The sequence below is a fragment of the Eschrichtius robustus genome, chromosome 1 (assembly GCF_028021215.1).
Source record: "Eschrichtius robustus isolate mEscRob2 chromosome 1, mEscRob2.pri, whole genome shotgun sequence".
Classification (NCBI taxonomy): domain Eukaryota; kingdom Metazoa; phylum Chordata; class Mammalia; order Artiodactyla; family Eschrichtiidae; genus Eschrichtius; species Eschrichtius robustus.
Window position 1 is genome coordinate 90171041 of NC_090824.1, and position 252883 is coordinate 90423923.

Genomic DNA, 252883 nt, shown 5'->3' on the forward strand with positions numbered 1-252883 from the left:
TTAATCTTAATTCTTACAGTTGAACACATGCATATATGTAAAATATGCATATTAAAAATTATTTACTGATAGACTGTATGGTCAAAATGTTTGGAGACCATTACACTAAATACCTATGTCTTTTAAAGAATTTGTCTGGGCTGACAAAGATAACTTTTAGCTATAGCTCCTTTCTAGGTATACTTTTTTATACTTCAAACCCAAATCCCCAAACATGAGAATTCCCTTTTTTCTTTTTAAATATACACATATAAGATATTTTATTTCAAAAAGCACAGAACATTATACAAGTTTTAAATTTACATTTTGCAATAAAAGATATCAATATATGCATTATTTGTATAACTTCATCATGGATGGAATTTGGATCAGTGGTATAAACATGTGGCAGTCACTAAATATAGATCATCATCACAGTGAACCAAAATGCATAGTTGTTATGAAATGACAAATGACCACTAAAGGGTGAACTCAGCCCATACACCACGATAATAAATTAATTATACAGATATATGTTTTTCTTCACTGTATCATTAAAATTCCTGCTAGCCCCTCACCAAACATTCAAAAAACACAGTTTTGGAGCCATCCTGTTGAACCAGTTCCTCCACATACTACACTAAAGAAAATAAAGTGACTTTTTGCTCATTTTTAAGTAAACTTCATATGCTTAATTAAACTGTTTCCAATGATGAAGGCAAACAACTAGGATATTTGAATATAATTAGAAATCCCTTGGGCTGGGGGCAGCACTGAGAGATGTATGTTCATCTACAGTGCAGAGATCTGAATCAATCTCAGGAAATGGAACTCAATAGCAAATGGGTTCTTTGGCAGTAAAGATCTGACTGGCCATTGCAGGGCAGTCCCTCTGGCAGCTTGAGAGCTTAACCCTAGAATTTATGAAGTGGATAGAGAAAGGTTAGAAATAAAAGATCAATTTATCTTTGCTAAACTGGGACCAATCAATTAGGGCAGAAGTCAGCATCTTCTGTTGCCTAGGCTGGTTCAGACTTCCCAGTCAGACAATCCATCCAACAAAATTATATAAGAAATAAAAGGAAATGTTATAATCGTTTAATCATACTGGCAAATTTGACAAACTGAATACTGAAATTTCTAATCCTCACCCATCAATAGTTAGAAACTGTTTATTGGAGTTGTATCTATTTCCTGATACCTTCTGAATAATAATTATTCAGGTAGAAAATCATGATTGTGATTCTGATGTCTGTTCATGCCAATCCCTTATTGCAAAATCCAGAATTTCTTTACTTTACATAAAAATACCAAAAAAATCTAACCCCAAATGTGCATCATCAATCACTTTGCAAATATATTTTTATTTGCTTGCCTTTGCTGAGCAAAAAGAAGGTAGGAAAACATTTATACACATACATGACCGTGGTCACCAAAGGCAAAATAAGACGGTCTTTGAATGTATCTTTCAAACTCCTAACATTACCCCAGAGACAACAGAAGCTAAAATATAAGATTTCAATCTATCTTCTGCCTGCTGTTTTATATCATAAGTTCTTGATATAAAAAGTTAAAGCCAAAAACCAAGAAGTCTATGCACAGATGCAGGAGAGCTCTGTTATTTATAAACAAGATGGCTCAACCACAGCATGTTATAACAGGACACAGACTACTGACCACGTGGCTTTTTTCGTTGGTTATACTACTCATATACCCAGAGTTTATGAAAAGTTTGCACACAGATAACAAATGAAGGACCTGTCTTACAAAGACACAGAATGTTACAGAACAGGCTTAAATCTGATTGTTCTAATTTACAGCTGCCATGATCCATTCATTGGGGGAATTTTCTTATCCTCATTCTATAGATAGTTTACATCAGAATTGCATCAGGTTTCTGAGTCAAATAGAGTGGTGCCACAATCAAGAGATAAGTGAACTCATTTTAGAAACTTGCCTTTGGAAAATGGGAAGTATAATTTCAAAATGCAACAAAGCTAATCCTCACCATCAGAGGTGAGGACTGCAGCCTTTCTTTCATCAGGGATAAATAATGAATACATTATCCTAACTCTTCTTGAGGTCTACAGTAGGAAAAAAAAAGCTTTTCCACACTGGCAGAAATTTGCCTTAGAAATGGAAACTCTGTCCATATAGAAATATAGTTTAATTTCTGGCTGAAACAGTTAAGTGGCACTTTAGGGGCATTTCCTTAAGAGAGAAATTATAAAATTTTTACTTTTTGGAAAACTTTCTCAATGGAAGTATACTGCATGGTTTCTGAATTTCTCTTTAGCTTCAAGGAAGACTAACACAGATTATTAAAATCTTGTCAGTGATCCATTAGCTAAATTAAATTTGGGGGGAAACACCAAATACAAGTTGTAGAAGAGTCAACCAACATATAAGAATGCCCACAACTGCTTGATGTGACTTCATTTCTCAGGTGGACGAAGTGAAGTGGGACAGATTATGAAGGGAAGTAAGTTTTCTGGAACTATTAGCAGAATCAGACACTTGGGGTGAAGAAGCATTTCTTTAGTGTTCTGGAACATAAAATAGATTAATCTATGTCTTTTTTTTTTCCTTTAAGCATATGTTCGTTAATTGAAAGAAATACTCCATTAAGGAATATTTTATTGACGTATGTGAATCTGGACATGGACCAAAAGACCCTCCAACCCTTCCCCAGCCCTCAGTAAGGTCTCCATAATTTTGAATCAGTCTTCATTACTGTCTTCATTCGTGATTCTCCCCAGGCAGAGTTGGAGCTCACAGTAACTGCCAGTTGAATCCGAATAACATCTGATTAGTTTCCTGGCTCCTAGCAATCTCTTCTATGATGCAGTGTTGCTGCCACACCAAATGGAGCTTCCGATACCGCTCACGAGATAAATGAAGGGGGTTGCCCCTCCTTCAGGGGGAGAAAAAAACATGTAAGCTTGAATCAAATAACTACTACATCTTTATTGTTTAAACTAGTCTGAACTTTTGAGATGTTCTTGGAACTGGGAGGAATCACCAGGACAAGGTTTTAAAAGGTATATTTTCCCTTCACCACTGATCACTATGAACTTGGTAAGTTACTTAGCTAATGAAGAAGAAACTTACTCCTTGATTATTCAGAAAAATAGGTCAAGTACACCATGGGCATTATGGGACCCCATTTAAATGGCTAGAAAGGTTTATAACTTGAAGCAGTTCTATTCTTTTTTGAGTGGTTAGCCTGAGTAGGTCTTTAATGGCTTTCTGGCCTCTTACAGTTTATCCAGCTTTGATTTCTGATCTTTGTAGGGTAGAGGTTAGGTCTGAGGTGTAACACTAAGCCCTCAAATTATACGCTGCTCCTCAGAAATACTTAGTTATTATTGTCTTTATGCCACAACAAACTTGCTGGTGATTAGCAAGTATTTAAATAAAATTACTCCACACCAATTCTAAGGTTGCACAGTTTGTAACACTGTATAACAGCTAATTCAAAATCACTGAAGTTTGGCTGTTGCCAATGATGGAGAACTGTGAGACTCTCATCCCTGGGGCACTCACATGTCTCAGCTGGTTGGGTATTTTCATATTGCCTAACTAACTTAAAAATTCTGCTTCTTTGTACCTTTCTGGAACAACACAGACCTCTTATCCTCAATCATTAACTACTTTCACCACCCAGCTTTTTCTTCCTGAATCCAAAGACTTTCTCTATACAGGTCTAAAGCTGTTACAATAAAAACAAATCTCCGTATGAACAAAGAGGTTCCAAGCCTCATCTAATAAGCCGATTCATTCTGAATAATATATTGGGTTGATGAAAAAGTTCGTTCGGATTTTTCCGTAAGATGTTACAAAAATCCCGAACAAACTTTTTGGCGAAGGCAAAATTTCAAAAGAACACACTTTTAGTTAAACAAAAAGAGCTTATGGTAAGGGGATCTACTCTTTACCTATATCTACTTTTGGGACCATTGTGGCCTTACCTCCTTTTTCTCATACCCATGAGTGGTACTCCAGTTCCTAACACCAGTGAAGGATACAGAAAATTACAGGATTCTAAGCATTTTTGCTAATGTTTAGAAGCAAAGAAGGCTGACATAGCTGGCTAATAAAAAGTTTCAAGTATTGCAATGGAAACAATGAATATCCATTTTAAACCAAACTCCCTCGCTGGATACTACAGATTTCTTTCTTTTATACATCAGCGTCAATTAAACCTTCTAAGTAATTCTGAAGAAAGGTTGATTAAAAATAATACAGCGTTCAAACATTAGGATGGCGGGGGTCTAAAAATTTTGGAGAAGCACAAACTTGTTGAAAATTATGTGTTACATTTAGGATGGCATCATATTTAATATTTTCAATTTACAGCTATTTAAAAATCTCTCTCAGTATTAGCTTTTGTGTTTAAAGAGCTGCCACCATCCATGTACAATAATGTGAGTAAAATTTAAAAAACTTACTTCAGGCCAGGGTCTGTTTCTCCATATTCATCCAAATAAGGGGCTGGATAGGCACAGCCTCTGGCTTTACCTTCAACCAGGACTACTCTACATTCTCTGATTCTAAGGGACAAAACAACCAACAGAAATATTACTAAGTGCATGTATGCAAATGACAGGCACTGTGTCAAAGTTAATCTAGAGAAAAGACATGGTATCTGTTAAGAATTCAGTATAAAGACAATATAGACAAACAGACTAAATCATGTTTTGTCTAAATAAAAGAGAATGAACATTGCTATTTTTGTTGAAGCTATGGGAAAGGATCAATGGATTTAGGGAAATGGGACCAGTCAGTAATACTGACTAAATATACTGAAGAGAAGAAGGAGGCTGTCCTATGTGAACCATAGGTACCCTGGAAGATGGTGGCTGGGGTTGTTTCTGTCCTATTTCCTGACCTATGACCTGGAGTGGGGGAGGGAGCTTAACAGAAGAACAGAACCATATCTCCTAGTCTGATAACCCTGGGCCAGAAAGAAGGTCATCTATGGAAGTGTCAAGCCTTTTCTGGTTAGAGCCAGCCTCCAACAGTGCACATTATAAAGAACCACTGTAACCCTGAAGGTACTTGGGACTCTTACAGCAGAGGAATGGAAAAATAAAAAATAATGTTCATGTACATAAGAGATAAGTACTCTAGAGAGAAATTATAAAATAAACAGTTGGAATAGGTAGTGGGTTTACTCGCTGTAGGTACCCTAGAAGAAAATAGGTGTTTGGGCTTTGCTTCCATACACTTATTCTCCTTGTTCCAACAGATGCTGATTAGCAGTGACTACATATTCCCTAGTGAGTGAGATGTTTGGGTTTATATAAACAGAAACTAGATTACATGGGGAGAACGGAAAGAAAAAGCACATGCATCCACTTTGAATTTTTTCTCTCTCTCAGGAAACATGCACTCTTCTTTCATAAATACAAGAGACTATTGGTCTGTTCTCAGTCATTTGCTAAGACACCAGGGAAAACAATGGTTGGTTGATAGAGGAAGTGAAGCAAATTAAAACATTCAAAGGACAACATAAACTAACAATGTACGTGTCCTTTGAAAATATAAGTTTTAGGACTCTAAACTCTTTCACTATACCTGATTTTTACACAATACCAGAGTAATCAATATAAAGTCTATCATATTTCACGTTTCCATTTTTTTTTTTACCATCTTTATTGGAGTATAATTGCTTTACAATGTTGTGTTAGTTTCTGCTGTATAACAAAGTGAAGCAGCTATACGTATACATATATCCCCATATGCCCTCCCTCCTGCATCTCCCTCCCAACCTCCCTATCCCACCCCTCTAGGCGGTCACAAAGCACCGAGCTGATCTCCCTGTGCTATACGGCTGCTTCCCACTAGTTATCTATTTTACATTTGGTAGTGTATATATGTCAATGCTACTCTCTCACTTCGTCCCAGCTTACCCTTCCCCCTCCCCATGTCCTCAAGTCCATTCTCCACGTCTGCATCTTTATTCCTGTCCTGCCCCTAGGTTCATTAGAACCTTTTTTTTTTTTAAGATTCCATATATATGTGTTAGTGTACGGTATTTGTTTTTCTCTTTCTGACCTACTTCACTCTGTATGACAGACTATAGGTCCATCCACCTCAATACAAATAACTCAATTTCATTTCAAGTCTACCATATTTGTTTAAGGTTTTCCACAAATAATGAATGTGAACAGATTCCAATTTTTAACTTATTTTTTAAGCTACTTACTTCATATTTTTTAAACTATTATTTACATTTGAGAAGATACTTAAGTATCTTTTCAAATGCAATTGCATGTGAATAACAGGTCTATGCTCTAACTTCTGACAGATCATATCCTATCAACATACTGTCCTGCCATAATGGCCACCAGACTGGATTCAGATTCCTTAAGTTCATTATGAAGCTTCCTACTTACTTTAGGAAAATGCAGACTCCAGCTCCACAGTGAAGGGCATGAAAAATGCAAGCTCCCACCTCTTCCCCATTCACAATTTCTTGGCAGCAAATGTTCTGAGAACACAGTATGGCTCCGCAGAAAAGACAGAGGACAGGGTGCTTTCGCTCGTCATCTGCAGACCGTGGGCACCTCAAAAGGGAAGAAAACATTCAGTATGGTGGAGAAGTAATAAAAGCATGATATAATCAGTTAGCAGTGTTTTAGATGTATTAGCAGTGTTTTCATCACTGGCTGCTTTGCAGCAAAGAAAGCTCTTAAAACACAAGTAAACATTTAATTAGATGATTCCTCTTTAATACTTTTCCTTAAGAAGATAACAAAAAGTCTTCTGATTAATTCATAGTACGAAAATTTATTTTTAAATATGCAGTGTTCTGGGAATTCCCACAAAGTGTGGCACTTAAATATGCCTTGAGATTGCGATGCATTTAGAGAATCCAGTCTTCATCTGACATGACCAATTTACAGTCAGCTCCCCCTCTGGATTGGTTTAGTCAATCTTGTGTCCTCAATGTTGGAGCAATGACCTTGAAGGTGTACAATTACTGTTGTTGTTTTAACCACAATTTTCAGTAAGGGTTTAAACACATTTCCCCCACTTCTTTGAAGTATTGAGATCTTTAGTGTTGAAAGGGGAGACTGCAGTCTTTGAGTTGATGCACTTTTCCACCTGTGAAACACAGCCAAGTCTTGGGAAAGAAAAAGTGACAAAGTTGACTTGTTTGAACCAAGTAGTACTATGAGATCTGGCCATTTGACACAGTGGCATGCTAGAGCCTTGCTATAATGCCCCCAAGAGGGGTATCACTCTCTGAATTAAAGTGATAATGGCTATCTTTGTAAAAGGAGCTTCTTATACTCCTATCTCTGCTGTATAATGGACATAAGCAAGCATCAATTTGGACAGAAAAAAATAAATGCAACCCCAGAAGAGATCCAGTGATGTCCACAATTGGGTCAGAATAAAGAGCACCAAAATGAATCTCTAATATGGTATTAACAGTTTATTCTCTGATGCCCACTTTCTTAGGCAAGATAAGAAAATCACTATTCTCTACACAGGAGCAGAGGGACTCCCTGCACAAGTATTCCATTCCTGTCTCCTATAGATGAGGGGGTTCTTTTCACTTCCCGGGCGTTGCTCTTTTTGGATAAAGCCAACATCTTCTTTAACTTTTAGCACAGGATGGCTGAGTCCCATCCTATAGAGGAAAATGGGAGTGATGTCCCTGAAATACAGTCACTGACCAGCCACGCTCCTACACTAGAGATGACTCAGTCTTAACGGAAACCAGTAGTAACAATAAAACTGGAAGAGAGCATAAGATTTATTATCATTTTTACTTGAAACCAATAAGTACTAATAACATTCAGGAGCATCGTCACTGTGATTAATGATTAACACTCTTCTCAGAGCCAACAGCATGATACCCTTGAATGCCTAGAAAACAATATCTATTCACAGGGTGTCTGTGATACCAATGCAGCCCCAAGATTAGGAAAGTCACTGAATTTGGAGCTGGATGCAGTCTCTGAAATCATCCAGCTAATTTTTGGAGGGCTGAGAGGTAAAGTGATTCAGTCACTTCCTTAGTTGGCTGACCTTAATCTGCCTGAGACAAGCAGCAAGGGAGCTGAAACTGAGGTCAATTTTAACTGGTAATAGAGGCTGAACTATGGGCTGCCCAAGCTCCTGATGGGCCAGTTAAACTCCCTGGCTTTGTGGCTCAAAGCAATGGTTATAACTAAATAAGAGAATTTCCTTAGTCATTCTGTAGGGTGGTGATTCTCAGAGTGGGCCAAAGAAGGGCTCTTCAAGCCCTTAAGATGACCCTGAACTGCGTTCTCTCCTTTTGAGTCCTTCAAACGACAGCAAGTTATTTAACATATAACTAAAGACTAAGTCACCTTATAGATCAAGGCAGTTAACTGGAATTATTAATTAGTATCCTTAAATTTGAGAGTTAGTTGTGTTTACTGAGAGCTCTAATTAAGTTTACTAAGAAGTTTAGCTGTTGCACAAAGCTTAGGAACATTACAAAACGCCTAACTGAGCTTTGGAATTTCTGCAATTTTGGAAAACGATGCCTTGTCACCAGTACTTTATCAATGGAGTCTTGAATAGGCTTTGATTTTCAAGCTACTGAGATTCTTGCCTTTTAATTACTAGTTACTGCTAGTTTCATGTCATCATTATCAGTCTGGTTTGCTATGGGTGGTGTGTGATGCAACTGGATTGTCAAGGATACAGAACTGCACCAATAATAATTTTGGCTTATTATTTTCAAGATGATGCATTGTGATTCAAATATGAAATATTCACAAACCAATGGCTGAAGCAGATACAAATATGATTTCTCCGTTCAGTGACATTTCACTGGTGGTGTGCTGCTCATTAATTTATGCTATTCAAATAACTTGCACCATATTATAGAAGGCAAAACAAAAATTACGGTTAACCTTATTGAACATAATTTTATCATATAGCATCATGGGTTTAAGCTCATGTTGTTCTCTTATAAAAGTAACTAACAGGTAATTCATACATGGTATTAGCAATGAGCACAATGTAACTTGTTTTTATTGCTTCTCACTAGTCTTTATCAGCCAGTATTTTTTTCATTTGAAAGTGATCAGTGAAAGGGAAGACGAAGATAAAAGGAAGTTTGAGAAACACTGCTTTAGAGTAGTGTTTAACCTGACTGAGGCAGGAGGAACATGGTGCCAGAAGAGGCTAACGGGTATACTCCTCTTTCCAATACCCAGGCTTGCGCTTTGAGTCACAGTGTTGTCTGTTTTACTGTTATAATGGGCTTCCATATAAGATTGTGTTTGGGAAAAAAAAGTGTTCTTCAGTGTTATTTCAGTGAATGAATGTGGTCACCACACTGTAATGCATGTAAAACAGTGTTTAAAGACACATGTATAAAAGATATTTCTAAGACTGCTACTTGCTTGGGAAGTTGAGAACAGTGCGGTTCCTCTACCAGAACAACTACTGATCTGGCAAGAACTGCCTGAAGCAATTATTCTGGGAACTCAGAGTCGGGACAAACAGTTGCAGTGTCCAGAGGAGTGCTTGACAAAAATGAGGCTAGTAAATTTCAGTGAATTTTGGCATTCTGTGTAGTGGTTACCATCCCTTATCCCCCAGCCCCACAGCAGGTAGCTATGGGGGTGGCTGCCCACAATCCTGGTGCAGCATGCTGGTGCCAAGGTGGGCAAGAGGGACCTTGTCTTCAAAAATTAGGGTTGTATGTTTAGTTTTGCCTGGCAGTTCACTGAGGGGCCGGCACAGAAACTGACCATTGTTTCAGCTCCCGTGGGCTGAAGCAGCTTCCTTGGCGGTGATGGTAGTAGAGGGGATTTAAAGAGGCAGAATAGTCTTTATATCTTTTCTTCTCTTTTTTTTTTTTTCTTATTGCATCCAGGCATTTAAGGAAATCTCTGTCAGTTACTGGCTGACCACAGAGATGATGGAACACAGACTTCAGTGAACACACAACGAATAGAGTCTTTGCAAAAATAGTTTGGAAAAGTCACTAAAACAAACAGATAACTACAGCCTTTATCAAGCAACAATGGCAATTCCTGGGATGTGGTAAGAATCTGATTTCCAGAGTTATTACATTACAATACTCAAAATGTCCCATTCTCAACAAAGCTTACAAAGAAACAGAAAAGTATGGCCCATTCACAGGAAACAAAAAAGAGACTGACAGAAATCATCCCTAAGGAAGCCCAGCCATGAGACATAATAAACAAAGACTTTAAATTAACTCTCCTAAATATGCTCTTTGAAAGAAACCATTAACAACAACAACAAAAAAAACCTAATGGAAATCAGGAAAGTTGCAGGGTACAAGATCAACAGACAAAAATCAGTTGTGTTTAAATACACCAGCAAGGCTTCCCTGGTGGCGCAGTGGTTAAGAATCCGCCTGCCAATGCAGGGTACACAGGGTTCGAGCCCTGGTCCAGAAAGATCCCACATGCCGCGGAGCAACTAAGCCCGTGAGCCACAACTACTGAGCCTGTGCTTTAGAGCCCGCGAGCCACAACTACTGAAGCCTGCGCACCTAGAGCCTGTGCTCTGCAACAAGAGAAGCCACTGCAATGAGAAGCCCGCGCACCGCAACAAAGAATAGCCCCTGCTCACTGCAACTAGGGAAAGTCCTCGTGCAGCAACAAAGACAAAATGCAGCCAAAAATAAATAAATATATACATACACCAGCAATGAACAATCCAAAAAGGAAATTAAGAAAACAATTTCATTTACAATAGCTTTCAAAAGAATAAAATACCTACGAATAAATATAATCAAGGAGGGAAAAGTCTTGCACACTGAAAACTACAAAACATCACTGAATGAAATTCAAGCAGGGCTAAGTATAGAAGGCATCCATGTTCATGGACTGGAAGACTTAATACTGTTAAGAAGGCAACACTCTCTAAAGCAATCTATAGATTAATGCAATCTCTATTAAAATCCCAATTGCCTCTTTTGCAGAAATGAAAAAGCCAATCCTCAGATTCCAATGCAATTGCAAAGGACCCCATATAGGCACAACAATATTGAAAAAGAAAAAGTTGGAAAGCTCTCATGTTACAATTTCAAAGCTTACTACAAAGGTACAGTAATTTAAAAATGTGGTACTAGCATAAGGATAGACTTATAGACCAATGGAATAGAATTGAGAGTCCAGAAATAAACCCAAACATCTGTGACCAATTGATTTTCAAAGTAGGTGCCAAAACTATTTAATGAGGGGGAAAGAACAGTCTCCAAAAATGGTGCTGGAACAACTGGAAACCACATGAAAAAAAGAATGAAGTTGTACCTCCTACCTTATTCCAAAAATTAATTCAAAACAGATACACAGCCTAAATATGAGCTAAAACTAAAAAATTATTTGGAAAAAACATGGGACTAAATCTTCATGATCTCAGATTTGGCAACAAATTCTTAGTTTTGATACCAAAAGCATAAGCAACAAAAGAAAGAAACATAAAATGGACTCATACATCAAAGGACATTATGAAGAATATGAAAACACAACTTATAGGAGGAGATATTTGCAAATTAAAATCTAATAAGGGTTTAATATCCAGAAGATAAAAAGAACTCTTACAACTCAACAACAGAAAAGATAGTGCAATTATAAAATGGGCTTCGAATTGCCATATATACACTAATGGGTATAAAATAGATAACTAATGAGAACCTGCTGTATAGCACAGGGAACTCCACTTCGCTGTACAGTAGAAACTAAAACAACATTGTAAAACAACTATACCCCAATTAAAAAATTTAAAAAATAAAAAATAAAATAAAATAAATGAAAAATGAATAAATAAACAAAATGGGCAAAAAACTTGAACACACACTTCTCCAAAGAACATATACAAATCTGTAACAAGCACACAAAAAGACATTCAACATCCTTGATCATTAAGGAAATGTATATCAAACCGCAGTGAGCTACTATTTTTCACCCACTGGGATCGCTTTAATTAAAAAACAAAAAGCAAACAAACCAGAAAATAAAAAGTGCTGGTGAGAATATGGAGAAACAGGAGCCCTCATACATTCTGGTGGGAATGTAAAATGGTGCAGCCATTGTGGAAGACAGTTTAATGGTTCCTCAAAATGTTAAACATAGGATTACCATAATGATCCAGCATTCCACTCCTAGGTATATATACCCAAGAAAAATTAAAATATATGTCCAACCAGAAACTTGTACATGAATGTTTATAGTAGCATTATTCATAATAGTCAAAAGAGGGAAACAACCTAAATGCCCACCAATGGATGAATAGATTAATGAACTTTGGTGTATACATACAATGAAATATTATTTAGCCAAGAAAGGAATGAAGTACTGATACATCCTACAACTTGGATGAACCTCAAAGACATACTAAGTGAAAAAAGCCAGACACAAAAGGTCATAGATTGTATGATTCCTTTTATATAATATATCTAGAATAGGCAAATCCATGGAGACAGAAAGCAGATTATCAGTTACTACAGAATCGGGAAAGAGCGGGATGGAGAATGATTATTTAGTGGATCCAAGGTGTTTCCCTGGGGTGATCAAAAAGTTTTGAAATTAGAGAGAAATAGTGGTCGCACAACATTGGCAATACACTAAATGCCAATGAATTATATACAAAATTGTATGTTACGTGATTTTCACCTGAATTAAAAAAAAAAGATTGAAAATCACTGTTACAGAGGATGCTCAGTGGTCACTTTAAAAAAAAGTTTGCTAGTGGTGGTGAGTTTGCAAGCTCAAAAAAGTTTTAAATATATATTTCTTCTTACCTGAAATGAGAAGCTTGATTTAGGAGGCAGCTATAGTCATCAGGAAGCTCTATCAAACTATTTCTTTTTCTAGGGTACCTAGAAATATAATTTAAATGGCAATTTTATTTTATGAGTAAATAAGCCCAGATCAAAAACAGACCAAATAATAGAAGGAAGAATGTTTTAAAAATAACGAGAGGAGGGGAATTCCCTGGTGGTCCAGTGGTTAGGACTCTGTGCTTCCACTGCAGGGGGCATGGGTTTGATCCCTGGTCTGGTCGGGGAACTAAGATCCCACAAGCCGTGTGACGTGGCCCCCCCAAAAAAAACACAACAGTTTAAGGATTCATATTTGCAATCCATAGTAATGGACAACTACTGAAGCCCATGTGCTCTAGGGCCCGCTGCCGCAACTACTGAAGCCCGCGCACCTAGAGCCCGTGCTCCGCAACAAGAGAAGCCACCGCAATGAGAAGCCTGCACACCACAACGAAGAGTAGCCCCTGCTCACCACAACTAGAGAAAGCCCGCGCACAGCAAGAAAGACCCAACACAGCCAAAAAATATAAATAAATAAATAAATTAATTAATTTAAAAAAAATTGTCCTTGAGGAAGAGATGGGATTTTGATTAAACCATAACTTAAGGGAGATAGGGGGGCTGAAGAAAAGTTTTGCTGGGTAGTCTCTAAGCTTAGAGAAAGGAAGAGATGGGGAGGAGGGAATAGTTTTATTTATATCTTTATTCTCAAAAAAAAAAAGTGGTTTATATGAATACTGTCACTACCCTCTCATTTTAATACACTAGCAACTCCAAGAAGCCTTTTAACAGGTATGCACTAGCTTAAGGAACAGGTGCTGGTGGTGTCAAACAATTTAAGAGGGAAAGGACAGCCACTCCAAGAAAAAAATCAACTGTATGAAGAATCAAATTTCCAGCAAAGACCTAACAGAAATGTAAGAAACAATGTGCTGAGTGAGAATGAAGACAACAGACTAGAAAGCATGCTCATCAACCAACTACTTTTGGAAACACAACTTGTAGATGGGGAAGGATTGAGAAGTAAAACCAACCTGACTATGGCGCTTTTTTGCTTCAAACAGTTTAGTAAGGCAGGGTCTGTACACCATCTACATGGGGAGCAGAGAGAAAAAGCAAATGGGTCATCACAACTTCAGTGGAATATTCATAGAGCCATCCTCTCCAAACCTCTGTCCCTTCTTTCCATGTGCCCTCTGCTAGACTTCTTTTACCTTACATCTTGTCCCCCTTTCTTCTCCCTTTTTCTCCCCTCCTTTTTTCTGTCTATTTACCCCCCTCTTTTATTAATTTCTTTTTTAGAAGGTTATCTATTACTAGAAATACAGAAACCACTCTGAGTACTTTAACAAGAGGGAATTTAATACTAGGAATTGGAAATAAAGGTGACAGAAGGGCTGAGAAGCCAACCAGGAGTCAAAAAAGGCAAGGCAACCCAAAGATTAGCCAATAACAGGAAGCTACTACCCTTCCCAGGCTGCAGGAACAAAATAATATTTTTGGAGTGGTTTTGTTGGAGCTCAGGGTCACTGGTGGATGCTAGAACTACAGTAGACTTGTCTGGTGGGAACTAGATGTTCTGACATCCAGTAGAACATCAGTAGAACTGACAGTAGCCACTGTCAGGGATGCCCCACAAGGCAGAGAGAGGTGGCCTAAACACAGGTTTCTCTCTTCCTCCTGACCTCCAATATCTTGCCAGTGCCTCCCACAGGCTGATGCCAACAGACGAGGGAGACCGGGAAATATGGCCTACAGAGGTCAGTCTCCTGCCTTTCAGAGCAGATAATGAGGAAAGGCTTTGAGGCAAGCAGAGCCAGGAGTGGTACAGACTTTGTTTCAAAGTTCGAATTTTTAACATTAAACTAGAATAGCAAGTTAAAAATGTATCGACTCCAACAAAATAAAAGTAAAATTAGTATAACCTACTGTGATTGCATTCAACACAAAGCATGATACTGATTTTTTTTTTGAATTCATTTTTATCACACTGAAAATCAGGATACCTCATGAGAAATGAGAAAACACAGAAAAGAACCCAAAAGAAGAGGTAAGAGCACAGAGAAAGGTGTCAAGAGATGGGCGGACATTCACACAAATCCTGACATGGGCATGCAGGGAAAAAGACACTGATTAAAGAAAAAGGAGAAAGAAAAAGGGTAGAAAATTGAAAAGACTAAAGGAAATCATGGGTGTGATACTGTGACTGATAACATTAAAAAAGAGACAAGCCCCAAATGGAAGTTACTTGTGCTAAGCCCACGTCCATCAAACCAAGACTTAACACCTAAACCTAACTGCAGTTTCAACCTTCCCCAGAAATGAAATCTTTACCCATCAGTCTGGAATTTCCTGGTCAGTACCAGTGAGGTAATCTGCCTAACAGATCCTTTTGTCCCGCAAAGGAAGGTGACCTTGCCTGAAATAATCCTTTTTTCATTTATGACTTCCTTGTCCCACCTCCTTGCTGACTATAAAAGGCTCCTTTCTACCTGCTAGATGGGATGCTGCCCATTCATGAATCATTTAATAAAGCCAATTAGATCTTCAAACTTAATTTTTTTAACAATAATAAATATATTTGGTCTCTGACCCAGTTCCTGGCACAGACGGGTCAGCACAACTTCAGCACTGAGCTTCCAAAACCCTTGGAACTTCCTAAGTGATGTGAGTGAAAAAGGTGTCTTTTGTTATGTTAACAAAGCAGCTTTTGAACAAAAGGGTGAGGGCTGGTAGCCAGGAGAACTAACCACGTGACTAGAGGGTTGGAACTTTCAGCCTCCCCTTACCCACCAGCCTCTGGGGAGGGAAGAGGGCTGGAGGATGAATCAGTCGCCAACGGCCAATGGTTTACTCAATCACGCTTACGTAATAAAGCTTCCATAAAACCTCTAAAGGACTTGATTTGGAGAGCTTACAGGTTGGTGAACACGTGTCGATTCAGGGAGAGTGGTGTGCTCAGAGAGAGAGGGTGGAAGTTCTGCTCCCTTTTCCTCATACCTTGCCCTATGTGTCTCTTCCATCTGGCTGGCCCTGAGTCATATCCTTTGATAAAAAACTGATGATCTAGTAAGGAAAACGTTTCTCTGAGTTCTGTGAGCTGCTCTACAGACTGCCTTTTGGTGACCACAGGTGACAACCTGGACTGTGCTGGCTCTTTCTGAAGTATGTGGGGATGGGGTCGTCAGTTTTATGGGACTGAGCCCTTAACCCATGGAATCTGACAGCACCTCCAGGAAGACAAGAGTCAGGATTGAGCTGAATAGCAGGACACCCAGCTGATGTTGCAGAATTACTTGCTGGATGCGTGGGAAAAACAACCCCCCCCCCCACAACAAGTATTGGAATTGGATGCCAGAATCTTTAATGGGGAAAATAAAGTAAGAGTAACATGATGAGAACTGATTATTAAAATGATGGTATATGTCAATTATATCTCAAAAAAAAAAAAAGATGGAAAATGGTGGCAGCAAAGATAGGGTAAGGAGATTGGAGGTTTGGAGGGTAGAGAGTGATCAGAAGGGCCAGTAAGTAATGGGGTAGGAAGAAACTTTTAATAAAAAAAGACACACTTTTCCACAGGAAATTTAACTAGATACATCTTTGATCTACCAAATGACCTTTATTTCCTCCCCAGTCACCCTGCTGAGAAGTGTGCTACCATATGAGATATGCTACTATTGTAGCCCCACTTTGGGTTCCTCTGATGTTTAACTGTGACTGTACTGCTGCTTACAACAGGACCTATCCTCACTCCACCCACCCGCCACCCCATTTAAAACTGGGATGAGATGGCAGCTGTGCGGAAAATAAGCACCATGAATGGTAGTCATGGTGGAACAAGCAGAAATTCCAGCTGCCCATTGCTGCTGGTCTTATCCCCAACTCCTTATGTGTGTGAATTAGGAATCTCGTATATTTTTGTCACCCCTTCAAACGATGCTAATCAATCTAAAAGCTTAGCAAATATTTTTAATTTAACATTTCCAAACTGTATAATAACCCAATAATGATATTTTACCCCCACAGTACCTCTGCAGGAGGGGCCTTACAGTATCCCAATATTTATGGAAAAGCAGGAACAAATTTGTGGGTAAAGATAAATAGCTACAGAGTGCACTGTACTCTCCTTCTGCAGGATCTGCAAGGAAATAAAAACACATTTAATAAGTACATTATTCTTACCTGGTCAACAATAGAGTTTCTACATTGTTTATGCTCATTTCTATACTCTGTCTATACAGAGTATACTTTGTACTCTATAAAACTGTGGGTGACAAGACACAGTGATTTTTTTTTTTTTTTACAGTGATCCTTTTAAATCTGATTGAGTCATTCTCCTGATCAGACTTCTCCAACATCAAACCACCACAAAAATACAAAATACAAAAGTCCTTATTGTGGCATAAAGGCCCTACCTGATCTGGACCTCATCTCCTACCACCCTCCCCCTGGTTCAATAGGCTTTGGCCACTCATCTCTACTATTCCTCGACTATGTCAAGCAAAGCCTTTGCAGTTATTGTTCCTTCTGCTTAGGAATACTCTTCCTTCAATCACCCGCCCAGTTCAACCCTATCTCCTTTTTCAATGTCCCTTTGCTCAATATCTCCTCACAAAGAAGGCTTCCATGACTCTACCCCAGCATTCTCTACTCCCATAACCTGCTTTATTTTTCTTTGCAGCACTTATTACCATTTCACATTATACTATATATATTTATCTGTTTGTTTATATTTCATCTCCTCTCAAAAGAAAGGACTTTATCTTATCCACTGCCATACTACAGCACTGACTAGATAATATATGATTTTTTAAAAAATGAAAACAACAGATCTGTACTGACAACCACTTGGAAAGTAGCATCGTATTTATACAGAATCAGAACAAACCTACATCTAACAAACCCTACTGAACTGAGTTCAAGATATAGAACCCTCTTAAGGGTGACCTGAGAAAAGGACAAAAGAAAGAATCTCTGAGCAAATTTGATGACTCTTCCAAAATCATACAAACCTGATTTTTACCCGTACAAAGCCACAAGGAAACCTTCTCTACCTTGATGTAGATTTAAGGCAAGTAAAGGAGAAAGGAAATGATTCTGTTACTCAAATACACATAGCCTTGGTTTATCACAACAGGCCTTTCCCAGCAGCATTTTAACTCTTTCACAATAGATACAGTCATATGCTCAAAATCCAAGAAACAGAGTATATAATAAAAATTTCCTCCTACCTAGCCAAACAGTTCTCTTCCCTTAAAAGCAATCAATCTTTCTAATTTCTTGTATACCCTATCCATTATACTCTGCACGCAGGCACTTTGTAAGCTCAAGTACAAAATCTGTACATAGATAGGAGCCATGAATAGGTTTTGCAGACTGTGAGGCTAATCTGGTTTCTGGCCTCACCTTTTACCTACACCAGGGCAGGGGCGCACACATGTTTGGAATGAACACTGATGAAAGAGGTGAGGAATGAAGTGGTTTTGCCTGCTCTCACCTTGTATTCTTGAGGTTGAAGGTAACAAAAAAAGTTTTATTTACTACTCTGTGATTTCATTTTCCTACTTACTGGTAAATAGTTCTTCAGGTGGAGTTACTCCAAGTAAATAGTGGAAAAACAATGCAGCACAGCGAAGATAAGGGATGATGCCATTCTTCAACGAGACCCATAAATACCAGCCAGGAATACCACACCCAATGCAGCTAAGAGGCAATAATTCCAGAACAGAACAGAATACAGATCAGACTAAAACCTAGACTGTAAACACATCCCCTTTCAAAAACATAGCTAAGCATTAAATAATTTTTTATCCATTTAATTTTTAAATATTTAAAACAAAATATTTAACTAGCTAAAGAAAACCACAAATCTTGCATTTTTTACCGGGTAGATGTTTAAGGCAAAGAACTACTTTTTTCTTTCCCCTAACCCTTGTAATGAAATGTGGAGCAAATATATTTAGCGATAACTAACCAAATCAGCCAAGTTAGCTAAAAAAAAAAAAAAAAGTTAATACTTTCCTGATTTCTGTATTAAAATTGGTGATTTGCAGGGCAGTGAAACTAATCTGTATGATACTATAATCTTACAACATAAAGAGTGAACCTTAATGTAAACTATGGACTGTAGTTAATAACAATGTATCAATACTGGTTCATCAATTTAACAAATGTACCACACAAATGCAAGACGTTAATAATGGAGAAATTGGTGGAGGGAGGGAGGAAATGGGAACGCTTTGTACTTTCTATTCAACCTTTCTGTAAACCTAAAACAGCTCTAAAAAAGTCTATTAACATAAAAATAAATACACACGCACACATATTCAGTACTTAAACTAAAAAAAAAGTTGACTGGCGAAGAAGATGAAAACAAAGAGCAGAACGTGGCAGCAGATGAAGCGCAGCAGAGCACTCTACTGGACTTTTGGTTTTAACCTCTGTGTTGCCAATACACTTCACATACTATTCACAGCAGCCTTAAAAAACCTCTAGGTAGTTAAGTGTATTAACTGTATGAATTGCTTTAAAAGGGCAACCTATTTTCAACTTTTTACATTTATTTAAATTCTAACTGTTGCATATTGTTAAAATTCTATCATCTTTTGCCTATGTTCCCATAACAGTTTACAAGAGTAAAGATGTGTCAAAACTTGTCTTAGACTCAGAAACAAATGAATGGGTAGGTTTTACTTGTTGTTATTCCAAAAGCCTTTTAACTGATTTTTAAAAACTGGAATTAAAATGGTTCAAAAGTTACACTGCCAAACAACTGAACAAAGATGTGGAATTATAAAAACAATACTGAAATAGACTGGACTAATGGACTGTTACTCACCCACTTGTATACTGAGAAACTTCTGCCAAGAAAGAAGATGCAGAACGAGCCTCTTCACTCTCTTCTTGAACTTGTGCAAGGGGGAGGCCTGAAAAAGAAATTCTGAAAGATAAATCAATGAATTTGCTATTCAATTTATCAATTAAACCTCAATTTCATGGTTCCAGGAAAATAAGCAATGTCAACTCAACTGAGGTTCTTTCCCTTGTTCTCAGTCTAAATTGTTGATTCTGAATATTAAAACTGTTACATAAACTTTATCAGTATGTTAGCTAGAGAAACAAATAGGGCAGAATCACAGCCTTGCTAAACATGATGTTTAATAAATATTTACCTCATTATAACATGACCAGGTAAATAAATTAGTGGTCATCTACCTGCTCGGGGTTCCTAGCTGTCCTGGCTAGCAGGCAGAAATTCAACCTCTAGAAAGGAAAGTGGGTTGCTGTTCTGCCTTCTTGCTCAAGCAAAGAGACGCATAAAAAGAATCTTGTGGGGTTATTTTCCTCCATAATCTATCCTTAATCTTTAGTAGGACCATCCTAAATCTTTCCAGCAACTGCCACCTGTCCCATTTAAGTTAAAATTCTGTGTAAGCCACTGAAGTTCCCTGAACTTTAGTTTTAGTGTATTAAAATGGGGATAAAAATGCCTACCTTCAGTCTGCTGCGAGGGATGGGTACAGCACATTTGAGTAGTACTCTCTTGTTTTAAAAATATTTTGTTTATCCATTAATTCATCTGAAAGGCCACAGTTAAAATTACCCTGAGTCTCTTACCTTGAATATTGCCAGTTCTTTTCCTTTTTCAATTAAGGTTTCTTTAGAAAATACACTTTTTTTTTAAAGGAAAATATATCATGAACTCATACTGATATTTCCAATTTAAATGTAAGAGTTCAATATTTGTATATGACTTTTTTTTCAGTATGAGGTAAATTCTACATGCAATAAAATGCACAAATATTAAATGCACCATTTAATGTATTTTGACAAATGCACACACCCATGTAACAAGATCTTTTTACATTAATAAACTTTATTTTTTAAAGCAGCTTTCGGTTCACAGCAAAACTGAGAGAAAAGCACAGATTTCCCATATACCCACTGTTCCCAAACACCTACAATCTCTCCCACTATCAGCACCATTCACCAGGACTGGCACATTTGTTACAACCTATACTGACACATCATTATCACCCGAAGTCCATAGTTTACATTAGAGATAATTCTTGCTGTTGTACATTCTGTAGGTTTTGACAAATGTATAAGATGTATCCATTAGTATAGTATCCCACAGAGTAGTTTCATTAAACCCTAAAAACCCTCTGTGCTCTGCCTATTCACCTCTCTCTCCCCTAACCCTTGTCAATCACCACTGGTCATTTTACTATCTCATAGTTTTGCATTTTCCAGAATGTCATATAGTTGGAATCATACAGTATGTTGCCTTTTCAAATTTGCTTTTTTCACTTAGTTATATGTATTTAAGTTTCCTCCATGTCTTTTCATTGCTTGACAGCTCATTTCTTTTTAGCACTGAAGAATACTCCATTGCTTGGATGTACCACAGTTTATTTATCCAGTCACAAGGACATATGGGTTGCTACCAAGTTTTAGCAGTTATGAATAAAGCTGCTATAAACATCTGTGTGCAGGTTTAGTGTGGACATGGGTTTTCAGTTCATTTGGGTAGGTGCCAAGGAGTGTGACTGCTGGACTGTATGGTAGGAGCATGTTAGTTTGGTTAAGAAACTGCCAAACTGTATTTCAAAGTGGCATGGACTTCATTCCTACCAGCAATGAATGAGAGCTCCTGTTGCTCCACATCCTTGCCAGTACTCAGTGCTGTCAGTGTTCTGGATTTTGCCCATTCTGATAGATGTATACTGGTATCTCATTGTTGTTTTAATTTGTAATTCTCTAATGACACCTAATATTAAACATCTTTTCATATGCTTATTTGCCAACTGGATATCTTCTTTGGCAAGGTGTCTGTTCAGGTCTTTTGTCCATTTTTAACGAGGTTGTTTGTTTTCTTACTGTTGAACCTTAGAGGAGTTCTTTGTATATTTTGGATAGCAGTTCTTTATCAGATGCATCTTTTGCAAATCCATTCAACCAGTTTGTGGCTTATCTTCTCACTCTCCTGATAATAATCTTTTGCAGAACAGAAGTTCTGAATTGTAATGAAGTCCAACTTACCAATTATTTCTATCATGGATTGTACCTTTGGTGTTGTACCTAAAAAGTCATTGCATACCCAAGGTCACCTAGGTTTTCTCCTATGTTATCTTCTAGGAGTTTTATAGTTTTGTATTTTTACATTTAGGTCTATAATCCATTTTTAGTTAATTTTTGGGAAAGGTGTAAGATCTGTGTCTGTGTCTTGCATGTGGATATCCAGTTGTTCCAGCACCATTTGTTGAAAAGATTATCTTTCCTCCATTTGTCTTTGCTCCTTCGTCAAAGATCAATTGACTGTATTTATGTGGGTCTATCTGGGGGCTCTCTGTTTCGTTCCATTGATTCATTGGTCTGTTCTTTCACCAGTACCACACTGTCTTGATTCCTGTAGCTTTACAGTAAATCTTAAAGTCAAGTAGTATCAGTCCTCTGACTTTGTTCTTCTCCTTCAGTACTGAGTTGGCTATTCTGAGTCTTCTGCCTCTCCATATAAACTTACAATCAGTCTGTTGATACCCAAAAAATAACTTGCAGGGATTCTGACCAGGAGATTATTCGGTTTTTACTTAACTTTTCTGAATTTATTCTTGTGTGTCTTCCTCCTTATACTGAAAATTTGGTTCCCAATGACATTAACACAATCACTTATTTGGTTTAAAAATTGCCTAAAATAATTTCAAAATAACAATATTAGTACTACTGATACCACTAATGGAGTTCAATTTAAGATTTTTTTTTTGTAGTTCTTCCATTATCAGAATATATCCTACTAGGGAAGTACAGTTGAAATACTGTTTTTTAAAGTCACTTAAGCAATTATTTTCTTGATACACTTGTTAGGTTCATTTGTTGTTTTCAATTGTCAAAAAATTATTTTCACCATTAGGTTTTTTTTTTTAGTTAAGTATAATTAGGGTTCTAAAGTCAACTACATTAAAAAGACATTCACAAGAGTCTTTGCTCAAAGTATTGTACTCTTTACTTTGTCCTAGGGGCAACTCTTTTTAATTAGTTTTTGGTTTATACTTCTGTTGTTTCATTTATTAAAAAAATAAGCAAGTATGAATATATGTAAGCATGTATACGCATGAATACACATAAAATACCTCACACAAAGGTATATACTAAAACTAGTGTTCTGTACCCTACTTTTTTCACTTAATAATATATCCTGGAGATCACTTCTTCAATAGATCTTGTTCATTCCGTTTTATAGCTGCACAGCATTCCATTATATGGATATACCATAGGTCATTCAACCAATCTCCCAGTTTTTTGCTATTCCAAATAATGCCACAGTGAATAATCTGTGCTTATACCCTTTCATATTTTTGCCAGTAGAGCTTTGGGGTAGATTCCTAGAAGTGGGATTGGTGGGTCAAAAGGTAAATGCATATGTAATTTTGCTAGATACTGTTCTAAGGTCACTTTAATTATCTGTCCTCTAAATTATTTGAACTTTCAGTAGCCTTTATTGATCACTGATACTCAAAACCCAATTTTGCTTTCTATTAAGAGCAGAGTCTAAAAGGACAACTATACCACAATTCCATGATATTATATTACTCATGTATCCTCAAATGAACATTTGTCCAAAAAATATTTATTGAGTTCTTACTGGGTATAACAAATATTGCTAGACACTTGAAGCTTATGAGGGAAGACTTTGAAATTTGAATGTTCCCTATTAAAGAAACAGTAGGCATGGAGGAGCAGGGAGAAAGGAGAAGCAGGGAAAGGAGTGGAACAACAGTAAGATATAACTATAAAATAAGACACTATGTGATAAATGCTATAAAATGAACAAAGTACTATCATTCTAGCTGGAGAAATCAAGAATGTTTCGTAGACAGGCTTATCAAAAGGCTGAAAGTATTTAGGTAGGGACAAACACTGGAGAGACTAATCCTCAACCTTGAGATTGGGGAATTTGAAAAAAAAAAAAGAAAGGGAAAAGCAGATCCAAATGGTCTCCCTGTATACCTAGAGAGCAGCTGCAAGTTAGAGAATCAAGTGGTTGAGCTAATTATTCCTGTCACAGTTCTTCTAACCTTTCCGTTTAAACAGCATCCGTAAAGAAACAAATGAACAGTCATTCAATAAGAGACATAATACAGAACTTAGAAATATATAAAATGATTAACCACAAGCATAATTAATTTTGCCAATAAATCATGGGCAAATGTTATTTACAGTTAACAACTGATGGGAACTTTACCTGTGTCTGTGGTAAGAAGTATCTGAAGCATGTGTGCCATGGTGATCAAATGGAAGAGATAAAGGTGGTTATAGGAAGAACTAATTGATGAAGGCTGCAGATCAACAGCATCATCCCAATACAAGGATGGGAATGCTAACACAGTACCCACCTATGAGAGAAAATGGACATCAACATGGGTAACAACAAAGACCAACACAAGTTAATCTCATACGTAAATGTAAAGAACACCAGATCCTGCACTGTTTGTGTGTTTTTTTTAATAACCACCATATTTTTCCTAATTATTCAACAAGATATTTTATAATATAATATACCATAAATAGAGGACAAATGTCATCACCAAACAGATTTAACCCTTTGCTGGGTCTACTTATTCTAGTTCTAGGTAGTGGTCTCAACCCTGCGGTTTTAGAAGATTCAACGTTACAATCACTTGGGAAGCTCTTAAAATAACACTTACACAGGCCCCACCCCAGTCCAATCAAATCATAATCTCAGGTGGTAGGGCCCATTTACCAGCATTCTTTTCAAGGTTCCCCCAAGAGATTCCAAAAGATAGGGTGACAACCACTGGATAGAGGATACTGGCTAACCTTGCATCCACAAACTCCATGCTCCCAACTTCACCATGGCTCTCTCTAGAGAACTCGCTTTGAAGGAATGGAATCTTCACGGGGATTGAAAAGCTGTGCAAGAAACTCACAAAACAGTTGCCACCCAACCATAGGTGTTTTGGGGGAAGCCTGGATGCACCCATGGCCTGGTCCCTATCACGAATAATTAATGATTTTAAGACAGCTCACCCCATCATTCACCGCTTAGAATGTAAACAAGATGAGAAAAAGAGGAAGGGGGAAAATACATTATTAGAAAAAGTTTGCTTGTATAGACACTAACTAAATATAATCAACTAGAATAAGACCTATTACAAAGTAAAGGATAAATGTGGTTTCATTTTCAAAGTGATTTTCATCGTCTCAGTCAAATCTGTATCTATTTGTAAATGGAATGGACAAAAGAGACTAAACTTTGAACACTGATAATTTATAATCTTGAACAAAGAGCATAAATTTCAATAAGGAAAAAAGACGAAATTCTAAGCTTGAGTGACTGAAGAAAAAAAATTTACTGAACACTTACCAAAACATGAAATAGATCTACAGATAGAAGGCAAGGTGTAGCTTCTGATTTTAGGTTAGGAAGAACAACTAAAAAACAAAAAAACCTTAATGTAATTCAGTCAGTCATATAGCAATGTAGTTAAATATAATGCAAGATATAAACATCTAAAACAGAAATTTAACAAGGTTATAATACAGAAACTGATAAACTGGTATATCACACCTTTAAGATATGGGAACCGTAATTAAAGATAAACTAAACTGAGAAAAGGCTCTAAAAAGCCCTGGATGTAACTTAATGGTTGAAATATAAGATACAGGGGCAAAGGGTAAATAAACTAGGATGACTGAAGTAAGAAATTGTTCGATAAGTATTTGCTGAATGAAAAAGAATTCCTTTTATAAAATGTTCCCTACCACTTTTTTCCCCCTAACTACGCATTTCTAAATGTTCTGTGATACATAAAATACGTGAACAAATTTGGGGTTCAGAGCAGGGAGAGCATGAAAAGCACTGTAAATGAAAGGAGTATGGAGATGATCCTCCTGAATTAAAATTAGATAATGGTTTGTATGGACTGATGAATGGAAGGAAATGCAGACAGCTCAAAAACTTTGTCTTTCTGATTTGATCAGTCTCTAAATTTGGAAGTCAGGGAAAGAGTGACAAGGAAGTGAAATCAAGAATTCAAAACAACAGTAAGGGTTTTGTATATATAAAAACGAGGGAATTAATTTTATTTCAATAAAGCTATTATTTGTTTAAAATTCAGACAAGGTGTATTTCTTAACCCCAAATCCAAGATTCTAAACAAAACCATAAAAGTTAAGAGCGTGGGCTTTGGAGTCAGACAGAAATGGGATGCAGTACTTCCTGCGACTATTTGTCATAAGCAAGGTACTTGACTTCTCTAAGTCTACAGTGTATACGAGATTGTTGAGAGGTTCGTTAACATGTGCATTAAAAGTACTTATCCTGTATGCAGAAAATTATAAGACACTGATGAAAGAAATTAAAGATGATACAAATAGATGGAGAGATATACCATGTTCCTGGATTGGAAGAATCAACATTGTGAAAATGACTCTACTACCCAAAGCAATCTACAGATTCAATGCAATCCCTATCAAACTACCACTGGCATGTTTCACAGAACTAGAACAAAAAATTTCACAATTTGTATGGAAACACAAAAGACCCCGAATAGCCAAAGCAATCTTGAGAACGAAAAATGGAGCTGGGGGAATCAGGCTCCCTGACTTCAGACTATATTACAAAGCTTCAGTAATCAAGAGAGTTTGGTACTGGCACAAAAACAGAAATATAGATCAATGGAACAGGATAGAAAGCCCAGAGATAAACCCACACACATATGGTCACCTTATCTTTGATAAAGGAGGCAAGAATATACAGTGGAGAAAAGACAGCCTCTTCAATAAGTGGTGCTGGGAAAATTGGACAGGTACATGTAAAAGTATGAAATTAGAACACTCCCTGACACCATGCACAAAAATAAACTCAAAATGGATTAAAGACCTAAGTGTAAGGGCAGACACTATCAAACTCTTAGAGGAAAACATAGGCAGAACACTCTATGACATACATCACAGCAAGATTCTTTTTGACCCAGCTCCCAGAGAAATGGAAATAAGAACACAAATAAACAAATGGGACCTAATGAAACTTAAAAGCTTTTGCACAGCAAAGGAAACCATAAACAAGACCAAAAGACAACCATCAGAATGGGAGAAAATATTTGCAAATGAAGCAACTGACGAAGGATTAATCTCCAAGATTTACAAGCAGCTCATGCAGCTCAATAACAAAAAAACGAACAACCCAATCCAAAAATGGGCAGAAGACCTAAATAGACATTTCTCCAAAGAAGATATACAGATGGCCTACAGACACATGAAAGAATGCTCAACATCATTAATCATTAGAGAAATGCAAATCAAAACTACAATGAGATATCATCTCACACCGGTCAGAATGGCCATCATCAAAAAATCTAGAAACAATAAATGCTGGAGAGGGTGTGGAGGAAAGGGAACACTCTTGCACTGTTGGTGGGAATGTAAATTGATACAGCCACTATGGAGAACAGTATGGAGGTTCCTGAAAAAACTACAAATAGAACTACCATACGACCCAGCAATCCCAATACTGGGCATATACCCTGAGAAAACCATAGGTCAAAAAGAGTCATGTACCAAAATGTTCATTGCAGCTCTATTTACAATAGCCAGGACATGGAAGCAACCTAAATGTCCATCGACAGATGAATGGATAAAGAAGATGTGGCACATATATACAATGGAATATTACTCAGCCATAAAAAGAAATGAAATGGAGGTATTTGTAATGAGGTGGATGGAGTTAGAGTCTTTCATACAGAGTGAAGTAAGTCAGAAAGAGAAAAACAAGTACAGTATGCTAACACATATATACGGAATCTAAGGAAAAAAAAAAGGCCATGAAGAACCTAGTGGCAAGACGGGAATAAAGACACAGACCTACTAGAGAATGGACTTGAGGATATGGGGAGGGGGTGGGGTGAGATGTGACAGGGTAAGAGAGTGTCATGGACATATATACACTACCAAATGTAAAATAGATAACTAGTGGGAAGCAGCCGCATAGCACAGGGAGATCAGCTCGGTGCTTTGTGACCACCTAGAGGGGTGGGATGGGGAGGGTGGGAGGGAGGGAGATGCAAGAGGGAAGAGAAATGGGAACATATTGTATATGTATAACTGATTCACTTTGTTATAAAGCAGAAGCTAACACACCATTGTAAGGCAATTATACTTCAATAAAGATGTTTAAAAAAAAAAAAAAAAAAAAGTACTTATCCTGAGCTTGGCATACAGTAATCGATAAACGTTATTAATATTGGCTTTAAAAAACACAGTGATAACAGGGCTCTGCCATTAACTAGCTATGTTAATAGCTAAATAGCTATAAATAAATAAATAAATCTTCTATTTATGCTAAATTAAATATCTCAGCAAAACTTATGTGATATAGCAGGAAGAGCATAGGTTTTATGGTCAGGCTTGGATTCAAATATTAGTTCTGCCTCTTTTTATGACCTCAGTCAAGTCACATAACTTCTCTGTGCCTCAGTTTCTTCATCTGTAAATCAGGAAAATGATAATTTCCTTGAAGAATGGCAGTTCGAAGACATGATTATATAAAAAGATCCTTGTACAATGCCTGGCACATACGTGGCAGTGAGCATTGTATTTCCTGTTGCTACTGCAGAATCAACATGTTACAACAATATTCATCACCTTTCACACAAAACAGCTCTCTATTGTGGACTTCCTGGACTTCCCTATTTCTCTCAATAATCTAGTTACTCATTTTAATTCAAAATCTTGCCTCCACCCATCACAGTTCCCTCCCTAATTTATGCTACTACATGCAGATGCATGTTACCTTTAATTTTTCCTTTTTCCAATCCAACCTATACAATATCAAATTAACTTTAGAACATTATTGCTCAAAATGTTTCAAAAATTCCCAATAACCTGAAGAATAAAGTTCAAACTTCTCATTGGGGCATTTAAGATCCTCTATTTTTATCAAAACAACTTCATGCTTCTCTATCTATAGGTGCCACTACTCCTATCAAACTTGCCTAACTTGAACATATCACATGCTTTCCTACCTCCTCAATCTCTGTTTAAATTGTGCCCTGGGCTTAGAATGCTGTCTCTGTTCCTCTCAACTTATCTTTATGGACCCTGTTAGAGGAAAAAAACAGCAGAGCCCCATAGTGATCCCTTCCTGTCTCAATTCTTGAAGCATGTATTCTTACCATACATCTGGCATTTGGCTACATTATAATGTGAGTTTTCACAGAGGTTCTGCTTCTTTAATTCAATCATAAGCCTTACAAATGGCAGGGACCATATCTTATACCTCTATACAGAGTTTATAGCCCTAACACCTTGCAAATAAAGATGTTCCTGCTAATAAATTTTCACATACCAAACTTTTACATAAAGGCACAAAGCTACATTACAGAGCAAAAGCACATCAATTCTATTAGTTACTGCCAATTAGAGATTATGCACTATTATTTCAGTTTCTGCTATCTGTGATGATGTTAAATAGTCTCCTTGTTTGGTGCTTATTTTGAGGTGTTTTAAACATTATAAATCCCATAACGTGTGATGAATATAAAAGCAGGGAGACTATTTGGAAGTGCTGGTAAAACAAGGTATCCAAATTATAACTGAAATGAAAAGAGATACCAAAAAATTAAAAAACAAAACCAAAATATTACTGTGCAAATAGGATAAACTGTTAACAATAGGAAGAGGTCCTAAGAACAAGACGCACGTGTAACATGTGCAAAATTCTGGGCCTGTGCAACTGACCAATAAGAGAAAAAGTAAATGAAAATACAGAAAAAATTTAAGTATGTAGCTAGGGAACAGCATTAATATTAGATCCCTATTAGCATGAGATTAATTCAGGAGATAGCTGGAAATTAACTTGAAGATATAAAACTTGGCATGGTAAAAGTTCCAATGAAATTTAGGTGGCAGATTTGGATGGAGCCATGGAACCCCCATGTCATTAGAGTGACAGAAAGCTGCCCAGGAAGAGCTCCCTAAGAAGCCTGTGGGAATCAACAAGGAGGAAAGTGACCTGTTTCAACAGACTTTCAAGGTAAAGTAACTGGTCAATTTTGGGAAAAAAAGCCTGTTAGATAAGCTAGAAAAAAACTATGCCTGGCTTTAAAGCTTAAAAAGACTGAATGACTCTCCTATTTGGTAGAAACATACCTAGGAAGTGCAAGCTTAAACCTCTTTACCTGTGACATATTGAACTTATGAATAAAAAGACTTATAAAAACAGTCTTTTTTAAGTCTGACCTATTTAGACACAAAGGAGCTCCTGTAGTACAAATACCTAAATGGAAACGCAGACAACCAAAATGAAAGCCAAATCATTCTACTACTGTATAACCTCTAATCCCTCTTTTTATTTTTATACTGAGTACCATATGGGCTTAATTTCTAGCTTGTTAGAATCTAAAAAAAAAAACCCAACTCAGCTGTTATAGCCTGTCTCTCAAAGAAAAGGGCGTGCATGGATTACCACACTTAGCACTTCTATTATTTTTATGTGACTTTGATACACACCAGCAAAACTAAACATATTTTTAAATGATCTAGCCACATCACTGCTCCCTTTTCTAACCAGACTGAGATACAAGGATGTTAGTGATTGTGGATGTTGGTTCAAAAAAGCCCCTAGGTGGGTATAACCGATACACGTTGACAACATTTGAAAACACTTGGTTTTAAAAATAAGATTGCAGGTATTACAGGGGCAGCCATGTGTTTTGTTTTCTTTTTGTTTTTTCTTTTGTAAGGCTGTGGTAATGAGTATCCAAAATTAGTGCAGTGTGTTGTTTCCTAATAAAATACACTGCCAGAAATGCAATGGGAAAAGACACATAAATAACATAATAATAATAATTTAGAGAAGACTCTACCTGATAGAAGACGAATCAGATGTTTCTGTATCAGGACCTGAGAACAGGTAATCCTTTGTGCAATGGCAAACTGCATTAATGCTTTCAGACCATTATGCTAGATTGTAAGAGAGGGGAAGATAAAAAGATAAGGGAAGATAAAAGACCTAAGTCATTCACTGTAAAAACCAATCCCAGTCTGCAAGAATTAGTGCAGACTTACTATATACTTTACATTCTTGCAAGTTTAGTTACAATATTTTTAATACTTCTAAAAAGTTTTATGACTTCACCGAATTTTTTTAATAGATTTTCCCATGACAAAGAGGTATTAAAGATATAATCATCTCAATTCTCATTTAAGTACTCATTTTCCCCAGAGTGATTCTCTTAAATGTCTGGCCTAAATTATTCTATTGAGGCCTGTGCAAATAAACATATTTATAGAAATTCTAAAATGATGGCAGAAAATCACTGAATTCAGGGAACAGATCTTCTGCTTCCCAGATGAAAGGATGGGAACTATAGGGAAGCACATCGTGGACTCCAAGTCCCCTGTGTCAGCTATCAGATAATAAGAGAGAAATGGCTAGGAGGTAGGTGGTCTAGGGAATCCTGCTGCCCAGTTTGTCTTCACAGGGCTACTGAGCACATTTCTTAAGTACTGTTTTTCAGGGTCCCCAATGTTATGAGGATTGGGCCTGAGGCAGGAGTATAGCTATACACAGTCAGGATCTGCCCATCAAGGAGTCATGGTTTAGTTTTATTCCTGAATTCAGTATGATGATTTATCTAGAGCTAAGCCAGCATTAATACTTAATATTACATGATGGTGCAAAATTAGTGAGAAGGAAAAATGTAGGAGACACTAGGGTTCTGATTTGGAAATAAACAGAGAAGGGGATAAAAAGTAACCAAGTATCATCAGAAATCTTTCTGTGAATTACATTTAACCACCAAGATTGAGAAAACTCTCCGAAGTGTACAATGTTGGCCCTTCAGTCTCCTATGAGACTGAAGTAGTTTTTTTTTTTTTAACAGAATTCTGCTAACTTTTACAGAAAAAGGAGTGAATAAAGATTTTTTTAAATGATAAATTTACTGTGGACTCCCTAAAAAAGCATACCATGAGTTACACGTACCCTGTTGGAATACACATACCTGTCTATTTTGAAGTGCTCCAAACAAAGGTTTTCCTTCATCTCCCAAGAGGTTTTCTCAAAGAGTAAGAAAAACAAAAATGATAAATTCTGAATACTGCTACAATTGTATACTTGGTTTCTGTCTATCAGATGTTCTTTAACTAATCCTATTTTTGACCAGATGCTTTGCACTTTTCCCCTTCAAAATTTCATGTTTAAGTCTATGCCAAAATCCCCCCCCCCCAAATTTTAAAAAATATTTATTTATTTATTTATTTCGCTGCGCTGAGTCTTAGTTGCGGCATGTGGGATCTTCGTTGCTGCATGTGGGCTCTTTTAGTTGTGGCATGCGGCACCGTGTCAAACCCGGGCCCCCTGCGTTGGGAGCACGGAGTCTTAACCACTGGACCACCAGGGAAGTCCCCCAAATTTCCAAACTTTTGAGTGAGAGAATACTACAGAGGCAAATGTAGATCATTCACAAATTGCTACTACAAATAATAAAGTCCCTGCAGCAATCAATAAAAAATACCTGGGAAAAACAAAGCATTCTGGTTCATTTATCCTCCTTTAAAAAAAAAAATTTCTATGCAAATTTTTTTTCTTTAATTGAAGTATAGTTGACTTACAATATTATATTAAGTTCAGGTGTATGGTAATTTGATATTTTTACAGATTATACTCCATACAAAGTTACTATAAAATACTGACTATATTCCTGTGCTTTGTATTACTTCCTTGTAACATTTATTTTGTACCTAGTAGTTTGTACCTCTTAATCTCCTTCATCTACTTTGCCCCTACCCCTACCCCTCTCCCCTCTGGTAACCACTAGTTTGTCCTTTGTATCTGTGAGTCTGTTTGCTATATTTGTTCATTTGTTTTATATTTTAGATAGCACATATAAATAAAAACAGTATTTGTCTTTCTCTGCAAAAAATTTTTAAATAAGTAATTTTTTTAATATAGTAACACCTATTTTGTTAAAAAATAATACATAAGACAGATGTAAGTAACCTTATTGCTCTTTAGGTACTATTAAAAAACAATTAGATTTATAGGATAAAAAGACGAAACTGAAAATACCAAAAAAGCATGGGTTCAGAAATATATTTTGCCTTGTTGGCTAGGGTATTTATTACTAAATTACTTTTCTTTTCTTTTTTTTTTTTTTTTTTAATTTATTTACTTATTTATTTTTGGCTGTGCTGGGTCTTCGTTTCTGTGTGAGGGCTTTCTCTAGTTGCGGCAAGCGAGGGCCACTCTTCATCGCAGTGCATGGGCCTCTCACTATCACGGTCTCTCTTGTTGCGGAGCACAGGCTCCAGACGCGCAGGCTCAGTAGTTGTGGCTCACAGGCCTAGTTGCTCCACGGCATGTGGGATCTTCCCAGACCAGGGCTCAAACCCGTGTCCCCTGCATTGGCAGGCAGATTCTCAACCACTGCGCCACCAGGGAAGCCCAAAATTACTCTTATTTTCACTGATCCTTGGCAGCAAACACATCTGTGAGAGTGGAAGGCTTATTTCCTATTTTCTTTTTGCATTTTTTTTTATCATGTATTTTTTCTTATTCTAGCTTTGAAGAAAGCAGAAAAAATAGAAAAACAGAACTGGCTAAAAATGGACAAAATTTTGGCTGATCTAGACACCATGAAACACAAAATGCAATAGTTAAAAAGGTCAGTATAAACTAAATCAAGTATCACCGTGTTTAATTCTAAATGTAACCTCAATTTGCTGGTAGTTTTTTTTACCATCAGATACCAGATGTTTAACTGAATATTTATATATTGTGTTACAAAAGTCACTTGAGCAAGTCTAAAACCTATTAATATATCTTTTCAGTTCAGTACTGACTTTATATTTGTAAATTTTATATTAAAATGAATATCACATGATTTATATACACATTTTTAAAATTTGGAGGATGTGTGGATCATATAACCACCCTATTGGGTTTTTTTTTTAAATTAATTAATTAATTAATTTATGGCTGTGTTGGGTCTTCGTTTCTGTGCGAGGGCTTTCTTCTAGTTGTGGCAAGCGGAGGCCACTCTTCATCGCGGTGCGCGGGCCTCTCACTATCGCGGCCTCTCTTGTTGCGGAGCACAGGCTCCAGACGCGCAGGCTCAGTAATTGTGGCTCATGGGCCCAGTTGCTCCGCAGCATGTGGGATCTTCCCAGACCAGGGCTCGAACCCGTGTCCCCTGCATTGGCAGGCAGATTCTCAACCACTGCGCCACCAGGGAAGCCCCACCCTATTGGTTTTGAAACAATTCCTGAACTGACATTTTATGGACTTTGGAATTAGTCATTAAACAAAACTTTGTTATTTCTTGGGTGTTGCTCGGGAAGAAGTTTTGTTAAATAATCTGAGTACTAAATTCTTCAGAGATTAGTGCCTTTACCTCAGAAGAGCTCCCTCTTGTTATACAGCATAAGATATGTTATTCACAGACAAAGTGATCGATTGACAATATTTGTCCTCTTCTTCCATTCTCTTTGTCAGACCCTCTGTTTTGATTCCTCAACTATTTTTCATAACTGTGCCAACACATCCTGTATATGTCTCTCCACACCCACAGGGAGTGAGATAAGTTAGCTGTTTATGTACTAGGAATAAAGTACAGCATTATATCCACTGAATGGAAAAAGCCCTAGAGTGAAAACTATATAACACTCTATTAATCAAATAGATTCGAATTACTATGTTACAGAAACACATATGAGATTCAGTCCTACTCTCCAATGAATTTCTCATCTACTCTATAACAAAACTGTCACTTTTTAAAATGTTCAATGCCTAAATATAAATTTCCAATTCCTAATGCTTATGCTCCCAAAATAGTAAAGTGTAAAAGTACCGTCATTGGAAATCTGAAGATATTTAGTAGATCATGACTCCAAAAGAATGTTTTACATTTCATATCATACTGTTCAGATTCTATTTAAACCTCATCTTTTCCTTTTCTCATTTTATTTAATCATAGTAAATATAAACCTGTGTATTTATTTTTTACCCACAATTTAAGTCTGACAGGTTTGGAAATAACTTCTAAAATCTGTTCACAGAGACTGATGCTGATATCCAGGAAGGCTCTGTGAAAGAAGTGGCTTTGGACTTCCCTGGTGGCGCAGTGGTTAAGAATCTGCCTGCCAATGCAGGGGACATGGGTTCGAGCCCTGGTAGATCCTACATGCTGCAGAGCATCTAAGCCCGTGTGCCACAACTACTGAGCCTGCGCTCTAGAGCCCACGAGCCACAACTACTGAAGCCCGCGCACCTAGAGCCCGTGCTCCACAACAAGAGTAGCCACTGTAATGAGAAGCCCGTGCACTGCAACAAAGAGTAGCACCCGCTCGCTGCAACTAGAGAAAGCCTGTGTGCAGCAACGAAGACCAAACGCAGCCAAAAATAAAATATAAATAAATAAATTTATTTTAAAAAAAAGAAGCGGCTTCATGCTACTTACTTCAAATCATGAAATAGTGTCTTATTACAAAACTATATTTAAATGAAGAAAATGTGGTAGAACCATTAAAAACAACTACCAGAAAAACTGGAAAATGAGTCTGAAACTGGCTTGGATAAAGATGACATGAAAGAATTACAGTTCTTAACTCTTTTTCATGTAGTACTCTATCTTGTGACTGTCATGAGCAAATATACTAATTTAAAAATCTAAGCAATTCTTCACTGCTTCACTGCCCCCGGCTTTAATGAGATATATAACACTGTGTAAGTTTAAGGTGTACAACAGGGGTCCCCAACCCCCAGGTTGCGGACCGATATCGGTCAGTGGCCTGGTAGGAACCGGGCCGCACAGCAGGAGGTGAGCAGCGAGTGAGAGAAGCTTCATCTCCCGCTCCCCATCACCTGCATTACCACCTGAACCACTCCCCCACCCCCTGGCCACCGGTCCGCAGAAGAACTGTCTTCCATGAAACTGGTCCCTGGTGCCAAAAAGGTTGGGGACCGCTGGTGCACAACATGTTGATTTGATAGCTACACTTTTCTCTAAGAAGCTTTCAACATGGCAGAAAACTTGACAGTAGGCTTCCTTTCAGACTTGGTAGGTTTCTTGCTGCTAATCTGTCTCTCCTGACCACCTCAGTCTTCCTTTCTCTTTCCTGGTAAGTTTTTAGATGACTTTGGTTTACCTTTCTTTTTATCTCAAAGTGTAAAAGAAATAAAAATACTGGACATTTCTGGGTTGATTCTTCTTCCTTTGCTTTTCCTCTGATCTTCCAGTGTTGTAACTCTGCCACCTTTAGAATATAGCTTGCTTCATGCTGTCCCTTTCAAGTATTTTTAGTTTATATGCCCATTTTTGTAGTTAAAAGAGATTAATACAAAATATTCTAAGGCTAAATGGCATCACGTCACCTAATCTACTGATACGCCAAAAGTCCTTAAACAAGTCAAAGTATTCCAGGCCATCAGGGAAAAAAAGGAATAATTTTTGGTCAATCAATGTTAATTCTGTTTCTATAAAGCTCCAAATTAGTTCTCTTATAGGCTTTACCAATTGCCTGGATAGTGAAAGCACATGTGCTCCAGGTCATCATGGGGATTCGAGGATCCGTTTCATCAGGAGGCACTTTCAATCCAATTCTATAAATTGTTGTGGCAAAGAGAAGGACCATTTCCTTGATGCTATTAGAATATTTTATCCTAAAAATAAAACAAGAAAAATTTATATTGATATAATGGTCTAGTAAAAGGGGCTACCTACTGAGAAGTCCAATTAAGTACCGAAGCAAGAATTTAACTCCTTTTGACAAAGTAAACTACCCTTTGTCAAATTAGAGATAAGAGCTGCTGAAGAAGATTTATTCCTTAAGAAAAAATGGGAAAAGCAGAACTGTAACTCCTACAGGTAGAAAAATGTCTCCGACAAAATGGTAATGACCCAGATAACTTCTTATAAAAGATGCAGTAAATGTTCACAGCAGAAAGGGTCCAGGTCCAAATTAAGGAACAGATTGGAGAGAGGATTAAAACTCAGAGGAAACAGATCTGACATAAGTTTTAGTGTATGGATAAGGGACCAAGAAGTCCTTCTGTGCTGATAGGGGTGTGTGTATGTCTGTGTGTCTGTGTGTGTGTATAATAATACATGTACTAGCAATGATTATTTCTGGTTTCCTGAACTTCTATTTGTTGCAAGTAACAAATATTTTCAGTAGCAATGGGATACATCATGTAAACAAGGATCACAACTAGAAAAATGTTACCTCAGATAATATTCATTAAATAGTAATATCTGATTTGGATATATTATATTTTTCAAAGTGCCTTCACATAAATATCTTTCCATTAACCTTATGAGGTAAGTTAGGAGACCATTGTCTCAATCTTACAAAAAAGAAAATGAATTGTGGTAGGGTTGGAGTGACCTGAGACTTTTCAGAAGTCACAGAGCAAGTCAGATGTGATTTTAACTTAAGTCTCTTAAATTCTGTTCTTCTTGTAGGTTGGACTATATAAAAATAGTATTTTTGTTGGTCAAAAACAGTTAATTATAGGCATGGTTCACCCTAATACATATTAAATACATATTACTCTAATATCTCAAACCACTTAATTTCATTAGTACAAATAAAACTCTAGGGAGAAAGCAACAAGATAAAAATGGGATAAAGAAAACAATTTTACAAATAAAGCAAGAAGGAAGGAAAGAAGAACTGTTCTTCACTCTTATTTTCACAACCACTTACAAACTTCTCTTGTTTAGATACTTACGAAGACTGAACTCCAAAACTCAGAATAGAATGGAACTCAAAAGTGGAATCACCCATTCCTTGATCAAACAAGACTGGAATTCTTGGCTTTTCTCCTTACAAATTAAAAGGAAAAAGAAAGAAAAAATCACAGGAGTTTAGCCTGACACACACTTTTCTAGCTTTTGTAAATTATATATGATCATTTTAGAAAACTTAGAAAATGTTAATAAGCAATAATCATTCACAATTTCTCCACCTAGATAACCAGATGGCATTAGGGTGATATTCTTCTGTTCTCCATATAAATGTTACATGTGTAGATTTTTTTTAAAAAGGACAACATCTCTAGTACTGTTTTGTATCTTGGTTTTTCACTAATAGATCATAAATGTCTTCCACATCGGTAACTGACCCTCTATATTTCTATTTTTAACGAATGCACAGTATTCTATTAGTAAGGCAGCATGCGTTAGTGAATAAGAACAAGGATCTGGAGCCAAGCTGCCTGGGTATGAATCCTAGCTCTGCCAGTGACTAAGACCTTGGGTTAATACTAAACCTCTTTGTGGCTCCATTTCCTTATCAAATTAGAATTGTTATTCCCGTACGTGAAATGACTTGATTTTTTCTGGTGGCTCTTGAGATTCTTTTCTTCATCTTTGGTTTTCAGCAGTTTGGGTATGACCTATCTAGGTATGCTTTTAAGTTTGAGGTTCACTGAGCTTCTTAAACCTATAAATTTAAGTCTTTCTCCAAGTTTGGAAAGTTTCCAGCTATTATTTCTTCAATATTTTTTCTGTACCATCCTTTTTCTTTTCAGGACTTCAATGACACAAACGTTGGGTTAAAGGGAACGAAAAAAGGTTCCATATGTCCCTAAGGATACTGCATCGCTTTTCTGCATCACTTTTCTGTCCATTCTTCATTGTATAATTTCCCCTGATCTAATTTCAAATTCACTGACTCTTATCTCACCATCTCCATTCTACTACTGAGCCCATTCAGTTAAAATTTTATTCTTTTTTCTAATAGATTTAATTAATTAATTAATTTTTTGGCTGCGTTGGGTCTTCCGTTGCTGTGCGCGGGCTTTCTCTAGTTGCTGCGAGCGGGAGCTACTCTTCGCTCTGGTGTGAGGGCTTCTCATTGAGGTGGCTTCTCTTGTTGGGGAGCACAGGCTTTGGGTGCGCAGGCTCAGTAGTTGTGGCGCACGGGCTTAGTTGCTCTGCGGCATGTGGGATCTTCCCAGACCAGGGCTCAAACCTGTGTCCCCTGCATTGGCAGGCGGATTCTTAACCACTGCGCCACCAGGGAAGCCCCCATTCAGTTAATTTTTTAATTCATATAGTATTTTTTCAATTCTGTTATCTCCATTTGGTTCTTTTTTTTATAGTTTCTATTTTTTCCTGCTGAGAACTCCTATCTTTCCATTCACTTCATGAGTGTTCACCTTTACTTCATGTTTCATGATTATAAAGCTGTTTTATACTTTTTATCTGAAAAGTTCAACACTAAAACATCTCAGGATTGGCAGTTGGTTGACTGTTTTTTTCCTTGAGAGTTGGTCAGATTCTCCTGGTTCTCTGTACCTTCAGTAATTCTGGATTGTGTCTTGGATACTTTGAATATTACATTGTGAATATATTTGAACATTACTGGTCTGCATTAACATTCTCTGGAAAAATGTACCTTTTTTGTTGTTGTTCTAGTAGGCAATCAACCCAACCCAAATTAGGTTCAACAAGTTCTGTCTCACTCCCTGTGAGTGGTGGTTCCAATGTTAGTTTTCAGAGCCTTTGCTATGCTGTTTGGGTCTGCCAGTATATGTACTACTCAGGGCTTAGTCTGGGACTTGAGTGGTGGTTTAATGCAGCTTCAGTCTCAAAGCTGTTGCTGTGTTTCTTTGGGCCTGTTCCACACACGTGCAGCTTGGAGCTGAGCTCAGGACTTGTGTTTGTCTCAAAAGTAGGAGATTCCCTTCTACAGCTCTCTCCTCTCTGGGATTCCCCCCTATACTCTCTAGCTCCAAGGGGCCCTTTTTCCCAGTTCCCCTGGTCAAAATGACCAGTTTCTCTCAGTTTTAGTCCCCTGTGCTGACTGGGGCTAACCTTGCGGTGAAGCTGTGAGGCAAAGCAAAAAATAATGAGGATTCACCCTGCAGTTTTTGGAATATAGTGGTCCCATTTCTCCCAGATCTTTTAGCCAGTAAGACTGGTTTTCTCTTGGGATTTTAGATATTTATGTGGCCACCATGGCAGTGCAGTTCCATGACTGGAGCTGGCCTTGGGAAAGAGCCAAAAGAGAGGAAAAAAAACCACAAGTGGCATGGACATATATACACTACCAAATGTAAAATAGATAGCTAGTGGGAAGCAGCCGCATAGCACAGGGAGATCAGCTCGGTGCTTTGTGACCACCTAGAGGGGTGGGATAGGGAGGGAGGGAGGGAGGGAGATGCAAGAGGGAAGAGATATGGGGATATATGTATATGTATAACTGATTCACTTTGTTATAAAGCAGAAACTAACACACCATTGTAAAGCAATTATACTCCAATAAAGATGTTAAGAAAAAAAAAAAAAAGAATTCCCTTTACACTCTCCAGCTCTGAGGGGCTTCTTTTCCAGAGTTCTGGCCAGAAAGATGGCATCTCTCCTGGATTTTTTACTGTTCATGTCCACTGCATAGTTCTGTGACTCAGGTTACCCTGGGGTCAAAACTGGGAAATAAAGGAGGAACAAAAAAACCCCAGGAAACTCACTGCCTGTACTAAACATTCCTCAGATTTTTACTTCCTCCCCAATCTGCCTGCCATTGTTTACTTCTCCGAGTCTTTAGGTAGTCTTATCTCTCAGTTGTGAAGAATATATAAATGGGGTAACAATTTCCAAACGTTTGTTGTTATTAATATTAATTACAACATATTAACAGTATTAATAATAGTTAACACTTATATAGTATTTACTATGTACCATGCACTGTTCTACCTTATGTAGGATAACTCAATCCTTCAATCAATGAGATAGATACTATTATCATTCCCACTTTGCAAATAAGAAAGCTGAGGCACAGAGAGGTTAAGTAACTTGTCCAAGATCACACAGACAGTAAGTGATAGATCTAAGACTTAAAACCAAGCATTGTGACTCCAGATTAATTACTGTCCATACTGCCTCATAGTATGAAAAATTATTAAATTGAGTAAAGTGATTTAAGCCAAACTTAGCCTTGGCCTAAAAAAACCTCTATTTCCTAATATTTAACAAATCCGTATGTGCAAACCATATTTTAGAGCAATAAGTACTTTCAAAAAAATAAAGACTCTGACACTTAAATCTCACACAGCTAAATATAAAATAATTTTAAGCAAACCTTTAGCATGTTTCATATTATAACCTGTTATTCTGGCCAGAACAGTCTGTATCCATCGTGCCAGGGTCAAAAGTTGAGCAAGAGCTTCTGTATTCTCACTGAAAAATGATATTTAAAAATTATTAAAGCCATTGGCACAAAGTCAAACTGAAAAGCTGAATTTGTAGGGTCTTTCCATGGATAAACGGCTGTATGAAAAAGTCAAACTCCTCCAGATTAGCTTCCTAGGTCATAGAAACACACGTGTCTAAAAATGTAGTTTTGGGAGGGAAGAAAAAATTTAAAGTACAAAGAACAAGATACCACCCATCACCTGGAAGTAATAAATGTCAGTAAATGAAATCACCATTCTAGCTGCTCAAGTCAAAAACTAGGTATCACCACTGATATATCTGATTCCTTCACACCCCACATTCTAATCTATCAGCTAGTCTTACAGGTTTCATCTTCTAAATGTATTCCAAGTTGATCACTTCTTTCTATCTCCATCGTTACTACCCTAATCCAAGTTACACTATCCCTCACCTGGACTACTTCAATAGACTGTTCTTCCTGCATCCACAGCGGTGCTTCTTTATTATCTATATATTCATCACACAACCGCCAGCAAGATCTTCTAAAAATGTAAATCAGATTGTATCACTTCCTTATCCAAAACATTCCAATGGTTTTCCATCACACATAAAATACAGTTCTAACTTCAAATCTTAGCTCATAAGCCCTTTTAGGATCTGGTTCCTTGCTTGCTCCATTCCAAGCATACTGCCTTCTTCCTGTGCCTTGAACTTGCTGCCTTCTTGCTTCACCTTCAACATGCTGATTTGCTCCTACTTCAGGGTCTTTGCTCTTGATATTGCCTGTGCTTAGAATTCTCTTCTCGCAGAGAGTAGCACTGCTTGTCCTTCACTTCATTCAGGTCTCTATCCAAATGTCACCGTCTTGGAGAGGAGCTCCCTGCCAAATCAATCTGTAGAGAACCTCATGCACTGGTCTGTCTCTAGCCCTTTATGCTGCCAATTTAGTTTTTCTCTGTATTTCTCACTACTCAATACTCTGTATTTTTCTGTTTACCGTTGGTCTCTCCTCTCTGTAATATAAATTTTGTAAGGGCAGGGGCTTGACACAAACTGTTATTAACAACCAAGGGGGACCAGAAACAGTGCTATTAAAAAGGACTATAAAGTAGAGATTTGCTTACTGAAAGGACAGCTTTAAGTGAAGTTAAAATATACAATGAACTGTGCCAAAATTCACATCTCTGGGCACAAATTTGATCTAAGAATTTTTTCAGTTCTCAGAAATGAAAGTGTACTCTGATTTGTTATGACCAATTTTCTTTAAAAATGCTAGCTTATTATTAGATTTGATAAAGTTTTTTATATGCTCTTAACTTTAGTATCTTAGGTTATACTCATGTTGATTTTCTAACAAAAAAAGAGGCAAATATATTCCAACTATACAGGTAAGTTCAAATGCCTAATAAAAATATTATGTATAATTATGTATTTCATATCCTAAGTAACAAAATTGTTACTACAGACTAAAAGTGTCACAGGGTTTGAAGAGACCTAGTTGTAAGGATCAGTCTAACTTTAGAAAGGACTGCCCTGAAGCATCCTATTCTTAAAGATATCAAGGAGGGCTTCCCTGATGGCGCAGTGGTTAAGAATCCACCTGCCAATGCAAGGGACATGGTCTGAGCCCTGGTCCGGGAAGATCCCACATGCCACAGAGCAACTGAGCCTGTGAGCCACAACTACTGAGCCTGCACTCTAGAGCCCGTGAGCCACAACTACTGAGCCCACGCACTGCAACTACTGAAGCCCGCACGCCTAGAGCCCGTGCCTGGCAACAAGAGAAGCCACCACAAAGAGAAGCCCGCACACCACAACGAAGAGTAAGTAGCCCCCGTTCACCACAACTAGAGAAAGCCCATGTGCAGCAACGAAGACCCAACACAGCCAAAAAATAAATAAAATTAAAATAAATAAATAAATAAAAGATAAATCTTTGTGATGTCACCTTCTTCCTAAAAGATGACATTCTATGTCCCAATACGCTAAATAGAAAACAATTCAAAATTATGTTTTCTAATGACATGGAATAGTAGAGACAGAGCAACTACTTACTGACGCTGATTGCCAAACCTATCACCTTTGAACTCTTATGTTGTGAAAACATGTTAAAAGTGTTTTATCAATACAATCATTTCCTTTAGAAAAACTTAGGTCTATCACTACAAAGTCACTGAGTTAAAAAAAACTGAAATAATAATAATAATAAATAGTACTGTTATCATCATGTAGAATAGTGAGAATATAGAAATATACAATTACATGTTCTAATTGTCATAAAAAAGCTAATAAATTTGCTATTAAATTCTATTCACAGAGGGTCAGAATATAAAAGTTTAAAAATTTATTCTAAACACTAAAAAACTATCCATAGATGAATCTATCTGTTTTTATTTACCTTTATAGTTAACCTTTTGTCCATGTCTCTACAACTACAGCATTTGGATCTTCAGAAAAATAGAATAAAAATAATAATACAAAGACCTGCAGAGCAACCAAACTCCTAATAGCAACTCTAATGCTGGCAAAGGACTATAAGAAAGGAATGGATCTTTGCAACTTTCTTCCTTCTGTGAGTGCTAAGATGGAGATCAAAGTTCTATTGCTTTAATGGCTGTTGGAAGACAGATGCAAAACATGCAGACTTGAGTAAATGAATATTCCAGTTTCTTTAGAAACCAAAAATTGGGGCTTTTATCATATTTTTAAAGTTGAATACAAGTCATAAAATGAAAAAATATTAATTAAACAGCAAAAAAGAAACTAGTAATCTAATTAAAACAGTCACAACGAAAGGATTAAAGACAACTTAAAAAAAAAAATTAACCAAAACATAAATTAAAATATACCTGCTTATCCTTTGAGGTTGCAAAGGAATAATGGGGATCACAGTATTGCACAGAGACTTGCAAAGAGGGCAAAGATACTCTCCACTCTCTAAGTCAAAAAGGTCAACATGAATGCGTTGCTGAGAGCTCAGCTGTACAGCTTCAAAATACCTGCAAAATTCCAAGACATAGGTCCATTCAAAACTACACATGTATCTTTGCTCTAATCCAAGTGAAAAAAATCTGGAATTTTTGCCTCAATAAACATCTTTAGAATCTACATGCAAAAATACACAAATTATAATTACAGAAGAAATAGGATGCCCATTCTTTTGGGGGCAAACTGGAGGACACATCAGGGCAGAAACAAATTTAAAATAGTTTTACTGAATTATAACTTGTCTCCTGCCTCAACAGCATGGAGATACAATACAGATACTATCTCCCTCAGTTTCCAATGACCAACTGAAGTAGTAAGGGCTATTACAGGAAAATTATGTATTTTAATCTGATGCCAAAAAGGTAAACCCTATACAAAATATTTCCCAGGAATTATATTTCTGAACTTTTATCTCTTCCAGATATACAACTAGAACTTCATATCCCTTATTCTATCTCAAAGGTACTTTTCCCTCTGTTTTGAGGGGAATGAGATTTTTATAAAGATTATTACTTCTTTTATACAAATACTGATCAAAAGAGACTAATTAGTTTGTGCAAAGCAACTACAGTGAAAATTTTAAGTTGATAACTTTACACACCAATTTCTAAGGGTGATACTATAATGAGTATCATGCAAACAAAATCAGTAATTAAAACTGCTTCAGTTATTCAAATAAGAAAAAAAGAAGACACGAGAAAACATGCCTTTTTGTGGCCTTTAGAGAACTTCAATACTCCTAGCTTCTTTCAAGAACATGTCAGAAGGACAACTTACTTCTGCCAGCACACTGCATGCATTACATGACCACAGCTTCCTGTGTAAGTTCCATATGCCAAGTCTGAATCCATGAAAAGTGGGTCCACGGTTTCTGATAAAGACAAAAATATGAGGTATGTATTCATCTGCCCCACAATCATAAAAAGAAAACAAACAGAAAAGGAGGTTATCAGGTCTAAAATTCTAATCATAAACTTTCTTAGGAATGTCCAATAAAAGTGTCACAATATCATGGCAGTAGTATATATATTCTTAAGAGTAAGTAAAAAGAGGAAAATATAAAGCTAGATTTCCAGGTGTGATTAGTATGGATTAATGAAAACTTCTATTCTTGATGTACATTTTATTTTAACATTAGGTTTTAAGTTGCATTATCTTGGTTGTTGAAGTGATTTTCTATGATTCAAGCACAGTTTACTTTTGTATTTTAAAAGTGATTTGACTGGGTAACTTTAAGGGATATTTAGGGGCAATATAATCTACTGGCTAAGAGCACAGACTATGGGGTTCAAAATCTGATTTCACCATTTATAATTTGTGGCTTCTGACAAGTTACTTAATTTCTCTGTGCCTCAGTTTCTTCATCTGTAAATGGAGCCAATACTGGTACCTAAATCACAGGGCTGTTATGAAGATTAAGTGAGTAAATACACATAAAGCACTTAACCAGTGCCAGGCACATGGTGAGTATTCTTAGATGTTAACCTTTTTTATCATTATTATTATTCCAAGGGTATTTAAAAAATAAAGCAGCTAACTCCTGATGTGATATAAGAATTACAACATATTACCTAATAAGTACTCCGGCCAAGAAAATGTTTAACAAGAACCTAACCACACGGCAACAACCAGACAAATCCACAACGTAAGACACTGTACAGGAAAATTGGCCTGCGTTCTTCAAAAAAATTATCATGAAAAAAAAAAGTAAAAGGCAAGTGACTATTCTAGATTAAAACAGACATAAAATAAGCAACATAGGAAACATGTCTGAATCCTAAATGGAAAAAAAAGTCTAGCTAAAAAAAGACATTTTGAGGGCAGTTGGGGAAGTTCAAATACGGATTTTATATTAGATGATATTACTGAATTATTAATTTTCTTAAATGTTATACTGGTATGGTAGATATATAATAGATGATCTTTAGTTTTAGAAAATGCATGTGGAAATATTTAGGGATGAAATGTCATGAATTCCTACTTTCAAATGGTTCAGCAAAAAGAAATGGAGATAGATAGAAAGATAGAATGAGCAATGTGGCCATGTGCTAACCAAAATTTTAAAAAACAGACAAAGGAGCCAATATGGCATGTAAAAATCTAGCGTCCATTTTACACATGGGTAAAATGTGATCTGACCAAATAAGGCTAAATACAATCTCACTCCCAAACTTCTTTCAGATAGTATTTTTACACAAGTATGAAAAGAAATGCTCAAAAAGACATTTATTAAACAATACATACCCCCTGAGAGTTCTATGGGTTTTCCCCTGTGCTGGGTTAAGGCGGTGGATTTCTGGACACAGGCCGATAATACCATGGCATTATTTTCTAGTTTCACCTCTTGTTCTTCTTGGCAGAGGATGCATGTCAGCACCTCCTTTTCAGTAACAGACGGACCCCGTTTAGGACCCAAAGCAATTTTAGAGTAGTCACTGACTGCTGGGGTGCTACCAAGAGAAACGACCAGAAATGAGGACACAAGTTTTGGTCACTTGTCTTTATATTTTGGTAGATTTTAAGGAACTTTAGGGCAAGAACTTTAAGAATAAAAAAAATAAAATAAAAATTATATTTAGCAATATTAGCTTAAAATCTTCCCCCTTGATTTTTCTGACTTTTATCAGTTAATTTGCTTACTAGAAAATACATTCTGTGTTGCTAAGTGCAAAAAGAAAAAAAGCAGATCACAAAGTAGAATGCATATTATAATTATAGTTAACTTACTGTACCAAGAAGCTGTGAATCTGTTTTTTCTGATTATAAAAGTAATACATACTTATTAAGAAATTTTGGAAAGTCTAGAAAAGTATAAAGAGGAAAATAAAAAGCATCATACTCTCACAACCTAGAAATAACGACTTGTACATTTCCTTCCAGTCTGCTTTCTATTTATAACATTTTTTACACAATTAAGATCACATTACATATACGGTTTGTGTCCTGTTTTATTCACTTATATCTTAGCTGTTTTCTCATGTCATTAAATTTGCTTCAGAAACATTATTTTTAAATGGCTGCACAGTACTCTCACTATATGTCTCATAACAGTTTTATCCATTCCCTCTTATTAGGCATTTAAGTTTCTGTTCTACTTTGGTAGCTATTAAAATTTAAAACATACATCTTAATGATTTAGCAATTTATAAGATGTATTCAATGTGTACAATAATATAATAAATAAGAGCAAATACTTACAAAGCACTAATTGTAATGTGAGGCACTGTTTCAAATACTTTAAGTTATATTACCTCATTTAATCCTTCCAACAATCCTATAAGGCAGGTACTATTATTATCTCTATTTTTCAGATGAAGAATCTGAGGCCTAGAGATGGTAAGAGACTTATCTAATGATTCATCTAGGAAGTAACCGGGCCAGGATTTAACCCAGATGATCTGACTTCACAGGCCATGCCGTGTAATACTGCCTCACTATCCATGCAAGAAGCTCCCTGCAATATCATATATCATCCAACAAACTGGAAATAACTTAAATGGTTATCATCAGTATAAGTGAAATTACATAATACAGAATAGTATGCAGTTTTTAAAAGGTGGGTCTCAGCTAGGTGTGGTACTTACTACTTTTTAGGAGGCGTTCAGCAACATGTGGGTAAAGTTAACTTTTTGGTTATCATAAGGACTAGGGGGCACTACTGGACTTCAGTGGATGAAGGGCCAGAGATGCTAAATGCCCTGCATTCATCAGGCATGAGAAAGAACTGCTGCCCAAATGCCAAGAATGAGGAATGCTAAGCTTGGTTTTTTCGTTTTTGTTTTTTTATTATTATTTATTTATTTATTTGGCCGCCCTGGGTCTTAGTTGTGGCATCCGGGCTCTTAGTTGCAGCATGCAGGATCTAGTTCCCTGACCAGGGATTGAACCTGGGCCCCCTCATTGGGAGCGCGGAGTCTTAACCACCGGACCGCCAGGGAAGTCCCTGAGCTTGTTTTATATGTAAGAACATACATATACAGATTTCCAAGACATAATATTAAATGAAAATGGGAAACTGAAGAATGATACATGCATAATACCATTTATGCAAATAAAACAAAAGGCTGAATGACACTATATAATTTCTATGGTTACATATATTTGTATCTAATAGCACAGTAAAAATTCTTATAAGATATACGTAAAACTTATAACCAGAGTATCTCTGAGGCAGGGCAGAAAGGGGTGCAGGATTTGGGCCAGTACTCAAATGGAACTTTAGCTTTATCTCTAACACTTGATTTTTAAAAGGAAAATGTGTTAATATAAATGTAATTAAAATTTAAAATATAAATGTAAATGTAATCTGTAAATGCAAATTTGTAAATGTAATGTAAATGAAAAATGTAATTACATTTAAAACATGTAAGAGAATATATTTGTGACTTTGGGATAGGAAAAGCCTTCTTAAACAAGATACAAAAAGTTAAAACTCGAAAAGACTGACAAATCTGTCTTTATCAACACTGAAAACTTTGCTATATCTAAATTTCATAATTAATGTTAAATAAACAGGGACAACATATGGGAAACATGAAACAAACTTTAATATCCATAATTTTAAAGGACTTCTAGAAATCAGTAAGATAAAAGTAAAGCATCCAATAGAGATGGGCAAAGGATAATAAGAGGCAATTCTCAGAAGACAAAATGTAACAGGCTAGTGAATAATTATAAGAAAAGATGCTCAACCTAGTACTAACTAATCAGGGAATTTCAGAAGGGCACAAATTTATAATTTTGATTATACCAAATATTTTCAAGTACTGATAATTTTAAGTATTGGTGAGAATGAAAGAAACAGGAACTCTTCATACACTGCTGGGAGTAGAAATTGGTGAAACTACTTTGGAGGGCAATGTGGCAGTATCTATTAAAATTTTAAATAATTATGACCCAGCCCTTTCGTTTATTAGATTCCACCCTTGAGAAGTACTTGTAGGATTGTGCAAGGGGGAACATACAAAAATGTTCTGACACATTGTTTGTAACATGGGAAAATTGGGAAACAAGGGAAAAACAACTTAAATGTCCAAAATCTGATAAATAAGATATTATATGATAAATAAAATATTATATATCCATACTATGGAATACTATGCAGCAGTCATAAAGAATGATGTAGAATCTACGCTAAAGGTCTATCTGTATTGACATGAAAAGATTTAAAAGACACTGAATGAAAAAGCAACCCACAGAACAAAAAAGGATGGTAAAATTTTAAAAAGCCACTAAAACACACAAAACAAGACTCATTATTATTCACGCACACGTTTACAAACGCATAGAAAGACACCTAGAACCATAGTTATTATCACAATGGTTATCTGTGGAGAAAGATCAGGAATGTAGAGGACGGTCAAAGGAGACTTACTGTGTTATGTGAATTGTTTTCAGTGAGAACACATACACAATTTTATGTGTACAATCAATCAGGCAATAAAAATATATTATGAAAGCATTAGGGCCATTAATTAATTCTGAGTACATTTCTGCTTACATCCTCTTGTTTGAATAAATATACAGTAGTCTCTTGTTCATTACTTTCTAAATGTTATATTGTTCATAGGTAATATCAAGAGGGTTGGGACTTCTGCTTGTTGTTTAAAGTTTTGTATTAGTTTCTAGTTTTATTACTGTTGTCATCCCAGGATAGTTTACCATCATATATATTTTAATCTTTAAGATATAGAGTCAGTATTCTTTGTGGTTCTTTGTTAGCATACTCAGCTTCAGGATTACAGACAAATTATGTAAAGTATAATGTTTACTGTCTACTGTTATTGCAGAAGCACAATTTCCTAAAAGTATCCACAACACACATTGTTTTAAGGAGCAGTGAAAGCTTGTTTTTAAAAATAAGCATAGAAGGGATTTTCAATATTTTAAATTGGAATGCTTTTCAAAGAACCATTATTTTGCCTCCTCCCTTTTCTCACTGTATCTAAATAACAGCCCACAAAACACTACTCTCAGAAAGTTAACCGATTTCCCCAAGAGCACAGCATAGTCTCATAGTCAGAAAATGAGGTTTACTAATTCCCATTCCAATGTGCTCTCCATGACTAAAACTATAGGTGTTGCCTTCTTTCTTTTTTAGAAAAAAGGAAAAATTAACATGGACCATCTTTTTCAGGTGAAGGGTTTTTTTTCAATCTGTAATAGCAGCAGTCATTCTTACCAGAACTCATAAAAATGATGTGGAATATATGAACTGATACATAAATGTGTACCTAAAGAAGTCCGCACGTACAAGATAACAGGAGCTGATTTCTATCTTTGCTGTTTCCATCGTCATGTCTTTTTGTGCATAAAGGTTCCCGACTAACTTCACTGTGCACTTGAACAGTTTATCAACATAAAATTACATCCAGTAAGAGGCTTCACTGTGCCCTTGCTAGCTTAAAAATAGTGTAATTTCTCTTACTTTGAAATATATTTTGAAAAAAATATTATTTAAAGTGAATATGTAATTTTTCCTACAAGAAACTGGGTTGCTAATTTTTAGTTTTGCTTTATTTTACCTCTCTTCCTCCATAATGGAGTCTTCTTTCCCAGACATTTCTGACGTACTGTCATACATGAGTCTGTGAGTTTCAATAAAGTTCTTCTGTAAGGCGGACATCTGAGCCATGATCTTCTGGCGATGCAGCCTAGCAGCTTCAGCTTTTCTTTTTCGTTCTGCTTTTTCTTTATCATGAGTAATCTGGGTATTAAAAGACCAGAAAAATTAGGTAAGATCCACTGTGAAAATTTACATATACTGTTCAGTCAGGCAAAATTTCCTAGAGTAAACTCAGATTCAATCTGATGACTCAAAATTAACATACAGGCTCCATCACATCTTACAATTAATTGTTCCATTGGTTACTTCAATAATTTAACTTTTCAAAAAAATTTTTTTAACTTAAAATGCCAAGTATCTTAAATATCTAATAAACCGCCTTTTATAGTCAATGCAGGTATATTAAGAAACAAAATTAAATGAAACAATAATTTTGAATCATTTGTCAATCATTTAACCACTGACATTTAATCAATTTAAAGCCAACTTGATGATGTCTAACAGTTACTACTAAACACATTGCTAAGAATGAGAACTTTAACAACATTGCTGAAATGTATTGGTGTCTTTTTATTTATTTTAACTGAAGTCCAGTGTTTTTCTTTTAAGAAAGATAGTTATTAACCACAAGTAATAATATTCTAATAATTTTGAGATTAGAATCATCAAAACCTGATTCATTATATTATGGAAATTCATAACCTAAACATTACCGTGTTTCATTAAATCTTAGATGCACCATAATCTTGTGTTCCACTAAGAATGCTGCTGATTAAATAATAAGAAGGCATGGATTATAAGACATATTCCAATTTCAGACATTAAAATATTTCAAAAATTAATAAAATATGGTATTTTCAACAGCGCTGCACTGAACGTCAATTTCCTCTGCTTTTGTGAAATACATATATTATATTGGATAACTATGTATGTCAACTACCACTAATCCCTGTGGTACAGAAACACAATGAACAATAGTAGGCATCCTATATACCTTACAATAAACAGGTTCCTTCTCACAAAAAGAAGCAGCTCCCTTATACCAGTAAAGTTCAAAGACAGAGATGAACGTCATCATCATTATAATGTTATTACCTCATCATTCTTAATAGATTCTGATCCTGATGTAGTTGCTACAATTAAACAAGATTTTTCTCTTAATCGCTTCACGGTGTCAAACATCTGTGAAAAACAGATGAAATGTTAAAGAAAGATTTGGTTAGATTGATCAGGAACAGAAAAATTCACTCAACTGATTTTGTCACCATGTCTCCAAATGTCTTTGACTTAAACTTTATTTATATATATTTTTATATATATATCTATACACACACACACACACACACCCACACCCACATAGAAATACCTTCAAATACATAATAAATAGCAATCCAGCTAAGAAGAAGTTGGAGATAGCAAAAATCAGCTGGATCAGTCTGCAGGGGTGAGCATACCTCTGCTTTTGCTACGGAAAAAATTTTTTTAAATTTAAAATAACATTTTTAGTGCAAAGACACATAAAAAGATACAATATGGAAAGTGATACCTTTTCTTCCTGATGCCAGTCCCTCTCCCCAAAATCAACTAAATTAAAGATAATTAGTATTTCTTTGCAGGAAAAAATCAGAATATATATTTCTTTATATTTACATATATTCTCATAAAAACCGATCCTACTATATACACTGTTTCCTACTTTCCTTTTTCACTTCATCATTTATCTTTAGAGGTGTTTGCAAAACAGCTTATACAGATCTATCTCACTCTTTTTTTGTCTGAGTTTTATGGTTTTACTGACACAAATACAACGTGCACATGAGCTGTGTACTCATTTTCTTCACTGCACAACCTGGCACAAGGATTGGTGACTCTGGTGGCCAGCTGGGCTGCTCTCTCCACAATGGCTTTACAGTTCTTGGAGGAGACACTGTGAGCAGTCTCAGTAGAGTATGATTTGTTGCACAGCAGCACTTCAAGCTCCTCGATGTTGTGGACTAGGAACTTCCGGAAGCCACTGGGCAGCATGTGCTTTGTTTTCTTGTTGCTCCCATCAAGATCTGGCCCTTGAATCTTCTGAGCACCCTACTGTCAATACCTCTGGGTTTCTGCCAGTTACACTTAATTTTGACATACTGGCCTGACTGGTGCTAGATGAACTTCTTGGTCCTCTTTTTGACAATCTTGGGCTTCATGAGGGTGGCCATGATGCCAAGTAGGAGACGGCCGCCACCTCCGCAGGCAGTGCCAAGAAAGAGCTATCTCATTCTTTTTAACAATATCAAGATTTCAGAAATAGGAGAGCACATCCATAAAACTTGTAGTATTTATATTTTGAAAGAGCCTCAGTCTCATGTGGAAAAAACTCCCATAAGGAACTTAAAACAAAACTTTATATTAACCATTTGGATAAAATATCTAATGTTTATAAGAACAGATATTTGTGATTTTTATATATTTTGACAATGGACTTTGGTATTGTAATGGAAAAATGAACTTTCAGGACCAGATCTCCAATTTATAACACCAGGTCCATAGGATATAAATGTTGGACTAAATGATGGTTCAACTGACTTTTTTTAAATTGCGGTATCATTGGTTTATAACATTATACAGGTTTCATATGTACAATGTTGTATTTCTACATCTCTATACACTACAGCATGTACACCACCAAAAACTTAGTTTCCATCCATTATGATACAGTTGACCCCCTTAGCCCATTTCATTCTCCCCCTACTCCCTTCCCTCTGGTAATCACTACTCTGTTCTCTGTATCTATGTGCTTGATTTTGTTTGGTTTGATCTGTTCATTTATTTAATTTAATTAATTTAATATTCCACATATGAGTGAAATCTATAGAATAGTTATCTACTTTACTTCTTTTATTTGTTTTTGTTTTATATTTTAAAATGATTATATTGGTAGGTTTAAGAAAAATAGTAAATATTCATGAAATCTACTTCAAGAGAAATCTTGATAATAACATCATTATCTTATAGTTACATATGAAATTGTATCACACTTAAGGAGTGTCTCTGATTAAGTAATAAAAAGAACTAACTGCTTGAAGTACAAAATCAGTACAAAGATCCCCAATTGATGTAACCACCCTATATTCTAATTATCAAAATAATATCTAGTTGATAACATAAAAATATTTTCATAAATACAGTGAGAAGAAGCTCCATAACCTTGGCTTCATGTTTCCATTTGGAGGGTTTTCCATTAAAGTAACATTCCTGACCTCTCTCCCTACCCCTCATTCACTCCTCCCCAAAGGCACTGCCATCCACCCAATAGTTCAAACTCCAAATTAGAAGTCATTTTGATTTCTCTCACTTCTTCCATCTAATCTATCAGCAATTTCTATAGCTCCTACTATCACATTATACGTGAATCAGTCCAGCTTCTTGGCATCTGCTTTCTAGCTGAGGTCATGCTCACTTCTCACCAGGATTACTGCAATCATCTTCTAATGGTTACCCTGTTTACTCTTGTCCCTATAATCCATTTACCCCTGACCTGTAAGGTCCTATATGACCTGGCCCCGGCTGTGCCTCTGACCTTGCTGCCTACTTTTCTCTCCCTCCCCCATTATGTTCCAGTCACACTAGCCTTCTTTCTGGCCTCCTTAGGGCTTTTGCATTGCTGTTCCCTCATTCTGGAGTACTTTTCCAGATTCTTGTAAGACTGGCTCCATGTCATTCAGTTCCAGTGTTAGCACCTAAAAGAGGCCTTTTCCGATTACCCATCTAAAGTTACCCCTACTCACCTACTGAATTATTCTGATAATTGTTTTGTTTATTGTCTGTAGCTCAATGTTTGCAACATGATAGCAAGCACCTTATCTGTCTTTTTCAGAGTCTAGAAATGAGCATGGCACATAGCAGGTACCCAATACATATTTACTGAATAATGAAATGAAAAAATGTTAATTTATTAAAAAGAGCCCTCACTAAAACATAGGGAAAATAGGATTACTAACATGAAAAATTATGAGTGATCATGAAAATCAGTAGTAAATCATTTTACAATTAGAGAATATTATGGTTTAATCTTAAAGGCAAGCAGAGGATTCTTAAATATTTAAACCAAGATATGATCAGTTTATTTTTCAGTTTTACCTGGAGTATCCATGTAATCATGTCCTTCTGGCCTTCTAACTGGGGAATTCCCTTGAGTTTTTCTAAAAGCATTTGTATATTCTGAGCATTCATGGCTGAACTTCCCAATCCTTTTTTAAAACACAAAAATTATATATCATGAAGATATTTCTTCATAATTATGTATAAATATAATTTATAGTTAATGTTATTCACATTGATAACCAAAGTTTGCAATCAATCCCTTAACTACATTAATTTTTCAATGGAAGAATCTACAATTACATGAAGTATTAAGTACTAAATTAAAGAACTTGAAAAACCAGAATTACTTTAGGTCTCTCTTGTACATTTTCCATGGGGCTGCTAAGTGAAAACTACCCTTAATGATATATCTTTTTCCTTTCCTCTACTTGGCTCACTGTCTAAAAGTACTTACTGAGAACCAAAGCTCCCAAAAATATGGAAGTGGGAGCTGTCATATCCATAAACTGAATAGGTTTATGATGTAGTCAAGAATCTAAAAAATAGTGTTTAAACAGAAAATGAGATGCTTTTGTCTTATTGATCTTATAAATCAATGTTCCTAGAATGCGCTCTGAAAAAACTGTCTTAATCATGTAGCGTTTAATAAAAATCTAATCTAAACCTATCCTGCTCTTCCAGATTGAAAATGGTGCAAAACAACACATTATCATTCACTCAGACTTCCGCAATAATTTTAAATTCAGGAACATTAATATCTTCCATAGATGGGTAGTGTAAACATTATGGTTAAGATAGCAGCAAATATTTGATAATACTGAGACAAGGAATGAAAGTAAGAAACCATCAATGTATGCAGCGCCCCCAAAAGGGGGGTGAGATCATGCAGTAAAAGGATTGTCGTGGGGATTAAAAAACATACCTGTATTATTGAAAGTGTTAAAAACTAAAAATGCTACGAAAAGACTTAAAACAATTTCAGAGTTTTCCGTCTTAAGGACTAACAGATTAAAATTCTATCAGAGCTAAACTTTCTGTTACAAATTGGCAAATAGCTGAAACCGCGTTGAAAATGATACTAAAACATACTTGAGGCCTTATGGTAAAAGTCAAATGTCACTTCTTCTTCGGGAGATTTTTGAAGCTGTTGCTTTTCTTCTAGTAAGCCCAACGCCAGAATATGAAACGCCTGAAAAAGGAAAGTAGGACAAGATCTTTAAAACTGTGCTTCTTAAGGTAAATACATTTTAAATGGAGGTATAAAAATAAGCAATCTGATGGGTAAAAAATGTGCAAAGGTTATGAACAAGCAGTTCACAGAAAAAGAAATGAAATATACACATATGAAAAATGTTCAACCTTGGGAGTTGCCTGGTAGCCTAGTGGTTAGGATTCTGGGCTTCCACTGCCGTGGCCTGGGTTCAATCCCTGGTCGGGGAAGTTCCCGCAAGCCACATGGCGCGGCCAAAAAATAAGCGTTCAACTCACTTAAAATTAAAGAAATGTGAGTGAAACAAGATCATCTATGTTTCACCTATTAAAATGGCAAAAATTTTAGAGCTTAGTAAAATACACAGCTGGCAAAGGTGTTAGGAAGCAGGCACTCTTCACCACACTGGTAATGGGAAAGTAAATCAGTATAACATTTTTGGAGGCCAATTAGACAATATCTATCAAAAATGTAAAGGTACAGACCTAGTGCTAGGAATTAGTGTAACAGAGTCACTCACTTAAGTGTACAAAGATATTTGTACAACAATGTTCATTTTAGTGTTCTTTGTTATACAAAGACCTAAAAACAACCTAAATGTCTATTAACAGGAAACAGTTAAATGCATCATAGATGTCCATATAATGGAATATGCAGCTATAAGCATGAGGTAGGCCTATATGCACTAATGTGGAATCACTTTCAGAAGATACAAACCTTTAGGTAGGGCGATGGGAGGTAGGGAGAGAAATTTTAACTTTTGATTTCAAATGTATCTCTGTGGGTTGAAATTTTTACTGCATTTATTTACCGCTGTTATAAAAAAAAAAGTGAGATACACATAGGGTATGATAGCATTTAGAGCCTCCAGACCAATAACAGCCAAGGAAATTTAGTTAGGCAGGTGATAGATAAATATCCAATTACAGCTACCAAAGGTGGCATTATTAAGTAACTTATCCATAACAGTATGAAGAAAAAACTAGCTGCTTCTATTTAATGAGCTAATTCTCATAACAACTCTATGAAATAATTACATTTAAACCCATTTTAGCAATGGGGAAATTACTCTTTGCTCCTTAAATGGGAAGTGTGGTAACCCAAGTGGGGTAAATTCAAGCCTAGACCTGTCTTCAAATCTTTATTATACTGTCTCCTGATAATACAATGTGAAATAAAAAATATAGAAAACTATGATACAATAATGACATGCCAATTTATTATTAGCAGGAACAGCCCTTTTTTTAAATTTTTCTCTTTTTTTTTTTAATGTAAATGATTCCCAAGAGTAAGGATCCTAAAAACTTGAGAATGTGTCACAAGGAAATCTGTACCACATCTAAGCTGTTTTCAATGACCCTTAGGTCTCAGGTGCTCTAGTTGTGGTTCTGACTGAAGTCAGAAAGTTAGACTACCAATCTTCTCCAGACCCCCAAGAACTCTATGAAGTAGAGAAAGTATTTGAAATAGAGAAAATATTTTCGGTATACATACCATTTGGAGCATCCCTTCAGTCCACAAGTTAGAATCTGGGTCTACTGCCTGCTCAAATATGGTCCTGAGAATGTACATCATGATATCACAATTGAGAAGGTTAACTGCTTTGCTGAAAGCAGGGCAGAATTCAGGAGGAGGAGGTGGTGGTAATGCTAAAGTGGGTAGGAGATCAATGTCAGAAGAGACAAATGGGTATAATTTTATTTGGGTTATCCTTCATGCTAAATTGCGAATGTCAGAATCATATATTACACGCAAAACAACACATGATCTTTGTTACCTTTAAAGCACTGAAAACATCAATGTCAAGGGAAATATAAGTCACTATGTAAGTCACCCCAAAAAAACTCCATTTGTTATAAATTTAAAATTCTATCACCACTGATGTAGGCTATATCTTAATATGTGAGCAAGAAACAAAGGGTTCTTTGCACTTCCATTAGTTGCCCACTCTCAAAAAACAACAAAAACAAAACACTATATGCTTTGCTGATACAAAGTCACAGCATATAGTCAAAATGAGTCAATTCAGTATCTCATTTTTTACCTTCATCTTTGTTTTCCTGTTTTCTCCTTTTCTTCTGCATATGTTCAGCCTATATATATTTAAAAAAAAAAAAGTTTATCTTAAAATACACCACTTGACAAGCATGAAACAAATGGGGTACTTTGAAGCAGGCAGGAAAGATTCACAAACCTACCAAAATACTTTATATACTGAAATATGTATTCAAATGCCACCTTATTCCAGAAACAAAATGGTTGTCCTAGGGAAGGCCACTGCAAAATACACGGGTAATAATCCTCATCACTAATTTAGTCCCCATTCTTTCAGCCAACAGTTTTTACCTAGTGTCTATTATATACAGGGCATTGTACGACAAACTGGAAATTATTCATTTTATAAGGACAAAGCCAGACATTACCTTAACTAAGTGATCTAACTTAAATCAACCTTTAATGGGACAAACAGACATTATATGTGCCTACTGATGTGATGCAATATATCACTTATGTAGTAGTCTTGCCCTAAGATGTTTAACTTGAATCTACTCACAAGAATACAATCAGACATATCCAGAATACAGGATATTCTAAAAGACAACTAGCCTATACTCTACAGAAATGTCAATGTTATGAAAGACAAAAAAAGGCAAAAGGATTATTCCAAATTAAAGGAGACTATAGCAACATGACACCAAATGAAGTGCATGATCCTTGACTGAATCCTCCTACCCCTAACACAACTATAAAGAATATTTTTGGTATAATCAAGAAAATCTGAATACTTCCTACGAACTAGATAACATTATTGATTCAACTTTAATTTCTTGGGTAAGATAATGAGCTCTAATAATGAAAACCAGTATGAAACTACAGAAAAACCAGGCAATTTTCTATGGAGTTGGAAAGCATAAAGCATTTTAGGTTTATTTACTGAAGAGGATAACTTTTCCTACCTTGCTATGCTGTGTTTTGGAGTAATGATAAAAGTACGTATTGAAGTCTTTCAATGATTCATCTTTCAGCTCATAAACTCCATGGCCTGATACACCTGGTTTCCTAAAAAGATAGAAAATACAGAGGTGAACTGCAGTGCTCTTGAAGTATAGAGTAAGACAAAATAAGAACCTGAAAATTAATCTAAAAGTCAAAATCAAGAGAAGAAAACAACCTTATCTCATCCAACTTGCTTAAACTGAAATGACAAATTTCATTTCAAGAGTAAAACTAAAAACCTACACTGTAAGATCAAAGTCCTGGTACCAGCTGTGTTTCATAATTATGAAATTTAAACAAATCTGAAGAAGTTTATTTTATACTATGTAGATCTGACCCCATGCCCTACCTAAATCCCTAAGGCTTCGTTTTTAGCCTCTGAAGCCTAAGATTGCCTGTTCAACTACAGCTTGCATTGTCTAAGGCCAAATCTAAAATGGTAGTAGGATATCATATCCGTAGAAAATTGAATTGTAAATGAAAATATAGTGGTGAATCCTCTACAGAGAACTACGAGGAAAAGCATTAAGGCCAAAAGGAGCACACCATATTTGTTCTGCACATTAAACAGCTTTTGGTCTCTATCAAAGTAAGTGAAATATTTTATTGAACAATATTAGAGCATAAAAAAGCTACATTCTATTTTTAAGGTTATTTGAAACTAGCAATTTATCTATAAATACATTACTATAACAGTAGAAATTCATTACCAGTATCAATTTTTAATTTCAAGAATTAATCCAATTAAAATCTTATTTCCATTTTTTTGTATCTCAAAGAATCAAAGGATTGCAAAATAATGTTTTAATCCTAGCAGAGAAAAGTCTAAAATTAGAATATAAAAATTTAATAGAATAAACGAAGTCATGGCTTAGAATTGATGAGAAAGAGACTATCGAAAGGTTTCTTTGCTTACTTAAGTCACCTAATATCACAAATGGATATTTCTCATTCACTTGACAAAAATACTCATTTCTTCATCATACAGGTACTAAGTGCCTACAGTGTGCCCCTTGTTCTCACCCATTCCGTCTGTACTTTGTTTTTGTCCTTGGGAGTTCAGGAAAGAACTTCAGAGCTTCTACAAAGTAACCGAAATACAAGAACAAAGATTGGTCTAACTTTCAGAATAAGCATAAATATTAAGTACTTACTTAAATGTGGCCACTTTGTTTATGACATTCTCTAAGCCAGTTTCATTATTTTCCTGTTGAAACAACATTTTTGTCATTTTTACCTTCATGTAATGACTTTATCTTCTCTTACTGTGAACTGAAATACACTTTCAATAGCATTCCTGAGTGTTTCATAAACAATAAAAAAAGATCAATTTCCAATATTTAAAAATTAGGTCTAAGGCCAATTAGCTTTGTTTTGAGGGACCAATTTCTTAACAGAGGTAAGATGTATATATAAACTGCTTAAGGAAGCAATTTAATCTAAGTTTGCCCTCATATATATATACATATACAACCAATAATTCAAAGAAATTATTATTTTCTTTATCTAGTATGTTCATCACCCACATCATTTAAGCACATGCCCATGCTGTACTAATCCCTAAAACCGAGGTAACAAAATAAATAGGATCTACGGTAAAACACATATGTAGATGTCCAAATATATTCTGGCTTCTGCAATTATAATAATTTTATTTTCTTCTGACTGGCCTGAACTTTTCCTTGAACAAGGAATTTTTTTGTTGATTCTTTTTGGCCATGCCGTGCGTCATGTGGGATCTTAGTTCCCCGACCAGGGATCGAACCCACGCCCCTGTAGTGGAAGCACAGAGTTCTAACCACTGGACCACCAGGGAAGTCCCAATAAGGAATTTTTTTTTATGAAGTCATTTAAAATCAGGATAAGGACCTAGTCAATATACTAAAGCAAATTCATAGATTCCTATAGTGTTGCAAAAATTAAATTTAGCCTCCTTTAAAAATGTACTTGTGATAAGCAGTGAAAAATTAGGGTAGACACTAAAGCTTTTTTTTTTTTTTGCAAAATACGGTAAGTATATAATTATTGGTATGTGAAATTATTTTAGGTGGCACACAGTTATATATTTTTAAATTTTTGAATAGTTATTCATTTATCTTAACATGTATTAGGAAAAAATTAATCTAGAATGTCAAACCTACTATTTCATTGTAATACTGCTTAGAAAGATGCTAAGGAAAAATGTAAGTTGATTTTAAAATGTATTAATAAGGGACTTCCCTGGTGGCACAGTGGTTAAGAATCTGCCTGTCAATGCAGGGGACACGGGTTTGATCCCTGGTCTGGGAAGATCCCCCATGCCGCGGAGCCACTAAGCCCGTGCGTCACAGCTACTGAGTCCGCAAGCCACAACTACTGAGCCCGCACACCACAACTACTGAAGCCCGTGCACCTAGAGCCTGTGCTCCGCAACAAGAGAAGCCACCACAATGAGAAGGCCGCGCACTATAACGAAGAGTAGCCCCAGCTTGCCGCAACTAGAGAAAGCCCGCGCACAGCAACAAAGACCCAACACAGACAAAAGTAATAATAAATAAATAAATAAATAAATAAACTGTATTAATAATTATAAAATTGGTAGACAGATGTGCAAATATTATGAAGGTGATATGCCAAATGGTTGAAGTTTGAGAATCAGTTAACAATGAAATTGGAAAAAGATACAGGTATGTTGGAAGAAAAAAGACCAACAGTCAAAGCTTACCTCCATTCTACTTCTCTGGAAAGCCTTGATAATACAGGTAAATCTAATCTCTTTTAAGAATCATTGTTCTAATTCAAAATTAAATCTCGGAGTAAAAAATATGACTCATAATCTTTAGGATTACTGCTTCAAAATCAGCAATACTGATCATAAATATCACCTGTGTCAGCCATGAGAATGCACCCTGCAGACCTCCAGCTAGAGAACAGAGATACTAATGCAGGCTCACTCTGGGAGACATGCGAAGGCAACAAACCTTGATTAGACTACCCATCAGTCTAGGACAGTCCTACATAACGTTCCTTCCCTCTTTCCTTCACCTGGAGTCAGATTTGCACCACAGTATGATGGCTCCCCCAGCCTTTCCCAGCTTCCTCACCATTTCTCTCATAGTCATTGTTCCTAATTAAATCTTAAATCCTTTGTCTTGACATCTGCTTCTCAGAAGACCCAGACTAACACACCACCCAAATAGTCTCAGCATTTCAGGAAGTCCCCTTTTCCTCTGGAGAAAATTTATGTTAAAGTAAACAAAAAATCAAAGAGTTTCTTGCTCTAAAATGTTTTCTAAATAGCCAGAATGTCTCTAAAATGTTTCCTAATGCCCAAAAGCCCAGAATTAAAGTTTATACCACTAAAAAATTGATGGTGAGAGTTTTATATCTGAAAATTTCCTAAACAGATTTTCCTAAAACTTCGAGTGGCTTCCAATTAAAGAAAAAGAAAAAACTATCCCATCTTGAGGTGAATGGAGTAAAAAACAAAACTGGACTTACATTCTCAGGTAAATTTTTGGCAATGGCACTGTGTGGCATGGGTTCAATACAAAGCAAGTGAATAATTTCTCTCATTGTGACCTCTTCTTTGGTCACATTTCCCACTCCAGGTACATAACGCTCTCCTAATACAAACAATGAAAAGAAAAAGTAAAACAATTAATTGCTTTCCATTTAAATCTCTTCCCATCAGGAACACTGCATTAAATCAAATCTATGAGATAGTGATCAAAAATTATTTGAACATGTTCCTAAATCTGAACAAGAGTCTCTTTGCTGAAAGAGGAAGAAAAATGAAGAGATCTGAAGAACACAGGCCTTCTCTTAACTTAAACACACACACACATATACATACACATACTCACACATTATAAACAAGGCCCCTCGATTAAATTAGCATGTGTCTCTAACCCAGAAAACAAGGAAGATAGCATTGAATAAGTAGTGGCCATCATGGAACAATAGCTTTTCTTTCAAGATTTCCTCAATGTTGTCTCTACTTGTTATTTAAGAAAGAACAAAGTGAAAACTAAAAAACAAAATACTTAAAAATATCTCTATGGGTTAAATGACAAAATAGTATTATGTATCAGGAATGGATGGTGTTGCTAACATGCCCACATGATCAGGTTTCCATTTTTCATCTTGATAAACTGCCAAATGGGGAGAGAAAATAGCTAAATTAACTATGAAAACTTCACTGGTGTCAACAGCATCTAATCCCCAATGCTTCAAGAAGGCTTAAAATATTTGACCCTATGTCACCACTGATTTTCAATACTACAACATGTGTACAAAGTCCTGTGATATCTATAAGAGGGTTATTATGAAGACAGGAATTTTTTTGCCTAAGAGATTTGATGAATTCTACAAATTAGCCAAAGAATGACATTTTGTTAATTTAATTCACTTCCAACAGACTCACTCCTCTTCAAACACTGTAATTTTCAATTTTTTTCCACCAAAACAGTACCCTCTATAAGTTTCATGCTAGAAAGAACCTTAGAGATCATGTAGATTACTTTCACATTTTACAAATCAAGAATTTGAGACCCTAAAAATGTAAATGGTACACTCTTGATAGTTTATAGCGAGGTCAACACTAGATCTTCTGATTCCTAATCCAAATCTTTTGCTACTTCTTAATGTTTTCTCCATAATATAATCAGAGATTTTACACACACACACAAACACACACACTTTTAAAAATGATGACTACTAAAGGTAATAAACTTATACTCAGGAATGTAGCAAGTATTAACTAAAAATCAAATCACATAGAAGGAAATACCCAATGAATTTGGGTAAACAAAATAACAGCAAAATAATAGTAGCAACAATAAAATAGTAAAATATAAAACAATAAAATAGTAAAATATAAAATAGTAAAATAGCAAAATAATAGTAGCAACAATAAAATAGTAAAATATAAATATAAATATAAAATATAAAATAGTAGCAACAATAAAATAGTAAAATATATGATGACTACTAAAGGTAATAAACTTATACTCAGGAATGTAGCAAGTATTAACTAAAAATCAAATCACATAGAAGGAAATACCCAATGAATTTGGGTAAACAAAATAACAGCAAAATAATAGTAGCAACAATAAAATAGTAAAATATAAAACAGCAAAAATATATTAGCAATTTTAATATATAGTATTAATAAGCAGTATTAGAAATTCTTCATATAGTATTCCAAGAACAAACACAAAAATTCCCCTCAAGTGTTTGTAATTTAATAAAGTATGTCATCAGCTTAAAAATCTTTTACACATTTTTAATTTGTCCATTTTTTTCAGCAGTTTCCTATGGAATACTCTGCAGTTATTCCAGAAGAGTTAGTGCCTGGAAGATTTACATCTCACTTAGCAATGACAGTTTACCACACTTCCTGCTGAGACAAGCAGCTAGTCCAGCAACTAGCTCCCTGATAAACAAATAAAATGAACCCAGGTTTTCAGATTTGGCTAATGGCTAGAATCCTCACTAGGAAGTATTAATACAAAGCAGTGTCTCCTGCAGTAAAGTAAGAAACAAGAGCCAGAATGAGAAGTCAAAAACTTTTACTTAGCTGGTAAGATCAACAGAGACTATAATATAGAATATACAAAAGTAGAAGTATGGCCAATATTTGCACAAAGTAATTTAAAGAATGACTTGATGAAAATATATCTTACTTAGACGAATATTACATAGAAATTTCATATATATATATATATATATATATATATATATATATATACATAAAATTTTTAGCACTCGACATAGTTATTTTACATCTACTTTTCTAACTAGGATAATTATATCCCAGACCTCTACAAACAAGTCCAAACAATTACAAATCAGGTATTGAAAAATGAAGATGTAATAGCTGTGCTTTTTAAAGGGTGAGTTTCTGAACATATCAATCTCATTATTCACATTAATCTCTAATATTCTCTGCTGTATTTGGCAGAAGAACAAAATAACTTACAGTTCTTATTAATGTTCTCTCTAAAAAGTAACTCATGTTCTATTTCAAAACATGTTTTAATCTTACCCACAATATAGATGAGGACTTGAAGCATTTCTTCTATTAAGGTATTATATTGTTTAATCAAATCCTATAGAATTATAAAAGAAAAAATTAGTTACTTAAGAACCAAAAACCTCCATAAAACATACATTTTTTCTGGATCAGATAGTCCAACTGATCCAGTATTTTCTTTTGGACCACAGCAACAGAGAATTATGAGGTGAATAATTCCCTTTTTTTGACATCAAATTCAACAAGGTTCACAATACTTGGCACGTAGTAAGAACTCAATAACAACTGTTAAATATTATTATTGTTTTTATTATCATTATTTCCCATCTAGCCTTCAGTCAACAAAAGAATTCTAATCTTTAACTTTTCCTCTACTATTGGCTTCCTTCTTATCTGGGTTGGTGAGACAGTGTCTTCAAATAGGTAACTAACAGTTATGGTGAGAGTTCCCTTCCCTAACACACATGTTATTTAAATACTACAGTAAATTAGATATTCATTTTCACTGAGTATAAAAACACGACTAAAAATTAGCTTTGTATTTTATAGCCTATCCTTTGGTCCATTGCAAGTGACTTCTAATTTGAAGAATAAAATAATGTAATTCATAAATTCAAAGTAGTCAAAGGTTACTTTATAAACTGGTATCAAGTATTAAAACAATGAAGACGTGACAAAACTCCAGAGACAGATTATAAACTGTAAAAAATGTATTGATAACAAATACAAGTAAAGAATTAATATCTTTACTAAATAAGGAACTTTTACAAAAAACAGGAAAAGGGTGAAGGACAGGAACAGATAATTCACTACCAAAAAGGAAAAAAAAAGGTCAATAATCATGAAAACATGGTCAACCTCACTGATAATTAAAGAACTGCAAATGAAAATTAAACACCATCTTTCATGTATTAGACCAACAAAGATTAAAAATATCAGTACCATTACAGATGTACATACTGCTAGAGAGAGCTTAAATTGGAGTTACTTTTCTGAGAGCAATTTGACAATATGTATTCAGAGTCATAAGAAAGAGTATACTGTATTCTTCAGCAAATCCACTTCGAAGAATTTATCTTAACAAAATAATTAAGCAAGTGTTTAAACCTTGAGGTGCAGAGATGTTTATATGAGCAAAAAACTTGAAAAACCTCTTCAGCAATAGGGGACTAAAGTATAATGCATTCATATACTGCAATACTACACAGCCATTAAAAATTATGATGTAAAAAAAAGATGAGGTTGTTGCATACTTATTTAGTGACAAGAAAAAACCTATCACAATATTTCATTAAGCACAGGAAGCATATTACAAAAATAGTACATATAAAAGATTCAATTTTTCCTTAAAAACAAATAAGACACCAAAACTTTAAAAGTGATCATTTTTAGGAGGCAGAGTTTCATGTGATTTTTCTTCTCCTTTTTGTTAATCTATATACAGTCATCACTCAGTATCTGCAGGGGATTGGTTCCAGGACCCCTGCAGATACCAAAATCCACAGATGCTCAAGTCCCTTATATAAAATGGCTAGTACAGTTGGGATTCTGTATCCATGGATACGGAGGGCCAACTATATTCTAATTTTTATAGAGTAAAAAGAATATATGTGTGTATATGTATGTTTTACGTATGTGCCTGATTTTTGGAGATATACATAAATAAATAAAAATCTTAAATATGATTAAAATTTTTAAAATAATATTTCCTTTGGAATTAATTTACATATCAGTTTCTGTCACTTACCTGGTCTTCTATGGATATGGTCTTGTTAAAAGCATCAGCAAGTTCATACCTCTGAAGTACCAGTAATAAGAATTTGTTGGGATCCATTAAAGACGCACCAATCTGTGAAAGACATCAAGTACCATAGTTCTCATGTATTAAATGGAGAAACACTTTGTCTCTAGTAGGACTATGAGAAAAAATTATAAGGTAAATCTGCAGAAGATAATGCAGTAGTCCCTTCTGCTTCTATGATACTATATTCATTTCAACAGTGAGAAAAATTTAAGTAAAGTTAACAATAGTTATAATATCTTCGCTTATTATAAGGAACCTAGGAAGGAAGGTTAAGACAAATATCAGAAGTAATTTAAATAGGTACCTGAAGCATAATGATATCTTTATCATACATTTCTTCTCTGCACTTAACATCTTGGTAATAAAACACCTATAAAATAAAAAGTAGAACAGAAGCTAAAAGAATCATTTTATTTCAAACAGAATTCTCAACAAAAACTATTCTTAAAATTTTCTGTAAACTAGAAACCCCAAGAACTCCTTTGTGGCAAAAAAAAAACTGTAAACCTACAAATCACTTTAAGGGATTTGTGAGGATGAAGTGAGAAAATACGGCATGAAAATAATTCAGAGTTAAAAATGCTCTATACTAGTTATTACTCTCAACATGCATAACAAAAGAATTTACTTTCCTTAAGTTTAAAATGCCCACTTCAATAAAAGTAAACCATTTTCTACAATCAATCATAACACCATTTTTCTCCCAAGTGGTATCTTTACAAGCCCTGTTTCCCTACCACTTAGGAAAAGCACTTCTCCTTATTTGCTCTAAAACAGAGGGAAAAACTGTAAGATGCCCTTCCATTAAGACTGGTGGTGGGAAGATTACATGTCCCCAAGTAATCTTCAGAAAAGACATATATTGGTGGGATGGTTCCTGGTACTACTGGCTTTCACCTAATCTACCCACTTAACAGGATTAAAGGAGAAATGTCTATATGGCCACTAGAACTTTCATTTCTGAGTTTATATAAGAGAACACAAAACAAATACTCAGCAAAATCCAGGGACACAAAGTAAAACATATAAAAGAAAAAACAAGCAGAAAATGAACACATTCATAGTGTGAACAATAGGCCTTGCCATACCTGGCTAATGAGAGACAGCCCATTTCTTCGCCACATCTCAGCAACAACCTGGGCAACCAATACCAGACAACGCAAAGGATATTCCACTAGTACCTCTACTTGAAAATCCTCCTGAAACAGAGTGAGATCAATTCCATTATTTCTCAGAGGGCTTGGATGTTACGGCACTATACATTGCTCAGTTTTCTCATCTGTAAGACAGAAGGGCTTGAACTAGATGACTCCAAGTCCCCATGATTCAGATTTCAATGTTTTATCATATAGACACAAAATTACTAACTGGGAATTATTCAGGTAGGTTTCAAAATATTCTTTTTCTTCCCCCTCAACCAAGAGGTATTCAGAGGGGACCTCCCTGGTGGCGCAGTGGTTAAGAATCCCTCTGCCAATGCAGGGGACACGGGTTTGAGCCCTGGTCCAGGAAGATCCCACATGCCATGGAGCAACTAAGCCCGTGTGTCTAGAGCCCGTGCTTCACAACAAGAGAAGCCACCGCAATGAGAAGCCCGCACACTGCAACGAAGAGTAGCCCCCACTCGCCACAACTAGAGAAAGCCCACGTGCAGTAACGAAGACCCAACACGACCAAAAATAAATAAATAAATACATAATTTTTTTTAAAAGAGGTATTTAGAAATAGAATATAAGCAAATCAACATTTAATAGAGTCACTTACAAAAGGCACAAATTCATGCAGTCTTGAAATAGCACCCAGCCTGCTTAAACGCATATGAAGACCTAATGGTTAAAAAAAAAGAGAGAAAAATGAGAAAGCAATAAACCCAGCTGATTTGTTTCCTAGTTAACTCATCAAGTTTGAAAACTTGTGAGATTTAAACATACGTTTATTGAGTTTAGAAATGACATCTCAGAATGCAAACATTTGATTTCTAATTTTGAAACAGTTTTACTAACATATTTAAGATCCTACATTGTACAAGGTGTGCTTATAAATTATATAAAAATAATATTCTGCCTCTTAAGAAATCATTCTCCTCTTAACCAAGCATCAAAAGAAATAAAAACTTATAAACACAGTCCTACTGTATAGCACAGGGAACTGTATTCAATATCCTGTGATAAACCATAATGGTAAAGAATATGAAAAAGAATGTATATATACGTATAGCTGAGTCATTTTACTGTACAGCAGAAACTAAACACAACACTGTAAATCAACTATACTTCAATAAAATAAAAACAAATAAAAATGAATCTAGGTATTTCTTTTTATAAAAATAGAACTGACATAAAATCACGTCAATTATACCATATAGAAAAATTAACTAAAAATGAATCAAAGATCTGAACACAGGAGCTAAAACTATAAAACTCTTAGAAAATAACATAAGGAAAAGGCTTCACAACATTGGATTTGGCCATAATTTCTTGGATATGACACCATAAGCACAGGCAACCAAAGGGAAAATAAATGAGACTACACCAAATTAAAAACTTTTGTGCATCAAAGGACACTATCAACAGAGTGAAAAGGCAACTCACAGAATGGGAGAAAATATCTGCAAACCATATATCTGATAAGCAGTTAATATCCAGAATATACAAAGAACTCCAATAACTCAACAACAAAATCTGATTAAAAAAGAGACAAAGGACTTGAACAGACCTTTCTCCAAAGAAGATATACATATGGCCAGTAAGCATAGGAAAAGATGCTCAGTATCACTAATCATTAAGGAAATGCAAATCAAAACCACAAGGAGATACCACTTCACACTCATTAGGATGGCTATTTAAAAAACAAAAAATAACAAGTATTGATGAGGATGTAAAGAAACTGGAATCCTTGTGCTCTGCTTCTGGGAATGTAAGATGGTGCAGCTGCTATGGAAAACAGTATGGTGGTTCCTCAAAAAATTAAAAAGTAGAATTACCTTATGATCCAGCAATTCCACTTTATGGGTATATACCCCAAGAATTGAAAACAAGCACTCAAACGCATATTTGGACACCTGTGTTCATGGCAACATTATTCGACAATAGCCAAAAGATGTAAGCAACCCAAGCATCTAATGGAGGATGAACAGATAAACAAAACGTGGTATATACATACTATGGAATATTATTCAACCTTAAAAATGAAGGAAATCTGACATATACTACAACATGGATGAACTCTGAGGACATTATGCTAAGTGAAATAATCCAGTTATAAAAGGATATGAGTATGATTTCACTTATATGAGGTACCTAGAGTAGTCAAGTCATAGAGACAGAAAATCAGAGACTGTAGGGAGCAGGGAATGAGGAGTTATGTTGAATGGGCACAAATTTCAGATTGGGAAGATGAAAAGAATTCTGGATATGGATGGTGGTGATGGTTGTACAACAATGTGAATGTACTTAGTGTCACTGAACTATATACTTAAAAAATGATTAAAATAGTAAATTTTATGTTACGTATATTTTACCACAATTAAAAATATAAATATGTACACTTATACAAAGTTGTTAAAAGAAAAAGAAACTGACATGGCCGATTTACATAGAAATGCAAATCAAAGGATGATTAAAGAAAATCTATGATTTCTTTCTTTTAGTGGTGAAAGGAACAGTGACACAGTGAACACACTGGTGCAATCAGGCAGAGAAGAGGATGAAAAAACAGCAACAAGATTTTCCTATATTTACATTTGGTTAGGCGATAAGTTACCAAGTTAGTCCTTAAGTGTACAGTATAAGGATACATTAGTTGACCCAGATAACAAAAAGCCCAGGTAGCACCCTTAGACGTTGTGGTCACAGCTCTGTGAAGGATAGTGACAGCTTTTAACTGCAGTATCTGATCCGAGTATGTCTGTGCATACTGAGAACAAAAATAGTACTGATTCTAATATGAATATCTAGAAAACAAAGCTAATCGAAACATGCAAAAACTAAATAAACACTCACCAGCAAGAGTCCTAGAGAGTGGCAGATGTATGCTTACAAGATCTTCAGATACTCTGTAGGATTTAGTTTCCAAAGTATGACCGCACAATTGTACTACTGTTTTGCTACTAGATTTGAAACTTGCACTGCACCTCATCACAGCTTTATGACATTCTTTGTAAGCCACCAGTAAGAGTTCCTCCTAAAAGGAAAATAAAAATGCAAATAAATTGACAAGTTATCTACTTTATTACATCATTCAGTAAATATTTACTAAATACAAGCACAAATTGTTTGATGTGTTACTAGAGCTACATCAACAGGATCTGCAAACCTGTAGGAAATATTATGACAGTCAGACAGACATACATACACACACTTATAATCAAAGTAAAAAACTGTAAGCCACGTAAATGGTATAAACTAATAACCTTAATAGGGAAAAAAAAAAAAAAAAAAAAGAATCACAGGGCTTCCCTGGTGGCGCAGTGGTTGGGAATCTGCCTGCTAATGCAGGGGACACGGGTTCGAGCCCTGGTCTGGGAAGATCCCACATTCCGCGGAGCAACTGGGCCCGTGAGCCACAACTACTGAGCCTGAGCGTCTGGAGCCTCTGCTCCGCAACAAGAGAGACCACGATAGTGAGAGGCCCGCGCACCGCGATGAAGAGTGGCCCCCACTTGCCGCAACTGGAGAAAGCCCTCACACAGAAACGAAGACACAACACAGCCAAAAATAAACATAATAAATAAATAATAAATAAAAATTAAAAAAAAAAAAAGAATCACAAACAACTGGGAATACTTATTTGCAAAAGTAGCTTTTGAGGGGCTTCCCTGGTGGCACAGTGGTTAAGAAGCCACCTGCCAACGCAGGGGACACGGGTTCAAGCCCTCGTGCAGGAAGATCCCATATGCCATGGAGCAACTAAGCCCGTGCGCCACAGCTACTGAGCCTGTGCTCTAGAGCCCGCGAGCCGCAACTACTGAGCCCACGTGCCTAGAGCCCGTGCTCTGCAACAAGAGAAGCCACTGCAATGAGAAGCCCGCACACTGCAACGAAGAGTAGCCACCACTCGCCGGAACTAGAGAAAGCCCGTGTGCAGCAACAAAGACCCAATGCAGCCAAAAATTAATTAATTAATTAATTAATTTAAAAAGTAGCTTTTGAGTGGAGTTTGAAAGAATATGTAGAATTTAAGTATGGGGGGAAGATGGAGAGATGGTAGCACTGTAAGCAGAGATACAGAATAAACAAAGAGAAATAAGGGGAAGTATAACTCTTGTTCGGGCAGTGGAAAGGAATAAAAACTAGATAAATCAAAGGGTTTATGGACAGAATTAATGAGCAATTAAACTGGAAATATGCCTTGGCGTTGCCATGTAAAGTTGAATATACTGATACTGTCTGAAGTGTAATAATGTAGTCAACATATTGCTTCAAGAAGAATTAGTGCGTGTCACTAAAGGTGACAGATTGGAGACAGTAGTGTTAGGAGACAAGGAAACCAATAGAAAGTTTACTACTAAGTTAAGTGTAAGGTGATAAGGGACTCAAACTAGGGTGGGGGCAGTCAGGGCAAAAAAGAATAAACCCACAGGAAATAAGTTAGGATTATAAAATAAATTTAGGATAAGGAAGACTCAAATCTGGGTGAGTATGGCAGGGAGATGAGTCAAAGGTCACTTTTTAAGAGTATTTCTCACTGATTTTATCTTGAAAAAAGGAATTCTATAGTTAAATAAAGTTTGGGAATATCTCTCTTAGAAATGAGCACATTAATTTTTTTTCTTTAAATAAATTTATTTATTTATTTATTTAGTTTTTGCTGCTTTGGTTCTTTGTTGCTGCGTGAGGGCTTTCTCTAGCTGCGGCAAGCGGGGGCTACTCTTCATTGAGGTGCGCGGGCTTCTCATTGCAGTGGCTTATCTTGTTGCAGAGCATGGGCTCTAGGCACGTGGGCTTCAGCAGTTGCAGCACGCAGGCTCAGTAGTTGTGGCACACGGGCTTAGTTGCTCCGCGGCATGTGGGATCTTCCCAGACCAGGGCTTGAACCCATGTCCCCTGCACTGGCAGGTGGATTCTTAACCACTGCGCCACCAGGGAAGTCCTGAGAACACTGATTAATCAAAGGGTTTGAGAAGTTCAGTGGCTTAAAAAAATCATGTTTGATTTTGTTCAACCTAGCATTTCCCGATCTTACATGAACATAAAACTTTTTCCCCCTCAAAAGTCTGTTAACATCTAACACACAGAACACAGTGGCTCTCAGATTTCCTGTATGGACGAACGTATGAATCATGGTGTCATGAACAGAATAAGGGAGTCAAGAAGAAAAAATGCAAGCTGGAAGTAGAATGAAATGATGACAAATCAATTTAATATATTCTGAGTTTGAAATACAAATGTAAGATCCAAGCAGTAATGTGCAGCACACAAACAGAAGTGATTCTATAGTTTGGGAAAGTTATCTTATGAAGTTTTAATTGGGGTGGTAGAAATAAAAGATCTGTAAGAAAAAGAAAACACTGGGGAATGTCTCGTTTAGTAGGCAGAAGGAAGTGAGGGAAAAAAGGCAATCATTGATTGAAATGGGTAATCAATAAGAGAAATATTAGGATAAGTAGGTTTGTGAAAATCAGAGGGAAAGAGTTTCAAAACGATTAAGGTTCTCAAAAGAATGCAACGCTACAGACATTTAAGGAAGATGGGGGACTTAGAAAAGACCTCTGAATTTGGTTACTAAATAGATCCTTTAAAATTTTTTCAAAAAGCAGTTCCTATCAATTGGTAAGGGCAGAAGCCTGGCTCTAAAGAAGTTTTAGAAGCTAAAGAGTGGCGACAGTAAATGTAGATGACTTCAGGAGGTTTTGCAGATGTCAACATGAACACCACACACTTTGACCTCATCTCCAACAATTAAGCATGCCCTTCATAAAGATGAGGGGAGCCAAAAAATATGTGCTGTGGTAGTTGCTGGACAATATTTCCTGTCCTTATCGTTCTATACAGCTGCTGTGCTAGATTAAAGTCTATTGTGTCTGTGAGCGTGACCCGCAGATGAGGAAAAAAAAGAGATAAAATACAGTTCATGAGGTAGCAATGACAAGTAAGGGGGCTTTCATTCTCATTGTTCTTAAGAATAGGAGAGTCCTGTGTGTTTACAGGCAGATGAATGAAAGAGTGGGAAATACCAGAGGAGACAAATGAGGAAGCAAACTCCAGGAAGAAGTAATATAGGTTGGGACCAAGAGCCTAGGTAGAGACATCACTTTTAGAAAGAGGAAAATGAAAGAGATGAATAGTGAAGATATATATAGAAACTTAGTGAATTGACTATAGTGAGATGTACAGAGAAACTGGAGAAGATGAAAGAATTTGACTTAGATAATGTTAATTTTCTCAGAACAGAAATAAATGAGGTCATCTTCTCAAAAGGGAGTCTGGAGTAGGATTATGTGTTTAAAGAGCATTATGGTCTAAAATTATTGCTTAAGGAGGGGACTTCGCTGGTGGTCCAGTGGTTATGAATCAGCCTTCCAATGCAGGGGACATGGGTTCAATCCCTGGTTGGGGAACTAAGATCCCACATGCCACGGGGCAACTAAGCCCGCACGCCGCAACTACTGAGCATGCAGGCCACAACTAGAGAAGACCACGCACTGCAACGAGGAGGACGCATGCCACAGCGGAGGATCCCACATGCCACAACGAAGATCCCATGTGCCGCAACTAAGACCCAACACAGCCAAAAATAAAATAAATATATAAAATAAAATTACTGCTTAAGGAAAAACATTAGTTCTATATTTTAAAATTAATTTTCTTGGACTTCCCTGGTGGCGCAGTTGTTAAGAATCCGCCTGCCAATGAAGGGGACATGGGTTCGAGCCCTGCTCCAGGAAGATCCCACATGCTGTGGAGCAACTAAGCCCAAGCGCCACAACTACTGAGCCTGAGCTCTAGACCCCAAGAGCCACAACTACTGAGCCTGCATGCCACAACTACTGAAGCCCACGTGCCTAGAGCCCGTGCTCTGCAACAAGAGAAGCCACTGCAATGAGAAGCCCGCACACTGCAACGAAGAGTAGCCCCCGCTCGCCGCAACTAGAGAAAGCCTGTACACAGCAACGAAGACCCAACGCAGCCAAAAATAAATAAATAAATAAATAAATTAAAAAATAAATAATTAAAATTAATTTTCTTAATGGTTTAACTCACATAACAAGGCTCTTGATTGAATAAATATCTACATCCCTCCACTGTTGGAATATTTAAAAGTCTAGTCCTAATTTTATTATAGTATTCATGTCCAAGGAAAAAATTTATCAATAATTAATTTATTAATTGATTAGTGTGTGCTGTATTTTTTAAACTCCACTATTCCCAAAGGTAAATGGAATGCTACGGAGCACATTTTCTAATTAAGTGTAAAAAACTACAAATTTAATAAGATAATCCAAGTATATAAGAAACTATTTAAGTAATAAAACTTTACATCAAGGAAGTTGCAACATAAAACTATACTATTAATAACAATCAGAACACTTAAAAAGGCACGGATCCTTCTAACAAATTGTACTTACATCACAAGCGCACCACTCTTGGAACATGAGTAAAATATTCTTCAATTGCATCTGTATAGCAATGGCAGCCTCCCAGTCAGGATCCACTTCTATGTGTTGCCCAACCTGTCTTCTGATTTCTTCCATTCCCTACAAGAAAAGAGTGGTTAACATATACATATGGGCCCTCTTTCTTTGCTCTTCCACTGGCAAAATATAAAATCATCAGGATTTATATTCATGTATGCGTAGTTTTTTAACATGGCTGTTACACTAGGTCAGAACACACGGGTTCAAATCATAACTCTGTCACTTTCTAGCTGTATGACCCTGGTCAAATTATTTCTAAGCTATGATTCCCTTATATGTAAAAGGGGGATAATAATAGTAACTACCTCATAAGATTGCTATGAGGCTCAAAAGAAATAATGCATGAAAGTGCTTACTACAGTTATCACATGGTAAGCATCAATAAACATTAACAGTAACAACTGCAGTTAACTAAGCTATTCAGAAAGATCTATTAAAGCAGAATCAGTGAGGCAGTGTTTAAATTTTACTTCTATTTTGCTAGATTTATCCTTCCTCAAATAAAAACCATAATTTGCTCAAAACAAAACAAAACATGAAAGATTGGGGTTAAATTTTTTTTAGTAAATTTATCTTATTGATGTACAGAAGAACTATCATACCTGCATACAGGTAAGAATCTTCAAAAAAGATCTAAAGCCTTCAAGGAACTGCATTCTTAATCTTTCCGTCCATACTGCGGGCTTGCTGATCAGGATATACCTATCATTTCAAGAGACAAAGAAACATTTCACTTTCCTATTTTGGGATAATTTTAAGGTTCTCAGGGCTATAGATAATGTTGATTCATCAAAATTATGAATTCTAATTTCTTGCAATTCTAGGCAGTGCTAGAATTACACCAGCAAAATGTGAATGCTCTACCTATGAGAGGCAGATGTCAAAGCTAAGCCTGACTTCTCCACTCAAAAGTTAGTCTGATTAAGTGAACCTAGCCTGTCACAGCTGTACAACCACAGTACAAATTTTCTAGAACTGTTCATACCCTTCACCCAAAGGACCAGCTGAAATCCCTTCAGCCTCAAAATGCATGTCAAAACTACATGTGCATGATGTATGTTGTCTGTGCAAACTATTTCAGAATATTTTGTAAGTTATAAAATATTTTTGTGCATTAAAATGACACACTTTTTCCCCTAAAGCATGCAGTCATGAGAATTATAGTAGTTTGGCCTGAGGATTCAATACCTTTGTTGTTGCTGCTCAGTATGTAATGACTAAAGATTTGTACAACTTTGTGTGACTATTCTGCACTGGTTCCCAGAGCCATTCATTCCTGCTACCTGATTTCAGTACCATAGATATACTACTGCTGGTGGGTCAGGAAATTTGGAACAGACTTCCTACCTCCAGGCTTTCTTCGCCCAGAACCCAGAAGAAGGATATAAGCACCTATGTCATCGTGGCTTACATATCAGAATGTATTTGTTTCATAAGATAAACAGACCCATTTTAGCCTATAATTTACAAGACCAATACTTCTTTTGGCTGTAAAGACAATGGCTGTTTTCATATCCAGTGGGAACATGGTTTATCACGAAATAACTTCTCAGGAAGGAATCATTAACAATTATTAAAAATTATTTTGCACTCAGTCAACCCAAATCAATTCCTATTACACACCAGGTATCAGGAACATAAACATGAACCAGACACCCTACCCTTGAGGTTCAAAGTGCAGATGGGAAAACAGATATGTATCTGGACACTGTAATCCAATGTTAAGCTCCCAAAAAAAGGGCACAAAGGAAGTAATGCTGAACATAAAAGACAAGGCAAAAAGATGGAGGAAAAATTAGTTTTATTCGTAAAGATAGTAAGGATTGTGGTTTAATTTTCCCTTTTTTAAATAGCCATTAATATGTTGAAAGTTAAAATACAATCATCAGGACTTTATCAAAGAAATAACTTTGAAATATACTAATTACATTCTAAATCTTTCTTTTAAAGTAAAAAAGACTAAAGTTTAAACTCTACCACAATGAACAAATGGCATCAAAGTTTGGCTGTTTTCTAGAGCGCTACTACTCAAAAGGTTGGTTCACAAACCAGAAGCATCAGGATCAACTGAATCTTTAGAAATGCAGAATCTACTGAGTAATAATCTGCATTTAACAAGCTCCCATAATGATTCACATTCATCTTAATATTTGAGAAGCATTGATCTAGAGAAGAAAATTTACATTTCTAGTTTCACGTAGTTCATGCCTGACCCCTGTAGGAGACCTAGGAAGTAAAGAAGATGTAAGAGATAGGAAGAAAGGAAAGAGTAAGGAAGGGAAGGAAAAGAAAAGCAGTCTGCAGATAAAAATAGGTGGTAAAAAAAAAAAAAAATAGGTGGTAAAAGCAGTAGAAGGAAAGGGTGGGACAGAGTAGGAGAGGAAGAGGGTGACTTGCATTGAGAATATGCTATACTTTTCAGAAAAAGGAAGGAACAGGTTAGACTAATACAAGGATAATATTCACTTAACAGAACCAAGGTTCAACTGCATCTCTTTTCTAAGTTTCATTTCCATAATATCCCAACAGATACCTTCCACAGAGTGAGCGACAAATGAAACTAAATTAATACAGGTGTATTTATTTAGAATGAGAGAGGTAATAATCCCTTCCTTCTACTACACAGACCTCAGAGTACTGTGTTCATTTCCTGGCATATACCTTAAGTGGTATACAGTCAACTAAAACAGGTTCAGTAGCGAAGGACAATAACGTAGAAGGAATTTTAAATATGAAATGGGTATATTTAAAGAAAATGATGCAACTTAACATAAAAAAGAGTTGTCAGATATGCCTGCCGTCTTCAAATACTTCAAGTTAAATGAGCACTGAGTTGTTCTGAATGGACAAAGGGTGAGCTAGAGCCACATAATGAAAGCTACAAAAAGACACAGTTCAATATAAAATAAACTTTCTAAAAGTTGGAAGGGGCTACTCAAGGGTTAGAATGCACTGCTTTGAGAGAATGAAAATTTCCTGAGGCAGGCTGAACAGAGCTTCTGCTAGGACCAATAAACTTATTTCATGCTGAGGTACAGTCAGATAAGTAGTATATAAAGTGAGACTATGAAGAGCTACAAATTCTGGAAGAATCTGTACTTTATTCTAGAAACAGTTAAAAGGCATTAAGTATTTGTGGTTATTTCTAACTGATTTAAAAGCAGGGCTTCAGGAAGAAGTGGTGAATGAATAAGTATATGGGGAAATAATAAGAATGACTACAAAATTTCTACAATGAGAGACTGAGAAATGGGGCTCAGTAATTATTTGTTAAATGAAGGGTATATCTGATTGGTGTTTTAGGCCAGGTTTCAGAGAAGGCTTTGTTGTTGTTTATGTAGTCTGTGAAGCTACGTAATGTAGTGAAAGGAACATGAGTATTACAGATAAATAGCGTTAGGCTCAAATCCAAATTCTGCCACTTACTAGCTTTGTGACCTTAGGCAAATAATTATAATCTACAAATAAAGATATCACCTACCTTATGAGAATGTTGCAAGAATAAAATGAAGTAAAATAAGTAAAGCTTCTTAGCACATAGCAGTTACTAATAAATAACACAGGACCCTTGTGAGAGTGAATTACACGAGAAGTCTAGCACAATATCTGCTAATCAGGTCCTCAAAAGACATTAATTTTCCCTTCTCCTTGTCATTAGAGATATCTCTACTTATGTAAGGATGTAGGAGAGAAGTTGTGAGCATCAGAAGAGGGGGAAAACTTTAAAATTACCTTCCCAACCAGGGACCCTAAAGTTTTACCATAGGGGTAAGTATCCAGGGATGTGTTAACTCTAAATTATTTACCACAGAGAATAATTATAGTCAGAGATCCACAAAATAAAGTATGACAAAACAATGATGTGATTATGCTCTTCTCTGGATAGAAAAATAACTCTGTTATAAGAATACTTCAGAGTAATGAGAACCACAGAAAGAGATTTTTCCTATACAGTAGACCAAAGGAATGATAAATACACTGATTTAACACTAAACTTTAAGTACTGCCATTTGGAGTTTTTGTATATTTTTTGTTTGTTTGTTTTGCATAATGTAAATTATGCATAATTTGTGAATCACACTGGCTAAATGGTAATTCACTACTGAACTCATCACCATCTCAACTTGTACTGAAGATATGATAACATAACGATTTACTGAACTTTAAAGAATTACATGTCATAATCATATTTAGAAATTGCAGAATTTGAAAGGGTCTGGAAACATTTTTCTCAGTAATATCAAGGATCCAATGCATAGTTCCAGAAATCCGTCAAATGTATTTTTCTAACTAGACTAAACTGTTTCTAGGTTGGTTTAGAAACTTGTTTCCAGCTCTCTATACTTTACATGGTCACTAGAAGAAGTGGACAAAATTAGAATGATTTTATTCACATAGGGACTAGAATAAGTAATCATATATATCTTAGAGCTCTTTTTTTAATAGCGAACTAAATGAAACATATTTTGTCTTAATATATTCTTAAAATAACTGTTTAAGTTTATGATTTATTGAATACTTTATACAGCATAATCCTTATAGTAATCACCATCTATTTCTAAAAAAATTAGAAATTTATTTCCTTTTAGGTCCAATGATCCCAAATGTGATCTATCATATGATTCCAACTTTAGTTTAAAAGGAAACTCCATTCTCTTCAGGGAGAAAAACTTAAGAAACCCCTGATGAATACTTGGTCATATGTATGAAAAAGGGAGTTAAAAAAATTCACATCAACAAGATCATCTGAAACTAAGCACAAAGAGACTATGCAAGAGGGGCAGAACCAAAATACATGAGTGGAAGTGAGTGGAAGGCATGGTGACTATCATGGAGATTCATTTGGTGACCCCAAGAGACCCTAAGTTCCTGTGAGAGGCCCTTCCTCAGTACCTTCTTTACTGATCTGATTTTAACTCTATAAGAAGCCTTCACTTAAAACATTTATTGACATCACAGTAATAGTTCTCTGTACTTGCCATCATTATAAAGATTCCAAGATAACCAAAAGGATCAGATGTTTATTAATAGGACAGAATAAACACAACTGTGTTTAACAGGTACCCTCACCTTTTTACTCGAACAACTTACTTTAGATCACATATTACTGCATATACTCTTCCCAATTTGTCCTGGCTATAACCCTGGAAGTTGAATTTATTGTTCCTATCCAAGTATTCAGGCAAAACTTCCAGCAGAGTTTCAGTGATGACAGAGATAACATTTTGCTCTTCAATAAGATGTCGAGCCTGCAGAACGTATGAAGAATATTGTCTTTAGTATTAACTCATTATAGTATGGACTTTATTTATTTATTCATTTGGTTGGTAAGTCATTCTGAATAAATGTTTGTTGAGCATCAAACACACTCCTCAGTCTCACAGGATAGCAATTTCTGAGAAATTATTTTCTAAAAGTAAAAATTCCCTACTCCTCAGCAACTAGAAAACACCTGTCTGAACACCCCAAGCCCACTACACAGGTTATTTACATGAATGTTTACCACTGTTAATCACACAGTGAGCAAAGTACAACAAACAGATATATTTCAGGCTTCTGTCATATATATTTTCTATTCTGACATCTCCCCCTTACTAGCAATCCAATTTCTCTTCCCCATTCTTTTCTCTGGCCTTTGAAAAGAGAAAGTAGGAACTTTCCAGAAGAAACAGGAAAAGTAGTAGTATAAAAAGGAAGCAGAATCCTCCACCCTCCTCCTCCCAAGCCTATGCAGCTCCATCTCATGCAAATGCTCAACAGTTATACTCTCCTCCTGCTTTGTTTTATCTTACTCTATTCCCCCACCCCTAACAACAACAATAAAAAAAAAAAAACCTAAAGAACAAAAGAATAGCAAAAAAAAAATTTTTTTGGTATTAAAAAGGCACTGTTCGTAAGTTACTCTAGACACTGAGAAACCATCCCTAGGTTTCACCTGCAGGAATGAGCACTTTCGGACCAAGGTAGTGCCATCACTCCCACTCCACAAATTACCTAGCCCTTGGGTATCATTAAAGCATTTTCACATGCAGATACCACTGAAGCATTATTCAATTTTCCACGTGTAATTAGACCAACATAGTGACTCAGAAATTGTTTTAATTCAACACTAATTAAAATTCTTAAATAATAAAATAAATATTACTTAGAAAGATTGCCAAGACTAATCAATACATACCAAAGTAGGAACAGTAAACATCTGAACTGAGAGTGCAGTTATAGAGATACTTCTGTCATGATCATCACTGATATAGTCTTTCTGTAGCTGCTTATAATACTGGAAGATAAAACAATAAGTGGAGAAGCAATTATAAATAAGTACTGAAAACTTTTAAAATCCCAATTTTAACAGCTGCTACATTTGTTCCTATGTATAAGATGGCAAGTATTATAACTCCTATTTATTAAGGGGAGATACTATGGTCAACAAAAATTTACTAGAAAGAGAATAACAAAAGACTGAATATGAATTCAGCTACCCAACCTAGCATAGTTGGATAGTGAGAACTATTTAAAAAAAACACAACAAACATACACACACACACACACACACACACACACACACACACACACACAGGTAAAAATCACAGAGGACTGCAAAGGTGCAGTATATACTTTCTCCAAACAGAATCTGGGGCAATCTTTAGCAGATTTTACCCCAATGGAATAGGGCAGGGACTATATTGAAAGTATTTAAAGGCTGATATGACCCAGAAAACCAACCATCAGATTCAATCCAGCCTTAAACAGAATGGATGCTGGCTGTACATAACTTCTTATACACACTGGTGCACACCAACTGAAAATCAATCCTGATATCTTGGGAGAACAAAAATAATAATACATCCAGTCATGCATCAAGCATCTATTATACGTAAGCACAGTGTTAGATCCTTGACCTACATATTTAATTTCAACCATTAGGATTCATACAAAGTTTAAGAGGTAACCATGGTATACAGAAAAATATCATATAAGGAGGGAGAACTGCTGTTGTATAAGGAAAAAACTTCATTTCAGATCACAGATATGGTCCAAAATTCTATCTCTAATGAGTTTTAGAAGAATAGAGTTGATAATTTGAGTTGTCATCACCTTTAAAGAAACCAAATGTCTTAGTTGCTTTTAACAATCTACTTATAAAATCCAGGAAGTGCAGGTATCTTATCCCACAGTATCATTTGCCTATGACAATCATTATTTCACTCTCTGCTTCCAATTCCATCCTGGGTCTACCTCTGTCCTAAGTTTTACAGAATTTCCTGCCTCTCAAAATCAGAGTAAACTAACAAGTATTTACTGGATACCTCTGTATGAGGCAAAGCAGAAGGTTAAAGAAGTACATGTTCTAACTAGTCTAACTTGAGAGAGAGAGACAAAAAATATAACAATATAAGGGATATACAATAGATCAATAAAACAATATTAAAAAGCTGTAAGATTTATCTTTATATTCTAGCCTCAAATAGTTAAGTATAACTCTTGCCCATCAAATATCTGCCTCCTTTTAGCATGTATATCTGTTCCTTTTCCCTGCTATGCCTTTCAACTAGTCACTGCTCTTGTTATAATTTTACTAACAGACAAATGATTAGAAAAGATAAATGTATTCACGAATGTGATAACCTCCTATTGCTTTTTCCAGGCAAACAATAGGTCATTTTCCACCTATCTCCTCTCTCAGACTACTGTTTCCATACTACCAAACGTGAAAATAAATGAACTTTTTGACAGAGAAATGAACTATAAAATTAAATTCTTGCTTCATAATTATCCCCTTTGTTTCCATTATTTCACTTACAAAAAAGGTTTTCTATTTCTATTTGTTGATATCTATTTATAAAGAGCAATTACCTTCACAAATTCCATAGCAAAGAATTTTTTGTATTCCATCTCCATAAAAAAACTGCTGAAGATCAATTCGTGAAGGATCTTACGGGCACCTATACATCATTTTTTGGGGAAGTGGGAGGAGTATCACCAAGGCAAAAAAAAATTCCAGCTATTAGTAGTGGCAGAATATTATAAAAATATTTCACATGCTAATAGACCTCAAGGACTCAAATGTTAGTGGCATTTATTGAATTAATATTTAATAGCTAGAATTTAAAATACATACATGTAATGCCTTTCCCCTCTTTTTCTGTACCCCTCTCACTCCTGTACCTTACTTCATCCTACTTCTCCCACCTTTCTCCATTCCTTTTCATTCTGTTTCACTAAAGACTACTCTTACTCTGTACCTTCCCTTCTCCATCCCCTTTAATCTTTCTCTCACCTTTTACTTTTGGTTCTTCATTTAAATTTTAAAAATGAAAATTAACATAGCTTTTATAATGGCACTACTACATGAATGCATACATACTCTTTTTACTGGTTCTGACTAAATGAAAAGGCACTATAATTAAAAGGCAGTATCTCTGGGTTTTAATACAGAATACATATTGATTGGTTAACCTCACCTTCAACGTATAATATCTTATCAAGTTCACTGATTTAATAAACACAAGAGATTAAACTCCACTTTAAGGTCATAATATTCCTCTGCTTCATGGCAAGAAGCACAAGTAAAGATCTACCTACCTTTATAAAGCTTTGCATCCCAAAGCATTAACCTGCTTATGAGACAGGGATTCTCAGAGCCAGGTTCTTCTCTAAGGCATGCTTGGCAAAAGATCTGCCTGAAGTCACCTACAAACAAAAAAAGTCATGTAATTTTTATTCTTAAAGTATTTTCTCCAAAAAGTACATTTCCTATAATAACATATGAAAAAACTAACAGTGATCGCCCCACACTTGATGTCAAGAATTATTCTGTCAATATCAGAGAATCAAGAGCCAATGAAACATTATTCACAGCATCTGAAATGCAATCCTGAAAATAAGCAAAATGTATAAAAAACAAACAAAAACCATTTTATTTTATATTCAATGACATTTTAAAATTTGTGGCTATTTAAAAAGACAATAGTTTATGAAAAATAAGAAAAATAGGCTATATGCTTACTTGAATAGCTCATAATTTTATTCATCCAGGACCCCAGACGCAAAGCAAATTTCTGATGAGCCATAACCTCAGAGTGTAATACTTCTACGTGAAGTGGATGTTGAGAGACGTTTTCTGAATGACTCTAGAAATGAAAGGAATATTAAAAACAAACTAGTTTTAAAATTTTTGTTTTAACTAAGTAATCTACTCTTCAAAAAAAGAAATCATATAACTGTTGCAGTTCCAAATCTCGGGGTCTAAATGCTCCAATCTTATCTTTACTTAGGATGTCAAACCACTTCAACAATATAATTGTTTTACTTGTGCTCTTGTAATGTGCATTCCTCTTAAAATTCTCTTTTTGACTCTAATTCAGAAAATTACCTTTATATCTTCCTTTGCTTCCTGGCAAGCAGCAAAAGCACCTGCTTTAACAGCCCGACGGCCCTAATTATAGACAAACATGAGAATTAGGTAGTAGATTGACAATCCAAATCAATAAGTAATATAAAGCCCAAAGACCCAATAAGCTCTTAATTATCAATCATTTGTTGACTGCCTAAAAGTCCTAAGATTGACAATACCTAGAAGATAAACATAAATGTTTAGCAGCTTTATGTAGCTTCAGAACTTTCAATACCACTAGTGGAGAGTTTCTATACTTTAGGATTCTAGATTTCCTGCTTGGCAAGAATGTCAATTATTTACTTATTGTAGTATATTCTATTTCTATCAGATAATAATAAGTTAGGTTTACTAAACTCCTATTATATGTCTTAGATAGTTTTCATGAGTAAACTTAAAATTCTTCATCATGTGTTCCATAACACACTTGTGGTCCACTAGTGGGTTAGAGGTATGGCCAGGATATTGATTCCTCAAGCCCTAGAATCACAATGCTAATTACTAGTGCCATGATGTTTCTTCCACCATCTTACACTCCTCTTGAGGGTAGGGATTAGGTTAATGTTCCTTCTGCATACCCGAAGAACACATTTTGCTTTGGATGGGTGTTAAATAAAAGCTGAGCCATGCTATCAATATTATTCTAAAAATAGTTTTAATAGATGATGTTAACTAACCAACTTCTCATAATTCATGCATTTATTCATTCATTCAATAATTATAGAAACAGACTGAGGTTGAGTTGACATTCTTAACTACTCCTTGCCAAGTATATTCAGTAACTTTCTAATTATTTAGAACAAAAGAGGAAAATTAGTCATCTTAAACTGTTATACACACACAGAAAAGCCAAGTTTCAACCAATTTACTTAGGCTATGAAGAATAAATGAAGAGGATGGTTGTACCTAACAATACTAAGGCACTTGGCAAGGGCCAGTCAACACCCAATTTCCAGGAAGCTGATGAAGACAGAATAATACTTCAAATGACACTCACGAACCTCTTTGTCTATGGCAGTGGTGTGCAACTGCGCCTCTGCGAGCTCACAGTCAAGAGCTCTTTGTAGACTGTATATGACATGGTCATATGAATGGTGTTCATCATTGAAAAGGACACAGTAGTAGCTATCATTTTTCTCTCTGTTTAAAAAAAAAAGATATATATTCAGACACTGCAACAAATAAACAAAGGAAAACACGAAACACAGGCTAAAATAATATATGCCATTGATGAAGCAGCACCATGTAGTTTCCTATGTATGGGAAAGTACCTCTGTAATACTAGTATAGGAGGTGATTTTAAGTGGTACGGTGCCATAAAATTTAAAAACCCTGATAAAAGTATTACCTTTTCCATGTTTGTTCCCCAATTTTTCTAACTTTCAGAATTAAAATATTATTCTCAGTAAGTGGCAGTATGTCTTTAACACCATTCTTAACTCTTGCTAATCTCCCACTTTGACAAAAGGAGACAGGCCTCAGGCTCAGAACCTTCAAGCAGGCAATGATAGACAGATTTTATTAACATTTGGTTTTTATTTAACTTACTTTTGTTTTTACCTTCTATTTATTTTAAGTGATAGTGGTTTTATAGCACATTTAAGTTTTTTTAAAAAAGGTATATAGATTTAAAGTGCCAGAACTACCATTTGACTGAGAGGCCTTAGACAAATCACTTAAGCATTTAATATTGCTGAGATGACAGTATCTTTTCCACCTCTAAGAAGAGTATAATATCTACATTTGAGAGTGGTGTGAGGATCTTATAAAATACGTGAAAATGGCTGTCATGGGCTACACAAATGTCAGAAGTTATTATCAGTTTTAAACAGTTTATAATAACCTTTCACTAAATACTCAATTGGTCCTCATAACTCTAAGAGGCAGCTTTTCTCAGGCCTCTGATACCTTAGGAAATAGAGGCTCAAAAAGACTTCTCTATGGTCCCAAAGCCAATAAGCAGTGAGAATTAGAACTCAGATCTGTGAATTTGAAGTCCAGTGCCGTCTACATACATGACCACACTCAAGCAACCCACCCTTTTTACACAGGCATATTGCTAGTATTATGTTTACCAACACAAAGTTTCTTAAAGCATTTAACTGATGGAATCAACATATCTGAAATTAAAACCTTTGTGGACACAATCTCTGATGACCTTTATTTTTCCAAACAGTTTATGGCCCAGCAAAAGCCATAACAATACATTTAATGTTTTTAAAAATTGAAATTCTTAATTCTCTCTCCTAGGAGAATACAAATAAACCCAGTAAACTAAAAAAACTGTATTTAGGTTTGTGAAACTCCTAATATTACTCAGGTAGAAAAATTCCTACAAGCCCCAAACTGTATTTCATATCAGGTCTAGAATTCTCTTTTGCATTTGTAAATTAAGAGCAAATATTACTGTCACTAAAAGACTTATGGTTGTTAGAAATTGCTAGGTTTTAGCTAAAAAAAACTGTTAAGGGAATTCCCTTGTGGCGCAGTGGTTAAGAATCCGCCTGCCAATGCAGGTGACACGGGTTCGAGCCCTGGTCCGGGAAGATCCCACGTGCCGCAGAGCAACTAAGCCCGTGTGCCACAACTACTGAGCCTGTGCTCTAGAACCCACGAGCCACAACTACAGAGCCCGCAAGCTACAACTACTGAAGCCCATGCGTCTAGAGTCCATGCTCCGCAACAAAGACAAGCCACCGCAATGAGAAGCCCACGCACTGCAACGAAGAGCAGCCCCCGTGCACCTCAACGAAGAGCAGCCCCTGCTCGCCGCAACTAGAGAAAGCCCGCAGGCAGCAACCAAGACCCAATGCAGACAAAAATAAATAATACATAAATTTTTTAAAAAACAACTGTTAAATCCCTACACCTGAAATAGTCCTAGATCCCAAAGCACAGGGCAAAGGGCTATCTCCTTATTCCTACCATCAAATATTTAAAAAAAAATTTTTTTTTATATTAATTAATTAACTTATTTTTGGCTGCGTTGGGTCTTTGGTGCGGTGTGCAGGCTTCTCGTCACGTTGGCTTCTCTTGTTGCGGAGCACGGGCTCTAGGTGCATGGGCGTCAGTAGTTGTGGCACATGGGCTCAGTAGTTGTGACTCGTGGCATCTAAAGTGCAGGCTCAGTAGTTGTGGCACGGGCTTACATGCTCCATGGCATGTGGGATATTCCTGGACCAGGGCTTGAACTCATGTCCTCTGCATTGGCAGGCGGATTGTTAACCACTGCGCCACCAGGGAACCCCCATCAAAATTTTTTCTTTTCTTTTTCTTTTTTTTTCTTATTTTTCTTTTCATTTTCTTTTTAAATTTAATTTTGTTTATTTTTTTATACAGGAGGTTCTTATTAGTCATCCATTTTATACACATCAGTGTATACATGTCAATCCCAATCTCCCAATTCATGACACCCCCACACCCACCCCCCCGCTGCTTTCCCCCCTTGGTGTCCATACATTTCTTCTCTACATCTGTGTCTCTATTTTTGCCCTGCAAACCGGTTCATCTCTACCATTTTTCTAGGTTCCACATGTATGTGTTAATATACAATATTTGTTTTTCTCTTTCTAACTTACTTCACTCTGTATGACAGTCTCTTGATTCATCCACATCTCTACAAATGACCCAATTTCATTCCTTTTTATGGCTGAGTAATATTCCATTGCATATAACTACCACATCTTCTTTATCCATTTGTCTGTTGATGGGCATTTAGGTTGCTTCCATAACCTGGCTATTGTAAATAGTGCTGCAATGAACATTGGGGCGCATGTGTCTTTTTGAATTATGGTTTTCCCAGGGTACATGCCCAGTAGTGGGATTGCTGGGTCATATGGTAATTCTATTTTTAGTTTTTTAAGGAACCTCCATACTGTTCTCCATAGTGGCTGTATCAATTTACATTCCCACCAACAATGCAAGAGGGTCCCCTTTTCTCCACACCCTCTCCAGCATTTGTTGTTTGTAGATTTTCTGATGATGCCCATTCTAACTGGTGTGAGGTGATACTTCATTGTAGTTTTGATTTGCATTTCTCTAACAATTAGTGATGTTGAGCAGCTTTTCATGTGCTTCTTGGCCATCTGTATGTCTTCTATGGAGAAATGTCTATTTAGGTCTTCTGCCCATTTTTGGATTGGGTTGTTTGTTTCTTTAATATTGAGCTGCATGAGCTGTTTATATATTTTGGAGATTAATCCTTTGTCCGCTGATTCGTTTGCAAATATTTTCTCCCATTCTGAGGGTTGTCTTTTTATCTTGTTTGTAGTTTCCTTTGCTTTGCAAAAGCTTTTAAGTTTCATTAGGTCCCATTTGTTTATTGCTGTTTTTATTTCCATTACTCTAGGAGGTGGATCAAAAAAGATCTTGCTGTGATTTATATCAAGAGTATTCTTCCTATGTTTTCCTCTAAGAGGTTTATAGTGTCCGGTCTTACATTTAGGTCTCTAATCCATTTTGAGTTTATTTTTGTGTATGGTGTTAGGGAGTGTTCTAATTTCATTCTTTTACATGTAGCTGTCCAGTGTTCCCAGCACCAATTATTGAAGAGACTGTCTTTTCTCCATTGTATATCCTTGCCTCCTTTGTCATAGACTAGTTGACCATAGGTGCGTGGGTTTATCTCTGGGCTTTCTATCCTGTTCCATTGATCTATATTTCTGTTTTTGTGCCAGTACCATATTGTCTTGATTACTGTAGCTTTGTAGTCTAGTCTGAAGTCAAGGAGTCTGATTCCTCCAGCTCTGTTTTTTCCCCTCAAGACTGCTTTGGCTATTCAGGGTCTTTTGTGTCTCCATACAAATTTTAAGGTTTTTTGTTCTAGTTCTGTAAAAGATGCCATTGGTAATTTGATAGGGATTGCATTGAACCTGTAGATTGCTCTGGGGAGTATACTCATTTTCACAGTATTGATTCTTCCAATCCAAGAACATGGAATATCTCTCCATCTGTTGGTATCATCTTCAATTTCTTTCATCAGTGTCTTATAGTTTTCTGCACACAGGTCTTTTGTCTCCCTAGGTAGGTTGATTCCTAGGTATTTTATTCTTTTTGTTGCAATGGTAAATGTGAATGTTTCCTTAATTTCTCTTTCAGATTTTTCATCATCTGAAGGAATGATGAAAAATCACTGTATAGGATGATGTGTATGGGAATACGAAAGATTTCTGTGCGTTAATTTTGTATCCTGCAACTTTACCAAATACACTAATTAGCTCTAATAGTTTTCTGGTGGCGTCTTTAGGATTCTCTATGTGTAGTATCATGTCATCTGCAAACAGTGACAGTTTTACTTCTTCTTTTCCAATTTGTATTCGTTTTACTTCTTTTTCTTCTCTGATTGCCATGGCTAGGACCTCCAAAACTATGTTGAATAATAGTGGTGAGAGTGGACATCCTTGTCTCGTTCCTGATCTTAGAGGAAATGCTATTAGTTTTTCACCATTGAGAATGATGTTTGCTGTGGGTTTGTCATATATGGCCTTTATTATGTTGAGGTAGGTTCCCTCTATGCCCACTTTCTGGAGAGTTTTTTTTTTTTTTTTCATAAATTTATTTATTTATTTTTTTGGCTGTGTTGGGTCTTCGTTTCTGTGCGAGGGCTTTCTCCAGTTGCGGCGAGCGGGGGCCACTCTTCATCGCGGTGCGCAGGCCTCTCACTATCGTGGCCTCTCTTGTTGCGGAGCACAGGCTCCCGACGCGCAGGCTCAGTAGTTGTGGCGCACAGGCTTAGTTGCTCCGCGGCATGTGGGATCCTCCCAGGCCAGGGCTTGAACCCATGTCCCCTGCATTGGCAGGCAGATTCCCAACCACTGAGCCACCAGGGAAGCCCCCTGGAGAGTTTTTATCATAAATGGGTGTTGAACTTTGTCAAAAGCTTTTTCTGCATCTATTGAGATGATCATATGGTTTTTATACTTCAATTTGTTAATATGGTGTACCACATTGACTGATTTGCGTATATTGAAGAATCCTTGCATCCCTGGGATAAATCTCACTTGATCATGGTGTATGATCCTTTTAATGTGTTGTTGGATTCTGTTTGCTAGTATTTTGTTGAGGATTTTTGCATCTATATTCATTAGTGATATTGGTCTCTAATTTTCTTTTTGTGTAGTATCTTTGTCTGGTTTTGGTATCAGGGTGATGGTTGCCTCATAGAATGAGTTTTGGAGTGTTCCTTCCTCTGCAATTTTTTGGAAGAGTTTGAGAAGGATGGGTGTTAGCTCTTCTCTAAATGTTTGACAGAATTCACCTGTGAAGCCATCTGGTCCTGGACTTTTGTTTGTTGGAAGATTTGTAATCACAGTTTCAATTTCATTACTTGTGATTTTCTGCTCATATTTTCTATTTCTTCCTGGTTCAGTCTTGGAAGGTTATACCTTTCTAAGAATTTGTCCACTTCTTCCAGGTTGTCCATTTTATTGGCATATAGTTGTTTGTAGTAATCTCTTATAATCCTTTGTATTTCTGCAGTGTCAGTTGTGATTTCTCCTTTTTCATTTCTAATTTTATTGATTTGAGTCCTCTCCCTCTTTTTCTTGATGAGTCTGGTTAATGGTTTATCAATTTTGTTTATCTTCTCAGAGAACCAGCTTTTAGTTCTATTGATCTTTGCTATTGTTTTCTTTGTTTCTATTTCATTTATTTCTGCTCTGATCTTTATGATTTCTTTCCTTCTGCTAGCTTTGGGTTTTGTTTGTTCTTCTTTCTCTAGTTCCTTTAGGTGTAATGTTAGATTGTTACTTGTTTCTTGAGGTAGGCTTGTATAGCTATAAACTTCCCTCTTAGAACTGCTTTTGCTGCATCCCATAGGTTTTGGATTGTCGTGTTTTCACTGTCATTTGTCTCTAGGTATTTTTTGATTTCCTCTTTGATTTCTTCAGTGAACTCCTGGTTATTTAGTAATGTACAGCTTAGCCTCCATGTGTTTGTGCTTTTTACGTTTTTTCCCCTGTAACTGATTTCTAATCTCATAGCATTGTGGTCAGAAAAGATGCTTGATATGATTTCAATTTTCTTAAATTTACTGAGGCTTGATTTGTGACCCAAGATGTGATCTATCCTGGAGAATGTTCCGTGCGCACTTGAGAAGAAAGTGTAATCTGCGGTTTCTGGATGGATTGTCCTATAAATGTCAATTAAGTCTATCTGGTCTATTGTGTCACTTAAGGCTTGTGTTTCCTTATTAATTTTGTTTGAATGGTCTGTTCATTGGTGTAAATGAGGTGTTAAAGTCCCCCACTATGATTGTGTTACTGTCAATTTCCTCTTTTAGAGCTGTTAGCAGTTGCCTTATGTATTGAGGTGCTCCTATGTTGGGTGCATATATATTTATAATTGTTATATCTTCTTCTTGGATTGATCTCTTGATCATTATGTAGTGGCCTTCCTTGTCTCTTGTAACATTCTTTATTTTAAAGTCTATTTTATCTGATATGAGTACAGCTACTCCAGCTTTCTTTTGATTTCCATTTGCATAGAATATCTTTTTCCATCCCCTCACTTTCAGTCTGTATGTGTCCCTAGGTCTGAAGTGGGTCTCTTGTAGACTGCATATATATGGGTCTTGTTTTTGTATCCATTCAGCAAGCCTGTGTGTTTTGGTTGGAGCATTTAATCCATTCACGTTTAAGGTAATTATCGATATGTATGTTCCTATGACCATTTTCTTAATTGTTTTGGGTTTGTTTTTGTAGGTCCTTTTCTTCTCTTGCCTTTCCCACTTAGAGAAGTTCCTTTAGCATTTGTTGTAGAGCTGGTTTGGTGGTGCTGAATTCGCTTAGCTTTTGCTTGTCTGTAAAGCTTTTGATTTCTCCATAGAATCTGAATGAGATCCTTGCTGGGTAGAGTAATCTTGGTTGTAGGTTCTTCCCTTTCATCACTTTAAGTATATCATGCCACTCCCTTCTGGCCTGTAGAGTTTCTGCTGAGAAATCAGCTGTTAACCTTATGGGAGTTCCCTTGTATGTTATTTGTTGTTTTTCCCTTGCTGCTTTCAATAATCTTTCTTTGTCTTTAATTTTTGCCAATTTGATTATTATGTGTCTCGGCGTGTTTCTCCTTGGGTTTATCCTGTATGGGACTCTGCGCTTCCTGGATTTGGGTGGCTATTTCCTTTCCCATGTTAGAGAGGTTTTTGACTATAATCTCTTCAAATATTTTCTCTGGTCCTTTCTTTCTCTCTTCTCCTTCTGGGACCCCTATAATGCGAATGTTGTTGTGTTTAATGTTGTCCCAGAGGTCTCTTAGGCTGTCTTCATTTCTTTTCGTTCTTTTTTCTTTATTCTGTTCCGCAGCAGTGAATTCCACCATTCTGTGTTCCAGGTCACTTATCCGTTCTTCTGCCTCAGTTATTCTGCTATTGACTCCTTCTAGTGTAGTTTTCATTTCAGTTATTGTATTGTTCATCTCTTGTTTGTTTGTTCTTTAATTCTTCCTGGTCTTTGTTAAACATTTCTTGCATCTTCTCGAACTTTGCCTCCATTCTTTTTCCGAGGTCCTGGATCATCTTCACTATCATTATTCTGAATTCTTTTTCTGGAAGGTTGCCTATCTGCACTTCATTTAGTTGTTTTTCTGGAGTTTTATCTTGTTCCTTCATCTGGTACATAGCCCTCTGCCTTTTAATCTTGTCTATTTTTCTTTGAATGTGGCCCCCATCAAAATTTTTGATCAAGAAAAGAGCTAAAGACTTGGACTAAAGGGAGACACAGTGTTCCGAAGTCCCCACCTTTGTTCACAGACCTCTCGGGGAACCTGGAAGTTGGTCCAGGCCAGGATCAAACTGGGCAATTTACTTCCCTACTGGGATGAATGGCTGCTACGACCTCGTAAATCCTTTAGAACAAGACCCCCAAAATGTTTTTTCTTAAAAAGCAGAAGCTCCTGATTAGGCTCTTCCTTTGGCTTAACTTCTGTATAGTGTCTTAAGAGAACATCTCATATAAATGGACGTTTGGAAGTATTCCAATGAGGCAATTCTCTATAAAATCTTCATAATGATAGTTAAGTTAAAGCAGTAAATAACAACAAAGACATTTTTCAAACACCCATTTTGCAATATAAATAACCATCATGAAAACTTCTCCCTTTTAAAAATTCCCCCACCTTATCTGGAGTTGAGGAGGCAGTTCTTTTTCCTCTTCCCATACAGTCATTTCTACAATGTATTTTATCACTGAAGGGAATATCTTCCTGGCTTGGGCAATTACCTCTTCATTCAACGGACAGCGTAAGTTCTGCAAGAAAGTATAGAAAAACATACTACCAATGTTGTATACAAGTAAGTGGATGAGAAAGATAATGTTATTAATTTATAGCGATAATTTCAATGAGTTCATTTACACCATCCTCCAGGAATGAATTTAACTTCAGCTCAAGAGGCTGCTATTCACATCGGTTTAGCTTAACTCCTTGTGGCCAAGTTGGTGCTACAGATGACAGAAAGGAAAGAAGGCAAAACCACAGAGGTCTCCTTTATGATGCTCTTCCTTATGAATGTTCGTCCCTGCCTGAATAATTATATCATCAGAGAACAATGAGTTATAGGCATTGGTTATCCCCTCCAGCTGACAAAAACTTTTCTCACTAATTTACTTCAACTGATCCTTATAGCCACTCTGTTAAGGCAGAAAATTAAAGGCATTTAAAAGATAAAGGTCCCATCCAAGGTCAAAGAACCTCTAAACAGATATAAAAAGCAAGACTAAAATCTGGGCTTTTGACTCCCATGGGGGGAAAAATAATGTTAATTTCACTACAAAATACCACTTCCTTAATAAAAGGCTTGTTCAAACCAATTAGCTAAAAAAACGCATTTAAACGCTCTATGTCATAAACCATTACGGAAATGCAAATCAAAACCACAATGAGATACGTCTTCATACTTGCTAAGGTGTCTATAATCAAAAAGGGAGATAACAATAAGTATTGGCCAGGATGTGGAGAAATTTGAACCCTATACACTGCTGGTGGAAATGTAAAATGGTGCAATTTGGAAAACAGTCTGAGAGATGCTCAAAATGTTAAGTATAGTTACCATATGACCCAGCAATTCTACTCCTAGGTATCTATCCAAGAAGAATGAAAACATGTATCTACGCAAAAACTTGTACACAAATATTTATAGCAGCATTACTCATAATAGCCAGAAAGTGTAAATGACCTAAATTTCCATAAACTGACGAATGGATAAATAAAATGGTATGTAATCCATACAATGGAATATTATTTGGTCATAAAAAAATTGAATGAAGTACATGTTAAAAAAGCACTAAAGTTATACTTTAAATGGGTGAATTTTTTAATACATTATGCAAGTTACAGCCCAATAAGATGTTTAAACAAAGCAGTAAGCAGGAAAAGAAACATAGTAGCTCTTTAAGACACACACACACACACACACACACACACACACACACATAAAATCCACTAGAAATTCAGTACAAGGCTTTTAATATTCAATTTTAACATACCTGCTATATACCGTACTAATGAACTGTATTTTATTCTGTGGTGACCAAAACATTAACCTACACATTTATTCTTTTGCACCTATTCCTTCTCACTCCCCAATGCTTTATTATTTTAATTTCTACCATCTCTTCAATATGTCACCTTTCCTCTGGAGATTTTGCTCAGAAGCTTTTGCTAGTGAGAGAGAAAAAAGAGTGCCAAAGGTACTAAGAGCAATATTAATCCACTACGTTCCTATTTCTTATCTTTAGCTCAATATTTCCTTTCAATTCTTCAGAAAAGTAGTCTGAATTAAAGAGTTAAGAGAATCTACTCATTGCTTCCATACTGTATCAATCAGAGGCTAAGTTCTTCAGAAGAGGTCTGGTAAGTACAGAATAAACTTTTTTTTTGTTTTTTTATTTATTTTTTGGCTGTGTTGGGTCTTCGTTGCTGCACGCGGGATTTCTCTAGTTGCAGCAAGCAGGGGCTCTTCTTCATTGCAGTGCGCGGGCTTCTCATTGTGGTGGCTTCTCTTGTTGTGGAGCATGGGCCCTAGAGCACACGGGCTTCAGTAACTGCAGAGCGTGGGCTCAGTAGTTGTGGCTCAGGGGCTCCAGAGCACAGGCTCAGTAGTTGTGGTGCACAGGCTTAGTTGTTCCAGGACATGTGGGATCTTCCTGGACCAGGGATCGAACCCATGTCCCCTGCACTGGCAGGCAGATTCTTAACTACTGTGCCACCAGGGAAGTCCAAGTACAGAAGAAACTTTTAAATAAATCATTTATAGCTTAGAAAATAAGAAGGTCCATTAGAGGGAACAAAAGGGTGATAATCAAAATAGATTTTAAAAAACCTTAATAATTAACCCAGAAATGTACTGCAGGACTAGAAAGAAACTTCTCTTAAATACACTTTAAGAGATACTGTCAAATGCTGGATGATGGGCTGATTAGTATCAGCCAGGTCTAATTACATTTGGTAAATCCCTATTATGGTTGGCACAATGTCACACGCCTGGCAGAGTATGGATTTCACACTCACCAAAGCAGAGATGAAATAAATGCGAAGTACAAAGGACTGTTGGGTGGCAACTGATTAGTTATATGCTAGCCATAAGTGTCCTTCTCTCACATCTAGGTCATGAATCAGATCTAGAGTCACTGCAGAATATCCAGATTTACCTTCAGAATAAGCCTGAATGACCAACTGCCTTTTGAATCTAATTATAAATCCAAAGAAATCCAAGAAGATCAGGTTAGTTCAGGACTAAATTCAGTGTACTGAGGCCATATGACTCAGGAAAACCACCAACAGACTGGAATCCCACGATGTAGGAAGAGGGAGGCTAGTTTTGTAAACTCGATGAGCAATTTAACTCCCAAGGATTCTTCAGCTACTTAACACAAAACAGTACAAAAACAGTTTTCTAGAATGATTAGTTATGGAATGAAGAGGATATAAAAATCAAGCCACAAAGCCCTCTGACTATATGCTAAACTATTTCAATACCCTTTAAAAAAATATTGGAGGAGGAAATGGAAATAATCAGAATGAAAAGGGTTCTTAAAACAGAAACAAGAGGGACTTCCCTGGTGGTACAGTGGTTAAGAATTCGCCTGCCAATGCAAGGGACACAGACTCGAGCCCTGGTCCGGGAAGATCCCACATGCCATGGAGCAACAAAAGTCCGTGCGCCACAACTACTGAGCCTGCGCTCTAGAGCCCGCGAGCCACAACTACTGAAGCCCGCGTGCCTAGAGCCCGCGCCCTGCAACAGAGACAAGCCACCCCAATGAGAAGCCCACGCACCACAACGAAGAGTAGCCCCTCCTCGCCCCAACTAGAGAAAGCCTGTGTGCAGCAATGAAGACCCAATGCAGCCAAAAATAAATAAATAAATAAATAAATAAATAAATAAATTTATTTAAAAAAAAAACAGAAACAAGAGAATGAATAGAAAGGGACATCTGGTGATATTCAATCAAGCAAATTTTTTATTTGTCAAATGAAGGAATAATCATTTGGAATCAGGACAAATAAATGAGTAAGAGAGAAGAGGCAATCTAAAAATAGAGGGCTGAGGGACTTTCTGGTGATCCAGTGGGTAAGACTGCGCTCCCAATGCAGGGGGCCTGGGTTCGATTCCTGGTTGGGGAACTAGATCCTGAACGCATGCCACAACTAAGAGTCTGCATGCCGCACCTAAAGATCCCAAAGGCCGCAACTAAGACCCAGAGCAGCCAAAATAAATAAATAAATATTTTTTAAAAAACAAATAAATAAAAATAGAGTGCTGAACGATAAGGTATATGTTAATGATAGGTGAATGGGTAAAGAGTATATGAATATTCTTTGTACTCTATTTTTGCAACTTTTTACAAATTTGAAATTATTTCCAAATTCAAGGTTAAAAAAAAAATGTGCTAGAGTCCAGATTCTAAAGATCTGAATTTTAGTCCCAACTGTCACATTGTCTGGATTACTATGGCTCTTTAATACATTTAAAATCTATTGGATCTATTCACACTCATAACTCTTCAGTTTTTCCTGGCAATTCTCATAAATTTTTCCAGAAGAACTTCTGATTACTTTTGTCAAGTTCCAAAAGAGAATTTGGCTGTTATTCTGATTGGGAATATAATGAATTTATGGACTAATTTTGGAAAAACTTTTATCATTTGTAATACTGAATCTTCCAATCCAAGAATGAAATGTGTCTTCTGATTTTTTTTTTTTCTTTCATGCCCATACTCCCATAGGAGTATAGTTTTAAAGTTTTCTTAAAACAGACCTGGCAGATTTCTTCTCGGTTTTTTTCCTTTTTTTTTTTTTTTCTTGATGGTATAGCAAATGGGATCTTTTCTTTCACTACATTTTCTAAAAGCTATTGCTTGTAAGGGCATTCAAGAAATATTTTTTCTGTAACAACCTAAGTGGGAAAAGAATTTGAAAAAGAATAGATACATGTATATGTAAATAAATAAAGTGACTTGCCAGAAAAAAAAAATTTTGTTGAATACATTAAACTAATGATTTTTAGTATGTAAGTTCCGTAACTAACAACCTAACTAAACTCTACTATAGTTTCTAATTCTTTTCCAGTTAATTTTCTTGGGTTTTCAAGGTATAAATCATGACTATTTCGCCTCCTCTCCAATATTTACGTATTTTAGTTCATTCTGTTTGTCTATTTGACTGACTTCCAGAATAGCGGTAAATAATAACAGCAATAGTAAATTTCCTTATCCTGTCTCTATCTATAATGGGAATACACTAGTGCTTCATCATCAAGCATGATTAACAGCTTTTGATTTGAGGCCAATAATTCTGGAAGAAATTGAAAATCTTATCAAAGAGCTACTTTCCCAAAAAGTGCCAGGCACAAACAGTTTCACAGATGAATTCCAAAAACAGTTCATTCTAGGAATGTAGGCATGATTATGTTATATTATTCTGTCAAACTTGATTTTACCTGTTAATGTTTTATTTAGGCTTTCAGCATAACAATTATTAATACAACTGATTTATAAATTCCATATTATGTCAGATCTGAAGTCAACATAATGTTGGCTTTATATAACAAATTTGGAAAATTTCCCTCTTCTGCCCTCTATGTTCAGGAGCAATTTGTATGTTTTTGTTATCTGTGTAGTGTTTAACTAATTGAGTGATTTTTATTTATTTTTTATCTTTTTTTAAATACAGAGAAACAGAGAAACCGGTATAATAAAAACAACTTTTACCTAAATTTAGTAACTCTTTTTTCCATATATGCTTCCTTTTTTGTTGTTCAAGTATTTTAAGGTAAAAAATAGTCATCATGATATTTTACTCCTAAATACTTTAATATGTATTTAACATGGACATTTCCTTACATAATCTTAATACCCTTATTATAAATCTAATAACATTAACAATAACTTTTAAATATTATCTGATATCTTGACCATATTCAAGTTTCCTAATTATTCCCCAAATATCTATCACATTTGGTTATGCCTCAAGTCATTTACATCTAAATGAATCTCCCATGCCCACCCCTAGACTTTTGTTCTTCATGACTGAGGTCAGGCCAATTTTTCCTTAAAAAAGTCCTACATTCTAGATTTATCTTGAAATGTCCTATATATTATATTTATCTTCCTTGTGGTATTCTTTATCTTGTTCATCTCTCCCCTGTATTTCCTATAAACTAGAAGTTAGATCTCAAGGCTTTATTAAGTTCAGGTAAAACATTTTTAGCAAGAATATTTCATAAGTGAGACTATGTACTTCAATTTCTTAGCAGCTTGAGATAAATTCACATACCATATAATTCACTAAAAATATACTATTCAATGGTTTTTATGTGCAACTATTACCACAGTCAGTTTTAGAACATTTTCATCAACTCAAAAAAACATACAAAAAACCTTTAATGATCACCCCCACAAGGTCTCCATCCTCATAGACCTAAAAAATCACTAATCTAGTTTTTGTCCCTATGGATGCTCTATTCTGGACATTTCATGTAACTGTAATCATGTAATATGTGGTCTTTTGTATCTGGCTTCTTTCACTTAGCATAATGTTTTCAGAGAGTTCCTCTAAATTGAAGTATGTTTCATGAAGTATGTTTCAGCACTTTATTCCCCTTTATAACCAAATAATATTCCACTGTATGGATATAACCTAACCACATTTGCTTATCCATTTATCAGTTGATGAACATTTGGATTGTTTCTAATTTTTATTAAGAATAATAATACTATTCTATTATTGTATAACACTGTTTTATTATAATAATAACACTATTATGAATAATGCTATGAACTTTCATGTATAAATAATTATTTGAACACCTGTTTTCAATTATTTTGAGTATGTCTAGGAGTAGAATTGCTGGGGCATGTAGTAACTCTATATTTCACAGGTTGAAGAACTGCCTCTTTCCAAAGTGGGTGCACCATTTTACATTTCCACCAGCAGTGTCTGAGGGTTCAAATAACACTTGTTATTACCTGCTTCTTGATTATAGCCATTAGCGAGTATTAAGAAGTAGCTCATTATGGTTTTGGTTTGCATTTCTCTAATGACTTATGATGTTGAGCATCTTTTCATGTGCTTATTGGTTATTTATGTATATTCTTTGAAGAAATTCATATTCAGATCCTTTGCCCATTTTAAAAACTGGGTTGTGAAGAATTCCCCGGCCGTCCAGTGGTTAGGACTCCACGCTTTAACTGTAGACGGCACAGGTTCAACCCCTGGTTAGGGAACTAAGATCCTGCAAGTCACACAGTGAAATGAAATGAAATAAAATAAAATAATAAAATGCCACCACTAAAAAAAAAGAAAAAAAAACTGGGTTGTCTTTTTATTTTTAAGTTTTAAGAGTTCTTTATAAGTTCTACATACCAGTTCCTTTCATCGGATAATATGACTTGCAAATATCTCTCTCTCATTCTGTGTGCTATCTTTTCACTTTCTTGGTAGTGTCCTTTGGAACATAAAAGTGTCTAATTTTGATGAAGTTCAATTTAAGTTTTTTTTTCTTTTATTACTAATGCTTTTGGTGTTACATCTATGAATCTATTGCCAAATCCAAGGTAATAAAGATTTATCCCTATGTTTTCTTGTAAGAGTTTTATCGTTTTTGCTCTTATTTTTAGGTCTTTGATCCATTCTGAGTTAATTTTTGTGGTTGGTGTGAGTTAGGGGCCCAGATTCATTCTTTTGCATGTGGATATCCAGTTGTCCCAGTCCCATTTGGTAAAAAGATTATTCTTACCCTAGTGAATGGTCTTGGTACTCTTGTTGAAAAATGGCTGACCACAGACGTGGGTTTATTTCTGGGATTTCAAATCTATTCCATTAATCTATATTTTTGTCATTATGCCAGTACCACACTGTCTTGATTACTGTTGCTTTGTATTAAGTTTTAAAATAGGGATGTGTGAGTCCTCCAACTTTGTTCTTCTTTTCCAGGGTTGTTTTGGCTACTATGGGTCCCTTACAATTTCATATGAATTTTAGAGCCATCTTGTCAATTACCCAAAAAAAATTTCCAGCTGGGGAACTGTATTGAATGTGTAGCTCAATTTGGGGAAAATGGCCTTTAATATTGTGATTTATAATAAGAAATATCTTCATCCCAGTTTCTGGCACAGAGCTCCTAAAACCCTTGGAATTTCCCAAGTGAAGAAGTGGGGGCTGTCTTTTGTTATGTTTATGAGGTGACTTTTAGAAAGCACCTAAGGATGGGGGCTGGTTGCCTGGAGACCCAACCTTGTGATTAGAAGGTTGCAACTTTCAGTCCCATCCCCATCCCCAGAGGGGCTAGAGGTTGAATCAATTGCCAATGGCCAATAATTTAACTAATCATGCTATGTAACAAAGCCTCCATAAAAACAAACAAACAAAAAATCCCCCATGGGCTTCCAGAGAAATACACACAGATGTCTCTAAATACATAAAAGATCTACTACTGCTAAATTCTTTCCAGGCAACGAAGCTTTCAGCCCCTGCATGCTCATCCTCTGGATACAAAAGGATGCAATGGACACTTTAAAATGACTACTTTTCTCTTCCTTAGGTCAGATAAATTCTAAGGTAAGCCCCCCGCCCCACTTTATTTTTCTTCCCGTTACATTTATATATAACTGAGTTGATTTGAAGCATCAAGACATGCATATGTTAGCACAAGTTAAGATCTGATCACATCTAAATACGCCTGCACTAAATCCAGAACTGTGACACAACAGCACTTAAGTAAAATCTTTGTAAATATGCTTCCCTAAATCTGGGACACTGAGAAACAATTAGAAAAATGCAACATTGTCCTTAGAAACTGTACATGTTGAAGGAGTGGATATTCAACAAAAGTCTGTCAATGACCATAAGTACAAAGTAAATACTAAAAATGTTGTAATGCAAGTAAAAAAATATATTCTTGTGAAAATATTTAGGTTTGCCAAAAATTGTCTTGTTAAAGCAAGACAGTTTATGCCATGCCCAATTATTTGTTACATGATTTCTGTGCAAATCTTTGTAACTGGACAAAGCCTCAGTCCTAAAATGTTCCTCTTTAATTAAAATTTATCCAAACTCAATCAGAAGAGTCCATTTGAATTTATTGTTTTACATAAACAACATTAGAATCTATTTATTTTTATATTTTTTCTTCCAGTTTTGAGATATAATTGACGTAGCACTGTATAAGTTGAAGGTGTACAGGATAATGATATGACTTAAATACATCATGAAATGATTACCACAATAAGTTCAGTCAACATCCATCAAGTCATATAGATACAAAATAAAAGAAAAAATATTTTTTCCTTGTGGTGAGAACTCAGAGTTTACTCTCTTAACAACTTTTACATATAACACACAGCAGTGTTAATTATTTTAATCATGGTGTACATTATAGGCCCCATTATATTATTTATCTTACTGGAAGTTTGTACTTTTTTGACCACCTTCTTCCAATTCCCCCTCCTCCCACCACCTACCTCTGATACCACAAATCTGATCTCTTTTTCTATGAATTTATTTGTTTGTTTTTGAAGTATAATTGACCTATAATACTATGTTAGTTCCTGGTATACGACATAGTGATCTGATATATATTTGATAGTAAATAGTCACCGTTTCAAAATGGTCACCGTAAGTCTAGTCACCATCTATCACCATACAAAGATACTATATAATTATTGACTATACTCCCCACACTGTACACTTCATACTCATAACCTATTTTGTAACAGAAAGTTTGTACCTCTTAACCTCCCTCACCTATTTTTTTCCTCCCCCCAACCCCATCCCCTCTAGCAAACACTTGTTCTCTGTATCTGTGACTCTGTTTCTGTTTTGTTATGTTTGTTCATTTGTTTTTTTCTTTAGATTCTACATATAAGTGAAATCATACAGTATTTGTCTTTGATTTATTTCACTTAGCATAACACCCTCTAGGTCCATCCATTTTGTCTCAAATGGCAAGATTTCATTTTTTTTATGGCTAATATTCCATTTTGTATATGTGTGTATATATACACAGACACACACCACATCTTCTTTATCCATTCAGCTATTGATGGGCACTTAGGTTGATTCCATATCTTGGCTATTGTAAATAATGCTGCAATGAACATAAGGGTGCATATATCTTCTCAAATTAAATAAATTTTGTACTTCTTTTTTCTTAATTTCATCTTTGTATTGTTCATTACTATGCATAGACACAAGTAATTTTTGTATAATTATCTCACATCCTGCAACTGTGCTGAATTTATTAGTTCTAATAATGTTTTAGTGGATTCCTTAGGATTTTCTATATACAAAATCATGTCATCTGCAAACAGAGCTAGTTTTACTTCTTCCTTTCCAATCTGGGTACTTTTTATTTCTTTTTCTTGCCTAACTGCCCCAGCTGTTCAATTACACAGCTGTTGAATACTGCCCCAGTAGTCAATTACGCTTAAATTCTCTAGAGTCAAATAAAACTCCTTACATTTAAATATTATAACATAAAAATCAGGATTATCAATGGAATTCGGCTTAACCCATACACATAACATTTATTTCTATTTAATTTCATCAACCTTAAAATAGTTGGCAATTAAAAAAATAGCAATATTCTTACCTCTTTTGTGGTACCTGCTCTTCCAGGTTCATGACTTATACAAAAAGGGCCAGTTTTCCATGCTTCTGTGTCTCCACAGTCACAAAATCCTCCTCCAGTAGAAGTATGCATCTGATAAATGAAAAATGAGTATGTCTTAATTTCAAAACATATCACAAAGCAAAGAAGAATGATAAAGATGACTCAAATAATAAATGTTTCCCTCTATTTCAACCTTAATTGCCTTTAATGTTATAGATATATATCAAAAAATATTTTGATTAGTTAACCAAAAAAAATACTTAATCACAACAAAACTGAACCTTCAAAATTGCTATTTTTGAAACATATTCAAAAGTTTTTAAATAATAGTTTTTAAAATCCTGTACTAATGGAGGAGAACAGATTGTGACGTGTGCAAAAAATAATCTATACTTCACCCAGAATGCTTGAGTAGATTTTATGATGAAACAAACTTCTTAAAAATCATTATAATGATACTTGTATAAGTACTTAAGACATGTATAAAGTATTTTCATCTATATTGATGTTCCACAGCAACTAAAACTTATTCACAACATTTTCCCTTTGAGGGTTCCTGTAAAAAAAAATTATCTAAAATATCCTAATTTAGATAGAGAAGGATGACAATGACCTCAATTTGAATCTTCCCCAAATCTCCCCCCTCCAAAGCATACAACTAACAAGGAGAACAAATAAAGCCACACATGACCCATGTCTGCAAGATTACTAGGAGACAAAAAATAAATACCACAACCTTCAAATAGCTTGTTTTATCAGAGTTCCTGTTGCTTATCACTTCAAGCCTGTGGTTACAGACAATAGGAGAGGGAAGCTTAAGTGACCCCATGAAAGAGAACAGAGGGGTACAAAGGACTTAGATCAAGCACAAACAAAATCACACTCCAGAAGAGAAAGCCCAATGCCAAGGGACAAATACTGAACACAGGTTAGGACTTGGTGGTTCACAGGGAAAGAGACTGAAAGTGAGCAGGACCAGAAGTGGCCACCTCAGAAAAGCATTACTTTTGGAGGAAAATCAAATACATTAAAAAAGGTGGTAACCCATTATAGATGGGGCAGTAAGTGAAAGAAGTAAATAAAAAAGAAAATTTAAGGATCTTATGAAACAAGAGAGAAACAAGACATGCCAAACCCTCCCCTCACATCACCACCATCACCAATATCATCTATAAAATAAGCTACATAGAAGAGGGTAGAACTGACAGAAGAGAGCACTTGTGAAACCTATCCATGAAATGAAAAAGAACAGAAAAAAGTATACCATATCCACACAAAACTATTGCAAAAAAAAAAAAAAGCCAAAAAATGCAAGTAAGAGCCAAAACCCAATTATGAAGCTGAAGAAAACTATACAATGCTCCAAGCTGAATTACACAGCCTCAAACAAGCATTAAAAACCCTTAATCAGACTAAACACCTTTAATCGTAAATAGAAGAACTAATAACAGAAACGGACAAAGAAATAGGAATAAATAAAATGAGACTCGAGTGAACTAAGGGGAAAAACCAGAAGAAAATGATATCATATCAGAAATGAATTTTTTTTAATTACAAGATGATAGACTCAAATGAAAAGTTAATAAATAGCATTGAAACAAAGCAGGAAAACAAGAGAATGAAAATAAGATGAAGTAAAGAAATACAGGGTCAGAGAAAAAGTGGTTGAAATAGAAGATAGGCCTAATAGAGGCAGATGAGTATAACTGGAATAACCAAAGAAAAATCAAAACAATGGAACAGAGGTAATATTTAAAACTGTAATCTAAGAAAACTTCCTGGAAATAAAAGACCTGAATCTACAAATTCAAAGGGCCAAGAGTGACTGAGAAAAAACTCACTCAGTATGATCAACTCCAAAGTATATCCTCCTAAAACTACTGGACTTTAAAGATGAAAGTCCTGAGGCCCTAGGCAAAAAGATGAAATAACATAATCATAAGAAAATTAGACTGGCATCAGACTTCTCAATAACAACACATAAAGCAAGACAACAGCAGAGCATTTTCAAGGAAAGAAACTGCAAACCAAGAATACTGTCTACAGCCGAGCTATAATAATATAATTTTGAACATGTCAGAACTTAAGGAACACAGTATACATGCGACCTTCCTGAGGAATCTACCTGAGCAGTGATCAGCAAACTTCTTGTATAAAGGAACACATAGTAAATATTTTAGTCTTTGCAGGCCATGGAATCTCTGTTGAATTACTCTATTCTGCTCTTGCAGTGAAGCATCAGCCATAGACAATAAATAAATGAACCAGCATAGCCACGTTCCAATGAGACTTTATTTATAGGCACTGAAATTTTAATTTCATATAATTTTCACTTATCACGAAATATTATTCTTCTCATCTTTTTTCCCAACCATCTGAAAATATAAAAACCAAGCTTAGGGACTTCCCTGGCGGTCCAGAGGTTAAGACTCTGCGCTTCCACTTCAGGGGACACAGGTTTGATACCTGGTCAGGGAACTAAGATCCCGCATGCCTTGCGGTGCAGCCAAAAGAAAAAAAAAAAAAAAAGAATAAAAACCAAGCTTAGCTTGCAGGCAATACAAAAACAGATGGTGAGCCAGATTTGACCCACAACTGTAGTTTACTGACCCCTAGAGGATGCGCTTCAGCTGACCAAGCAGTGACTGGGGAAACTTCAGAAAAAGGACAGATGGCGAACATTTTATGTATTTAATTGTAGCGCTAAGAACAAATCAAGGGTGTTGAAAGACACATGGATAGAAGAATGTAAACATTATATGATCTCACAATCAGAAAGACTACAACTAAAAAGTGGGAGAAGGGAAAGAGAAGGCAACATAAGATTATAAACTATTAAATAGGTAACAGGAGGGAGTCAAAGATAGCATTAAAACTGACAGACTAAATAATAAAAAGTTACATAAGGGAGTAAAAAGGAACTAAAGGCACTATAAAAATTATTAGTACAAACAGTATCACTAGAACAATAGTAACAAAAGAAAATTAGAATATACAAATCAATTTTATATACTGAAGAATGTTAGACTCATCCATGATTACTAAAAATGTAGTTGTTTCAAATGAAAGTAAAAGCATAACCTTAGTATAGGGAATGCCATGGAAGCAAGGCACAAAATCCAGAAGCATTAAAAAAAAAAAAATCTGGAAAATTTGACAACATATAAATTAAAATGTCAGTAAGGCAAATGATAGCATATATCAAGTTTAAAAGACAGAAAATAGATTTTATACAGTCAAAACATACACTTAATTTATAATCCAGGATTATCATCCTGAGGTTACCCAAGAAAAATGAAAACAAATGCCCACACAAAGACATGTACTTGAATGTTTGTAGCAGCTTTATTTAAAAGCTGGAAACAAGACAAATATTCATCAACTGATGAACAGGTAATATATTGTGGCATATCCATACAACGGCATACTACTCAGCAATAAAAAGGAACAAACTGCTGATACGTGAGAGGCTCTCAAAGGCATTATGCTAAGTGAATATAACCAGATAGGAAACACTACACACTATATGATTTCACTTATATGACATTCGGAAAAGCCAAAACTATAGGGACAGAAAACTGATCAGTGACTGCCAGGAGCTGGGGTAAGTAGGCAAGAGGACTGCCTGCAAACGGGCACTAGAGAACTTTTGGGAATGATATGTTTTATATATTGATTATTGTGGTGGTTACTGAACTGTATGTCTGTGAAAACTCATGGAAGTACACTTACAAGGGTAGATTTTATTGTATATAAATTATATCTCAAAAAAAATCTGACTTTAAAAATTATTAGACAAGCATAGTAAGAGAAAATATTTGTAAAGTATATAACATAGCAGTAAGAAAAAGGCAAAAGAAAAATAAGGATAAAAACAGGCAATACACAGAAGAAATTAAACATACAATTAAAAAATGAAAAGATGTTAATAATACTAGTAATAGAAGTGCAAATTAAAATGAGATTATTTGACTAATGGATTGGCAAAAAGTAAAAAGACTGACTAAATAAACTTTGGGGGTGTAGATAAAGAACATTCTCATATCCTTTTTTTATTTTTTATTTTTTTTATTTTTATTTTTGGCTGTGTTGGGTCTTTGTTGCTGTGCGCGGGCTTCCTCTGGTTGCGGCGAGTGGGGGCTACTCTTCGTTGCGATGCACGGGCTTCTCATCGCAGTGGCTTCTCTTGTTGCAGAGCACGGGCTCTAGGCGCGCGGGCTTCAGTAGTTGTGGCACGCAAGCTCTAGAGCGCAGGCTCAGTAGTTGTGGCACATGGGCTTGGTTGCTCCACGGCATGTGGGATCTTCCCAGGCCAGGGCTCGAACCTGTGTCCCCTGCATTGGCAGGCGGATTCTTAACCACTGCGCCACCATGGAAGCCCCTCATATCCTTTTAATGGGACTGTAAATTGACACAGCAATTCAGGAAAAACATTTGGCAAAATCTATGAAAATTTTAAAGGCATGTACCCTTCAATCCAGAAAATCTACCTCTAAGAATCTAGTCTCAAGCACTCTTTTATACACTGGTTTATATTAAAACAAAGGTATATGTGTATGTTCCATTATTTGTTGATCAGTGAAAAACTGGAAACAGTGTAATTATCTAGAAAAGGGTGATGGGTTAAATATTTGATGACGTATTCCTACAAAGGAATACATGTAGCAATTAAATAAGGCAAGAGTTATTATATATATATCAACACAGAATTATCTCCATGATATATTAAGTTAAAATCAAGTTGCAGGGAGTTCCCTGGTGGCCTAGTGGTTAGGATTCCAGGCTTTCACTGCTGTGGCCCAAGTTCAATCCCTGGTCGGGGAACTGAGATCCTGCAAGCTGTGTGGCACAGCCAAAACAAAAAGTTGCAAAACAAAGTATATAGTAGGATCCCATTTGTACACACACAAACGTCCTCCTAAACATATAAATATATATATGAGTGTACATGTTTGTATATGCATAAAGATCTGTAAGGATGTGCACTAAATTGTGTTCAGTTTAACGAAGAAAGTATGATGGAACAGAAAGGAAACAACAATTTTTATTTGTATTCTTTTGTATTATTTGAATTTTTAAAAGGTAAGTTTTATTGAATTGCCTAAATTATTTTTTTAATGTTGTTGTGTTTCAAAGACAATATATGAATATAAATTCTCATCATGTAGGATTATAGCAGGCTGTTAAAATAGACCCTGATCGTTATTTTTATACCTCAGAAAATACTGAGTTCTCATATACCCCTCCGTTTCCCTACCCCCAGTTTCCCCTATTATGAACATCTTGCAATAGTGTGGCACACTTGTTGCAATTGAGGAGTCAATGTTGATACATTATTTTTTTAAATTAAGTAATTTATATTTGGCTGCTTTGGGTCTTAGCTGCTGCATGCAGGCTTTTCACTGAGGTGCCTTCTCTTGTTGCGGAGCACAGGTTCTAGGTGCACAGGCTCAGTAGATGTGGCTCGCGAGCTCTAGAGCACAGGCTCAGTAGTTGTGTTGCACGGGCTTAGTTGCTCCGTGCCATGTGGGATCTTCTGGGACCAGGGCTTGAACCCGTGTCCCCTGCACTGGCAGGCAGATTCTTAACCACTGTGCCACCAGGGAAGTAAGTCCCTGATACATTATTATTAACTAAAGTCCATAATTTACATTTGGGTTCTTTCTTTGTGTTGTACATTTTGGGGGTCTTAACAAATGTATAATGGCGTATATACACCACTACAGTATCACACAGGGTAGTTTTACTGCACTAAAAATCCCCTGTACTCCACCTATTCATCCCTCTATCCCTCCCACCATCATCTCCCAGCCCCAGCATCCACTGATCTTCTTACTGTCTCCATAGTGCTGCCTTTTCCAGAATGTCATACAGCTGGAACCATACAGTATGCAGCCTTTTCACAATGGTTTCTTTCATTAAGCGATATGCATTTAAGGTCCTGCCATATCTTTTCATAGCTTGATAGCTCATTTCTTTTAGGCACTGAATAATATTCCATTGTAGGACTTCCCTGGTGGTGGGAAGATAGTATTTCAGTATATTCTTTTTTTTTCATGGTTACCTTTTTGCGTGTATGTAAGAATGTTTAAGTTCTACTCTCTAAGCAAATTTCAATCATACAATAATACAGTGTTATCAACTATAGTCACCATGTTAAATACATTAGATCCTCAGACCTTATTTATCTTACTGTAGTTTTTTTTAAGGGATAAACTACTGAAAAGCTGGATATCACAAAGAAGGGTCACATTACACACAGCAGAACAAAAAGCTCAAATTTTTATCTTTGTTATTTTCCTGTTCTCAAAACGTTTTTGTTTTGTTTTGTTTTGTTTTTTGTTTTTTATGCCTCTACTTTACTTTCAATGCTCATCTTTTATTGTGCAAGATCACAGAGAAAACTCTTTGGTGTGGGATATAACTTTTACACATAAGGGAAAATTCAATTTTTGGCTCTTTGGTATTAAATTAAAATTTATATGGACACATGAAGTTTGACACTTAAAAACAACCTAAACAGGGCTTCCCTGGTGGCACAGTGGTTAAGAATCCGCCTGCTAATGCAGGGGACACGGGTTCGAGCGCTGGTCCGGGAAGATCCCACATGCCGCGGAGCAACTAAGCCCACGCACCACAACTACTGAGACTGCGCTCTAAAGCCTGCGAGCCACAACTACTGAAGCCTGTGCACCTAGAGCCCGTGCTCCGCAACAAGAGAAGCCACTGCAATGAGAAGCCCGCGCACCACAACGAAGAGTAGCCCCCGCTCGCCGCAACTAGAGAAAGCCCGCGGGCAGCAACAAAGACCCAACGCAGCCAAAAATAAAATTTTAAAAAAAATAATAAAAAGTTAAGATAGTTAAGTATTCATTGATATGATTCTTTATCATAAACAATATATAATCAAGACGAACTATTTTTGTGTCTTCAAGTCAGATGCTATCAAGCAAACAGCAATCCTTTTTAAATTTTTAACTCAAAGACAAATAGGAAGACTCAATAAATTTTAATTTTCCAAATGTTCTCAGAAAGAATTATCAGAAGCATCCTCCAGTTATAAAACACAGGTGGGTAATCCATTTACCCCAAATGAACTACCTGTGTGTGTTGTGAGGTAGCAATGATAGAACTATGATCTTCTGTGGTGATAACACCCTCAATGCAGAAGCATTCCCTCTTCACATGAAGAGTGTGAATAACAAGAAGGGATGGAGAGTCACCTTTCATTATTTCATCAACTATTGGTGTTTTCACAGTATTTTAAATGCCTGATTTCAATTTTACAACAACAATACCAATATTTATTCTGAAAGGTAATCGTATGTTTCAAGTAACAGAACTTCCAACACGATCTCTAAGAATAATTCAAAGTTCTTTTTTTGGCCGCACTGTGTGGCTTGCAGGATCTCAGTTCCCTAACCAGGGACTGAACCCAGGCCATGGCAGTGAAAGCACTGAGTACTAACCGCTAGACCACCAGAGAACTCCCTAATTCGCAGTTCTGAACCATGCTTCAGAAAAACATTTCCAGCAGTGCAGGATTTATTCCTACTTCATTGTTGGTAATAACTGCACATGTCACTGCAGGAACTTTACATTCTTCTGCTGCAGAATTTTAAGACTGCTGTGAAAGGTGTACTTTTGGGAACAACTGAGTACTCCATAAGGCAGCCAGCAGCGTGACCTTAAAGGAAAACTTGGACATGGTGGAGCGGGTCTGGACAGAGATGCCATGCCATCTCCGTGCAGCAGCCCACTTCCTGTGTGGTGCCAGGGACGGCAAAAGTTGTTCTGTGCTATTCTGCAGCAAAAGGTTTTTCTTGGTGCTTTCTTCACATAGTACCTGCTCTTGGGTCTGCATCCCCATCGTTATTCTTTTCTTCCCCTTCTCTGCAGCAACACGCATCCCTTCTTATTTCTTCCAATCTTTTTTTTTAATGGCTTCATTTTTTCTTTTATTAAGTTTTTTATTATAAAAAGAATATACACAATGTATAGGCAAGTTACAAAGGATAATAATAAAATGATCCAGCATCTAACACAAGAGAATATTAATACTGTTGAAGTTCCCTCTGTGATCATCCACTTGCCCTGGAGGTTACTATTATCTGAATTGTATTTATTAGTCATTCCCTCACTTTTCTTTAAAAATTTCACCACATGTAATAGGTATTCCAGAAAGGTTCTATCAACTTATTCTCCCACCAAAAGTCTTCTGTTCTCTTCACACTCACTTTTGAAGGGTAATATTTTTAAAAGCTTATAAACATAATTTTTTATTAGTTACACAATAGCCCATCCTTCTGATAACTCAAAGGTTCCTGAGTAAGCTGTGTACGCACCTTCTATAAGAAGAGCTCTGCAAAAACCTAAAGATGATAGACCTAAGCATGCTTCATAAAAGAGTGCTTTGTGGTGGCAGTGTAGACTGGTAAGCTTTCAATACTCGAAGGTAGCTTAGTGAAGAGGTTCCTAAAATTTAACAGACAAGTTTTACCAGTCCACGGAAAATCGGAAAAGGAAGGAATAGCAATGTGATGAGCTCTTTAACAGAGCTACATGTATGCAATCTAAAGACCTGCTCTTTAGTCTGAGATTGTCCTACTTTCTTGGAATTAAATTTTCTTTTTCTTCATAAAATGATAGGAGATGGTAGGTATTTTTTGGTTGCTGTTCATGTGCCCTTTTTAAAATTAAAATTGAACTTCCCTAGCCAAATAAAAAATTGAAAACCCTATGTCTTACCCAAACTCTTCTGAAATTGTACTGGCCCACAAAATCCCGAAGCTTGGCAACTGGAAAACTCTGGCCTTGAGACTTCAGCATCTCTCCCCCTTAATATCCCAGAGTAAAAATAAGAAGAAATTAACAACTTCCTCCTTGTCTCTACTTCTGGCATTCTTTCTTGAGTTCTCCAGCATCAGGAAAAAACTATAATAAATGGAGATGACTGGGAAATATGAAATTAACCAATGATCAACTTTGTAAATTCCATCAGTGATTAGCTTTGCAATGTTGGGAAAACATTTTAACCACACTGTATGATAGGCTCCTCATGTTTTTTCTTTTGCACAATAATAAAAAAAAAAAATATATATATATATATATATATATAATATATATCTATAGCTTATCATTTCCTGAGATAGAAGCAGTAATGTTGAAGCCAGTCTAAAAACATGAACCGCATTTTCAGCTCTATGGAAGAAATAGTCTACATAACTTTAAGATGTTATTTACATTTACATGGGACCTTAGGCATATTATATGTACAAAGAGAAACATCAATTATTATATCTACCCAAGCCCAGAGCACAGAACCAATACTGTTATTTGGAAGGCAGCTATGCTCACCACTATACCACCAACGCCCAATACTGTTATTTGAAAAATACATTTCAGCTCAAAATAACAAAGTTGTCTGAAGATGTAACAGGAAAGGCAAATCCCTCAACCTCACTACTAATTAAGAAAATTAAACTAAGACCACAATGTGATACCATTATATACCCACCAGACTGGCTAAAATTAAAAAGACTAGCAACACCAAATCTTGTAAGTGTGTGGAGCCATGGGAACTCTCATATACTGCTGAAGAACTTATAAATTGGTATAACCACTTTGGAAAACATTATCTACTATGACTTAAGATAAACCCTAGAACTCAGCAATTCTATTCCAGATATATACCCTGGATAAACTCCTGTACATGTGTACCAAAATACACAAATAAGAATGTTCACAGCAGAATTGTTTTAATACAATAATAGTCCCAAATTGGAAACAATCTACATATCTATATACAGTACAATGAATAAAGACAATATGGATTATTAAACCCTATAAGGTAAATGGACAAAATATATATATGTGTATATATATAAATATATACTTAATGCTGAGTGAAAGCTACTCAACAAAAAAAGAATACAGAATGACTCCATCTATACAGAATTCAAAAACAGAACCATTCAATATGATTTGGGTGATAAGCTAAAAGGGAAATCAAGGAAACCATTATCACAAAACACAGCAGAGAGATTATCACAAAGGAGGAGAGAAGGATGGTGATCCAGAAGGAACAAATGGGAAGCCCCTGAGAGCTGGAAATGTCTCATTTCTTGACCTAAGTAGTGGTTACACAGGTGTTCACTTTATAGTTATTCTTTAAGCTGTTCATATGCTTTATACAATCTTCTGCATAAAAATGATGTATCTCAAAAAAAAAAAAATTGTAAGGGGCTGCATCTTGAGGTAGTAGATGTCTTATCACATGATATGTTTAACCAGAGCTAAAGGTTCACAAATCAGGTCTGTTACAGCAGGAACTCAAGTACTAGTCAGGAATTTGGACTAGCTGGCCATCAGACTCCTGCCAATCTAGAGATTTTATGCATCTATTTTCATACCTTGTAACGATGATTTTTATGAACACTATTCTGGAAGCAGTCCATACAGAGTACACATGTTGGATCAATTGCACAGTCCCTGAAAAAGATTAAAAATCAGACTCCAAAATTTACATGACTCCTGCTGATGCTCAAGGTATGACTATAAAATAATGTGAATGAGTTTCCTATATCATGCACAAACTGATTATGAAAATACTTTAAAAACTGAATTCCAGGGACTTCCCTGGCAGTCCAGTGGTTAAGACTTCACCTTCCAAGGCAGGGGGTGTGGGTTCGATCCCTGGTCGGGGAGCTAAGATCCCACATGCCTTGTGGCCAAAAAACCAATACATAAAACAGAAGCAGTATTGTAACAAATTCAATAAAGACTTTATAGTCAAAAAGACATGTGCACCCCAATGTTCACTGAAGCACTATTTACAATAGCCAGGTCATGGAAGCAACCTAAATGCCCATCGACAGACGAATGGATAAAGAAGATGTGGTACATATATACAGTGGAATATTACTCAGCCATACAAAGGAATGAAACTGGGTCATTTGTAGAGACATGGATGGACCTAGAGACTGTCATACAGAGTGAAGTAAGTCAGAAAGAGAAAAACAAATATCGTATATTAACGCATATATGTGGAATCTAAAAAATGGTACAGATGAACCGGTTTGCAAGGCAGAAATAGAGACACAAATGTAGAGAACAAACATATGGACACAAAGGGGGGAAAGTGGGGGGTGGGGGGGTGGGGGTGGTGTGATGAATTGGGCGATTGGGATTGACATATATACACTAATATGTATAAAATAGATAACTAATAAGGACCTGGTGTATAAAAAATAAATAAAATTCAAAAAAAAAATTAGTTTTCTGGTGCTCCATTCAGCAGCACATATACCAAAATTAGTTTTCTGAAAAATCATCAGCTTTTTTTCATTCTCTGCATCATCTTATCCTATTACAGTTATGAACGTATTTTATAGACACTGATTGTTCACTGGTAAATAAGGCTTGGTTAAAGACAAAATTCATTAGAATGTAAGCAACATAAATTAAAAGATTTTAATTTATTTTATATAACGATATGTCCCAAGCACGTAGAGCAGTGCCTGGCACACAACAGGTATTCAATGAATATTTACTGAATAAATTAAATTCCATCTCTCTTAATCTCTTCCCTAATAAAAACTTCTAAAATGTAGAATTTTATTTAATACTTTCAAGGAAACATTAACAATAATATAAATTAGTGGAAAGTGCAAAATTAATTTTTAAAATATTTATTTAGAAAAGTTGAAGAGATGGAATTGGGCAGTTTTAAAAATGAATTTTTAAAGGCTAATAAGTAAATACTGACTAATAATAGCCTCTAAAATATAATATCATCTACTAACCTATTCAGAACAGGATTTGTCAACCTCAGCAGTACTGACATTTTGAACTGAATAATTATTTGCTGGCGATATAGGAGACTGTCTGTGTGCCACAGGATGTTTAAGCAGCAACCCTGGCCTCTACCCACTAGATGCCAGTACCATTCCCCTAGCTGTGACAATTAAATATGCCTCCATGACCCTTCTGGAGAAATGAGGTCTATGAATATCTACTATGCTTTAGTTGAAACTGACTGGGCTTCAGCTAAAAATACATAACAAGATAAATGAAACTTACTGCCATATAGCAAAATAGTACACAAAATACAAAAGCTGACTGTTTCCTGAGAAAAGAAGAGAATAAAGAAAAGCAGTATGTTCTAGACAACTGTTAACTATACATAAACCAGTCAAACCTAGAATTACAGTGAAGCAAAAAACAATTCTCTATATTTATAAAATCTAAAATTTCACATTCCTAACCTAAACAACCTCTAATAAAAGAAAAAAAAAACTAAAAGTGTTGTTAAGATCTAAAAGTTAAAAGTTTCAGGCAGGAGTAGAGAATAAAAAAGTTCTCTGTGTTACCATGCTGTGTTAAGTCAACTTCTCTCACAAAAGGCAAAAAAAAAACCCTAAAGCCGTTTCCAGTTTCCTTACCACTGGCCTCTTCTATCCAACTAAATTACAAATGCTCCTACAGGTCCACAACCCTTTGATACCAAATTTCACTTGGTGGCAAAAAAATGACCTGAAATGACAAGGGACTACAGACTTTATTTACACCACTTGCTGTGAATAGTCATAGATTTCTTACAGAAATGCTCTGTTTGATTACAGGATCCTGACCTGACTCCACTAGGGAAGTATTCAGAATTCTGAAATACATGTGGCGCCAAGAGTTTCAGATAAGGGTGTATGGACTATGTTATAAACAAGGCAAAAATCTATCTCTTATATACTTCTGCAGAACAGGAAGAAAAAGTGAGAGAACTGTTTAAGTCATATATTCAAAAACAAGCTGTACTAGCAAAAACAAACTTATAAGTGCACAATAAAACAAAGTAAATTATGTAGAATTAAATATATTATAAATAGTAATATACCAAGAAAGGTACATCACAAAATACATACAGAATATCAAGTTGTTATTATAACCAATCCTGTACATTTCTAAATCTTACCTACAAGAATATGTTGTCTCTCCACTTTTGAAAACCTTCCCACAGAGTTGAAATGCTCCACTGTGCTTCAATTTCTCTAAGCAAATATCTGGATCTTCTCCAAATAAGTACCATTCCAGTGGAGTGAATATTGACATTTGTATATTCTCCTCCTGCTTTTCTAAGTCTGGGTCCATTTCAGCAAAATAAATTTCTGGCACCAATCGTGCCAAATGGTTCAAGAAAGTAGTATGAAAATCAATTTGCTGATGCCACCACTGAAAAACAAAACAAAACAAAACAAAAATTAAACTTTGTTACAAGTTCCTTCTTAAAGACCTAGGGGCACCAGTAATTCTGTCGTTTCAGAGGAACTGATTTACAATATATTCTTACTTTATCCTTCACCAATACAAAAGGAAAGTAAATGATTTTTTTTTTTTAAAAAGGCCTTGGAAATAAGTGGTTGTCCACATATCACAGATATCTGGAAAAAAGAAGTGCAGCTATAGTGGATGAGAATTACTCTTCCCTTCTGAAATGGTCAACTCCTAGTGTGTGAAGGTGATTCTATTATCAGTGAAAGGCTGTACAAAGTATTCCCCATACCAGTAGCTTAACTATTTTATTTTTTTCTTACAATTTTATTGAGATATAATTGACATACAGCACTTATAAGTTTAAGGTGTACAGCATAATGATCTGACTTACATACATCATGAAATGATCACCACAGTAGTTTTAGTGAACATCCATCATCTCACACAGAAATAAAATTAAATGAATAGAAAAAAAAAGTGTTTTTCCTTGTGATAAGAACTCTTAGGATTTACTCTCTAGTAGTTTAATTATTTAAAGGAACCACAGCATTTAATGAGATCAAAATGAATGAGTGCCAGTTTTCAGAACACAAAAAGCACTAACCATGAAAGAAAAAAAAAGATAAATTGGACCTCAGCAAAAGTAAAACCTTCTGCTCTTCAAAAGAAACTGTTACAGATGGCTTTTTTGCCATACTTATTTACACATGAAAACATGTCAACATCATTAAATCATTAGAGAAGTGCAAATTAAAACAACAGTGAGGAGAAACCAAGATGGCAGAGGAGTAGAAGGACGTGGCGTTCATCTCTCTCCACAAAAGCATCAAGAATACATCTACAGATGGAACAATTCTCAGAGAATACCTGCTGAACACTAGCAGAAGACCTCGGACACCAGAAAGGACAAGAAAGATCCCTGCATAACCGGGTAGGACGAAAGAAAGAAGGGAAAAATAAGAGGACAAAAAGTGGGACAGGATCTGTGCCCCTCGGGGGAGCTGAAGCACAGAGGTTCCCACATCCAGGGAAGCCCCCTCACTGATGGCGAAATCACTTGGGACAGAAGGGGAGCATCTGAGGCTGTCAGAGGAGGATGAAATGGCTGGTCTGTAGCAGACGGGACAGAGTGAGACCTACACAGACGGTCAGTGCCACAAGCGTGTGTGCCCCAGACTGGGACGTGTGTCTGCCGGTGCACACGGGGGCTGAGAGCTGGAACATGGGGATTGGAAAGCAAACCCGGGGGGAGGACTGCTGTTGGCTGTGAGGAGACAGCCTGAGGGGACGGGAGGGAAGAAATCGGCAACCGGGAATGCTATGAAGGAAACCCAGACTGCCATAGAAGCAAGGCACCACTGTTGAATGACGTGCAGGGGGTGGAGCCACCATGGCAGCCTCTCTCTCCCCATGCACTGGCCCCCTGCCCCAACAGGCACTAGGAAAAGCTACCAGAACTGACCTTCTCATGCCGGTCACCAGGCGCTAGGAAAGGCTCCCACTAGGGCCAGATCTCTCATGCCCATGGCCACCAGTTTTCCTGCGTACCTGTCGCTGCCAGGGCCCCCGTGACCCAGGCAGTCATGCCACCCCCATGCCCTGTCCTCACCGGGGCAGACCTGATTGCTCCAAGGCAGCCTCGGAAGCAGGCTCCGGTGGGTGGCCCACAGGCAAAGGTGGGGCTAAAACCACAGCTGAGCCCCAGGGGCGGGGCAACTAAGGAAGAGGAACAAAAATCTTTCTGTGCAGCTACACAAACTGCAGATTAAATCCCCACGATCAGCTTGGTAAACCCTGCATCTATGAAATATCTGAATGGACAACGAGTGTTCCCAAAACAGAAACCAGTCTAGTGCTAGCAGCTATGGACTTTGGGGACTAGTACACCCAAGACTTGGGCCATGTCAGAGTCCTAGCTGCCCCACAGTGCCCAGAGAGAGACCAGAAACCTACCTAGAGGTTTTGGAGGACAGCCTGGGGATGCGGAGGTTGGCTGTGACTCAAGGTGACGGCGAGGACACTGACAGCTGAGACCCCAGGAAAATATAATTATTACTATTTTTTTAATGTCTTGTTTTGTCCTGTATTTTTTATTATTTGTTTTTATTTAGTTTTTTAAATTTATAATATATTTTTTTATATTTCTATTTCTACATTACTTTTTCATTGTCCTGTGTTTTTACCTTGCTTTTTTTTTCCTTTGTCCTATTTAACTTTTTTTATTGTTTTTACGTGTTTGTTTTGTATTCTTTGCTTTTTCCTTCACTTTGCATTCTGCTTTTGGTTTTTTTTTGTTGTTTTTTTTTGGTTAGCTTTGCTTTTAATTGTTTAATTTTGTTTTGGGATTCTTTTGTTGGTCTGGCTGTTCTTTTTTATTTTCTCTGTTTTATGTTTTTGTTTCTTATTTTCTACATGTGTGTGATTATTTGTGTTTCTGTTTGGTTCTGCTTTTACCATTTGTCTGGGGTTTTGTTTGCCCATTCCTTTGTTTGTTTCTTTCTTTTTAATTGTTGCTGTTGCTGCTTGCTTGTTTTTGTCTTTGCTATTTGTCCCGAGTTTTGTATGTCTGTTTGTTTTCATCCTACCCTTTTATTTCTTCCTTTTTTCTTTTCTTTTTTTCCCCCATTTTTGCTGAGCTGTGTGGCATGCGGGGTCTTAGTTTCCAGGCGGGGGGGGGGGGGGGGGGGGTCAGGCCTGAGCCTCTGAGGTGGGAGTGCCGAGTCGAGGAAACTGGAATGCCAGAGAATTCCTGGCCCCAGAGCTCTCCCGGGAGTCTCCATCTCAACTCCAAGACCTGACTCCACCCAACTGCCTGCAGGCTCCACTGCTGGACACCCCAGGGCAAACAAACAAGACAGGAACACAAACCCAACCATCAGCAGACAGGCTGCCTAAAGTCGTACTAAGGCCACAAACACCCCAAAACACACCACCTGACGCAGGCCTGTCCATCAGAGGGAAAAGATCCAGCTCCACCCACCAAAACACAGGCACCAGTCCTTCCCACCAGGAAGTCTACATAAGTCACTGGACCAAACTCACCCACTGGGGGCAGACACCAGAAGCAAGAGGAACTATGACCCTGCAACCTGCGGAAAGGAGACCTCAAACACAGTAAGTTAGACACAGTAGAAGACACAGAAATATGCAGCAGATGAAGGAGCAAGGTAAAAACCCACCAGACCAAACAAATGAAGAGGAAATAGGCAGTCTACATGAAAAGAATTCAGAGTAATGATAGTAAAGATGACCCAAAATCTTGGAAATAGAATGGAGAAAATACAAGAACAGGGACCTATAAGAACAAACAAACAGTGATGAACAACACAATAACTGAAATTAAAAACAAAATAGAAGGAATCAATAGCAGAATAACTGAGGCAGAAGAACGGATAAGTGACCTGGAAGATAGAATGGTGGAAATAACAGCCGAGGAGCAGAATAAAGAAAAAAGAATGAAAAGATTTGAAGACAGTCTCAGAGACCACTGGGACAACATTAAATGCACCAACATTCAAATTATAGTGGTCCCAGAGGAAGAATAGAAAGAGAAAGGGTCTGAAAAAAATTTGAAGAGATTATCATCGAAAACTTCCCTAACATGGGAAAGGAAATAGTCAATCAAGTCCAGGAAGCGCAGGGAGTCCAGGAAGAATAAACCCAAGGAGAAACATGCTGAGACACATATTAATCAAACTATCAAAAATTAAATACAAAAAAACAATATTAAAAGCAGCAAGTGAAAAACAACAAATAACATACAAGGGAATCCATGCAAGGTTATCAGCTGATCTTTCAGCAGAAGCTCTACAGGCCAGAAAAGAGTGGCAGGATATATTTAAAGTGATGAAAGGGAAAAACCTACAACCAAGATTACTCTAGCCAGCAAGGCTCTCTCTCAGAACTCACAGAGAAATCAAAAGCTTTACAGACAAGCAAAAGCTAAGAGAATTCAGCACCACCAGACCAACTTTACAACAAATGCTAAAAGAACTTCTCTAGGTAGGAAACACAAAAGAAGAAAAAGACCTACAAAAACAAACCCAAAACAATTAAGAAAATGGTAACAGGAACATACATATTGATAATTACTTTACATGTAAATGGATTAAATGCTCCAACCAAAAGACAGAGTGGCTGAATGGACATAAAAACAAGACCCGTATATATGTTGCCTACAAGACACCCACTTCAGACCTAGGGACACATACACACTGAAAGTGAGGGGATGGAAAAAGATATTCCATGCAAATGGAAATCAAAAGAAAGCTGGAGTAGCAATACTCATGTAAGACAAAATAGACTTTAAAATAAAGACTGTTACAAGCGACAAAGGACACTACATAATGATAAAGGGATCAATCCAAGAAGATATAACAACTGTAAATATGTACACACCCAACACACAAGCACTTCAATACATAAGGCAAATGCTGACAGCCAAAAGAGTGGAAATCGACAGTAACACAATAGTGAGGGACTTCAACACTACACTTACAACAATGGATAGATCATCCAGAAAGAAAATTAATAAGGAATCACAAGCCTTATATGACACAATAAACCAGATTGACTTAATTGATATCTATAGGGCAATCCATCTGAAAGCAGCAAAATACACTTTCTTCTGAAGTGCACATGGAACATACTCCAGGACAGATCACATCTTGGGTCACAAATCAACCCTCGGTAAATTTAAGAAAATTGAAATCGTATCAAGCATCTTTTCCAACCACGATGCTATGAGATTAAAAATCAATTACGGAGAAAAAAAAAACGTAAAAAACACAAACACATGGAGGTTAAACAATATGCTACTAAAGAACCGAAAGATCACTGAAGAAATCAAAGAGGAAATCAAAAAATACCTACAGACAAATTACAACAAAAACACGACGATCCAAAACCTATGGGATGCAGCAAAAGCAGTTCTAAGAGGGAAGTTTATAGCAACACAAGCCTATGTCAAGAAACAAGAAAAATCTCAAATAAACAATCTAACCTTACACCTAAAGGAACTATAGAAAGTAGAACAAACAAAACACAAAGTAAGCAAAAGGAAAGAAATCATAAAGATCAGAGCAGAAATAAATGAAATAGAAACAAAGAAAACAATAGCAAAGATCAATAAAACTGAAAGCTGGTTCTTTGAGAACATAAACAAAATTGATAAACCTTTAGCCAGACTCATCAAGAAAAAGAGGGAGAGGACTCAAATCAATAAAATTAGAAATGAAAATGAAGAAGTTACAAGAGACACCGCAGAAATACAAAGCATCCTAAGAGACTACTACAAGCAACTCTAAGCCAATAAAACGGACAACCTGGAAGAAATGGACAAACTCTTAGAAAGGTATAACCTTACAAGACTGAACCAGGAAGAAATAGAAAATATGAACAGACCAATCACAAGTAATGAAATTGAAACTGTGATTAAAAATCTTCCAACAAACAAAAGTCCAGGACCAGATGGCTTCACAGGTGAATTCTATCAAACATTTAGAGAAGAGCTAACACCCATCCTTCTCAAACTCTTCAAAAATATTGCAGAGGAAGGAACACTCCCAATCTCATTCTATGAGGCCACCATCACCCTGATACCAAAACCAGACAAAGATACTACAAAAAAAGAAAATTACAGACCAATATCACTGATGAATATAGATGCAAAAATCCTCAACAAAATACTAGCAAACAGAATCCAGCAACACATTAAAAGGATCATACACCACGATCAAGTGGGATATATCCCAGGGATACAAGGATTCTTCAATATACGCAAATCAATCAATGTGATACACCATATTAACAAATTGAAGAATAAAATCCATACGATCATCTCAATAGATGCAGAAAAAGCTTTTGACAAAATTCAACACCCATTTCTGATAAAAACTCTCCAGAAAGTGGGCATAGAGGGAACCTACCTCAACATAATAAAGGCCATATACGACAAACCCACTGCAAACATCATTCTCAATGGTGAAAAACTGAAAGCACTTCCTCTAAGATCAGGAACAAGACAAGGATGTCCACTCTCGCCACTATTAATCAACATAGTTTTAGAAGTCCTAGCCACAGCAATCAGAGAAGAAAAAGAAATAAAAGGAATACAAATTGGAAAAGAAGAAGTAAAACTGTCACTGTTTGCAGATGACATGATACTATACATAGAGAATCTTAAAGATGCCACCAGAAAACTACCAGAGCTAATCAATGAATTTGGTAAAGTTGCAGGATACAAAACTAATGCACAGAAATCTCCTGCATTGCTATACACTAACAACGAAAGATCAGAAAGAGAAATTAAGGAAATAATCCCATTCACCATAGCAACAAAAAGAATAAAATACCTAGGAATAAACCTACCTAGGGAGACAAAAGACCTGTATGCAGAAAACTATAAGACACTGATGAAAGAAATTAAAGATGATACCAATAGATGGAGAGATATACCATGTTCTTGGACTGGAAGAATCAATACTGTGAAGATGACTGTACTACCCAAAGCAATCTACAGATTCAATGCAATCCCTATCAAATTACCAGTGGCATCTTTTACAGAACTAGGACAAAAAACCTTAAAATTTCTATGGAGACACAAAAGACCCCGAATAGCCAAAGCAGTCTTGAGGGGAAAAAAAGGAGCTGGAAGAAGCAGACTCCCTGACTTCACACTATACTACAAAGCTACAGTAATCAAGACAATATGGTACTGGCACAAAAACAGAAATATAGATCAATGGAACAGGATAGAAAGCCCAGAGATAAACCCACACATCCATAGTCAACTAATCTATGACAAAGGAGGCAAGGATATACAATGGAGAAAAGACAGTCTCTTCAATAAGTGGTGCTGGGAAAACTGGACAGCTACATGTAAAAGATGAAATTAGAACACTCCCTAACACCATACACAAAAATAAACTCAAAATGGATTAGAGACCTAAATGTAAGATCGGGCACTATAAAACTCTTAGAGGAAAACACAGGAAGAACATTCTTTGACATAAATCACAGCAAGATCTTTTTTGATCCATCTCCTAGAGTAATGGAAATAAAAACAAAAATAAACAAATGGGACCAATGAAACTTAAAAGCTTTTGCAAAGCAAAGGAAACTACAAACAAGATGAAAAGACAACCCTCAGAATGGGAGAAAATATTTGCAAACAATGCAACTGACAAAGGATTAATCTCCAAAATATATAAACAGCTCATGCAGCTCAATATTGAAAAAACAAACAACCCAATCAAAAAATGGGCAGAAGACCTAAATAGACATTTCTCCAAAGAAGACAGACAGATGGCCAAGAAGCACATGAAAAGCTGCTCAACATCACTAATTATTAGAGAAATGCAAATCAAACCTACAATGAGGTATCACCTCACACCAGTTAGAATGGGCATCATCAGAAAATCTATAAACAACAAATGCTGGAGAGGGTGTGGAGAAAAGGGGACCCTCTTGCACTGTTGGTGGGAATGTAAATTGATACAGCCACTATGGAGAACAGTATGGAGGTTCTTTAAAAAACTAAAAATAGAATTACCATATGACCCAGTAATCCCACTACTGGGCATACACCCAGAGAAAACCATAATTCAAAAAGACACATGCACCCGAATGTTCACTGCAGCACTATTTACAATAGCCAGGTTATGGAAGCAACCTAAATGCCCATCGACAGACGAATGGATAAAGAAGATGTGGTACATATATACAATGGAATATTACTCAGCCATAAAAAGGAATGAAATTGGGTCATTTGTAGAGATGTGGATGGATCTAGAGACTGTCATACAGAGTGAAGTAAGTCAGAAAGAGAAAAACAAATACTGTATATTAATGTATATATTTGAAACCTAGAAAAATAGTACAGATGAACCGGTTCGCAGGGCACAAATACAGACACAGATGTAGAGAAGAAACGTATGGACACCAAGGGGGGAAAGTAGCGGGGAGGTGGTGGTGGGATGAATTGGGAGATTGGGATTGACATATATATACTAATATGTATAAAATAGATAACTAATAGGAACTTGCTGTATTAAAAAATAAATAAAATAAAATTTAAATGATAAAATAATAATAAAATGGTAGCTCTAAGGTCAACCACATCAATAATTACATTAAATTTTTTTTTAATTAAAAAAACTAAGTAACGGACAAAAGATTAATCTCCAAAATATACAAACAGATCATATAGCTCAATATCAAAAAGAAACAAACAAACCAATCAAAAAAATGGGCAGAAGCCCTAAATAGACATTTCACCAAAGAAGATATGGAGATGGCCAAGAGGCACATGAAATGATGCTCAACATCACTAATTATTAGAAAAAGGCAAATCAAAACTACAATGAGATATCACCTCACACCAGGCAGAATGGCCATCATCACAAAATCTACAAACAATAAACGCTGGAGAGGGTGTGGAAAAAACGGAACCCTCTTGCACTTTTGGTGGGAATGTAAACTGATACAGCCTCTATGGAGAACAGTATGGAGGTTCCTTAAAAAACTAAAAACAGAACTACCATATGACCCAGCAATCCCACTCCTGGGCATATATCCAGAGAAAACCATAATTCGAAAAGACACATGCACCCCAATGTTCACTGCAGCACTATTTACAATAGCCAGGACGTGGAAACAACATAAATGTCCATCAACAGAGGAAGGGATAAAGAAGATGTGGTACACATATACAATGGAATACTACTCAGCCATAAAAAGGAACAAAATTGGGTCATTGTACAGATGTGGATGGACCTAGAGACTGTCATACACAATGAAGTAAGTCAGAAAGAGAAAAACAAGTATCGTATATTAATGTGTATATATGTAATTTGAAAAAATTGGTATAGACAATCTCATTTACAAAGCAGAATAGAGACACAGACGTAGAGAACAAACGTATGGATACCAAGGGGTTGTCGGAGTAGGTAGGATGAATTGGGAGATTGGGATTGACATATATACACTATTGATACTATGTATAAAATAGATAATTAATGAGAACCTACTGTAGAGCATAGGGAACTCTATTCAGTGCTCTGTGGTAACCTAAATGGGAAGGAAATCCAAAAAAGAGGGTATATATGTATACGTATAGCTGATTCACTTTGCTGTACAGTAGAAACTAACACAACATTGTAAAGCAACTATACTCCAATAAAAATTTTTTTAAATGACAGTGAGATACCCCTATATAACCTAAATAAAAATTTGACAGGCTTCCCTGGGGGCGCAGTGGTTGAGAATCTGCCTGCTGGTGAAGGGCACACGGGTTCGAGCCCTGGTCTGGGAGGGTCCCACATGCCGTGGAGCAACTAGGCCCGTGAGCCACAATTACTGAGCCTGCGCGTCTGGAGCCTGTGCTCCGCAACAAGAGAGGCCGCGATAGTGAAAGGCCCACGCACCACGATGAAGAGTGGCCCCCACTTGCCACAACTAGAGAAAGCTCTCGCACAGAAACGAAGACCCAACACAGCCAAAAATAAAAAAATAAAATTAAAAAAATTTTTAAAAAAATTAATTAGAAATGGATAAAAGATTTAAATATTAAAAAATAAAACTGTTGGGACTTCTCTGGTGGCGCGGTGGTTAAGAATCCACCTGCCAATGCAGGGGACACAGGTTCGATCCCTGGTCCAGGAAGATCCCACATGCCACAGAGCAACTAAGCCCATGTGCCACAACTACTGAGCCTGTGCTCTAGAGCCCACGACCCACAACTACTGAAGCCCACAAACCTAGAGCCTGTGCTCTGCAACAAGAGAAGCCACCACAATGAGAAGCCCGTGCACTGCAACGAAGAGTAGCCCCCACTTGCCACAACTAGAGAAAGCAGGCGTGCAGAAACGAAGACCCAATGCAGCCAAAAATAAATAAATAAAATAAACAAATTTTTTTAAAAAATAAAATAAAACTGTAAAATTTCTTGACAAAAACATAGGAGAAAACTCTTTGACATCCTATGGGTGGGCAAAGAGTTCTTGGACAGGGCAGTAAAAGCACCAACCATGAAAAAAAATGGATAAAATTTTTTATTTTAATCAAAATTAAAACCTTCTGTTACTCAAAATGAACATGAGTAACTGTTACCCAATACTGCTACACACTGTGCATTTTTCAAATTTTTCATACAACCAAATACTGAAAGATGAATTTTAGAATGGATCTATATTAAAATGAACATGCCCCTACTTCTTAAATTTAGCTACCCCTTCTATGAAATTACACAGAAATAGGAGGAAACTAAGAAGTATATTTATCATACACTAACCCAACTTGCCAATTGAGCATAGGGCACCAACCCACAGCTATCTATGGTAGCTAAGGTCCTGGCCCTTTTGGCACAGGAACACCCTTCTGCCAAGATGTGAGACTGATTATTCAGGCCACTGGGTAGTGTTATCTAGGCAAAAAATTACCAAAAGAATGAAGGAATCCTAGAAAAAATAATAGGGATGGAAAATTAGGACTCTTCAGTCTGTAAAAACAAAGGCTAGATAACGTTTATAAAATCATAAAGAGTTTCAACACGGTGAACATATACTCGTTCACTATATCTTAAAGTAAATTAACGGGTGTCCCCTTGAAGTGTTAAAAAACAATTTTCAGGGCAAAGAAAAGGAATGAGAATTCTATTCAGCTATGATAAACTAATAAAACTTGTCTAAGGAGTTTTATAACCTGACATATAATTAGAAATAAGAATTTACAAGGCGGGGAGACCTTCAAGATGGCAGAGGAGTAAGACGTGGAGATCACCTTCCTCCCCACAAATACATCAGATATACATCTACATGTGGAACAACTCCTACAGAACACCTACTGAACGCTGGCAGAAGACCTCAGACTTCCCAAAAGGCAAGAAACTCCCTGCGTACCTGGGTAGGGCAAAAGAAAAAAGAAAAAACAGAGACAAAAGAATAGGGTCAGGACCTGTACCTCTGGGAGGGAGCTGTGAAGGAGGAAAAGTTGCGACACACTAGGAAGCCGCTTCACTGGTGGAGATGGGGGGTGGCAGGGGGGAAGCTTCAGAGCCACAAAGGAGAGCACAGCAACAGGGGTGCAGATGGTGAAGTGGAGAGATTCCCGCACAGAGGATCGGTGCCGACCAGAACTTACCAGTCAGAGGGGCTTGTCTGCTCACCCACCAGGACGGGTGAGGGCTGGGAGCTGAGGCTCAGGCTTCGGAGGTCAGATCCCAGGGAGAGGACTGCGGTTGGCTGCACAAACACAGCCTGAAGGGGGCTGGTGCGCCACAGCTATTCGGGAGGGAGTCCGGGAAAAAGTCTGGAACTGGGTAAGAGGCAAGAGGCCATTGTTTCCGGGTGAGTGAGGAGAGGGGATTCAGAGCACTGCCTAAACGAGCTCTAGAGACAGGCACAAGCCGTGGCTATCAGCGCAGACACCAGAGACAGGCAGGAAACGCTAAGGCTGCTGCTGCAGCCACCGGGAAGCCTGTGTGCAAGCACAGGTCACTATCCACACCTCCCCTCCCGGGAGCCTGTGCAACCCGCCACTGCCAGGGTACCGTGATCCAGGGACAACTTCCCCAGGAGAACACATGGCACACCTCAGGCTGTTGCAAGGTCAGGCTGCCCTCTGCCGCTGCAGGCTCGCCCCACATTCCGTACCCCTCCCTTCCCCCGGCCTGAGTGAGCCAGAGCCCCCTAATCAGCTGCTACTTTAACCCTGTCCTGTCTTGGTGGGAACAGACGCCCTCAGGCGACCTACATGCAGAGGCGGGGCCAAATCCAAAGCTGAACCCCAGGAGCTGTGCGAACAAAGAAGAGAAAGGGAAATCTCTCCCAGCAGCCTCAGGAACAGCGGATTAAATCCTCACAATCAACCTGATGTACCCTGCATCTGTGGAATACCTGAATATACAACGAATCATCCCAAAATTGAAGCAGGGGACTTTGGGAGCAACTGTAGACTTGAGGTCTGCTTTCTGCATCTAATTTGTTTCTGGTTTTATGTTTATCTTAGTTTAGTATTTAGAGTTTATTATCATTGGTAGATTTGTTTATTGATTTGGTTGCTCTCTTCCTTTTTTTTTAAATATGTATAGATATATATTTTATTTCCTTTTTCTGTTTTTGTGAGTGTGTATGCATACGCTTCTTTGTGTGATTTTTGTGTGTCTTTGCTTTTATCATTTGTCCTAGGGTTCTGTCTCTCCGTTTTCGTTTTTGTTTTAGTATAGTTTTCAGCATTTGTTACCATTGTTTGATTTGTTTTTTGGTTTGGTGGCTCTCTTCTTTCTTTCTTTCTTTTTCCTTTTCTTTTATTACTTTTTAATTTTTTAATTTTTAATAATTATTTTTTATTTTAATAACTTTATTTTATTTTATCTTATTTTTTTCTGTCTTTCTTTTTACTCCCTTTTCTTCTGAGCCATGTGGCTGACACGGTCTTGGTGCTCTAGCTGGGTGTCAGGCCTGAGCCTCTGAGGTGGGAGAGCCGAATTCAGGACATTGGTCCACAAGAGACCTCCTGGCTCCACGTAATGTCAAACGACAAAAGCTCTCCCAGAGATCTCCATCTCAATGCTAAGACCCAGCTCCATGCAACGACCAGCAAGCTACAGTGCCGGACACCCTATGCCAAACACTAGCAAGACAGGAACACAACCCCACCCATTAGCAGAGAGGCTGCCTAAAATCATAATAAGGTAACAGACACCCCAAAACACACCACCGGACATAGTCCTGCCCACCAGAAAGACAAGATCCAGCCTCATCCACCAGAACACAGGCATCAGTCCCCTCCACCAGGAAGCCTACACAACCCACTGAACCAACCTTAGCCACTGGGAGAAGACACCAAAAACAGCGGGAACTATGAACCTGCAGCCTGGGAAAAAGAGACCCCAAACACAGTAAGTTAAGCAAAATGAGAAAACAGAGAAATACATAGCAGACGAAGGAGCAAGGTAAAAAGCAACCAGATCAAACAAATGAAGAGGAAATAGGCAGTCTACCTGAAAACAATGTCAGAGTAATGATAGTAAAGATGATCCAAAACCTTGAAGTAGAATGGAGAAAATATAAGAAACGTTTAACAAGGACCTAGAAGAACTAAAGAGCAAACAAACAATGATGAACAACACAATAAGTGAAATTAAAATTTCTCTAGAAGGAATCAAAAGCAGAATAACTGAGGCTGAAGAATGGATAAGTGACCTGGAAGATATAATAGTGGAAATAACTACTGTAGAGAAGAATAAAGAAAAAAGAATGAAAAGAATTGAGGACAGTCTCAGAGACCTCTGGGACAACATTAAATGCACCAACATTCGAAGTACAGGGGTTCCAGAAGAAGAAGAGAAAAAGTAAGGGACTGAGAAAATATTTGAAGAGATTTTAGTTGAAAACTTCCCTAATATGGGAAAGGAAATAGTTTATCAAGTCCAGAAAGCACAGAGTGTACCATACAGGATAAATCCAAGGAGAAACATGCCAAGACTCATATTAATCAAACTATCAAAAATTAAAAACAAAGAAAAAATATTAAAAGCAGCAAGGGAAAAACAAAAAATAACATACAAGGGAATCCCCATAAGGTTAGCAGATGACCTTTCAGCAGAAAGTCTGCAAGCCAGAAGGGAGTGACAGGACATATTTAAAGTGATGAAAGGGAAAAACTTACAACCAAGATTACTCTGCCCAGCAAGGATCTCATTCAGATTTGATGGAGAAATTAAAACCTTTACAGGCAAGCAAAAGCTAAGAGAATTCAGCACCACCAAACCAGCTCTACAACAAATGCTAAAGGAACTTCTTTAGGCAGGAAACACAAGAGAAGAAAACGACCTACAATAACAAACACAAAGCAATTAAGAAAATGGTAATAGGAACATACATATTGATAACTACCTTAAATGTAAATGGATTAAATGCTCCAACCAAAAGACACAGACTAGCTAAATGGATACAAAAACAAGACCCATATATATGCTGTCTACAAGAGACCCACTTCAGACCTAGGGACACATACAGACTGAAAGTGAGGGGATGGGAAAAGATATTCCATGCAAATGGAAATCAAAAGAAAGCTGGAGTAGCAATTCTCATATCAGACAAAATAGACTTCAATATAAAAACTATTACAAGAGACAAAGAAGGACACCACATAATGATCAAGGGATCAATCCAAGGAGAAGAAATAACAATTGTAAATATTTATGCACCCAACATAGGAGCACCTGCATACATAAGGCAACTGCTAACAGCCATAAAAGGGGAAATCGAGAGTAACGCAATCATAGTAGGGGACATTAACACCCCACTTTCACCAATGGACAGATCATCCAAAATGAAAATAAATAAGGAAATGCAAGCTTTAAATGATACATTAAACAAGATAGACTTAATTGATATTTATAGGACATTCCATCCAAAAACAGCAGAATACACTTTCTTCTCAAGGGCTCATGGAACATTCTCCAGGATAGATCATATCTTCAGCCACAAATCAAGCCTCAGTAAATTTAAGAAAATTAAAATTGTATTAAGTATCTTTTCTGACTACAATGCCATGAGACTACGTATCAGTTACAGGAAAAAAATCTGTAAAATATACAAACACATGGAGGCTAAACAACACTGCTAAATAACCAAGAGATCACTGAAGAAATCAAAAAGGAAATCAAAAAATACCTAGAAAATAATGACAATGAAAACACGATGACCCAAAACCTATGGGATGCAGCAAAAGCAGTTCTAAGAGGGAAGTTTACAGCAATACAATCCTACCTCAAGAAACAAGAAACACCTCAAATAGACAACCTAACCTTACACATAAAGCAATTAGAGAAAGAAGAACAATAAAACCCCAAAGTTAGCAGAAGGAAAGAAATCATAAAGATCAGATCAGAAAGAAATGAAGGAAACGACAGCAAGGATCAATAAAACTCAAAGCTGGTTCTTTGAGAAGATAAACAAAATTGATAAACCATTAGCCAGACGCATCAAGAAAAAGAGGGAGAGGGCTCAAATCAATAAAATTAGAAATGAAAAAGGAGAAGTGACAACAGACACCGCAGAAATACAAAGCATCCTAAGAGACTGCTAAAAGCAACTCTATGCCAATAAAATGGACAACCTGGAAGAAATGGACAAATTCTTAGAAAGGTATAACCTTCCAAGACTGAACCAGGAAGAAACAGAAAATATGAACAGACCAATCACAAGTAATGAAATTGAAACTGTGATTAAGAATCTTCCAACAAACAAAAGCCCAGGACCAGATGGCTTCACAGGTGAATTCTACCAAACATTTACAGAAGAGCTAACACCCATCCTTCTCAAACTCTTCCAAAAAATTGCAGAGGAAGGAACACTCCCAAACTCATTCTACGAGACCACCATCACCCTGATACCAAACCCAGACAAAGATACTACAAAAAAAGAAAATTACAGACCAATATCACTCATGAATATAGATGCAAAAATCCTCAACAAAATACTAGCAAACAGAATCCAACAACACATTAAAAGGATCATACACCACAATCAAGTGCGATTTATCCCAGGGATGCAAGGATTCTTCAATATATGCAAATCAATCAATGTGATACACCATATTAACAAATTGAAGAATAAAAACCATACAATCATCTCAATAGATGCAGAAAAAGCTTTTGACAAAATTCAACATCCATTTCTGATAAAAACTCTCCAGAAAGTGGGCATAGAGGGAACCTACCTCAACATAATAAAGGCCATATACGACAAACCCACAGCAAACATCACTCTCAATGGTGAAAAACTGAAAGCATTTCCTCTACGACCAGGAACGAGACAAGGATGTCCACTCTCACCACTATTATTCAACATAGTTTTGGAAGTCCTAGGCACAGCAATCAGAGAAGAAAAAAGAAATAAAAGGAATACAAATTGGAAAAGAAGAAGTAAAACTGTCACTGTTTGCAGATGACATGATACTATACATAGAGACTCCTAAAAATGCCACCAGAAAACTACTAGAGCTAATCAATGAATTTGGTAAAGTTGCAGGATACAAAATTAATGCACAGAAATCTCCTGCATTCCTATACACTAATGATGAAAAATCTGAAAGAGAAATTAGGAAAATACTCCCATTTACCATTGCAACAAAAAGAATAAAATACCTACGAATAAACCTACCTAGGGAGACAAAAGACCTTTATGCAGAAAACTATAAGACACTGATGAAAGAAATTAAAGATGATACCAACAGATGGAGAGATATACCATGTTCTTGGATTGGAAGAATCAATTTTGTGAAAATGACTATACTACCCAAAGCAATCTACAGATTCAATGCAATCCCTATCAAATTACCAATGGCATTTTTTACGGAACTAGAACAAATCATCCTAAAATTTGTATGGAGACACAAAAGACCCTGTATAGCCAAAGCATTCTTGAGGGAAAAAAACGAAGCTGGAGGAATCAGACTCCCTGACTTCAGACTATACTACAAAGCTACAGTAATCATGACAATATGGTACTGGCACAAAAACAGAAACATAGATCAATGGAACAAGATCGAAACCCCAGAGATAAACCCATGCACCTATGGTCAATTAATCTATGACAAAGGAGGCAAAGATATACAATGGAGAAAAGACAGTCTCTTCAATAAGTGGTGCTGGGAAAACTGGACAGCTACATGTAAAAGAATGAAATTAGAACATTCCCTAACACCATACACAAAAATAAACTCAAAATGGATTAGAGACCTAAATGTAAGACCGGACACTATAAAACTCTTAGAGGAAAACACAGGAAGAACATTCTTTGACATAAATCACAGCAAGATCTTTTTTGATCCATCTTCTAGAGTAATGGAAATAAAAACAAAAATAAACAACTGGGACCTAATGAAACGTCAAAGCTTTTGCACAGCAAAGGAAACCATAAACAAGACGAAAAGACAACCCTCAGAATGGGAGAAAATATTTGCAAACGAATCAATGGACAAAGGATTAATCTCCAAAATATATAAACAGCTCATGCAGCTCAATATTAAAGAAACGATCAACCCAATCCAAAAATGGGCAGAAGATCTAAATAGACATTTCTCCAAAGAAGACACACAGATGGCCAAGAGCACATGGAAAGCTGCTCAACATCACTAATTATTAGAGAAACGCAAATCAAAACTACAAGGAGGTATCACCTCACACCAGTTAGAATGGGCATCATCAGAAAATCTACAAACAACAAATGCTGCAGAGGGTGTGGAGAAAAGGGGACCCTCTTGCGCTGTTGGTGGGAATGTAAATTGATACAGCCACTATGGAGAACAGTATGGAGGTTCCTTAAAAAACTAAAAATAGAATTACCATATGACCCAGCAATCCCACTACTGGGCATATACCCTGGGAAAACCATAATTCAAAAAAACACATGCACCCCAATGTTCATTGCAGCACTATTTACAATAGCCAGGTCATGGAATCAACCTAAATGCCCATGACAGACGAATGGATAAAGAAGATGTGGTACATATATACAATGGAATATTACTCAGCCATAAAAAGAAATGAAATTCAGTCATTTGTTGAGACGTGGATGGATCTAGAGACTGTCATACAGAGTGAAGTAAGTCATAAAGAGAAAAACAAATATCGTATATTAACACACGTTATGTGGAACCTAGAAAAATGGTACAGATGACCCGGTTTGCAGGGCAGAAGTTAAGACACAGATGTAGAGAACAAACGTATGGATACCAAGGGGGGAAAATCACGGTGGGGTGGGGATGCTGGTGTGCTGAATTGGGCGATTGGGATTTACATGTATACACTGATGTGCATAAAACTGATGACTAATAAGAACCTGCAGGCTTCCCTGGTGGCGCAGTGGTTGAGAATCTGCCTGCCAATGCAGGGGACACAGGTTCGAGCCCTGGTCCGGGAAGATCCCACATGCCATGGAGCAGCTGGGCCCATGAGCCACAATTACTGAGCCTGTGCGTCTGGAGCCTGTGCTCTGCAACAAGAGAGGCCGTGATAGTGAGAGGCCTGTGCACTGTGATGAAGAGTGGCCCCCGCTTGCCACAACTAGAGAAAGCCCTTGCACAGAAACGAAGACCCAACACAGCCATAAATAAATTAATTAATTAATAAAAGAAAAAAAAGAAACTGCAGTATAAAAAAACAAACAAAAAAAACAACTAATACTAAAAAAAAAAACAAAAACAAAAGGTACAGAACACAGTAAGTACTGTATGCTACCATTTATAAAGGAAGAAGGGAAGAGAATGAAGAGGAGATATATCTGTATATGCTTACATTTGAGTAGAAAACCTCTGAAAGGATTCAAAATACATTGTTAACAGTGGAAAGACCCCTGTATTTATTTTTCACTACATAACCATTTTTACTATTTCAATTTTTACTATATATATTATCTATTAGAAATCATTTTAAAGCTTTTGCAATCTACACATTTCATGTACAAAGTTATTCATAACAGGAAAAAAAAAAACTGAATGTCCAACAATAGGGGAATAGTTTAAAGAAACGATGGAATCTATCATTTAGCCACACCTGCCCTACTGTGAAAATATATATATATATTCCACTGTGTCTACTATGTTACTTGTAACTGTGAAAAAACAAAGTCCACCTAAATGTCTATCAATAAAGATACATCTATACCATTCTATGCAGTCAGAATACCATAAAGCACTGTAGACTGAAAAAAGCAAGTTTAAAATAATAAAATTTCATTTTTGTAAAAAAAAAAATGAAAACCTAACTTATATTTACTTTATGCATTTCTACAAATTTGAGTTTCCTAATTCAACATATACACATGTCATAAATGTATAGAGATATGTATAGATGTTTCCTAAACATAGAGTAAGTGTCTAGAAACATCAAACTGTTTACAGTGGTTACATGGAGAAAAGGAATTGCGGAGAAGGTCTAAGAATTTTCACTTTTTACTTTAAACAATGTAATTCTGTTTGACCTTGATTGACAAGTGTCAATACCTCTGCAATCAAGCGGCGGAGGGCGGGGGGAGCCACTCTAAAAAAACTATAGGATATACACCCATTTAAAATGATGCCAAATACACAACATTGTTAAGCAACTATACTCCAATAAAAGTCAATTTAAATTGTTTTAAAAATAAAATAAAATGATGCCAAATAGTCTCAAAGTATCTCCCTTGAAAATACTTATTAACTACAAAGGGAAAAAGATAGTAAGTATAAAGTAGAGAAACCTTGCAGATACCAACTTAACCAAATGATTAAGATAAATATCACCAGTAATAAGAAATATTGATATCAAGAATCCCTTAATATGATGCACTGAGAAGGATATGGTACCATTTTTGTGTTATTCTTGCCAAAAATGTATGCCCTCATTCCAAACTTAAGAAAACATCAAACACAAATTAAGGAACACAGCACAAAATAACTGCTCAATATTCCTGAGTATGTCAAGGTCATGAAAAACAAGGAAAGACCAAGACACTGTTACAAACTGGAAGGAGACTATGGAGAAAGTGAGACACTGTTACATACTGGAAGAGACAAACAGGTGGGATGTAAGGTGGGATCCTCAATAGGATCCTGGAACAGAAGAAGGACATTAGTAGGAAAACTGGTAAAATTTGAATAAGGTCTGTCGTTTAGTTAGTAGCAATATTAATTTCCGGTCCCTAATAATTGTTCTACATTTATGTGAGACGTTAGCATTAGGGGATGCAGGAGTGAGGGATATAAGAGAACTGTTTGTGCTATTTTTCTAAGTTTTCTAAAAGTCTAAAATGAGTTCAAAATAAGAAGTTAGAAAAAAAGAGCTGATAACTGAAGATGTTTATTTCCATCTAATAGAAAGGCATTAAAGATACACAGTACATTAAAGTAGGTTACAAAGCAGTACGTATAAAGTCTCATTTTGGTTATATGTTATATCTATTAACATGGGGAAAAAGTTAGGAGGAATATATACCAAAATGTTAACAGTAGTGGGTAGTGGGATTTTAGCGTACTTTCATGGAATTTGTATGTCTGTTTACCCTATATGAATAATATCCTTACAGTGATTCCATATTTTGGGAGTAATTTTTTAACTGTAAAATTTTAAATATTTTACTAAAATCTTTTTTTAAAAAATGAACTAAACCTTCCAATATTCTAACTCCAACTTTTCTAGGATACTCACAAACCAACAACTTGTGTTCTCTGCATACCTGGCAACAACTATAACTAGCAGATTTAATGTTCTATGATGTACCTAAGGTTGTTTTCTTCAAATAGCACTAAAGAAAAAAAAAATCCTGTATATTCAGTCCTATACACCAAACAAAAACCTTTTTCTGTCCTTCCTAATTATGGAAGGCACAGAACTAGTTTCTGTTCTAGTTTTCAAGAATATTTTCAAGAACATGAGAAACTTGAGAATCACCAAAAACCTAAGGGATCTATTCTGGTTCAAGTCCTTCATTTAAAACTGAGTGACAAGGAAAAAGTAAACTGGCTTGTTCAAGACTGAATACTATCAGGGTCAGGAATAGAACTTAGGTATTCTGACTCCCAGAGTTCAGTGTTCATTCTACTTAACCAAATACAAATACATTATTCTTTTAAATTTACCCTTAAGACTTGCTCAATTTCACTTTAATAGTGAAACAAAACAAAAAAACAAAGCTTTGCCTTCTTTTTAATTTTTCCCTCTAAATGAATACCACTAAATATTCTTAAATTATATCCCTGTCATTACATGTCTCAGTCTGAGGAACTAATATTTTAAAATGTTATCTTTACATAATTGGATGATTTGGACAGAATGTCTGGGTGTAGATGCCTTCAATGCCCTCTCCACTGACCTTACCACTAGCTCTCTATCCATCCACCTCCTTAAGGTCGATTTAACTCAAAGCCTACCTACATGAACACTTCACTGACCCATCTAAGAAAATTTCTCTCCCCTGTAACTCCAATGCAGCACTTACTAAAGAAAGTACTCATTCAGTACCTGTACCTTTGTCAGATAACATAAGTTACCTTTAAATGTGTACATCGAGCCTCTTCAACCAGATTTTCAGCTCCTTGAGGGAAGGAACTTTCCTTCCAAATCCTTGTATCCACACAAGCCTATCTCAAGTACTTAACAAAAGGTCTCAGTCATTGTTGAAAGTTACAGACTTCTTGCTAAAGAGAACAAAGCAAATGATAACATTAAGCTTTCTAAAACTGTTTACGAAATTCTTACAGGAGATAAAGTACAATTACGCTGTTTCACAAAAAATTTTTCCTAGATGACTGCCACAAATATGAAAACAATTTTTTCAACTAAGATTTCTGTCTTTTTTTTTTTCTAGATAAGAAAAACTATACAGGATGTATTCTACTGGGTGACATGTTCAGGAATTACTGGTGACTGGAGTAGGTTTGATTCTTTGGTTGGTTGCTTTTAGTATTTTCTCCAATTTGAGACATGATTAAATTAAGAAATTTTTATTTTCATGTTCAGGGAAAAAAACTCTTTTTTCAACATCTGGAGTTAAGGGAAGACTTTCCCAATTGACTGTTCTGTAAAAACAAGTTCTCACAACATTTAAATCCCCAAACATTCCAAACATTTTCCTCATCCCCATGGAGATTAAAAAATATGCTTTCAACTCTGACCCAGGGACTGGGATGACTGGTAACATCAGTCTGAAAACAGAACTTACTTTAAGTACACTAGGTTCCTTTTGTTCAAATCACAATTTACCCTTCCTTAGATAACTGATGGACATCTACGGAGGGCCTGTAATTCCGTTTCTAATTCCCCTGTTTTAAAGGCATAACAAAATCTGGAGGCAGTAGACTTGCTCAAAGCAAGTACTGGACTAGTAATTGGAGCACCTCTAGGCACCAAGAAATCTTTTGGTTATACTAAATCTTCTTGTAATACTATTTGACAGGTTTATGAAGTTTAAAAACAAGCAAACAACAAAAACCCTAGTGCACCCACTTATCCCATAGGGAAACCCTGTCTAAAACATATCTGATAATCAGCTCCCTAAGCCTGTCTGAACACATCCTCTCAGCCAACTTCCATTCTTACAGCTCATAATTAAACCAAAATCTACCTTCCTGTAACTTTTATCCTATGCTGCCCGAAATCATCCAATACAAATTACTCTGCTCTTTCACCCAACAACCTATCAAATAAATGAAGCTAAATATTATGTCTCTCATTAGTTTCTTTATTCCAGGGCTAAACTGGAATGTAGAAACTAAAGAAATCTGTTCATTCCTAGAAATGAAATTTAGCCATCCCTAATGACATGGTATCCAGCCCACTTTCCATGTTGATTACTCTTACACAGAATATGCACAGTATGTCTCTGTACAGAGGAGTGGGACTGCTTATTACCTTCCTTATCCAGGACACTAAACTACTTTAAAAGATCGCTTTTTTGTTTGTTTGGCAGCCACATCACATTATGACTTAGTGAGTTTGCAGAAAACTAAAACCCTCAAATCATTCACCTAAGAGACCTAGTCCTACACACAAATACCCAGTCCTAGACATAGTCTTTACTTTCATGGCAATTAAATTTCACCTTGTTAGTTTTGATGCAAAATTTAGCCTAAGGAGATTTTATGTGTGTGTCCTATAACATATCGGTCCTATAATATGTCTGTTAAGCCTTGTGTTGTTTTGTACATAAGTCTACTATGTCCTCATGGCATTGATAAAATTAGCCAGAATCAAATATAGAGTAGTGTGACAAATATGGCCCCTCTCTCTTCTTTCCTGTTGAGATAATATACATATATGAATGTTGTCAGAATTTAGTATTCAAAAGCATCCCATCCCTCCTAAGCCTTTCTCTTCCTTTTTTGCTCTGACCATAGGCTCATGCTCCAATTTTCTAAGCTCTCCTTGAAGTCTCTGGATGAATGAAATCTGGTTTCCTATACTATGGGGTATATATCTCATATTCTCTTTCTACTGTATTGAATAAATATTTCCAATACAACTAAAATTCTTTCTTAGATTGCAAGGCAGAGTATGTATATATAAAAACATAAATGGATAAATTTACACATATTTCCTCCTGTGGCTAAAGTCATTTCTAGCTTATCCAACAATACCAAAAGTTCAAAGGACTTTTAAAAGGTAGCTCATAAAGACACATTAAGTGGTTATAGCCCCACTCCTCCAAACAAGTCAAACAGACTTTGTTCTGAAGAATAGCATTAAGTAAACTATTAGAAGGAGAATTACATTCAAGTGATTAAAAACAGACTCCATTCTGGACAGGGCCTATGTCATTCCTGGATAGCAAGTAGGCACTTATGGAAGCACAGTAACTCTTCTGGGGTCTTTCAATAGCATTTATTTAGTAGAGCGTATTTCCATAAGCACTTAGCTTACTACAGGGTGTAACAACATTAAAAAAAAAAAAACTGTACCAAATGCTTTAAAAAAACAAACTCATGAAATAACTTTTGTTTCTTCAACAGGAAGCATGTTAACCAGAATATCTTAGAAGAACACATAGGAGTTCACAGAAATCACTTGGAACTAAAGAGGTCTTAATAGTTTGTTTTAAGCCATCTGAGTTAAAAGCTTAAAGAAAACTGTTTCACAGAACACAACATATGATTAACACCTTCAAAGAAATCTGAGGTAACCCTCAAAGCCAGCACACACAAAGAAAGGATGGGCAGGATACTGCGTTGGTTCATCCTGCATCACTGATTTATATACATATCTACCCAGACAGACACTCTATGCGGTACTGAGGACAAAAACCTCTTTATTTGCAAGACAATGTCTGTTATTAAACATCAGCAGTCAGTCTCAAGCACCAGCTCATCTAGATAAATTACTAGATAAATTACTAGTAGGACTGAAGCTGTCACTCTTGACTTGCAGTTTCAGAACTTAACTTCATCAGACTCTACAGAATTTGGTACTGAAAATCAGAATTTTCCCTAGCTGCCTACAACAGAAATTAGGAGATGCTGATGAAAAAATAATTGTCACTAGGCTCTGCTATGATCTGGCGACAAAGCACTTGAGTCAGGACTCAAGAGACTTTGGTTTTGGACTTCCCTGATGGCGCAGTGGTTAAGAATCCACCTGCCAATGCAGGGGACACGGGTTTGATCCCGGGTCCTGGAAGATCCCACATGCCGTGGAGCAACTAAGCCCGTGCGCCACAACTACTGAGCCCGCGTGCCACAACTACTGCAGCCCGCGTGCCTAGAGCTTGTGCTCCTCAATAAGAGAAGCTACCACAATGAGAAGCCCGCACACCGCAACGAAGAGTAGCCCCCACTCGGTGCAACTAGAGAAAGCCTGCGCGCAGCAACGAAGACCCAGTGCAGCCAAAAATAAATAAATAAATTTATTTTTTTTAAAAAAAGAGAGACTTTGGTTTTCATCCTCGTTTTCTCACTCTAAGTATGTTCTTACTACAGAAAGCTGTGCTCTGGCCTAAAATAATAGATACAGATGTCTAAGGAAAATCACCTCCACTGAAAATAGCATATAACTTCTCATTCCTTCCTCTATATCTCAATATTTTAAAGTCAACTATAAAAAGACTATGTTACCTCTTAAAGATCCCCTATAGACATGAGATTGTAGATAATTTTTCCTTGACATGATCAGGAAATGATCATGATCAAGTCAGACATGATCCTTGCCTTCATGGAACTTACATTCTGATAGGAGAAACAGATATTTAAATAAATAAAGACAATACAGTAATCACAGATTGTAATAAGTTCAGTGGAGGAAATAAACAGGGTGCTTTGAAAGAGAATGGTAAAAGGAACCCATCTTTTAGACAAGGTAAGTATCAAGAAAAAGCAGAGGAAAAACACTCTATGAAAAAAGAACAGCAAGCAAAGGCACAGACCCTGAAGTAAGACAGAGCTTGGACTTATTTTGGAAGCTAGGGTGGCTAAAAGTGAATGAAGAGAAAGTAACAGAAAATGAGGGGAGATGGAGGGGCCGGATCAGACAGGATCTTGAAGAACATGTAATGAGTTTAGATTTTATTCCAAGTAGATGGGAAACCACTGAAGGATTTAGGCAAGAGACTGACATGATCTGATTTAGTCTTACAAAGATTTCTCTGGCTGCTCTGTGGAGAATGGACTGGAAGAGGGCAAAAACAGAAGCTAAGAGACCAGTTAAAAGGCCACTGCAGTTGCCTAGGCAACAGATGGTGGCTAGGACTAGAGAGATGGAGTGGAGACAGAGAGAACTGTTTGTGTTCAAGAGCTATTACGGAAGTGTCATCTACTGAGACAGGGATAACAAAACTTGATCTGTCTCCCTTCTTTGCCCTCCCAAAACCTGGTCTTTCCTCTCAGTATATGACACAGCCACAATCATGAATACTTAAGTCAAAAACTGGGGATCCAGACGTCATCTGTTTCTTCCCATTTCCCTCATGCCTAAACCATAAAATCTTTCTACTTCTACCATACTTCCAAAATCTCTCCCCAATCCATCCACTTCTCTTCATCTCCAGTGATATCGCTTTAGTACAAGCCACCAGCAACTATGGCTTGGTTACTATAGTAGCTTCCTAATTGCTCCTCCGTTTGAAACACTTTTCAGACATCCAAGTGGATATGTCAAGTAGGCAGACGGACCTGTGACTGTGGAGCTCAAAAGTGAGATGACCCAGAGATATAAATTTGAGAACTGAACGAATACAGATGGTATTTAAAGCCAAAGAACTGGATGAAATCACATGGGCAGAGGATGTAGACAGGGAAAAGAAAAGAGTTTAGTACCATACCAGGAGGCATCTTTTGAGATGGACTTAATAAAGAAAATCCAGTTAATGAAGACAGAAGGCAGAAGTTCTGTCAGACCACTCCACATACTATGAATTCCCAATTTTTCTCACTCTTCACCTTCCTAGACCCAATAAACCACCCTCTCCTAGAAACTTCACCCTATGACACTGCACTACTCCCACCTCCTACCTGCTTGGCTGCTTCCTTTCTAGCTCCTTCCTCCACTGTCTATCCCTGAAATTCAATCATTCCTGTCTTCCTCGCTTCTCCCTCTCTTCCTCCCTCCCTCTCTGTGTGACTGTCTCTTTCTCTCTGTGTATGTATAAACACACACACAAACACAGACTTTCCTCCTCAAAAATCTTATCCATCCCCACAACCTCAACTGTCAACTCTATACTGAGAACTTCTAAATGTCTCTGGCTAAATCTTACTCTGTGGCCCACAGACCAGGACTTCATTTGCAGTGCATGCTTGTGAAAATGCAAATTCTCAGACCTCACCCTAGACCTACAGAATCAACTCCCCTAATGATTCTTAAGCAATGGCTCTTCTAATAAATGTCCAATAATTCATACCTATTATTTCACTCTAATTGCATGTTATGTGATGTCAGGAATTTGAGAGACTTCATGCCTGTTGATTGCAATATGACAGAAAAAAATGATCTGGGGTCTAAGAAGGAAGTTTGATTTAAGGATAACAGAAACTATATAATACCCAGGGACAAGACTCTAATGGAATTGGTAAGATTTCTTAGACCTCTGTAACTGTCCCAAATTTACTATTTTGTTTTCCCCTGCCTCCCAATGGTGATTTAAGATTCAAATCATTCAAATGTTAAAGAATCTCTGAGCTCGCTTCGCTTAATCGAGAAGAAGAAGTAAACTGGAAAGCCAGTGTCTTACTCCACTGTCAGGATAAAATTGAAGGTGGTATTTTTAAAAAGACTAGGAAACTAGGAAGATGTCTGGAGTCCTAAAATAGAGAGAGCCAAGCCAAAAAAGTGATCAGGAGGCTCACCAGTCACAGGTCTTCATTCACTTACATCACCCTATCTTGTATTAAAATTTGAGCACTTGTCCTACCTGTGTCTCTAGAGTGTGAGTTACCTGAGGCTTTTACACTTCTCTTGTCATCTACCCACTATCTTGCAAAACCCAAAACCTTGCCCAAAGAAATCTAATATTGAAGAGTTTGCAACATAATTCTAGCTGGATTCCTGTACCATTATCTCCAATTCCAAATAAGTAAGATCCAGATTGATGAGGTTTTTTGGTACCACCTGGAAGGAATTAATATATCAAAGCTTTAAATAAACACTAGTCATCTTTAGCAATACAAAATTATGATAACACTTCTGACCACAGCACTGTTTCTCCACTCCTTAGAAGATGTAAAAAGCACAGCTTTACATTAAGACCAGATGTTTCAGTTGCTTCTAAAGTTTCCCTATCTTCTCACTTCTTATCATCTCAAACACATGCTTCCCCCTTCAATACGGTGAAATGAGGTTGAACTGCTACTTGGGGTAGAGGATGGTTGCAAGCACTGCCCTAGTTGATGGCCAAACCCTTATTCCAACTCCTTCCCCACCTGATTTCTGTCTCCCAGCCAGTCTCTTCAGTCCCTGAGGTGGACTCTTTTCTGGAGCTCACTCTGTTCTCTCATAAAACAATGCTCAAGTGTCTGCAGGGTTAAAATACTTCAAAAATGATTTTATTAAAACTACAAACCAAAGAAACTTCAGAAAGAGGTGTATATCCCACACCTTTCTATATGCACCAATAAAGATAAATTAATAAAACTCTTCACATCATGCAGTGACCAATATTTGAATATTTTCTATATACCTCCCCACTAGGTGCCTGGGGACATCCAGAACATTCCCTAATGTTGCCCCCTACCTCTTATCCTCCTCAGTCAGCTTTCTCCCTGTAGTCAGACTATTGACTCAAATTTATATCTCTGCCTTCCCTTTTTTTTTTTTTTCGGTTTTCAAAATATAAGGGCAAAGTATAGATTCCGATATTAATTAATGGTATCGCTCTGACTTGAAATGTCTGAAAGCCTGTTCTTCACCTATAAAAAGCAACGACAGATGACGGGTTTCTCCACTGAGGATTAGGCCTGGGTTCTCAAGATGCTACAACGAAGGACTACAACTCCTACACCCCATATCTTGACGTGAGTTGACAGTGGCAGCATTCCCTGTCACTATCAGGCCCCACCCAGCCAGCTATGCAATACAACACTAGGTGCTGCGTCCTGGACGCCTATCGTCTAGGAGGGGTTAACACTACGTGTATCGGAAAATGGCTCTTCCTCCAAACCCCTACACCAGACCATCTAATAACATTACCAGTTCTTTCTACTTCAGGATAGAGACAAGCTTGAACTCGTCACGGCTAATAAATGACAAAGTCATTATACACCGGAGACTTGGTCGGCAGGAATGTGGGTGATGACTAACTTTATTCTGTGGCTTCCGTGCAGATCAATCCATACGACTCCCGCTCCCCAGAGCCACCGTGAGGGGTGAAGCCCCACATCCTCCTGAACGCGGTAGGGAAGGACTCGGGGGGACAAAAGCAACTAGCCTACACGGACTTACAGACGCCAGTCGTCGTGGAGTCTGGGGCAACTCACTGCTGACTTCCATCCTCTCTGCGTCCCCAGCCTCCTCCTCCGCCATCTTGAGGAAAACTGACACCCGCAGTTCCAGACCCCCCGCCTGAGGCGAGTGGGAACCTGTGGCCGGTCCCAGAGACGAAGGGCGACAGTTTTACGACGGCCCCTGAAGTCGGCTTTGACGCAGAATCGAACAGCGGCTTCCGGTCCGCTTCCGGAAGCAGGCGTCACGGATGGTGCGGCTGTTTCTTCCCCTCATTTCTTAGTCACAGTGCTTGGTGGCTGAGTGGTTGTATAGCTGGTTTCGGTGCTGGGAACTGTTGGCATCTACGAGGTGAAAAACAAGTTCAGCGTCCATTATGAAAGGAAGAAAACTGTCGGGGCTAAGTGAGAACCTGCTCTGGGTCTCTTTCTGGTCAGGCGGTTGTTGTTGGGTGTGTTTTGCCTTCCTAGGTACGTGCATTGGTTCCCCAGAGCCCACAAAATGAAAAAATACTCAAAGATAAGCTCTCTTTAGGAACGTAGCTTGTGGGAACTTGCACATGCGCGCAAGAAAGCTTGGGCCCCAGCAGCTCTTGGGAGAGGTGGTGAAGAAGTAAAGAGAAATGGGAAACCTAGTCATTCATCGGCAGAGGAAAGACGAAATAAACGTGGTACATCTGCATTATGGAACATCATGTAGCTCTTAAAAAGAGCAAAATAGCTCTGTGTGAAAAGATAAAGATAAATTAAGTGGGACAAAATGCAATCAAGTTGCCACAAACTATGGTTTGGCACTTACCTACATTTTAAATGCGAAAGTAACAGTCTTGAAAGGGAAGAGAGCAAACTAATAATAGTTAGCTCTGAGGAACAGGAGAGGAGAGAGGTGGTCTAGAGCTACTTTACCTTCTTCTGTATTATTGTAAATTGTTTACAAAAGAAGTAATTTTAAAACGTATTTTTTAACAAAAGGAAAAAAAATAAAGCTCCTAACGCTCTGGAAAGGGTAAATAGTAGTTAACTATTTGGAGAAAGATTAAGTTAGGTCTTTACCTCAAATAGTATATAAAAATAATGAATTGAGGCGTTAACTGCTTTAAAAAAGTAAAGAAATAAGTAAATGTATTTGTATAATATTGGGGTGGCGAAGGCTTTTTAAAGCATGACAGGAAAGGCAGAAAATATAAAATATAGAAAATATTAAATGTCAGAAATATAGACAGGTAATATAAAAAGACTGATAGGTAATTTCATCAAAATTAAAAACTTACATATAAAAATAAGTTACACAAAGTTAAAAAGTAAACAAAAGCTGGGTACAAATTTCTGCAACACTCACTCATGACAGACCAAAGGATAAAATCCCAAAGAAGACTCTTCCAATTTTAAAAATGGACAAAATACATAAATACTCATCAATTTTGGGGACTTCCCTGGTGGCACAGTGGTTAAGAATCCGCCTGCCAATGCAGGGACATGGGTTTGAGCCCTGGTCCGGGAAGATCCCACATGCCGCGGAGCAACTAAGCCCGTGCACCACAACTACTGAGCCTGTGCTCTAGAGCCTGTGAGCCACAACTACTGAGCCCACGTGCTGCAACTACTGAAGCCCACGCGCCTAGAGCCCGTGGTCTGCAACAAGAGAAGCCACCGCAATGAGAAGCCTGCGCATTGCAACGAACAGTAGCCCCCACTAACCGCAACTAGAGAAAGCCCAAGCTCAGCAACAAAGACCCAACACAGCCAAAAATAAATAAATAAATTTATTAAAAAACAAAATACTCATCAATTTTTATAAATATATGAAAAAACCTAACTAGTAAGCAAATAAATGCAAATTAAAGAAAAATGGATTCCATTTGTTGCCTGTAAATTTGGTGAGGTTTTTTTGTTTGTTTTCTTAAAGATAATCACCATTGTTGATAAGCTGAAAGGATACTCATATATTGTTATGTAAAATGCAAGTGTAAATTGGTAAACCTGCAGGAAAGCAATGTGGCAACCTTGCGGATTCTTTTTTTGTTTTTTTTTTAATGCATACTCTTTGGCCTAGCAATTCCATTTTTAAGACTGTATCCTAGAGAAATATTTCAGGGTGCAAGTGAAGTTTTAACTACATCATCACTGGCAATGGAGAAAAAATAGAAACAACTCAAATGCCCTCAATAAAGGACACTGGCTAAATAAACTGAGGTCACACATACAATGTAGTACTCTGTAGCCTTTTAAAATATTTTAGAACATTAGTTCTTAAAGTGTGGTCCACAGACCCCATGAGAGTTCCCAAGATTCGGAAAGTTTGTGAGGTAAAAAATTTTTATGGTAATGGCAAAGAAGTTATGTGTCTTTTTGAACAACCATGTTGGTATTTGTAATTACTGTTGCAGAGGCAACGGTGGATGAAACTGCTGGCTGCAGCACAAAATAAAGGCAGTGGCACCAAAAACAACTAGGCACCAAAGTCACTAGTAATTTCTTCACCACCATTCCCTTGCAGTTGAAAAAGGCAGGGGGGGGGGTGTTTCTCTTAACAATGTTCTTGATGAAACAGTAAAAATGATTAATTTTATTAAATCTCAACCTGTGAGTCTTTTAAATATTTTGTATGATGAAATGGGAAGCACACATAAAGCTTTTCTGCTGTATCCAAAGTATGATTGTTGACTTGAAGAAGAACACTTCTGTGATGGAGTTGCTAGCTGAACCAACCACCATTTTCATGGAACACCATATTTACTTAAAACAACTGACAGATATTCTAGAGTTATGAGATTCTGGAGCAAGTAAAAGATAGAATGAGACGGCAGACATTTTCTCAAATATGAACAAATAAGCCATTCTCATCAAGGAAAACAACAGTTTTTGTCTACAATAAAATTCAAGCTTTCAAGTGAATGTTTTGTGGAGAACTTGTATCTGCCACTGTGAGTTTGACAAAGTCCCAGTGAATTTGGTGGGATATTAAAACATGTGCTTTTTGGGGGTATTGTGTAATGAAAAGTATCGACATTTGGAAAATCTGTATAAGTCAATGAACCAATATTTTCCAAATGACAAATGCAGGATGTTATGAAATCCAGCATGGGTAAAAGATGTGTTCACATTGCTAAATAGACCAGTAGAATTTAATGTTATGGAGTACAAAAATTTCAGATTCCATATTGAACTGATCTTTAAGATTTTACTATTGGCCTAGTTCTGATGTAGATTCAAAGAATAATATCCACAGTTATCTGAAAACACTATTAAAATACTCCTCCCTTTTCCAGCTATGTATCTGTGTGAGGCCAGAGTTTCTTCATATACTTGAACCAAAACAACATATCACACACAGTAGATGGAATGAAGAAAGAGACATGAGAACCCAGCTGTCTTCTATTAAAGAGATTTGCAAAAATGTAAAACATTGCCACACTTTTTCTTTGTTTTGGATAATCTATTTTTCATTTACAAATGTTACTTATTTTAACATGTATTGGGTTGGTAATTGTTATTTTAGATAAATTGATATTTTTAAATTTTCCTCAGTTTTAGTTTCTAATACAATAAATATCAATAGATATAACCTACATAAACAGAAGAACTTGGAGTTCCCTAATTTTTTTTTCTTTTTAAAAATTTATTTATTTATTTATTTGGCTGCATCGGGTCTTAGTTGCAGCATGCGTGATCTTTCATTGCGGCGCACGGGCTCTTCCTTGTGGCATGCAGGCTCCAGAACACCGGCTCAGTACTTGCAGCATGCAGGCTCCAGAGAGCGTGGGCTCAGTAGTTGTGGTACACAGACTTAGTTGCCCCCATGGCATGTGGGATCTTAGTTCCCCGACTAGGGATCAAACCCACGTCCCCTGCATTGGAAGGCAGATTCTTAACCACTGGACCACTAGGGAAGTCCCAAGAAAAATGGCTTTAATCTTTGCCTGGCAAAGGGGAAAACACAGCAGGCTAGCACCTCAAGAATAAAGTTCCCCGACTAGGGATCAAACCCACGTCCCTTGCGTTGGAAGGCAGATTCTTAACCACTGGACCACTAGGGAAGTTCCAAGAAAAATGGCTTTAATCTTTGCCTGGCAAAGGGGAAAACACAGCAGGCTAGCACCTCAAGAATCAAGTTCCCTAATTTTTAAGAGTATAAAAGGACCTTGGACTTCCCTGGAGGTCCAGTGGTTAAGACTCTGCGCTTCCACTGCAGGGGGCGTGGGTTCAATCACTTGTTGGGGAGCTAAGATCTGGCATGCTACGTGGCTCAGCCAAAAAAAAAAAAAGGTATAAAAGGATCTCGAGATGACAATTTGAGAGCTACTGTTGTAGAGGCATTCTTATTGACTTGGGAAGATTTTTTTTTTCAGTATTTATTTATTTATTTATTTATTTATTTATTTATTTATTTGGCTGTGCCAGGTCTCAGTTGCGGCAGGCAGGCTCCTTAGTTGTGGCATGTGAACTCTTAGTTGTGGCATGCATGTGGGATCTAGTTCTCTGACCAGGGATCGAACCCGGGCCCCCTGCATTGCGAGCGCATCTTAACCACTGCACCACGAGGGAAGTCCTGGAAATTTTTATTTTCTACTTTGTGTATTTTCTAGTTTTTCTTACAATTAATATTTCTTACTTGTTTAAAAAATTTTTTAATCTACCTCTTTTTTAAGATAGAAAAAATACTGACTACCCAGCTAGATAGATAGTAGATAGATACCCAATCTATCCAGATCAAAAAGCTTCCTTGATAATGTCTTCCCTGATCTAGCCAGTTGTGGTGGGATCTTTCCCTCCCCTTGGAGGAACTAGTAGCTATACAGCTTTAATATGTTAGTTCCTTAAGTGCAGGAACCAAGACATATACATAGAAATGTCAACTACTGTGTGAAAGGTTTTAGATGCATGTTAAAGTATGTTAAAATAACTCTCAAAACAATCCCATGATGTTCTCATTATCACCATTGTACAGACAAGGAAATTAAAGCTTGAACAAGCGAGGTTGCTTGTTCAAACCTGCAATTACTAAGTAATAAAACCTGGATTCAAAACCTAGTTCTGACTAGCTTCAAAATTTGTGCCTTTAGCCACTTCACTCTCCTACCTCCTATTTTTTAAAAAAAAGAAATTTAAGTCTCTTTTACCATTTTTTTAAACATTTTTTTAAAATTAATTTATTTATTTATTTTTGGCTGTGTTGGGTCTCCGTTTTTGTGCGAGGGCTTTCTCCAGTTGTGGCAAGCGGGGGCCACTCTTCATTGCGGTGCGCGGGCCTCTCACTATTGCGGCCTCTCTTGTTGCGGAGCACAGGCTCCAGATGCGCAGGCTCAGTAGTTGTGGCCCACGGGCCTAGTTGCTCCGCGGCATGTGGGATCTTCCCAGACCAGGGCTCGAACCCGTGTCCCCTGCATTAGCAGGCAGACTCTCAACCAATGCACCACCAGGGAAGCCCCTTACCATTTTATATGTGTCTTCATCAGGTATCTGGCACACATTTAACATCCTAGCACATTTATATTAGACATTTTACAGGGCATGAACCAGATAAAATAGATATAAACTTATGATTTATCATTGCTCTTTTCTTATCTAGACCAAGGTGTGGTTTGGCCTAGTTTAGAATAAGATTATGAATTTCTTTGATTCTTATGCAAAGACATACTTTTTTCAATTAACATCAGTTCACAGTAACTTTTGTGAGTAAATAAGCTACAAGGTCATTTTTCAGGTGCCATTTTACTGTTTGACGCATTAACAACTGACACTTTCTGGATACCCCAGGATGACACAGTCAGTTGGGACAGCCATGCTCAGAACTGTTTTCCTTAGAATCCTCATATATGGGTTATGCTGGAGGTTTTCAACCCTGGTTACACATTAGGATCACCTGGGATCTTTTTAAAACTTCCAATGCCAGGCCTCATTCTAGTGATTCTGATTTAATTAGAAAGGGGTGGGACCCGAATTTTCATGTTTTTAAACCTCCCCCACTTGATCCTAATGAGCAATCAGAGTTAAGAACCCCTGGATGATTCCATTTTAACTGATCTCATTCTCTGGGATTTTTTTCTTATATAGGATGATAGTAGGACCTACATAATTCCTCCTGCCTGGTACAAACCCTTGCTATTCCTCATCGAGATTAGGGAAGAGCAGCCTTCCTAGTTGGTCTCCTTATTTCCTCTCTCTTGCTCATATCATCCTCTGTCCTCCTGCCAGAATTATTCTTAAGGATAAATCTGGTCATGTGACTCTTACCTAAATGTATTAGACAACTGCTCTAGGATAAAACTTAACCCTTAAGCATGGCATTCAAAGCCCTTCTCAACCTAGCTTGAAATGATTTTTGCTAGTCTTATCTCCCTTGCCACCCCTCTTCTTAAACTATCCACACTGTGTTTTCCACACACCATGCCATCTCATACTTCTGTGCTTTCACATAGGTTAGTCCCTTGGCCTAGAGTGCCCACCTCCTTCACCACAACTCTTTCTATAAAGAGATTTTGACTGATTCTTTAGGGATCAGCTTATATATGACTCCCTCTGAGTTTTCTGATTCTCTCATTCTCCAACAGGTGGAATTGTTCTGTGTTTTCATGGCACTTTAAATGCCTCTGGCCCAGCACTTATCATGTGACAGAGTTATTTAGATGCCTGTTAACCCTGCTAGCCCGTGAGTTTCTTGAGAGTAGGAAGTCTGTCTCAGCTTTGTATACATAGCACAGAGTGGCTGCCTGCCATATCATGGACGCTTAAAATTTATGGAAAAAACTCAGAAAAGACTAAAATACTACACAATACAAATTACTGTAGTTGAAATTTATAAATGGTTCTTAAAATACAATCTTAAAAAGTCAACTCAAAAAATATGCATTGGTCCCACAATAATTTACAAATCCAGGTTAGAAACTAGCACTTATATTTATTTCATCATCAGAGGCTTCTTTCTAGGGATCTTAGAGTTTTCAGTCTGAGGCCTTCTTAAAATGCAAGTTATATTTGAGGAGGATAACTTCCTATCAGATTACCTTGTAGTAGGGATTAGTTTAACAGATGCCTGAAATCCAAGTTCTATGAATTGTACATGGTGTTAGAGGTTGGGTTTCAAAAGAAACTGACTGAAGCAGAGATTAGCATACAGGTTTATTAGGGAGATTTCTTGGGATCAATACCTGTAGGAAGGGGAAAGAATGGGAAACAAACATCACTAGGCTGAGGGAGAAGCTGAGCTGCAATGCAATCTGAATGAAGGACTCAGCCAACTCCCTGGGGATTTCTGAAGCTGGACTCGCTCTTCAGAATTGGGACTAGAGTGGGTAGGCCTTTATATCCTCACATTGATCAGTCATTAGATGTGGGCAGCCATGGCAAGAGGGGTCACCTTGAGCAAGGCAGGCCTCTTCAGCAGAGGCAATTATTCCCTTCCAGCTGAGGCAATGCAGCCAGCAGTACTGCCAGCAGCTAGGGAAGTAAGTCCTTCATTCCTGAAGGGGGATTTGGGCTGCACATCATGGTTGCCAACACAGATAGGAATGGTGAGAAACAAAGGGCTGAAAAAAGGCAGCTAAAAAAGCCCAAAGACAAATCTTATCTTCTTCAGTTTAGCCTATGCTCTTGGGAGGCTGTGTGACACGTGGAGACTATGGAACTCTGAATGCCAGCAATGTGAATCCTGATTTCACCACTTCCTACCTGCAAAGAATTAGTTAAGTCTCATAGTCTCTTAGCCTCAATTTTCTCATCTATAACTGTGATGAAATAATTTCCCTGATTAGGTAGTTGCAAGAATTAAACAAGAAAATATATGTGAAACTACTTTGTCGATTATCAAGTGCCATACAAATACATGGTGTTGTTACAAATATTTGATTTATTGATTAAGTAAACTAGTTCAAAAACTAAGTATCTGTTTAAGTTCTCTGTTCAAAAACTAGCAGGTAACAGAGAGGGAGTACAACTCTTTTGTATTGTTTCCTCTTTAGCTCTTGCTTGGTATTCTCCATTGATCCAAGAGGCTGCCAAGATGCCTACCTTAAAATTTCTTTCACTTTTAAAAAAATTTTTATTTATTTATTTATTTTTGGCTGCATTGGGTCTTCGTTGCTGTGTGCAGGCCTTCTCTAGTTGCAGCGAGCAGGAGCTAGTCTTAGTTGCGGTGCACGGGCTTCTCATTGCGGTGGCTTCTCTTGTTGCAGAGCACAGGCTCTAGGTGCACGGGCTTCAGTATTTGTGGCACGCGGGCTCAGTAGTTGTGGCTCACGGGCTCTAGAGCGCAGGCTCAGTAGTTGTGGCACAGGGGCTTAGTTGCTCCGCAGCATGTGGGATCTTCCCGGACCAGGGCTTGAACCCACATCCCCTGCATTGGCAGGTGGATTCTTACCCACTGCACCACCAGGGAAGCCCTACTTTTTTTTTTTTTTTAACTTTTTAAAAACTATATTTCAATGCAATAAATTCCTTACCTAACAATGCATGTGGATTTGGTAGTATTGTCTTGGGCCAGAGAAATTGTAATGTAATTGAATTATATGTGAGCTATTTCTATATTAACATGTTCCAAGGATATAATTTATGGCCTTTATACATGAAGCTCTAAAGGTGGGGACTGATGATCTCAGAACAGAAGGCAGCTTAGGAACTCAGGAGGAGAATGGCAGAGGATAGAGATACAGAGGAGCTTAAGCTTTTGAGAGATGTGGGGAATGACAAAGCTGAGCTGCTGATGATTGAAAGGGCTTAGGCAGTGAGCCCATGAGAAAATCCATTAACCCCAAATGTATTATCTCATTTACTCCTTAAAACAGTTTTGTGAAGCAAAGACTGCTATAGTCCTCATTTTAGAGGTAAGATAACAGTGGGTCAAAGAGGTTACAAGATTTGCCTAGTCACACAGCTAAAAAGTGACACAGCTGGCTTCAACACAGATATGTCTGAGGTTCTTAGCCGCAACAGTATATTGCCTGAAAAGTGTGGTTTCAGCCTGAAACCAATGGGTACTCCTGGAGAAGAGATAATGACAAAGGGAGGGTAGCAGAAGTGGGAAAATAACTCTATGAATAAAGTAATAAAAGAAAGAACAGTGACCTAAAAGACCTGGCTAGGTGGGGATAATCACGTGGATAAAAAACCAGGGAGACCCAAAAAAGGCTGCGTGGGATTAAATGGATGTGCTATGTTAACCTAAAATTTCCAAAACTGCCTTATTGTTTCATTAAGGCCATAACTGAAGGTAGAGAGTGAAAAAGAGGAGAACACAATAATTGTTACTTTGGGGGAAGAAAAAAGAAGAAAGGGAGAATTGAGTGAAAGAAATGGAGACAAGGCATGAAGAAAGCAAGGACTTGTGACCTCTGTGGAAGGGCAAGTGGAGTTGGGTTACAGAAAAGTCTAATGACCTTCAAGGCGCGAGACAAAATAAGAAGGGGAAATGATCAGACAAGAGTGAAAGGAAAAAGGGCATGAAGGAAAATTATTGGAAATAGAGAAGATAAGCTCTTAACATGATGAGGAAGAAAAAAGGAATATGACATTAATTTATTATTTATTTTCACAGTGATAAAAGGTGTGACAGAATTGAGTAAATTTACTGAAAGGTCCTGTTCTTGTCATAAATACACACATACATACACTTTTTGTCACACTAATAAAAAGGCAGCAAAACTAAAATTAAGTGACATAGTTTAACAATCTCAGGAACTACTTTAACCAGAACCTATAGTAATCATAAAGGCAAGGATATTGTAATAATTTATCTTACACCATGTCACTTAAGTTATACAGCTTTCCTAGGCATCCAATTTCCCAAGAAAACAACATATATGAAAATCTTTCTTTGAGGGTACAAAGATGCTTTAAAATTAAAGATAATTTGTCTTGAATGTAATGCTCTCATTCCATATCTTATTAACATATATCAGGGTTGTTTTGTGGGATTTTTTTGTTGTTATTGTATTTGTATTAGTTGGCTATGTCAAAATTTTCAGTAACTATTAAGGGTAAACTGTTAAGTTTGTGTGTGTGTGTGTGTGTTGTTGTTGTTTTTTTTCTATTTTCACTGTACGTTTTTCCTGAATGGATCTAGTAGTGTTTGAATAATTGGGTCCCAAAATATTGCATTTCAGATATGGGCTTTATGTTTTGAAGTTCAAAATAATTTATCTTTGAATATAACCACCTCCATGTAATGAAAGATACTTTTTTGTTCATAGAGATTCACAGTAATTTGATGAGATAAAGGGCTCTAAGGCAATAATCTGCTAATAGCTTTTACTAGTAGTCAGCAAACTATGGTTGTCCCAGTGCTTGTTTGTATCACTCTGACCTAAGAATGGCTTTTACATTTTTAAGTGGTCATAAAAATCAAGAATAATAATATTTTGTGACATGTGAAAGTTATTTGAAATTAATATTTCAGTGTGCATAAAGTTTTATTGGAACGTTGCCACTTGTCTCTGGCTGCTTTCATGTTGCCACAGCAGAGCTGAGTACTTGCTACAGAGACCAGATGGCCCACAAAACCTGAAACATATATTATCTGGTCCTTTACAGAAAGTGTGTCTACCCCTGTCCTAGAAAATGATACAGCTCTGCTCCAAGTAGAAATTACATAGTCACAATGAGGTCAACCCTGAATACAGACTTAACCAAAATTGTGATACAACTGTTTTGGGAGGAGGGGTCTGGGTATGAATTAAGGTAGTCCTTGTGGTGGTTGTGAAAGAGAGTTTGTTCCTAAGTGGGAGTCAGTAGGATATCACTTAATCCTGAGAGCCCAAAACTATCATGATTGGCATGTCAAGAGAGATATGGAGGTTGATAAAAAAGAGTGAGCTCCAGAATTGAAAGTCTCCTCTGGAATGTGTGAATGGGGAACACTTGGGACCCAACATTTTCTTCGTAGTAAACGCCATTTTCTTAGTCACAAATTTGTTGAAATATTGCTTCCTTAAACTGAGAGCATGTATAATTTTGAGTAAAATAAAAATTATATTAGAAAATAGTGCCATGGGGGGGGAACCTGGGGGGATTCAGTAGAGGCCAAACTTCGTCATATTTTCTCTATTCAGGTACGATGGGAGCTCTGGATAAAAATAATAGCCCTCCCTTCCCAGCCAAGGCTTTGGAGGTATGTGAAGAGACACCTGAGCTCTCCTGTCAGGAATATTGTTAATGGGACTAAGGCACCTGGTGTGGAGGGAGTGTGTGTGTGGGTGGAGCAACTTCAGAAAGTTGGGAAAACAAAAAAATCATGTGCAGGCAGAACTTGAATAAATATAAAGGATGTAAAGCGAATATATATGTTTATGTATGTACAAATTAAGCATCTACATTGAATTGAACGTTTCCATTTGTAAAAGTTGTCAAATTATTTTTACTACTCTAGTAAGATTATCCCAGCTTCCTGTTAGTCTGTAATTTACATGAGTGGTTATCCTTAGCCTTTTATTTGTCTTGTTCATTGACTAGAGTTCCTGGATTGTCTCAGTTTGGTCAGCATGTTCCTTGTCAAGAAATATTTCCTTCCTTTTTAACATTAGGGACTGTTTTTCTTTTTATTTTATTTTTTTCTTTTTGGCTGCACCTCGCGGCATGTGGGATCTTAGTTCCTAGACAAGGGATCAAACCCCTGTCCCCTGGAGTGGAAGCAAAGAGTCTTAACCACTGGACCACCAGGCAAGTCCAGGACCAGGCATGATTTGTTAAATGCCAGCAATTTGAATGTTGCAGGGTTGGAACACAGGTATAAAAATGAAACATGTATGGAAGCAAATCCAGTATACCCTCTGCAAATTTGAAAAGTCATTTACGTATGGTGAATGCTTAGTGGTTTGAATGATGATTGTTTGCTCTGGGGTGGAAAAGTTAGCCTGTCTTCAGAGAGGGGGACTCGTCTTATCTCATGATCGGTTTAGAAAACAAAACAATATAAACCTAAGCTGAGTCTTGTGCTTACTAAAGGAAATATAAATTTTAAAGAAGAAGCAAAGAAAGAAAGAAAATTATAGAATGGTACCACTGTCCTCATTTTCTGATTCAATTTCTTCGCAGCTTCTACTCCTGCTACCTGTCCCAAGAGTGCTGATTTCTGAGCTGAGAAAAGTGGGGTGGGGGAGGGGGGCTGGCTGTCTGTCCTCTCAGGGAGACTGTGGACCATAGCAAACCGATTTAGGGGCAGATTCACTTGAAGAAAGAGGTTCCCATATTAAGCTAAGAAGCAGGGGTCATTGAGGTCAATAGGGTCAAAGGATGTGGAGAGGGTGGTCCACTTTAGTCTTTAGTCTTGGACTAAGATCATTCCCACAGCTGGGATCAACCCTCTGTTAGAACCAGGAAAGTCCTGAGAATGTGGAGAAGTAATCAGGGTTGGAGACATCAGCACCAATTTTGGAAGAATCAGTCCTCAGATCAGAGATTTCATTTCTGAGTTTGGCTTGGTTTGTCGGGGTTAGCTTCATTTTAGAGAAGAGGATTTCCACATTCAGGGAATCATTTCTGGAGTGAAACTCAGATTGCTGGTTCAAATTGAGTCAGACATAGGTTAGGGGGCATAAATAGACCTGGATCTTGGTTTTACTCTCAGCCCTGGATCTAAGCCCTGGATCATTTAGGGCACTGCTGGTCAGAGGATCCTGGCCCTGCAGGTGATGAAACACAAGAGCACTTCAGCCATAGTGGAGGGGAAAGGGTGTGGAAAAAGGATCAGACAGATAAAGAATTTGCCAAAGGTAACACAACTAGGAAGAAATAGAGCCAGGATGTGAATCAAGATCCATAAGACTCGAGGGAATGTGCTCTTCACAGAGGCGCCTGGGCATGGAGATGTGGAAGTGATTGGGAAGGAATGAGACTAAATGCTCAATGGAAAGAACTTTGTTTAGACATACAGGAAATAGCTCAGTCTACCAGGAGAATAAAATCTAGTTTGGAGGACTTCCCTGGTGGCGCAGTGGTTAAGAATCTGCCTGCCGAGTCAGCTCTACCCACCACCAGAGCCTCCCATCAAGCCTCTTAGATAGCCTCAACCACCAGAGGGCAGACAACAGAAGCAAGAAAAACTATAATCCTGCAGCCTGTGGAACAAAAACCACAGTTACAGAAAGATAGACAAGATGAAAAGGCAGAGGGCTATGTACCAGATGAAGGAACAAGGATAAACCCCAGAAAAACAACTAAATGAAGTGGAGATAGGCAAACTTCCAGAAAAAGAATTCAGAATAATGATAGTGAAGATGATCCAGGACCTCGGAATAAGAATGGAGGCAAAGATTGAGAAGATGCAAGAAATGATTAACAAAGACCTAGAAGAATTAAAGAACAAACAAACAGAGATGACCAATACAATAACTGAAATGAAAACTACACTAGAAGGAATCAATAGCAGAATAACTGAGGCAGAAGAACGGATAAGTGACCTGGAAGACAGAATGGTGGAATTCACTGCTGCGGAACAGACTAAAGAAAAAAGAATGAAAAGAAATGAAGACAGCCTAAGAGACCTCTGGGACAACATTAAACGCAACAACATTCGCATTATAGGGGTCCCAGAAGGAGAAGAGAGAGAGAAAGGACCAGAGAAAATATTTGAAGAGATGATAGTCGAAAACTTCCCTAACATGGGAAAGGAAATAGCCACCCAAGTCCAGGAAGCGCAGACAGTCCCATACAGAATAAACCCAAGGAGAAACACACCGAGACACATAGTAATCAAAGTGGCAAAAATTAAAGACAAAGAAAAATTATTGAAAGCAGCAAGGGAAAAACGACAAATAACATACAAGGGAACTCCCATAAGGTTAACAGCTGATTTCTCAGCAGAAACTCTACATGCCAGAAGGGAGTGGCATGATATACTTAAAGTGATGAAAGGGAAGAACCTACAACCAAGATTACTCTACCCGGCAAGGATCTCATTTAGATTTGATGGAGAAATCAAAAGCTTTACAGACAAGCAAAAGCTAAGAGAATTCAGCACCACCAAACCAGCTCTACAACAAATGCTAAAGGAACTTCTCTAAGTGGGAAACACAAGAGAAGAAAAGGACCTACAAAAACAAACCCAAAACAATTAAGAAAATGGTCATAGGAACATACATATCGATAATTACCTTAAACGTGAATGGATTAAATGCCCCAACCAAAAGACATAGACTGGCTGAATGGATACAAAAACAAGACCCATATATATGCTGTCTACAAGAGACCCACTTTAGACCTAGGGACACATACAGACTGAAAGTGAGGGGATGGAAAAAGATATTCCATGCAAATGGAAATCAAAAGAAAGCTGGAGTAGCTATACTCATATCGGATAAAATAGACTTTAAAATAAAGAATGTTACAAGAGACAAGGAAGGACACTACATAATGATCAAGGGATCAATCCAAGAAGAAGATATAACAATTATAAATATGTATGCACCCAACATAGGACCACCTCAATACATAAGGCAACTGCTAACAGCTATAAAAGAGGAAATAGACAGTAACACAATAATAGTGGGGGACTTTAACAACTCACTTACACCAATGGACAGACCATCCAAAATGAAAATAAATAAGGAAACAGAAGCTTTAAATGACACAATAGACCAGATAGATTTAATTGATATATATAGGACATTCCATCCAAAAACATCAGATTACACGTTCTTCTCAAGTGCGCATGGAACATTCTCCAGGATAGATCACATCTTGGGTCACAAATCAAGCCTCAGTAAATTTAAGAAAATTGAAATCATATCAAGCATCTTTTCTGACCACAACGCTATGAGATTAGAAATGAATTACAGGGAAAAAAACGTAAAAAAGACAAACACATGGAGGCTAAACAATACGTTACTAAATAACCAAGAGATCACTGAAGAAATCAAAGAGGAAATAAAAAAATACCTAGAGACAAATGACAATGAAAACACGACGACCCAAAACCTATGGGATGCAGCAAAAGCGCTTCTAAGAGGGAAGTTTATAGCTATACAAGCCTACCTAAAGAAACAAGAAAAATCTCAAGTAAACAATCTAACCTTACTCCTAAAGAAACTAGAGAAAGAAGAACAAACAAAACCCAAAGTTAGCAGAAGGAAAGAAATCATAAAGATCAGAGCAGAAATAAATGAAATAGAAACAAAGAAAAAAATAGCAAAGATCAATAAAACTAAAAGTTGGTTCTTTGAGAAGATAAACAAAATTGATAAGCCATTAGCCAGACTCATCAAGAAAAAGAGGGAGAGGACTCAAATCAATAAAATCAGAAATGAAAAAGGAGAAGTTACAACAGACACCGCAGAAATACAAAGCATCCTAAGAGACTACTACAAGCAACTTTATGCCAATAAAATGGACAACCTGGAAGAAATGGACAAATTCTTAGAAAGGTATAACCTTCCAAGACTGAATCAGGAAGAAACAGAAAATATGAACAGACCAATCACAAGTAATGAAATTGAAACTGTGATTAAAAATCTTCCAACAAACAAAAGTCCAGGACCAGATGGCTTCACAGGTGAATTCTATCAAACATTTAGAGAAGAGCTAACACCCATCCTTCTCAAACTCTTCCAAAAAATTGCAGAGGAAGGAACATTCCCAAACTCATTCTATGAGGCCACCATCACCCTGATACCAAAACCAGACAAAGACACTACAAAAAAAGAAAATTACAGACCAATATCACTGATGAATATAGATGCAAAAATCCTCAACAAAATACTAGCAAACAGAATCCAACAACACATTAAAAGGATCATACACCACGATCAAGTGGGATTTATCCCAGGGATGTAAGGATTCTTCAATATACGCAAATCAATCAATGTGATACACCATATTAACAAATTGAAGAATAAAAACCATATGATCATCTCAATAGATGCAGAAAAAGCTTTTGACAAAATTCAACACCCATTTCTGATAAAAACTCTCCAGAAAGTGGGCATAGAGGGAAACTACCTCAACATAATAAAGGCCATATATGACAAACCCACAGCAAACATCATTCTCAATGGTGAAAAACTGAAAGCATTTCCTCTAAGATCAGGAACGAGACAAGGATATCCACTCTCACCACTATTATTCAACATAGTTCTGGAAGTCCTAGCCACGGCAATCAGAGAAGAAAAAGAAATAAAAGGAATACAGATGGGAAAAGAAGAAGTAAAACTGTCACTGTTTGCGGATGACATGATACTATACATAGAGAATCCTAAAACTGCCACCAGAAAACTGCTAGAGCTAATTAATGAATATGGTAAAGTTGCAGGATACAAAATGAATGCACAGAAATCTCTTGCATTCCTATACACTAATGATGAAAAATCTGAAAGAGAAATTATGGAAACACTCCCATTTACCATTGCAACAAAAAGAATAAAATACCTAGGAATAAACCTACCTAGGGAGACAAAAGACCTGTATGCAGAAAACTATAAGACACTGATGAAAGAAATTAAAGATGATACCAACAGATGGAGAGATATACCATGTTCTTGGATTGGAAGAATCAACATTGTGAAAATGAGTATACTACCCAAAGCAATCTACAGATTCAATGCAATCCCTATCAAATTACCAATGGCATTTTTTACGGAGCTAGAACAAATCATCTTAAAATTTGTATGGAGACACAAAAGACCCCGAATAGCCAAAGCAGTCTTGAGGCAAAAAAATGGAGCTGGAGGAATCAGACTCCCTGACTTCAGACTATACTACAAAGCTACAGTAATCAAGACAATATGGTACTGGCACCAAAACAGAAACATAGATCAATGGAACAAGATAGAAAGCCCAGAGATTAACCCACGCACCTATGGTCAACTAATCTATGACAAAGGAGGCAAAGATATACAATGGAGAAAAGACAGTCTCTTCAATAAGTGGTGCTGGGAAAACTGGACAGCTACATGTAAAAGAATGAAATTAGAATACTCCCTAACACCATACACAAAAATAAACTCAAAATGGATTAGAGACCTAAATATAAGACTGGACACTATAAAACTCTTAGAGGAAAACATAGGAAGAACACTCTTTGACATAAATCACAGCAAGATCTTTTTTGATCCACCTCCTAGAGTAATGGAAATAAGAACAAAAATAAACAAGTGGGACCTAATGAAACTTCAAAGCTAAAAAAAAAAAAAAAAGAATCTGCCTGCCAAGGCAGGGGACACGGGTTCGAGCCCTGGTCCGGGAAGATCCCACATGCCGCGGAGCAACGAAGCCCGTGAGCCACAACTACTGAGCCTGTACTCTAGAGCCCACAAACCACAACTACTGAGCCCGCATGCCACAACTACTGAAGCCCGTGTACCTAGAGCCCGTGCTACGCAACAAGAGAAGCCACCGCAATGAGAAGCCCGCACACCGCAACTAGAGAAAGCCCGTGCATAGCAACGAAGACCCAACACAGCCAAAAATAAAATATAAATTTAAAAGAAAATCTAGTTTGGAAATAGACAAAGTTGATGATTCCACCAAGTCTTTGAAAGGAGTTATATGCCCTAGTTTGCAGATGACTACTTCAATCCTGGGGTTCAAGTGGTTTGGTGAACACATTAAATAGACATGAGCAAATTTCTTTGTCCAGGATCTGAGTAAATTCTAGGAAGAGGACCCACATGGGACCCATGATGGACCCATGATGGTTTGAGAACCTGTTGATGCAGCTTGCCAACCAACTATATATTCTATACAGGCATCTTTTCCCTTCAAATGTGGCAGTGTTCCAATAAAACTTTATGTGTGGTAGGACTTCCCTGGTGGTCCAGTGGTAAAGAATCCGCCTTCCAATTCAGGGGATGCGGGTTCAATTGCTAGTCAGGGAAGTAAGATCCCACGTGCCGTGGGGCAACTAAGTTTGTGTCACAGCTACTGAGCCCGCACGCCTCAACTAGAGAGCCCACGTGCAGCAAACTGCAGAGCCCATGTGCTCTGGAGCCCGCACGCCACAACTAGAGAGAAGCCCGCGTGCCCCATTGAAGATCTTGTGCACTGCAATGAAAGATCCTGCCTGCCACAACTAAGACACAACACAGCCAAAAAATAATTAATTAATTAATTAAGTTAATTTAATTAAAAAAACTTTATATGTGGACACTGAAACTTGAAAAAATGGAGGTGACCTGAGTATAAGCAATACATGGAACACTGTATTACTAACAGAGATAAAAGGCAAAAGAAATCCCTAGGCACAGAGTGAAAGCAGATACCCAGACAACAGTTGTGCACCAGACATGGTGAACAAACAGGCCAGGTTAGAAGTTAGAAAGCTCTGGGAGATGCTGCTTCTGAAAAATCAGAATGACACAATACTTGAAGGGTTTAAAAATGCCAAGTAGAAGTTCAGACAATTAGTGATAAGAACTTGAAAAACCAAACATATAGAAAAACCGAGATAATTCATCACTGTAGGAAAAGGAGTTGTGCAAGATAAGAATAGTTGTCCTAGAGCAGGGGTTAGCAAAATGTGGCCCCCAATCCACCTGCTGCCTGTTTTTGTACAGCCTTCAGGCTAACAATAGTTTTTACATTTCAGATGGTTGAAAAATAAATCAAAAGAAGAATATTTCATAATACATGAAAAATACATGAACTTCAAATTTCAGTGTCCATATGTAAAGTTTTATTGGAACGCTGCCACTTCATTCGTTTATGTATTGACTCTGGCTTCTTTTGGGTAAAGGTAGAGTTGAATAATTGCAAAAGAGACAATCTGGTCCACTAAACCTGAAACATTTACTATCAGGTCCTTTATAGAAAAAATTTGCTAACCCAAAACAAAACAAAATTTTTTTCCTCTTTACATGGTTATTGCTAACAACTCAGAAAATATGTATAAGCAAAGAGAAGAAAATATAAATAACCTATAATTTCATAAAATCTCACTATCCCAAGATAAGCATTATTGACAGTTTGCTATACATGTTTCCAGGCTTTTTTCTGTGTGTGTGTGTGTGCATGTGTGTAAAATGACATTATACTGTAAAGCTTTATAAAATACTCATTATCATGTTATTAACATATTTTCATAACATTAAATTTTTCTTCAAAATTGTTTTAAGATTATCGCATGTAATTCCCTTATATGGCTGTGACATTTTATTTTTAAGACTCTTATTGTGGAACGTTTACTGTAGTTTGTTTCCAGTTTTCTCCTATTATAAATTTTGCTTTATTTTTAAATTTTTTAAATTATTTATTTATTTATTTTTTGGCCACGCAGCTTCCAGGGATCTTAGTTCCCTGACCAGGGATTGAACCCTGTCCCCGGCAGTGAGAGTGACAAGTTCTAACCACTGGACCACCAGGGAATTCCCAAATTTTGCTTTAATAAACATACTTATTGGTAAATTTCTATAAACAACCATATTTTTCCTTAGGATAAGTTGTAAGTAGAAATACTTAGGATAAGTTGTAAGTTGAATGTACGTTTTAATATTTTTTATACTTTGATGGATAAAGTATGAATTTATTATATTTTTATTAAATGTATCTCATAAGAATTTTGTGTTAAATATTTTATACTACTGAAGATTACATGTAACATGTGTACAAGTTAAAGAATAACGGTAGAATGAATACCAGTGTATCCACGACCAGCTTCAGAAATAAAGGCTAATTTTTAAAAGTATTTATTTATTTATTTATTTATTTGGCAGCACTGGGTCTCAGTTGCAGCATGTGGAATCTTTGTTGTGGCATGCGGGATCTTTAGTTGCGGCATGCGGGATCTTTCATTGCAGCATGTGAACTCTTAGTTGTGGCATGTAGGAGCTAGTTCCCTGACCAGGGATTGAGCCTGGGCCCCCTGCATTGGGAGCTTGGAGTGTTAGCCACTGGACTGCCAGGGAAGTCCCAAAGGCTAATTTTTAAATATTAAAAATAAATAGTAATAATGTGACCAAAATATTTTTCTGGTAGTTTTTAGTTTTAATGACTGATTTTGGTGCTTTTTCTGATTTTTGATGAAGGCATTAGTCCTCTGCATTTTTTTTTTTTAATTTAAAGCTTGTGGATTCATGCTTCATGGCAGGGATGGCAGAGTGGCATTTGTATCACAGGAAAGTGAAAGCTGACAATCTTATGATTGTTTGTAAATCTGTTTCATACATTTAAATAGATGTAAAGAATGGCTTTGAAGTTAACCAAACTTGCCTTGATTGACTCATTCCAAAGTGGCTATCTGGTCATTGTCTCTTTTACTCAACCATAAAATGACTTATGAATGGTGATCATTTTAATAGTGACCTAGGTTCAAGCCTCCCACCTTTATTTTTTTTTAGTTTACTACTTATCCTTATTTTAGAAATTGTGGTAAAATATACATAACACAAAATTTACTATTTTAATTTTAAAGTGTACGTTGTGTACATTTTTGTTGTCAACCCCAAGTCTGTGCACCCGACAAACGGTGATGCCAAACAAACAGAAATGTCAGAGTTCTGAGGAGAGAAAGGTTTATCGCAAGGGCCAAGCAAGCAGTAAAGGTGGCTCATACTCAAGAGACCTGAACTCCTTGATGGTCTTCAGGGAAGGGTTTTTAAAAATTATTTATTTATTTATTTTATTTTTGGCTGTGTTTGGTCTCCGTTTCTGTGTGAGGGCTTTCTCTAGTTGCGGCAAGTGGGGGCCACTCTTCATCGTGGTGTGTGGGCCTCTCACTGTCGTGGCCTCTGTTGTTGCGGAGCACAGGCTCCAGACGCGCAGGCTCAGCAATTGTGGCTCACGGGCCTAGTCGCTCCGTGGCATGTGGGATCCTCCCAGACCAGGGCTCGAACCCCTGTCCCCTGCACTGGCAGGCAGATTTCAGAGAAGGGTTTTTAAAGGCAAATTTTGGGGGGAGGGCTGCAGGATGCATGAATTTCTTCTGATTGGTTGGTGGTGAGGTAACACCGTGGTGTTTCAGGAATCACAATCGTCAGCCTTCTGGTTCCAGCCAGTCTGCGCTCTATGTGCCTGTGCTCGGCATGTAGTCACCATCCTGCACCTAGGTGGGGGCCTTAGTTCCTGTAGAAGAGCTCAAAGATATGTATCAGATTGCTATCTATATCCCTTCAGGAGAAATTAAGACTGCTTTATCACCTCACTATTGTTTCTTAACTGCTTTTCCTTTGTTTCTTCATCCTCTCACTTCCCTAATTAGTAACTGTTTGAATATGCACTTTGTAGCTCTCCGAAGGTCTAGGAAGGCCTGCAGGGACCTACTTAGTTTTAATCCCCCCTTTCTTTGATACTCCTCAATCTTTTTTTCTTTTTTTTTTCTGTTACTTTATTTTTATTTTTTATTTTTTTTAACATTTTTATTGGAGTATAATTGCTTTACAATGTTTTGTTAGTTTCTGCTGTATAACAAAGTGAATCAGCTATACATATACATATATCCGAATATCTCCTCCCTCCTGCATCTCCCTCCCAACCTCCCTATCCCACCCCTCTAGGTGGTCACAAAGCACCGAGCTGATCTCCCTGTGCTATGTGGCTGCTTCCTACTAGCTATCTATTTTACATTTGGTAGTGTGTATATGTCCCTACCACTCACTCACTTTGTCCCAGCTTACCCTTCCCCCTCCCCATATCCTCAAGTCCATTCTCTACGTCTGGTTCTTCATTCCTGTCCTGCCCCTAGGTTCTTCAGAACCATTTTTATTTTTTTAGATTCCATATATATGTGTTAGCATATGGTATTTGTCTATTTCTGACTTACTTCACTCTGTATGACAGCCTCTAGGTCCATCCACCTCACTACAAATAACTCAATTTTGTTTCTTTTTATGGGTGAGTAATATTCCATTGTATGTATGTGCCACATCTTTATCCATTCATCTGTCGATGGACACTTAGGTTGCTTCCATGTCCTGGCTATTGTAAATAGAGCTGCAATGAACATTGTGGTACATGACTCTTTTTGAATTATGGTTTTTTCAGGATATATGCCCAGTAGTGGGATTGCTGGGTAGTTCTATTTTTAGTTTTTTAATGAACCTCCATACTATTCTCCATAGTGGCTGTATCAATTTACATTCCCACCAACAGTGCAAGACAGTTCCCTTTTCTCCACATCCTCTCTGGCATTTATTGTTTGTAGATTTTCTGATGATGGCCATTCTGCCCGGTATGAGGTGATACTTCATTGTAGTTTTGATTTGAATTTCTCTGATAATTAGTGCTGTTGAGCATCTTTTCATGTGCCTCTTGGCCATCTGTATGTCTTCTTTGCTGAAATGTTTATTTAGATCTTCTGCCCATTTATTGATTGGATTGTTTGTTTTTTTGATATTGAGCTGCATGAGCTGTTTGTATATTTTGGAGATTAATCCATTGTCTGTTGCTTCTTTGCAAATATTTTCTCCCATTCTGAGGGTTGCCTTTCACCTTGTTTCTGGTTTCCCTTGCTCTGTAAAAGCTTTTAAGTTTCATTGGGTCCCATTTGTTTATTTTTGTTTTTATTTCCATTTCTGTAGGAGGTGGGTCAAAAAAGATCTTGCTGTGATTTATGTCATAGTGTGTTCTGCCTATGTTTTCTTCTAAGCATTTTATATTGTCTGGCCTTACATTTAGGTCTTTAATCCATTTTGAGTTTATTTTTGTGTATGGTGTTAGGGAGTGTTCTAATTTCATTCTTTTACATGTAGCTGTCCAGTTTTCCCAGCATCACTTATTGAAGAGACTGTCTTTTCTCCATTGTATATTCTTGCCTCCTTTATCAAAGATAAGGTGATCATATGTGTGTGGGTTTATCTCTGGGCTTTCCGTCCTGTTCCATTGATCTATATTTCTGTTTTTGTGCCAGTACCATATTGTCTTGATTACTGTAGCTTTGTAGTATAGTCTGAAGTCAGGGACCCTGATTCCTCCAGCTCCGTCTTTCTCTCTCAAGATTGCTTTGGCTATTCAGGGTCTTTTGTGTTTCCATACAAATTGTGAAATTTTTTGTTCTAGTTCTGTAAAAAAATGCCATTGGTATCTATGCCAATAGATTGCTTTGGGTAGTATAGTAATTTTCACAATGTTAATTCTTCCAGTCGAAGTACATGGTATATCTCTCCATCTGTTTGTATCATCTTTAATTTCTTTCATCAGTGTCTTATAGTTTTCTGCATACAGGTCTTTTGTCTCCCTAGGTAGGTTTATTCCTAGGTGTTGTATTCTTTTTGTTGCAATGGTAAATGGGAGTGTTTCCTTAATTTCTCTTTCAGATATCTCATCATTAGTGTATAGGAATGCAAGAGATTTCTGTGCATTAATTTTGTATCCTGCAACTTTACCAAATTCATTGATTAGCTCTGGTAGTTTTCTGGTGGCATCTTCAGGATTCTCTATGTATAGTATCATGTCATCTGCAAACAGTGACAGTTTTACTTCGTCTTTTCCAATTTGGATTCCATTTATTTCTTTTTCTTCCTGATGGCTGTGGCTAAAACTTCCAAAACTATGTTGAATAACAGTGGTGAGAGTGAACAACCTTGTCTTGTTCCTGATCTTAGTGGAAATAGTTTCAGTTTTTCACCTTGAGAACGATATTGGCTGTGGGTTTCTCATATATGGCCTTTATTATGTTGAGGTAAGTTCCCTCTATGCCTACTTTCTGGAGGGTTTTTATCATAAATGGGTGTTGAATTTTGTCAAAAGTTTTTTCTGCATCTATTGAGATGATCATATGGTTTTTATTCTTCAGTTTGTTAATATGGTGTATCTCATTGATTGATTTGCGTATATTGAAGAATCCTTGCATTCCTGGGATAAACCCCACTTGATCATGGTCTATGATCCTTTTAATGTGCTGTTGGATTCTGTTTGCTAGTATTTTGTTGAGGATTTTTGCATCTATGTTCATCAGTGATATTTGCCTGTCGTTTTCTTTCTTTGTGACATCTTTGTCTGGTGGTGGTATCAGGGTGATGGTGGCCTCGTAGAATGAGTTTGGGAGTGTTCCTCCCTCTGCTATATTTTGGAAGAGTTTTAGAAGGATAGGTGTTAGCTCTTCTCTAAATGTTTGATAGAATTCGCCTGTGAAGCCATCTGGTCCTAGGTTTTTGTTTGTTGGAAGATTTTTAATCACAGTCTCAATTTCAGTGCTTGTGATTGGTCTGTTCATATTTTCTATTTCTTCCTGGTTCAGTCTCAGAAGGTTGTGCATTTCTAAGAATTTGTCCATTTCTTCCAGGTTGTCCATTTTATTGGCATAGAGTTGCTTGTAGTAATCTCTCATGATCCTTTGTATTTCTGCAGTGTCAGTTGTTACTTCTCCTTTTTCATTTCTAATGCTATTGATCTGAGTCTTCTCCCTTTTTTTCTTGATGAGTCTGGCTAATGGTTTATCAATTTTGTTTATCTTCTCAAAGAACCAGGTTTTAGTTTTATTGATCTTTGCTATCGTTTCCTTCTTTTTCATTTCTTTCTTATCTGATCTTCATGATTTCTTTCCTTCTGCTAACTTCGGGGTTTTTTTGTTCTTCTTTCTCTAATTGCTTTAACTGTAATGTTAGGTTGTCTATTTGAGATGTTTCTTGTTTCTTGAGGTAAGATTGTATTGCTATAAACTTCCCTCTTAGAACTGCTTTTGCTGCATCCCATAGGTTTTGGATCGTCATGTTTTCATTGTCTTTTGTCTCTAGGTATTTTTTGATTTCCTCTTTGATTTCTTTAGTGATCTCTTGGTTATTTAGCAGTGTTGTTTAGCCTCCATGTGTTTGTATTTTTTACAGATTTTTTTTCCTGTAATTGATATCTAGTGTCATAGCATTGTAGTCAGAAAAGATACTTGATACAATTTCAATTTTCTTAAATTTACCAAGGCTTGGTTTGTGACCAAAGATATGATCTATCCTGGAGGATGTTCCATGAGCCCTTGAGAAGAAAGTGTATTCTGCTGTTTTTGGATGGAATGTCCTATAAATATCAATTAGGTCTATCTTGTTTAATGTATCATTTAAAGCTTGTATTTCCTTATTTATTTTCATTTTGGATGATCTGTCCATTGGTGAAAGTGGGGTGTTAAAGTCCCCTACTATGATTGCGTTACTCTCGATTTCCCCTTTTGTGGCTGTTAGCATTTGCCTTATGTATGGAGGTGCCCCTGTGTTGGGTGCATAAATATTTACAATTGTTATATCTTCTTCTTGGATTGATCCCTTGATCATTATATAGTGTCCTTCTTTGTCTCTTGTAATAATCTTTGTTTTAAAGTCTATTTTGTCTGATATGAGAATTGCTACTCCAGCTTTCTTTTGATTTCCGTTTGCATGGAATATCTTTTCCCATCCTCTCACTCAGTCTGTATGTGTCCCTAGGTCTGAAGTGGGTCTCTTGTAGACAGCATATATATGGGTCTTGTTTTTGTATCCATTCAGCTAGTCTATGTCTTTTGGTTGGAGCATTTAATCCATTTACATTTAAGGTAGTTATCAATATGTATGTTCCTATTACCATTTTCTTAATTGCTTTTTGTTTGTTATTGTACATCTTTTCCTTCTCTTGTGTTTCCTGCCTAAAGAAGTTCCTTTAGCATTTGTTGTAGAGCTGGTTTGGTGGTGCTGAATTCTCTTAGCTTTTGCTTGTCTGTAACGGTTTTAATTTCTCCATTGAATCTGAATGAGATCCTTGCTGGGTAGAGTAATCTTGGTAGTAGGTTTTTCCTTTTCATCACTTTAAATATGTCCTGCCACTCCCTTCAGGCTTGCAGAATTTCTGCTGAAAGATCAGCTGTTAACCTTATGGGGATTCCCTTGTATGTTATTTGTTGGTTTTCCCTTGCTGCTTTTAATAATTTTTCTTTGTATTTAATTTTTGAGAGTTTGATTAATATCTGTCTTGGTGTGTTTCTCCTTGGATTTATCCTGTATGGGACTCTCTGCTCTTCCTGGATTTGATTGACTCTTTCCTTTCCCATATTCGGGAAGTTTTCAACTATAATCTCTTCAAATATTTTCTCAGTCCCTTACTTTTTCTCTTCTTCTTCTGGAACCCCTGTACTTTGAATGTTGGTGCATTTAATGTTGTCCCAGAGGTGTCTGAAACTGTCCTCAATTCTTTTCTTTCTTTTTTCTTTATTCTGCTCTGCAGTAGTTGTTCCCACTATTTTATCTTCCAGGTCACTTATCCGTTCTTCTGCCTCAGTTATTCTGCTATTGATCCCTTCTACAGAATTTTTAATTTCATTTATTGTGTTGCTCATCACTGGTTGTTTGCTCTTTAGTTCTTCTAGGTCCTTGTTAAACGTTTCTTGTATTTTCTCCATTCTATTTCCAAGATTTTGGATCATCTTTACTATCATTACTCTGAATTCTTTTTCAGGTAGACTGCCTATTTCTTCTTCGTTTGTTTGGTCCAGTGGGTTTTTACCTTGCTCCTTAGTCTGCTATGTATTTCTCTGTCTTCTCATTTTGCTTAACTTACTGTGTTAGGGGTCTCTTTTTCCCAGGCTGCAGGTTCATAGTTCCCATTGTTTTTGGTGTCTTCTCCCAGTGGCTAAGATTGGTTAAGTGGGTTGTGTAGGCTTCCTGGTGGAGGGGACTGGTGCCTGTGTTCTCGTGGATGAGGCTAGATCTTGTCTTTCTGGTGGGTAGGACCACGTCTGGTGTTGTGTTTTGGCGTGTCTGTGAACTTAATATGATTTTAGGCTGCCTCTCTGCTAATGGGTGGGGTTGTGTTCTTGTGTGCTAGTTGTTTGACATAGGATGTCAAGCCCTGTAGATTGCTGGTCATTGGGTGGAGCTGGGTCTTAGCATTGAGATGGAGATCTCTGGGAGAACTTTTGTCATTTGATATTACGTGGAGCCAGGAGGTCTCTCGTGGACCAATGTCCTGAACTCAGCTCTCCCTCCTCAGAGGCTCAGGCCTGACACCCGGCTAGAGCACCAAGACCATGTCAGCCACATGGCTCAGAATAAAAGGGAGAAAAAAGAAAGAAAGAAAGAAAAATAAAATAAAGTTATTAAAATAAAAAAATTATTAAACGGTAATAAAAAGGAAAGAAAGAAAGAGAGCAACCAAATCAACAAACAACTCCACCAATGATAACAAGTGCTAAAAACTATACTAAAAAAAAAGCAAAAAACAGACAGACAGAACCCTAGGACAAATGGCAAAAGGAAAGTTATACAGACAAAATCACACAAAGAAGCATACACATACACACACACAAAAAGATAAAAAGGAAAAAAATATATATATAAAAAGAGGAAGAGAGCCACCAAATCAATAAACAAAACTACCAATGATAATAAACTCTAAATACTAAACTAAGATAAACATAAAACCAGAAACAAATTAGATGCAGAAAGCAAACCCCAAGTGTACAGTTGCTCCCAAAGTCCACCGCCTCAATTTTGGGATGATTCATTGTCTATTCAGGTATTCCACAGATGCAGGGTACCTGAAGTTGACTGTGGAGATTTAATCCACTGCTCCTGATGCTGCACAGAGAGATTTCCCTTTCTCTTCTTTGTTCATGCAGCTCCTGGGGTTCAGCTTTGGATTTGGCCCCGCCTCTGCATGTAGGTTGCCCTCTGGCGTCTGTTCTTTGTCCAGAAATGAGGGGGTTAAAAGAGCGGCTGATTAGGGGGCTCTGGCTCACTCAGGCCGGGAGAAGGGAGGGGTACGGAATGCGGGGCAAACCTGCGGTGGCAGAGGCCTGTGTGACATTGGACCAGCCTGAGGCATGCTGTGTGATTTCCCAGGGAAGTTGTCCCTGGGTCACAGGACCCTGGCTGTGGTGGGCTGCACAGGCTCCCGGGAGAGGAGGTGTGGATAGTGACCTGTGTTTGCACACAGGCTTCTTGGTGGCTGCAGCAGCAGCCTTAGCATTTCCTGCCCATCTCTGGTGTCCGCGCTGATAGCCACGGCTTGCACCCATCTCTGGAGCTCGTTTAGGTGGTGCTCCGAATCCCCTCTCCTCACGCACCCTGAAACAATGGTCTCTTGCCTCTTAGGCAGTTCCAGACTTTTCCCCGGACTCCCTCCCGGCTAGCTGTGGCGCACCAGCCCCCTTCAAGCTGTGTTTGTGCAGCCAACCGCAGTCCTCTCCCTGGGATCTGACCTCCGAAGCCCGAGCCTCAGCTCCCAGCCCACACCCGCCCCATCGGGTGAGCAGACAAGCCTCTCAGGCTGGTGAGTGCTGGTCGGCCCCTATCCTCTGTGTGGGCATGTCTCCATTTTGCCCTCTGCACCCCGTTGCTGTGCTCTCCTCTGTGGCTCTGAAGCTTCCCCCCTGCCACCCCTCGTCTCCTCCAGTGAAGGGACTTCCTAGTGTGTGGAAACTTTTCCTCCTTCACAGCTCCCTCCCAGAGGTGCAGGTCCCATCCCTATGTTTTTTCTCTGTTTTTTCTTTTTTCTTTTGCCCTACCCAGGCACGCAGGGAGTTTCTTGCCTTTTGGTAAGTCTGAGGTCTTCTACCAGTGTTCAGTAGGTGTTCTGTAGGAGTTGTTCCACATGTAGATGTAGTTTTGATGCATTTGTGGGGAGGAAGGTGATCTCCACATCTCACTCCTCCACCATCTTGAAGGCGCCTCTCCCGATACTCCTCAATCTTGAGGGAGAACAAGTGTGGGACAAGACAGGTCATAAAGTTTTGGATAGAGAAGTTAATCATAAACTCTGCAGAAGAACCTGGCTTTAGGGGAGCTCAGTTTGATTTTGAAGTGTACATTGTGGGCATGCACATTTTAAGTGTACAATGGCATTAAGTGCATTCACATTGTTTTGCAACCATCACTATACCATGCATCTCAAAGACTTTTTTCATCTTGCAAAACTGAAAATCTGTACCTATTAAACATTACTTCCTCATTTCCCCCTCTCCCCAGCCCCTGGCAACCACCATTCTACTTTCTGTCCCTGTGAACTTTACTACTCTTTGTGCCTCACATAAATGGAATTGAAACCTGGACCTGTGGGACCCTCCTGGGCACAAAAGTCTTTCTGTGTCCCTGTTTCTTTCTTTTTCTTTTTTTAATTGAATTTTAAATACACGCACTTCAATCTGCTCATTTAACACTTACATTTTAAAAATTAATTAATTAGTTAATTTATTTTTGGCTCTGTTGGGTTTTTATTGCTGTGCATAGGCTTATTCTAGCTGCCGCAAGCAGGGGCTACTCTTTTTTGTGGTGCACAGGCTTCTCATTGCAGTGGCTTCTCTTGTTGCGGAGCACAGGTTCTAGGCACATGGGCTTCAGTAGTTGTGGCTCCCAGGCTCTAGAGCGCAGGCTCAGTAGTTGTGGTGCACAGGCTTAGTTGCTCCACGGCATGTGGGACCTTCCCGGACCAGGGCTTGAACCCGTGTCCCCTGCATTGGCAGGCAGATTCTTAACCACTGCGCCACTGGGAAGTCCCATCCCTGTTTCTTGCTTGTAGGAAATAGGCTTCATTTAGCCTCCTTGACCTTCCCTGAGTTCCAAAGGGCAGATTCAAACAGTTGTTCATCAGGGAATGGAGGGGATGCAGAAAAAAGGGAGGAGCAGTCAGGAAACAATAGTTCAGTCTTGGGGCAGGGTCCTGGTTCCTCCTGAGGAAGTATACATAAAAATATCTTTGAGTTGTCCTGCAGGAACTAAGGCCCCCCCCCACCAAGGTGGAGGATGGTAAGTTCAGGCAGAGCACCAGATTCCTGGAGCACCACCGTGTTATGTCACCGCTAACCAATCAGAAGAAGTCACCTACTCTGCAGCCCTTACCCCAAATTCTTCCTATAAAAACTTCTCCCCTAAAACCACTGGGGAGTTTGGGCTTTTGGGGCATGAGCCACCTGTTCTCCTTGCTTGGCCCTGCAATAAACCTTTCTCTGCTCCAAATTCCAATGTTTCGGTTTGTTTGGCTTCACTGTGAGTCAGGGACATGAACTCGTGTTTGGTAACAGAATCATTCAGTATTTGTCTTTTGTGACTGGCTTAATTTACTGGCATAATGTCCTCAAGGTTCATCCATGTTGTAGTATGCATCAGAATTTCTTTGATCTCTGACTTATTACTTTTGCAGGTGTTTCAGGTTCCTTATACAGAGTCTTAACTACCTAGACAAAATTCCCCTCAAATTTCTGTTTCCTAAGGAGTTAAAGGAGTGCTCCTTGTGCATCTGTTAATCCCAGTTTATTCTCCCCACCATGCACACTATCATATATAAAATAGATAAGCAACAAGGACTTACTCTACAGCACAGGGAACTAAATTTAATATCTTGTAATAAACTATTATGAAATAAAATTCATATTTTATGGCAAGATAAGAAAAATTTAAACACAAAAAATTTTCTATGTCCTTTGGCCTCCTCTTTCCCTGCACTCTGCATTGTGTAACTGCATTATGCATCGACCAAACCTCCTCCATCAGAAATACTTGCTCGATCATCAAGAGCGACATTCTCCTAGCATCAATGACTCCTTAAAGATAATATTCCTTCTTGATAAGGGGTCCCATGGCGCTCAGATCTGGATTGTGTAAACTGTCAGTAATATGTAATTTAATGTACAGCCCTCTTTCTCAAAAAACTTACATAACTGTGCCTTGACTTCTAATGGGCGGAACAGTTCTCAGAGCTTTTGGAGATGCTTTCCCAGGTTATTATCCTCAAATTTGGCTTGAATAAAAATTTCTGTTTCTTTCTTAGATAGACTGATTAATTTTTTGTCAACTGTATAATGGAAAAGAATTAGAAATAGAATATATATATTCATATGTGTGTGTGTGTGTGTGTGGTTTAACTGAATCACTTTGCTGTACACCTGAACTAACACAATATTGTAAATCAACTAGACTTTAATTTTTTAAAAAAAGGAGTGTTCCTTAAAAAGCTTTAAAAATGTCTGGTACATAATGATGTTTAGCAGCATTATTCACAATAGCCCAAAGGTGGAAACAATCCACATGTCCATTGACAGATGGATGATTAAAGAAAATGTGCTATATTCACATAATGAAATATTATTCAGCCTTAAAAGGAAAGGAAATTCTGACATATGCCACAACATGGATGAACCTTGAAAACATTATGTTAAGTGAAATAAGCCAGGCACAAAATGACAAATATTGTATGATTCCACTAATATGAGGTACCTAGAATAGTCAAATTCATAAAGACATAAAGTAGAATAGTAGTTACTAGTGGCTCAGGGGTAGGGAGGGAAGAATGGGGAATTAATGTTTAATGGTTACACATTTCAGTTTGGAATGCTGAAGAGTTCTGGAGATGCAAAGAGGTGATGGTTGCACAACAAAGTGAATGTATTTAATGCCACTGAATTGTACACTTAAACATTGTTAAGATGTGTAAAACAAGGAATGTTGCCATCCATTCCAGTTCTTCAAGGATTAAGTTGCAACCCACTGCAGTCACCCACCCTGAGGGGAATTCAGGATGGAATAAGAAGCATTCTGTGCTTTGGATAAAAGGGCACCTAGATAGTTAAGATGCATATCCAAGGAAAAATTTCTATGACCCCAGATTCCTGCATCTTCCCATATAGAGAAAAGTGCTAAAATCATTCACTTGAAATATCTGTTCTTTGTGATTAGCAGTAATCTTTTTATGCCTGACTACGTGTTTTTCCCAGCAAAACATTCACATATATCCTGGCTCCTTCCCTGCCTCTTCACAGCAGTTCCTTAGAGCTATCTGAGAGGCTATCTCCTGGGCTATGGTTCTCAGTAAGGTCTGTGAATAAAACTGAAACATGCTCTTAGGTTGTGCACGTTTTTCAGTTAATAGATATATAACGTGTTATATGTATTTTATCATGATTTTGAAAAATAATTTTTAAAAACATTTATATACATGAAAAACTCTTTTGATTATACTACTTTAGCTCTCTATGGAAATTGAAGCCATGCTCCATAGCGTTAACAGAAGCTGGTAACTAATGAAAATTCTTGAGCTTGTCTTACAGAACAACAGGTGTGGGAACGGCTTGTTAAAACCCCTCTGCCTGTAAATGGCCTTCATTGATTAAGGTTTTCTTCCTTCCTTCCTTCCCTTCCTTCCTTCCTTCCTTCTTTCCTTCCTTTCTTCCCTTTCTTCCTTCTTTCCTTTCTTCCCTCCCTTCTTCCTTCCTTCCTTTCTCTTTCTTCCTTTCTTTCTTTTCCTTTTTCTTTCTTTCTTTCTCTCTCTCTCTTTTTCTCTCTTTCTTTCTTTCTTTCTTTTCTCTCTCTCTCTCTCTCTTTCTTTCTTTTTCTTTCCACACCTCCCCAGCTTCACACAGCCCAGCTGTTTTACAGAAACTTGCAGTTAGCTCTTGCCCAGTCCAAGCTGGCTGGGGCTGGTTGGGGCCACTGACCTTTAAAACTGGGCCAGGGCAGGTGTCTGATGAATAGCCTCTTGATGTGAGACAGCCTGAAAACTCCACCCTCTAATCATGCTAAGCAGTTCCATTTTCAATATGCAGAAACATGTAACCCACATGCACCTGCAAAGAACACCGATTACCTCACCTTTTCCCCTACCTCCAATCACCTTTCCCCATGCCTAAGACCACCCTGCTTATCCCTTAAATATCCCACCCCCCTCGCCTTTGGGGAGGCAGATCTGAGACTTGTTCTCTCATTTCCTCGTCTGGCTGCCTTGTGAATAAACTCTTTCTCAGCCATAATCCTCAGAGTCTCATCGTTTGGCTTACTGTGTGTCGAGCAAATGGACCTCATTGGGTAACAAAATGACTTCACAGAACAATGATTTAATAATACAGTTTCAGATTTTAAAATAAGGTTAGTATAGAAATAGTGATCTGATGGCAATTGCTATCATAAAGATAGCAAGCAGCAATTCACCATGAAAGCAAACTTTCCTAGATATAAAGTCAAGGGAGGGGCTTCCCTGGTGATGCAGTGGTTAGGAATCTGGCTGTCAATGCAGGGGACACAGGTTCAAGCCCTAGTCCGGGAAGATCCCACAAGCCGCGGAGCAACTAAGCCTGTGTGCCACAACTACTGAGCCCACACGCCATAACTGCTGAAGCCCGCATGCCTAGAGCCCGTGCTCTGCCACAAGAGAAGCCACCGCAATGAGGAGCCCGCGCGCTGCAATGAAGAGTAGCCCCCACTTGCCGCAAATAGAGAAAGTCCGTGTGCAGCAACAAAGACTCAATGCAGCCAAAAATTTAAAAATAAAATAAAATTAATTAATTAAAAAAAAGTGAAGGGAGAATTTATCACTTGGACATTTCACAATACAATGTACATTGTCATCAATACTCATGTTTATGAGTCACATAGTTCAGTTTATGAGTATTGATGACAATGTACATTGTAATGTGAAATGTCCAAGTGATAAATTCTCCCTTCACTTTAATTCTAGGAAAGTTTGCTTTCATGGTGAATTGCTGCTTGCTATCTTTATGAGATTACAAGAAATCTACCTTTCTCCTTTGACTGTCAGGAACTGAGAACCAGCTTTTATCCTAATTTGTAGTGATTAGCTGGTCAAACCAGTATTTCTCTGGAGAATCATTAACCATCATGACATAAAATAAATTCCTGTTTCTACTCACTTTTTTTTTTTTAAATTTATTTACTTATTTATTTTTATTTTTGGCTGCATTGGGTCTTCGTTGCTGTGCATGGGCTTTCTCTAGTTGCCGTGAGAGGGGGCCGCTCTTTGTTGTGGTGTGCGGGTTTCTTATTGTGGTGGCCTCTCCTGTTGCAGAGCACGGGCTCTAGGCGCGCAGGCTTCAGCAGTTGTGGCATGTGGGCTCAGTAGTTGCGGCTCGCAGGCTCTAGAGCACAGGCTTAATAGTTGTGGTGCACGGGCTTAGTTGCTCCACGGCATGTGGGATCTTCCCGGACCAGGGCTCAAACCCGTGTCCCCTGCATTGGCAGGCGGATTCTTAACCACTGTGCCACCAGGGAAGCCCTCTACTCACTTTTGTTACTGAACAAAGTTCGTGTGCCTGATGCACAGTGAGGCCAAGTAAATCAAAATGTTGAAGCTTGGAGCAGAGAAAGGTTTACTGCAGTGCCAAGCAAGGAGAACAGGTGGCTCATGCTCAAAAGCCCTGAACTCCCCGATGGTTTTGGGGGAAAAGTTTTTATAGGCAAAATTTGGGATGAGGGCTGTATGGTGCGTGGCTTTCTTTTGATTGGTCAGTGGTGAGGTAACAGGGCGGTGTTCCAGGAATCTTGTGCTCAGTCTGAAGTTACCATCCTCCACCTGGGTGGGGGCCTTAGTTCCTACAGAACTCAAAGGTATTGTTATGTATATATTCCTTCATGAGGAACCAGGACCCTGCCCCAAGGCTGCACTATTGTTTCTTGGTGGCTCCTCCCTTGTCTCTGTATCCCTTCTCTTCCCTGATTAGCAACTGTTTGAACCTGCCCTTTGGAACTCAGGGAAGGTCAAGGAGGCTGAATGAAGCCCATCTCCTACAAATAGGAGACAGGGGACACAGAAAGGAGGGATGGCCCCATAGGGTTCTGCTCTGTTTCACTTTGAGCACCTTGGGTGAAGCAGCTTGGTTACAATTCAGTGTCTGAAATTCAAACTGGTGGCCTTTGTGACTTTAAACCATGTTTCTCTGTCCAAGATGTCTTTACAGCAAGTCTGTTCCTATCATCTATCACATGGCTTCTTGTTGTATTCCATTTCTGGAAAATGATTTTCATATCTTTCATAAGATATGAAAACCTCCAAAACCTCTTCAAATGCATTTTTTAATATGCTACATTGCCTGTGTTTTAAATCAGATTATCTCAACCATATCTTCCAAATTTGCTTTAAAGATATTCAGCCAGATGTTTTTCAGTGGCGCAGTATTAGAGAAAACCAAAAACTTTATTCATATGGACAATGGTCTCTACACATACACTATAGCCCTAGTCTTTTTCATCACTAGAGTTCCAAATTTTATACTAAATTTCAGCTATCTTTTGTTCTTCCTTCAAATATCCAATCAGCTGTCAAATTCTGTAGTTTCTGTCTTTACAATCCTTCCTTTCTAATCTCAATGTCACACTCTTCCACCTTCCTACTTCAGGCCTTTGTAATTACCCACTACCTGGATATCTTAGTCCATTCAGGCTGCTATACCAGAATATCACAGACTGGGTGGTTTGTAAATAACAGAAATTTATTTCTCACTGTTCTGTAGGCTGGAAGTGTAAGATCAGGGTGCCAGTGTGGTCAGGTTCTGGTGAAGACACTCTTCCAGGTTGCAGACTGCTGACTTCTTGCTGTGTCCTTGATCTTGGGTGGCCTTGGCCCGTAGTGGCTTGAAGCAGGATTTTGGTTCCTCAGCCAGAGACTGAAGTCAGGCCGTGTCAGTTAGAGTGCTGAATACTGGCCACTAGACCACCCGAGACAGTGTCCAGTTGTTGCCGAAATGTAGGCTTCCCTGTGCACCGATGTTGAACAGAAATATGGAGACAGGGATTTTGGAGGAAGAGAGAGATGGCTTTATTTTTCCGCCAGGCAGAAGGGAAGACACAGCAGGCTAGTGTCTCAAGAACTGTGTCCACCCCTCCTTGGGAATCAGGGAAGATTTTATATGCGGGGCTCGCAGTCGTGGGTACAATAAGGATCAAAGTAGTGAAGGTCTTGCATTCTTCCTTTCCTTTGCATTATTTCAAAACAGTCATAGCTGGCCATCAGGCCGTTGGGTAATTGAGGTCCGGCAGTGTGGTAATTGTGTCCATTTGCCTCTGGTTTATTGGCCGGTGACCTTGTTTCTGAAATGCAAAAACTACAGGGAGTGATTTGTTACCAGGGGCATATAGAATGTAAGTGCTTGGAGTTTATAAGGTTAGGGGGTGACAGGCATCCTGTGTGAGGATGTAACTCACACAGAGTTAGCGGTGATAGGTGCCAAATGTAAATTACATAGTGTCAGGGAGTGAGATTAGCTTTGTAAAGTACAAATCTAGTTACTACAAATTAGTGACAGCTAAAGTAAAACAAGGAGTGATTAACTCTTTCAGGCCAAGTTATGTTTCTTCTCTAGCCTGTTCGCTGTTCCCTTTGTTTTCCTTGCTCTCAGGAGAAGAAGAAAGAAAACTCTCACTGCTATTTACATTGCAACATAGTGACAAGGCCCTGGCCCTTGGCTTTGTAGAAATGAATTTCCCCAGGAGACAGAAAGTAGTGAAACAAGTAAAGTGTTTATTAGGAGGAAAAAGAGTACCTGTGAATAGACACACATGGGCGGTCACAGAGAGAGAGTTGTGCCCTCGTGGTAGTTTGAATCACTTATATGGGGCATTTGTTCTGGGTTTCCTCTGGCCAATCATCTTGCTTTGCCTGGTTCTGAGTCCGTATTTGGTTTATCTCAGGGTCCTCCCATGTGTGCACGCATGCACATCTCTTAGCCAAGATGGATTCTAGCGAAGAAGCCTATGGGTAAGTTGACGTCACTCCCCTTTTGACCTCCAAGGAGCCTTTCTGCCCATGTGTAGTTGGGAAGGTCTCCTTGACTTCGAGAATGAGAAATATGTGGTCTCTTTATCTTTTATCTGGGCAGGGCTCAGCTCCTCTCTGCTACTGTCCCCCCACAGGGGACAAACTCCAGCTGCTCAGCCTGGGGTACACCTATCTCCTGCCTCATCCTCACATGGTGGAAGGGGCCAGGGATCTTTCTAGGGTCTCTTTTATAAAGGCACTAATCCCATTCAGGAGGTTGGAGCCCAAAGCCCCCACCTCCAAATACTATCAACATATGAATTTTGTGGGGACATATTCAGATCATTACACAGGATTAGTGCAGTATTCTTTTAACAGGACTCTCTGCCACATCTCTCTGTTTAATTGGTTCCCTATGCCATTGCCAGATCTATCTTCACCCTTGGCATTTATAGAGGCTTTCTGTTGCAGGAAAAAAAAAGGGCACAAGAGGAGGGTCATGTCCCAGGTCTTGAGTGAGTCTGTGGGACTGGCCGCCAAGTGAGGGTCCTTGGCTTTGCACAGGAAAGAATTCAAGAGTGAGTCATAGAAAAGTGAAAGGTTTATTTAGAGAGATACACATTCTGTAGACAGAATGTGGTCTATCCCAGAAAGTGGCCCTGAAATATGGGGTGGTTAGTTTTTATGGGCTGGGTAATTTCATAGGCTAATAAGTGGGATGATTATTCCAACTATTTTGGGGAAGGAGTAGAGATTTCCAGGAATTGGGCCAGCACCCACTTTTTGGCTTTTTATGGTCAGCCCTGGAACTGTCATGGCGCCTGTGGGTGTGTCATTTAGCATGCTAATGTATTATAATGAATGTATAATGAGGCTCAAGGTCTACTGGAAGTCAAATCTTCCACCATCTTGGACTTATTTGGTTCTAACCGGTTTATGTTGTGTCCTCAATGGCTATGCCATTCTTTTAAAGGTTGTGCCCTACCCCCTTCCTGTCTCACTTCTTCAATGTGGATCAAACAAAGGGTCCGGTCTAATTCCTCTAGGTATAACACAGCCCCAATGAAACTAAAGTACAGTGTCCCTTGGTATGTGTGGGGTATTGGTTCTGAAACTGCACAACTCAGATGGGATTTGAACCCAGCAAAAACTCAGGTTGGGACTTGAACCCATGGGCTGGAACTCGAACGCACTGTCTTTATTTGAGATCACATACCTGGTCTCAGAACTTAATGAAACTCAGGTTCTTTATGTCTCAGCACAGAAGGAATTCAGCAAGAGGCAAAGTGATAGGTAAGAAGTGGATTTATTGGGCTTCCCTGGTGGTGCAGTGGTTGAGAATCTGCCTGCTAATGCAGGGGACACGGGTTCGAGCCCTGGTCTGGGAAGATCCCACATGCCGCAGAGCAGCTAGGCCCGTGAGCCACAATTACTGAGCCTGCACGTCTTGAGCCTGTGCTCCGTAGCGGGAGAGGCCACGAAAGTGAGAGGCCCGTGCATCGCGATGAAGAGTGGCCCCCGCTTGCCACAACTAGAGAAAGCCCTCGCACAGAAACGAAGACCCAACACAGCCATAAATAAAATAAATAAATAAGTTAATTAATTAATTTTTAAAAAAGTGGATCTATTTAGAGAGATACACATTCCACAGACAGAATGCAGACCATATCAGTAGGTGAGCGTGGCCATGGGAGAAACACTCCAAAGACAGAATGTAGTTCCTCTCAGAAAGTGGGAGTGGCCCCGAAATACGGCATGGTTAGTTTTTTATGGGCTGGGTAATTTCATAGGCTAATGAGTGGGAGGATTATTTCAACTATTTTGGGGGAAAGGCAGGGATTTCCAGGAATTGGGCCTCAGCCCACTTTTTGGCCTTTTGTGGTCAGCCTCGGAACTGTCATGGCACCTGTGGGTGTGGTGTGTCATTTAGCATGCTAATGTATTACAATGAGCATATAATGAGGCTCAAGGTCTACTGGAAGTTAAATCTCCCGCCATCTTGGACCTACGCGGTTCTAACCAGTTTTTGTTGTATCCTCAACAGCTGTGTCATTCTTTTAAAGGTTGTGCCCTGCCCCCTTCCCTCCTGTTTCAGTTCCAGGAGTCTGTCCCCACCTTCCACCCCCCACCACCCAACTGCCAAAACCACTGGGTGCCGAAGTCCCAAATTTGGCCCTTTGTATCTGCAGCTTCCACACCCCCATGGGTTGGTTGAATCCACAGATGCCCAACCCCTGGATAAGGAAGACTCTCACTGTCTCTTCAGCACGACCTGCGTTTTCTCACCTTAACGTTCTGGTTCATGTTGTTAGGTCCTGGTGGAAAGTGCTTCTCCCCACCCCGCCCCCAATCTCTGCCACTCAGAAATGCTATCCATCCTTTATATGCCACCTCCTTAATTAAACTTTTCCAGATTCTCTCCAAAGATGTGATCTCTCCAGGTTTTAACCTTCCTCTAGCCTTTTACATCTCAATGTCACGTGTAGCAAAATGGCATGTTCTTCTCAACCTCATTTGTGTATTTCTCTCTGCTACATAAACTTCTAAGATAGTCAACTTTTTAGCTACTTACCATTATGTTTCTTTATGTTTTCTGCTTAGATCAATGTGTTGAATTCCAAAGGTACTAAAAAAATATTTAATGAATTGAAATAGGCATAACTTAAATACTGGCAACACAGACCAATAAAATAACTCAAAAAGGGGTTAAAAAGGGGGCTCTATTCATATAAAACTGTTTATTAAGAACAGAAATATGTTTACCCAGAATGTTTTTCAAAACATGTTTATTCAGAACATAATAAACAATCCAAAAGTTCAACAATAAGGGAATGGTTAGATAAATTAAGGGCAGGACCCAAATGTAGTTCTTCTCTTGTACCTGGCCCATAGGAAGTATTTTAAAATGTAATAAATGAATGGCACACCACCGTATTAGACTATTACGTAACCAAGTGCACATGAAATCAGTTTTAGGAAAAAATAACTTTCACAAAACATACGGATTAAATCTATAGAAAACCTACGGAGCGACTTTGTTAATAATCAGAAGGAACCAGAGAAAGCCACCTGCCACATGTGTGCAGCAATTTTTAAAAGGCGTCCTCATACATACTTTGATTCTCAAAACAACCCTGTGAAGTACGCTCGGTAGGTGTTAACTCCGCTTTGCAAGGAAACCGATCGCCGAGGTCCGGCATGATTGACTAAGGCGGAGTCAGGACGCTAGCCTCTGCCTCCTAGACCCGGGCTCCTTCCCTGCCACCCCACGGCTACTGCGAGTGGCGCTGGGGGTCAAGGTTTTTTTTTCTTACTCCGCATTGCATTAGCAAACCGAGCGCAGAGCCGCGGGCGGCCTGCAGGTGCACAGCCAGGCGCAAGTGCCAGCGGCTGCGGACCAGACCGGCGCCGTAGGCCCCGCGACCATAGAGTCCGGAAGTACGGCCAGAGCAGCTCCCGGGGGGCACCGCTCGGTCTCGGTGCAGGTCCCGGCCCCGGCCCCGCACAAGGGTGCCGCGCCCCGGCGGGCGGAATGGCCGCAGCGCTGGTCGTCAGGGTGGTCGCCGGGCTGGCGGCCGCGGCCTTGGCGGCAGTGCTCTTGGAGCACTACGGCCTGGCCGGGCCGCCCTCGCCACTGCCCCAGCCCCGCATCCCCCGGAGCCCGCACCCTGCGCCGGGCCCCGGAGCCAGCAACATCTTCTGGGGTCTGCAGGTGACGCAGCGGGAGCCCAGGCGGGGGCTGGGTGGGTGCAGAGCTGGCGCCGCGCGGTGAGACGCCAGCAGTTTCCGCGGGGTCGCGACCCGCTCCTGTTTGGGCCCACCCTCTGGGCTGGGGGAGAGGGGGGTGGTGCTCCGTCCTTCCCTGGGGGTTTCGTTGATGCACTGCGTCTTTGCCTTTTCCTTCCGACGGAGAGAGCCGCTGGGTCGTCTCTGTTCGTGCTGCCTCTTCCTGACTCAGATATCTCTGTTTAATACCTGCTTTCGGCAGATATCCGACATTCACCTGAGCAGGTTTCGCGATCCAGGCAGAGCTGTAGACTTAGAGAAGTTCTGTTCTGAAACTATTGACATCATTCAACCAGCTCTCGTCCTAGCAACAGGTAGGGAGGATTGCCGTGCTGTCATGTTGTTCTGTGGTCCGGATGGTAGAATGCAGACAGGGCTGCAGCCTTTTAATTTGGGGACATTAGGAAAACTTTAGCCACAGCCTCAGGTGAGTCCTCCTCCTGTAGAGGAGATAGGATATTATAATTTCCTTTGCCTATGGATAACTGAGTCAAGATCCGGGCTAAATGACTTGCCATAGCAAGGTTTCGTCCAAGCGGTGGAAGCAAGGCTCATGATTCTCGTGTTAGTGTTCCGTCTACCGTATCTGTTATCTGTTTTTTTTTTGTTGTTGTTGCAGCTCTGGATTTGAGAGAGACTTAGAGAAAGCCCTTTAACCAGAAATGAAAAGTTTTGCTCCTTCTCTTCTTCTTCTTCTTTTTTTCTTAACTTTCCCATTTTCTTTACAGTATTAATCTTATATTGTCAGTTGTTTGAGGCTTCAGGTAACTCAGGACACTTTTTTTTTTTTTTTCCATCCTTTGTTACTTCTGTGACTTGGTTCCCTAGAGTGTTCAAACCCCAAACCCTTTGCTCCCAACTGTGTTGGAGAAGAAGCTAAAGGAGCATCTATCCTGGCTCTTGGGGGATTCATCTTTCACCCACCTTACTGAAACACCTCTGCTGATATGATGGAGTCCTCATTTTATGGACGATCTCAATTTCAAATATCTGTCTAGTTTCCCAGAAATTTTGGTATTTCATTTTCCAAACTACACCTTCCAGATTGTTTCTTGCTGTAAAAATAATAGTTGGTCAGATCACATATCCTGATTTGGGGTTTGGAAAATAAGGTTACCATAGATATTTACACCTTCCCAAAGTGTTGGAATTTCTTATTAAAGAGTTTTCATTTCATCACAGTCTCAAGATACGTTTTGTACTGCTCCCTTTAAAGATACATTTTTCACAACCCATTTCTACTATCACAGGAGGTTGAATAGGCACTTGCTAACCTGTAAGAAACAAATAAAGCCTGTGCTGAGAGTCTTATTTTCGATGGCTTGCTTTGGACAGAGATGGATTCATAAGTGGTTATGCTAATGCATGTTGAGTACTTTAAAGATATTTGTTCTTCAGTGTGCATTAAAAAAAAAATTGAACCCCCAGCCCAGCTTTATTTTGCATTGCTATTCAATTCTTATGTAAACCTACAGGAGACCTGACAGATGCCAAAACAAAGGAAAATTTGGGATCCAGGCAGCAAGAGGCAGAATGGCAAACTTACCAGGGTATTCTGAAGAAGACAAGGGTCATGGAAAAAACCAAGTGGCTCGATATCAAAGGAAATCATGGTAAGAGTCAAGTCCCAGTTATAATTAAGACTAGATTTTTTTTCCTTCAGGAGCCTAGATTCTCCAGTTTAAATTGTAAAATTACAAAATAGGACATTGTAACGTAAGCTTAGATATACTAAAGGCCACAACTATGAAATTCAACTATAATATGTGATTTTAAAACTTCAGATGTCACTGTTAGACCTTGAGGGGGAAATTGGTATGGTTTCTTTCTTCTTTACATGGAAGAAAAGCATATAGCAAAATCCATGCAGATGGATGTTTAAAAAGATATAATTTTGCTAAGTGAAAGAAGCCAAACCCATAAGTCTACATTACTGTATAATTCCATTTATATGACATTCAGGGAAAGGCAAAACTATAGACAGAGAACAAACTGTGGTTGCAAAGGCTTGAAGATGGAGGGAGAGGCTGACTACAAAGAGGCATCATGAGATAATTTTGCAGGGTGATAGACCTGTTCTGTATATTGATTGTGGTGGTAAATACATGACTATGCATTTGTCAAAATCCATAGAACTGTACATCACAAAGATTGAATTTTGCTGGATATATATTTAAAAATTAAAATTACAAATATATCCCAATATGCATGGAGAGAGAAATGGATAACCCCTTCCCATTTTTTAGATTATGATTGTTGTGTTAATAAGGAAATGAACTATTTTCCAGGAGTCCTGATGGTAGATCTGTTTGTTTCATAAAGGTTGACTTTCTTATTGGTTACTTAAGTATTTAATTTGTCTGCTTCATTTGATTATTCGTTGCTGATGAGTACCTATTTATATATTTTTAAAAAGCTATCTTTTTAAATTCTATCTGGTGAAATACACAGCTATTGGTTAGATCGGAAAATCCCTCTTTATGAAAACAGTTGACCCTTGAAGAACGTGGGGGTTAGGGGCACCGACCCCCAAGCCGTCAAAAATTCGGATATAACTTTCAGTCGGCCCTATGCATCTGCGGATTCAACCAACCAAGGATCTGTGTAGTACTGTAGTATGTATGTATTGAAAAAAATCTGCATATAAGTGGATTGATGTAGTTCAAACCTGTGTTGTTCAAGGGTCAACCATAGTTCTTACAAAGCAGCTAGAAATTATAAATTAAAAATAGGATTCTGGCTTACAACTTCCTCTGGTATGTTTACATTCCCTTTTTTCCCTGATCTTAATTAAGGGTACACGTCAAATTCTTTTGCAATAAAAAGCAAATCTGTGTATATTAAAAAAGTTTTCCAAGCCAAACTACTGACATATTTAAAGTAACAACTATCAAATGGAGTTTTGTGATTAAATAATTTGGATAGTCCTTTGGAGTTCATAATCATTGAATTTGACTTGTATAGGCATAAATGCTTATGGTATATATATATGTGTGTGTGTGCGTGTGTATATATATATAAATCTTTATTAAGATTTAACTATAATAAGGAGTTCTTTGGTGGTCTAAATGTTAGGATTCGGCACTTCACTGCCATGGCCTGGGTTCAATCCCTGGTTCAGAAACTGAGATCCCACAAGCCATGCAGTGTTGCCAAAAAAAAAAAAGAAGATTTAACTCTAACAGAATTGTTCTCTTAGCAAGAGGATTATATACACAATAATATTTCTTTTGGCCTAAATTGAGCTTACAGCTTACTTTCTAAGGTTATTAGAAATGTAGTGGATTCTTGGAAGTCAAAGCTGATAAACAATTTTAGCTATTGCAACCAAGCAATCAAGCTCTATGAAATTATTGTATTTCCAGATAAGTATTCTATGATGTCCTAACCTTTTCCCTTACCATTATATAACTTCTTTGTTACTGAATCTTTTTTAAGATTTAAAAAGAGAGGGGCTTTGGCCCTGTTATCAAAGTCATCTGCTGTTTAGAAACCCATGACATGGATCCATATATCAGGCATGAATCCAGTCCTTCCTGGCTTCCAGAATCACACAATTAAAACAGCAGCAACAGTGGTCCAGTCTTAAAACTTCAAATTGATTTATTCTGAGTAGCACATAATTCAAAATATTTATTGTTCTTCAGTATACTAGGTGCTTTAGATAAGTTTCCAGTTAACCTGAATTCTATTATCAAGTTTTAAAAATTAAAATTAAATGCCAATCTAATTAATTGGCATCTATCATCTAAAGTGTTATTGAAAGAATTGTCATTTTTCTTTAGTCATTAACGTGTTTGCATTTTTCTTTTTAATATAGATGATGTTTGCTCTTTTCTTTTTAATTAGATGCATTCAACATTCCAAGTCTGGAGAGTGTTGAGAATTATTACAGGTACTGTAATGAACAGACGACAGACCACAATGTACAGTCTGTTACAAGGAGGGTACAATCAATTCACTGAATGGGTGAAAACATTTTTTAACAGAGAAAAGAACCTCTGGTAATTTAGAAAAGGAGCCTTTTCGTTTATTATTATTATTATTATTTTGGTGATTCATTTTTTGTTTGCTTGGACCTCTTCTTTCCTTTTATTCTTTTCTTAAAAAATTATTTATTTATTTTTGGCTGCATTGGGTCTTCGTTGCTGCATGAGGGCTCTCTCTAGTTGCAGCGAGCAGGGGCTACTCATCATTGCGGTGCGTGGGCTCATTGCAGTGGCCTCTCTTGTTGTGGAGCACGGGCTCTAGGCACAGGGGCTTCAGTAGTTGTGGCACGCACGCTCAGCAGTTGTGGCTCGCAGGCTCAGCAGTTGTGGCTTGTGGGCTCTAGAGCGCAGGCTCAGTAGCTGTGGTGCATGGGCTTAGTTGCTCCACGGCATGTGGGATCTTCCCGGACCAGGGATTGAACCCATGTCCCTGCATTGGCAGGCGTATTCTTAACCACTGCACTACGATGGAAGTCCCTTTTATTCTTTTTATTTCATATACTTTAATGCTTTTTGTTGGCTAATGGTATTTTTAATATTCTATACAGACTTTTTTTTTTTTTTGCCATTGATGCACAGCAAAAATCGTTTAGATCAGAGCTTGTCAACCAGAGTACTGTGGATTTTAAGAATGCTGAGATACTGATTCTCTTAGCCTCTGGGGCGGCTGAAGAGCCCAGTTGTTCACCCCTGGCTGCTTTGTCCAGTATGTCATACAAATATTAAAAAAAAATTTATGTGCATGAATATGAAAAAGGCCATGAATATGAAAGGATCTTTGAGTTAGAAAGCTCATTCTCTAGTTTCACTGTATTGGAATTCTTCTTTTGGCTGTAATTTCACTTTCTCTTCCAGGGTATTCAGTAGCTTTGTTTTACACTGTCAGTCAGTCAAGTAGCAAGTCTTAAGAGCCTATCATTAGTTGGATAGTGTGAGAGATACAAGAGCTAATATTAAAAAATATGGCCTCTACCTTCAAGTAAGTCTAGCTAAGGGAGATAAAAATTGTTCAGGAAACAATTAGAAAAGAACATGAAAAAAAAAAACATGAAGGAATGGCTGTGAAATGCTAGATTATTTATTACACTTAATTATCACTATGAGAAATCAGAAAAGGCAGAGGTTAGCATGGGGTGGACATAGAGCAGACTTTATTGTTTATTTTTATTTTTTATTGAGATATAATTGACATATAACATTGTGTAAGTTTAAGGTATATAGTGTGTTCATGTGATACATTTATATATTGCAATATGACTGTTATCATAGGGTTAGCTAATAACCCTATCACAAGTGACACAGTTAACTGTTTCTTTTTTTGTGGTGAGAACAATTAAGGTCTGGTCTGTTAGCAACTTTGAAGTTTATAATATAGTACTGTTGACTATAAGTACTATACTGTGCTTTAGATCTCTAGAACTTACTTATCTACTAGCTGCAAGTTAGAGAAGACTTTGTAAAAGAAGTGAAAATTGTGTCCAGTCTTAAAAGACGGGTAGCATTTGGAGAAGTAAGAAATTCTGAGGGGTATATTTTGAAACGATCAGTATAAACCGAGCTTTAGTTGCATGCCACAACTAAAAGATCCTGCATGTCGCAACTGAAAGATCCCACATGCTGCAACGAAGATCCTGCGTGCCACAACGAAGACCCGATGCAGCCAAATAAATGAATTAAAAATTTAAAAAAATACATTAAGAAAGCTAGAATGAGCTTTTGGGGGGCAGTAAGGAAACTGCTATCACCAGAATAAAGGTTCATATTGAGGATTGGTGTGACACTGGATAGCTAGTGTAGAGCCAATTTATGGAGGTGTCAGGTGACAAGCACAGAAATTTAGATGTGTTGGATAAGTTTATAATCCAGTATAGGTTCCTAAGGAGATAAGTAACAATGAAAATAGTATTTTATAAAGGGCAGACACACAACAAAATAGGGATAGAGATAAAAAGAAAAAGGGAGAGATTAGAGTTGTGTAGACCAAATAGAAGAATCCTGCAGCAGTCTAACCATCATAAGGAAAAGGCCTGAAATGAATATAAGATATACCTGTCTGAAAAAGGGTCATGGATATGGGGATGGTGACATGAATTTGAGGATGGTAGGTCAAAAAGCATTGGTCAACATATAATTAGAGTCACCTTAACTTGGAAGAGGAGGTTGTCCTCTTTTGTTAGTGTGAGGAAGGAAAAGGACAGAGATGAAAATCTTTTACTTCTTCTTAACTGTTTGTATCTTTGATGGCAACTGTGGGAATGGGCTTAAGAGACATTTTCAAAGAATCAATAGGACTTAGGGTCTGATTAGTTATTGGGAAGGTAAAATTATTAGTCACTTTAAAGTTTCTTACCTTTATATTTTTGTTTCTAACCACCTAAACTTTATCCGGATTTAATATGTGACATTTTGCTAGAGATATAGACATTACAGAAATATCAACTGGAAGGAAAAAAATCTTAAGGTTAAATCTTGATCTCTACAATGCCTCAGAGATGCCAAAATCCAGAATTCAAAAACTATTGTATATTTTAACCTCTGCTTTCAAGTAGTTGGATTTTATTTTAGATAGTTGGATTTTAATATGTCAAAAATGTAGGAAAGGAAACAACATATGTAAGATTATAAGATCCTGAAGAATAACTCTGAAAACAAACTAAGCAGGAAAAATATAAATACAAATTTTAATGAGGAAAAAACCCTGAAATAGAAATTCAAAAAATACCAAGAGGAGAGGTAATAGAGCTAACTGACTATTAATTGTAATATCTATGATAATATATTTATTTTTGATACATTTGTTGGCTGTTGTTGCTTAAAAATAGCTCCCTGATAGCACATTAAATTTCAGAATTTTATTTGTATTTTTTTCATATGTGCTCTTAGGTAAAACATGATATAAGACACTTAGATATTTTCTTATAATGTTCTGACATTTGAATAATAAAGGTATGCTCCAAATATAATCTATACTTTCTTTCACATTTATTCAACAAATACTTAATGAGTGCCGACGCTGTGTACTCTGTTACCCATCCTTTCTCCCTGCTCTTCACTCTCCAACTTTCTGGACACTTGAATACTGTTGATACTTAAGGTGGTGAGGACTTTCATTACTGGATGGGGACCCTGTGTATGTTTTGAATATATTTTTAGGAACCGATAAAAGATTTACTGGCCCAGACCTAACATTTTTCTCCTGGCTTGATGACTTCATCTTTGCAAGGCTTTATTGTGACTTAAGCCTCTGCAGTCCTGCTTCAAGAAGTAAACAGTTGTATCTCACTACACCAAGAGTTCTGCTAGGTACTTAGAAGGCCCTCACTAAAATTTTTAATGATTGATAAATACTATTTCCCTGGATTCTGACTAATCTCTTTTAAAATGTTAAGTGAACCACCTAAATCAGCCACCTACTTCTCTGCTTTGCTTGGTGACCTTGTGCTTGGTTACTGATGAATATGTTTGCCTGAATCTTTGGAGCCAGTGGGAGAAAATCTTTAAAATTTCTTTTAATCGATGTATCCATTGTGGATCTAGTTTTGTGTATTTCTCTGTCAGATCATGGAAATTTCCTTTTCAAAGGGAGGCAAAATATAGTGTGATTTTAGGGCAGGAATTTAAACTCATTCTGTCATTTTATGATTACACTAAAACTTTCCTGTCTTGTATTTTTTAGGAAATATTCTGCTGTACGTAGGGATGGCTCTTTCCATTACGTCCACAGTACTCCCTTTGGCAACTATTCTTTCATCTCTTTGGATGCCACTCTAAATCCAGGGCCTAAGAGACCTTTTAATTTCTTTGGAATTTTAGATCAGGTACAGTAAAAAATCTTACTTCCCTTTGCAGCTAACCTATTTTATCTTTTCCCAGATACATGCGGCTCACTTAAAGTTATACTAGGTAAACAAGTTCTTATCTAGAAATGCTCGAGGAAAATTCTACTGTGGTTACAGGTATGGCTAGAAGAAATTATTGACTACTTGAACCCTATTATTGTTATCCCTGTCCTTGTTCCAAAATCTGGGAAAGCAGTACCTCACATTTTACATTAATTCAATAAACATTTGTTAAATATGTACTGGGACTTCCCTGGTGGTCCAGTGGTTAAGACTCCTTGCTCCCAGTGCAGGGGACCAGGGTTTGATTCCTGGTCAGGGAACTAGATCCCGCATGCCACAACTAAGAGCCCGCATACCGCGACTAAAAGAGCCCACATTCTGCAACGAAGATCCTGCGTGCCACAGCTAACCCAGCACAGCCAAATAAATATTTTTTTAAAATAAAATAAATATGTACTAAGTGCAGCATGCACTTTGCAAGGTGCAGGGCATACAGCTTTGTATACTATATGGTATATTCCTAAATCCCCACAGTTGCCATTTCTTTTTTTTTTTTTTTTTAATGTCTGAAACATTTATATTAACATATACAGTTGCCATTTCTAACTAATGGTCTATATTTTTTTGGGAAGAGAAGGGCAACCATGGAAGTAAATGAGTTTTCTTTTTTTTTTTTTTCCATTTATTTTTTGTCTGCATTGGGTCTTCATTGCTGCATGCAGGCTTTCTATAGTTGTGACGAGCGGGCGCTACTCTTCTTGCGGTGCACTTGCTACTCTTCCTTGCAGTGCGCGGGCTTCTCATTGCAGTGGCTTCTCTTGTTGCGGAGCACGGGCTTTAGGTGCACGGGCTTCAGTAGCTGTGGCTCGTGGGCTCTAGAGCGCAGGCTCAGTAGTTGTGGCGCATGGGCTTCGTTGCTAGGTGACATGAGGGATTTTCCCGGACCAGGGATTGAACCCCTGTCCCCTGCATTGGCAGGCGGATTCTTAACCACTGCGCCACCAGGGAAGTCCTAAATAAGTTTCTTTTAAAGTATTTTTCGTTAAGCTCGGTGAAAATTGTTGCTGGATTAAAACTGTATGGAAAGTCACATCTGAGAACCTCTAATTATTTCTTGGTACAGCAAATGTCAACTCATTATTGAGCACGTGCCCAAATGCAAGACATATGTGCCCATATATAAGAATACAAGGGTGATAAGATCAAGTCCTTGGCCTCTTAGAATATTTAATGTACTGGTGGGGCTTAAGACCTATACAGAAATAACTATAGTAAAAGGCAGAATTTGCTAAGTGCTGAAAGGTTCAAAGTGGTGTGAGGGTTCAAAAAAACTTGAGCAGAATATTGTTAAATGCTTTGGGTTTATTAGACATTTTATTTCAGGAAGGTATATTTTGTTTCCTGTCTACTGAGTGTCTTTAGACGGAGTTGATCAGCTTATTATTTTAACGCCTACCCCTTAGAATGGTGTTTTTTAAGGTATGATTTGATAATCTGCATGAAAAGCAACTGTTTTGTAAAATGCAGATTCCTAGGCTTTGTCTGAGACTTACCAAATTAGAAACTCTGAAAGTAGGAGCCAGGAATTCATTGCCATAAGCACTTTGGAGATAATATTAATGTACATTTTTATATATACAAGTTATTTTAGAAATAATCTTTATGAGGGATGGTTTACAGACAATAAAATGCACTCATTTTGAGTATTTGAAGAGTTTTGACAAATGTATATACTGGTGTAACTGTCACCACAATCAAGACAGAACATTTCCATTACCCCAGAATGTTCTCTTGTGTTGTTAGTCTTCACCTGCAGTCCTAGGGAACCACTGACGGGTTTTCTGTCAGTATAGATTAGTGCTGTTTGTTCTAGAATTTTACATAAATGAAATCATACAGTATGTACTCTTGTGTCTGGCTTCTTTTGCTTAGTATGTTTTTGAAATTCATCCGTATTACTGTGTGTATCCTTTTTATTGCTGAGTAGTATTCCATTGTATGGGTATGGATATACTGCAGTTTTTTGATGGTTTCTAGTTTTTGTCTGTTATGAGTAGAATGTTGTAAATATTCAGGTACAAGGCTTTCTGTGGACATATGTACGTCTTGTTTTAGAAGTTTAGTTTCAATATCCTCTTTATTAATTGCACTGTGGTATACAGGGCTGAAAAGATTAGTGGTTCTTCATTGCTGCAAAGAAATTTATAAATAAAGAAAAAAATTTATGTAATTTAAAGATTGTTTATTTCTGTTTCTTTATCTATCAAATGGGAATAATCCCTGTCCTAGTTAGTGCAGAGTTATTTTTAGGATCAAATAAATTGTATGTTTAAACAGTTTGAAACTTACAGAGGTCCATACAGGTCACTGTTTAGTAGGGTTTAAGCTTTAGAGGTAATATACTTATTATAAAACCTCAAGGGAGTCGTGTAACCTGTTGACATTAGATTTCAGCCTGAGCCCTTATTAAAGCTCCTTCTGTTTTTCTCTGATTTCAGAAACAGATGGAGGATCTTTTATTACTAGCCAAGGAGAGTAGTCGGAGCAACCACAGTATTTGGTTTGGACACTTTACGACATCCACTATCCTTTCTCCATCACCAGGAATTCGGTCCATAATGAGGTGAGGCAGGCTTCCAAAATCAAAATTAATTGCTTTTAATTCTTTTATGTTGTTCTACCTATCTTGCTTTTCTGAAGAGGTATTTTTATTAGTTTGGCATCACAAGTTATCTTTGTTCATTTATTTCATTTATTTTTCATTGGTTAGTTCGGCTACAGCTTATTTGTGTGGGCACCTCCACACACTTGGTGGACTGATGCCTGTTTTGCACACTCGTCACTTCCAGGGCACTTTGGAACTTGAGGTGGGAGACTGGATGGTTAACAGAAGGTAAGGGAACTACCCCACAGAATACAACTTATACGTGTAAGTTTTGCTAAAGCAATGATAGTTTTCTGATCACTATCATGAGTGATCCCAGTTAAGGAAAAACATGTGATATCTCTATGTTTTTGAAGGAATATATGTATCTGGCAATTTTTATCCTTATGCAAAAACCTTGTTGCAGCAATTATGTTTGCCATCACTATGTTATGTTGGCTTTTCAAACGCATCCTCTAGGAAATAGTTCTCAAAATCTAGTATACACGAGATCTATGGAGGAGCTTATGAAAAGTAAAAATTACCAGGCCCTGTCTCTAGAGATTTTGTCTGTGTTGGTCTGGGTTAGGACACAAGAAACTGCTTTTTTTTAAAAAGTCCACCAGATGCTCAATGGACCATACTTTGAGAAACACTAGGGCTAGAAATATGTCATCTTTTTCCCTGAATTTTATATCTGCCTTTCTAGTTATTGCTACAAGATTTAGTGATTTAAGTTCTTCAAACAGATTATAGTTGGTTTTATTAAGGTTAAAGTCTTTTAAAAATTATTATTATTAGACACTTTTTTAATTGAAGTATAGTTGTACAATATTATGTTGCAGTTGTACAGTATAGTGATTCACAATTTTTAAAGGTTATACTCCATTTATAGATATTGTAAAATATTGGCTATATTCCCTGTGCTGTACAATATATCCCTGTAGCTTATTTTATATGTAATAGTTTGTACCTCTTAACCCCCACCTCTATCTTGCCCCTCCTCCCTTCCCTCTCCCCACTGGTAACCACTAGTTTGTTCTCTGTATCTGTAAGTCTGTTTCTTTTTTGTTATATTCCCTAGTTTGTTGTATTTCTTAGATTCCACATGTAAGTGGTATCGTACAGTATTTGTCTTTCTCTGTCTGGCTTATTCACTTAGCATAATACCCTTCAAGTCCATCACTGTTGCAACTGGCAAAATTTCATTCTTTTTTATGGCTGAGTAGTAGTTCATTGTATATGTACCACATCTTCTTTATCCATTCTTCTGTTGATGGACACTTAGGTTGCTTCCATTCTTGGCAATTGTAAATAATTCTGTTATGAACATTGGGGTGCATGTATCTTTTCAAATTGGATATATATGCAGGAGTGGAAATGCTGGGTCATATGCTAGATCTAAGGTTAAAGTCTTCTGAAGAGAAAACATAACTTATTTATCAAAAGGATACAGTATAGTTAAATATATATTTATTGAGAAGAACGAAATATATATATTTGCGAATAACTATTTAAGTGCAAGTTTAAGTATAAATAAGTATCATCTCATTGTTTTTTTATCAATTGCTCTTTAACTTAGTCAAACCCAGTGCTATGAAGATATTAGGTACTTAGTGAATATTTGTTGAGCTGAATATGTTATCTTTCTAATAACTACAGTTGACCTTTGAACAACACAGTTTGAACTGTGCAGGTCAACATATACTCAGATGTTTTTCACAAAATACTTACTACAGTACCACACAATCTGTGGATAGTTGAATCTGTGGATGCGGAACTGAGGATACAGAGGGCTGATTGGGAAATTATACTCGGATTTTCTACTGCTTGGGGGTCGGTGCCCCAACGCCCGCATTGTTCAAGGGTCAACTGTACTTCCATTCATTAAAAAGCAGCTTTATATCTTGGAAGGTACTTATTCATTTCAGTTGGCTTTTCTAGAAACTGTATAAGAGCTATGCTTGAAGCCTGTGATTAGTTGGCAACTGTAATTACTTTGAACTAAGACCTGTCTGTTCATTACTGTGAGGCTGTGGGCTGGGCTGGAATTGCCTTTTACCAGGTAGCCTTCCTAACCCTTGATCAGCTTCTTTATTTCTTATAAATGCTACAGTTACAAGTTAAGTGATGTTAATTATGGAGCCATTTCCTTTCTTTCTCTTCCCACCTGCTCTCCTGTGTTCCAACCCTGGGGTTTTATTTGGAGTTTGTTTTACTGAAAGGACCTAACCTTTACCTGCCCTTATAAATGTTTAAATTATATTAGTACAATAGAAGAGTTTTTTTTTTTTTTGGCTGTGCCTTGTGGCTTGTGGGATCCTAGCTCCCCGACCGGGGATCGAACCCCGGCCCTCAGCAGTGAGAGCACGGAGTCCTAACCACTGGACTGCCAGGGAATTCCCTAGGAGAGTTTTTAAAAACAGTTAGTATATTAGTAATATTAGACTAGGCTTTGTTGTGGATGCAAATAAATCTAGAAATATCAATGGCTTAACACAACAGATGTTTATTTTTTCATTTATGTAAATCAGTATGAGTCAGGGAAATTCTCCTCCATGGGGTAACTCAGGGATTCAGACTTCCTCCATCTTATAATGTGACTATTTCAATACCTCAATTCCAGGGCAGGCAAGAGAGCACAGAGAACTCATACCCATTCTTAAGTACTTTGGACCAGAAGTGTGATACGTGTCACTTCTGTTCACAGCCCATTGGCCAGAACTAGTCACATGGTCCCAACCTAATACCAGGGAGACTGGGAAATGCAGGGGAGCACGTGGAGTGTTTGGTGAGCACTATTGTTTCTGCCATAGCTAATCATTTCTCTCCTTAGTTCTAAAAGTTAGAAAATACAAAACTTTGGTTACTTTTTAGTGAATAGTTTTACCTTTCATTGTGCATTTAGAAAATCAAAACCACTTAACTTTTGCTGTTTTCTTTGAAATTATAGAAATAAAAGTTTAAAAGAAGAATTAAAGGTTTCTAATTATGTTTATTTTAATATTTTATGTAGCATTGTTGATGGGATGAAGAATGTCAGATATTATTAGACTTATGATGAATGTTTTAGGTTCAAAATAGCCTTAACGTATAGAAATCAAATGATTTAATTCAACAGACATTTATTTAAAAATTAAAGAGTACATGCTATGTACCAGGCATTGTTCTAGGACACAGTGAAAATTCATTGCTTCAGTCAGATCCCAGTTGTGACAAATGTCACATGTGCCAAAATGTATAAAGTGATAAGGGCAAGGGAAGAAAGAGGAACAATATTATTTACTCTGCATTCAAATTCATGATCTCAGAAAGTATAGTTTTATATTTTTACATTTGTTCTGTATATATCCTTCAGGCCCTCTTATAATATGAAGTAACTAAATTACCTTCTTGTCCTCTGGTGTCTAGGTACCGGATCTTTGCTTTTGATCATGACCTCTTTAGCTTTGCAGATTTGATCTTTGGCGAGTGGCCTGTGGTTCTTATCACTAATCCTAAATCACTCCTCTATAGTTCTGCTAAACATGAACCACTAGAAAGACTCCTTCACTCAACACACATCAGGTATGTAGCAGTTTTTCAGAATTTATTTTCAGTTTGATATTGATGAAGAATAAGTAATTGTGATTGCATTCTTATGTGAAAGCTATGAGATGCTCTACTTTAGTTTTCTCAGCAATCTAAACATTATATAAATTGCCTACTGTTTCATTCCTATTCAGTTAAAAAGTATATAATTTTTAAGCTGCTGAAATAAAAAAGAAAATCTAGAAGCCCATAATCCTACCATTATTATTTTTGTCTTTTATCCTCGCTTTTTTTATATGCATGGTTTTACATTGCTGTAATCATAATGTACCTGCTCATTTGTATCCTACTTTAGAAAATTTACATCATATATCAGAAGTATATATTTTTTTGTTTTGCTACATAGCCTTTCAAAATAGCAAAAACTATGTAAACCTTTTGGAATTGAAAATTCATTTGGCATATGAATTTGACAGTGTATATAAATAGAATATTTTTTTAAATTTATTTTTTATTGAAGTATTGTTGAATTACAATGTGTTAATTACTGCTGAGAGCAAAGTGACTCAGTTATACATGTATACATTCTTTTTCATATTCTTTTCCATTATGGTTTATCACAGGATATTGAATATAGTTCCCTGTGCTGTACTATAGGACCTTGATGTTTACCCATCCTATATATAATAGTTTGCATCTGCTAATCCCAAACTCCCAGTCCTTCCCTCCCCCACCCCTTCCCCCTTGGCAACCACCAGTCTATTTTCTATATCCCTGATTCTGTTGCTGTTTCATGGATAGGTTAATTTGTGTCATATTTTAGATTCCACATATAAGTGATACTATATGGTATTTGTCTTTCTAACTTCACTTAGTATGGTAATCTCTAGTTGAATCCATGTTGCTGCAGATGGCATTATTTTGTTCTTTTTTATGGCTGAGTAGTATTAAATAGAATCTTAATGAGACATTAACATTCCTTTTGCAAAGAGACATAACCTTTTGCAAACATAAGGGCACTTGTATTTTTTTTTTAATTTATTATTTATTTATTTATTTATTTATGGCTGTGTTGGGTCTTCGTTTCTGTGTGAGGGCTTTCTCTAGTTGCGGCAAGCGGGGGCCACTCTTCATCGCGGTGCACGGGCCTCTCACTATCGTGGCCTCTTGTTGCGGAGCACAGGCTCCAGACGCGCAGGCTCAGTAGTTGTGGCTCACGGGCCTAGTTGTTCTGCGGCATGTGGGATCTTCCCAGACCAGGGCTCAAACCCGTGTCCCCTGCATTAGCAGGCAGATTCTCAACCACTGTGCCACCAGGGAAGCCCAAGGGCACTTGTTTTAATATACTCTTTTAAATTTTATTTTGAAAAGTAGTACAACATAACTTTTGGAAAATAGAGTAATGGGATTATATGTGTATCCATGTCCCACCCCCCCCACCCCCCAATAGAACTATTATTAACATGAGTTTTCCTTCTCAGGCATTCTCTTTCAGGCCTGTATTTACACAGTCGTAATCATAGGGCACAGTGTATTCTAATTGCTACTTTTTTTCTGTCAACAGAGAGAATGGACCACAGTTAAACCATTTTCCTATCTTATTGGTGAACTTTTAGATTTTTTTCTCATTTGAGGATGAACATCTGATGCATATAGATTCTTCCTTCATTTGAATAATTGCTTTAGATAGAGTTCTGGAAATAGGATTCTAGGTGAAATAGTTTGAATTCCTTTGTGACTGTTGATAAAGATTGCCTGATTACTTTTTTTTTTGCAACTAAAATCATTATACTTTTTCAGAAAATTGTGGTAAAATATACATAACATAAAATTTACCATGTTAAGCATTTTTAGTGGCAATAAGTACCTTTATATTGTTGTGCAAACGTCACTACCATTTTTTTCAGCTTCCAAAACTGCAGCTCTGTACCCATTCAACACTAACTCCCTATTCCCCCTCCCCCCAGCCCCTGGCAACCACCAATTCTACTCTGTCTCTATGAATTTGATGACTCTAGGTACCTCATAGGGGAATCATACAGTATTTGTCCTTTTGACTGGCTTTCTTTCATTTAGCATAATGTCCTCATCCATTTTGAAGCATGTTTCAGAATTTCCTTGCTTTTTAAGGCTGAGTATTCATTGTTTCATATTTGTTTATCCATTCATCTGTTGATAGACATTTTTGCTTCTGCCTTCTCACTACTGTAAATAATGCTGCTATGAACATGGGTGTACAAATATGTGTTCCAGTCCCTGCTTTCAGTTCTTTGGGTATATATTCAGAAGTGGGATTGGTGGATCATGTGGTAATTCAATGTTTAATTTTCTGAGGAACCTCCACATTGTTTTCCACAGTGGCTGTGCCATTTCACATTCCCACCAGCAGTGCACAAGGTACCTGATTACTTTTTAAAACAGATACTAATTTATAATGTTATCAAGCAATATGAGCGCCAGTTTCACAGCACTCTTATCATTATTGGATATTGTACTTTTAAAAAGATTTACTAATTATTCTGGAAAAAAGGGTACCAATATGTTTTAATTTATTTCTTTTGATCACTAGGTAAGTGGAACATACATCTCTCGGTCAGGTTTCTTTCTTTTTTTTTTTTTTTTAATAAATTTATTTATTTATTTATTTATTTTTGGCTGCGTTGGGTCTTCGTTGCTGTGCGCGGGCTTTCGCTAGTTGCAGCGAGCGGAGGCTACTCTTTGTTGCTGGAGGGCTTCTCATTGCAGTGGCTTCTCTTGTTGCGGAGCACGGGCTCTAGGCACGTGGGCTTCAGTAGTTGTGGCGCGTGGGCTCAGTGGTTGTGGCTCGCGGGCTCTAGAGCTCAGGCTCAGTAGTTGTGGCGCGTGAGCTTAGTTGCTCTGCAGCATGTGGGATCTTCCCGGACCAGGGCTCGAACCCGTGTCCCCTGCATTGGCAGGCGGATTCTTAACCACTGCACCACCAGGGAAGTCCCGGTCAGGTTTCTTGATAGGAGCTGGATATCAGATTTAGATTTAGAATAGTTTCTAATTTCTCACCAGTTCAGGTTGGCTGAATTATACAACTCCAGAAGCCACCATTTAGAAAGAAACCAGATCATATGAAGAGTGTCATATGAACAGTTGTACAATGTAATGGTCTGCCTTACCGTTGTCCCTCGGTATCTCTGGGGGATTGGTTCCAGGACCCCCTGGGAATACCAAAGTGTACAGATGCTCAAGTCCTTTATATAAACTGGTGTAGTATTTGCATATAACCTATGCACACCCTCCCTATACTTTAAATCATATCTAGATTACTTATAATACCTAACACAATGTAACTGCTATGTAAATAGTTGCTGGCGAGAGGCAAATTAAAGTTTTGCTTTTTGGAACTTTCTTGAAATTTTTCTTTTCTGAATATTTTCAATCCATGGTTGGTAGAAACCACAGGTTCCACATCCCAGTAACTCGCAGATCAACCAATGGAAGGCCATCTGTACTTACATCTTTTCAGGTTATAATAGGGTTATTCTTCTTTATAAAAACAATGCCAAATACCTAAAACCGTGCATTTATGCTCTCATTTTAGAGTCTTGGTGTTCTCCTTATCCTCCATTACTTCAGTCGCAGTTAAGATTGATGGAGTTCATTTAGGGCAAGCTAGTCATTTGTCTGGTCCTATTTTCATACTAAAGTGGAATCCGAGAAACTACAGTAATAAGACACATAACATAGAAGTAATCGTCCAGGTAAGTTAGTAATTTTCAACTTGCTATGTGAATGATTAGGCTGTAACCACATTGAACTCTGATTTGTTTTTTGTTTTGTTTTGTTTTTGTTTTTGTCAATTGATAAGATGAAACTAAGTGAATAAAAAATTTGAATACACTGGATTTAGTATGTTCTGAAAATGGACACTCAGGAATAATTCTACTTTTAGACTAAAAACTGGGCAGAGGACATGAGTGTGCAACTACTGGCTATAGTCCCCTCTTTTTATACCCAGGGAATCGTTCTTCTGTTTTCTTCCAACTTTGGCCAGAATCTTTTAATAATGGGAGCACATTCCCCAATATTCCTAAAGATAATAGAATAAGTTGGAAAACATATAATATTTACATATCCACGCCTTTGATTGCTGTCTCCAAGAATAGGAAATTGTGTCACTATTTTGAAAGCTCTAGGGTAAATAATTTTTAAGGCATCCATCAAAGGGATTTTTTTGTTTGGCGAGTGGGCATTGATAGCACATGCAGTAACTGTCTGCCTGTCCCTTTTCTGATTCAGCTTGGGGAACATTTAATTCACTAGACCTGCCGGAGTAGAAAGTGATCATCATCACCAAAGTAGAGCAGTTTCATCAACAATCTGAAACACTTTAGGGGATAGACTGTGCTAAAAAATTAGTTTCTAGAAAAAAAAAATCTGTCAATTTCTACAACTTTATGATTTGATGAAGTTTTAAACTATTTAATCTTTTAATGTTAAGTCTTAGTTTGAAGATTATCAAGTAATCCTTCAGAAAACACATGTGATTATTTTCATTATCTTTTTTGTATGTGTCACAGAGAAGGATTTAGAGCAGGAAGGAGCTATTTACTGAGCTTCTTCTAAGGAGATGCCAGACACTTAGAATTTTTTACGAAATCTGTGTAACAATCTTATGTGGTGGGTAGTTTTATCCCCAATTCATAGATGAGGAAACGAGAGAAGGCACTTTGCAGTACCACCCATCTTTGAAGTGTTCTGCTTAGGAGGAAGAAGACACTCATGGGTAGGAAGTGGAAGGAGGGACTCCTGGGGATGAACTCCTTAATGTCTTTCATATTAGAAGTTGGCTCATTTTAAAAAGACTTGAAGATACAAGTGCCATAGAATAAATTGTTCCCTATCTTTACAGTCATGGGGAAGAAGTAGGAGCAACCGTAGGAGACCTGCTCACTGTTGGAATGGGGAACTTCCAAATCTTTGGATTGCTTCCGAACCCCAGCTTCTGTAGTTTTATGAGGAAGAAACCATAGCTCACATTTCTTGAAACATTTCTGCCTGCTTAGTTGAATTCTTAGTAAAAATGTGAAATCACATATACTTTTTATATGTTTAACGTTTCTTACGTTATTGAGGTATAATTTATATTAAAAAACTCCATATATTTAAAGAGTACAATTTTGTGTGTTCTGACTTTCTTATATATCCTTAAAACCATTTCTACAATCAATATGATCTATCACCCTCAAAAGTTTTCTTACGTCCCTTTGCAACTGCCTTCCCTCCACCCTCATTTCCAGGCAACCACTGATCTGTTTTATGTCTATGAGTATAACTTTAAAAAATTAGTCTACTGAATATTAAACAGGGAACCTGTCCCCTCATTCATCAGTGAGAAAGTTCTGTCCTTTTAAATACAGTATACCATAGATAAATCTGAAAGAAAAATTCATAGGAGAAGACATCGATTTATTATCTTATATTTTACCTATTCACTGTATTTATTGAATATGTGTAAAGTTCTGGGCAGCCTAGTACCAACTAGACCTTTAGGTCAGTTCTCAGTGTGGTTCCTGAAGTAGTAGCATCAACATCACCTAGGAACTTGTTAGAAATCCCATCCCAAACCTATGTATCAGAAACTCTGGAGATGGAACCCAGCCATCTGTTTTGACAGTCCCTCCAGGTGATTCTGATGTGCATTAAAGTTTGAGAACCAGAATTTAAGATTATTGTGCCTCCTTTGCCAATTTAAAGGGCAAACTCTAGAAATCTCTGTATCTCAAAATTAAAGAAAATCTCTGCTTTAAAACAAGAACTTAAAAAAAAACCCAAGAACTTGTCATTCAGAGTAAGAACATTTGAGCAATAAAAGTTTGATAAACACCAGTACAAGTTCTTTTTGCTATTTTAAAACTTTTTATGATGAGGAATTTTTTAAATATATGAAAGGAATACTATAATAAATCTCCATGTATCCTTCACCCAACTTCAAAGATTATCAACTTTTGACCAGTCTTGTTTCATCTGTACCCCATCCACTTCTCTCCTCCCTGTACCACGATGTCATTTCATCTGTGTAAATATGACAGTATATATCTCTAAAAGATAAGAGCTATTTTTAAAAAACGTAACCATAGTACCATATCACACCTGAAAAATTAACAGTAATTCCTTAATATCAAACTATCCAGCTAGTGTTCAGTTTTCTTATTTTGTCACATATAATTGCATTTGGTTGGTTCAAATCAGAATCCAAACAAGGCTCAAATATTGCATTTAGATGATTGTCTCTTCAGTGTCTTTTAACCTATAGGTTCCCTCTCCACCCTCCTTTTTTTTTCCCCTCTCAATTTGTTTGCTTTGGAAACTGGATCTTTTATCCTGTACTGTTTCTGTATTCTGGATTTTTGCTCTCTATATCCATGTGTTATCATATAGCATGTTCCTCTACCCCATCTAGTTTCTATTACTGTAGTTAGATTTCGAGGTTTGATCAGATCTGAGTCTGTTTTTTGGCAGGAACACTTCATTTGGTGTTTTATGCTTTTATCAGAAGCCTATGGTATCTGGTTGTCTCTCTTTTAATAATGTTAAGATTGATCAATGTATGCAGATATTGTTGACCCTACCCAGTGGTATGCTGGTAAATATTTAACAACCAGCTTGGGGCAGGTTTGAAGGGAGGACCCTGATTTGTAGCGTCTCCCTGATTTATACCAATTTCCATAGAATAAATATTCCTCCCGTAGCTGGTTTTAAGCTACTGACACATCAGCTGGTCTGCAAAATTCCTGAATAGGTAGCAGTTGGCCCTTGTGGGTCAGTCAAGCCAGTGCCAGCACACTGCAGGCTTATCCTCCATTCAGCTTTTCAGTACCCAATCAGCTTTTCACTGAGGGATTAGCATTTACTGATAATCTCAGCCTAGATCCATTATTTCATCAGAGTTATAAAATGGTGATATTCAAATTGCCACTCCTAATTATAGGAGTATTAATTAGAATAGTCCCACAAAGAAAAAATTTGCCTCATCTTTTTGGTACCCAGATATAGAGTTCATACAGGAAAGGCAGGATAAGTCTTCATTCTTCCTCCACCTTTCCTGTTCTAAACCAGTTTTCAAAGTAATGAGTTACTTCTCTAGCTTCTGCCAAAGGTAACTAAATGAGTCTTACAGTATCATTATTAATTCATAGTTTAAAAAATATATATTTGGTATGTTTCAGTCCATTGCATTTATTCTTTTTGATGCTCAGTTGTTTGTCTTTGACTAATGGGAGCCTCTCCAAGTTGGCCACTAAGTCCTTTGATACAATCCCTGTAGTCCTTGTTAGTTTTCTTGCTTTCTGGTAGAAGATGTTTCAAGTTCTTTTGCATTTCTTACTCAAGAACTGGAATCACCTATTTCTCTAAAGAGCACTGGTTTCTTGTAGTGAGAAGTTTTATTTTGAGACCAAAATCTGGGCACTAGCCCAGCTAGCTCATTGTTGTTGAGTTCATTATTATTTTTAGGCCTTTTCAGTAAACAGAGGGAAATACAGATTTCTTTTTTTTAAAAGAGAGAATACATTGTAATACATGCTGATATTTCCAGTTCAAATCTAGAATTACAGGGTTTAAAAGAAGTTTTATTTAAAGTGCTTATAGGAAGAATCAAAAGTAAATGAAAAAAATGTTGCTTATTCTGAGATAACTGACAAAAGTTATTGGAAACTTAATCTTGGAACATTGTACGTATTTGTACATGAGGGTTGCTTCTCTGCTGTGCTTATAACTAGGACTCTGCTGGAAGAAGTAAGAGTGTTCACCACATATTTTCTGCTCGAGAGGATATTCACCTCAGGTTTGATCCTCTGGCATCATTTATTCTCCTTACTGACCATTGTACTGTGGTGAGTAAATTCAACTAAATGTTATGTGTGTTTTTAGTTTGGTAGGTCCAAAGTCATAAATAATATAATAATCATGTGATGAGAAAGTGGAACCTTATAAAATTAAAAGTCTAGTTGCTTGTCTAGAAGGATACAGTGATTTTAAATTGATTTGAATTAGAAGAAGTGGAGGCATGGACATATAATACCTGTTTTGGGACCTAGTTCTACCTAGTGCCATAAAACAAGGATAACTAAATGAATTATAGGGACTGTGCTAAATTGGATTGGGATCTTTCAAAAATAATATTTCTTCCTATATAAATAATACATGCTTAATATAGAAAACTTGGAAAATTTAGAAATAAAGTACAATCAGCCCCACATCATTCTTTTATCACACTAGCCATTATAGCCATTGCATTTCTCATTATGATACCCTCTATTTATTTTTCTCTTACGTACATTAAGATATGAGTTTTTAATATAAAATGGTAATATACTTTTTTTTTTTAATAAATTTATTTATTTTATTTATTTATTTTTGGCTGTGTTGGGTCTTCGTTGCTGGGCGCGGGCTTTCTCTAGTTGCGGCGAGCGGGGGCTACTCTCCATTGCGGTGCACGGGCTTCTCATTGCGGTGGCCTCTCTCATTGCGGAGCATGGGCTCTAGGCACACGGGCTTCAGTAGTTGTGGCACACAGGCTGAGTAGTTGTGGCTCGCGGGCTCTAGAGCGCAGGCTCAGTAGTTGTGGCGCACGGGCTCAGTTGCTCCGTGGCATGTGGGATCTTCCCGGACCAGGGCTCGAACCCGTGTCCCCTGCATTGGCAGGCGGATTCTTAACCACTGTGCCACCAAGGAAGCCCGGTAATATACTTTTCATTCTTTTTTTTCTGTCTGATTTTTTCCACTGAGGAATTTGTTTTGACTGTTTTCTTACATCACATTTATTTTATAAATGATGCTTATTGGCTGCATTATATAGTCATAGATACATCTTAATTTATTTTACCATTTCCCTATTGTTGGACATTTGTTTCCAATTTTTCCCTCTACTATAAAAATACTGCTTATAACTAAGTTTTTGCACATACTAGTTTTTTTTCTTAAACTTTTTATTTTATATTGGAGTATAGTTGACTAAAAATGTTGTGATAGTTTCAGGTGTACAGCAAAGTGATTCAGTTATACATATGCATGTATCTATCCTTTTTCGAACTCTTTTCCCATTTAGGTTGTTACATAATATTGAGCAGAGTTCCCTGTGCTATACAGTAGAGGTCCTTGTTGGTTATCCATTTTATTTTATTTCTTTTAATATTTATTTATTTATTTAATTTATTTATTTGGTTGCGCTGGGTCTTAGTTGCAGCAGGTGGCCTCCTTAGTTGTGGCTCGCCGGCTCCTTAGTTGTGGCATGCAAACTCTTAGTTGCAGCATTGCATGTGGGATCTAGTTCCCTGACCAGGGATTGAACCCTGGCCCCCTGCATTGGGAGCGTGGAGTCTTAACCACTGCACCACCAGGGAAGTCCCTGGTTACCCATTTTAAATATAGCAGTGTGTACATGTCAATCGCAAACTCCCTAACTATCCCTTCCCCCCACCCTTACCCCCTGGTTTGTTTTCTAAGTCTGTGAGTTGTACATATTAGTTTTTTTGGAAATTTCTGGAAATGAATTGTTGGATCAAAGAGTGGATGCATTATTCTATATACTTCATTTATTTATTATATAATTCCACAAAATTTTAAATTATTTATTATATTCATTGTTTTTGGTCTCTCCCCCCTCATTAAAATATAAGCCCCATGAGGGCAGAGATCTTTGTCTTTTTGATATGCCTAACACAAGTAGGCCCTCAAATAAATATTTCTTGAATGAATAAATGGGTTGTTTTTTTTTTAAATATACACTGTCAAACTGTCTTTCAGAGAAGCTCTGGCAATTTACACTTTATTTTCCTCAGATCTCCCTATCCTGGGTATTGACATAAAATACACTACAATGTTCAGAAGAAAATTTAAACCCCCTTTAATTTCATCTCCCAGAGATACCTTAATATATGTCCTCACATACTTAAAATGTGAATTCCTTATTATTTTAATTTACTTTTATTACTTGTGTGATTGAACTTTTAAAAAATATGACTAATGGGCATTTACATCTCATTTTTACAAATCTTTTTGTGTCATTTATTTTTCTTTTGGGAATTTTTAATGGTCACCTAGATCAGGCTTTGGAAACTTTGGTGTACTTATGAATCACCTGGGAATGTTAATAAGAGGCAGATTCTGATTAGTAGGGCTGAGATGGGGCCTGAGATTCTGCATTCCTAACAGGCTGAAGGTGATTCCAGTGATGATCTGGGACCCATATTTTGGGAAACAAGAACCTAGATAAAATGTCTCTTTACTGTGAATTAATCTCCAAGTGAGTGACTTCTTGATGGAGAAAGCATAAGGAAATGCAGTCTCTGTTCACTCAGCCTGCAGTGTACTGTGTACTGTTGTTTTTTTTTTTTCACTCCTATACAACTTTAAATAAAACAGTACATATTATACTTATCCTAGTACAGTGAAAGTAGACTATTTTAATTTGATCACTTTATATAACTGTATGAAATCACTTAGTTTCAACATTGGTCCAGGTATCATATCCAAATCTTGAAAGAATAATGCTGAGGCAACTTACAATCATCTTTTTTGGTGGATCAGATGTTCAAGTCTCTTTGACTGTATATTTTTCTCATATAGTCATTTCTGCTAATGATGTCATTTCCATTTTTGTTAATGAGGCCATTTAAAAAAACTGAAGCTGTATCCATGTATCTTTGTCACGTGAGTATCTATTTCTCTGCAGGCCCGGGTCCTTTTTGTCATGATTGTGCTAATCCAGCTCATCATTCTCATTACTTTTCGGTATCGAGCATATCCAGAGCATAAAGGTTAGTCACCATGGTTCCTTAATCTTAGAAGACTTTACTTTAGTGTATCCCATAATGTCCTCACTATTACCAGGTGATAAATATCAATGCAAATTATCTTTGCCTGAGCTCTGTGAGGTGCATCCTTCAAACTACCATGCTCACCTGAAACCCTCTTTTCCATACCATTTTCTCCAGCCATTCTAGGTCATAATGAGCGCTTGCTTCTCTGAATCCCAGCAGTCCTTCCTGAGGATTAATTCTGTATTTAACTAGCCAATGATCTTGTTTTACATTACCACTTCAAATGTATATACATTTTCTCTTCAATCAGACTGTAAGTTCCTCAGTATAGGAGCTCTTGTTTTCTACTTCTTTTCTCTTTTCCACGGCACCCAGTTTGTGCATTACAGACAATAAATACTTGTTGAATTAAATGTTCATTATCCCTTCTTGGCTTGGATGAAGTCCCTGGGATCAGGAACTGATTGTGGGGGAGGTGAGTACTGTAGTAAAGGTTAAACAGTAAAATGATTAACTGAATAGGTAGTATACATATCCTACTGAATGTTTTTCTGCTTGTATATATATTTCTAAATTCTATGAAAAAGTTCAAGAAGCATTATTGCACACATATATTTTCTTGCCCACAGTGTAAATAAATAAATATTTGAGGGAGGCCCCAGCCTCATGTGGGAATACCAGTATTTTTGTATAGTTGTTTAAAATTTACAACATATTTTTACCTACATTATCTCACTTAATCCTTACAACAATCCTGTGAGGTAGGTATTATTGTCCCCATTTTAAAGATTAGAAGACTAAGGACTGCAGAGGTTATGTAGGTTGTCCAATGTCTCATAGCTAATAAGAGACTGACCCCAGGTTAGTTTTTTTCTTTAAACAACACTTCTCAACTTTGACTACACCTTAGAATCTCCTGGGGAACTTTTTAACATCTCATTGTCTACACAGCACCCTCAGTGTTTACACAGAATCTCGGGGGGTAGGACCTAAGCATCAGTATTTTTTAAAGCGCCCCAGATGATTCCAATGTGCAGTCAAGGCTGAGAAGCACGGCTCTGTCTAAAGCACGGCTCTATTTTCAGTCCTGCTGCCTAGAATCACCTGGGTTGCTGTCCCAGCTCCCCTCTTCCCCAGGCCAATTAAATCAGAATCTCTGGAGGGTGAGACCTGGGCATGAGTATTTACTAAAAGTTCCCTCAGGTTACTCTAATGTGTAGCCAAAGTAGAGAATCATTGCTTAAAGTTTAAAGCATAGCTGCCTCTAAGGCTAAAGAATGATGTATTTATAATAAATAATAATTACTATAGGTGGATATGTAGATTAATACTTTGAGAAGTACCAGACTAGAACAAGAGAGAAGCTGAGAGATGAATGAGTAGCAAGTATGAAACACACAAAGTGAGAAAGGTCATGCGTTATCAGGCTTTGTCTGAAATTAACTGTCAGGCTGAACAGTGTTATGAGTATAAAATGAATATGCTGGCCTATTAGGGAAGACGTGCTATTTAACTTACATCAGGCTGTCTTTCACTGGAGCCAGTCCTTTAAACTTTAAATAGTTCACCTCTAGCATTGCTCAGTGTGTACTGAGCTTGCCATCATAGTCTTCTGCTAACCAGTGTATGATCGGCTGCAGATGAGTGAAATGGCTGGCTGGGGTTGAGGAACGGTGATGCTTTAGTCTGTGGCTGCAGAATGAAGCCCTTATGCTTGGGCTTTCTGGCACTGTATTGTGTGTGTGTGTTTGCCACACCACACAGCTTGTGGGATCTTAGTTTTCTGACCAGGGAGTGAACCTGGGCCCTCTTCAGTGAGAGTGCAGAGTCCTAACCACTGGACCACCAGGGAATTCCCTTTAAGAGATGCTAATTTGGAGAGCTTTGCGGATCCCTTTCAGTTGGAGTAAGAGGATAGCTGTGAGTTAAGAGCTGTATCACATATGGGAACAGAATATTTGGACAGATACTCATAGTTAAGATTAAATTTTGATATTTGTTTGATATGCCTTTGATATATATATAGTACATATAGTACTATATATATATAGTTTTTAGAAAATTTTATTGGAGTATAGTTGATTTACAGTGTTGTGTGAGTTTCAGGTGTACAGCAAAGTGATTCAGTTATATGTATATGCATTCTTTCTCAGATTCTTTTCTCATATAGGTTATTAAAGAATATTGAGTAGAATTCCCTGTGCTATACAGTAGGTCCTTGTTGGTTATCTATTTTATATATAGTAGTGTGTGTATGTTAATCCCAGGCTCCTGATTTATCCCTCACCTCCACATTTCCCCTTTGGTAACCATAAATTTGTTTTTGATATCTATAAGTCTGTTTCTGTTTTGTAGATAAGTTCATTTGTATCATTTTTTAAAAATTAGATTGCACATATGAGTGATATATGATATTTGTCTTTTTCTGTCTGAATTACTTCACTTAGTATGATAATCTCTAGGTCCATTCATGTTGTTGCAAATGGTATTATTTCGTTCTTTTTTTATGGCTGAGTAATATTCCACTGTATATATGTACCACATCTTCTTTATCCATTCCTCTGTCAATGGACGTTTAGGTTGCTTCTATGTCTTGGCTATTGTCAATGGTGCTGCAATGAACATTGGGGTGGCCTTTGATATATTTTGATGCAACTTTTGGAAGTTTGTACATTTGGATACTAAATCTCATGGAAAACAGGGATTTGATCATCCTTTGAGCACGGAATATATGTGTGTTTGTGTGTGTGTGTGTGTGACAACTACACCATTGCTTTGACTTCCTACCCTCTGTAATTCTTTTTTTTTTTTTTAATTTTTTATTGATTGATTGATTGATTGATTGATTGCTGTGTTGGGTCTTCGTTTCTGTGCGAGGGCTTTCCCCAGCTGCGGCAAGCGGGGGCCACTCTTCATCGCGGTGCGCGGGCCCCTCACCATCGCGGCCTCTCCTGTTGCGGAGCACAGGCTCCAGACACGCAGGCTCAGTAATTGTGGCTCACGGGCCTAGTTGCTCCGCGGCATGTGGGATCTTCCCAGACCAGGGCTCGAACCCGTGTCCCCTGCATTGGCAGGCAGATTCTCAACCACTGCGCCACCAAGGAAGCCCCCCTACCCTCTGTAATTCTAAGTGAGTTGGTTTATCAGAATTCCTGCCAACTTCTGAATTTAAAGTGGTGTCATCCATATAACAAATGATTTGCTGACAAAGTAGTAGATGGAAGTCTACCAGAAAATATTATAAAAAACTTGAACTTTGCATGTGTTCACTGGATTTTTCAAATTTATTGTTTAGGACCTCCAGGATTTGTAAATTTGACCTCGTTTTCCCTTCATGTCTTGAGCAAAATAAGCATCTTCTACTATTCTGTGTTGTTGCTGACACTCTATACAGTGCTGGGTAAGTCAATTAGGAAACCTGAGATTGTGGAGAATTCTGCCAAAGAATATACTGAGAATTTTAACAGTAGTCATTTAGGTTCTTGAGAGCATAATGACCGGCACACTGCTCCTTCATAAGTCATTTCCTGCGATGTGATCTTGGGAAATAAAGTTCTTTCCTAACTTAAAGGACATTTAGTCAACACCAAGTTAACTTAAGGGTGCTGAGAGGACCATGACAATTAGTATTTGTGTAGAAACCTAATAGAAGATAGAAGTTCAGCTTAAATGCCATCTCCTCAGAGCAGCCTTCTTTGACCACCTTAAAGCTTTATCCTCTATTTCACCATACTTTTTATTTCCTTCATTACTTTATCAGAATTTATGATTATCTTCTGTATATATCATTTCTCCCCTCATTAGAATATCCATTGATGTCTTGTCTATCTTGTTCCCCTCTATGCCCAGCATTAAGCACAATGCCTAGTATGTAGTTGAGTGACTATTTACTACCGTGTGACTCCTAAAAACTCAGCTCAAAAAAGAGAGAAACTGAGATGAGCAGTGAGTTCAGGCATTTGAGCTCTTCTCTTATATTAATTACTATACCCAATACTGACAAAATCACTTAGTCACTTATGGAAGCAGAAAGCACTGTGAGTCTCTTTTTAAAGCTTTTTACTAATGTTCCTTACTAAGAGTCATTTAGGAGTAGATTAGACTATTTGTTGCTTAGTCTATGTTTTCTACTTTTAGTCCATCTTTGGACTTTTCTTTCCTCATTAGTAACTCCCACCAGAGAACAGAAAGTATTTAAAGAAATAATATGACCCTTTACAATTCTGTATAACAAGCTATGCCAGGTTCCCCTTTTGAGGTTGGTTTCCTTGTTAGAAAATAGGTTGAAGCTGTTTTAGACACTTGTCTTCCACTAGGAGGCAAAGCAGGTGATTTGGTTCCTGGCTGTAAAGGAAAACATTAGAAGGGGAGAAGTTGTTTCATTTTTAAAGGTTGAAACTTAAAGGGGAAACACTTTTTAAAACTAATATGTATCTAATGGAGAATATATATCTGAGAAAATTACCTATGACTTTTTAAAGTTGAACTCTACTCTTTTTTTTTTTTAATATTTATTCATTTATTTATTTGGCTGCACCGGGTCTTAGTTGCAGCACGTGGGATCTTCGTTGTGGCATGCGGGATCTTTTAGTTGTGGCATGCAGGCTCTTAGTTGCAGCATGCAGGATCTAGTTCCCTGACCAGGGATTGAACCCAGGCCCCCTGCATTGGGAGCGCAGAGTCTTAACCACTGGACCACCAGGGAAGTCCCAGTTGAACTCTACCCTTACCAGCAAATGATGGTATTACATTTTGAGAAGGGAAATCCAGCTGTCCCTTAATCACTCTTGACAATATAGTAGTTCTAGAAGCCTGAACATTGAGAAGGGGCAGTAAATAATAATACAGGGTAGAGAAAAGTCATTCTGGCATTGCAGATGAAAAATTAAAACAAAGAAGTGAGTTAAACTTTGTACATGTTAACCCTGAGTATGTAGTTGATGTACAAAGTAATGACTGTGGGTCAGCCAGAAAAGGTTAGAATACATTCATTAATATTTATAAGAAAGTAGTGTGTTTTAGAATGATTAAAGTGGTTGAAGTCTTATTGCGTAAAGGAGTAAATCTCAGTTATCTGAAAAATTAACTGTGGTATCTATGGAGTACCTTTTTGCTTCTTAAAGGAAATGTTAATGCATTATATTGAGGTTACTACTGTAACAGAATCTTCTAAAATTTGTGAATGTACTCCAATCTGTTTCTGGAATCTATTCCAGGTATAGTGCATACTCAGGCAATTTTATAATCTAGAGAAATATGGAGCAAAGAAGCAAATAATTGGTTAGCTAGGATATTGAGTGTAACACAGAGATTAGCAAAGAAGAAAAGCTATACAAATAAATGCTTATAGATGACTAGTCTCATATTTCTTCATTATTTCTATAAATGCATCTCATGATGTATGTAATCAGTCATAGTTATTTAACTTCCTTTCTTGTTCATTGCCTCTTTCAGGACCATGGTTTGTTGGTGAAATCACTAAAGGCAAATTGGGTTGCTGCTTTTCCTTTGGGATCTTTGTTGATGGACGTTTCCTACAAGGCAGTGTAACATTTATAGTTGGAATTCTCCAGGTAAGAAGTCAGAAACGCAATTTAAGAACATCTTGGCCTTGTTGGACTAATTGCATAATAGTTATGAATTAAATCCCAAATCCCAAATTTAACACCATAGATCATGTTTTCTAATTTACTGGCAGGGCAGTCTTTAGTATCTGGTGTTTTGTTTGCTTTTAGAGTGCTTCCTAAGCTCTTTCTTCCACCACTCTTGTATGTAAACATCTAAAATACAGTTTTGGCAGGAAGTTTTTATAAGAGGTGAAAGAGCTTTTTGTTTTTGTTGTTTGTTTCACTGTGCTTTTTCATCGATAAACAGTGAAAGAAGAGACTTATGGTAGAATAAATGAGACTTCTGGGTAAAGCAAAATTGGTTATGATAATGAAGAAGGAAATTGTTTCAGAGGGAGGAAAAGAAAAATAGACACACAAGAAAAGTGGGTCAGCTACCCAGTGGAAGCTTTCTAGTGATGTCCTAGCAGTACACTTGTTTATGAAACACTGATATGTTAGGTTTACATTTGGATTGAGATTCCTTTAGAACAAACACAAATAAAAAACGCAGATCTATAGCAAATTTCTATAAATGGGTTTGAAAACTATTTACCTAACAATTTATCTATTGTACTCATCTGATGGGGCTAATGGATCCAAATCTGAGGTGATGATCTGGAGTTGTATAAGAGATCCAAAAACATTGTTTGAAATGAGTTCACAGCCTCATAAGAGGGCAGTAAAACATGATCAGCAGGATTAGAGACAGACAAGTAGGGAAGATCTTTGCCTAGTGAACACTGACCACAGGCCAGAATATTCTCTGTTTAGCAGCATTTTATATGTGACTAGATCCAGGTCTAGTTCAGTTTTCTATTATGTAGATGGAGGCTGTCTCTCAGGAGCACTTATTCCAAGTAAAACCTGACCCTTACCAAAAGGTGGGCTTATAGTCATATTTTAATAAATAGTACACTAAGAATGGATATTATGTATCATCTAGGCCCATGGCCCCTAAATCTATTATATATCTGACCCAGACCTCTTCTTTGCACCTCAGGTGCCTATATATGCAACTGCCATTTTGCATCTTCCTTAGATATCTAACAGGAATCTCAACTTAATATACCTCTAACAGGACCTTTAATTTCTATCCCTGAACCGGTTCCTCCCCCAGTTCTTTCCAATTTCAATAAATTATCCAGGAGGTATCTTCTCAAGGGTGTATCTTCAAATTTTCTCCTTCCCTCATAGTTTATATCTAGTTCATCAGCAAGTAGTACCGTATTTGATCTACCTCCAATACATGTGCTGAATCCACCACTATTACTGTTACCACCACCCTTGTCTAAATCATAATTTTTTCTTGCCTGGGCTACTACAGTAACCCCTAACTGGTTTCCCACTGCTGCTCTTGCCTCCCTATTGTCAGTTTGCCACAGAGCATGCACTGTGGTCCTTTTAAAATCTTAATCAGCTCACTCACTTCTCAGCTTAAAACCCTTTAAGCAAATCAGTGACTTGATCTGGGTCCTGCTGACTGCCCCTGTTTCCACCTGGCTTATCATGTTCCAGCTAACCTCTCCCACCTCTGGGCTTTTCATTTGTTTCTTCTGCCTGGAATGCACTTCCTTCCACTGACTCATTTCTGTCCTTCAGGCCTCAGAGGGCCCATCTCCCAGTTACCCTCCTGTGACCCAGTTATTTTCTTCATTGAATTCATCACAATCTGTAATTATCTTCCCCCTCCTTTTTTTTTTTCTTTTTGGTTTCTCTTCTCTCTACTAGAATGTAAGATCTATGATGCATCTTTTCCAACTTGGTCACCCATGTGTGTGTCCCTTGCCTAGAGCCTTGCACAGTACGTGCCACATAATGGGTGTTCAATAATTATTTGGTGAATGAGTGACTCATATAGTAGTTAAACTTGGATTATAACTTAAATCTTCTAATTTATATTCCAGTATTCATTATGCCACTTCAAATAAAAATGCAGAGAGAAGAAAAAATACTGATACCCAAGTCCCCTCTCACTCTGCCAAAAATAAAAAACAAAAAACAGGGTACTGTATATATGTGTATGTGTCTGTACACCCACATATTCAGTTCGTTTCTACCTTAAACATCATTTGAAGGCTTCAACATAAATGAAATGATACTTGCCTTTAAGATGAACAAAAGGATACAGGAAAATAAACAACTAACTACAAGTCAACTATTGTGAGTGTTATAAGCAAGTGTGATTGAAGCATAAAGAATCAGTTAACCCCCAAGAGGGAAAGCAACATATTTTTAAGAGCCACCAATAATATGTTAGTGAGACCTGACCCTTCCAGGGCTTGCTAATAAGCTAATGGTCCTGTTCTGCTCTTTCCAGCTGGTGTTTTTTAACATCCCCTTGATGGTTTACCTGTGTTGGAGCTTGCTACAGCGGTGCTTTGGTCACAGCTTCAGGTCTCATCTCCATCAAGGAAAATACTTGAAAATCATACCTGTTCACCTACTTATGTTACTGCTGTACATCTGGCAGATTTATTCCTGCTACTTTCTTCATATGACATATGGTACTCTAGCTTTATTATTCTCCCCTTTGCGGACCTGGTTGACACTGGTGACGCCTGTTCTCATTCGTTGTGTGTGGACACTGAACCCTGCCGAGCTTGGAACCTTCATAGTGCAGTTAAAAAGCCACCTGAGCTCCTGAAGGCCATGTCTCATCATCCACCTGTGTAGCCCAGGCCTCTGCCCCAGCAGCAGGCGGAAGGCCAGTATTGGCGGGCAAGCCTTGGACGTTCCTTGGACGCCTGGGAGTTGAGGGGATTACCCACTACTGATTCCTGCAGAATGGACTGCAGAAAATTCTCTAAATAATGCCATGATTCCTTCCTTCCGATTTACTTTTGTGAAGAGAAAGCCCTAATCTAGGAGATCCACAGGCCAGGGGCTGGTGGATATGGGAGTATCTGTGGCCCACCCAGTGTGTTTTTCACGTTACCTCATGTAAAGTACCTAGCACAGTGTCTGGAACTCAGCAGCCTATAAGGGCGCCACATTAGGGGCAGGGAACCAGTGCACACTTGGGCCTGGCCCTGACTACCCTTGATTAGTTCCCAGTCCTCTTTTCCAGCAGGGTTATGGGCTGGCTGCTTCCTCAGTCGGGGGTGTTTCTGAGTAATCAAATATCAATAAATGAATGATCAATAAGAAATAACTCGGTCTGGGACTGGCCTGTGTCCCCGGGGCGGGGCGGGGCGGGAGGAGGTGTAGCCGCGCTTCGGAGCGCGGAAGGAGGCGCGGCTGGGCCTCTGGGCAGGGGTGGAGCGGGGCGGGTTGTTGCCGGAAGCGAACCCGCGGCCCGGAAGTGGGGTGGTCACGGCAGTACGGCTCCCGCAGCGGCTTAGTCAGCGGACTCCCTGCGTCCTGCTGAGATGGCGAGCGCAGCTGCACCTGCAGCCGCAGACTCCACCTTGCCTCCGCCTTTGGAGCAGCTCCGGCACCTGGCAGGGGAGCTGCGGTTCCTCCTTCCTGGAGTGCGGGGTGAGCTGACGTATTGGGGACGGGCGATGGCCGGGGCGGGCTTGGGTGGGAAGGGGCGAGGCCGTGGCGGCGGCGGGGTCCGGGCGGAGGAGGTGGGGTCTGGGCGGAGGAGGTGGGGTCTGGGCGGAGGAGGTGGGGTCTGGAGGTGGCTCCGCTTACCTGTGCTCTTTCTTTTGCGGCCGCCCGGCCCGCACGCCGCGCCCACTAGTCGGCGAAGCCCGGGAGACCACCAAGGAGTTTGATCGGGAAACCTTTTGGAGGAGACTCCGTGAGTGCCTCTCCTGTTGCAGGCTGCCATCTCTCATCTCTTGCAGCGTCCCTACCCCTTTCCTTCCTGCTTTCCCCCGCCCCATCCTGTCTGTGCGGATACCTCGCCTTACCCATCCTCGGCACCTCTGAGACTGAGATAGAAAACACTGATTTTGGGTTGTTTTTTTGAGACGTCTCTGCTGGCAAGGGTGGAGAGGGAACGCATTATCTTCAAAGTCCATGCAGCCGCTGGAGGCTTATCTTTTTGGCACTAACATATTGGCTCCCGCCTCCTCCTCTGTCACCCCCCAGGTGAGGCAGCTATGGCAGTGTCAAGGGCAGCCACGACTCTGACCGAAGTCTTCTCTCGACTTCCACTGCCGTCACCACAGGTGGGCTTCACTTTCCTACAGTTCTTGTGATGCCTCGTTATTCCTTAGGAATCCTCTCATTTTCTTTCCACGTTTTACACTCAAAGCTGGGGATTTAATTTCCTCATCTGTCAAGTAAGATGGTGGTTCTCACATTACAGGATTGTTCTGAAGATCAAATTGCCAAATGCAGTAGCTGTCATGGGGTGGGCAGCTCTTCTAAATATTGGTTCATTCTGAAGTTCATCCTGGTTATTTCCCTTCTGATAATTTTTTTAAAAAAGCACTTGCTATTTGCTAGGTGTTTTCACATACATGATCCCCATCTGACAGATGAGTAAGCAGGCTCAGACGCTCAGGTTAAGGTGGGTAAGTAGTGGAGCTAGGATTTAAATTAGGTTCTAATGTCTAAGCTACACCTTTTTTGTTGTACTGCATAATACTCTTCTATATTGAATTATCTTTTATATTAGTAATAATGTAGACAGTATAAAATTCAGAAGATATCAAAGTTAAATGTGATAAAAAGTTTATATCTCCTGTCCCTTGTTCCTTTTGTATTATTCCATATATAGGCTATGCATATACACACTTATGTATATATACCTGCTTCTGTTTACACAAATGATAGGATACCATAAACACTTTTCTGGACCTTTTTAAAAAAACTAACAACATAGCTTGCAAATTGATTTTTGGGAGCACATATAAAGTTGCTCAGTTCTTTGTTATGGCAGCATGGTATTCAACAGAGTGGATATAACCATAATTTATTTAACCAGTACTGTGTGGACATTTAAGTTGTTTCCAGTTTGTAACTATTATAAACAGTGCTGTGGTAGATTGCCTAATACAGTCTTTGTGTATATCTATATATCGGTAAAAATTCCCAGAAGTGGAATTGCTAGAACAAAGAATTTGTGCTTTATTATAAAACTTTATTATAAAATACTTGAAAGTAAATATTGTTGGCTGTGGCCAGGTGTGCTCTATGCTCAGTTTTTCTAGAGCTAGGTATACTTAATTTGGGAGTAAGTTTGTTTTAAAATGGCGTATTCATTGCCTTATTTTATTTTCGTAGTCAATACTCTCATTCTCTTTCTCAATTATATATCTAGATGTTTTGAAATGAAAAAATCTTCTCTTGCTGCACCTACAGTAATAAACTCTCTCCACTTACATACCTCAGAGATCGGAGATGAGGAAACGAGAGAATTGTATGAAAGTACTTTAAAAGTTTGTTGAAGAAAGTCAATCTTTATTTCAAAGAGAGTAGTAATGTTACCTTATTTTTCTTATGTGCTGACTCCTTCCTTCCAAATACACTTAGGACTTGTGGCTAAAATTCACAGCTAGTAAGATACCATGAGGAGCAAGAATAGAACTATTTTTCTGTACATGCTCAGGACAGTGGTTTTTTACTCATTGATGAAAAATTAGAATATGGTTTTATTTGAATTATATATATTTGAATCACAATTGCTTTCTTAGGATCTCAGCACATTAGTTCTATTAAAGAATGTTTGGGGGTTTTTTTGTTTTGTTTTATTTTAATTCCAGTTCTTATGGCCTGGTACTTTTTATGATATTATATGTTTGAATGTTGAAACAATGTCAAATTGGCTGGCTTAGAATTTAGCAGAGAAGTGAGGACAGAGAAGGTAAGAGAAAACCAGTGACTGCTTCAAAGGAAAATAGTCAACATTGAGCATTGTAGAGTCCATGCTAATTACCTTTAGATATATTGAGATTCTGTTAGAAAGAGACAGAGACAGACACAGAGGCAGAGAGACAGACAACTGGTTAATGGTCTAAGATAGAGTTGGCAAACGTCTTCTGTAAAGGGCCAGATAGTAAACATTTCAGGCTTTGCAGACCAACTACTCAACTCTGCCCCTGTAGTGTGAACACAACTGTAGACAATATGTAAATGCAAGAGTGTGGCTGTTGGGACTTCCCTGGTGGCTCAGTCGTTAAGAATCCGCCTGCCAATGCAGGAGACACGGGTTCGAGCCCTGGTCCGGGAAGATCCCACATGCCATGGAGCAACTAAGCCCATGCGCCACAACTACTGAGCCTGTGCTCTAGAGCCAGCGAGGCACAACTACTGAAGCCCGTGTGCCACAACTACTGAAGCCTGCACACCTAGAGCCCGTGCTCCGCAACAAGAGAAGCCACCGCAATGAGAAGCCCACTCACCACAACGAAGAGTAGCCCCCGCTCGCCACAACTAGAGAAAACGCGCGCGCAGCAACGAAGACCCAACATAGCCACAAAAAAAAAAAAGTGTGGCTGTGTCCCAGTAACACTTTATTTACAAAACCTGGCATTGGGCCTGATTGGGCCCTTGGGCCCTAGTTTGCCATCTCCTGGTCTAAGATATGGTGAATACCTCAAAACAGGTCACAAATATCTTGGGATATAGAGTATCAGGAATAAGTTTTTCCTGCTGTTTCTTCATGTCTTAACCAGTTGTCTGCTCAGTATCTGGTATCCAGCTAACTCCTCTCTGGTATGTTATGAGAATAGCACAGGGCCTAACTCATAATAGGACTTCAGAAAATGTTTGATGATGCTGTACAGATGTCTGCTGTCTTCCACAGTAGATGGGTTGACCACATTGATCTAATTCATTTCCTTTTTGCCTTCTGAAATTGGCTTATCACCTCATAGGAAACCCAGAAGTTCTCTGAACAAGTCCATGCTGCCATCAAGGCAATTATTGCAGTATACTATTCGCTTCCCAAGGATCAGGGTAAGCCACTCCATACACATAAGCATTCAGTTTATGGGATAGGTCTTTGCTACTATGACAGCTTCTGTCCTGAAACTTTTACCTTTTCCTCATTTTGAGCATGTAATGTAACTTTCTCCCATAAAGTGCAGTCAAAGGTAGTTATGTAATATATGTGACCTCCATAAGTAAGCCTTTGTGCCAAGGTTCAGATGCTGTGTTCCCATCTCCCCTGCCTTGCCTGACTCTTTTTTTTTTTTTTTGAATAAATTTATTTTATTTATTTATTTTTGGCTGCATTGGGTCTTCGTTGCTGAGCATGGGCTTTCTCTACCTGCAGTGAGCAGGGCCCACTCTTCGTTGCGGTGTGCTGGCTTCTCATTGCGGTGGCTTCTCTTGTTGTGAGGCACAGGCTCTAGGCGTGCGGGCTTCAGTAGCTGTGGCTTGTGGGTTCTAGAGCGTAGGCTCAGTAGTTGTGGCACACAGGCTTAGTTGCTCCGCGGCATGTGGGATCTTCCCGGACCAGGGCTCGAACCTGTATCCCCTGCACTGGCAGGCGGATTCTTAACCACTGCGCCACCAGGGAAGTCCCAAGAAGCCACTGTTTTTAATGAATGAATACATGCTGTCATGGAAAGATTTTGTTCCAGATCTCTTTTGGAAAATACCACTAAGGAATGGTGGGAGGAGCAAGAAAATGACATGGAGATATAAATAAGACCTGAGTTTTGTGTTGGCACTCCAGTTAAAGCATGTGGGTGCACATTACCTCAAATTCTGTAGGGCTTAGACTCTCAGGAAAGCAGATGGTGACTTCTGGAAAGACGACTAGGCTGCTTAGTCTTTGGGTTTGGCTACAGGAATCACCCTGCGAAAGCTGGTACGGAGCGCCACTCTGGACATCGTGGATGGCATGGCTCAGCTTGTGGAAGTGCTTTACATCACTCCAACTCAGAGGTAGTGATGCCACAGTTGGGGTTATTGGTTAATGGGGTTCCTTGCTTCTGGGAGGGGGAAAAAACTCATTTTAACAGCGAAGTTACTGATAACTGAGAATAATGACCAGCAGGAAGGACCTTTTAGGAAACAGGAACCTAGGTTATTGATACATCCTTATTGATTCCTTTCCGTAGCCCGGAGAACCTTATTTCCTACAACAGTGTCTGGGAGGCGTGCCAGCAGGTGCCTCGGATCCCGAGAGGTGGGTGAGAGTGCGAAGTGGACATTGACTCTGCTGGCCAAAGCAGACAGACCTCTCGTATCTAGCTGCCAGTTTTCTAGTATATATGTATTTTTACTTATATAAAGAGCTTAGTGAAGTAGATCTGGTTTATCACCAACATGAAAAGATAGGTATTAATACTTTTTGCCAGTCTTTTTAGTTCTCATAACTTCTAAATTCAAACACTCTCTGGCTGTGGCTCTGTCTCTTGTTGAAAGATGTGGTTTTCTCTTCTGGTCCTGACCCAGGGGCAGTATTTTGAGGACACTGAAGCAGTTATGAGGTAGAGCCTGCTGGGCCAAAAGCTGTGGTCATCCAAGAGGACCATGATGAGAAACATCATATGACCATTTTATTTCTTCCTGTGGTGAATGACAAAAAGCTTTTCAGTCCCCATCTGGGTACCCAGAGGATGTATGTGAGAAGAATTTTACATTAAACTCCTGCCCTTGTTGACTGTCCTTGGCACTCCCTTCAAATGGGAACATTGTTGCTTTTTGCAGACTTAAGAGAATTGTTGGGTTTCTCCTCTAATTGTAGTACTTCCAATTCTTCACTCATAGATAACAAAGCTGCAGCCCTTTCAGTGCTGACAAAGAGTGTGGATCTTGTGAAGGACGCACATGAGGAAATGGAGCAGGTGAGGGGACCTCTGTCTTTGATGGTTATCAGAAGGCAACTCTGTGTCTAGTAGATGAGGATCGGTTATAAAGAGAGAAGATGTGCTGAGCGTCGACCAAATAGGTCCCATCCTCACTCCTGTCCTCCATCTCCTATCTCCCACCCCATGCTGGTATGTGATTTAGTACCACTCCCCTCTGTTCCATTGCTGCACTAGGAGAGTCAGAAGAGGGTTTATGAAGTGATTCAACTCTGTAGCCATTAGGGAAGTAGCTGACTAAAGTTTGGGGACAACTCAGACATGATGCTGAAAGTACAACACCTTTTTATTTTCTTGGCATTCACATGTATCATGGTGTGTCTTAGGCTGTGGAAGAATGTGACCCTTACTATGGCCTCTTGAGTGACATTGAGGAGGACAACTCTGACAACCACGGTGATGAGGAGGATATATTGGGATGTCCAAGCAATCGGGACTCATATTGGTCAGAGGAAGATCAGGAGCTCATAATCCCGTGCCTTGCACTGGTGAGAGCATCCAAAGCCTGCCTGAAGAAAATCCGGCTCTCAGTGGCAGAGAATGGGAAGAAGGATCAGGTGGCCCAGCTGGATGACATTGTGGACATTTCTGATGAGATCAGCCCTAGGTAAGCGTGATCTCCACTCAAAACATCTGAGCAGCAGCATTCTGATCTCAACTTGTGCCGTCAACCCAAGGTTTTTCCCCACCTTTTTATTTTGAAAATTTTCAAACCTACAGGAAGGTTGAAAAAGTATTGGCAGTGAGTACCTATACCTCCATCTAGATTCACCTACTGTTCACAATTTTTTCTGTATTGGTTTATTTCTCTATAATTAGAGGTAGCTTTTAAAAAATTGAAGTAGATGTGCCATTTTTATCCCTGAACCATTTGAGAGTAAGTTGCAGACATTAATGACATTTCACCTCTAAATATTTCAGCGTGTATCTCCTAAGAACAAACATTCTTACTCTTATTCTTAGTATTACGTTTAAGAAATTTACATCGACTATGATAATGTTATCTAATATTCAGATTTCCCCAGTTGTCTCTACAATGTCTTTTATAGCTTTTTTTTTAAAATTCAGGGTTCCGTCAAGGTGTCATACCACATTTGGTTGTCTTCTCTTTGGTGTCTTGCAACTAGAACAGTCCCTGTCCTTTTTAGCTTCTTTTGACATTGACTATTTTTTTTTAATTTATTTTTTTGACATTGACTTTTTTAAAGAATCCAGGTCAGTTGCCTTGTAGAATATCCAACAATCTGGATTTATGTGATTGTTTTCTCATAATTATATTCAAGTTAAACACTTTTTGGCAAGAATATCACATAGTTGAGTGTTTTGTGCTTTTCATTGCATCATATCATATCGGGGAGGCACATGGTGTTAGTTTGTCCCATTATTGGTGGTATAGTAATAACTTGATTGCTTGGTTAAAGTGGTGCCCACTTTAGTGGCATTCAGGGATGAACCCTGCCTGTGTTAGTTATTTATGGTTTCAGGTCCTCACATTTTTAACTGAATTAATCATGTCCCATCCTACTGGTCAAGGGAGGTTTTCCCCCCAGCTTCCTAGTGAAACAGGGTATGTATGTATTCTGTAAATACCAGTTGAATTGGTTATTTATTGGTTGCCCAATTTAAGGAACTGATATGCATTTCTGGGAGTCATTTTTTCACTAGTCACATCCTTAGTTGTGTACTGGACACCACCTAGCTGAGCTTTGTTCCTTCTTTGTTAATGGTTATTTTTGCTTTCTCCCCTTAAGTGTGGATGATTTGGCTCTGAGCATATACCCACCTGTGTGCCATCTGACTGTGCGAATCAACGTAAGTACCGGCTTTGAGGGAATAGCTACAGACCTAATTGGTAGAATTTCGGTAATCACTAGTATTTCCTTTAAGCTATAGGGAATATGTTTATTTGTTACACTTGGATGCAAGTACAACAGTAATGTCACGATGTGTTTGTGCTTGATCTTTATCAAGCTGAATTTGAATTCTAATAGCCACGAGCTCTGGTAGTACTCTCTTCCATAACCACTTGGGTAATCATTTAGAAAAACCCAAAGACCTTGGAAAATCCTGCTTTGAAAAGAAAGTCTTAATTACTACAGTGCCTTAGGATTCTTTCAACCTGAAGTCACAAGTTTCTAATTTCCTATATAGGCTAAAATAGGTGTTTCAGAAACATACTCTGTTTTAATATCAGCACATTGTGTGATTTAACCACAAGGATTAAGCTCTTTATAAAATTCTGATTTTATTGTATTCTTTCAAGTCCTGGGTCCTATGTTAGAGTTCTATACTCTTATTTTTATAAACTTCAAGTTCTTATGTCTCATTTTATTGGAAAGAGAAGTAAAACTGCCAGTGGCTTATATTTTACCATCAGATATATCAATCCTAATAATATTTGGTAAATTAGGTAGTGGAAATTAGAGTGATCAAATGTATCTCCACAATGGACTCCACCTTGGAGTTCAATAGGATCCTTTTGGGCATTAACTTTTTTTTTTCCACATACTTTTTTAAAAGTTGACTTCGTAAGAAATAAACATCTTTAGCAATATGCCTTGTCAGTTACCCCAAATAAAATTTTAAGGAATGCACAGTAACATACATACATCCTCATGTTATCTTGTTATTGGTGTTCCTAAAATTCTGTAAGTAAATTTAAAAAAAAAAAAAATCTAGGGGCTTCCCTGGTGGCGCAGTGGTTAAGAATCCCCAGTGCAGGGGACATGGGTTTGAGCCCTGGACCGGGAAGATCCCACATGCCGCGGAGCAACTAAGCCCGTGCGCCACAACTACTGAGCCTGTGCTCTAGAGCCCATGAGCCACAACTACTGAAGCCCGCATGCCACAACTACTGAAGCCCTCACACCTAGAGCCCATGCTCCGCAACAAGAGAAACCAATGCAATGAGAAGCCTGCGCACCACAATGAAGAGTAGCCCCCGCTCACCGCAACTAAAGAAAGCCCGCGCAGCAAGGAAGACCCAATGCAGCCAAAAAAAAAAAATCCAGTTTGTTTCTGCTATATATATCCTGAGCTATCAGCAGTTGGGACAAATTCAGGTTATATTCTTCCTTTTTCTGTTTTCTTTAATTAAAAAAATATTTTAAATATAGAAAAACTTATAAAGATGTTATAGCAACAGTATTAATAAGATTTTGCTAAATAGAGAAGAATCCATGATCCCACCACCCTAATCTAATCAACATTTTTGTTTTTCACTGTTTTCTCCAATGGTCTTTTTATTACTTGAGTATTAAGTAATAATACTTAATGACTTTTTTAAATGACTTTTTATTACTTGAGTATTAAAATATTTTAGCTCTCCTTCCCCCCCACCCCCTATTTTTTCCCTCCTTTCCTTTTTATGGTAGGGCTCAGGGTGAGTAACTTCTCTGTTTTTTCCTAGTGTGCAAAACTTGTATCCGTTTTAAAGAAGGCACTTGAAATTACAAAGTGAGTATGAAGACTTATCCCCAAATAGCTTTTTGAGAATAAACCTATACAGCCATTCTCAACTCCCAAACCCCCATTTCGAGGAGTAGAAGCTGAGTGTAGTGTTTTCTTTCAACTTTACCTGTGGAGCAGCTGAATTTCTGCAGAGAAACTTGCCTTTTCTTACTGTAATTTTCCCTGTGCTCCCTTTGGAGGGTAGGTTTTTCCTTGACAGTATAATAAATTTAACTTCTCTTTTTCCCATTCCATTCGCAGAGCAAGTCATGTGACCCCACAGCCAGAAGATAGTTGGATCCCTTTACTTATTAATGCTGTTGATCATTGCATGAACAGAATCAAGGAGCTCACTCAGTATGAAGTTGAATCATGAATTTTCAGGCTCATTTGTACTCTCCTCTCTCCCTTTCTTACTGTCGCAGCCAAGCTCTGATGTCTGCTTTTAGAATGGGGCTAGGATACTTTCTGGACCGAAAGGGAGGTCCTATCTATACTTATCAAGAGACACTATTACCAAAGTTTGTTGATTAGGCCAAACTGGCAATTATTTATAAACCATATGAGTATGATATGTTTTTCTGTGCCAGATATAAAAGATAATTGTATGAGTTTTTATTCTTGAGTTGCCTCTCAGAGATTCCTGGGGAAGCTGCCTTATTCCCTATTTGCAATAAAGTGTGTCGTTTCATTGCTAAAGATGTTGATAGTCTCAATAAGATGCTAACCTGCTAGTGGTTAAATGAGTACCTTTCCAAAGTGTCTTTTCTACCAGAAATATGTGGGTTGAGACTAACAACATTGCTTTTGTTTAGGTTTCTAGGTCTAAAGATCTGATTCTGATCAGAAATATATTTAGAAGAAAAAGACTTGACTTTTTTTTAGAGCAGATGTCTCCAGAACCCCTCTTAGTACTTGCGCATGTTATAGAATATAATTATTCTTACCAGAAAGTTCTTCTGAATATTATTCCAGTTTACTCCATGCCTCTGTTGGTATTGAGCTTGTGAAAATTAATAAAGGGAAACCTTTAAAATGGAGTTGAGAGGCCAGAAGGGGCGGGGGCGGGGCGGCTCTCATGCAGTACCACTCTAGGTCAGGAAGGACTGTCAGTTACGAACAGGAAGGACTGTCAGTTATGGACAGGAATGATGTACACTGCCTCTCCTAGGGGAAACTGACTACCCCAGCTACTAAGCCAGTGAGAACCCCTCATCCCCCTGAACTCTTGCTTTCCTCCACAGAATTTTGTTCAGAACAACTCCCAGCTTCCTCCTCTTTCCTCCTTTGTTTGTGGGACTTGCCTGTGGCTTTTACTATAACCTGTTTGACCCGAATTGCAGTTCTTTGTTATTCCTGAATAAACCCATCTTGCTGGTAAAATAACTGGCTGTTTTATTTTTTAGGTTAACAAGCTCAGCTGTTAGGTTTGTTCACCTTATTGAACAGGGTTGTTTTCCTTATACATACTTGTATTGTTGTTCTCTATTTTGTATTACGTATCCCCAAATGTAAGTACAAAATTTTTATAAATCAAAAAATTTTAAATGTATAAGAGAGTTTATATAATATTAAGGGCCTCTTCAGTTAATCCTTTTGCAAAACCATCGCCAGTTAATTATATTTTTGCATCAGTCTGGAAGGTCACATCTTGGAAAGCAAGGTAAACCTGGAAGGTCATATCTTAGAAAGCAGGGTATACAGTGATGTATATTCTGGTGACCTGACTTAGGCCTTATGTACGTACTACAGGTCTCCACACTTCTATTGCTGGTCCTTTGTCCTGTATAGATGTACTTCATCACATCTGCCCTTCTGATGTCCCCATGGTCTCTTTAGGTATAATCAGCAACAGCAGCTGTCCTTTTTTTTAATTCCCACCACCCCTTCTTTGTTATCTTCACTAGTTTGTTGTATTTTTTAGATTCCACATATAAGTGATATCATACAGTATTTATAGTTCTCTGACTTATTTCACTTAGCATAGTACCCTCCAAGTCCAGCAGCCATTCTTTTGAGAGACTAGTGTGTACTTGCGGTCGAAATTCCTTGAGTCAAGAGTTTTTTATTTTATTTTTTTAAGAGTTTTAATTTACTTTTATAAAGTGCCATTCTGTACTTTTAAAAAGTGTTACAAGGAAAAGGAACTAAAATCAAACAGAGTATCAAAGCAACAAAATGTAAGCAAACAAAAAAACTTGTAACTTTGTACAAAAGGAGTCCAGTTCTTTTATCTTTCCTTATAGGTCCTATTTTCTTTTTTTTTTTTAATAGGTCCTATTTTCTTTATACTTAATAATTGTGTATTTCTCTACTGGACCAAATTTATGTTATTAACGTCAGACTTAATTGTGGAATATTTAATATTTAATATTTAATAAGGACTTATCTGTAGCTGAATCTAGAAGATCATTCTGTGCTCAGGTCTCATGCTGTGTGTTTTATAACTTTCTTCAGTCATCTTTGGATCTTTAAGGATAATGGTCAGGGATGGCACTGGTCAGTGTAATTTTAGGATTACCTAAAAATCATATTTTTAGCTAATATTGTCCCATTTCATCAGAAGTAGAAGAATGATTTGTTAGGTTCTTTTCCTTTATAAATTAATGTATGTATTAGTGAACAGTAAATGGTTATGAAGAACCCTGGACTCAAAAAATCTGAATTTACTTATCTGAGTACCTCTACAAAGGCTTCTTTTTATTCCTCAAGCCCAACAGTAGTTTGCGTTCTAAGACAGCTAGTCTTCATGGGTGCCTTGAGCTGGGGTGACAGAAATGAATGAACGTCTCTTCTGTTGATTTCTGGGAGTCTGGTTTTGTTCTGGGTCACTCTTCTGCTCAACCTGAACAGAGATCCACTCGTCTGATAAGCAGAGTTTCTCTTCCCAGCACGTTTGGTGTTAGATTGTAGATTCAAGGGGTGGTTGGGGAGAGTGATGCTGGAGCTGGGAGTTTAAGCCAGAGTTCCAGGGGCTACCACAGTGACACTTCTGAAGTTGGTTAGGTTCTGGAACATGTCGCAGTCCATTTCCACAGTGAGCCTCTGGAGCCCCACCCGCATTGGTGTGAACTCGAGTTGGGTGCGCAAGGTGTTTCTGGACTGCACCGAACTTAATCTGAAATAAAGGAAAAGGCAGCTGCTAGTTCTGTCCCAGGGTCATTGCTTTGCTGGTCCCAGTGACTCTGATCCTTACCTGCTTAAAGAGGTGGACTCTGAAGAAATAAACATCCAAGTACCTTGCTGTTGAAACAGAGGAGGTTTGAAGGGGATGGAAGGCAGGAGCCTCCTATGGTGAGCAGTTGTATGTTTGAGAAGAGAAACATCCTATTCTAAGGGCTTCCAAGCTGCATCTGTTATTTCGTTTATCACCTGTGACTTCAGTCTGGTCCCGTTCTTAGTAATAGTATGTTGGGGAAGGCTGTTTTGGAACCCTCGTTGCTAACTGCAGTGGGTCCAGTGGGCATATTGAGATGAAAGTATGTCAACAGGTGGTGTTTTGGAGCCCTATCAGCAACCTTCTGGTCTGCCTGTGGACCTTCTTATGTTGACTGAGGGAATGGTGCAGATTTTTTTGAGGAGCTTTGCCCCACAGTTGAGCTGGGAGAACACAGAAGTCTGGTTAAATGTTGGTAGTCCCTCTTCTCAACTTACGGGCAAGACTGGCCCACTGAGTTTCTTGAGGCTGAGGCAGTGGCTCAACAACCAGACAACCTGTCAGGGACCTCAGGGGTGGTAGGAGTAGGCATTGTGAACTCTAAACTGTATGTATGTATTCAGCAGAGGATGCCGTGGACATCATGAGAGAAGGAGCAATAAAGAACTAAGATATAACATCTAAAACCAACAAGGCACTAATCTAGACTATACAGGGTTTGTGTATATACACACACACACACGCACACACACAAATCAAGGAAAAAAGGCAGGAACACCAAAAGAAAAGTGGGCAAAGTTAAAAAACTATACAGAGGAGGAAAGGGAAAAGGCTAATAAACATATGAAGAGTTGTAAATTAAAACAATAATGAGATATTACCTTATCCTGTTAGACTGGAAAAAAAGAGAAAGCTGGGTATTGCCAAGAGTGGAGGAATGGCAGGAAGATAGAAACTGTCAAGTACTGCTGGAGGGAGTTGTAGACTCTTGGAGCCATTATGCAAGCCAATCTGATAGCACGTGGTCAAACCAGGTCATATCCTATGTCTCAGCAACTCCATTCCTGCGTGTATTTCCCCCCACCTCCCACAAATTTTCAAGCGAGTATGTAAGGGGACGTATATTTGTAGTGTCCGAGAGTTGGAGGCGCTGTGGAGTGGCGTGGTAGGAAGTGGGGGGTGTACACGGTGCAGTAATATGCAGCAGAAGCAATGGACTTGACATGTGGATGAATCGTAAAAACATAGTTCTGAGTGAAAAGTAAGAAAAAGAATTAGACGTAACACCATTTACGTAAGTTAAAAATACAGTACTCATGAAGCAACAGTACTCATTTTATACATACTAAAAAAAGGATATGAAGAGTGGTAGTGGGAATGGGGGTAGGGATTAGGAGTAAAAGAGAATGCGTAAATAAACAAAATTCTGTATTGTGGTGTCACTAGTAGGATGCAGCTCTCTGGCTTCACTGAGAGGCAGCCTACCCTCCCTGTGGCGTTCCCTCCCCCCCAGCCCTAACCCCCTCGCCTGCATCCACCAGCAATACCCAGGCTCTCCCTGTGTGACCAGGGCCGCGGCCAGCGTCAGGTGCCCGAGAGGCACAGAGCCTCCTCCGTCACTCCTGTACCCACATTGGTGGCCCCAGGATGAGAGAGGCCCTAATCCTTTAGTTCAGCTCTGGCAGGTATTTGCTCTGTCTCCACAGACAAAGTAAAAAGACAGTCATCGATCTTGGGTTCCTGCCTTTCTGACCAGTTGAGATGTTTTTTGTGGGTTGAGAAGCTTGCGGTCTCTTACCTGTAGCTCTTCTCTCTGTGAATGAGTCCCCTTCCGAAGATGGAGATCACACAGCCCTTCATAGGAGCATCTAAGGAGTTATGGACGCTGACTGAGGCCGTAAGGGGCTGATGCCGCTCTGCTGTCTCTGGCATCTGTGGGAGATGCAGTCACTCCTTCCCCTCCTGGCCACCCTCCCTGAAGCCTCCTCAGTTACTCTCCTAGCTCTGCCATCCTCACCCAAACTCCACAGCTGACTTCCCCACCCCTCTACCTGCTCTTCCTGCATTTACTCTCACCCTTGAGCCATCACTGACAACCTCTGATGGTGCCTTTCCCTCACTTAGAAACTTCGGAGGGTTTCCCATTGTCCTCAGAATCCAGCTTCGGTTGGCATTCAGAGCCCTTCCTGATCTGCCCCCAATCTACCCACAGGCTCATTTGTTCCTCCCCTGACTGCAAGACACCCCAGTCTCTTCGGGCACTTTTGCAGCCTCAACGCACCCCTCAGGCTCCCCTCCTCTGGGCCTCTTTACTCAGCCTTCTGTCTGCAACGGCCTTCCCCCACCTCTGCACTGAAAGCTTACCCATTTTTCAAGGCCCAACACAAATGCCGCATCCTCCATGAAGTCTTCCCCAAACCCACCAGCTGGAATTAATCCCCTTTACTTCACTTGTCCCAGAGCGACTTTGTACCTCTCCTAAAGCTCTGACATAAAAGACCACACGTTGTGTCTCCCTTGCCCAACTGTAATAACCTCCTCCAGGGCAGAGACCAGGTCACATTCATTTTGGTCTGGGTAGACATGTGGAAAGAGGACTGGACCAAGAGCCCTAAGCCTCTAAAATGTCCTATTTTTGTGATTGTGGGCATGATGCTCTCTGGGACTGTTTCCTCCTCTGAACAATGGGAACAATTCCACCTCCCAGGGCTTTTGTATTAAAAGAAGTAAAAGAGGTGAAAATACATTGGCACATGTACAAAGTGCTAAATAAACATAGGCTGTTATTATCTCTGTAAGTATGGAGGCAGCAACTGGGAAGATCCCAATTTTAGAAAACTTTACTTAATCTGAACTAAAGTTGGAAGATTTAAACCTTAATAGCACGTATAAGAAACCATCTCTTTCGAGAGAAGGAGCTCTCAACCCAGCGTTTCCTGGTAGTTCTTCAGCACGGTCACCTGCTCTGAAGCTTGAGGGGCTCGGTGCCTTCTGAAACGGGGACCTGAGTAGCGGCAAACGCCAGTGATATGGGGAAGGACTGGTGCCTACCTCGATGGCAAGGTGTGGTCTGCAAATGGCGATGTCTTGCTGAGCAAAGCAGGTAGGGCTGCAGTGTGTTGCCATAGCGGTGAGTCTGAGGAAACTATTCTCTGGCGGGTTTTGTTTAAAATTGGAGAAGGACAGGAAGGTGGAGATTTTCTCAGCTGAAACATATGACAGGTGGAGTCAACGCCCAGGGGTGAGTGCATGCGCCCTGGAAACAAGCAGTAGTTTCGCACACAACGCAAAGGAGTTGGGACCTCACTGAAGCCAGAAAGATGCCTCATTCCTCTCAGCAATTTCAGAATTGAACTCAGTCAAGAACCCACCCATGACCACCATCACCGCCGCCACTAACACTCTTGATGGACCACCTCCACAGGGCTGGGGAAAGGGCCCCTGTGAACTAGAACAAGTGAAGCTCTTGGAGCCTGTTTCCTTGTCTAATAATAACGCCTACCTGGCGGGACGGCTTGTGGTTCACGAGACGTCATTAAGTGCTGGTCTCAGACCTGCCACCCAGCCGCGGCTGAATATATGTATGCTTAGTCCCCTCCCCTTCTCTGCTTCTCCTCTTTCCCTTTTGCAGAGAAAATGAAGCCATCCTTCGTCCTTGAGGAAGCCTCTGGAGCTCATGTTCTCATTCCCAACCTACAGACATAGACATCTACCCCTGCTGTTAACCCTCCCCAGCCCCCTGGAGGGTGAGGCATCTCTCCTGCCCAAGTCCAGTCCTTTGCTTTTTAAATCAGTGCCCCACCCTGACCCCACCACTGCTTAGCTGTGTAACTTTGGGCAAATTATTTAACCCTCTGTGTCTCGGTCTCCTCATCTGTAAAGTGGGATAACAATGGTGCCTGCCTCATAAGGTCGTTATGAGGATAAATGAGATGATGCATATAGAACACTTAACACCATGTTTGCCAAAAATAAGTGCTCGATAAATGTGAGCTATAATTATTCTAGTTGCCTGTCATTTCCCCAAGGGTTGCACCATCAATTATAACCCATCTCTCCTGAGGTTTCCGTCTCTTTCTCTCTGCTGATTCTTCCTCAGCCTGTAAGCGGATTCTGCTGTTTCTCATCTTAAAAGAAAACAAAGAATACCCTCCTCCCCAGTGTCCCTGGCTGACTACCACCCGGTCTCCCTTCTTTTTCCATCCATTCTTCCAGGAAGGACCGCACACCTTGTCTCACTTCCTCAACTCTCAATCTGTTTAAGCCCCAGGAACCTGGTCTTTGCCATTGCTTCTCTGTCAGACCACTCTGTCAGTGGATGCTTTTCAGCCCTGACCTCTCATGGCCTCTCTGCTGACCTTGCTTTGTGCCCCCATCCTCTCTTTCACTTCTCAGTCTCTCACTCTGCTCCTTCCCTGACTGCCCCCTGCACCCCAACACGCTGGTGCTGCCTGCGTTTCCTCCTCACCCTCTCGTCTTTTCCCAGTCCTCTCCCACTCCCCCCACCCCCATCCAGGCCTTTATCTTGTGTACCAGGTTTAGGTTTCCAGCTGCCTACTGGCCGTCACAGCTTGGATGTCTTACGGGCTTTCAAATCCAACATGCCACAAACAGAACTTAACATCTTTCTCCCCAAACCTGCTCTTTCCCATTTGCCCTATTCTAGAGGCTCACCCAAACTGGAAGCACCCTCTCCCCACATACACGAGTTCAATCTAGCCCACCTCTTCAATATGACTTCATTTGAAAAGTGCTGCTAGTTTAGTTTGTCCTTCATTTCTTGGCTTGATTATTACAAAACCTTCCAACCTCTAATCCAGTGGTTGTCGACATTGGATGTACATTAGAATCATATGGGAAGCTTTATAAAACAATCCCAGTGCCAGGCCACACCCCAAATCAATTATAACAGACTCTGATGGTGAGGCCCAAGCATCAGTATTTTTAAAATTCCCCAGGGGATTCAACGTGCAGCCAAGGTTGAGAACCACGACTCCAATACGACCCCTTCCATTCCATTCTATCCAAAGTTCTTTTTTTAAAATGAATTTCTGATCACATTGACTCCCCTGGTTAAAACTTGCCACCAGCTCCCCACTGCCCAGAGAACAAAACCCAAACTCCTCAGCAGGATCTACAGGCCCTTTCATGATCTGGCCTTGTCCAGCTCTCACACCACTCCCCCACTCCATCCCTCCCTCCCTTGAGAAGGGAACGGGGTGGAGGCAGGGGGACCGGTCAGGAGGCTGCTGCAATCATGTAGACAAGCACTATTCCACTGATTCTCTTTGCCTACACATCAGAATCACCCAAGGACTTTAAATTTTTTTTGATGTTTGTGCCAAACCATAGAGTTTCTGACTTAATTGGTCTGGGGTGCAGGCTGAGCATCAAACTTCCCCCAGGTGGTTCTGATAGGCAGCAAAGTTGGAGAACAACTGCTGTAGTCCAGGGAATTTCAACCCTAGAATAACCCAGGGAGCTCTGAAAAAATACCAGTGCCTGGATCCCATCCCAAATCAATTAAATAAGAATCTGAAGGAGGAGGAAGAACCTGAGCATATGTCCCTTCTTCCTGGAATGCCCATGACCCACTTTTCTGTCTGACACTGTCCTACTCAACCTTCAAGACCGAGGGCAGCCCGATTTACCTGGGGGCAGCCTGCTCCAGCCTGGGTAAGACGCTAACCCGCCATTGTGCTCTGTTTACCTTATCAAACACTTCTTACACTGCTTCTTACACTGTCTGTTTGCTTATATACCTGCAATCAGAATTGTGGGGTTTTTTCCCTGTGTGAAGCTCAATAAATATTTGTTGAATGAGAAAGAGAGAGAGAGAAAAAGAGAGAGAGGGCACACCAGAGGCTAGATGCTATCTCTTCAGATCTGCAGGGGGTGCTATAAAGCTGCTGCCTGCCCAGGGTGGGAGCTGGGTGTGTGGAGTGTCTGGGGAGGGGGGGCCGTAGAGAGTTACCTGAGTTGGCACTGAGTGTAAGGACAAGCTTCTTCGTCCAGAGCTTGGCAGCAAGGACACCATTGTAGTACACTGCCTGCAGCCCAACGGCCAGCTGCACTTCTTTGTCATGGTCACTAGGGTTTAACAAGTTCACAGAGAACCGGGCATCCCCTCCCAGGGCTAGGGAGCTGGGTGCTTCCAAGAAGAAATGTAGAGGATCATCAGTCTCGAGACTGGGAGGATGGATGCCATCGTCTTTCCCATGTTTCATTCTGTTTTCCTGGACCTTCTCCAGCACCTCTTTTTCTTGAAGAGATCCTGAAGAATGGAATAAACAAAGCAAGCCTCTTACCCAGCAGGTGTAGACCCTTCTAATAGCAGCCCAGGATTAAGGTTCATTTCCCCACTGCTGCTCAAATGCCAAAGCCACAAGAGCTTTGCAAACCTCTAGGTCCGTATTTAGCTAAAAAAAGATGTGTTAGACCCATCACAGATACAGTGTATCTCTTCCAAGCCACTCACAGGATCAAGTTCTTCAAGTGCTATGAATCTGCCCCTTGAACGGTGAGAGAGCTAGTTTTTGTACAAGTTGCAGGGACTTGAATCTTCCTAAGTGAAGAAGTTTGGACTTATTCCAAGGGCAATGGAGGCCATGGAATATTCTGGAACAGGAATATTCTGTAACATAATTATATTTGTGTCTTGGGAAGCTCATTCTGGAAACTGTAAGTTGAAAATGGAATAATGATGGGGAGACTGGAGGCGGGGGTCTAGTTAGGAGGCTGCTGCAATACTTTAGACGAGAGATGATGAGGCCCTGGATGACCTACAGGCAATGGGGAAGGAGATGAGGCGATGGGTGTGAGAGTACAGTGGGGTGGTCATGGGGGAGACTCAAGGACAGTGCAAGCCTTCTTGTTTGGACAAATGGGTGGACAGTGCAGCCGTGGGCTCCAAATCAGGTTGGAGGGGTGTTGAAGGAGAGCAGAAGAGAGAGAACATCTCTTGGCAGCTGGGCTTGCTATTAACTGTGCTGTTGTATAGCAGTGGTTCTTAACTGGGGGCAATTGTGCCCCCAGGGGACATCTGGAAATGTTGGGAGACATTTCTGGTTGTCACAACTGGTGGCAGTGGTTGAGGAGGGGTCGGCATCTAGTGGATAGAGGCCAGGAATGCTGCTGAATGTCCTGTGGTGCACAGCCCTCCACAAGGAAGTTAGCCAGTCCAAAGTGTGAATGATGTCAAACAGGGCTGAGAAATCCTGTTTCAGATGGTGGGGAAAGGCCCTCTCTTTGGCCTGCATGTGTCTGGCGCACGTTCTGCCTCCTGTTGCTGTTGCGGGGCCCTCCTCTGCCCAGTACCTTCAGGATACTTGTAGTTCTGCGTGATGTCCTCACGGCGGTCACAATCCACACCCTTGGTGCTGATGCTGTTGCCAACATACTTAGTGTTGGAGTCGGTCAGCTCCAGTGTCCCATCCTCATGGCACTTCCAGACCACACACGAGGCATTTATCGAGGCAAAAATGTCTGATACTGCAGGGGTCAGCCCCAGCGTCCCCTCCTTGACCGCTTTGACTGGGACCAGATCACAGGCCTCCAGGACTGGGGGAGAGAAAGGTCGGTGAGCGAGAGGAACCACGCCGAGACCTCAGCTTGGGTCAGAGCTGCACAACAGCAGTCCCCATCCTATGCCCTGTTGTCCCTCCCCTGGGATCAAGGTCAGAGGTGGGCACTATGTCCCTCCCCTGGGATCAAGGTCAGAGGTGGGCACTAGGCAGGGTTTCTGAGAGGGTACTGCTGAGGTGAAACTCACTATTTAGTGACAACACTTTTTGGTCATGGCCTATGGCAGGAGCCCTCTCAGAAACTGGACAGGTAATAACCTCAGAGGTGTAGAGTACATGGGAGTTCCTAAGCCAGCTTGACTACAGACATGATAGGAATAGGTTGCCTTTGCTGAGCACTTCCTATGTGCCAGGCTCTGTGACAGTTCTGTTCCTGGGAAAGGAAGAGCCATCCTTTGATAACTCCTGAAGATTCCTTTTCTGAGCTTGAGCCCATCCTGATATCCTCTTCATCCACATCCAGAACCCCAGAAGTCTCACTCTACAAGCTGTCTTAAGACCCTCTGCCCTTCCATGAGACTCAGCTCCCTCACCTGTTGCTCTGAGGGGGGCTAGTCTCCCTGAGACCTTGGGGCCAAGATGGCTAACACCCTTGTTCCCTTGAGCCTGCAGGCATCAGGTCAGCATTCTGCTGGTCACTATCATTCCTGGCGCTTCTCCTGTTTTAGGGGATGCAGACCCCCTTTGGACCACCTGCTGCCCCTGTTTCCTCTCCGAAGGACTCCTTGTCCTCATGCAGCTCTGTGCAGCCCAGGGCAGTCCTGGGCCCATGCCCAGGCTTTACCTCCACCTCCATTAGGAGCACTTGGGTACAGAATCTGCCATCCGTCATAACCCTGGGGCAGAGCAGGCCGGGCCATCCAGCACTCCGTGGAAGTCTGGAAGATCCTGAAGGTAGCAAAGGAAACAATTCAAGTGGGGAAAAAAAGAGTCCCGAAGCAGTCCTAGAAATGACAGAGCTGTTACTAGGGGGATAGGCGGATGCTGCATAAAAGTGGTTGCATCACTCCTGGGAAGGGGCGTGCACTCCACAACTCACCCTGACCATCAGCATCCTGCCTTCAAGAGTCTTGAAGGCCTGCTCTCAGCAGGGCCACTTGGGGGTGGGGGGTTCCCATGGGTGACACCCCGCGGGCTTGGAGCCCTTCCAGGTCTGGGACCTCATCCCCTTCAAGCTTCTCACCAGATTCTGCCTCTGTGGCCTTCTCCATTCTGAAACCCCTCCTCATTGTAGTACTCATCGACCAGCAGGCCCCCGCCAGTGCCCTGGGCTGAGGTGAACGTGGTAACGACGCGGGCAGGGATTCCCAGGCCTCGCAGCACTGCACGGAAGGGGGCAGGGGGTTAGGGCACCAGAGAGGCCCGGGATGTGGGGTGCAGGGTATACGGCTAGCGTTTTCAGGGTCTCCTCTGGACACCGGGCGCTTTCACTATCTTAAATGCCAGGCGACATTGTGGAAAGAGAAGGGACACAGGCATCGGAAAGTTAGAATTGACACCAGCCAGATCCAGGCCATATGAAGGCCCAGAAATGAGGAACAAACCAGTTACACAGCAGGCAGAGTACACAGCGGAGGGAGGCTTACGGGATACACAACAGGGCTTGCTTTCCTGGGGCAGGGGCAGGGGAAGCTCCGGGGAGAAGTGAGTTTGGGAGCAGAGCTCGCCAGATGGGCCCAACTTTGCTGAAGGGGCGAAAGGAGCTGCAGCTGGTTGGGAGGTGGGGGATAAGTGGCCGGTTTCTTGGCCAGACGGCGCACCGGGAGCAGTTATGAGTGTGATGGAGGCGGGGAAGCGCTGCGGGGTGGAGGAGTGGCAACCCAAGAAGCAGGGCAGACACTGCGCGGACGCCAAGGGGACTTTTGGGCGCGGCAGGCAAGCCTGCTCTGTACCTGTGCAAGCAACGGCGGCCAACACCCAGGCCTGACCGTCATACACGGGCCTCCCCCGGCCCTTGACCCACTGCCGCAGGATGGGCGCGCTGCCCCGGCGCTTGTTCAGCAAGGCCCTTTCCTCGGTGGTCTGGATCTGCGGGGTAGGCAGGACACTCTTCTCCTTGAGAACGTGCAGCTGTTTGGGGAAATGTGGGTGGGCAAGGAGGGCTCATCACAGTTCTCCAAGCGTGGTGAACAGACCAGCTGCAGGGCAATCACCTGGAACTTGTTAAACCTGCGTGTCCCTGGGCAGTGAAAGCACTGAGTCCTAACCACTGGACCGCCAGGGAATTCCTGGGAATCCTCCTTTTTAACAAGTCCTACGGAAGCAGTGGTTCATGGACCGTAGTGAAAAACAAAACTCAGGACACGAGAGCGGCAGGAGGGCTGCCCCTCGTGGGAGCTCCTTCGCTGCTCCTTGGCCTGCCTGGCGCCCATTCCTTGTAAGTGTTTGCACTTGGGGCCTCGAGGCCCACGCATCCCAAGCTTCCTCCTCCTCGCAGGCTGGCCCTGTCCCTCACCAGCTCTTCAGAGGGGTGGACGGAGCCACATGAGGAAACGCGGAAGACGTTATTCCTGTGAGAGAACTTTTAAGGACAACAGGAAAGCACCAAGCTACCTTCATGGGAATAATTTAGAAATGAGAACAAATTCCTTTGACCACCTTGGCAGCAAACACTGGGTAAGATGGACCTGACCCCCTTCCTCCCAGGGACCTAAGCCCCCAGGTTGGGCTGGGGGTGGGGAGGAAGGGAGGGGGGAGCACTCCAAGGAATTCCAGGCCAGCTTTAGTCCTTGCTGGCTTGTGTCCTGAGGGCTGACACCTCCCTGTGCTTTTCTCTCCCCTGTGGATGCTACTGTCCTCCCCTCCTCGCTCAGAACCTTCTTCAAGGACTGTCCCCCACACCCTGGGAGGAGGGGACCATTTGTGATTTGAAGATTTCCAGGGCCATAGAGGTGGGACAGCTCTGTCAGAGGGCTGCCCTCTCATCGCCTCCCCCTCCCGACCCTGTCCTCACTCACCAATGCACCCAAGACACGGGCCACATGCACGGGGTTGCCCCACTTCTCCACCCGCTTGTCCACGTTCAGTAAGTCCAGGCTGAGGTCGATGACATCCTCCTCGAACTATAAGGACCACACAGGGCCATGATGGCGGGTGTGCAGGTCAGGCATTCCTCCCACAAGTCAACCCCGTCCCCTCGTCCTTCTCCAGACTCAGGCGCCACTCCTTCCTGCCTTGCCCCCTCTGGAGTTCTGGCTTTTCCCTCTGTCCCCAGGGCTGCCTGGTCCCTGTGCCCGGCACTCCAACCCTTTGCCTCTTCTGCTGTCTGACTCCTGATAGTGTGAGCTCTTGAGCGCCAGGGCTGTGTCGAGCCCTTTCATTTCTGTCGTTTTGCATGTCATTTGCTCCCACTGCCCCTGACAGGGCAGTCCTGTGTGGGGGCAGGTTAGACAGCGGCTCCTGCTCTTGAGGAGCCCGGGGTTAGGAGGGAGGGGGACATGTGGCCGCTTAGGCTACAGATCTCAGCAACGCGGCCAGGGCTCTAGGAGAGATGCCAACCCAGGGAGCACAGTGGAGAGAGTCACTCTGCCACCGGGGGCTGGGGGAGGCTTTCAGAGGGCCTTAAAAGATGGGTAGGAGTTTTCCAGGGGATAAGGGAGGGAAGGTACTCCTGGCAGAGGGAACATTCAGCCTGCACATTCAAGGGAGGGCCAGGGGCTGGAGCATGGGGTGGCTCTTGGGGAAAGGAAAGCAGTGGCCTGGCTGTGAAGAGCCTTGTGTGTCAAGCCAGGGGATTTGTTTTTTATCCTGTAGGTGGTGGGGATTTAACAGAGGTTTGATTTGCGTCGTCTTTAGGAAGATAACTCTGGAAGCTGTGGAGGATGGTCTAGTGTGGCTCTGAGGGAAGAGAGGTACCACGGGGCTGAAACTGCATAAAGAAATGGCCTCATGACCAGGGGATTTTGGACCTGCCCACTCTGTTTGACCTGAGTACTGAAGGTTATGGGACACTCACTGTCCCCCAGGCTTCCCCGGGGGCCCCCGTACCTGGCCAAAGTCCCAGGGCTCAGCCTGGATGCAGTCAGCCGTGCCCAGGAAGATGAGGCCATTCTGGTTCAGCAAGTACTCCCTGCGTTGAGCTTCATTCGCCAGGAACACAGCATCCTCTGGAGAGAAGCAGGCAGGGATGAGGCTCTGTGGGATACTGGGCTTGCCCTCCACCTCCAGGCCTCTGCCCTCCATGCTCAGGTGGGATTCAGCTGCAGGCCTTCTCTTCAGCTCCAGGCCTGATGGGGACTGAGGAGGAACCCCCTCCTTTCACCCCACACTGGGATCCAGGCTCCTCTCTGGTGAGAGTGGGGAAGGGGGTCAGAGTCCCTGGGTCAGCCATGGTGGCCTTCATGGTCAGCCAGCCAACAGGAACAAGCCAACCTTAAAAGGCCTACTGGTTCCCGAAGGTACTTGCAGCCAGAGTGCTACTGAACCAAGGGAATTTGGCAACAGCCCAGGGAGCTTCCCAGGGGACCTGTTATGTCTCTCTCACAAGTTCAACCGAAAAAAAAAAGTGATTCAGAAAAACCAGTCAAACGTGTTGACAGGCATGAGCCGAAGGGAAGATGAGCAGGGTCAGGGGCAGCGGTGGGCCTGTGTGGAGCAGTAGCCAGAGCATTAGTTTCCACCCAGGGTGTCCAAGTGGGTCTGGGACTCCTATGGTCTCTCCCCGTTGCCTCTCCTGCTGTCTCCATCCAAGGGTTGGGCTGGGGATCATGAGGAGGGTGGGGGCTTTAAGGAGTCCATCACCCACTCTAGGAAGCTGGGAGCAGCAGAGGGACCGGCTCTGCTTGCCAAGTGTCTCCCTCTGCCTGGTGCTAGGGGTGAAGAGGGGGGTGGGAGACTAGTTCCTGGGGACTAGAAAGAGAAGAGGATTTCCAAACCATCCCCCAGGAATCCAACTGGGATGAGGGTACTCAAAGTAAAAGAAGGATGGCATATTAGAAATCAGGAATCCCTGAAAAACCTGGGACAGAAGATCACAGAACCATGGGCCCAAGGAGCCCTGGGCCCCTGCCCCTCCATCCTTAGTACTGTCTGTGAAGTCAGCTGGACATCACTTCTTTGGAAATCACTTTAAACCGAGGTGTTTGGCCCCAGGCACTGCAGGCTCTGGGAAGTACATTTTCAGAGCATAGGTAGCAGCCCCTCCTCTTCTCTGCTTGGGTGGAGCCCCTCCCCCCTTTATAAAGTCCCTGCTTATAAATAGGACTCTTTCATTACAGGATGTAAAATTTCCTTTTGAATCCAGGAGAGCCCCATCTCCAAGTATGCTAAGATGAGACTGAGTCCCAGATAACCTCTGAAAATCTCTTACCTCCCAGGTGAGCAGTGCCAACAACTCACTCCTGGCCAGACAGACACTGCCCCCCTCCACGCCTCCCTCACCCCCATAGAGAGGCCTTCCCTACACAGGTCCCTACAAACCAGGCATGGAGGCAGGAATCCTGGCACTGAGTCAAGACTGTGAGCTCCCTCTGAACCAAGCACTGTCCCAGAACTGTCTTTGCTGTGTCTTTGCTCTGGCCATCAGGGTCTAGCTCTGGCTGTGGGCTCAGAGTCAGCAAGGCGGGTACACTAAAGCCTCAGTTTTGGAGGGAAATGGCTTGAGGGTCTTTCAGTGTACAGCGAGCCATGGAGCCTCCCCCAGCTGAAGGGGCCCTGAATCCACACTCACCCACATGGGGCAAGGGGACCTCAATGGACACTAGTTCCCATCCATTGTTCAACCTGCCAAACCCCTTGGAGCAGAAGCAAAGGGCCTGAACTGAGGAGAGACAGGGCCACCTGAAAGAGGGGGTACTGCAGAACCCCAGCCTGGGCAAAAGAAGTGGAGATAGGGAGCTCACTGGGATTCAGGTGCCATAGAGAAAGGGCATCAGGTACTGGGGAGCAGGAACCTGGTAAGATTTCTTCTACTTCCCCTTGTTCCCAGCCCTGCCTCGTAATGAGGCCATGAAAGGAAAAGGCTTGTCTGGCGTAGCAGGGACAGGCAAGCAGGAGGAAACTTTTCCCGTCCCCCAAACAACCGTTCAGGGAACACAAAGGTTTAAGGTGAGGGGGTGGCAGATTCTAAAGGGAAGACAGATTCAGTCTTCAGAATGGGCAGGAAGAGGAAATGTTCTCTTAGCTCCTGTTTGGAGCACGTCAGCCATGTCTGATGTCTTTTCTAGATGAAACAGTCCCGACAGCTAGAGCTGAACTTTGCCAGAGGTGGCCACTGGAGGCCACCTGACCCCAGGAAGTCCACCCAGAGGCTGCTGAGCTAGGGAGGCTGGCTGTTTGATTTGTTGTTCCAGGCAGATATTTGGATAGGTCAGTGTGGAGAGAGCCCAGCAGTCTGTAGTAAGGACAGAACTAACAAGTGGAGGGAAGCAGAGAGCGCAGAAAGGAAGATTTACTGTGAAGTTGAAGCTGAAGCTTTGGGCCCCCCACCAGTACAGACCCCTATAAGCCCAGGGAGGAGCCTTAGTAATTCAAAATTCTGTGTTCTTTTTCTGAAAGAGGGTCCCCCAAATTATATAAACTTCAGGTCCCACAAAACCTGGATTCACCCTGGAGACAGACTTTGGGAGCCCAGGGAGGGAACAGAGAAGCCCCTCCCTCAGGTCGCCTCTTTTCCTGAAGCGCTTTCCAGCTCTTGGCCGCTGTCCTGTTATAATAGAGGGTAGTTCTCCTAGGGTCATCTCAGTGAGTCTCAGCTCCTGTGACCAAATAGCCTGAGCCAGCACCAGACAAGCCTCTGCTCTCAGTGGGAAGCCCTGGGCTGCTTCTTCCAAGGTGACCCCAAGAGAGGACCCTGGGTCTGAGAGGCCATTCATCCAGGGAGCAGGCACCACGGGAGCTGAGTGCTGGTGCTGCCCTAGAGGGAGCCGGGCCCTGAGGCCTGGAGCAGTCGTGCCCCAGCTCCGGGGCCTTGAGTCCTTTGCAGCCCAGGCTGGCCAAGGTCCAAACTCACCTCGACCCCAGGGGTTAAAGAGCAGCGTGAACTGGCCCAGGCATTGCTTCCTGCCCGAAACCTGCAGCAGGAGTGAGTAGTGGCCAATGACAGCGTCTGCGGGTGTGGTCACAGAGATAGTCCAGGACTGGTCATCTCTCTCCTCCACCATTGCACTCCACCACTTCCGGTCCCCCAGACTGGAAATTGAGAACGTGGCTTGGGTCCGGTTGGCCTTGGAAGGCTGCTCTCCTGCAGTCACACAGAGATGAACTGGTCATTTGGACCCCTTTGCCACAACTCAGAGTAACAAAGTGAAGTATCACAAAGATGGAGCAAGTGAAAATTAGATTAGGAGGAGAATGAAAGCAGCCCATCCAGGAATGGGAGGCAGTAAAGGGTGATGGGAGAGCACAGGTCCTCAGTGCTCATGGACTTGTATCTAGAAAAGGTTCATAGTGTATAACATGGGTGTAGTAATAATACCTCTTTCATAGGGCCGATGTGAGGTGTTTTTTTTAAAATACATTTATTTATTTTATTTATTTATTTTTGGCTGCGTTGGGTCTTCGTTGCAGTGCGCGGGCTTCTCATTGAGGTGGCTTCTCTTGTTGCAGAGCGTGGGCTCTAAGCGTGCAGGCTTCAGTAGTTGTGGCACATGGGCTCAGTAGTTGTGGCTCACAGGCTCAGTAGTTGTGGCCCGCAGGCTGTAGAGTGCAGGCTCAGTAGTTGTGGCACACGGGCTTAGTTGCTCCGCGGCATGTGGGATCTTCCTGGACCAGGGCTTGAACCCGTGTCCCCTGCATTGGCAGGAGGATTCTTAACCACTGCACCACCAGGGAAGCCCCCGATGTGAAGTTTTAATGAGATATTGCATGTAAAGCCCTTGGCTCAATATCTGACATGTAGTACAGATTCAGCAAGTAGTAGCAATTAAATGTTATATTTAGCCTAGGTTAAATCCCATTCAGGCTTTTCTACAAAACTGATATTATATATGCAACAAAGGAACCCCTTAGTGATAATGCGGCTGAGCAACTTCTGAATCATAATAAATGCTACTTATTATGCATATTATCTCATCCTCACAGGCCCTGCCGGTGGGCAGGACTTCTGGAGGCCCAGGTGCAGTGTGAGCCATGTGCCCCTTGGTGGGCAAGAGAAAGAAACCCCCAGTCCTGCTGCCAAAGAGGTCGAGGCCTGCCCCACTCACCAGTTTGTGCAATGAGGACTACCTTCTTCAGGGTTTGCAAAAATGTGCGGACTGGAGCCCAGAAGTTCAGGCTGATGGTGAAGGGCTGCCCCCTCCTCACAATGAGGCGCTGGGAGCTGATGTCATTGGTGTGGTGCTCTGCATTGTTTCTTGCTGCCTGGAAGTCGCAGCTCTTGATCCCCAGGCCTATTGTGAAAAGAAAGAAATCATGGAGACTAGGCAAATGTGACAACGTCAGTAAATGCAGAGATGCTGGAGCCAGAGACCAGGGTTTAAATCTTTGGCTCAACTCACTTACTAGCTGTGCCACCTCAGGCAAGTAACTTAACTACTCTGAGCCTCAGTTTCCTCTTCCTTAGAACAATCATCCCTCCTTGCAGGGTTGCGGAAAGCAAATGAGGTAATGTATATAATACGCTTGGCACCATGTCAGACACATAGTAAGTCCCATTAAGTAGGACTGTTACTATTATTAATAAGAGTGAAGCTTGTTCTCATTGTTAACCCCCCTTTCTGGTCCCAATCCAGAAGCAATGAATAAAATCCAGAATTTTGCTCACCCCTACTCATTTTTTTTCTAAGAACACAATCAGACAATTTTTAGAACTGGTTTTGAAATCACTGAGTCCAATTGTTTTGTTTTATAGGTGGGAAGAGTGAGGCCCAGACAGTAGAAGCAACTCACTGGAGATTGCACGTGGCTCTTTCACCTAAAGGCTCATTAAACCCGTGGTACCATGCAGCCCAGAAAAACGCTACAAGGAGGGGGCCTGTGAGTATCATGACATCCTCTCAGGCAGTTCTCACTTTACATCGAGAACTTGTAAATGTAAATGTGCTAACAGAGGCCCCTGAGATTTCTGCATTCTCTGCTGCTGCCTGTTTCCTTGCTTGGTGTCTGCCTCTGCCCCTTTTAGTTGGATTCCCTGGCTCCTACCTTCCTTCTCTCCCATTTAGCTTTGATGTACCACAACCCAGTGAGAAGAGCCATGTTAGGATGATCCTGGGATAAAGAATATAAATCCGTTTAACCACCATCACCATCTTACCGCCGTCATCATGATGATGACCAATTTACCACCAACAAGCTACTCTATTGCCACTCCATAGCCACGCTCCCGGTACCATCGCCACCACAGCACCCACCACCACTTCCCACCATAACCCACCTCCGTCATCTCCACTGCTGCCAGCACTGACTACTACCCTCCCCACCAGAGCCACACAACCATTACCTCCAGTACCACCAGTACCCACTACCAGCCCCCACACCTCAGCCCCTCCACCAGCAGCAGCACCCATTTACTATCCCCCCACCATAGCCCTACCGCCATCACCTCCACCACCATCAGCACCCACTACCACCTCACCGTCACGGTCACATCATCATCCCCTCCACCACCATCCTGCTTCTTTTAATGAAAACATGTAATGATGGAGGAGCTACTGAGAGCCCAGTAAGCCCTGTAGAGAGCAGGCTTGGCTCACCTTGTCCCATGGCTGCAGGCTGCTCTTATCCTCTTGGCTATAGGAAATGCCTGTCTTGAACTGTTGTTGCTCTGAGATTCCTCTCTGAATCTGTCTTCCAGACAGAAAATGATGAAGGCACTTTTGTTGGCTTAAGAATCTGTAAATAGTGGAGTTTCCTTCTGCTCCACCTGTGTGCTTCCCCACATGTTTGTCTCTCCTGCTCCTTCCTCTCTGGTATCTCTTGGACCAGCTGCTAGGAGTTCCCCTTTCTTGTTTTATCTCTTGTGCCAGGAGGCCCAGACAGGGGTATGTCTGGCAGGCTGGAGTGGGGGGTGGAGAGGGGGAAGATCTGACAGTTGGAGAAGTCCAGGTAAACTTCTAAGCCTCTTGCTTCAGTGGCCTCAAGAGACCCTCAGAGATGTTACCTGGATGACATTGAAAGACTCTGGAAGGAGGCCCATATCCAGCTCCAAATTCAGGCCCTAAACATATCATGAGCTGCAAGCTGTTAGATGTTCATGGGCCATTTTGATAGTATAACGAGAGAACATGTGTGTCTGGGATTCATCTGTGTGAAAGAGATTAGCGGGTAGAATTTGTTGGTGAAAAATAAATGTCCTAAAAGTAGAAGCAAGAGCTCTGCCTCTTCCAAGCCTGATGGGTTTGGGACACTCTACCAGAAGGTTTGGAACTCTGTTGGGACTTAGGGCTTATGTCTTTCCTATTTCTACTTGTTTAGTCAACAAGGACACGACACAGGGGAGGATCTCCTATTTGGCTCTCTTTGGTCTCCTGAGTTTTATCTGGGCTTCTGAGACTGTGTCACCAGAAGCTCTCTCAGGCACAGCTGGACTGGCCTGCATATATATGGCATATCTATAGAAGGATATAAAAGAAACTACAAAGACCATTGGTTGCCTGTGGGGAGGGGAGCTAGGGAATGGGGTTAGAATGTGATTTTTCTGCTGTTTACTGCTTTGTTTTGTTTTGAAATATCTTTATTGGAGTATAATTGCTTTACAGTGGTGTGTTAGTTTCTCCTGTATAACAAAGTGAATCAGCTATACATATACATATATCCCCATATCTCCTCCCTCTTGCGTCTCCCTCCCACCCTCCCTATCCCACCCCTCTAGGTGGTCACAAATCACCAAGCTGATCTCCCTGTGCTATGCGGCTGCTTCCCGCTAGCTATCTATTTTATACTTGGTAGTATATATTAGTCCATACCACTCTCTCATTTCATCCCAGCTTACCCTTCCCTCTTCCCCGTGTCCTCAAGTCCATTCTCTACATCTGTGTCTTTATTCCAGTCCTGCCCCTAGGTTCATTAGAACTTTTTTTTTTTTTTTTTTTAGATTCCATATATATATGTTAGCATACGGTATTTGCTTTTCTCTTTCTGACTTACTTCACTCTGTATGACAGACTCTAGGTTCATCCACCTCACTACAAATAACTCAATTTCGTTTCTTTTTATGGCTGAGTAATATTCCATTGTATATATGTGCCACATCTTCTTTATCCATTCATCTGTCGATGGACACCTTGGTTGCTTCCATGTCCTGGCTACTGTAAATAGAGCTGCAATGAACACTGTGGTATATGTCTCTTTCTGAATTATGGTTTTCTCAGAGTATATGCCCAGTAGTGGGATTGCTGGGTCATATGGTAATTCTAGTTTTAGTTTTTTAAGGAACCTCCATGTTGCTCTCCACAGTGGCTGTATCAATTTACATTCCCACCAACCATGCAAGAAGGTTCCCTTTTCTCCACACCCTCTCCAGCATTTCTTGTTTGTAGATTTTTTGATGATGGCCATTCTGACTGGTGTGATGTGATACATCATTGTAGTTTTGATTTGCATTTCTCTAATGATTAGTGATGTTGAGCATCCTTTCATGTGTTTGTTGGCAATCTGTATATCTTCTTTGGAGAAATATCTATTTAGGTCTTCTGCCCATTTTTGGATTGGGTTGTTTGTTTTTTGATATTGAGCTGCATGAGCTGTCCAAGCTATACTGTCCAAGTATAGCTGTCCAAGCTATACTACATGAAATAAGCAAGGTATAGAACAGTGTGAACAGTATGCTACCTTTGCATAAAGGTGTGTGTGTGTGAGAATATATATAAATTTGCTTGTGTTTACATAGAATGTTTCTGGAAAGTTACTGCTTCTATATAGGAAAATTCAGTGCCTGGGAGTAAGGCTTTTTTCTTTATGTCCTTTAGTGTCTTTGTACCACAGGAATATATTATGTGTTAATATTAAAAAAACAAAAAAAAACCCAAAACTTGTAGGGGTAAGAAAAGGCTGACCAGAAGACTGTTTTCACCACTGTGAGCCCCCTACCTGGGAGGGCAATGGGGGAGTTGTAGGTTGGCTCCCCTTTTGGGGTTCCACTTCTGGCACTAGCAAAGAGAATCTTCTCTTTCCTGATACAATTCCCATAGAGCTTCACAAGTATCCACTCTCTGGCAGTATTTCCATTGGGCCACTTTTAGAGAAGACTGTGCTGAGACAGATACTACTGTGTTTGGGGGGAGCTGGGGAAAGGCGAGTGGGAGATGTGAGGAGGATGTAGGGAGGGGTGACCAGAAAGGTCTGTCCTGCTTCCTCTTGCACCCACACCTTTCAACGCCCCAGCCTCTGACAGAACAACAAACTTTCAGCTGGTGTGCACCCAAGAAGGATTCATTTATTCATGTGTGACACAAATATTTATCGAGCACTGTTGTGATTCTGGAACTGTATTAGGCACTGACTGGTAATATAGTAATAAATTAGCTGGGTGTGTACTTGCCACCAAGGAGCTTATATTCCAGCAGGGGCAAACAGACAGTATTAAGTGCTTACACCATTAATTATTTACTTGCTGTTGTGACAAGTGCTATAAAAGATATAAGTTCTGAGTTCTAGGACCTAGGCATGGAGGTCAAGGAAAGCTTCCCTGAGAAAGTGATATTTAAGCTGAGAAACTGGAAGGGTAAACAGTGAGCTAGGCAATGGTACAAGGGATGGGGTGGGAGGAGAGAGAACAGCCTGTGCAAAGGCCCTAAGGCAGTAAGCAATTGAAGGAATGCCATGGGACTGGAGCACAGATTATAATGGGGAGAAGTAAGGGAAGGGCTCCTCTTACAGAGTTGAGTTAAGGATTTTAAATTTTATCCTTAGATCACTGGGGAGCTATTGAATGGTATTTTAAGCAAGGGTGTCACACAAGCAGATTTGCATTTTAAAAATACCACACTGGCTAAAATAGGGATAATAAGTTATTTAAAGGGGGCAAAAGTGGAAGAAAGAGGACCAATAAGGAACAACTGTAATGGTTCAAGTGAGAGATGACAGTGGCCTGGTCAGAGGAGTGTTGGTGAAGATAGAGGTGGACAGATTTATTTTTTTTTAAATATTTTTTCACTTATTTGGCTGCTCCAGGTCTTAGTTGCGGCATGTGGGATCTTTAGTTACTGGCATGCGGGCTCTTAGTGTGGCATGCGGGATCTAGTTCCCTGATCAGGGATCAAACCCGGGCTCCCTGCGTTGGGAGCACAGAGTCTTAACCACTGGACCACCAGGGAAGTCCCAGAGGTGGACAGATTTGACGGAAATGTAGGAGGTTAAATTGGCAAGACATGCTAATGGCCAGGATATGGAGGGCAAAGAAGAAAAGATATTCAACGTGACTCCCAGGTTCAAATAAATTAATCATGCTGGTACATTGCTTTACAAAGCACTTTCACATACATTATCTCATATCATCTGACCTCAATCTTGTAAACGCAGTAAGGGATCAATATTCCAATTTTATTGGTGAGAAAATAGGTTCAGGGAGTAAACATGTTTATTTTAATGAATGAATTAATGAATAAATTGATTACCATACTGCCTTGTTCCAGAAAGAATTTAAGATGACTTACAATGAAACATGATGTGTCAGAAGAGCATATATTAAAACAATGCAAAAGATGAAAGATGAATAGAGATGGAGACAAAACAAAGATGAGGCTAAAAATGCACATCAAACCTACCTGTACACATGCTGTCCACACACTAGAAATACATCTCTAAGCTTCCCAGGATTTGAGCCTTTCCCAAGATCTCACAGTGTATGATGAAGACTGGACTCCACTAGGGTTTTCCAGCTCAGATCCCATACATTTGAGTTCATATTAGTCTGTAATCCAAACCACCACTGAGAAGGTCTCCGTATTCAATCTTTAAAAAAAAAAAAAAACTCAAGGATTTCAACTTCTAAATATAGCAGAATAGCTTGATACCATTGCCCCTGCTGAAAATTACTAGAAATCTGACTAAAATATCTGAAATTCCTGTCTGAAGGAATCAAAGGCAGCAGAGATTTGAGGGATCTTAGGGAGAAGAGAAGCACAGAGAGGTAAGCCTGACAGAGTGCCACTTTTTCCTTTGGGACACTTGCTGATTCACAATTGGCAAA

The 252883-nt window shown here is 38.6% G+C and overlaps 4 protein-coding genes and 1 pseudogene across 9 annotated transcripts; 2 read left to right on the forward strand and 3 right to left on the reverse strand.

Annotated features, from left to right (window-relative positions):
* Positions 1-295: 295 nt before the first annotated feature.
* On the reverse strand, positions 296-145608 carry UBR1 (ubiquitin protein ligase E3 component n-recognin 1). Of its 2 annotated transcripts, XM_068550278.1 has the most exons (47): positions 145437-145608; positions 116730-116986; positions 114175-114253; positions 103742-103852; positions 93769-93899; positions 85659-85797; positions 84637-84699; positions 84271-84394; positions 83847-83954; positions 83118-83206; positions 81442-81540; positions 80355-80512; positions 75866-75965; positions 75195-75323; positions 70630-70810; positions 68393-68454; positions 67717-67827; positions 66933-66998; positions 66572-66673; positions 64837-64900; positions 62289-62413; positions 59963-60015; positions 58769-58871; positions 57856-57904; positions 57306-57460; positions 55691-55790; positions 54638-54747; positions 51608-51694; positions 50472-50653; positions 46192-46397; positions 44725-44818; positions 43809-43958; positions 40886-40983; positions 37533-37626; positions 36313-36461; positions 31804-31859; positions 30664-30760; positions 25164-25231; positions 24021-24171; positions 19617-19704; positions 18348-18481; positions 16808-16916; positions 13810-13866; positions 12755-12832; positions 6381-6551; positions 4431-4532; positions 296-2893 (listed from the first exon to the last, which is right to left on the reverse strand). In XM_068550278.1, the coding sequence occupies exons 1-47, from the start codon at positions 145515-145517 to the stop codon at positions 2752-2754; spliced, it is 5262 nt and encodes a 1753-aa protein (XP_068406379.1). In that variant the 5' UTR covers positions 145518-145608; the 3' UTR covers positions 296-2751. The 2 variants fall into 2 exon arrangements, with proteins under 2 accessions (XP_068406379.1, XP_068406382.1); XM_068550281.1 differs by lacking the exon at positions 12755-12832.
* Positions 52295-53982, reverse strand: LOC137765289 (large ribosomal subunit protein eL32-like; annotated as a pseudogene).
* Positions 145609-185020: 39412 nt separating the features above from the next.
* TMEM62 (transmembrane protein 62) lies at positions 185021-219044 on the forward strand. Of its 5 annotated transcripts, XM_068550287.1 has the most exons (14): positions 185021-185432; positions 185709-185820; positions 186982-187119; positions 189356-189401; positions 193172-193313; positions 195836-195960; positions 196108-196230; positions 199393-199548; positions 203084-203243; positions 207264-207377; positions 210218-210302; positions 213601-213705; positions 215760-215878; positions 218232-219044. In XM_068550287.1, exons 1-14 carry the CDS (start codon positions 185253-185255, stop codon positions 218556-218558), a joined length of 1932 nt encoding a protein of 643 aa, XP_068406388.1. In that variant the 5' UTR covers positions 185021-185252; the 3' UTR covers positions 218559-219044. The 5 variants fall into 5 exon arrangements, with proteins under 5 accessions (XP_068406388.1, XP_068406392.1, XP_068406389.1 ...); XM_068550291.1 differs by lacking the exons at positions 185709-185820; positions 189356-189401 and having other exon boundaries at positions 185379-185432; XM_068550288.1 differs by lacking the exons at positions 185021-185432; positions 189356-189401 and having other exon boundaries at positions 185706-185820.
* A 179-nt stretch (positions 219045-219223) lies between these two features.
* Positions 219224-229464, forward strand: CCNDBP1 (cyclin D1 binding protein 1). Its single transcript, XM_068550320.1, has 11 exons — positions 219224-219391; positions 219600-219659; positions 219953-220032; positions 222685-222766; positions 223606-223702; positions 223879-223946; positions 224531-224607; positions 224955-225235; positions 226380-226440; positions 228038-228084; positions 228340-229464. Exons 1-11 carry the CDS (start codon positions 219283-219285, stop codon positions 228452-228454), a joined length of 1077 nt encoding a protein of 358 aa, XP_068406421.1. The 5' UTR covers positions 219224-219282; the 3' UTR covers positions 228455-229464.
* Positions 229465-230839: 1375 nt separating this feature from the next.
* On the reverse strand, positions 230840-248529 carry EPB42 (erythrocyte membrane protein band 4.2). The gene is made up of 13 exons (XM_068535680.1): positions 248448-248529; positions 246960-247145; positions 245768-245998; positions 242806-242924; positions 241776-241880; positions 240711-240888; positions 240002-240140; positions 239603-239706; positions 238553-238795; positions 237210-237509; positions 234287-234441; positions 233034-233167; positions 230840-231196 (listed from the first exon to the last, which is right to left on the reverse strand). The coding sequence occupies exons 1-13, from the start codon at positions 248455-248457 to the stop codon at positions 231034-231036; spliced, it is 2067 nt and encodes a 688-aa protein (XP_068391781.1). The 5' UTR covers positions 248458-248529; the 3' UTR covers positions 230840-231033.
* Between the last annotated feature and the right edge of the window lie 4354 nt (positions 248530-252883).

What these genes read in the sequence shown, in the direction of transcription:
- UBR1 (XM_068550278.1), bottom strand. Translation starts at nt 145,517, where the DNA reads ATGGCGGAGGAGGAGGCTGGGGACGCAGAGAGGATGGAAGTCAGCAGT. An exon ending in TCTGATTCGTCTTCTATCAG is followed by an intron (nt 25,232 to 30,663) that starts GTAGAGTCTTCT and finishes TTTGTTTTTTAG; the next exon opens with TTGTTCTTCCTAACCTAAAA. An exon ending in AATCAAGCTTCTCATTTCAG is followed by an intron (nt 6,552 to 12,754) that starts GTAAGAAGAAAT and finishes TTCCCTTTTGAG; the next exon opens with GTGCCCACGGTCTGCAGATG.
- TMEM62 (XM_068550287.1), top strand. Translation starts at nt 185,253, where the DNA reads ATGGCCGCAGCGCTGGTCGTCAGGGTGGTCGCCGGGCTGGCGGCCGCG. An exon ending in AGCTCTCGTCCTAGCAACAG is followed by an intron (nt 185,821 to 186,981) that starts GTAGGGAGGATT and finishes GTAAACCTACAG; the next exon opens with GAGACCTGACAGATGCCAAA. An exon ending in GGAATTCGGTCCATAATGAG is followed by an intron (nt 195,961 to 196,107) that starts GTGAGGCAGGCT and finishes TTCATTGGTTAG; the next exon opens with TTCGGCTACAGCTTATTTGT.
- CCNDBP1 (XM_068550320.1), top strand. Translation starts at nt 219,283, where the DNA reads ATGGCGAGCGCAGCTGCACCTGCAGCCGCAGACTCCACCTTGCCTCCG. An exon ending in TTCGCTTCCCAAGGATCAGG is followed by an intron (nt 222,767 to 223,605) that starts GTAAGCCACTCC and finishes GTTTGGCTACAG; the next exon opens with GAATCACCCTGCGAAAGCTG. An exon ending in TACATCACTCCAACTCAGAG is followed by an intron (nt 223,703 to 223,878) that starts GTAGTGATGCCA and finishes TCCTTTCCGTAG; the next exon opens with CCCGGAGAACCTTATTTCCT.
- EPB42 (XM_068535680.1), bottom strand. An exon ending in GGCCGCCGTTGCTTGCACAG is followed by an intron (nt 240,141 to 240,710) that starts GTACAGAGCAGG and finishes CCTTCCGTGCAG; the next exon opens with TGCTGCGAGGCCTGGGAATC. An exon ending in GGCCACAGAGGCAGAATCTG is followed by an intron (nt 239,707 to 240,001) that starts GTGAGAAGCTTG and finishes TGCTACCTTCAG; the next exon opens with GATCTTCCAGACTTCCACGG.